This window comes from Hypanus sabinus, chromosome 10 (genome assembly GCF_030144855.1).
Source record: "Hypanus sabinus isolate sHypSab1 chromosome 10, sHypSab1.hap1, whole genome shotgun sequence".
Classification (NCBI taxonomy): domain Eukaryota; kingdom Metazoa; phylum Chordata; class Chondrichthyes; order Myliobatiformes; family Dasyatidae; genus Hypanus; species Hypanus sabinus.
This window is the reverse complement of record NC_082715.1, coordinates 16805123-17048915: the sequence shown is the minus strand read 5'-3', so window position 1 is coordinate 17048915 and position 243793 is coordinate 16805123. Positions and strand designations below refer to the sequence as shown.

Sequence of the window (243793 nt, the reverse complement as noted above, 5' to 3'; positions counted from 1 at the left end):
TCATGTCTAAAACAACAGCAGTCCAGAATATTGAGAAGGCAGCCCTGCCCCTCCTGCAACCAAGTCTCACTAATGGCCATAGTGTCATAATTCCACATGCTGATCCATGTCCTAAGCTTATCTGTTTTTCCTGTGATACTTCTTGCACTGAAAAATGTGCTGCAAAGAAAATTAGTCCCACCATGCTTGACCTTTCGATTCCTGACTTTGTATGTAGGCTTAACTACATCTTTTCCCACAACTGATCCACTATCTCTTCTAGTGCTTTGGCTCCCATCCCACTGCAATTCCAGTTTAAATTCCCATGTACAGCACTAGCAAACCTTTCCGCTAGGATATTATTCCCCCTTCAGTTCAGATGCAGACTATTCCTTCTGTACAGATCTACCTTCCCTGGAAGAGAGCCCAATGATCCAAAAATGTGAAGCCGTCCCTCCTGCACCATCTCCTTATCCACATTTAAACTGTATGATCTTCCTATTTCTGGTCTTGATAGCATGTGGCATGGGTCACAATGCTGAGATCACAACCCTGGAGGTCCTGTCCTTCAACTTAGCATCTAACACCCTGCATTCACTTTGAAGGATCTCGTCACTCCTCCTACCCAAGCCTATTCCCCTGGATTAATTATTTGCAGGCAAGAAAAAGTCTGCATCTGTGTCATGTTAGCACAGTGGTAGGGTTCCAGACGTACTGAATACACAACAACTGTTCTTACAGAACCTATATTCAGATTCTTCATCTTTGTTTTTGTATCTAATCACAAGTTTTGTAGCTACTTAAGATTGTTAATAGAATGATTTAAAAAATTTTAAACCATTTTCTATAAAGATATTAAAACAATTTCAAAATAATTGAAACATGGCATAGCCTCAGAATACTTCCCTTTAGAACAGTAATGAGGAAGAATTTATTTAGCCAGAGGGTGGTGAATCTGTGGAATTCATTGTCACAAACAGCTGTGAAGGCTAATTCATTGGGTATATTTAAGCAGAAATTGAAAGTTCTTGATTAGTCAGGACATCAAAGGTTACAGGGAGGGGGGACAAGAATGGGGTTGGGATGGATAATAGATCAGCCATAATGGGTTAGCAGAGAAGACCAAATGGACGAATTCTGCTCATATGTCTTAAAATCAGGACAATATTTACATTGTCCTAATTTTTGTAACCAGTTTTGTCATGATCATTATTTGTGAGTAAGGGGAAAATAATTCTGATATTGTTTCTGTCTGGTAATATGTGAAATGGCATTATAAAAGAACATGTATTTATTGGCATTATTGGATTTCACAGGCAACTTAGAAGATGCAATGGGAGTCACTGCTTGACAATTACGAATGTGCCTATTGATGTCTATGTTACCATGGAAAGACCTTCAAATCTGCAATGTGGACAGGCTTCCTAACAATTCATTGCATCATCACCTGTGATTCGGTTTCAGCAAATGAAATCTTGAAGTTGGTGCCAGACGCTGTGTCTTCATTTCTTCGTTTGCGTCTGAAAAGTTGCTTGATAACTGGTGACCCTCATTGAAGATTACCAGTCTATTTGCCAGTAAAACGACTGATGAGAAATTAACTTTAAACTCTTATTATTGCTGCAGTTATTAAATGATCCAGGAATTGCGTCAAATTCGTGCCATGGATAGATTCTATATTACACCTAGTCCAGCCAAAATCCTGGAGTGACTCAGGATCTTATAATCACTTTCATAGATCCACATTAAATTGCTCAGAGGTTGGCTCATTAGTCTCCTCTTCTGACATCAATTAACCTTAGTTACAAAACCTTCAAGGGCTATTATAGGATTTGGCATTGAAATAGGGATAAATTCTCATTAACTCCCCTCCCCGGAGCATGCCCTCTTGAAGGAAAGTGTACAGAAGAGTCAGTCTTTTTGACTCAACAAGTGTTTTGTGTTCTATCATCAGAGATTGGAAACAAATCTTTTATGATTCGCTACTTCCTCTCCTGCTTGTCCAGATAACCCGAGGAACACACACAAGATGCTAGAGGAATGCAGCAGGTCAGACAGCATCTATGGAAAGGAATAAAGAGTCAATGTTTGGGACCACAACTCTTCATCAGGACTCATTGACTCTTCATTGCTTTCAGTAGTTGCTGAGTTCTTGTAGCATTTTGTGTGTGTTACTCTGGATTTGCAACATCAACATCTTGTATCTCTTGAATCTTCCAGTAGATTTGATTATTTATTTCTAAAACTGCTGAACTTAATAATAGATCTGTTGGTCTGATTCAATATTTGTCAGTCTTATTCAATCATTATCATATCGGAATTGATTCTTCCCCTCTGACCTGTTGTGAAGGCATCAGAAGCCTATTGTGCTGTGTGTCTCTGTACTTGGACTACTCCACTGTGGTCTTGGCCACACCCACACTGCCCAACTCCAAAGTCTTAATCTCATGCAAAGTTTGATGCTGTATTCTACCTTGAACCACATTCCATTGATTCACTGCTTGAATTAGAGTCATAGAAAGATACAACACATCCACACTGATTGTCCATCAAATCCTACACCCATTGTGGCACATGGCATAGCAGTTAGCATGATGCAAGTATAGTTCAGGAAACTCCGGAGTTTGGAGTTCAATTCTGGTGCCCTTCTATAAGGCGACTCTCTACATCTTTCCCCATGGAATATATGGTTTTTCAACAGGTTTCCTCCCTAGTCCACAGACTCTATTGAGTGGGCTAAATGGTCATTGTAAATTGTCCCGTGATTACGCTAGGGTTAATTGGGTTTGTTGGGGATTGCTGGGGCAGTGTGGCTTGAAGGTCAGAGAAGACTCTTCTAGCCCTATATTGGTAAAAAAAATAAAATGTTCTTGTCAACCCTTATGGATTCTAACATACTGGCTGGAAGATGGAAGGACTAAGAACTCAGAAACAGTTGAAGCATTTCTTTGAGTATCAGTAGTGTTCTGCACAATGTTTGCAAATGAAAGATCACAATGAAAAAATTTGCACATCAGGTTTTACAGTTTATTAGAGCAGTGCTGCTAATAGCATCACCAACAGATATTTAAAGCATAACTGTTTACATTTGTATATTTTCCAAGTGCCCAAAAGTCATTTTTATTTTTGGAGGAAGGCTGGCTGTATATTTTAAATGCACAGGAGTGACAGCCAATAATTCAGTGAAAAGGTTATCTGTAATTGGTTGGATTTTTTTCTGACAGATCATATCACATGGTTTTGGGATTGGTATATGTATGTTTGTTCTGAGGTATCCGGGTCCCTCAGCCTGAACTTTCCCTGAAGACACACACCCAACAATTTAGGAACAGTTTCTTCCCTTCCGTCATCAGATTTCTGAACAGTTCATGGATCCACACTACCTCACAAATTTAGTTCTCTCTTTGCACTACTTCTTTTAAGCACATAACATATACTATAAAATACAATAATATATGCTTATTATTGTAATTTGCAGTGCTATATACTTAATGTATTGCACTGTACAAATTTCACAGCATATGTTAGTGGTAATAAATCTGGTAATTAAAATGTTCATTCAAATTAATCTTTTATTCTCATGGTTGTTTCTCAATCAATTGGTATTTGATAGATAAGCTTTCAGTTACAAGATAACTGGAAAAATAAACAAAAGTTACACATTAGAAGTAAAAGTATTCTTATAAAAACTTGAGTTTTTATTTGAATTTCGTCTCCTTGTACTTGAACCTATTGTCCCACAGAAGTTGCAGGATCCATTTATGAACAATACCAATATTGAGTCACAAGATGAAATGGCCATATGGAAGATTTTAGTTTTCAAAGGTTTATTAATGCCTATTTAAAGAACTTGTTTACTTGTACATTTTGTGCTTGTGGGATCAGTTACTACAAATTATTGTGCTTTAATTTGACCAATAAAACAGTTCGTTCCATGAACATTTCATATTAATTTAAGTACAGAGTAGAGATCAAGAATGAGTTTATAATAACATGTGGTACAACCTGAGACAAATAGAACATCCACTTAAGGACAAGGATTAGATATTTTTTTTCCCCTCCACATTTTCCAGAGATTCGCAGAGGACACCGTATGATTCTGTTTTGAAATATATTTATTTATTCGATGTATTAAGATACTGCATGGAATAAGCCCTTCCGCCTGTATCACCAGCAATATCCCGATTTAATCCTAGCCTAATCGTGGGTCAATTTACAACGATTAATAATCTTACCGCCCAACTGTGGGAGGAAACCCATGCAGTCACAGGGAGACTAACCACTCTGCTAATGGCTGTGCAGTTATCTAATTTTTCTAACAGAGAAAGAAGCACAGTTTGAGTTGACACATTTCTGCTGACTTGGGAAAGGCTTTTAAAGGCTGGAATTTCCAAAGGATTTTTTAAAAGCTATTTAACTTATTAATACTGGGTTTCTGGTGCTGCAGAGTATCATCAGTCCTGATGAAGGGTGCTGGACCCAAAATATCGACTGTTTACACTGTACAGGCATATTTTGAAAGGCCATAAATGGCAAAGCAGATGTTAGAACATTATATTCTGGTTGCAAAATTACAGAATTGTAACAACGTGTATGTGTAGGGTTACCACCAGAGGGCCCTGCAGGATTCAATATTCTTTCAGTCTTAACATCAGATAAAAAAGCAGAAGCTAACAGCAGCTGAAAGAAAAATGCTGCCTTTACTTAGTCCAAAGAATATTAATGGAAATATTTCACATTGTATATGTGCCCCCAAAACACCTGTTGGTTTATAATTCAGTTTGTGACCAGAACAATGTAATTGTACCCCAGTTCTCAGATTAAATTAGTCTGCTTATGCAAAGAGGGTTACATTCATGGGAAGATGGCCTCCATTTTCATTTGAGATTTTCCAGCATTTTAATGCATAGAAATGTGGAATATTTTCACCTCAGGTTTGGGGAGACTAGAACTAGAAGTGAAAGATCAGGGAAACTTCTTCGATCCAAGGCTGATGTGAGTGTGGAATGAACTACCGGCAGAAAAAATAGATGCAGCTTCGACTGTGATATTCCAGTGAGGTTTGTCTAGATGGGAGTGGTTTGAAGGGATACGGTCCGGGTGCAGGTAGTTGGGACTAAGATCACACAAAATGCTGGAGGAGCACAGCAGGCCAGGCAGAATCTATGGAAAGTATTTACCTTCAGTCCTGATGAAGGGTCTTAAGCCCAAAATATCGACTGTTTACACTTTTCCCTAGATGCTGCCAGGCCTGCTGCATTCATCCAGCATTTTGTGCGTGCTACTTTGGTTTCCAGCATCTGCAGGTTTTCTCTTGTTTGGGACTAAGGTCAGGTCAGCATAGACTAGGGCATCTGTACATCCTGTTGCAAGTAGATCCTTGACTCCCACACCAGGAGACCACAGTCTATGCAGATCGGAAATAACATCTCCTCACTGACAATCAATACTGGCGCACCTCAGCAATGCATGCTTAGCCTACTGTTGCACTCTATACACCCATGACAGTGTGGCTAGGCACCATCTATAAATTTACAGATGACACCACTATTGGCAGAATTTCAGATGGTGACGAGAAGTACAGGAGTGAGATTGATCAGCTGGTTGAGTGATGTCGCAGCAACAATTTTGCACTACCCATCAGTAAGACCAGGAATAGAATGAGGACTTAAGGAAGGGGAAGTCTAGAAAACACAGATCAATCCTTATTGATGGATCAGAAACGAAAAGAGTGAGCAGTTTCAAGTTTCTGTGTGTGAACTTCTTTGAAGATCTATCCTGGACCCATCATATGTTGCAATTTCAAAGAGGACATGATGACAGCTGGGAGTTTTGGAGAATTGGTATGTCAACAAAGACGCTTGAAAATTTCTACAGATGTACTTTGGAGAGTATTCTAACTGGTTGTATTACTGTCTGTATAGAGGGGCACAAGATCTGAAAAAGCTGTCTGAAGTTGCCAACACTGCCAGCTTTATCATGGGCACTAGTCTTCCCAGCTTCCAGGACACCTTCACCTTAATAAGGTGGCATCCATGATTAAGGACCCTTATCACCTAAGACATGCCCTTTTCTCATTGCTACCATCAAGGAGAAGGTACAGAAGTCTAAAGGTACACATTCAATGATTCAGGAACAGCTTCCCCTCTGCCATCAGATTTCTGAATGGACAATGAACCTCAATACTCTTTTTCTTCTCTTCCTGAATGGCTTATTTAACTTAACTTATATATTTATACATATATTTTTAAATGTATTTTTATTTAGAAGCCTTGTTACACTGCTAAGTTCTCTGAAGGATACAGACCTAAAAGAGAGGGGTAGGGCTCAAATGTAATACATTGAAATTTACTGATGATCCAGTGACAGCTTGGGATAGAAGATGGATGTAGTCAGGCTAAATTAATAAGCAAGGATATGGTTGTAGAAGGTAATGCAGGAAATACATAATCTTTGGTAGAAAAAGAGAAAGGTAGGGTATTTTTAACTAGTGGGAAATGTTAGTGTTCATTGGAATCTCGGAGTCTCAGCATATGAATCGTTGAAAGTTAATTACAGTTCTAACAAGGAATTAGGAAAGCAGAAGCTTATTGCAAGAGAATGTGAATACAAAGGTAGTGATATCTAGTTGCAATTCCATAAGGTCATGGTGAGCCATAGGTCTCTACCCTCTGTCATCAGATTTCTGAATTCTCATGGAACCCATGAACACTACCTCACTACTTTTTTTTCTCTCTTTTTGCACTATTCACTTAATTTAAAATAAAGGGAGGACAGATTTGTGGTAGAGTAGGTGCAGTGACTGATGGTGGACATGTCAGATGGCAGACTGGACCCCGTGTTGTGTCCAGCTCAGAGGAAAGAGCAACCGTCTCATTTACATACAAGAGGATCTGCAGATGCCGGTAATCTTAAACAACGTGCACAAAATGTTAGAGGAACTCAGCAGGTCAGACAGCATCTATAGAGGGAAATTAACAGTCAGTGTTTCAGGTCGAGTCCCTTCATCAGGACTGGAAAGGAAGGAGGACGAAACCAAAATATAATGGTGGGTCTTGTTGAAATCTTAAGAAATTTGTGAGGTTGGTTGCAGAGATAGTGTTTTTTCTTGCTGTGCTGTCGAGAAGAAGGAGTTACAATCTCAAAAATATGGGGGTTAGACATTTGGGACAAAGATTTCTTCACTCAGACAGGAATGAATCTTTGGGATGCTATGCTCCAAGGAGAGGTGGATGTTCAGTTGTTTGGCAGTAAAGATGTATTGATTTTTCAGACATTAGAGGAATCAAGGTGTATTGTATTGTGCGGGAAAGTGGTGCTGAGGTAAATGATCAGTCATAATGTTGTGGAATCAGAGAGCAGGCATGATAGGCTGGAAAGACTACCACTGCTTCAATCTTTAGGTTCTTTTCAAGTTCTGTCAATGGGGAATTAGAACAGGTGCTCCCTGTAGTAACTCACACCAACAATGATCCCATTTGCTTGTGGTATTTTGTGCAATAATATCACAAATGGTTGTAACTCCTTATTTAAATTGATCACCCCATTCCTCAGTTTTCTTTTGTAAACAGCTTATCCCCAATAACTTTCATTCAAGTTAAAATAAAAATGGGAATGTGCTGTTGCAGTCTCCCCCCTGCTTGTTTTCTTTTCTTCATTCTGTTTTTACAGACTGCTTTCCCCATTCCCATCCTCCTCCTTGTCCACAGCAAGAAGAAATCTTTAAATACTTGGGGCAGCTCTTGAGTGACGTGACAGCTGCAAACCCAGCTGGCAACTGCATATGTGAAAGAAACAGGCCGGTTTTTAACAGTTCTGAGACAAGCAAGTTGTACAATTATGACTTCTTAAAGCAGGGATGACCCAATTTTTTTTTGTGTGATTATTTTATCTTGTAGAATGCCTCCGATTAGGCTCATGGATCTGTAGTCTGCTGCTGGAATTGGAATGGCGTGACATACTCACTAATTAAAATTAAAAGTTTAGACTCTGTGCTGATAATCAGCCCAGCTCATTGTAAAGGTCAGGTGAGTGGTCTTCAGCAATAAATCACACAGAAGATGAGCTCTATTGGACAACTGTCGGGAAACCAAAAGGGCATCATTACCTCAACTGCACAATGTGAGTTTGTATAGAAGACTGTTTTTTATTATCCCTGGGGTCCATGGACCCCCCCCCATTAATGGTAGGTGTCCATGGCATAAAAAAGGTTGGGGACAATGTATTATTCAGTGGAAGTGTGGGCATAACATTGGCACCCTCTGAGTATTATCTGATTAATTTGAGATACTGCTGTTCGTATATGTGCACTGTGAAAAATGGCACACTCTGCACTGGTAGCGAGCTGGTAACAAAACTGGATTTTTTTTGTGCTTTCAAGAACGAAGGAGCAAACAGAACATTTATTGGTTCTAAATAGATTACACTTGGAAAAGTAAAATGATGTTCATGAACAAACTGGAAAACTGATGGGATGAAAGTATTGATGTGACCCGACCAAATCAATTTGGACCCCAACCCTGCCCCTGAAAACTTCACGAGAAAGTAATTTGTCTCCGCTTTCCTTCACGTTCCTGCATATTACTCATAGAAGCAGAGTTGACAAGTACTAGGCTGCTGGCGCTGGGCAAGAGTTGATGTTGACTCCTCCGCTGACCAGCGCTGCTTTGGTGAAAATGACAGGAGCTTCATTGATGTTGAAGTTTCTCATGCAGCCAGTGAATGAATGGCGTATTCTCAGTTTTGGGCTGAGCAATGACTCTAAGGAAACAGAATGGAAATTAGTGAAAATTAATAAAACTGTAACTTACACTTTCCTCGATCTTTAAAGTTCAAAGTAAATTTATTATCTAAGTACATATATTTCACCATATACAGCCCTAAGATTCATTTTCTTGAGGGCATACTCAACAAATCTATAGAATAATTATAACAGAATCAATGAAAGAGTACCCAACTAGGGTGTTCAAATAAAGTGCAGAAGACAGTGAATTGTACAAATATGAAAAGAAAAAAACAATAACAAATAAGTAAGTGATAAATTTTAAGAACATGAGATGAAGAGTCCTTGAAAGTGAGTCCATTGGTTGCGGACCATCATTGAACCTGAAACATTAACTAAGTTTGTCTCTCTCCACATGTTTTTATTTCAGATTTACAACTTCTGCACTATTTTGCTTTTGGATTTAAAAAGGTAAATTAATCAACCTGAGCCAAGCTCTCTTAGATTAGGAAAATAACGTATACTACCAATATATACCAAATAACAGATTCCATCAAATAATGGGATATTACCAACATATGCCAATGATCTTCCAAGAGGAACACAAACTTGTCATATGGTTTGGAGCTTGCATACCTGAATTACCTGAAGAGCAGTGTTGGCATTGACTCTTGGTAGGGTCACCTATGCCAACCAGGCTAAGGGGTAGAGACCAGACCAAGAGTGGTCCACTGGTCCTCCAGGTCCGGGGATTCAGCTCAGGGCTAACAACACTGACTGGTCAAAAAACAGTTATGAAAACAGCAATGAAGAATCCTTCTGTACAGACAGATGGAGGACCTTCACTGCTGCCCTAAATGGTGGCATTGTAATGGGCAATGAGTAAATATGCACAGTAAAGGATATTACCAATGTATACCCAAAAGCAGATGTTATTTTTGTCCTTACTCCAGCTGTATGTTTCATTGTTGCAGTTCCAGTCAAGATCCTGGAGAGATGAACTAAGTACACCAATATACCTTCAAAGTTAGTTTATTATCAAAGTACAAACATGCCACCATATACAACTGAGATTCATTTTCTAGCAGGCATACTTATTAAATCCAAAAACCATAATAGATTCAAGGAAAGACTGCACCAACAGAGTGGATGACCAGTGTGCAAAAAACAACAACCTATGCAAAAAAGAAACAGATGGAGGACCTTCATTGCTACTCTAAATGCCAATGGTGTAACAGGTAGTAAGTAAAAATAAAAAGAGTGAAAGATATAATAATCAATACATAAGTAATAAATATCAAGAGCATGAGATGGAGAGCCCTTGCAAGTGAGTCCAAGGTTGAGGGAACTACTCAGTGAGGGGGAAAGTGAAGTTGTCAAGTACCTGATGGTTGAATGGTAGTAACTGTTCCTGAACTTGGTGGAGAGAGTTATTGAGCTTCCCTGAACAAATATTGGAACAATATTTAGAGGTTCTGTCTACAGCTGACCACTTTTTTTTTTACTGGGTTCTTTTTGGAAAATTTTCCTTGGGAAGAACTGTCAGGAATATCTGCCACAACAGCTCTCTGATGATCAGTTCTAGAGATTAAAAGTTAGCTAGATTGAGACCACATGCTGAGCCTCAAAGGAAAGGGAACTCCTTATTTCTAAATTGATTGCATTTGAAAGACAATCATTACAAGACAAATGTGTTATTCAATATACCCCAGTTTTATATTTCTTCATTTCATAGGCTGAAAAAAATGCCGAGCACATATATATAGTACTGTGCAACAGTCTTATATAAAGCTAGGGTGCCCAGGACTATTGCACAGTACTATATTTGTCAACGTGGAGCAGAATGTGAGCTTGTAAGTCTGGCAAGTGCAAAGAACGTTGGGAATAGCAAGAGTAGGGAATTGTGGGATAGGTGTGGGAAAGGTGGCAAAGGAGGAGTGCCGGGGTGGGAACTGATACGACAGCAGACACATCCAGCCCTGAGACACCAGGAAAGGGTGCTTGATTCCAAGCAATTGGTTAATTGATCATTACAGAAAGTCACCCTGGTGCTTCCCACTCCATCCCTTCTCTGTCCCCTATTTCCCAACATGATTCCTCTCTCCTTGTCCCCTTCCCACTCTCAGTCCACAATAGATACCCATATCAGAATCAGGCTTATCATCACTCACATATGTTATGAAATTGGTTATTTTTTGTGCAGGCAGAACAGCGCAATACATAAAATTACTACGGTACTGTCGAGGTACCCTAGCTAGATATGTGCCCAGGACTTTTGCACAGTACTGTAGTATCACTAAAAACACAGAACATTACAGCACAGTAAAGGCCTTTTTAACCTTCACTAAGATCCTAACTCTTCCTTCCTATGTACCCTTTTATTTTTCTATCATCCATGTACCTATCTAACAGTTTCTTAAATGTCCCTAATGTTTCTGTCTCTATCACCACCCCTGGCAGGGTGCTTCATGTACCCACCAATATTTAAATTGTTTTTTTACCTTTGACATCCCCCTCCCCTATTCGTTCCTCCAATTACCTTAAAATTATGCTCCCTCATGGTAGCCTTTCTCACCCTGGAAAACTGTCGCTAAATGTGCGCCTGATCTATTCCTCTTACCATCTTATACACCTGTCATCCTCCTTCACTCTAAAGAGAAATGTCCTAGCTTGCTCTATGCATGCTCATTAGGAGTAGTCCCTAAAACCAGGCAGCAACCTGATAAATTTCCTCTATACCCTCTCTAGAGCTTCCGCATCCTTCCTATAACGAGGTGACCAGAACTGAACACATTAGTTCCAAGTGTGGTCTAACTAGGGTTTTATAGAGCTACAAAATTACCTTACAACTTTTGAACTAAATTCCCCAAATTATGATGGCCAGCACACCATATGCCTTCTTAACAATCCTTTTAATATGGGCAGCAACGTTGAGGGATCTATGAATCTGGACCCAAAGATCCCCTTGTTCCTCCACACTGCAAAAAATGTTGGCTCTGAGCTAAAACAGTACAATTTCTCAAGTATTTCTAGCTAGAAATAGTCAATTTGCAACATTTTCTAGTGAAATACAGATGAGTTTTACATATTGGCTTTACCTGGCACTCCGCCAGCAAATACTGGTTCCTTCTTGTTGAAAGAATGTGATGTTAATGGCCCCACCACATGATTTACTTCAGAGTCGACATCCAGCTGCACAACATTTGAATCTCTGATGACTAAAAGAGCAGTAAGATATATTACTTATAGAACGTACAATGAGGTTCAGTTTTGAGATCCAAATAGGAAATGATTGGTATGTGCTGCAGAATGTCATCAATTAAGTGGATGAGTGAATGGATTGGGTGACAGTGTAGGTTAACATAAGGTAGAACAGACTCATAACTTTGCTGATTATCTTTGTCAGTTTCAGCCCAGTTCCCACCAGTTAGGAAGGCATAGCACAAATTATCATTAGAAGTCATCAACTGGTTTCATTCAGAGGAAATCAGAGCTCAGTAAAGTTTCACATTAGTGTCACACTATTGCACTATGGACTTGTGGATACCTGTGATCTATTAAATCTAGACACCACACACAAAATGCTGGATGAGCTCAGCAGGTCAGGCAGCATCTATGGAACTGAATGAACAGCCAACATTTTGGGCTGACACGCTTCTTCCTGAGTGAAAAGGGAGAATTAAAAGGGGAGGGAGAAGGAGGAAAGAGGATAGGCAAGATAGGTGAAGCCAATTGAGTGGGAAAGGTAAAGGGTTGGAGAGAAAGGAATCCAATAGAAGAGGGGGGTAGACTGCAGGAGAAGGGGTAGAGGAGGGGTGCCGGGGGAAGTGATAGGCAGGTGAGAAGAAGTAAAAGGCCAGAATAGGGAATAGAAGTGGGGAGGGAGGGAAGAATATATCAATATTCATGCCGTTTTCTGGTTCCTTGACCTTGAAGTTTAGTAAATACCTTTATAAATATGCTGCCTCATTGATAGATAAATCTAAAATATCTAATATTATCAGCAAGTCTGGAGATAAGATAATTAATGGATGCATTCATCAGACTTACTGGATCAATAGTGTGTACCACTGCAGCCTAGCCAAGCAAAGTGATGTTGACCTTGTAATCAATGTATACATTCTTTGTAAATACGGAAACAGCAACCCACATTTCTGGTTTTGCAGTTGAGGCATATTAAAGGAAATTTATATTAACTGTATTAGTCTAGGAAAGCTTGATTGCAGCTCTGAGTACCTTAAACAATAAGAGCCCTATTCCTAGAATCAACACTGTTAGCACTGGAAAACACACAAAAATGTTGTTAAATAGATTCCATTCAATGAAATATAATTATAAAAGAAACTAGATGTCTCAATAAATTAACTGCCTCCAATTCTGATTATTACACCAACTATTTGGGCTTAGTGATTATGAAATGGTTTATGATTTTAATTTTGATTAAATAGCTTAGTGGAATATTTATAATCAAATACTAATTGGGCACAAAAGGCTTTCCTGGTGGCCACCAATTTTAATTCCACTTCTCATTCTGACATGCGCCAATGACACAATGAGGCCATTCTCAGGTTGGGAGAGCAGCACCTCACATACTGTCTGGGTAGGCTCCAACTTGCTGACATGAACATTGATTTCTCTAACTTCCAGTAATTTTTCCCCCTCTCTCTTTTCCCATTCCTCATGCAGTTGTTATTCCTCTCCATGCCTTGTGGCGCTTTGGGGGGGGGGGGGGGATCTTGCACTTTCTTTAGCACTTTGTCTGCGTTTTACAAAGCTGAATTGCTAGCTTAACGCTCACCCCAGCACGAATGGAAAGCGTGCAAGGAGCCGCTGGATTCGAACCCAGGACCACTTGCCTCGAAGTCCGGTGCAGATGCTGTTACAGCACTGGCTGGCTATCCCCCATTCAAGCTCCCCTCTTACCCCTTCTCTTCTCCTCACTGTCACATCACCTCCCTTTTGTTCCCTCCTTCTCATTCTCCCATGGTCCACTCAGATCAGATTTCCTTTGTGTTCTTCAGACCTTTATCTCTTCGACCTACACCTCCCAGCTTCTCACTTCATCACCACTCCCCAACCTACCCATCTTCCCCTTACCTGCCTTCACCTATCACCTGCCAGCTTGTGCTCTGTCCCTTCCCCCTTCCCTTACTGTCCTGATTAAGGGTCTTGGCCGAAATATTGATGATTCATTCCTCTACATAAACGTTCCTGTACCTGGTGAGTTCCTCCAGTTTCTTCCTCTGGATATACAGCATCTGTAACATCCGTGTTTAAGCATTGATCAGATAATTACAAATATCTTTACCTGCTACTCTGTGCCACCGACTGTCACAGAGACTTTGCTTTGGAGTTACTGAAGTTTCAAACTCTGCAGTTCCATTGCTTACTTTTAACGTGATCTGCACAGAAATAAATTTTAGAATAGAAACTTGCCAAATATGCAGCAACAAGTTTTAAACACGAGTTGACTCCATTACTGCTATATACAAATTCCAGTCTGACTCATCTACTTTTTGCTAATGAAGGAAACTCACTTCAGGATTTGTTCGTTCAGTCCTTACCTTCCCATGTTCCATGAAGATATTTAGGTATTTGTGGCTGGAACTGTGAATATGTATCAGGATTCCTGAATGATTTCGAGCACGGATTTCAAACACAAGCTCAAATCGTAATCCAACATTGAAAGAATCATCTGAAAATCAAGTCAAAATCATTGATTTTTTTCACAATAATATTTTTATTTGGAGATAGTGTGGAAAAGGCCCTTCTGATTTTTTGAACTGCCCTGCCCAGCAACCTCCCGATTCAGTCCTAGCCTAACTAAAAGGAGAACCTTGCAGGTGTTTGGTGTTATTCTGGCAACCCAATCAGCGGTAGGAACAGTGCAGAGCGGAATAAATAAAAGTACAGAATGGTTTGGTTTTCAGTGTGGTTTACAGGGCCGTTGTGTGTTCTTCATGCTGGATGCTGGAGTCCTGGGAACTACATCTGAGCAGTGCAACCAGCTGCAGCTCCTTGAAGACCGTGCCAGGAATCTGGAGCAGCATCTGGATGAGCAGCTTGTACGGGAGAGTGAGGAGATCATTGATCGGAGCCGCCCCGAAGTTGGAGGAGGTGGGTAGCTGGGTGGCTATCAGCATAAGAAATGGGAAGGTGAATAGACAGTTAGAGCAGAGCACCCCTGTGACCAGTCTCCTCAATAATAAAATACCATTTTGGATACTGTTGTCAGGGCTGACCTCCTAGGCGAATGCCGTGGAGACCAGGTTACTGGCCCTGAGCATGGGTCCATGGGGCAGAAGGGAAAGAGGGAGATGAGGGGAGTGGTAGTGACAGGGGACTTAATAGACAGAGGTTCTGTGGAGGTAAATGGGATACTCGGATAGGATGTTGCTTTCCAGGTGCAAGGGTCAGAGGCATCTCAGATCATGTCCACAGCATTTTTGAGTGGGATGGAGAGCAGTCAGATGTCTTGGTACATATTGGTACCAATGACACAGGAAGGAAAAGCAAAGAGGACCTGAAGAGAGAATTTAGAGAGTAGGTAGAAAGCTGAGAAGCAGGACCTCCAGGATAATAATTTCCAGATTGCTGCCTGTGCACGTGCTAGTGAGGGTAAAATCAGGGAGGTTTAGCAGATAAATGTATGGCTGAGAAGCAGGCACAAGGAGCAGTGCATCAGGTTCTTGTATCATTGGGATCTCTTCTGGGGAGGTATGACCTGTATAAAAGGGATAGGTTGCACCTGACCCCAAGGAAGACCAATATTCTCGTGGGCAGGTTTGTTTTAGAACTGTTGGGGAGGCAACTGCAGGGGGGCAGGGAACTGGAGTGAAGGGACACAGAATAGGACAGATGGTAAAAAAGCAAAGATCATTTTCAATCAGACTGTCAGGAAGGGCAGGGAGATGACACGACAAAATTGAAGCCAGCAGGGTGAGTCCAGTGAATTACGGATGCAGAATTAAAAAGGGTAGCAAATACAGAACTCAAGGTGTTATGTCTTAATGCACTGAGTGTAGGAAATATAGTGAATGATCTTGTAATATTACGGATTGTTGGGTATAATGTTGAGGCCACCATTGAATCGTGGCTGAAGTATGGTTGTAGATGAGAGCTGAATATCCAAGGTTACACATTGTATCAGAGGGATAGGAAGGTAGGCAGAAGGGGTGGTGTGGCTCTGCTAGTAAAGAATGACATCAAATCATCAGAAAGATGTGACATAGAATTGGCAGATGTTGAACCCTTGTGGGTTGAGTTAAGAAAATGCAAGTGTAAAAGGACCCTGATGGCAGTTATATACAGGCCTCCAAACAGTAGCTGGGATGTGAACCACAGATTACAACAGGAAACAGAAAATGTGTGTCAAAAGGGCAATGTTATGATAGGTATGGGAGATTTTAATGTTCAAGTCAACTGGGAAAGCTAGGTTGGAAATGGATCTCAAGAAAGTGAATTGGTTGAATTCTTACGAGATGACTTTTTCTGACACAGTGGTGTCAAGCAAATAACGTCTCCCTCAATGTTTCAAAAACAATGGAGCTGGTTGTAGATTACAGGAGGAATGGAGATGGGCATCAATGCATTTGGGGTTGAGATGATAAACAGCTTTAAATTCCTCAGCATCCACATCACTGAGGACCTTACATATGCTGTACACACCAGTTGTGTGGTGAAAAAGGCACAACAGCATCACTTTCACCTCAGACAGTTGAGAAAGTTTGGCATGGGCCCCAAAATCCTAAGAAACTTTCCACAGGGGCACAATTGAGAGCATCCTGACTGGCTGCATCACTGCCAGATATGGGAACTGTATCTCACTTAATTGCAGGATTCTGCAGAGAGTGGTGCAGACAGCCCAGTACATCTGTAGTTGTGAACTTCCTATGATTCAGGACATTTACAAATACAGGTGTGAAAAAAGGTCACAAAGGATCACTGGAGACCTGAATCACCCCAACAACAATCTGTTCCAGCTGCTACCATCTGGGAAACGGTACCGCAGCATAAAAGCCAGGACCGACAGGCTCCGGGACAGCTTCTCCCACCCGGCCATCAGACTGATTAATTCATGCTGATCTGAGTGTATTTCTATGTTACATTGACTGTTCTATTTATTATAAATTGTTGTAAACTATGAAGATTGCATATTGCATATTTAGATGGAGACGTAATGTAAAGATTTTTACTCCTCAAGCATGTGATGGATGTAAGAAATAAAGTCAATTCAATTCATTTCAATTGAAACCAGTTAGCCTGACCCCCCTGGTTGGGAAGATGATGGAGTCAATTGTTACGGATGAGGTTATGGAGTACTTGATGATACAGGACAAGATAGGACATAGTCAGCATGGTTTTCTTCAGGAAATATCTTGCCTGACAAACCTGCTTGGAATACTTTGAGGAGATGAAAAGTAGGATAGATAAAGGGGATGCAGTGGACGTTGTATATTTGGATTTTCAGAAGGCCTTGGATAAGGTGTCACACATGAGGCTGTTTACCAAATTAAAAGCTCATGGTATTACAGGAAAGTTATTAGTATGGTTAGAGCATTGGCTGATTGGTAGGAGGCAGAGTGTGGGAATAAAAGAATCCTTTTCTGGTTGGCTGCCAGTGACTAGTGGATTTTTGCAGGAGTCGGTTTTGGGACCGCTTCTTTTTATGCTATATATCAATGATTTAGATAATGGAACAGATGGCTTTGTTGCCAAGCTTGCAAATGATACAACGGAAGGTAGTGTAGAAGAAACGGGTAGGGTGCAGAAGGACTTAGACAGATTAGGAGAATGGGCAAGAAAGCAGCAAATGAAATACAATGTTGGAAAATGCATGGTCATGCACTTTGGTAGTAGAAATAAATGTGCAGATCATTTTCTAAATGGAGAGAAAATCCAAAAATGTGAAATGCAATGGGACTTGGGAGTCCTTGTGCAGAATACCTTGAAGATTAACTTGCAGGTTGAGTCGGTAGTGAGGAAGGCAAGTGCCATGTTAGCATTCATTTCAAGAGGTCTAGAATACAAGAGTGTGGTGCTGAGGGTTTATAAGGCACTGGTGAGGCTTCACCTTGAGTATCGTGTACCGTTTTGGGCTCCTCATCTTAGAAAATTGAACTGGCATTGGAGAGCGTTCAGAATAGGTTCACAAGGATGATTCCAGGAATGAAAGGGTTGTCATATGAAGGATATTTGATGGCTCTGGACCTGTACACACCGGAATTTAGAAGAATGAGGAGGATCTCATTAGAACCTTTCAAATGTTGAAAGGCCTAGACTGAGTAGATGTGGAGCTGATGTTTCCCATGGCGTGGGGGTGGGGGGTCTAGGACAAGAGGGCACAGCCTTAGAGTAGAGGGCTATCTATTTAAAACACTGATGTGGAGAAATTTCCTTAGCCAGAAGGTGGTGAATTTGTGGAATTTGTTACCACAGACAACTATGGAGGCTAGGTCATTGAGTGTATTTAAGGCAGATATTGATTGGTTCATGACTGGCTAGGGCATCAAAGAGTATGGGGAGAAGGCCGGGAACTGGGGCTGAGGAGGAGAGAAAAAAAAGAATCAGACATGATTGAATGTCAGAGCAGACTCAACGGGCCAAACGGCCTAATTTTGCTCCTATGTCTTATGGTCTTGTAGCGGTGTGCTACACGCAGCGCTAAAATTACGACACAGAGTCGGTAACTGCAGTCGAAGGAAAAACTTTATTCGAAATCCTCAGCCTCACTTTTAAGCCTCCCTCAACCTGCCCCCCGTGGCGCAGAGGCTCCAAAGCTCTGTGCTCGCAAACCCCCGTAGGCTATCTAATTGTGAGCCGGTTCGGATGTGCCAGGAAATGGGTCGCCACAGTCTCATGATCTAATCATCGGACAATTTACAATCACCAATTAACCTTCTAACCAGTACATCTATGGACTGTGGGAGGAAGCCAGAGCACCTAGAGATAATCCATGCAGTCATGGCACGATGTGCAGACTCCTTACAGATGACGTCAGAGTTGATCTCCAAACTCTGATGCCCTGAGCTGTAATAACATTGAGCTAACTGCTGCTCTGCCATGGCTCTAAAGATCCACTTCCTATTCGAGCAGTTTGAATTGAATCGAATTGAATTGACTTTATTACTTACATCCTTCATATACATGAAATATAAATATAAATATAAATTCTTTACATTACATCTCCGTCTAAATGTGCAACATGCAACTTATTTCAATTTATAATAAGTAGTACCTACAACAGGACAGCAACAAGATTATTAAATATTAACAGTCAATATGACAGAAATACAGTTGTGTCAGCATGAACTATTCAGTCTGATGGCCTGGTGGAAGAAGTTGTCCCGGAGCCTGTTGGTCCTGGCTTTTATGATGTAGTACTGTTTTTCAGATGGTAGCAGCTGAAACAGTTTGGGCCCCTGTAACACTGATGCAGCCAGTCAGGATGCTCTCAATTGTACCCCTGTAGAAAGTTCTTAGGATTTGGGGGCCCATACCAAACTTCCTCAACCATTTGAGGTGAAAGAGGCACTGTTGTGCCTTTATCACCACATAGCCAGTGTGTACAGAGCACGTGAGATACTTGGTAATGTTTAAGCCGAGGAACTTAAAGCTGTTCACCCTCTCATCCCCAGATCCATTGATGTTAATAGGGGCTAGCCTGTCTTCATTCCTCCTTTAGTCCACAACCAGCACCTTTGTTTTTGTGACATTGAGGGAGTCGTTTTCTTGACACTACTGTGTCAGGGTGATGACTTCTCTGTAGGCTGCCACATTTTTATTTGAGAATAGGCCAATCAGTGTAGTATTGTCAGCAAACTTAATTAGCAGATTGGAGCTGTGGGTGGTGACACAGTCATGGGTATACAGAGAGTAAAGGAGGGGGCTTAGGACACAGCTCTGAGGGGCTCCTCAGGTTTTATGCTTCATACTTCTTTGACAATTTTCATATGCTCTGAGATTTATCAGCCACATCATGAACTTATTTCATCTAGTTCATTGAAATAATTCTTTCATTTGGGTGGCACGCTAGTGTGGTGGCACAGTGCAACTCTTCACAGCAGACATCTGTAAGATCGGGAATCTTTTCCTGCTCACTGTCTGTAAGGGGTTTGTACATTCTCGCCATGACTGCGTGAGTTTCCTCCAAGTGTCTGGTTTCCTCCCCCATTCCAAAGAGGTATGGTTAGGATTAGTGAGTTCTGGCATGCTGTTGGTGCTGGAAGTGTGGCAGCACTTCCTTGCTGATTTGATTTGACACAAAAGAAGCATTTCACTGCATGTTTTGATGTACATGCAACAAATAAAGCTAATCTTCTAAATCCTCTAATCTTCACTTTGGTTGATGTGGTCGATGTACCTGGAGTGCCAACGACTTTCTAATTTCCTGAGTAGGCCCAAGGATGTCCCTAGCTTGCAGAAGGGTTCAGTTCCTGAGGTAATCCTTGAGGACTGTTTGCAACTAGTAGAATTGGGATGGTCATCAAAGGTAATTAAGAGTGCGTTAATGAGGGGTGCCTCTAGATTCGTGACATTTGACTTACCTGAAATTTGGAAAAGACATTGCAGTTTTTTTGAAGTGTTTTCACCTTTGCTTCATGGCAAAGATGTGGGAGTGCAGAGTCTGAAAGCTGGATTTTTATAAATTGGGTCTTTTGTAGTGTGAAATAACTTATTAGTTACCCTTTCTAATTGATGTGTGATGGGATGTGCCCATCTTACTCACCCAGTATCACATATCCTCCTTCTGCAGAAAAGAAAGCCCCTGGTTCAGTTGGGCCTTCGAAACAAGGTGTGACACCGAATGTGTGGGTAGCTGGTGGAAGAGACCAACCATTCAGCTGGAAGTTCTGAAGACAACCACTAAAGCTTCGGATGGATTTGACCTGATGAAAAGAAAGATCTCTTAATTAATTAATTACTCAATTCCTTATGAAATTATTCACAGTCGCCAAATATTGAAATCTACATGCAACATACACAATATGCCACAGGTACTCAGCATCTATGGAGGGGAAGAAACAATCAATGTTTCAAGCTGAGATATTCCATCAGAACCGGAAATGAAGGGGGGAAGAAGGCTGTTTATTGCTTTCCATAGAAATGTTGACCGTTTATTCACTTCCATAGAAAATGAAATGTCAACATTGTCCTGTTACAAATTGTTTATTCCTTTCCATAGAAATTCTGGCTTCTTTCCAGTCTGATGAAGGGAAGCAAGATTTCATGGTGGTCTTCCTTTTGCCTAGAAGCTGGCAATGCCCCAGCAATGGACTTGACATTAAGCAATGGAAAGGTCACTTGAGCCATGGTAATGCCAAAAATTGTGAGAAAATACAATGATATAAACTTTGCCCTTTCCTAAAAAAAAGAATGTTCTGGAAAAAATGGTTTTAATAATAATTTTTAAAATTTATGAAACTTAACTCACTTGGTTGAAGAACTTTTAACATTTCTTATTATTTAAATATTAATTTCAAATGCACACAGAATACAGACATCTTTTCTGATCTTCCCAAAAGAAAATTGGACTGTGCTGAAAGTAACTGTATACACTAGCACTACGATACATTGGCACTATGGAATCGGGTTAGTAAAGCAACTCACCTGAATGTTCTTTCCAGCTTTTTGTAGAGGCACACCACCTATGTAGAATGGTTCCTGGACTTGCCATGAATAAATAGGAATGTTGAGATTGTTCTCCACAGCATGGAGACCATCTATTACCAATCGCCCTTTGTTATTTTCACGTGTAAAGATGACCTAAATATCAAACAAAACATTTTAAGTTAAGTTTAAACATGAGCAACACACATAAAACACTGGGGGATCTCAGTCAGCATCTATAGAAATGAATAAACAGTTAACATTTTCAGGCCAAGACCCTTCTTCAGAACCGAGAAGGAAAGGGGAAGATGCCAGAAGAGAAAGATGGTGGGGGAGGGGAAGGAGACTAGCTGAAAGGTGATAGGTGAAGCCAAGTGGGTGGGAGAGGTCAAGGGCTGGAGGAGAGAGAATCTGATTGGAGAGGAGAGTGAATCATAGGAGAAAGACAAAGAGAAGAGGACTCAAGGGGAAGTGATGGGCAGGTGAGAAGAAGTAAAAGAGTGGGGAATAGGGGAGGGGTAGGGAGGATTGTATACCGGAAGTAGAAATCGATATTCGTGCCATCAGGTTGGAGTTAAGTTAATTATAGTACATTAAATTACTTGGAAACAAAGCAACTTCTCATCTGTTTTCAATAAAATATATTGTTAAAAACCTACAGAGTATAATGGAATTGTTACACAACTTAAAGGGCCAAATCAACCAACTGTAATCTCTGCTGCTGTTTCCTTCTTTGTTGTGTCAATGTTGTATATGAGGACTAAATCTGGGGAAGAAGTCATATTCTCTATTGGATGTGGACTTCTATAATAGGGTTCTGCGTTCATTGGACGCCATGGGAAAGTACCCCAACATTGTTCTGCTTATCAGAGAATAAAATTAAATAGTGTTTATAAATAAATTTAAAATATTCTTTTCCTTCAAGCATTCACACCCTTTTATTTGGCCAATGTCCAAGCTGGGATCCAATTACCTCTTTAACTTTCCTTTGTTAATGGTCTCTTTTGACCATGGTATCATGGCTCAAAAGGCACTCAGGAAATGTATGAGGAATTCCAATGACATTGGTCGTACTAAGTCTGGCTTAACTCATGGCCCTTCTGGTGCAGTGCCCTTTCTGAATATTGATGTTAAGGTGCTATATACAATGCAACATAGATAATAATCAAAGTAGAATTTATTTTGAATGCTATTTTCACCATCTAGGAAGGGTGAATAGCTGAAATGGTATTACTTTGTTGGCAAAAGGGAAAATTATGGTGCAAAGTCCAGGCTATGATTTGCCTGCCTGCTGTGTATCCTGATGAGGGTTAGGCAGTCTAATGTTAATTCACTCCATCACAATAAATATACAATATTGTACAAAAGTCTTAGGCACATTTATATAGCTAGGGTGCCTAAGACCTTTGCAGAGTACAGTAGTAATTTTACATATTGCGCTCTACTACTGCCAGAAAAAAAAACACGTATCATGACATATACTAGTGATGCTAAACTTTACACTGATATGGGTCTGTACTGTGGACTGAGAGCGGGAAGGGGACAGGGAGCGGGAAATCTGTTGGGAAAAGGGGAAGGGAGAGGGGAAGAAGTGGGAAGCACCATAGAGATGTTCAATAAACCAGTTGCTGGGAATCAACATTCACAAAATGCTGGAGGAACTCAGCCAGCCAGGCAGCATCTATGGAAAAGAGTATAGTTGATGTTTTGGGTTCAGACCCTTCAGTAGGACCCTTCACCAGTTCTGATGAAGGGTGTCGACACAGAATGTTGACTATACTACCAAGACAGACAACACAATAGCAACCGACAATTTACAATACAATAGGGCCAACAGCCATGAGCAATCAACAATTAGCTGAATGGTCACATTACAAATGTCAATAATCAAACTTAAATAAATGTGAATGTATGAACAGGCTCAATAACTATCAAAATAACAAGGAGAACAGGAAAGACTATTTAGTGGATGTTGTGCAGGGACCGTGAGGGTATTAAACCTGTGTGAGTTTCATTGAGAAGATGGATAGCTGCACATTTTACATAGAAATTTACTAACAATATTGTTATTGTAGTAAAATCTCTTATTGTTAAGTTATCAGTCTTTATGCTGCTAAGTGAATGAATCCGGCAAGTAAGAAACTGGAATTATCAAATTGAGTATGCACACACACTCTTTTAAAGAAGTGCTGTTTTGCATGGTTCTCAAAGATACAAACGATAGAATCTGTAAGGACAATTAAAAATCATACTGTATATACTTTCTGGATACATCTGTGCAATGGGTGTACACTATATAGGAATGTAAACGTGTATTGAAGATTAACATACTAATTAACATTGTGATATACAATTTTTTTGTTAAAATAGCTAATTTGGAGAGATATCATAACAGATTGCAACATTAAAAAGTTTTATTTATTTATTTAGAGACTGAGCCCTTCCAGTCCAACAGAGCTGCATCATCCAGTAACCCAGCTTTTTAATCGTAGCCGAATCACAATTTACAATGACCAATTAACCTACTATTCGGCAAGTGTTTGGAGTTTGGGAGGGAACCAGAGCTCCCGGAGGAAGCCCATACATTCATGGGGAAGAAGTACAAACTCCTTAGAGAGGACTCCACTGGAATTAAACTCCGAACTCTGCTGCCCCAAGCTGTAATAGCATCGTGTTACCCGCTATGCCATCGTGGCACCCCCATGTAATGAACATTGGATATCAACATACATGGATGTACATATAAACGTTATGCAAATAGACACTATCGTGCACTTGCATGGTGTCCTAACAAAGAGTAAAGCATTCAAAATTCTAGCTGGCGCTAAATTCAAATAGACACTATCATGGTGTCCTTGTGAAGTGTAAAGAACTAGAAGAATATTGCAGTCAGACTTACATTGTGCCAGATGCCATCATTAAATTTCTTTGTGCTCTTTATTTTCAGTTTGTCATGGCCATTGCTGAACGTGTAAATAAAGTATCCGCGAGCGATGAAAAGCGCCATGAACTGGTCTTCATTCTCGCTCGACACGTAGAATATGAGTCCGTGAGAAGAATGAGTTCTCACATTGACGGAGAAATGAGACCTGAAAGTGCAAATTCATTATAGCCACCAACAAAATTAATCTGTATGAATAGGTTGATACTTCTGATATTTTTCTCACAACAGAAGCTATTTCAATACAATTATCAAGGTCAAGTATACATGCCATTCTACACCGGAAGTTTATTGAAGCTACCAGGCTACCCAGGAACAATAGTATAAATTATTGAGTCATGGGCAAATGAGGAAAATAGAGAAGGAACTTCTTTATTTTGTGAAGCGTGTATTACTGATTTTCTTACAGGTATTGCATAATGCTAAACTGGAGGCTACCAGGTATCCTTGAGTGTATCAGAGCCTGGATTGGTGAAAATAAGCATTTAATTACTTCAATGTTTACCTTGTTTATGGACTGTCCCAATCCCATCATGGAAGGAGCTCGGCAACAGCTACACTAGGACTACCTGTCTCAAAAACAGGCACATCCCCAAGTCATCAGGCTGATCAATACCCACCCATTAACCCAGCCCACCACCACTACATCCACATCAGCCACTTTACTGGTTCCTGTCGGAGTCACCTTATGTTCAGATATTCCTACACTCAGTGTCACTTTATGTACATACAGACAGATCAAGTATTTAAGCTAATCCAACCACTGAGGATATTTATCAGGAGTGTTGTGTATGCAGACCTTAGTAACATCAAGGATCTCATCCATCCATCCAGCACCCTCTTTGACTTTCACTTAGGAGACCCTGATGCATAAAACCAAGAATGGTCAGGATGGAAAAAACAGCTTCTTCCCTCAGCACATTAGGCTTCTGAACTCCCTGCCACAACACATTTGCAGTGTCATCAGATCATTTATACTGTACCCTACAATATTTATTGTATGTACTTTATTTTGTTTGTCTATATGTAATCTATTTGTAGATTTAATTCTTACTCCTTAGTTATTATGTGAATTATCATGTACTATACGTGAATTATTGTGTATATGTGTGTAAATATGTACTTTACACCCTGGTCCAGAGAAACATTTTCTCATTTGACAGTATATATGTATATAGTTAAATGACAATAAACTTGACTTGTTGCCAAACTTAACAATTATTTGTACATTGTGTTTTATGGGTTGCTGTTAGACTTATATTTATTGTGATTTTATATGGTGCTTTAGATTTGGAATAACAATCATTTCATTCTCCTTTACACTCTTGTACTGAAGAACGATAATAAATAATCTTGAATCTTGAATTAGAAGTGAACAGAAAAATACTTTAGGCTGCTGTCATTTCGCCTCCTCAGAATCAGCTAAATTTAGCATAGATTTTCCATTCATTTAAGTGGGCACTGCGCTGAATGCACCCCTAAGACCAGAGACATGACCATTCTCATAATACTGAGAGGATGTTTGTTCCACTGTAGAGCTGTTGTCACTGGCAAATACACTCAACAAAATGGTTTTGAAATTCAATGACATTCACTTACCTACTGTTGAAAAACTGAGGGATTCCATGAATCTCCTGCCTGCTGTTGGGAATTCCCCCATACTGATAGGCACGGTGGATTGTTTTGAGATTGTTGGTTTTGCTGCAGTGTACATCTTCATTCAGGTTATTTCCTCCTGTCTTTGAATCATGGGCTATCGGATGTTTTACTGATTCTTCTTTATTGGTCCCCAACTTTACCAAAGAACAGAAATAACACAATCAGAAAAGTGCAGATGTTTCAGCTCTTTCCCACAAAAATACTATGCTTAAGAGTTAAGTCCATTTTGGAGCACCAAGCATGCAGGAGGCCAATGTAAACACATTGTGCTCTGCCTCCAAAGTTAATTCCATTGAAGTAAACAGAATGAATGACAGGGACAGGGAACTTTGTGATGTCACAGTGTAATGTGCTTGCGGTGGGGGTGGAGGGGTACCTATCATGGATGAAGCTAGTCAAAAAGCATGGCTGAAGATGCTGGAAATCTGAAATAAAATAAGCAATGCTGAAAAAATTCCACTGATCAGACAGCATCTACTGAATGAGAAATAGAGTTAGCAACTCAGTACAAGGCCCTCCTACTTTTCATCTACCTTCCTTCTCACCTGGCTTCACCTATCACCTTCTAACTTGAACTTCTTCCTCTCCCCCCATCTTCTTAGCCTGGCTTCTTCCCCCTTCCTTTCCAGTCCTGATGCAGGGTCTCAGCTGAAACATCAACTCTTTATTCCTCTCCATAGATGCTGCCGCCTGCCGAGTTCCTCCAGCATCTTATGTGTGTAACTCCGGATTTCCAGCATCTGCAGAGCCTCTTGTGTCTAATACAAGAGCCTTTGCCAGGACACATTAATAGATTTCACAAATAATCCTATTTATAGCTGGCAGTTACAGGAGCCATTTTATGAAGCTCTGCTCTTGGCATGAAGGCTTTCCTGCTGCAAATCAGGACTGAAGCTGCGATCTACGTCTGCATATGGTGAAACTTCATCCCATGAGCCTCAACTTGTAAAATTACTCTTTAAGTATAAATGTTGGTAATATGCATCCTGATACTATCTCGTCTTTTCAAGTCTAGGCCGTTCTAGTGAAATCAGAGCACTCAGTTTGTGATTTAAGCATTTATCTACTATTTAGTTTGTGCTCGGGTGATCTCATAGCTTCACTGTGAAAACAAAGATGAAGTATGATCATCTGGTGACTTGGAAATCTTGTTTGTCCAACATCTGGTTCATGCAGTAATATTTTCCTAGTCCCTTCTCATTCACTGGGCTATGCTGCCTGTAGCCTCAACTAGCCTGTAGCTTCTGTACTCCCTCTACACTCTTTAAGACCATGGTTCTTAAAGTCAAAAGTCAAATCTTAATAGCCAAAGTCAAATGAAATTTATTATCAAAGTATATCTTTTATCATATACTACCTTGAGGTTCATTTTCATGCAGGCATTTACAGAAACATAAATAAAATAGAATTTATGAAAAGCTATACATAAACAAAGACTGACAAACAATCAATGTGCAAAAGAGAAAAAAATGTGCAAATGAGATAAATAAATAATTCTGAGAACATGAGTTGTAGAATCCTTGAAAGTCTGTAGGTTGTGGAATCGGTTCAGATTTGTATGAGTGAAGTTATCTATGCTGGTTCAGGAGCCTGATGGGTGAAGGGTATTAACTGTTCATGAACCTGATGAAGTGGGACCTAAGGTTTCCTGTACCTCCTGTCCAATGACAGCACTATGGCCTGGATGGTGGGGGTCTTTAATAATGGATGCTGTTTCCTTGTGGCAGTTTTCCATGTAGGTCTGTTCAATGGTGGAGACGGATTTGCCTGTGATGGATTCACCAGTGTAGAGGGCTTTGCCTGTGATGGACTGACCAGTTTAGAGGGCTTTGCCTGTGATGGACTGACCAGTGTAAAGGGCTTTGCCTGTGATGGACTGACCAGTGTAGAGGACTATGCCTGTGATGGACTGACCAGTGTAGAGGGCTATGCCTGTGATGGATTGACCAGTGTAGAGGGCTTTGCCTGTGATGGACTGACCAGTGTAGAGGGCTTTGCCTGTGATGGACTGACCAGTGTAAAGGGCTTTGCCTGTGATGAACTGACCAGTGTAGAGGACTTTGCCTGTGATGGACTGACCAGTGTAAAGGGCTTTGCCTGTGATGGACTGACCAGTGTAGAGGGCTTTGCCTGTGATGGATTGACCAGTGTAGAGGGCTATGCCTGTGATGGATTGACCAGTGTAGAGGGCTTTGCCTGTGATGGACTGACCAGCGTAGAGGGCTATGCCTGTGATGGATTGACCAGTGTAGAGGGCTTTGCCTGTGATGGATTGACCAGTGTAGAGGGCTATGCCTGTGATGGATTGACCAGTGTAGAGGGCTTTGCCTGCGATGTACTGGGTTGCATCCACCACTCTCTTCCCACTTTATAAGCTCCATTTCCACTCAGTGTTGCCCCAGTTCTCATGCTCATTAGGCCCGATTCCCATGCTCCATTTTCAATCTCTTTAACTCTTGTTTCCTGAACTTCATCTCCACTTTGCTGCTCTTCAGTTCCTCAGCTCTATTTAAATTTGCCTGGTTTAGACAGTATTTATTTTATCTACTTAGAAATATAGTCTGGAAGGTCCCTTCAAGACCTGCAAGCCACTTTGTCCCAGCAACCTGATTAATCCTCACCTAATTATGGGACAATTTACAATGACCAATTAGCTTACCCAATATGTTATTAGACTGTGGGAGGAAACAGGAACACCCAGGGAAAACCCATTTATTCCATGGAAGGGACGTACAGAGACTCCTTACAGAACAGTGCCAGAACTGAACTTTGAACACTGACACCCCGAGCAGTTGCACTAACCACCACTCTAACATGGCACCTCTGCAGTTGATTATAATCACTGGGTTGTAATTCACTGGTCTGCAGAATCCAACAGTCTGGCACTGCCAATTTTCCGAACAAATCTGGAGAATTGAGGATTTATTATGTCAGCAGCCTGACTATTATAATAATTTTTCTCTTGTCACTCCTTAGTTCTGCCTGTTATTTATGTTGTTCCGCTCATTGGTGTTCTATTGTAATAGATTTCCTGTTCCCTTCATGTACAAATCACATTAAATCATTTCCGTTCCTCTGATTCTCCCAACTTTTTATTTGTTCACTTGTTTCAGAAACTTCAGAGAAGTATTTATGTTGACTTGGTTACTTTTGCTTGTCACTTTGAGGAGTTTACAAATCTCAGTTCTGACATTTAGATCATTAAATTCAGAGTTACTCTGTTAATTTCAAACATTGACAAGATATGTTCTAATATTCTTCGCTTATTATAAATGTTGTCCAATTATAAATTGCGGACATCTAGATTTGTGGACATGAGGAAGATGCAAGAAGCTAACAATAGATTCAAAGATTCAAAGTACATTTATTATCAAAGTATGTTTGCAGCATACAACCCTGAGATTTGCCTTCCCACAGATAACTACGAAACAAATAAACTATGGAACTCATTCAAGGAAAAACATCAAACACTCAACACGCAAAAAAAAAAGAACAAATTGTGCAAAAGGCTAAAAAATGAGCAAGAAACACAGAATATAAAACATCAAACCACAGAGTCATTGACACAGTCTAGGAATGTTCAGTTTAGTTCAGTTCAGTTCAATTTAGAGCTCTGTCATTCATCGACTGCGGGCCACTGAGCCAGTCTGCCCAAATAAAATAGCACAAAATGGCAATAAAAAAGCAGTAACTAGAAACCAGAAAGTAGATGTACAATTCAACTCATGACTTTTTAAAGTCCATAACTAAACTGGAGTTTCAAGTCCTGTATCAGTTCTATTTCATCCAACATATTAAAGGAATTTAATGAATTGCTTCACTGAAACAATGTGCACAGCTGTCTAGACATGGCTGAATTAAATTCAAAGTTGTCAAAGTATTGACAGTGATACCCATGCATAAATTGATTACCTTTCTATCGCGTCCTCTCTTGGCTTTTGCAAAGTTCTTTTCATGCTTAAGAGAAATTGCTGCTGGCAGAGTCTCAATAGGACAGCCTTGTAGAGAGGCTTGTACTTTCTCAGTGTATGTCTGGAAATCTTCTACTTCAATATCTTTACCAAGTCTGTTACATTTATAGAAAAAAGAAAAAGAAGCTTCCAGTACACTTTGAAATCACAAAAATGCCAAGACTTTGTCCAAAATATCACATACTGCTGTTGGACTCAATTTCACAAAGAGAAGCACAGCATGGAAAGAGGCCCTTTGGCCCATCTAGTCCATGCAAAGAAGTATGAAATGTTCGACTCCTTTTCAGAGCGCAATGGAGTTAAGTTTTTCCCCTTTACATTAGGAAATGTCTTTTCTGGTGTTTACACACATTGTAATAATTATTGTTAATTTCTATTTCATGCATGTTGTGTAGCTTGAAGTCTCTTAGTTCATCAGAATTCTGTCAGATTTATTTTGCACATATTATGGAATTTGCTGCCATAGGCGGCTGTAGAGCCAGGTCACTGGGTATATTTAAGGCAGAAGTTGATAGATCCTTGATTAGTCAGGGTGTGAAAGGTTACAGGGAGAAGGGTGAAGGCAGGAGTTTGGGGCTGAGAGGGAAAATGGATCAGTCATGATGAAATGGTGGACACAGACTCGATGAGGCAAATGGACACATTCTGCTCTTATATCTTATGGTTTTTGTCTAACTTGATATAATCTATTACCTTATAGAGGCATTACTTTGGAAAGATTTTCATCGTCAAGCTCCTTTTAACAATTAACAGACTTCAAATTTTATGCTGGAGATTCTTTGATGCAACAGATCCTTACAATGTTAAGCTTTTTTATCAGCTTCTGAGTCTAGCATCCAATCTTCAAAGCACAATGAAGCTTGGGTGGTGATTAGCTTAAGAATTTATTGCAATATCTCAACAGGTCATTCTACTGAAAGTATTAAATAATGACACCAGAGAAAAGATGGGCACATTGAACACTGGAAACACAAGAGATTCTGCAGAAGCTGGAAACCAAAGTTACACACACAAAATGCTGGAGGAGCTCAGCAGCTCTGGCAGCACCGATGGAGAGGAATAAACAGTCAATCTTTCGGGCTGAGACCCCTTCATCAGGACTAGGAGAAGTCAGAATAGTAAAGTGAGGTGTGCAAAGTGTCTTTAGTGTCAGATTCTATTGTAAGAAACATTACGTTGTTATAGTAGGTGATTTTAACTTTCCACATATTGACTGGAACTCTCATACTGTAAAGGGACTAGACAGGGCAGAGCTTAAACCATAGACCATAAGATATATGTGTAGAATTAGGCCATTCAGCCCATTGAATCCACTCCACCATTCAATCATGGGCTGATCCAATTCTTCCAGTCATCCCCATACCCCTTGATGCCCTGCCTAATCAAGAACCTATCTATCTGTGCCTTAAATACACCCAGTGAGTTTGCCTCCACAGCTGTTCGTGGCAACAAATTCCACAGATTTACCACCCTCTGAGTAATTTCTCTGCATCTCAGTTCTAAATGGACGTCCTTCAATCACGAAGTTGTGCCCTCTTGTCCTAGAATTCCACACCATGGAAAATAACTTTGTGTTAAGGAAGTCCCATCGAGAGAGTGTACGATACTGGATTTGCTATTAGGGAATGGGATAGGGCAGGTGACAGAAGTTTGTGTAGGGGAACACTTTGTATCCAGTGACTATTTTCAAAGTAAGTATGCAAAAATATAGGACTAGCGCAGGTTGCAACTCTAAATTGGAGAAAGGCCAATTTTGATGATCTGGCAAGAGTTGATTTGGGACAGGCTGTTTTCCGGCATAGCTGTACCTTGTAAGTGGGAGGCCTTCAAGAGCGAAGTTTTGAGAATACACACCTTGTATGTGCCCGTTGGAATAAAAGGTAAAAGATAACGTCTAAGGAACCTTGGTTTTCAAGAGATATTGAGGTCCTGGTAAACAGAAAAAAGGTGGTGCATAGCAGGTATTGGCAGGTAGGAACAAATGAGGTGCTTGTGGAGTACAAGAAATGCAACAGAGTGCTTAAGAAAGAAATCAGGAAGGCCAAAAGAAGTCATGAAGTTGCCCTAGAAGGCAAGATGAAAGAGAATCTTAAGGGACTCTAGCTATATGTTAAGAGCGAAAGGATTACAAGAGACAAAATTGATCCTTTGGGAGACCAAAATGGTAATCCATGTTTAGGAGGCAAAACAGACGGGGGAGATGTTAAGTAAATTCTTTGCATCTGCGTTTAGTCAGGAGATGGATACAGAGTCTATGGAAGTGAAGCAAAGCAGCATCAACTTCTTGGATCCTATACAGATTACAGAGGCGGATGTTCTTGCTGCACTGAGGCAAATCAATTTGGATAAATCCCCAGGGCCTGACAAAGTGTTCCCTTGGACCCTATGGGAGGCAAGTGCAGAAACTGCTGAGCCCTAGCAGAGATATTTAAGTCATCCTTAGGGACAGGGGTGGTACCAGAGGATTGGAGGATAGCCAATGTTATCCCACTGTTTAAAAAAAGGCTCTAAATATAAAACAGAAAGTTATAGGCCTGGGAGGGTGGCGTCAGTTGTGGGAAAGTTATTGGAAGTTATTCAAAGGGTTCAGATATATAAGTATTTGGATAGGCAGGGACTGAATAAACAATATGGACAACATGCTGGAGGAACTCAGCAGCATCTGTGGGAACGAGGACAGCATGATTAAGGATAGTCAGCATAGCTTTGTAGATCATGTCTAATCAATCTAATAGAATTTTTTGAGGAAGCTACCAGGAAATTGGATAAAGGCATGTCAGCGGATGTTGTCAACATGAACTTTAGTAAGGTATTTGACAAGGTCCTGCATGGAAGGCTGGTCAAGAAGGTTCAGTTGCTTGGCATTCAAGATGAGGTGGTAAACTGGATTAAACATTGGCTTTGTGGGAGAAGCCAGAGAGTAGTAGATGGTTGCCTCTCTGACTGGCTGCCTGTGACTGGTGGTGTGCCACAGGGATCGGTGCTGGATTCTTTGTTGTTTATCAATGATATCAATGATCAGGATGATAATGTGGTTAACTGGATAAGCAAATTTGCGGATGACACCAAGTTAGAGTGTGTAGTGGACAGTGAGGAAGGCCACCATGGCTTGCAGAGGGATTTGTATCAGCTGGAGAAATTGGCTGAATATTGGCAGATTGAACAATGCAGTCAAGTGCAAGGTTTTTGAACTTCAGTAGGACCAATCAGAGTAGGTCTTACACAGTGAACGGCAGGGCACTGAGGAGTGTGGTAGAACAAATACTTCAAGGAAAACAGGTCCATAATTCATTGAAAGTGGCAACACAGGTAGATAGGGTTATATTAAAAAAATGCTTTTGGCACATTGGCCTTCATAGATCAATGTAATGAGTACAGGAGATGGGATGTTATGCTGAAGTTGTGCAAGACATTGGTGAAGCCTAATTTGGAGTATTGTGTGCAGTTTTGGTCACCTACCTACAGGAAAGATATAAACAAGATTGAAAGGGTACGGAGAAAACTTACAAGGATGTTGCTGGTCTGAAGGATCCGAATTACAAGGAAAGATTGAATAGGTTAAGACTGTATTTTTTAGAACATTGAGATGAAATTTGATAGAGACATACAAAATTATGAGGGGTATAGGTAGGGTAAGCAGGCTTTTTCCACTGAGGGTGAGTTGAACTACAACCAGAGGTCATAGGTTAAGGGTGAAACATGATAGTTTAAGGGGAACACAAGGGGAAACCTCTTCACTCAAGAGCATTGCAAGAGTGTGGAATGGCTGCCAGCACAAGTGATCCATGCGAGCTCAACTTCAACATTTAAGAGAAGTTTGGATAAATACATGGATAGTAGAGGTATGGAGGGTTATGGTTCTGGTGCAGGTTGATGGGAGTAGGCAATTTAAATGGTTGTGGCATGGAAACATGAGGAAATCTGCAGATGCTGGAAATTCAAACAACACACACAAAATGCTGGTGGAATGCAGCAGGCCAGGCAGCATCTATAGGAAGAAGTACAGTTGACATTTTGGGCCAAAACCCTTCGTCAGGACAGTGGTATGGACTAGGTGGGCCAAAGGGCCTGTTTCTATGTTGTCCTTCTCTATGACTCTATATGTAGAAATAAAGGATTTTTTTTCCTATTAAGTAGCTAGACTGTGGACAATATGTTGGGGCAATTTCTAATTATATAGCTACTGTTATAGATTTTGCTGTTGTAAATCCAGATTCTTTGAACTGAAATTGTTTTAACAGATATTAAAATATGCAAGGCAACTCCCTAGAAGAGTTTAAAGTAGCAGCTGATCCCTCATTTGAAAAACTCCCTTGTTTTCTTTATGCATAGCTGGGATGGCTAAGACTTTTGCACAGCATTGTATTTCACAGAGTGGTGTGGAGAATATGTTCGTAAATCTCCCGGGAGCAAAGGATGTTGGGAATAGGGAGAATGGGGCATTGTGGGTGCAAAGAGTGTTGGGAATGGTGAGGGTGGAATGCTGTGGGACATGTGTGGGACAGGTGGCAGAGGACTGTCAGTGATGGGTATTGGATTGGGTGCAGACACACCCAGCCTTTAGACACCAGGCATGATCATTTGATTCCAAATACTTGGTTTATTGATCATTACAGAATGTCTCTCTGGTGCTTCCCACTCACTCCCCTCTCCTCCTTTTCCTAAACATGATTCCCCTTTCCTTGTCTCTTTCCCACTATCAGTCCACAATAGAGACCCATATCAGAATCAAGTTTATTACCAGTCACATATGTCATGAAATTTGTTTTCTTTTTGCAGCTCCAGTACAGTGCATTACATAAAATTACTACACTACTGTGCAAAAGTCTTAGGCACCCATATATATATATGTGAACTAAGACTTTTGCACAGTCAAAGGAACTTAAAAATCCTAAACAAGATGTTAAAAAAATCATGAAGATATTCTTCTGACTAGGACTGGGATCAGTATTAAAATATTGGAGCAATACAACAAAGTAATGGAAGAACGCAGTCATGATGGAGGGTCTCAACTCGACAAGTTGACTATTCATTTCCGACAATAGATCCTGCCTGACACACTGAGCTCCTCTTGCTCTTTTGTAGTGCTGTTCCAGATTTCCAGCATCTGCACTCTTGTACTGTGTCGGTATTAAGACACTATCTTGTTTATGAGATTTATTAATTTATTTTTCCAGGATGAAAATAACATTGGCATGTGCAGAAAAGGATGTTAGTATGGCACTTGTAGTAGACTTGCACTCTCACACTGACCCTTATGTCACCCTGACCTCTGGTGTTGTCCACTTGGAGTTTGCGCATTCTCCTTATGTGGTTCATCTATGACAGAGCTTCCAACCTGGGATACACGGATCCATTGATTAATGGTGTTGCTCCATGGCATAAAGAAGTTCGGAAACCTCTGCTTTAGGGCCTCTGGTTTCTGTCCAGATCCCAATGATATGCAGGTTAATTGGACACCTTAAGTTTCTGTGCTTGTACATTAGTATAATTTAGGGCAGGGGTTCCCACCCTGTGGTCCACAGATCCATTGGTTAATGGTAGTGGTTCATGGCATAAATAAGTTGGGAACCCCTAGATTCTAGGGGGTAGGTGCTGAGAACAGATTGCATGGAATATTAGTAAGAAACGGAGAGTTCTCTTTCAGCCAACATTGATGAATAGTCTCTTTTTGTGTGTGAGGGAATATATGGAAAGAAGCATCCACATGTTATCCATTTTATTATATGCACATCTACTATAGATTAAGTTAAAAACACCCTTACCTACTCAGGTACGCATTGTTGATGCAACCTGTGAGGTTTGCGTGCTGTCTGTGTGGTGAGCCTCCAAAGTAGAATTTCCCTTTTGTTTGCCCTGTTTCTTGTGAGGAGCAAACTTCTGTTGCTGTGTCTTTATCATCTATAATTAATTGGCAACTAAAAGAAAGTGGAAAAAACATTATTATACCACAGCTTCTTTATATATCACAATCAATGTATTCTGTAGATGCTGGAGACACAAAATGATAGAGGAGCTCAGCTTGTCAGGCAGCGTCTATAGAGAGGAATAAGCAGTTGCCATTTTGTGCTGAGACCCTTCATCAAGATGGGAAAGGAAGGGGGAAGATGGCGGAATAAGAAGGTGGGGAGAGGGGAAGGAGTACAAGCTGATAGGCGAGGGGGATGGAGGGTAGGTGGGGAAGGGCTTAGTCGGTACACGTTGTTTATGTTGTCCATGTTGCCCTTATCATGCATGGATGAAACAACTGTAGAGAAAGGTTTTGCACCAACAATGTTTGTGTTCAAACAATTTGCCTTCGGGATTCACTAATGCCTTGTTGAAATATATGACTTCAATCAATGAAATTTTGCGCCATTCCCAAACCTTTAATTTAATTGGGATTTTTTGTTGTCACATTTGGCTCCATGCTTCAAATCATAGATTGTCTGCAGATCATTTTGACGATATGTCCATCATCATCATTGTTATGTGTCATGTCATATGACATAAACATTCAGTCTTTCCATAACCATGATAGTTCTTGGCAATTTTTTCTCAAGAAGTAATTTGACATTGCCTTCTTCTGGGCAGTGTCTTTACAAGACGGGTGACCCCAGCTACCTTCAATACTCTTGAATACCTGTCATCAGTGGTCACATAAACTGGACTTGTGATATGCACCAGCTGCTCATATGACCATCCACCATCTCTTCCCATGGCTACACGTACCCCTGATCGGGGGTGGGGGGGAGGGGAGGGGGAGGGGCTAAACAGGTGCTACACCTTGCCCAAGGGTGACCTGCAGGCTAATGGAGGGAAGGAGTGCCTTCCACCTCCTTTGGTGGAGACGTATCTCCAACCTGCCACCCATATTCTGTATATCCACACCTATATATTCACCTTCATCCAAACATACTTTGTGCTAACAGTTGCCAATAAGAATTCTTTCTGACAAGACAAGGTCTGTCAGTCCAAATGGAGAGTCCCACCAAATGTTGATGGGGGAATGTTACAAATAAAGATGGAAGCTGATGGTGTGACCATGGTCTTCAGTAAATCATTTGGAAAGAATGTCATTGTCACAACATTGGATTTGACAGCGCAGTAGATACAGCAATTGCGCTTATGAATATGCACATGTCAGCTAATTATTATTTAATCGTGATAGTATTTAGCTCCTTGTCGAGACTTGGACAGAGCAGAGCAACGCTTCGCTACCTGTTTGCATTCGGCCTTCCCCGAGAAATTGGGCTGTCGAGTCAATTAGCTCTGAAGCCTAGTGGTATTCGTTTAATGTTTAGACGTACTTTTCAGCTGCAGTGTAGGCTTCATTTTCCATTTGAGAGTTTTAGTTAACAGCCCTGTTTGGCCTATTGTTTATTGTTTTATTTTCCCTTTAACGCTGTTCGCATTAAAGTCTGGTGAACTATCGACCTGCTTCAGTATCTCTCACTCCGCAATTGGGTCATATCTGTACCTGGTAACAGTCATAAGATCCCTGCAGTCAGCACAGATCATGTCAGAGCATTTTTGTGGCTCGTCACTGCTTCTGTCAACACTGTGACTGAATAATGGCTGCTATCTGGAATAAAAATGGACCAGGAACCATTTCCATCCTCTGGCATCATTTGGATGTGAAAGTCTTAGATGAAGCAGTCAATATATATCTGATAGGGCTGGGAGTGGGGAGGGATTCTGTATGGGGGGCGGGGCTGGCTATCAGGGAAGAGAATCACAATCCCGACAAAGGGCTGGTTAGGAGACTCAGCCGTACATTATTCCATCTTGACCTGACTGAACTCAGCAGTGTTACCATGGAAAGCCTTTTCTAAGAGTTACAGTAGTGGTCGCCAATCCATCGATCGCGATCAACTAGTCGATCTTTGAGACTTCCCCAGCAGCTCCCAAAAAAAAATGAAAAATAAGTACACAAATACTGTTGAGAGATTTTCCGGGTTGTGGGGTTTTAGTTCCGTTCTTTCTGCCCAGTGCACATGCGTGTAGCTCCCCCCGCACTACACAGTGTAATTCACTGGTCCCCAACCACTGGACCACGAGGAAATGATATGAGTCAGCTGCACCTTTCCTCATTCCCTGTCATGCTCACTGTTGAATTTGAACCCACGTGAGGTCATCAGGTGACTAAACGCAGTGATACCCTCGCGCCAGGGATCACTGGCTGGCCTTGGGTGGTCAGCAAGAAGTACCATCACTACTGGCCCGGAGCGCTGCCTCTGAACCTGTTTAGCACACTGAATGTTCGTGGGGAACCCAGTGCTAAAATATTCACAGATGACCTAATTTGGACTCAGTGTTTCATAAGTAGCAGAGCAGCTACCGCGCTGCGATCTACTGAAACAAACGTTTGTCAGCCGATAGATCCTACAAGGGGGGCAGGCGCACACCCTGTCGCTCTCCTCACTTGGTCGCTCGCTCTCTCCAGACTGTGACTGCTGTGGCCCTGGCACGGGGACCTCCAGCTCTGACCTTGCCCTCTCACACGACCCACGACCAAGGCCAAGGCGTCTGGCGGCAGGCTGCAGTTTGGGCCCAGAGGCTGTCTAATGAGGCAATGGAGCCCTCAAAACTACTTTGGCACCCTGAGTCCAAGTACCCTGCACTTAAAGACAAATCTGTTGAGTTTTTTCAGCGGAAATAACATGAGCAGCGTGGGACAGAAGCTAAGTGCCGAGAACCGCGAAAACTAAATTGCAGAATAGACTGGACACAAGGAACCTGCTTCGAGTATCACTGTATTCCCGTCGTGTTTAACACCCCCTCCCCCCCACATCGGCCGGTTTGCAAGAATATTGTCAATATTAAACCGGTACACAGTGCAAAAAAAAAGGTGGGTACCCCTGGTGTTTATACATTATTTCTACTTCCGGGTTGTAGGGTTTTACTTCCAGTCTTTTCTGCCCCGGTGCGCATGCGTGTAACTAATTGATTTGGGGTCGATCTTGACTTTTACTAAGGCCGAGGTAGGGGATCTTGGGCTTAAAAAGGTTGGTGACCACTAAATTACAGGATATGCTTAACAATTGTTATTAATCGGCTCATTGGGAACCTGGCTATATGTAGGTTAAAAAAACATGAGAAAATAGGTTTAATTAGCAAAGCTTGGGACTGCCATCTGGTTGTGTTTATCAAAGCATTAATCTCCTGTGGGTCAAATTATAAGCCACCAAGAAAATAAAGTTAAAGTTATATGGTATTCTGAAAATGGAAATGGTCAAAGGAATAATGTTAGCAATGTGACCTACTCCTATAACCTACAGACTCCGTTTTCAGAGATTCTTTTCAACTCATGCTCTCAGTATTTTATTTATTTGGACAGTTTGTCTTCTTCTACACATTGGTTCTTTATGAGTCTTTTTCTCCTGAGGTATAGTTCTTATTAAGTTCTATTGTATAGCTTTCCTGTAAACGCCTCCAGGAAAATTCATCTCAAGGTGGTATGTGGTAAAATTTCAAAATTTATTATCAAAGTATATACAACATATGTCACATTGTCTAACCCTGAGATTCATTTTCTTGTGGGCATACTCAATCGATCTATAGAACAGTGACTATAACTGGATTAATGAAAGACCACCCAACTGGGGTGTCAACCAGACCTATAAGTCAAAAGCAACAAGGCAATGAATTTAAACATCCATGGTTCTAACACAGCTTGTTTAACATTTTTAAACCGCAACCACATTTTTCTGCGTGTTTCGAACTAAACCATGGTTAAATATCAATGGGCTTGTTGTATTTATTTATCTTTCATGACGCGGTCTCCACTGGCAGGGTCAATATTTGGTGCCCATCCCTAACCACTTTGTCAAGATGATGGTGAACCAACTTTTTGGATTGCTGCCATGCTCCAGGTGAAGGCATTACCACTAAGCTCATGAGGAAGGAGTTTCAGGAGACTGTTGCAGAGCTGAAGGGTTGCCAATTTATTTCTAATACAGAATGGTGTAAGAATTAACAGGGAACTTGCAAGTGGTTGTGTGCCTATGTATTTGCTACCTTTGCACTTCATAGAGTGTTGGCGCATGGCCTAGTGGGCAAGGCATCAGACTAGTAACCTGAAGGTCACTGGTTCGAGACTCAGCTGAGGCAGTGTGTTTGTGTCCTTGAGCAAGGCGCTTAACAACACATTGCTCTGCAACTTCACCGATGCCAAGCTGCGTGGGTCCTAGTGCCCTTCCCTTGAACAACATCAGTGGCATGGAGAGGGGAAGGCCTGCAGCTTGGGCAACTGCCGGTCTCCCATACAACCCTGCCCAGGCCTGCGCCCTGGAAACTCCAGGCGCAGATCCATGGCCTCTCAAGACCGACGGATGCCACCACACTTCATAGGGGAGAGGCTATACAACTGAGAGGAGTTATGTGAGGAGCCAATGCAAGTTCATGCAGTGCATTTTATAGACACACTACAGTTACAGTGTGATGGTGTGGAGGAAGTGACCATATAATGCGGCATGTGAGGTGACAATCAAGCTGACAACTTTGCTCTGAAAGGAGTTGAATGCTTTGATTATTGCTGGAACTGTTCTCATCTAACTGAGTGGGGACATTCAATCACAATCCAGAACTGAGCCTTGGAAACAGTAGAAGGAATATTAAGACATTGTCCATGAAATGCGAACACAAATTTATAATGACAGTCCCATAGGCAGCCAAATGAAAGTGAGTCATTCTCTACATGATATTCAGATTTTGACTAGTGTGTAGCCACGGTATTATATGGCTGTGCTGGCTGAGTTTCTGATCAATGTTGACACTGTCAAGTTGGCAGTGGTGGATTTACTGGTGGTAATGCCACTGAATATCAGGGCAAAATGGTTACATTCTAATTGTTGAACACATTCATGGTCTGATGCATGTGTGGTCTGAATATCATTTTTCACATCAGCCTATGCCTGAGTATTGCCCAAAGCACTGAAAATGCAGGCGTGCTCTGCTTCCTTAGCTGAAAAGTTGTGAATAAAACTGAACATTTACATAATACTAGCATCCCTGCTGTGCTCTCTTCTCACTGCTGCCATTGGGAAGGAGGTACAGAAGCTTTGGATCCCTCACCACCAGGTTCAGGACCAGTTATTTACCATTCAATCATCTAGCTCCTGAAGCAGCGTGGGCAACTTCACTCACCTCAGCTCTTAACCGATTCCACAACTTATGGAATCAACAGCAAGGATGCTACAACTTATATTCTCAGTGTTATCTATCCATCTGTCCATCCATCCATCCATCCACCCTTCTAACTATCCATCCACCTATCCATCCATTAATATATCCATCTATCAATCTATTCATCTATCCATCCATCCATGTAGGCCATAAGACATTGGAGCAGAATTAGGCTATTTGGCCCATCGAGTCTGCTCTGCCATTTAATCATGACTGATTCTTCTCCCCCTCCTCAGCCCCACTCCCCAATCTCTCCTTGTAACCTTTGAACCTGCACCCAATCAGAAACCTATCAAGCTCTGCCATCTATCCATCTAATTTTATATGTGCAGTTTGTCTCCTTTTGCACACTGATAGTCAGACTTAGTGTGTAATTTTTCATTGATTCTATTACGTCTCTTTGTTTTCTAAAGACAGGTGCTGACATACCGTATATGTCCTTTGATAATAAATTTACTCGTGCTTCGAATATTCCCCTTCATGATGGGAAGTTCTGGAGTTGAGTGATCCTGATGAAACTCGGTGCATCAGTGAGAAAATTATTTTTAAATAATATTTTTCACTTGTCATCATGGGCACATCTCTGGTATGGTCAACAAACATAATTTATTCCTAGATTCCCTTGAGAACATGGGGGGTGGACAATATCTTGGGCTTCACTGGAAGAAGAGCAATGGTTCAAGAAGATGACAAACCAGCACCCAAGGCAAGTTGAGAGAGGCAATGAATGTTAAGAGCCATTCTTTAGAACTGTTGACAACACCTTTGAGCATATTAGTACATACATTAATGCAGAAGATACTTACCTTGATGGGGTGACAGTTGCTCTAACAAAATGATTCCGACCATCATTATATTGGTTCTCTGTAGAGTGCAAAGTTGTTTTTTTAACTTTGAAAATGACAGTACCATTGTCCAATGCAAGGGAGAAGTTATCAGCCTGAAAAGAGATTTATAAATGAATTTAGATATTCAAGGGTGGATTTTCAGTTTCTGTGACATATCTTTATCAGGATACCTATCTCAGAGGCAACACATTCAACAGAGATTACATCATATTGTTAGAAACCAGACAGTCCTCTCAGAATCAGAATCAGGTTTAATATCACTGGTGTATGCCATGAAATTTGTTAGCTTTGCAGCAACAGTACAATGCAATGCATAATAATAGAAAAAAAGCTGTGAATTACAGTATAAATATATATATATATATATAAGAGTTAAATAAGTAGTGCAAAAAAATTGAAATAAAGAAGTAGTGAGGTAGTCTTCTTGGGTTTAGTATCCATTCAGACATCAGACGGCAGAGGGGAAGAAGCTGTTCCTGAATCACCGAGTGTGTGCCTTCAGGCTTTTATACCTCCTCCCTCATGGTAACAATGAGAACAAGGCATGACCAGGGAGATGGGAATTCTTAATGATGGACGCCGCCTTACAAGTAGCTCCCTTGATTTTGAGTAGAATAATATTGAACTTGAGCACTTTCACTTCTGTTTTGCAAGGCAGAAATGAAATTTGGCTTGACGAAGGGTCTCGTCCCTTCATTAAGACTCCTTAATCCTCTCCATAGATGCTGCTTGACCTGCAGATTGACAGGATGGGTGATGAGAAATCAGCCCTTAGGTGGTGAAGAAATCAGGAGTAAGGATTAAAGATTTACTTGGCACCTTTGATTAGAACACAATTAAGGCCGATTAAGGAGCTACTGCAACTCCTTACATATATACGACCGATTAAGTTGCGCAACTGGGGCAGCACAATGCTTTACAGTACTGGTGACCCGTTTCAGTTCCAGCCACCGTCTGTCAGGAGTTTGTACCTTCTCCCTGTGACCACATGGGTTTCCTCCGGGTGCTCCAGTTTCCTCCCAAAGTCAAAATGCATGCTAGTTGGTAGGTTAATTGGTCATTGTACATTGTCATGTAACTATGCTAGAGAAACTGGCCAGTGTGGCTGGGAAGACCTATTCCATGCCGTATCCCAATAAATAAATAAATAAATATTTTGCACATTTATAAAAAGTTATGACCTCAACATTAGCATCTACGGCAGCATTTAATACATTCTCAGAATCCAAGAAATATAGTTATTTTCAACTCCCCTAAATCCCCAGCTGTTATGATTGTGATAATTCCTTTTGTGGTAGATAATCAGATACTTTAAAAAAACATGATTCAGATGCAGTGTGGATTTCCTTGAACTTTTTATTCTGTTGCTTCTTAAAAGAATTCCCTAAATTTATTGTTACAGAAATTAAACACATTGCCATGGATGGATTAATTATCTTTTTTGGTTGTATCTCAAATATAATATAGATCTATGTTTAGATGGGGAACTATCTTAGTTCTGCCGACACATATAAACAGATTAGAAAGGGTGCAGTGCGGAGTTCAGTAATGCCTTGGCTCGCATGAGTTGACAGCTCGACTTTATCCTTGACTTGTTTCACAAATCATTCAAAGCGCTTGCAGCACATCAACACCTTTCTAGGAAATCGTTGAGCCGTGATACCCACTTGAAAAAACCTGCTGGATTTTATATAAATGCTGATATTTGGCTGCTATTTGCAAATGGATGACTGCCATTTTAAGTCTATTGAATATTTTTATTTACAGTTATGAATCTGCAATTGTCCCTTCCAGCCCAATGAGTCCACACTGCCCAGATGCACCCAGAGGGAAATCATGTGGCCACAGAAAAAGGTGCAAACTCTTTACAGACAGTGGTGGGAGTTGAATTTGGGACAGTGGCACTGGTAGTATTACCCTAACTGTGTCACCAGAAAACATTAAGATCCTGTAGTCCTCAGGAATATTGAATTCCAAAGATTTCCCACCCATTTCTTCTGACCTCAGTCTTAAAGGGCCTCTGTTCCTTATTCTTATTTACTTTTTTCTTATCTTACTATTTATGTCTGACCTTGAGAAGTATTTTTATTTTTGTTCTGCCTTTAGAGTAATATCTTGGTTTCACTGCACCTAGACAGAAGTTAATCTCAAACCAGCAGCAACAGTGTTTGCCAACATATGCTATTACAAAGAGCCACATCACATACAGGACTCTGCAAAAGTCTCAGATATATATATATAAAACTAGGATGCCCAAGACATTTGCACAATACTGTAGTAATCTAGTAATCTGTACTGCATTGTACTGGTGCTGCAAAAAATGAAACACATTTCATGGTATATGTGAGTGAGAAAGGGGCTCTGTTGTGGACTGAAAGTGGGAAGGGGGCAGTGAGAAGGGAATCATGGTTGGGAAAAGGGGATGGGAGAGTGGAGGGAGTGGGAAGCACCAGAGAGACATTCTGTAGTGATCAAGAAACTAATTTGGAATCAAATGACCTTGCCCGGTGTCTCAGGGCTTGGTGTGTCTGCACCCGCACCAACCCCCACACTTTGCACTCCTTATCTGCCACCTGTCTCACACCCCTCCTATGGCACTCACTCAACTCCCGCCATTCCCAACATCCTTTGCTCCCACCAGATTTACATACTTATTCTTCACTCCATGTTCATATCATTTGACTTGAATGCCAATGTTTGAAATATAACTTTAAGATCAAAAATAGATAATTACTCACAAACTACGATCAATGGCATGGTGGAAAGCAACATATGTTTTCCTCTTTATTGATTATAACATTTACTATATTAAATGGCTGAGGATAGTCCCTGTTGCAGCAACAACAAAACTGATTAGCTTGGATGTAAGTCTGATTAGGAATTCTTTTTAGGTAATAAAAATGTTGCACTTTTAAAACCAAAGAAAATACAGTTAAACATATCTTTCTCTCAGATGTTAGAGAGTGCTTTTGTTTAGAATTCCTTCTAAGGTATCTCTTTGATACTCACTCCTTCATTGTACTGGAAAAGCAGCCCATTTGACTGTAAGGTCCTGAAGTTGAAGCCTCCTTCGAAATTCGAAAAGGGTATGATTTTGTCGGCGGAAGAGATGAAACCTTCACCATTGAAGTAGGCCATGCGTGACATCTGTGAACCACAAGTCCAATATTAAAATGCACATTGAAAGAAAATCAGTCGTAGAAACAATCATATTCTCAAGATGTTTTTTCTCATTTGGCCAGGGGTTCCAAGTCTTTTTCACGCCATGGATCCCCATAATTTACTGAGGGGTCTGAGGACCCCAGGTTGGGGTCCCCTGCTTTAGTCGATGATTCATCCATGAATTTCAGAAGAGTTGCTTCATGTTGTTTCTTGCAGTTTTGTATTGTGCCCTGCTAATTGCTGGTTATTGGTTTCTGCGCTATTGCTTTCCTGATTTAATTCAAGGAAAAAGTACTTTTTAGCAATTATGTATTGTAAGAGCTCAATTAAAATTAAAGTCTTGTCTTCATTCTCCCAGAAATGCACAGAAAGTTCAAGTGTTTAGAATTTGGAAAATGGTAAAGACTTGTGACAAAATATGTTTGAATCTCCCAGAGAACCTACAGGAGGACTCAATGAATTAGCGACCTCAGGGTAAATGTGTTCCGAGCTCTGACATGGAGGAGATTGGCAGGTGGACAGAGAAAAAAAGATTTAGAAATATGCTAAAAACTTCCTGGAATGTGTTATAATTAGGAATCCTCTAGTCCAGGGGTTCCCAACCTTTTTTATGCCATGGACCCCTACCATTAACCAAGAGGACTGCAGACCCCAGGGTGGGAAACCCCTCTCTAGCCTATAACATCTCAAAGTGGAGAAGGACTATTTGGTATTGTATTGAGAGTATCTAGTCCTTTTTATCTAGAACACACAGAAACCTTGTGAACCTAGCAGAAAGAGCACACAGCCTCATAAACCAACCAGCCACTTGCCCTATCAGCCAGTTTCCTGCCCCAGCAAGCTTCCCCATTAGCCAATCACCTGCCCTAGCCTGACCCTCTCAGATGTATCCTGTCCTCTCACCCACCTCCTGCCCCATCAGCCATACCTATCACCTCCTCTTTAAGTTATCATCTGCCCTACCTGCAGAAGAGTGTACTAACCCCTTATTGGTCTCATTAGTTACCTCAGGACCACTAAAGCAGAGTGGAAGCAAATCATCCTCAATCCTGAGTGAAAGGAAGAAGATTATCACCATTTATTTTATCATGTAAAATCATGCACATTTTATCTTAACTTGCCTGCAGTATTGTTCTGCTATAACACAACTTTAACTATTAAATACAGTGCATGTTTTAAAATTTGTTGAATACAATTTGAGTGTGACCGAAGTACAAAAATACCAAATAACATACTAACTAATACAAAATTACAATGAAACATTAATTCAATGCCTGCAAACGAAATCACACCATTGAAAGCTATAGCATTGTCTGGCTTTCTTTTAATGAGAGCTAATGGTTATTTCTGGAACTATAGCTTCATATGTGCTTTAGGAATGTTGTTTGGATTTAAACATGTAAATGAACAGTGCTTAAACTACTTTGTTAGCAGGAAATATCTTCTCCTTGTTAGGGAGAGGGAAGTCATTGTGGAGGAGAAACAGGGAAGTGAGGTAGCTTTTGAAGCAAAGATATAACCACCCTTTAGTGAGAGCACCCATAGCTATCTATATCCGAAAGGGCTTAAAATTTCCATTTGAGTTTAGAACTTCACAGTCAGCAAACCCAGTATCATCACAGAGTCAGGAGTAATTACATTCAAAAGGGATTTGTTTAAATACATGGAGCAGGGTTTAGAGCAGAAGTTCCCTACCTGGAGTCCATGGACATTTTGCTAAATGGGGCATTAGTCCATGGCATAAAAGTAGCTGGGAAACCCTGCTTTTATGGAGTATGGTCCAAAAGTGGCAAATGGGACAAGAACACAAAAACATAAGAAATAGGAGCAGGAGTAGGCCGTCTGGTCCGACCATTCAATAAGATCATGGTAAGCTATGGACTGGTTGATTTGGGCCAGAAAACCTGCTTCCATGATGTGACCTTATGTCTCTAACTGGAAATACTAATCAGGTCAGGACTGAGAAATGGAGACGAGTCAGATCAAATAGCCTGCACTAGAATTGGGAAAGAAAGAAAGCAAATTGGAGAGAGGTTGGGGGATACGTGGAGAGGAGAAAGGGGCTGTGTCTCTGTAAGGGTGGTATCAGGACTGCCTGGCAGTAAACTGTTTATGAAGCCATGAGACTGAGAGGTTAGCGAGGAGAATCTGAAAGAAAATGAACAAAAGAGTATGCAAATAGAAGAGCCTCAGCAGGTGCTACACATTTTAAGGAACACACACATAGTGCTGGAGGAACTCAGAAGGTCAGACAATACTTATGGATGGGAATAAACAGTCAACGTTTCGGGCCAACACCCTTCATCAGGACTGAAAAGGAAGGGGGAAGAAGCCAGAGTAAGGAGGTGAGAGGGGAGGAGGAGGAGTACAAGTGGCCAATAATCGCTGAAACCAGATGAGGGAGAAGGTAGATGGATGGAGGAAAGGGGGATGAAGTAAAAAGCTGCGAGGTGATAGGTGGAAGAGATAAAGGGCTGTAGAAGAATGAATCTGATTGGAGAACTGTGAGAAATATCCAGAAGATCAGATTGTGTCATTATAGTGTGAGAAAACTGAAGAACTGCAGATGGAGAACCGACAACTGAAATGATACAAAGAGAGAAAGGAAGCAAAATGGAATCATTGAATTTAACAGGGTTTCAATCGTGACAACAAAATAAATTTATATTTTGGCTAGTATATATTTACTGTTATCTGAAGCAAGCTCCAGACACCAGTTAGTTTCACAAAGCCCAGATTTAATATTAGCCCATGTTTAGATACATCAATAATTTGAAATGAACTTACAAGAGAATCTTCTGTACAGCCACTGCTAACTCCGAACGTCTCCTCTTCCTCTAGTACATTGAAGTCTCTCCTCTGGAACTGGAAGCTCCTAAGACAACCCCGAAACCCTGCATCTACAGCAATGTGCGACCTGAGCCTATCCAACAATAGACAAGATGTCGTTATACATTTGCTGGGCTGAATTTTGCTAATAAGCACCAGGAGTTTCATAGTGAATCTCAGGCATTTATTGCTTTACCAGGGTCTTTGATGCCTACTCATTGACATATGGAAATGTTGATAGTACTCTCAGCTCCTGGTCTCTATGTTGACTCCAGTGGCGTCCTCCATTGGTCAGGGTCGACTATGGATGTTGTGTCCTAGCTGTCGAAGTCAATACACAAGTCAAGGCAGTACGATACGGAGAGGAGGTTGTTGCCCATGCAACGGGCTCCCCCCTCCATGCAGCTGAGTCAAAGGAACAGCAGATGCCGATACCGTTTGGCACCAGCGGTGTTGCAGGAGTTGCCGGTCAACGCCGAACTCAATGTAGGGCTCACAAACCTGAGAAAATCTGTAGATGCCGGAAATCCGAGCAACACACACAAAATGCTGGAGGAACTCAGCAGGCCGGGCAGCATCAATGGGGAAAAAAGTAAACACTTGGGGTTTTGGGCTGAGACCCTTCATTAGAACTGGATAAAAAGATGAGAAATCAGGGTAAGAAGGTGGGGGGTAGGACTGCCATAGGCACTCCAGCCCCGGACTTCTCCGTCGGGGTTTACTCCTGAAGCCTTCCCCACGAGTAGATGTAGTTGCAAGGCAATGGAGGTTTGAGATCAGAGTTTTCCTTCTTCTAGATGAACTGCCAGCTGTGGCAGATGAGCCTTATCTGTCCAAAGTGACTGGTTTTAAGGAGTCAGTACCCCACCTTTTCCCCTTCTGCCAGTAGAAACAGTTCTGTTGGGCTCAGTAGCTAAGCCACACATGAAGGCCAGGAGCTGGACTTGGATGTTGGAGGCTATTTGAAATGTGTGCCATTGGGAGCATTTTTCAATGGGTAGTGGGAGCTTATCCCTGTTACCAGCCAAGGCTATAGCAACCCTAAAGGCTCTAGTAAAGGAGCACAAATTTGCAGAGCTTGTCCGGCACTTATGCCGAGAGATTTTCTCACAGCATCTGCATTGAATTGTATTTGGCACAAGTCCATCCACCTTAGTAGACCTTCCATAGCTGCTAGGCTAATTGCAAAAATAATGAAAATCATGTGTTCATTTTACATGAAAATCCCCTCTCCCCACCCATCCACCTTCCTCTCACCTGGTCTTGCATAACCCCTGCCATCTTATTCCTCCCTCAGCCTTATTTTTGCTTCTGTCCCTCGTCTCAGCCTGAAACATTGACTGTTTAATCCCCTCCATCGATTCTGCCTTGCTTATTGAGTTCCTCCTGCATCTTGTGTTGCTCTGGTTTTCCAGCAACTGCAGAATTTCCTGTGTGTATGTTTTAATCATTTCTTTTCAGATAAAGTAATTTTAAATGCTTTAAAATGTAGAAATACAATTTCCGATTAAAATAAAAAGCAATGAAATACACCTATGCACATCCCGTTAATCTTGTCATTTATTTGTTTGTTTTCTGCCATCTAACGCATCGTGAAAATGTTACAACTGCCAAATAAGATAAGCAATTAAAAAATCATATAACACACAGAACTGGCCATATAACTTAATTAGATTCATTGAGTTTAGGCTTGAGCATATATTTGCTGAACCTTCAGGTGATAATTCTGCAAGAAAATACAGCATCTGAATTAAAGCAACTAGTTAAAACTGAGTGCTTGGACAAAATTAGCTTCTACTTGATTTCAATGCTTAATACATTTCCCTCTCATTTATTTGAAATTAGCTTTCAGTTTAACACAAACAGTGTTGGGCAAAAGTCTTAGGCACTCATGTACATATACAGCTAGAATCCCTAATAATTTTGCAGAGTGCTGTATTTGTCAATGTGGAGCGGAGATCAAGTTTGTAAATCTGGTAGGATGCTGGGAATGGTGAGGGTGCAGTACCAAGGGAGGGGTATGGTATAGATGGCTGAGAAGGAGTGCTGGGGTTAGGGGTGGCGCAGGTGCAGACACACTCAGCATTGGGACACCAGGCAAGGTAATTTGATCCCAAGACATTCGTTGGTTGATCATTACAGAATGTCTCTCTGGTGCTTCCCACTCCCTCCCCTCTCCCTGCCCCCTTCCCACTCTCAGTACACAACAGGGACCCATAGCAGAATCAGGTTTATCATCACTCACATGTCGCATAAAATTTGATTGGTTTTGTGGCAGCAGTACAGTATAATACATAAAATTACTACAGTACTATGCAAAATTCTTAGGCACCCTGGCTGTGTATCTCTATACACACACACACGTGTATATGTATGTGTGTACATGTGTACACGTGTATTTATATTTATATATATATATATATATATATATATATATATATATATATACCCCTGCTCAACAAGTTGCCTCTTTCATTTGACTTGCCTACATTTAGTCTATATTCTTTTAAACCTTAGGATGGCTGGTGGCGTAGTAGCATCAGCACCAGACTTGGGAGCGAAGGCTCCCGAGTTTGAATCCAGCCGTCTCCCTTGCACGCTTTCCACCCGTGCTGGGTTGAGCATCGAGTTAGGAACTTGGCCTTGTAAAAATAAGAAAGCCTGCTAAAAAAAAACCATGGTCACTACAGCGTCCTGTTGATGCCACTTGGAGTTAAGGGCTTCCTTCTTCTTCTTTTAAACCTTTACACTCTACGTTAACTAACCTTGATAAGATCTCAGCAGGGGCTCCTCCAACATAGACATTAGAGAACTGCATGTTCTTTTTTTCATTTTCAATACTTTTTACATTGGTTCTGTCGATCAGCAGGATTACCTTCTTGTAATTGTGGTAAATGAATGAGACCTGAATGGGGGTAATACAATTGTTAATACACACTATTTCTCAGAAACAGTATATGCTTACCTTGCAGCAACCTGATGTGGGCGAAGCAAAGCTGGCAATGAAAGGCGGTAAGGTAGCGTAATGGTTAGCACAACAGTGTACGGTACCAGCCACCCAGGTTCTTTTCCCACTGCTGCCTATAGCACTTTGTATCTCTCCCCATGGCTGTGAGGTTTTTCTCTCGGTGCTCTGGTTTCCTCCCACAGTCCAAAAACCTACCGGTTGGTAGGTTAATTGGTCATTGTGAATTCTCCTGGCTAGGATTAAATCAGGGCATTGCCAGGCAGTATGGCTTGAAGGGCCAGAAGGCCCTCTTCTGTGTTTTATTTCAATAAATAAACAATTAAAATCCAAAACAATATGTATCTTCCCTACCAAATGGCTTGTAAACTTGCAAAGAACTTTAAAAACATGGTATCAGCTCACTGAAAACAATTAATATTTTAACTTATATAATACAATTCATATCAAAATGTGTTTAAAACATTTTAAATAACTTCTGTTGAGGTACAAGGATGATCAGGGAGGATATGGACAGCAGTTCTGTCCCCACATCATGACAGAAATTCATCAAATCTATTTACTTTTAGGTGTCATTCATGACAGAAAAATGTTGGTCAGGATAGCAAAAAGTTGGAGATCTATGTAGAAGAATGCATTATCTTCAACACTTGAGATAATGTGGTGTTGCCAAATCCCTATATGTTTCCAAAATCATACTTCATTTTAATATTCACATAAAACTAAACTGCTCCATCTTTAAAAAAAACCTGTCTTTCTGGTACTGAATGATTTTAACTGTACCCCAATAATTCAGTTTTGCAACTTGAGTCATGCAATCAACCATCAAGAATGAGGATGGACAACTGTGTCAAAATTAAACAGGACAAACATTTCTATTTCAAAACATTCATTCCAAAAATCTTGCTCACAAAAATCTTGTTGCAATTTTCTATGATTCAATTAAAATAAAGCTGTAATTTGGCATTTTCATACTTTTGGCCTGAAACAATTTAAGTTTTTTATTCTTGCAAAAATTACCTTCTGCCTCCTCTCTGGTCTCTTATCTCTTCTCACTTGCCATCACCTCCCCCTGGGTCCCCTCCTTTCACCCATGGTCCACTCTCCACTCCTATCAGATTCCATCTTCTCCAGGCATTCATCTTTCCAACCCAGCTGGCTTCAACTATCACCTTCTAGCTATTCTTCTGACCCTACTCCCTCTTTTTTATTCTGGCGTCTTCCCCCTTCCTTTCCAGTCCTGAAGAAGGGTCTCGACTGTATATTCATTTCCACAGATCTGATCCCGCTGAGTTCCTCCAGCAATCTGTGTGTGTGTTGCTTAAGTTTTTAAACACTGCCCGGTCTCATTTACCTCATGATATTTTGCATCATTGATAAGCTTCCTCTTGTCAGTATCCTCGAGGACTACAGGGCCTTTGCTGAATCCCAAGTCATAAACCAATCGTATGTAGCCATTTTGCATTTCCATACTGAAAAACATATCCTGCAAAAGTGGACAAAATCATCTCCATTAAAAGAAAGAAGATAGAAGTGTGTTCCATGCACAGACTAAAACACAAACTGTAAATGTACAAAACAATACATATATGGCCTTGGTTCAATCTGTTTAAAAATAATTACAAAAAAACACAGATATCTGGAAATCTAAAATGAGAAATCAAACAAAAATGCTTGAAATGAATAACAACTCAGCCAAATAAAATCCACATATTTGGCCTTGTTTTCAGACTGACGCGATAAACATTCCAAATGGAGGACTTGGTTACAGTTTTAATGGAAGAAAACATTGTTGATTATTAGATAAAGGGATGGCATGGTAGCATACTGGTTAGCAAAATGCTTTACAGTACCAGCGCCTTGGTTTCAATTCCCGCCACTGCCTTTATGGATTCAGTACTATCTCCCCCTGACCACATGCATTTCCTCCAGGCTGGTAGGTTTATTAGTCATTGTAAATGAAATAAATGAAATAAAATTTGCTTTTACATGGCCATTGCAGACTTACATCCATTGCTTGTTAGCATGCCATTAGCTTTTCCAGATTAATATGTCCTATTAGAGTTATTATACAAGTTCAGTTTATTTACTTCCATTTATTGAGTTATAGAGCATAAGAGGCCCTTCTGGCCCTTTGAAGGGCCATGCTGCCCAGCAATCTCCTGATTTAATCCTAACCTAAATCATGGGACAATTTACAATGATCAACTAATCCAATGACTGGTACATCTTTGGAGGAAACCAGAGCACCTGGAGGAAACCCATATGGTCACTGGGAGAACGTACAGACGGTGTCCTGACAGACAACGGCGGGAAAGGTAGTCTGCACTGTGAAGTGTTATGCTAACCACTACACTACCATGCCTCTCTGCTTTTCATTTCATTTAAAAATCTTTTTTATTAATTATTATTGAAGACCAACAAAGAAGATACATTAAGTCAATATGTCATTATGTACAATAAAGAATTAAATTAGCAAATAACTGATTAACAAAGCTAAGCAATGGATCAATAATAATATGAAAAAATAGTGTTAAGAATATTATTTTTTGAAGGAAAAAGGGAAAAAAAGAACCCCTACCAACTGAAAAAAAGACTGTGGAAAAAAAAACCCATTGGGAGTACAACCCCGAGCTATACGTCAATCCACCAACTCCAATCTCTGCTTTTAATTGGTTGATTCTTTGTTAGCTTGCAAAAGCTAATGAAAGTAGTGAACTATATTTGCTGCCAGAATTTAAACGGCAACCTTTACCAAGGCGTTGGTCTCTCTTCTTTCATTGTTATTATTTATGAACATTTTCTGTATTAATGGTGTTTAAAAAGTGCATGTTTTATTCTTTTTATACATTGACAATTGGAATTTCACATTGATATTTATTGACTGTACAAGAACTGTAATTCTAAAATCTTGCACGATGCAAGAAGCAAGGTGCCACGGTAGTGTAGTGTTTAGCGTGATGCTATTACAGCACAGGACGTTCCAATGTTCTGAGTTCAGTTCTGGTGCCATTCTGAAAGGAATCTTTATACATCCTCCCTGTGGAAGGGTTGTGTTTCCTCCAGGTGCTCCTGTTTCCTTCCACTGTCCAGGTAGGTTAATTGGTCATTGTAAAATTGTCCCATGATTAGGTTAGGGTTAATTGGGTCATGGGGTTGCCAGAGCAGCAATAGCATAAAGGGCCAGAAGAGCCTATTCTGCGCTGAATCGGAACTCAGCGTGTGTTTGCGTGTGTGGACGTGCATGGGTGGGGTGGGTTTATGGTCGTATAGAAGTGTAGTGGAGAGCAGTTTATGAAAAGTTTGCAATTACCAACAATAAATTTAAATGAATTTGGTGGTGCGGTAGTATAGCGGTTAGCATAACACTATTGAACTAGTGACCCAGGTTCATTTCCACCACTGCCTGCTAAAAGTTTGTATGTTCTCCCCCTGTCCACGTGGGGTTCTTCCCGGTGCTCTGGCTTCCTGCCACATTCCAAAAATGTACAGGTCGGTGGATTAATTGGTCTCCCTGGTGTAATTGGGCGGCCTGTCACTGAGCTAAATCCCTAATTAAACTAATTATTTACCTCCCTATGCCCAAGGTTTGCTGATGGATGTTATGAATTTTAATTTCAGATACTAGGGGAATGTATTCAGATAGAAACCTTTTCATCTGTTAATTTTAATGCCTATTATTAATTTAACTTTTAATATATGCTCTGAGCAGAGAACATCTCACTCCCTGTTGTTTTCCTGTATGTTTTACTCTCTCTGCAATTCAAAACTTCTGGTATTCTCCTGTAGAGATATGTCTGCTCTTACCCCATTCACCATGAGTAGTAGGAGGGCACTATCAGCTGAAGTGCGAATGTCCAGACTGAACCGAGTTGCTATGTTGAATTTCCCTCTCCTTAGGATGTTGCGCACAAAAGCGTAGCCCGAACCATCAAAGTAGAAGTTGGCAGCCCTACTTTGGGCAAAAGCAAGTTTGTACCTGGAAAGTAAATAAGGCAACATTTCTAAATCAGCATGTGCAGTTTTAGTTTGCATATTTTCACTAGCCCTGTTCTAAGCATGCACCACTAAATGTACTTTCTCCTCTCATTCCTTTGTCAACGTCACCTTACAACATTCTCCCTGTAAAGACATGCATTGTTTGTGTATTTAATATTTCAGTAACATTTTGAGTAATATTGTAAATATATTGTTTGATTAAGCATTCTTTATTCTTTTGAATAATTCATTTGAATAGAATAGAACTTTAATGACATTGCTCAAGACAACGAGACTGTCGTGCCACCACTGTCTGTGCAAACCCAGATACTTACAATGCATGCAGCTTAATTAAAAAAAACAAAATCCCATATTTACTTTATTGTCACCAAACAATTGATATTAGAGTGTACAATCATCACAGTGATATTCGTTTCTGCGCTTCGCACTCCCTGAAGTACAAATCGAAGTAAATATAATAAAAATTTAAATTATAAATCATGTTTAGAAAATAGAAAAGGGAAAGTACGGTAGTGCAAGTCAGGTCCGGATATTTGGAAGGTACGGCCCAGATCCGGGTCAGGATCTGTTCAGCAGTCTTTTCACAGTTGGAAAGAAGCTGTTCCCAAATCTGGCCGTACAAATCTTCATGCTCCTGAACCTTCTCCTGGAGGGAAGAGGGACAAAAACTGTGTTGGCTTGGGGGGGTCGTGTCCTGGCAACACTGCTTCGACAGCGTGTGGTGTAAAGTGAGTCCAAGGATGGAAGATTGGTTTGTGTGATGTGCTGGGCTATGTTCACGATCTTCTGCAGCTTCTTCCGGTCTTGGACAGGGCAACTTCCATACCAGGTTGTGATGCACCCTAGAAGAATGCTTTCTGCAGTGCACCTATAAAAATTAGTGAGGGTTTTAGGGGACAGGCCAAATTTCTTCAGCTTTCTCAGGAAGTAAAGGCGCTGGTGGGCCTTCTTGGCAGCGGACTCTGCTTGATTAGACCAAGTCAGGTCATTTGTGATATTCACCCCAAGGAACTTAAAGCTTTTGACTTGTTCCTCCTGCGCACCACCAGTGTAGATGGGGTCGTGCTGTCCGCTACTCCTTCTGAAGTCAACAACCAATTCCTTCGTCTTGCTGACATTGAGGGATAGGTTATTGTCTTCGGACTGTGCCACCAGGTTCTTAATTTCCTGTCTGTACTCAGACTCATCATTACCCAAGATACGGCCTACAATTGTGGTGTCATCAGCAAACTTATATATTGAGTTTGATGGAAACTTGGCTACACAATCATGGGTGTACAGAGAGTACAGCAGGGGGCTGAGTACACAGCCTTGTGGGGCACCGGTGCTCAGAGTGATTGTAGAGGAGAGCTTGTCCCCTATTTTTACAGCCTGGGTCCTGTATGTGAGGAAGTTGAAGATCCAGCTGCAGATCTGAGTGCTAAGACCCAGGTTCCGGAGCTTAGGAATCAGTTTATTTGGAATGATGGTATTAAAGGCAGAGCTGTAGTCAATGAAAAGGAGCCTTACATATGTGTCTTTATTCTCCAGGTGTTCTAAGGAGAAACGTAGTGCCAGAGAGATGGCATCTGCTATTGACCTGTTGCTCCAGTAGGCAAATTGCAAAGTGTCGAGGTTGACCGGTAGGTTATGGTTGATGTGTGCTGTAACCAATCGCTCGAAGCACTTCATATCTATTGATGTTAGAGCCACAGGTTGGTAGTCATTCAGGCATGCCACCTTGCTTTTCTTCGGCACCGGGATTATCGTTGCCCTCTTAAAACACGAGGGGATCTTAGACTGAAGCAGGGAGCAGTTGAAGATGTCAGCAAACACTCCAGCTAGCTCGCTTGCACAGGCCTGGAGAACCCATCCTAGGACACCATCTGGGCCCATCGCCTTCCTTGGATCTATCTTCAGGAAGGCTCTTCTAGTGTCTTCCTCAGTGACGATGAATCTCGAAGCCACCAGGTCCAGTTCATTCAGAGGGGGCGGGACGCTCCTATTCTGTTCAAATCTTGCGTAGAATACATTAAGCTCGTCAGGAAGAGAAGCGCTACAGTTATTGATATTCCCAGCCTTTTCTTTGCGCCCAGTGATCTCATTTAGACCCTGCCATAGTCTACTGGCATCCCTCTGGTTAGCCTGGGCTTCCAACTTGGCTCGATATTGCCTCTTGGTGCCCTTAATGGCTTTCCGGATTTCACGCCTGGATTCCATGTAGCGACTGGTATCCCCGGACCTAAAAACCCCAGCAGCTCTAGCCTTCAAAAGGGACTGGACCTCATAATTCATCCAAGGTTTCAGGTTAGGGAATACCCAGATCGTCTTGCGAGACACACAGTCCTCTGTGCTATTCCAGATAATGTTTATGACAGCTAGGGCATACTCATCAAGGTTAGCTGCCGAGTCCTTGTATACTAACTCGTCCGCCGATTCAAAGCAGTCACGGAGGACTCATCTGTTTCCTCTGTCCAACGCGACAAGTGACTTTGATTGTCCATAATACTCAAAGGCCATTGGCATTCTGGGTGGTAGCATTATTCAGCTGCACAACATCTACTGGGAAGAAGCTGTTTTTCAGTTTTACTGTCTTGGCTAAGACATTTCAGTATCTTCTACCAGATGGCAGGAGATTGAACAGGCAGTGTCCGGGATGGGATGGAGCTTTAATGATGTTACAAGTGCGCTACAGGCATTGAGAGTTGGAGATTGTCTCCAGGTCCAGTAGTTGAGTCCCAATGATGTGCTGAGCTGTCCTAATCACCCATTTGAGTGCTTTAGGTTCTGCTTGCTGCAGCTAGAGCACCACACAATCATTCTGTGCATTTATATGCTCTCTATCGCACATCAATTAAAGTTAGCTAGCAATTTTTGGGGCAGCTTAGCTCTCCTTAAGCACATCAAGAGTATAGTCTCTGTTGTGCCTTCCCTATTATTGAGTTTGCATTAACAGACCATGATTGAGTTATATGTAAAACTATGTGAATGGCATACATTATTACACCACTACACGGTAACCGTGCACCTCACTAAAATAAACATGAAAGTAAGCTCACATGTTTCGGACTCCCTTGTTTTATTTCAATTAGTTTTATGTTTTGGAGTAAACAAAACCATAACAGTGGTGAGAAGAACAGTCATTAATCAACAGTAGGAAAACTTGTGCTTCACACAGACAAATTTACTATCTTCCTGTTATTCATATATAGCCGCTTTTTAAATTTAACTATTGATCGCCAGTTTCCCTAGTACCCAATATTTTCAACTTCTAAAGAAAAACAGCTATACTGCAGCTTTCTGCAGCTGTTAAATACTTTGGTTCATTAGCAAAGCTGCTATATAGTCTTCAGGCTCTTTTTCACACCCTCGGATCTTCCAATTTACCTCCTTTCCTGTGATCATTGAAAAGAAACCCTGACTCGTTCTCAGTTCCACTCTTGCTTGACAACTTGCCCTGATCGTTTCTGATTTCCAGAGGTCATTACAAGAGGTTCTCATTCATGACTAACTACGTCTGACTTTTCTGACTGACGCCCTTCCAGCCACTCAATATGCTTATTTACCAGGGAGTCAACATCCTCATTATGTGCCGTGTCGTGTGACGTGGGCAATCATGGTCTATTGACCATGACTGTGCTTGGAGAATTTTTCTACAGAAGTGGTTTCCCATTGCCATTTCTAAGCAGGTGCTGCACCTTGCCCAAGGGTGACCTGCAGGTTAGCAGAGGTAAGGAGCACCTTACACCTCCTTTGGTAGTGATGAATCACCACCTCCTCCCAGACTAGGGAGTATGCAGTGGAAAATGCTGAGGAGTGCTTGCCATTCAATTCAGGAGCACCTGAAAGATCTAAGAGTATCAGTTTTCTACTCTTCCCAATAGTTGCAGATTCAGGTGTAGATTCACTTATTTATCCCATGCACAGAGAAACATACAGTGAAATGCACCATCTGTGTTAACATCCAACACTGCACAAGGACATACTGGGGGCAGTCGGCAAATGTCGCCACTTATTCTGGTGTCAACGTAGGAACCACAACAATTTTGTGCTGTTCCACCATAAACAAAATGCTGATACCATTGCTGAGTGGAGGGGTGGAGATATGTCTCTATCAAAGGCGGTGAAAGGTGTTCCTTCCCTCCGCTAGCCTCCGTCACCCTTGAGCAAAGTGTAGCACCTGCATAGCCACCCCGATCAGAGCCACAAAAAGCCAGGGGAGCAGGCGGTGGATGGTCGTATGAACAGCTGGTGCATATCACAAGTCCTGGTTATGCTACCACTGACGCCAGGCAGACAATCTCTGAAGAGTATTGATAAAGTCTGGGGTCACCCGTCTTGTAAAGACACTGTCCAGAAGAAGGTAACAGCAAACCACTTCTGTAGAAAAATTTGCTAAGTACAATCATGGTCGTGAGACTATGACCACCTATGTCACATAACATGGTGCATATAATGATATGACATTGTGTCCAAATTATTTTGATTCACATCCATATTGACATTCCATCTTACTGTTCTTAATATTTTGCAGTTATTAAATTAACTATTAATGGTCGGGCTCCCTGGTGCTCAAGAATTTTTTTCCTTGTAACAGGATCTGGGCAATATCAGCAAGACCAGCATTTACTGTTCATTCCCAACTACCCTTGAGAAGGTTGCATTGAGCTACTTTCTGTTTATGTTTACATTTTGTTTATGGTGCAAGTTGATATTTCTATCAGTGTTTTATTGAAGGTGTATACAATTTTAATGCTCCTTTCTATAATGTTTAGATTAGCCAACTTGAATACAAACTCTGCTTCTTTTTGAGTGGAATATAGTCCTCACTGAACTGACATTCAATGAATGAGGCTGAGAAATTCCCAGTGATGAGTCCAGAATCAGATTTAATATCACGAACAAGAGCAAGTCTGCAGATGCTGGAAATCCATAGCTGCTGCCTGGCCTGCTGAGTTCCTCCAGTATTTTGTGTCTGTTGTCAGTTTTCATATCACTGGCTGATGTTGTGAAATTTGTTGTTATGCAGCATCAGTACATTGCAATACATAATAATGGAAAAGACACTATGAATCACAGTACGTGTGTGTGTTTGTGTGTGTGTGTGTGTGTGTGTGTGTGTATATATTTTAAAGAATTAAATAAGTAGTGCAAATTTTTTTTAAAAGTCATAAGGTTCATGGGTTCAATGTCCATTCAGAAATTGGATGTCAGAGGGGAGGAAGTTGTTCCTGAATCATTGAGTGTGTGTCTTCAAGCTCCTGTACCTCCTCCCTGATGGTAGCAATAAGAAGAGGGCATGTCCTGGGTGATGGGGATCCTTAACGATGGATGTTGGCTTTTTGAGTTATCGCCCCTTGAAGACGTCCGGAGTGCAGAGGAAGCGAGTGCCCATGATGGAGCTGACTGAGTTTACAACTTTCTGCAGCTTATTTCAATCCCATGCAGTGCCCCCCTTCCCCACCCCCCATACCTGACAGCCATGCAACTGGTACAATACATCTGTAGAAATTTGCAAATGTCTTTGTTGGCATAACAAATCTTGTAAAAATCAATTGGTAATTGATCTTTTGATTCTATTTCATTTTTTTCCTGTGGGAAAGTATCTATTTGAGCCACATTGGTAACAGATATCTGGAAACGATTATGACAATTTCCATGCTTCATAGTCCTGACTCAGATACTGCAGCACTAAGATCATCATTGCCCAATTCACAGCAAATTCATACTGTTATAAAGTGAAGTTTTTATGATATTTGTAAGTGGGAAACAAATTGTCCCGGCTGCTGCTTCTGTAATATCATCAATACTTGTGAAGTTTCTTCCCTGAAAGCAGTCTTTAGCCAGATGATACAGTATCCAGAGATTGAACAGGAGCAGCTGCTTGACAGATTGTTGTCGCATAAGATCAGTTTGACTCAGACAAGAAAGTGATGCAAGGAAATATCATTCCACAGCTTTAATGGATTTTGCATACCAATTAAAATTAATGTTTAGGATTTCACTGAATAATTAGCACCTTAGGATCAGGGCCTGATATACAATTCCTTTAAAAATGTACACTGTTGATGAAGTTTGTGGTTGATAATATGTACATCAACACATGAGAATGTTACTTCTTGTGGTGTCCGTTAGCTTAGCCACCATGTTCTTTTGGAAATATTATGAATAAGCTCGTGTCGCTGTCTTTACATCGGAGTCTGTCTTTCCTCTGCACTTGGTTTCCAATATTGCCAATACACACCATGACAGCGAACATAACTTCTGTGTGTAGTGACAGAGTTTCAGCAGTGAACAGACCTTATAGTATACCAAGCTAGGCTCAGATTTGGGTCCTGATGAAGGGTTTCAGACTAAAATGCCAACTGTTTATTCCTCTCCATAGATGCTGCCTGATCTGCTGAATTCCTATTGCATTTGTCTGTGTTGCTATGGGCTCCGTTTTGTCAGTTGCTAATATTTATAGTCTCAGCACTTAGCCATTCATTAATCTTTTGTCCACTGACATAAACAAAATCAGTTAAGTTCATAGAGAATGAGGAAAAAAACAGAACCTCTAAACTTAGAGATTCTTATTATGTGGGTTTGGGATCCACTGGTTGACTAGTTCTACCTGTTCAGAACAAAGTAACCCGCTGCATCCAATCACAAACAAGAGAACATCTGCAGATGCTGGAAATCTAAGCAACACACACAAAATGCTGGAGAAGTTCTGCAGGCCAGGAAGCATCTATGGAAAAAAATTACACTTGTTGTTTTGGTCCTGCTGAAGGGTCTCGGCCCGAAATGTTGACTGTACTCTTTTCCAGTGATGCTGCCTCCAGGATTTTGTGTGTGCTGCTGCATCTAGTCCCTGAATCTGTACATCTTTCTCACTTCTTATTTTAAGTAACAGCTCACCACGAATAGGAAACCTTAGTCATGTTGACATCTTAGTCATGAAGATTTCCTATTCGTTGTCAGTATACTTTGAGGCATGGCAATTCTTACTGCTTTTCCACATCTGGTACTTGACATCTACCTATGCTCTGAAAGATTCCATCAAAAAATATTTCATGAGTCCTTATGCTGATAGGATGAGGAGTGAAGGCCCACCCTTCATTGTATCTTAACACTGATACTGCTTCTAATGGTCTACATTAGATGTCAGGACAAACTAGCAATCTCCATGATGGAAAACGATAAACATTTTTATGCCTGACTATGACTTCTACTCTTCTGAAGGCAATATTGCCAAAAAGTTGCCAGAAACTGAACTGAAGGATTATTAAGAATTGAATCTTCTTATCTAGAGTAGGATACTTTCAGCTCATTGAAGTGTTTTTATAACACCAGCAGTACATGAGTGAAGACTTCATATATGTTCTGTTGAAGACAAAGTACAGCTTCTATCCTGATGCTAACAGACACTTGAGTAAACCTCTTGTATCATAAGATTGTCTCTTGAATTCACAAACCATCTCGTCATGAATTTTCACTTCATTGTTTACTTACGCTACATTTCATTCTGCATTCTGATTGTTTACAAAGACCCCACCGCTATGGGCATTCTCTCTTCTTCATTCCATCAGACTGAACATACAAAAGCCTGAAAACACATACCACCAACATCAAGGACAACTTCTACCCTGCTGTTATGAGTGTATCGAATAGTTCCCTTTGTACAATCAGACTGACTCTTAATCTCACTATCTATCTCATGATGATCTCATCACAATATAGCTTATCTGCACTTTCTTGGTGCATTTTACACTTTATTCTACATTGTTATTATTTTACCTTGTTCTACCTTTGAAAACCTTGTTCAAACTTTTCACTGTATTTTGGTACCTGCGACAGTAATAATAATAATAATAAATTATTAATAAAGAATACTACATGTAACAATTTCATTACCTGGTGCAAGGTACCTGGACGGTTGTGTTCAAATTGAATACCTGCTTGAAATTATAAAGGCTTGTGATGTCACCATTGAGTGTGGCCATTTCAATACAGCCAACAAAACCAGGCAGGTCCAAGCTCCCAGGAAGCTACGATTCACAAAACACAATAAGTTATTTTAAGGCAGCTCAGTAACGTCCATAAGACCATAAAGCTTAGAAGGAGAATTCAACCTTTTGGCCCTTCGAGTCTGCTCTGCCATTCCATCATGGCTGATTATTATCCCTCTTAACCCCATTCTCCTGCCTTCTTCCTGTAACCTTTGACATGTTTCTTTGGTGAAGGGGCTAGGGTTTCAGATCTCTGGATCATTCATACCTTTTCTGGGGAAGGTACAAGAGGTACAAAAAGGACAGGTTACACCTGAACCCGAGGGTACCGACATCTTTGTGGGCAGGTTTGCTAGATTGAGAGCAGGGGTTCCCAGTCTTTTTTTTAATGCCACTGGCCAATGTCATTAAGCAAGGGGTCCATGGTCCCAGGCTGGGAACCTCTGAGTGAGAGGGTTTTCACTGTATCTTGATACATGTGACAATAATAAACCTATATGAAATATTAATATTTGAAAATGACAAATACTCTGTATTTTATATGTCCAATTGTTAGTGGACCTTGACTCAGTTAGCATACCTGGAAACCTGGGGGTACTCCTCCAACATAAAATACCATGTCATCTGCTTCCAGATCCAGCAGAGAATCATTGCCTTCAGCTGATCCTTTCTGGATGAATTTTTGCTCAGCAGTGCTGCCTGGGCTGGGTACAGTTAGCTGTATTTTCCCATGCCTTCCAACCCTATCAGAACAGGAGAAATAATACAGTAGAAGTTAAATCTATACAATTCTTGTTAGCTGGGTCACTTCTGGAACCTGAAGGCCGTCTTGACAATGAAAGGCTCTTAAATAATTACAATTTTTTTTCTTTATGCACTGTGGATGTTACTTCAGCACTGTTGGTTTGGAAACACAAATGCTTTGATCTTCAACAATGACAAAGTAATAGGATGTATGTACCACTGATATATGTCTATGCATGTACCTACGATACATGTTCATGTATGTACCAATTATTCATGTCCATGTATGACCTGGCACTGAACTTGGTGATGGAGGTGTTTCCATGCAGTTATTCATTTTAGCTAGAGGAGGCTATTTGACTGGGAGGTACAGCTACAGAAACATTAAAGAACTAAAGGGTAGGTCTTACAGTTGTACAAAGTCAAAGTCAAAGTTCATTTATTTTCAAAATACATACAACCTTGAGATTCATCTCATAAGAACATAAGAACACAAGAAATAGGAGCAGGAGTAGGCCATCTGGTCCGTCAAGCCTGCTCTGTCATTCAATAAGATCATGGCTGATCTGACTATGGACTCATCTGCACCTACCTGCCTTTTCCCCATAACCCTTAATTCCCTTACAATGCAAAAATCTATCCAACCTTGTCTTAAATATATTTACTGAGGTAGCCTCCACTGCTTCATTGGGCAGAGAATTCCACAGATTCACCACTCACTGGGAAAAACAGTTTCTCCTCATCTCCATCCTAAATCTTCTCCCCTGAATCTTGAGGCAAAGTCCCCTAGTTCTAATCTACCAATGGAAGCAACTTTTCTATTCTATCTTATCTATCCCTTTCAAAATTTTGTATGTTTCTATAAGATCCCCTCTCATTCCATAGAACACTACAGCACAGTACAGGCCCGTCAGCCCTCCATGTTGTGCCGACCCATATAATCCTTAAAAAAAGAAGTACTAAACTCACACTACCTCATAACTCTCCATTTTCCTTTCATCCATGTCCCTGTCCAAGAGGCTCTTAAATACCCCTAATGTTTTAGCCTCCACCACCATCCCTGACAAGTCACTCCAGGCACTCACAACCCTCTGTGTAAAAAAACTTAACCCATTTTTAAAAATTTAAATATAACTTTTTAACCATTTCCATGAAACCAGCTAATTGGGGCAGTCCTTAATTGGGCCAAAATGTAATTGTCCTGATGTGTCCTAATTAACCTGAATCCACTGCATATCATTTCAGAATAGACAAAATATTTTAAGTGCTCTAAGCTCTAGAGATGTTCAGACAGTGCTCTGCCCAGCAGACGGTCTGCTCGATGCACCATTCACTAACTGCCATAGCTACAACTTTGGTTAAAAATACAACTAATCCTTCCAAATTCTTATATTGCACAACTCTGTTGCGCCTTATACAAGAAAAAATATATATTTATCTATTCATACATTCCTTTAGATTTTGGGCAGAGATGCATATTTTTTTAAAAAGCAAAACATCCAAATTTCTATTAACAGGAAATAATTGCATGCACTTTTCACAAAGCTTCAAACCCGTTATACCCGTGGAATTCTTCTGAATTCCAGAGAGTATAGTCCCAGGTGACTCAATCTCTCCTCATCCCGGGAATCAACCTGGTGAACCTCCTCTGCACTGCCCCCAAACCCAGTATATCCTTTCCTCAAGTAAGGAAACCAGAAAGGAACACAGTACTCCAGGTGCAGTCTCACCGGTACCGTGTATAATTGCAGCATGACCTCCCTGCTCTTGAATTCAATCTCTCTAGCAATGAAGGGATTCCATTCCATTCGCCGTCTTGATAGCCTGCTGCACCTTACAGGCAACCACAAAGCAAAGAAACCAAGCAGAATCCATCATAAAAAGAAGACCAGCAAGCACCCAATGAGCAGAAATAAAACAACTTGTGGAAACAACAGAAGCAAGCACACAACTGAGGTCCATGAAGGTGAGTCCACAGCCACAACGTCAGCCAGCACTGCAGCCAATCCAGTCGCCCGTTAGTCGCAGGCCACCGTCTCAGTTCAGCGCAGAGATGAGGAAACCTCGCAGAGCAGTGAGCTGAATATCAGCCTGTCCCTCACCTCGGCCCCGATACCCTGACTTTTTCAATCTGGCCAGGCGTTCAACTCAGCCAAACCTTTGGATGTTTCCTGCTCTTGGACCCGGGCCCAGCTGCTTTCCTGCACTCTTGGGACCAGGCCCTGTTGCTTTCATTTGGCCCACACCCGACCATTCTAATTCAGCCTGGCACTTAAATCAGTCAAACTCAGGTCACTCCTTGCTCTCGGAACTGGGCCTTGCTGCTTTGAGGCACTCCAGGGCTACAAGTTGTCATCATTTAGACTAGCAGCTCAATGACAAACTGAATGCTTAGAGTGTCGTCTGCCAAACTGAATCATCTGGTTGCCAGTAATAATATTTTTAAGTTAATTTTCAATTCCTTTGAAACAAACAGAGTACATTGAAAAACTATTATGAATTTACATCCCAGTTTCCTAAAATGTTGCAAAGATCAACCCTGCAAAATTAAAGATTTGTGTTATCAAGCAAAAATCTTTACAAATGATAGAAGAAGTGGAAGTTACCTTTCTATTTTAATTAAATTGAAATAGTTTGGCCAAGTGCTCACTGGCTTTGAGTTTAAGGGGATTTCAACATCTTTGCTTCCAAGGTTGTAGACGAAAACCAGATTGTCATTCTTAATACTCAAACCAATGTAATCTTGGCCTCCCTAAAACATAACAAGAAACAACTGCAAATAAAATGACTCATTCAGTCATAATAATAATCAGAATAGTCATCAGAATAATAAACACAAGAATGTCTGCAGATGCAGGAAATCCGAGCAACGCACAGAACATGCTGGAGGAAATCAGCAGGCCAGGCAGCATCAATGAAAAAGAGTAAACAGTTGACATTTTGGGCCGAATTCCCTCACCAGGACTCTCTTTTTTAAAAAAAGCAGGATGTTCAGGAAGAGAAGGAGGCTTGAAGACAAAGGCAGGTGTCATTGGAGCGGGTTGGGAAGTCCTTCCTAAAGAAGTAGGCAGGGAGATAGAGGCAGCGGGAGAAGAGCTCTGCGTTATTGTGGACATGGGACTCACAAATGTGTGGGCGCAGGGTAATGGAGTCCTGATGAAGCGTCTCGGCCTGAAATGTTGACTGTTTACCCTTTTCCATAGATGCTGCCTGGCCTGCTGAGTTCTGCCAGCAGTTTGCGTGTGTTGCAGCAGAATTACAAGGCCAAAAACATTCTAGTTCTCCAGGTAGACTATTTCTTGAAGTAGGTGCACTTACATTCTTGTTTCCAAGATACATAATGAATCTATCTCGTATGGCAGCTTGTTCCGTTAATGAAGGGATTCGCATATACAGACTCATTGAAGTAAAGGACTTAAGCTCCTCTAAATTTGTTTTTGTATGAAGTTCAACAGCGGATCGGCCATCAAACTTCATGGAGACCTGAACCTAAGGGGAAACAAGAGAGCATACAATTACTTCAAATAATGCTGTTAGAAAATCCAGACATTTTATTATTCGTGCTTTTTTGTATTTGCGCAGTTTGTCTTCTTTTGCACATCGGCAGCTTGTCAGTATTTGCATGTGTCTTTGCATTGATTCTATTTTACACTCACTTGCCCATCCATTGAGATGTTCCCACAATCAATGATCTCACTTTAAGGACTCTTTATCTTGTTACCTCATGTTCTCGCTATTCATTGCTATTTAATTATATTTGCATTTGCACTGTTTGTTGTCTTCTGCACTCTAGTTAATCTTTCATTGATGCTGTTTTAGTTACTAATCTATAGATTTGCTGAGTATGCCCACAGGCAAATGAATCTCAGCTTTGACACACATTTACTTCCACATTTAATAAAGTTTACTTTGAAATTTGATCTTCTCTCTACTCTATTGTGAATGCCTGTAAGAAAACAAATCTCAGGATAGTATCGTTTGACATATTTGTAGAGGTCTTAGATAATAAATTTACTTAGACTTTGATATTTCTGTTGAAAAACTATCTGTGAAAGGAGAAGCAATAATTTTATTCAGCATGTTTAATATATGTGGTAGGGAAGGGCTGTGTTGGCACGTGGCCAAGTGGTTAAGGTGTTCGTCTAGTGATCTGAAGGTCGCTAGTTCGAGCCTTGGCTAAGTCTGCGTGTGTGTCCTTGAACAAGGCACTTAACCAAACTTCGCTCTGCGACGACACTGGTGCCAAGCTGCATGGGTCCTAATGCCCTTCCCTTGGATAACATTGGTGGCATGGAGAGGGGAGACTTGCAGCATGGGCAACTGTCAGTCTTCCATAAAAAAATCATTGCCTAGGCTTGCACCCTGGAAACTTTCCAAGGCGCAAATCCATGGTCTATCGAGACTAAAGGAGGCCTATGTACAGGGAAGGACTGTTAGTAGTGTTCATGATCTTGGATTAAAAGTCTCTCTACCATTCAGAAATAGAATCGGGTTTAATATGACTAGCATATGTTGTGAACTTTGTTTTATATAAAATAGTTAAGTTAAATAAGTAGTGTAAAAATAGAAATAAAAAGATAGTGAGGTAATGTTCATTGGGTTCAATATCCATTAAGAAATTGGATGGCAGAGAGGAAGAAGCTGTTCCTGAATCACTGAGTGTGTGTCTTTAGACTCCTGTATCTCCTTCCTGTTGAGAGAAATGAAAACAAGGCACAAAGGAGGTTCTTAAAGATGCTGCCTTTTTGAGATGTCCTGGAAACTAAAGAAGCTAGTGCCCATGAAGGGGCTGAGTAAGTTTACAACTCTTTGCAGTTTATTTTGATCCTGTGCAGTTGTCCCACTCTGCTCTCCTCCCCAATACCAGACATTAATGCAGCCAGTTAGAATGCTCTACATTGCTGTAGAAATTTATGAGTGTCTTCGATGACGTGCTAAATCTCCTCAAACTCCAAATGAAATGAAATGTAAACACTTATATTATAGAAATATTGTGTTTATAGTTATTATTATCCGAAGAGTGTAGACCGATAGAAGCTGATAAAACTAGCCCACTTCATGAAACAGAATGGAAAGTAAGCTCTAATCCAGTGTATTCCATTTGCTCAGGAGAGAAAGAAAGCTTACTGCCCACTTAGGGACTTCCATGTCCACAAATGCGTAACGTCTAGTGTGGTGCTGATATCACCTGTGTTTATCCAGAGTTCGGATTTCAATTTCATTGTCCTGTCTAAGGAGTTCGTAAGTTCTCCCCTCATGAACCGCGTGGGTTTCCTCCAAATTCTCCAGTTTCCTCCCACAGTCCAAAGACACACTGGTTAGCAGGTTAATTGTGATTGTAAATTGTCCTGCGATTAAGCTAGTATTAATAGGTGGGATGCTGGGCAGTGCAGTTCCTTTGGTTAGAAGGGCCTGTTCCATGCCATCTCTAAGTCAAATAAGTAAATACATAAAAGTCATAACATTCAATTGTTTGTAATGACAATCTACAAGCTATGAATGCTTTAAATAGTATTTCTCTCTGTTAAGACCACAAGACATAAGAGCAGAATTAGCCTATTCAGCCTATCAAGTCTGACCCTCCAAATGATCGAGGCTGATTTATCATCATCCCCAAACATGGCCACAATGACATTAATTCCATCATCCAGATCACTGACATGTAACATGAAAAGTGTAAGACCCAACACAGACTGTTGTGGAGCGCTGTAAGTCGCTGGCAGCTAGCCTGAAAAGGCCCCTTTTATTTCCAGTCTTTGCCTTCCGACAGTCAATCTTCTATCCATGCCTATACCTTTCCAATAATAATAAATGTGCCATCCTTGCTTGTATGTAGAACTTTGTCAAAGGCCTTCTGAAAATCCAAGTAAACAACATTGATTGACTCTCCTAAATTTATCCCGCTTGTTATTTTCTCTAAAAGTCCCAACAGATTTGTCAGGTAACATCTCCCCTTAAGGAAACCATGCTGACTTCGGCCATTTTTTTATTACATGCTTCCAAGCAACTTGAACTAAGACCACATACAGGGAAATGAACTACAACACTGTCTTAGGAATGTTAGATTTTTAAATATGGTTTAAGATGGCATGATCTCCATATCATCTCAACATCATCAAGGCTGTCTGGGATTATTTAGAGAGACAGAAGCAAGTGCGACAGCCAAAGTCTGCAGAAGAACTGTGGCAAGTTTTCCAAGATGCTTGAAACAACCTACTAGCCAATTTTCTTATAAAACTTCATGAACTGATGCAGCTTTAAAGGCAAAGAGTGGTCACACCAAATATTGATTTGATTTAGTTTTTTTTTACTGTTTATGACTCTTTATAGTACGTTTGTAATAGTTTTTGACATTTAGAAACTTTAGATTTATTATTTTGAAAGCATCTTCGCTTTACAGAGTTTTTTACATGTGTCTAAGACTTTTGCACAATACAGTATATGATTATGGGTGGAGATAAGGAAGGCAAAGGGGAAAGTTCGATGCAGTAATGAGAAACGGAGGTCCAGGCAGCATCGCTTATGTTTGCAATTCATCCTTGGAAAATCAGTATGCACTACTCAATGGATAAATGATTTGGAAAAAATAAATTTAACAATGGGTTTTTTCTTTTAGTAGGAGTAATTGATACTAAAATAAGTGCAGAGGATAATAACCATTTTATTTTTGTATATGTTGAGAGTGCCTGGACTTTTAATCACAACTCTTCTTTCGATCTTCTCACAAGCAAACAATTCATACAAAAACAGGCACAACTACTTCTGGATGGAAGAATGTGGGGAGATCACATTTATGACTTAATAAATGACTGCAAATATAGCTAAAACTTAACATATGGAAACATTTGGTTAAAGGATATAATTGAAAGGCCAAAAATTGCTGTGGCACCTTAGCAATGTGAAGATGAATTATTCAAAATGGCAAATTTGGCCAATTGGCCCAGTCTTTGGAAAAACACATCCTGTGATTTACAAAGCCAGGAGTAATTAACTACAGGGTACTTCCTGCATTTTCTCTATATGAGACTCCTGCAATCATGTATTTTAAGAGTTGCCCCTGGAGCATATATATAGCTGCAGAGTTCTCTCTGAAATAACTCTGTAAACATGACCATACTGATTTGATTTGGTAATCACCACTGGTAGTGTAAATTGGGTTGCAAAAACAGAAGCAATACATTTGAGTAACATGCAGTATTCTTGATATTCTATTCATCATCTTGTAAAGAAAGATTATGAGAAGTTTACGCTTTGCAACAGCCCAGTGCATCATCGGCACCAGCGTACCTGCCATTAAGGACATACATACAGAAAGGTTATCGGAGAAAGGTCAGTTATGTCATAAACACGAGAAATTCTGCAGATGTTGGAAATCCAAAGAAGTCCCAACAAAGGGTCTGGGCTCGAAACATCGACTGTTTATTTATTTTCATGGATGCTACCTGACCAGTTGCGTGCCTTCAGTGTTTTGTGCATGGTGTTATATCAGGAAGGATCCCACCCTCCCTGCTTATGGATTGTTTGTCTCACTCCCTTCAGGGAAGAGACTAAACAGCATCCATGCCAAGACCATTAGATTCAGAAACAGTAACTTCCCCCAAGCCAGCAGGCTGATCAACACCTCCACCATCGAAACCAACCCAGCAGCACTACATCCACATCAGCTAGTGTCATTTCATGTGCATAAAGTTTGCTTGTACATTGTGTTTTATAGGATTGATTTATATTTGTATTTATTGTGTTTTCTTGCTTTTTTAATGTTCTTTATGCTTATTATGATTTTTTAATGCTTCATCAGATCTGAAGCGACAATTATTTTATTTTCCTTTGCACTCCTGTACTGAAGAATGAGAGTAAATAGTTGTGAATCTTCAATCTTCAATGTTACCAGGACTTGAGGGCTTGAGCTAAGAGGAAAGGTCGAATCAGCTGGGATTTTATTACTTCGAGCAGAGGAAATTGAGGGAAGATGTTACAGAGGTGTATAAAATCACGTGGGCTGTGCATAGAATGAATAAAATCTTTTATTTCCAGGGAAAAGGAGTCAAAGACTGGAGATATACATTTAAGGTGAAAAGGGAAAAATTTAAGAGTGACCCAAGAGACAGCTTCATCATACAGGGGGTGGTGTTTATACAGAATGAGATGCTAAAGGAAGTGGTTGCAGAATGTACAATAACTCAGAATCAGATTTAATATCACCGATATATGTCATGATGAAATTTGTTAACTTTGTGGGAACAGTACAATGTAATATAAGGTAATTGAGACAAAAAGAAAACTGAATCACAGTAGATAAATAAGTATATAATTAAATCAAGTAAGTAGCGCAGAGGAATAGAAAATGAAAAAAAGTAGTAAGGTAAACATGAGGAAATCTGCAGCTACTGGAAATTCAAGCAACACACACAAAATGCTGGTGGAACGCAGCAGACTAGGCAGCATCTATAAGAAGAAGCACAGTCAATGTTTCGGGCTGAGACCCTTCATCAGGACTAACAGAAAAAAGAGATAGGAAGAGATTTGAAAATGGGAGGGGAAGGGGGGATCCGAAATGATAGGAGAAGACAGGAGGGGGAGGGATGACGTTAAGAGCTGGAAAGTTGATTGGCAAAAGGGATACACAGCTGGAGAAGGGGGAGTATCATAGGATGGAAGGCCTTGGAAGAAATAAAGGGGGAAGGAAGCACCAGAGGAAGATGGAAATGGGGTAGGAAGGAGAGGAGGGGCATTAACGGAAGTTAGAGAAATCGATGTTCATGCCATCAGGTTGGAGGCTACCCAGACGGAATATAAGGTGTTGTTCCTCCAACCTGAGTGTGGCTTTATCTTCACAGTAGAGGAAGCCATGGATAGACATATCAGAATGGGAATGGGACGTGGAATTAAAATGTGTGGCCACTGGGAGATCCTGCTTTCTCTGGCGGACAGAGCGCAGGTGTTCAGCAAAACGGTCTCCCAGTCTGCATCGGGTCTCATCAATATATAAAAGGCCACTTCAGGAGCACCAGACACCAGCCGACTCACAGGTGAAGTGCTGCCTCACCTGGAAGGACCGTCTGGGGCCCTGAATGGTGGTGAGGGAGGACGTGTATGGGCAGGTATAGCACTTGTTCTGAAAAGGTAGTGTTTTAGATATAATGTCCATTCAGAAATCAGATGGAAGCTGTTCCTGAATCATTGACTCTGTGGCTTCACGCTCATGTACCTTCTTCCAGATGGTAACAATGAAAAGAGGGCAATTCCTGGGTGGTGGGGGCTCTTAATGAAGGACGCTCCTTTTTCAGAGGCACTGCTTCTTGAAGATAGCCTGGATATTGTGAAGGATAGTACCTGTGATGGAGCTGACTAAATTTCAACTCTGTGCAGCTTACTTAGATCCTTTACAGTAGCTTCCTGACCGCACCCCACCATCCCAGACGGTGATGCAGCCAGTTAGAATGCTCTGCATGGTGCATCTGTAGAAATTAGTGGGTGTTTTTGGTGACATTAAAAATCTGCTCAAATTCCTAATTAAATGTGGCTGTCTGGGTTAGATGGCATCATTGTAGGCATGGGTGAGTTGATCAGCTTTATTTCTCATATGTATACGAAAGCATACAATTTGATCAGCAGTTTGAAGCAGTATTTGCATCAGCGAGGATTGTGATGGACGACCCACAAGTATTGCTGTGCTGTCAGCACCAACACAGTCTGTCGACAACTCAGTAACCCTAACTGCATGAGAGGAAACTGGAGGGATTCCACACGCTCATGGAGAACGTAATAGTTCCTTACAGACAGTGACGGGAATCGAACCCCAATCTTAGAGCAGGCAGTGTAATAATGTGACACTAACCACTATGCTACCACGTGGTTTCCTGGCCGTATTACTGCGTCACTTTCTGACTGGTCTGTCAACACCAGCTCCATAGCAAAGAAAGCCCAGCAGCATCTCTACTTTCTGTGAAGGCTGAGGAAAGTCCATCTCCCATCCCCCATCCTCATCACATTCTACAGGAATTGTACTGAGAATATCCTGAGCAGCTGTGTCACTGCCTGGTTCGGAAATTGCACCATCTTGGATCGCAAGACCCTGCAGTGGATAGTGAGGTCGGCTGAGAAGATCATCAGGGTCTCCCTTCCCGCCGTCACAGACATTTACACTACACGCTGCATCCGCAAAGCAAACAGTATTGTGAAGGACCCCACGCAAACCTCATACAAACTCTTCTCCCTCCTGCTGTCTGGGAAAAAGCACCGAAGCATTCAGACTCTCACGACCAGACTACGTAACAGTTTCTTCCCCCAAGCTATCAGACTCCTCAATACCCAGAGCCTGGACTGACACCTTACTGCCCTATTGTCCTGTTTATTATTTATTGTAATGCCTGCACTGTTTTGTGCTCATTATGCAGTCCTGCGTAGGTCTGTAGTCTAGTGTAGTTTTTTTTCTGTGTTGTTTTTTACATAGTTCAGTCTAGTTTTTGTACTGTGTCATGTAACACCATGGTCCTGAGAAAACGTTGTCTCAGTTTTACTGTGAACTGTACCAGCAGTTATGGTCGAAATGACAATAAAAAGTGACTTGGCTTGACTCACCAGCTCAGTAAACAGGATTTCTCACCTTGCTGGCCACATTCTTTGACTGTGCGATGAGTTCCCGGATTCGCCGAATGCTTGCAGAAATATTGCTAGCTGGCCTTTTTTCTTCCACAACTTTAAGTTTATCCAAAAGCTGTGGAACTATTTCTGTCAGATTTTTCACTGTGAACAAGAAGGGAAATAATGTATTTATAAGCTGCAAGACTTGAAGAATTTGAAAGGGCCAAGAGAAACCTACAGTTCGATCTTAGGCACATATATATATCTATAGCTCAGGTGCCTAAGACGTTTGCACAGTGCTGTATTTGCCAATGTGGAGCAGAGAAGCGAGCTTGTAAATCTGGTGGGAACAAAGGATTTTAGGATTGGTGAGGGTGGAGTGCCATGGGAGGGGTATGGGACAGGTGGCAGAGAAGGAATTCCAGGCGGGGGGATGCCAAGGGTGTCAATATACCCAGCCTTGAGACACCAGCTAAATCATTTGAACCTAAACAAGTAGTTTATTGATCATTACAGAATGACTGTCCAGTGCATCCCCTCCCCCTCCATTCCCCTTTTCCCAATAAGATACCCCTCTCCTTGTCCCCTTCCCACTCTCAGTCCACAATAGAAACCCCTATCAGAATCAGGTTTATCATCACACTCATGTCATGATTTTTTTTTGTGGCAGCAGTACAGTGTAATAATAAAATTACTATAGTGCTGTGCAAAAGTCTTAGCTATTCAGTTCTGGTTATCTTGCGACAGGAAGAATGTGGATAATATAGAGAGTACAGAGGAGATTTACAAGGATGTTGCCTGGATTGGAGGGCATACATTATGAGAATAGGTTGAGTGAACTTGGTCTTTTCCCCTTGGAGTGATGGAGGATGAGAGGTGACCTGATAGAGGTGTATAAGTTGATGAGAGGCATTGATCGTGTGGATAGCCAGAGGCTCTTTCCCAGGGCTGAAATAGCTAACACAAGGGGGCATAGTTTTAAGGTGCTTGGAAGTAGGTACAAGGGGAATGTCAGGGGTAAGTTTTTCACACAGAGAGTGGTGGGTGTGTGGAATGCACTGCCGGCAGTGGTGGTGGAAGTGGATAGAATAGAGTCTTTTAAGAGCCTCTCAGTTAGGTACATGGAGCTTAGAAAAATAGAGCTATACGCTAGGGAGATTCCAGGCAGTTTCTAGAGTAGGTTACTCATGGTTGGCACAACTTTGTGGGCCGAAGGGCCTGTAATGTGCAGTAGATTTCTATGTTCTATGTTCAATAGATATGTGGCTAAGACTTTTGCATAGCACTGTATATGCAACAGTTAATAGGAATTCTGTATTTTTCTGTTAAAAAACAGACATTGTTCACTTCCCAGGTTACAATAATAAACATTACCATTTGAAAATATCAATGGAAACATGATTCGTCCAGAAATCATTACATAATTGTTTCCAGTAAATACTAGCTCATAACTGGCAACTGTTTAAGACACACAGATTGGCTACAGGCATATGGTTGAGAAAGATAGAGTTAATATTTTAGGTGGGAAAACCTTTTCTAACCCTTCCAGCTAAAACATTAACTCCTGACCATAAGACATAGCAGTAGAATTAGGCTATTTGGCCCACCTAATCTGCTTTGTCATTCTAGCAGTACTGATTCATTATCCTTTTCAACCCCATTCTCCTGCCCTCTCCCCTTAATCTTTTACGCTCTTACTAAACAAAAACCTATCAACCTCCACTTTGTATATGCAGTGACTTGGTCTCTACAGCTGTTTGCGGCAATGGATAGCACAGATTTACCATCCTCTGACTAAGGAAATTCCTCCTTATGCCTGACCAGTTAGATGCTTCTAGCCTTTCCTGATTTCATTCAGAAAATGAGACCTTAGTTTAAAAGTGAGTCAATTTAGGGCTGAAGAAAAAATACTGATTAAATAAAGTACCGCTCTCTGGCTAAAGAAATCCCTCCTCATCCCTCACACAAAATGCTGGTGGAACACAGCAGGCCAGGCAGCTTCTATAAGGAGAAGCACTGTCGACGTTTCAGGCCAAGACCTTCGTCAGGACTAACCAAAAGGAAAGGTAGTAAGAGATTTGAAAGTAGTGGGGGGAGGGGGAAATGCGAAATGATAGGAGAAGACCGGAGGGGGTGGGATGAAGCTAGGAGCTGGAAAGGTGATTGGCGAAAGTGATACAGAGCAGGAGAAGGGAAAGGATCAGGGGATGAGAGGCCTCGGGAGAAAGAAAGGGTGAGGGGGGGAGCACCAGAAGGAGATGGAGAACAGGCAGGGTGATGGACAGAAAGAGGGAAAAAAAAACAAACAACTAAATGTCAAGGATGGGGTAAGAAGGGGAGGAGGGGCATTAACGCAAGTTAGAGAAGTCAATATTCATGCCATCAGGTTGAAGGCTACCCAGCCGGTATATAAGGTGTTGTTCCTCCAACCTGAGTGTGGCTTCATCTTGACAGTAGGGGAGGCCATGGATAAACATATCAGAATGGGAATGGGATAGTAATCCCTTACTACCTTTCCTTTCAGTTAGTGTTGACGAAGGGTCTCGGTCCGAAACGTCGACACCGCTTCTCCTTATAGATGCTGCCTGGCCTGCTGTGTTCCACCAGCATTTTGTGTGTGTTGTTTGAATTTCCAGCATCTGCAGATTTCCTCGAGTTTGCTCTCCTCATCCCTGACCAGTTGAATGGCTATTTATTAGTTATATGGTCCAGAGGTTCAAGGGCTAAACTTTGCAATCAGCTTCTTCAGCAACACTTCAATTTTTTTGTATAAACAATGAGTAAAACATGAGCTTCATGACCGTAGATTACCTGTGTCCCCAGCTGAGCTGACAGTCTTCTTGAAAGCAATTCCATCGTCAGCAGAAGTGCTCAGGTTCTGAAGCCAGCCTCTCACCAGTTCACCCATTGGGTTGACTGTCTGTAGAACCATTTGAGAAGTATCCATTGCTTCTTTGGCAATTAGCTTCGATCGGTTCAACCGGTCGCTATCTGAAATATTTATATTTTGAGAAATGCTTTAATTTCTTGGATGAGATCGTTCATCAGGTTGGATCAATGTTTTTCTTTGGTACAGACAGAGATAGCCAGCCTTATGGCTTTTATTTACGCATGTAGTTTGTTCCATTGAATTTCTGCTCATTGCTGACTCCTCCAGGATTTTAATAGTGGGAGATTCATAATGGTAATGCCAATGGATGTCAAAGGTAGGTAGTAAGTATACTTTTCTCTCTCTCTCTCTCTCTCTCTCTCTCTCTCTCTCTCTCTCATTGAAATTTTGTCCCTTCTAAGTCTATGAACCTCACTTTTGCTAAGATATCACCATTCAAATACCGCCTTGGTATCAAAGGCAATCATTCTCACCTCACATTCTCACATCTGCAATTCAGCTCTTTTGCTCTCATTAGAAACAAGATCAAAGTTCAAAATAATGTTATCATCAAAGTACTTATATATCACCATTTACTACACTAATATTTATTTTTTTGCGGGCATCCAGAGTAGAACAAAGGACCACAATAGAATCAATAAAAAAATTACCCACTGATGCTAACAGCCAATACGCAAAAGATGACAAATTGAAAATACAAAATAACAAATTTAAACAAGCAAATAAATAATAAATAAATAGATAGATAAATAAATAACACAGGGTACATGAGCTGTTGAGTCCTTGAAAGTGAGTTCACATATTATGGAATCAATTCAGTGTTGAGGTGAGTGAAGTTACTCTCACTAGTTCAGGAGCCTGATGGTTGAAAGAACCGTACCTGTCTGTAGTCAAGTAGTCCTTGTGAAAACCAAGCTGGGCATTGGTGAATAACAATAGTCACATGTACTCTACATTGAAACATACATTGAAATGGATTGTTTGTGTCAAATCAAATTGGTGAGGATTGGACTGGGGGCAGCCCGCAAGTGCTATAATTCTTCTGGTGCTAACCTAGCACGCCACAGCTTATTAACCCTAACCTGTATTTATTTGGAATGTTAGAGGAAACCAGAACACCCTGAAGAAACCTGCATGGCTGTGGAGAGAACAGACAAACTCCTTACAGACACTGGTGGGAATCGAACCCTGATCGGTGATTGATGGTGCTGTAAAGCAATTGCACTCACTGCTGCATTACCGTGCCTAATAAATTATGAATGATAATTGGATTTGTTCTGCACTTTGGGAAGACATGGCCATTTACTTCCAAAATCTTTTCTATTATCAGCTTCTTATGGCAATTTTCATTCAAACATGATTCCTCATAGGAAGCTTTACATCAGGAAATGAGATTACTAAGTGACAAGAAAAAAAGTAAAGGGAAGTTCAGTGTAAAATCTAATTGCATAACAGCCAGAAGTGTACAGGCAAGGAAATGAATTGTGGAAATTGAAGTGAATGGTATTAAAGTGGCTGAAGAATTAATGACCTGGTAATTTAGCATATAAAGCAAGAGCTGAAGTGATGTTTGCTGTTAAAGAAAGAGGAAATATTCATTCAGTGTCCACCTGCTTGTTAATGCAAATATCTAATCAGCCAATGATGTAACAGCAACTCAATACATAAACACATGCAGTCATGGTCAAGAAATTCCATTGTTGCACAGAACAAACATCAGAATGGGGAAGAAATGTAATCTAAGTGACTTTGATCGTGGAATGACTGCTGGTGTCAGACAGTGTGGTCCGAGTATCTCAGAAACTGCTGATCTCCTGGGAATTTTCATGTACAACAGTCTCTAGAGTAGAGGTTCGCACCCTGGGTTCCATAGACTCCTTAGTTAATGGCTCCAGGGGAAAAGAAAAGGTTGTGACCCCTTGCTCTACAGTTTACAGAGACTGGTATGAAAAACTAAAAAAAAATGCAGTGAACAGCATGAAAATGTCTTGTTATTGAGAGAGTTCTGAAGAGAATGGTCAAAATAGTTTAAGATGACAGGAAGGTGCCAGTAACTCAAAAAATCACATGTTACAACAATGATGTGCAGAAGAACATGTAGAACCTTACAGTGAATGGGCTACAGGAGCAGAAGACCATGAACATACACTCAGTAACCTCTTGATTAGGTACAGGAGGTGGGCCATTGAGTGTATATCGTATATAAATAGTAATGGAAGGGGTGGTTTTGTGAATCCACAGATTTTAAATCACATGCTCAACCTGTGAGCAGATTGGAGATTACACTACAGTATGAAAAACACTACAGATTTGGCATAAAGTTATTGGTTGCATCGACTCAGATACCTATGTTGTATCAAAAGGTTCATCTTATGTTGTCAGTATTTACTATTATTATTTGTATTTGCAAAGTTTGGCATCTTTTACATATCTTGTTTGTGTGAGGTCTTTCATTAATTCTATTGTGTATCTTTGTGTTTACTATGAATATTCACAAGAAAATGGATCTCGGGGTTGTACGTGGTGTGATGTACTTTGATAAGAAATTCACCTTGAACTTTGAAATTTAATCATTCCCACTTCGGAGACTGTCAAGTACAAGATCAAAAGTAGCTAATTTCATCCCTCTACCACTCTTTTCTTTTTCCAATGTTAAAACAGTATTAAAAATGAAAGTTGTTGACTAACTTAAGAAAAATATCTCTAAGAGGCACTTACTTGACTCAATTGATGCCAGTTCATTGATGGCATTTGTTAGGAGGTCCACTGTTGCATTTTTCTTCCGAGTAACTGCAGCTACGCGGTGCCTAGTCTCATAAAAAGTACTATCTGTAAGAAATTAAGTGACACTAAATTAAAAGGGAATCACAAGATCTTCTTAAGCTAGCCCAAACAGTCTCTCAAACACTTGTTAGATTTCTCTTCTTGGCATTGTATTATACAGAACACAATCAAGGATTTTTTATCCACTGGAGATTTTCATTTGGGAGCCTTACTTCCAATGCCCAGCAGGCAAAGCTGTTCAGTTGACTTCCTAAAAGTGAAACTGGAACATGTCATTAAATCTATGCTGTGTGGTCATTGCATGCCTTGACAAAAAGATGAAACCATTGGGGAACCGCTTCATCAAGCACTTCCGCTCCATTTGCCTTATATTCCATCTGCATAGCCTCCAACCTGATGGCATGAATATTGATTCCGCCTTCCGGTAAAAAATTACCCTCCCCATCCTTCTTCTCTATTCCCCACTCTGGGCCCTTTGCCCCTTCTCACCTGCCTATTATCTCACTCTGGGTCCCCTCCTTCCCTTTCTCCTATAGTTCACTCTTTCCTCTGTTACGTACCCCGTAACTGGATCACTTACCAGCAAAGATAGAGAGGTCCATTGAAATCTGATGGTACTAGTATTTATTGATAAAAATACACAAAACAATATCAATGCAAACATACAGATAGTATACGCCGTCAATACTAAATCTAAAAGCGAGGGTAAAATAATAATCAATAAGAAATAGCTCTATCGTTGTCTAGGGGATGAATGTATTGTCCGATGGAAATATAAAAGTCACTTTTAGTTCATTCAAGCTGCAGCGTTTTGGTTTGAGAGAAAGACGGGTTGAAACTTGCCCAGTCCTTTTATGATGTCAATCCTTCGAGAGTAGTTGGGAGTTGATTTCCCCGTTGTTAGCTAAAATCGCTCTTCCGTGGTCAAGGCACACCGATTCCGGGACAAATGGAAACAAATGCATGTGGCCTTCCCACCGGCTTTTGCTATTACGGGATCGCTAGCGTTTCTTCTGGTGCGACTGAGGGGCTGTTCCCCAGACCCTCTTTTATCCTGACTCACAGGGTCTCAGATGTCAATCAGGTTGAGATGATGCAATCTCTCCACCAAGCTCCCCCTCGGTTCACTGCCTGGGGCTTCGAAGCATCGTACAGGATGTAATACACAAGTCCGTCTCCAAGAGACAATAGCCGGTATCAATGGGTCCGCCTTTCGGAGGTCAGGACACATTCCAATTCTTTGTGGATTCTGCATGTCTTTCTCTCATTTCCTGAGTCTCTTGAACTGACTTAATAGTGATCTTGTGATTCTCACAAAGGAGGGGGCTACCGTGCACCTTCGGCCCCTCAGAGCTGTGGAACATTCATAACACCTCCTATCAGATTCCTTCTTCTCCAGCCCTTTATGTTTCCTACCCAATTAGCTTCACTTATCATCTTCTAGATATCATCCTTTCCCTCCACCCACTTTTTTCCCTTCCTCTTCAGTCCTAAAAGGGTCAGTGTGGACATGGTGGAGGATTACAAGTACCTGGGGATACGAATTGACAATAAACTGGACTGGTCAAAGAACACAGTGGCTGTCTACAAGAAGGGTCAGAGCTGTCTCCATTTCCTGAGGAGACTGAGGTCCTTTAACATCTGCTGGATGATGCTGAGGATGTTCTACGAGTCTGTGGTGTCCAGTACTATCATGTTTGCTGTTGTGTGCTGGGGCAGCAGGCTGAGGGTAGCAGGCACCAACAGAATCAACAAACTCATTCGCAAGGCCAGTGATGTTGTGGGGGTGGAACTGGACTCTCTGACGGTGGTGTCTGAAAAGAGGATGCTGTCCAAGTTGCATGCCATGTTGGACAATGTCTCCCATCCACTCCATAATGTACTGGTTAGGCACAGGAGTACATTCAGCCAGAGACTCATTCCACCGAGATGTAACACTGAGTGTCATAGGAAGTCATTCCTACCTGTGGCCATCAAACTTTACAACTCCTCCCTCGGAGTGTCAGACACCCTGAGCCAATAGGCTGGTCCTGGACTTATTTACTTCTTATTATTTAATTAATTCTGGTTTTATTTTGCTATATTTCTACTCTATTCTTGGTTGGTGCAACTGTAACAAAACCCAATTTCCCTCAGGATCAATAAAGTATGTCTGTCTGTCTGTCTGTCTGTAAAGGAGGGTCTCGGCCAAAAATGTTGAATACTTATTCATTTCCATAGATGCTGCCTGACCTGCAGAGTTCTTCTGGAGTTTTGTGTGTGTTGCTTAAGATTTGGGAATTCATGAGGCCTCGCCCTTTAGATATGGGGGTTCCTGAGGCCTAGTCTCTGAGCTCAATTGAACTTTGCTCAGCTGTCTTTCTTTTGCTTGTAGCTGGATCTGGCAGTGGGGGAGGTTGTGGGATGGAGTGGTTGAAGTGTATAGATGCCAAGGCAGTAGTTGGTAAAACATCCAACAACACAAATCACTCTGGGAGGTGCACTGTTGTGAGGTGGAACGAGCTAGAAATAATCCCTTGTGCTTCTTGGTAGAATTTATTTTTAATCGAAAGGTATTAGAATAAACAGCACTACGTGAGCTCATTTCTAGGCAATTAACATCAGCTGTTACTGCCCTTTACACATGGCTTGGATGGGTGTGAAAATATCAGTTAAACAGCCATAACAAAATAAATACTAAGGCACTTAGTGTTTTTTTTTCCCTCATAGAAGTTCTGATCTGAATGTTGCATCTGAATTTTAACTTGTTCATTGATTGTGAAATTGGGAGGGTTCAAAGATTCCAGGATTGAAAGGCTTCTCATATTTGGAGCATTTAATTGCTCTGGGCCTGTACTCACTGGAATTGAGGAGAATGAGGGGAGATCTCATTGAAGCCTATCGAATGTTGAAAGGCCTCGATTGAGTAGATTCGGAGAGGATATTTCCTATGGTGGGGGAGTCTTAGACGAGAAGACACTGCCTCAGAATAGAGAGACATCCATTTAGAGTGGAGATGAGGAGTAATTTCTTTAGCCAGAATGTGGTGAATCTGTGGAATTCATTGCCACAGTGGCTGTGGAGGCCAAGTCATTGGTTATATTTAAGGCAGAGATTGATAGATTCCAGATTAGTCGGGGAATGAAGGGATACGAGGAGAAGGCTGGAGACAGGGTCTGAGAGGGAAATGGATCAGCCATGATGAAATGGTGGAGCAGACGCGATGGGTTAAATGGTTTAATTCTTCTCCTCTATCTTATGGTCTAATGGAATAAATTATCTCGATATGAACCATCATCAAAACACAGCACTTAGGAAAGTAGACAATGAATGTGGACCTTGTTATCCTGGTGTCTCATAAATGGACTAATTATTGAAGTAAACTCCTGCAGGAAGGGAAATTTTAAGCTACAAAGATGGATGCTAACCTGCCATCTAATGAGATCCTATGGAAAGCAGATCTTTCCCTCCCCTCTACTTTCTGCTTTCCACAGAGATCGCTCCCTATGCAACTCCCTGGTTCACTTGCTTTCCACCTCCCCCATTGATCTCCCTCCTGACACTTACCCTTGCAAGAGAAACAAGAGCCACACCTGCCCCTGCACCTCCTTGCTCATTACCATTCAGGGCCCGAAGCAGCCCTTCCAGGTGAAGCGACTCTTAATCTGTTAGTCTGTTGAGATCATCTATTGTATATGGTGCTCCTGGTGTGGCCTGCTGTATATCAGTGAGACCTATATACAGCGGTGAGACCGCTTTGCCAAACACCTACACTCCGTCCACCAGAAAAAGCACGATCTCCCGGTGGCCATCCACTTTAACTCCACTTCCCATTCCCGTACCAACATGTGAGTCAATGGCCTCCTCTACTGCAGCGATAAGGCCACAGTCAGATCGGAGGAGCAACACCTTATATTCTGTCTGAATAGTCTCCAACCTGATGGCATGAACATTGATCTCTTAAACTTCCAGTAATGCCCCCCTTCCTCTCCTTCACCATTTTCCTCTTTCACCTTACCAACCCATCACCTCCCTCTGGTGCTCCTCCCCCTTCCCTTTCTTCCATGGCCTTCTGTCCTTTCCAAGTAGATCCCATTTTCTCCAGCCCTTTCTCTTTCACCAATCGACTTCTAAGCTCTTTACTTCATCCCCACCCATCCTCCTCCCCCAGTTTCACCCGTCACCTACTACCTGGTATTTATTCCTCCCCTTCTCCCAGCTTCTTACTCTGACCTCATCTTTTTTCTCCAATCCTGATGAAGAGTGTTGGCCCAAAACGTTGACTGTACACTTTTCCATAGATGCTGCCTGGCCTGCTGAGTTCCTCCAGCATTTTATGTGTGTCGCTCAGATTTCAAGCATCTGCAGATTTTCTTTTGTTTGTGAGAGAAGTGTGTTCTCATGCCTCATTGAGCTGTTTATAAGCCTGGAAACATCTTCTTTCCCCACATCATATAGCCTCCCAATGTCACATCCATTTCTACCTTCCCCAACTTCCATCTATCTCCCATAGTCACAGTCCTGCCAAAGGGTGTCGGTCAAAACATCAACTATAGTTTTTTCCATAGATGCTGTCTGGTCTGCTGAATTCCTCCAGCATTTTGAGTGTGTTCCCACAATCGCATTCATTCTCACCTCCCCCACCAACAATTCACTCCCTCACTAAAAACAGCCTGTTTCGGAAAATGGAGAGGTCTGTATCAGGAAAGGCCCAAGAGTGCTTTGAGAGTCTGAAAAGTGCACTCCTATTCAGAATGAACATACTTACCATCTTCCATGGTCTCAGCCAAATCATGTACTTTGTTCAAAAGGTCTTCACTGATGTTTCTGTGCCATGTGCTCTGTGTTTGAATTCCTTCAACAGCCTGTAAACAATCATAATTATGTGCTTAATATATTCAAAAGCCCTCCCCTCCTTGACCAGAAAGATTTCAATCAACACCAGTTCATGGAATAACATGGAGTAACACAATAGGCTGGAATTTTCTGACCAATTGGTGTCATGCACAGCTGCCTTCTAAATTCCATTCCCCTCTTAGATGCTGTTTGACCTGCAGAGTTCCTCACTTATGCATTGCGGAAGATTTCCTGTCTTTTGTGTCTCTCTTACCAATTTGCAACTTTTACTGTTTATTTGAAATGTGATGTTTTTGTTAAAAACCAACCTTAACTTAGGATGGTAGGTGTCACCCTGTATTCAGGCACCAACATAGCATGCCTACAATGAAAGAGGATCATTCATAACTGTAGTGGAGAAGGAGCACATTCACAGCTTTCCTTTTTTATGTTTCTGTCCCCATGTCCCACAAGGAACACAAAGAGAATCTGGCAGTGTAGCACTGATGCCAGATGTACTGTAGGTTCTGGCAGGAATTTTCTTGCAATTTGGCATTTATACACTGCAAACATTTGCAACTTTGGGTTTGTATTTAATACTGATTGTCACCCAATATGTCAGTGACAAGCTGGGTGACAAGGACCCCTTGCAAAACAAAATGGAAAGAGAGCATGAAATTGGTAAAGGTTTTACATTACTTTGCCTTTTGAAAGACAGCATCCTCAATGGTGTAACACCACTTCAGTCAAATTTTCATCAAAATCATGCTCTTAAGAGTGAGCTATGAATCTTTTGACTCAGTGGTGCTTGCAATAAGCCAAGGGCAATGGCTTTCCTATGATTTAATACGGTTTACAAATTATTTAGCTCTGCTGAGACATCAGAAACACAGAGAAATTTAAGTCAAATGGTTTAAATGCTAATCTTAATCTTAAAGCCTCTTCATCTGAAGAGGCTTTAAGCAAAAACACTTGACTGGAGGTACTGCAAGATTAAAAATTGGCGACAAAACATAAATAGCATGCATAAAAATACTTTGGTCTATTTTAAATGCCTCTCTAATTAAACTCTAACCCTAATATTATGTATTCAACCTTGCTGGTCAGTTTATTGTGCATAGACCATAAGACATAGGAGCATACTAGGCCATTTGGCCCATTGAGTCTGCTCTGCCATTCTATCATGGCTAAGGTATGTATTCAGATGAAAGATGAACTATGTATAAAACATATGCACCATTTTGGTCACTGATCAACATTTAGACAACATGAACCAGCTTTAGAAAACTTCAGAATTCTACCTACTTGTTACCGCCTTCATTATTCAAAGAGCATCTGAATATTGAAACAAATGTTCAGATCACCACTGTGCATTTATCTTATTCATTAGTTGACAGGAAAATGACTTGCATTTTGCTTGTTTAGTCTTGACTTGCAACAGACAAGACTTCAAAGGACTGTCATTCTTTTTATGTAATTTTCTCGTGGGAAAGGACATCATCCTGGGTCACTACAATGTTTCATTCACCAACTACTGGAATCCTGGTGACTCCAGTTACTACCACTTGCATCTACACCTGGTATGTGTGTTGTAATAGGATGGCATGGTAATGTAGTGGTGAGCACAACACTTGACAGTACAGGTGACCCAGGTTCAATTCCCGCTACTGCCTTTAGGAGTTTGTACATTCTCCCTGCGACCACGTGGGCTTCTTCTGGATGCTCCACTTTCCTCCCACAGTCCGAAGACCTACTGGTTGGTAGGTTAATTAGTCATTGTAAAATTGTCCCATGAATAGACTAGAATCAAAATTGGAAGTTGCTGGGTGGTATGGCTGGATACTCTGTGCTTATCTCAATAAATAATGTCCCACATTATTCTTTTCCTGAAATAAATCCTCAGTATTCAAATAAAGCTGTTGCAATCTGTGGCAAAAGCCAACTCTGAATTATTATAGGTTTTATTCCAATGCTGGGCACGCCTCTACACACTAAGCAACGATTTCTTGTCTGAAGTTGTCCCCTTATGATCTCCTAGCTTGCTGAGGAGTGCGCAATGGTGTTGTGGCAGAGCTGTTCCCTCACAGACCCAGAGACCTGGGTTCAGTTCCGGCCTGTGTGAAAGTTGTACTTTTCCGTCAGAATGTGTGGGTTTCCTCTGGGTGTGTGGGTTTCCATTAGGTGTGTGGGTTTCCTCTGGGTGCTCGGGTTTCCTCTGGGTGTGTGGGTTTCCACTAGATGTGTGGGTTTCCTCTTGGTGCTCGGGTTTCCACTGGGTGCGTGGGTTTCCATTAGGTGTGTGGGTTTCCTCTTGCTGCTCGGGTTTCCACTGGGTGCGTGTGTTTCCATTAGGTGTGTGGGTTTCCTCTTGCTGCTCGGGTTTCCACTGGGTGCGTGTGTTTCCATTAGGTGTGTGGGTTTCCTCTTGGTGCTCGGGTTTCCACTGGGTGCGTGGGTTTCCATTAGGTGTGTGGGTTTCCTCTTGGTGCTTGGGTTTCCACTGGGTGCGTGGGTTTCCATTAGGTGTGTGGGTTTCCTCTTGGTGCTTGGGTTTCCACTGGGTGCGTGGGTTTCCATTAGGTGTGTGGGTTTCCTCTTGGTGCTCGGGTTTCCACTGGGTGCGTGGGTTTCCACTGGGTGCGTGGGTTTCCACTGGGTGCGTGGGTTTCCACTGGGTGCGTGTGTTTCCATTAGGTGTGTGGGTTTCCTCTTGGTGCTTGGGTTTCCACTGGGTGCGTGGGTTTCCATTAGGTGTGTGGGTTTCCTCTTGGTGCTTGGGTTTCCACTGGGTGCGTGGGTTTCCATTAGGTGTGTGGGTTTCCTCTTGGTGCTTGGGTTTCCATTAGGTGTGTGGGTTTCCTCTGGGTGCTCGGGTTTCCTCCAGTCTCACAATCCAAGCATATGAAGGTTGGTAGGTTCACCAGCAAATGTAAGTTTCTCCAAGTGTACAAGCAAGTGGCAGAATCAGTGGGGGAGAGGAGGGTTCTTTAATGAGAATGCTGGGACCTGATAAAATGAGATTAATAGGGTTGGAGTAAATATTCAGAGCACATGTGCTGGACCATTGGGTCAGCTTTCATGCCGTGTTTTGCTATAACTCTGACTCGAATTTTATTTATTTTTGTCTTGTTTTAGAGATAGTTCATGGTGACAGGCCCTCCTTCACGGCTTGACGAGCTCACGCTGCCCAATTACACCCATGTGATCTGCTAACCCATATGGAATGTGTTAGGAAACCGGAGCATCCGGAGGAAATGCACTTGGTTACGGGTAGAACATAGTAAACTCCTTACAAACAGCGGAGGAATTCAAACCAGGGTGCTGGCACTGTAACAGTGTCATTCTAGCCATTACACTTACGTGCCGGCCCCAGTAATGTGACCAGCCAAATCTTAATGCTCTATTCCCACTTTGCCTGTAAACTTCTATCAGCTTCAATTTCACTACTTGCTCCTCTTCAGTGATCCACCCTGCACTCTCAGCTCCGCTGATCAGATTCTTTAAACTATGGTTATACTTGTCTTTGAGAGGTAATGATAGTTATAAGACCATAAGATAGAGGAGAAAAATTAGGTTGCTCTGCCATTCCATCATGACTGATTTATTACCCCTCTCAACCCCATTCTCCCCGTAACCGTTGACACTAACCTAGAACCTCTCAACCTCCACTTTAAATATACCCAATGACTTGGCCTCCACAGCTGTCATAAATTCATAGAGTCGTAGAGAAGTACAGCTCAAAATCTGGCACTTTGGCCCATCGAGCTTTTGCTGAACTATTGAAACTGTTTACTCCCATTGACCAGCACCAGGACCATAGCCCTCCATACCCCTACCATCTATATACCTATCCAAACATAAGATATAAAAAATAGGAGCAATAGTAGACCATCTGGCCCATTGAGTCAGATGAACCCATCTGGCTCCATCATTCAATAAGATCATGGTTGATCTGGCTATGGACTCATCTCCACTTACCTGCCTTTTCCCCATAAACTTTAATTCCCCTACAATGCAAAAATATACCTCACCTTGTCTTAAATATATTTACTGAGGTTGCCTCCATTGCTTCATTGGGCAGAGAATTCCACAGATTCACCACTCTCTGAGTAGAGCAGTTCCTCCTCATCTCCATCCCAAGTTGACTCCCTTGAATCTTGAGGCTGTGTCCCCTAGTTCTAGTCTCACCTACCAGTGGAAACAACTTTCCTGCCTCTATCTTATCTGTCTCTTTCATAATTTTATATGTTTCTATATGATCTCCTCTCATTCTTCTGAATTCCAGTAAGTACAGTAGAAAATCTGTACTCAATCTCTCCTTATAGCCTAACCCCCTAATCTCTGGGATGGGCCAGATGGCATATTCCTGCTCCTATTTCTTTTGTTCTTCTGTTCTTATGTGAAGAAGACAAATGCAATGATTGCATTCTTTTTGAGAGGACTAGAATATAAAAGCATGGATGTAATGTTGAGGCTTCATAACAGACCGTTGAGGCCTTGCTTGGAGTATTGAGAGCTCTTTTGGTCTCCTTATCTAAGAAAGTACGTGCTGACATTGGAGAGGGTTCAAAGGAGGTTCATGAAAATGATTCCAGGTTTGAACGGTTTGTCATATGAAGAGCATTTGATGGCTCTGGGCCTCTACTCACTGGAATTCAGAAGACTGAGGGCTGACTTCATTGTAACCTCTTGAATGTTGAAAGCCCTCAAATGAGTGGATATAGAAAGACTTTCCTATGGTGGTAGATTCTAAGACCAGAGGATGCAACCTCAGAATAGAGAGAAGTACTTTTAGTAAGGAGGGTAGAGGAATTTCTTTAGCCAGAGAGTGGTGAATCTGTGGTATTTGTTGCCGCAGGTGGCTGTGGAGGCCAAGTCATTGTGAATATTTAAGGCAGTGGTTGACAGATTCTTGATTAGAGAGGGCATGAAGGGATACAGGGAGAAGGCAGGATACTGGGGCTGAGAGGAAAAGTGGATTAGCTAGGGTGAAATAGCAGAGCAAACTCGATGGGCCAATGGCCTAATTCTGCTCCTGTATCTTATGGTCTTACTGCCAAACTTACCTTAACTGTTGAAATTGGGGGTGCACGCTCCACCTGCACTGCCAGCTTCACACTATCACGACACTTTGAGTAATAAAGTTTCCCCCGTTCCCTTTAACCTATTTACCTTTCAATAGACAATAGACAATAGGTGCAGAAGTAGACCATTCGGCCCCTCGAGTCTGCACTGCCATTCTGAGATCATGGCTGATCATTCACTATCAATACCCAGTCCCTGCCTTGTCCCCATATCCCTTGATTCCCCTATCCATCAGATATCTATCCAGCTCCTTCTTGAAAGCATCCAGAGAATTGGCCTCCACCGTCTTCCGAGGCAGTGCATTCCACGCCTCCACAACTCTCTGGGAGAAGAAGCTCTTCCTCAACTCTGTTTTAAATAACTGACCTCTTATTCTCAATCCATGCCCTCTGGTACTGGACTCTCCCAACATCTGGAACATATTTCCTGCCTCAATCCTATCAAATCCTTTAATTATCTTAAATGTTTCAATCAGATTCCCTCTCAATCTTCTCAATTCCAGTGTGTACAAGCCCAATCTCTCCAATCTCTCTGCGTAAGACAGCCCTGCCATCCCAGGAATCAACCTAGTGAATCTACGCTGCACCTCCTCAATTACCAGAATGTCCTTCCTCAAACCTGGAGACCAAAAGTGTACACAATATTCCAGGTGTGGTCTCACCAGGGCCCTGTACAAATGCAAAAGGACATCCTTACTCTTGTACTCAATTCCCCTTGTAATAAAGGCAAACATTCCATTTGCCCTCTTCACTGCCTGTTGCACTTGCTCATTCACCTTCATTGACTGATGAACTAGGACTCCTAGGTCTCTGCATTTCTCCCTTACCTAACTTTACACCGTTCAGACAATACTCTGCCCTCTTGTTCCTGCTTCCAAAGTGGATACCTTCACATTTATTCACATTGAATGACATCTGCCAAGTATCTGCCCACTCACCCAGCCTATCCAAGTCTCCCTGTATTCTCCTAACGTCCTCTTCGCATGTCACACTGCCACCTAGTTTAGTATCGTCAGCAAACTTGCTGATATAGTTTTCAATGCCTGCATCTAAATCATTGACATAAATCGTAAAGAGCTGTGGTCCCAATACAGAGCCCTGTGGTACCCCACTAGTCACCTCCAGCCAGTCCGAGAAACACCCATTCACTGCTACCCTTTGCTTTCTATCTGCCAACCAGTTTTCTATCCATGTTGAAACCCTGCCCCCAATGCCATGAGCTCTGATTTTACTCACCAATCTCCTATGTGGCACCTTATCGAATGCCTTCTGAAAATCTAGGTACACAACATCCACTGGCTTACCCTCGTCTAACATTCCTGTTACACCCTCAAAAAACTCCAACAGATTAGTCAAGCATGATTTGCCCTTGGTAAATCCATGCTGGCTTGGCCTAATTCTATTACTGCCATCAAGATGTGCCACTATTTCGTCCTTAATAAAGGACTCAAGCATCTTCCCCATGACTGACGTTAGGCTAACAGGGCGATAGTTCTCTGTTTTCTCCTTCCCTCCCTTCTTGAAAAGTGGGATAACATTAGCCACTCTCCAATCCTCAGGAACTGATCCTGAATCTAAGGAACATTGGAAAATGATTACCAATGCATCCGCAATTTCCTGAACCAACTCTTTTAGAACCCTCGGATGCAGACCATCTGGACCCGGGGATTTATTAGCCTTCAGTCCTACCAGTCTACTCATCATAGTTTCTTTCCTAATGTCAATCTGTCTCAATTCCTCTGATATCTTATGACCCTGGCCCATCCATACATCTGGGAGATTGCTTGTGTCCTCCCTGGTGAAGACAGATCTAAAGTATGCATTAAATTCTGTTGCCATTTCCCTGTTTCCCATAACAATTTCTCCCAATTCATTCTTCAAGGGGCCAACATTGTTCTTAACTATCTTCTTTCTCTTCAAATAGCTAAAAAAGCTTTTGCTATCCCCTTTTATATTCCTGGCTAGACTGAGCTCATACCTGATTTTTTCTCTCCGTATTGCTTTTTTAGTCAAGATCTGCTGTTCCTTAAAACTTTCCCAATCATCTGTATTCCCACTCATCTTAGCCCTGTCATACTTCTTTTTCTTTAATGCTATACAATCTCTGACTTCCTTTGTCAACCACTGTGGCCCCTTCCCCCTCTTTGAATCCTTCATTCTCATTGGAATGAACTGCTTTTGCATCTTTTGTATTTTGCACCCTTAACCCATGACTTCTAGTTGTAGTCCCACTCTACCTCAGTGGAAAAAGCCTGCTTGAATTTACCCCATCTATAACCCTCTTAATGTTAAAACGTCCATCAAATACCCTCTCAATCTTTTACATTCCAAGGAATAAAGTTCTAACATAGTCAATCTTTCCTCCAGATCTGACAACATCCTTGTAAATCTTCTCTGTTCTCTTTCAATCTTATTGACATCTTTCCTGTGGAAATGAATTCCTCAGATTCACTACCCTCTAGCTAAAGTAATTCCTCATTATCTGTGTTCTAAAGAGACATCTTTCTCTTCTGAGGCTGTGCCCTCTGATCCAAGAATCCCCCTCTACAGGAAACATCTCCTCCACATCTATGCTATCTATGCTTTCAATATTAGATAGTTTTCAAAGAGAGACCCCTCATTCTTCTAAAATCTAGCTAGGCCCAGAGCTATCAAATACTCCTTAACCTTTCATTCCTGGGAATTATTCTCTTGAACCTCTTCTGGACTATCTCCAATGTCAATACATCCTTTCTTAGATAAGAGGCCCAAAATTGCTCACAATACTCCAAGCGTGGTCTGACCAATGCCTTACAAAACTTCAGCTAGTTGTACAGTGTGCAATGCAGGCTTGCTCAGGAGGCATGACCACAATTTCCATTTCTAATTACAATTTCTACATTTCTACAATTTCTTTACAAAGAACAGAAGCACTTACATCTTCAGCCCTCTGTGCAGCACTGAGCAGAGTAGATGCATTCTTCTCAGCTTCGGCCACATATTGGACAATATTCTCATAGACGTTTGAAGCATCTATTGCTTTCTGGACAACACCATTTGCATCTATACTTTTCAAGATACTGTTAAAAGAAAAGAATTATTGCAATTATGAATCATTTTGTACATAACACAGTGTTATAGAGTCATAGAATACTCCAGCACAAAACCAGTCCCTTTGTCCATTCTTCTTCTGACTAATCACCCTGTACCCAGATCAAAGCCCTTTGGTCCTTGTACAGTACTGTGCAAAAGTCTTGGGCACATGTAACAAAAAAAAAGCTCCTTTAAAACAAAGACGTTTTCAAAATAATGACATGACAAGTTTTTAAATCTCAAAAAATTACTATAAAGACCAGTAAATGGTAAAAATCTAAATCAAATCAAAATTTGGTGTGACCATGCTTTGCCTTTAAAATTGCATCAACACTCTTTGGTACACTGTTTTATCTCTCTGTTTTATAAGAAAATCCGCTGGTAGGTTGTTCCAAGCATCTTGGAGAACTTGCCACAGTTCTTCTGCAGGCTTTGGCTGTCTCGCTTGCTTCTGTCTCTCCAGTAAATCCCAAACTGCCTTGATGATGTTAAGATCAGGGCTCTATGGAGACCATAGAGCCATATAAAATATATATGGGTGCCATATGGTTCTATGGTCTATGGTCTATGTAAAATATCTAGGGTGCCAAAGACTTTTGCACTGTATTGTACCTAAGCAAACTTCTCTTAAAACTTACAATCTACTAGTTCCTCCAGGTGGCTCGTTACACACTCACGCCACACTCTGAATGGAGATGTTCCTCCTCAGTTTCCCCTTAAATATTTCACCTTTCACCCTGAATGCATGACCTCTAATTGTGGTCTCACTTGACCTGAGAGGGAACAGGCCTGGTTGCATTGGAAGTGACACAGTGATGCACCATCAATAACTCTCAGAGACGCGAGTCGAGGTAGGCTTTTATTAACTGGAAGGAAAGCACTGTCAGCAGCAAGAGACCACCGCACGACATCCTGGAGACTGAGGGAGGAGCAGTGCCTCCAATCGCCTTTATACAGGGGTCTGTGGGAGGAGCCACAGGAGCAGTCAGCAGGGGAGGCGTGTCCAGACAGGTATATGTAGTTCACCACACACAGTGATACAATAATCAAGGAAATTTTGTTTATACCAATGTATTAATGAAAATTGGTGTAATTCTTTATGAAGATATTGGCAGAATTTATGGATAGGCATTAAAAGAATCACATAGTTCTTTACTTCTTTAGTTTTTATCTCTAGTTAGATTAATTATAATCTCATCCAACCTGCATGTATTCCTCCTATCTATTCTCCTCATAATTTTGTATACAGTACTCTGCAAAAGTCTTAGGTATATATATATACCTAGTGTGCCTAAGACTTTTGTATAGTGCTGTATTTGTCAATGTGGAGCGGACAGCGAGTTTGTAAATCTGGTGGGAGCAAAGGATGTTGCGACTGGTGAGGGTGGAGGGCTGTGCGAGGGGTGTGGGGCAGGTGGCAGACAAGGAGTGTCCGGGTGGCTGGTGGTCAGGTGCCGACACACCCAGCCCTGAGAAACCAGGCAGGGTCATTTGATTCCAAACAATTGGTTTATTGAACATTCCAGAATGTTTCTCTGGTGCTTCCCGCTCTCTCCCCTCTCCCTTCTCCTTTTCCCAGCTGCTGTTCACCTTTCTCTGCCCCCCCCTTCCCACTCAGTCCACAACAGAGACCCATATCAGATTATCAGAATCAGGATTATCATCACTCACATATGTAATTTTTTTTGCAGTTCGAGTAAGGTGCACTACATAAAATTACTACAAGTTCTGCTCTCATTCTCCAGAGAATAAAGTCCTAAACTTTTCAAGCTTTCCCTGGAACCCAGGTTCACTAGTCCTGGTAACACCCTTATACATACAAGTTGATTTTACTCCTCCCCTGCCTCATGGGAATAATGCAGGCAGATGTTGTGTTTTTAATATTTTTGTTATATTTGAGTTATCTTGTCTGAAGTATTCTTCTTCATTCAAATAATTAATTATGCATTTCATGTAAAAATATGTGAATTGTATCCAACATCATGCTACAACATGATATGTGCACGCTTTGCTTAAAAGTAAACTTGAAGTTAGACCTGAATTCCCAGACTCCTACGTCTTCTTTTGAATTAGTTTAATGTTTTGAAGTTACCAAACGTAACAGCTGGGAATCCAGATGTCAACATGTTAGCTCTCACTAAACTTAGTCAGCTCCATCTTGGGCACTCGCCTCAATGGTATCCAGGATATCTCAAAAAGACGGCATCCATCACTAAGGACCTGCATCACTCAAGTCATGCTTTGTTCTTATTGCTAGCATCAGAGAGGAGGTACAGAAGCCTGAAGGCATGCACTCAATGATTCAGGAACAGCTTCTTTCCCTCTGCCATATATATAATATAGACTTGCTGTAATTCAGTTTTTCATGACATACGACAGTGATGTTAAACCTGATTCTGATTCTGATATTCATGTTATCCAATTCCCAAAGGTTTTCTTTCCCCTGTCTTTAGGCAGAGGGTGGTTGTTTATTACAGAGAAGTAAAGAATAGACTTGGTTTGTGCTTATATCCCTATATTGCTTCAGATACAACACACAGCTTAAAACGTAGCCTCATTCAGGAAGGACTAGAAACAGGGAGACAAAGTTGTTTCTCTGCCATTGTTAAGATTTGATCAGGAAGGGGCTGTGTAGAATTCAGCTCTCTGGAAAATAATCTAAGGAAATATCAAATTTCTGACACAAAATAGCCATAAAGAAAAGGTACAAACTTGGGACATATTAAAACAATAACACTTCTGATAAAACTGTTTGTTTGCTTATGTGCTGTGTTGTATAATGTGGGTTATTATGGTTTTTCCATGACCATGTTTGCTCTTGGCGAATGTTTCCACAGAAGCGGTTTGCCATTGCCTTCTTCTAGGCAGTGTCTTTACAAGATGGGTGACCCCAGTCACTATCAATACTCTTCAGAGACTGTCTGCCTGGCGTCAGTGGTGGCATAACCAGGACTTGAGATATGCACCAGCTGTTCATACGACCATCCACCGCCTGCTCCCATGACTTCAAGTGACCCTGATTGTGGTGGGGTGGAGGGGGCAGTGATGTTAAGCAGGTGCTATACCTTACCCGAGGATGGCCTGCAGGATAGTGGAGGGAACGAGCACCCTTACAGATGTATCTCTACCCTGCTAAAACTAGTATGATTAAAAGTTTATGTCTCTGCACCAAAGAGTTAGATATACTTACAATAAAAGTAAACAAGTAAATGTCAAAGCATGGTTATAAGTAGCTAATGTGCTACTGGCCTTGTTGTCATGATTTTATTTCGGCCTCTAACAGCGGTGACTTTTGTTATGTCAAAGTCTAGGAGAGTGCAACTTACTTGGACAATTCTGAAGCAAGTTTATGAAGATCTTTGGCATAATCTATAGCCCGGAGAGCCAAGGGCTTATCATAAGAAGACAGATTAGTTAGTTTGTGCTGCAGTACACTATGGGCACCGTCTATTGAGGCATGGAATGCGGACAGGTTCTGAAAGAAATGTCATTCACAAAAAGTCATATCAAACATTTTGCCATTTTGTTGTAAACTCTGAATTAAAACAGCTGAAATAATAATGCTAATACTAAAATTATAAATAATACTGAAGAAAATACAGTGCTATTGTAAAGTTACTAAAGTGTTCAATATTTTTTGATGGAGGAGGGAAGATTGCTAACTTTTTTTGAATAAACCTTTGTTTATTCCTGGTTACTATTATGCCATATAATGATGTCACTGTGTTGTACTTCCCAAAATCTGGTGGCATGACCTTAACATTCTGATTTTTTTCACCCCATTTCCTTAATAGAACTTCTCTTGAAATTGCACCATTTTGGCCAGTAGGGGAGAATTCTAGATTGTTCTTCGAGCTGCTGACACAGGCAGTGCTGTTGTTACAGAACATAGAACTGCACAGCACAGCGCAGTTCAGGCCCTTTGGCCCAAAACCCCTTAACCTACTGCAAGACCAATCTAACCCGTCCCTCCTACATAGGCCCAAACATTTAACCTGAAGCGTAATACTCCTTCACCTCTTTGATCTTATTTTACTTCTCCCTTAGATCCAGTTACTCTGTCTAACCAAAGATGTTGCTCTGGGAAGCCAAATTGGTCCCAACGAGATCTCATCTATGATGGGTCAGGAGTAATGTTCCACTTGGACCTCTCTGTCACCTCTTTCAATGCAACATAGAAGTCCTGTGTATTTGGTATTTCAGTAATATTTGAGTAATCTACTGTGTGCATATATAATCTTGTGTGCATGATACATGTGTGCCTCACTTAAAATAAACTCGGTTAGATCTGCATTCCTAGACTTCCGTGCCTTCCTTTGAAGTAGTTGTCTCATGGAACAAGAAATTGTTGTCAACTTTGCGCTAATTCCCTCCCTTATCTCATCTTTGCCTGGCCATCTCTACATCATTCTTTGTCTTACACACCTTCTCTAATACCAGTTCAGGTATTCTATCAGCAAATTAAAAATGACCTTGGCAGCAATCCCTCCAATACTATTACCAGTAAGGACCCGATTCTCATAGTTCCTTTCTCATTTTGGTCCCTTGCCTCCATAATTTTTTGCTTGCCTATTTAAAACCTGCATCTTTGTTTGTCTTTGTAATATATTTTATTACTTTATAATGCTAATCAGATTGGTATAATTAATATTGCCAGTTCTTTGACATTTAATTCTTTACCAGTGTTCAGAGAAGTTTATGAGGATCAGTCCGGGAATTAAAGGGTTAACACTTGAGGACTAAACGTGGCTCTGGGCCTCTACCCACTGGAATTCAGAATAATGAGGGGTGACTTCACTGAAACCTATTGAATGCTGAAAGGCCTTGATAGACTGGACGTGGAGAGGATGTTTCCTGTGGCGGGGGGAGTCAAAGACCAGAGGTCACAGCCTCAGAATGGAGGGAAGTCCATTTAGAATGGAGATGAGAAGAATTCTTTTCAGCCAGACTGGTGAATCTGTGGAATTTGTTGCCAGAGGTAGCCAAGTCATTGGGTATATTTAAGGTAGAGGTTGATAGATTACTGACTGGTCAGGGCATGAAGGGATACAGGAGAAGGCAGGAGATTGGGGCTGAGAGATAAAATGGATCAGATAGGGTAAATTGGTGAATCGGACTTGGTACGCCAAATGACTTTATTTTGCTCCTACATCTCATGTAATAAGATACTTCATTATTTTCATTCCATTATATTAATGAATGCTTATGTGTGGCAAAATCATTTTGTACAGGTCACTGAAGATATGATTACCCCTGATTAACAAAAGGGAGAACTGGGCATAGGATTTCAGTTTTTGAGCATAATTTTTAATGTAGTCAAACTGCACCCAAAGTGACAGGGAATTTAGACGGGAATGTAAGAAGTGGAAGTTGGAGTGTACCCTTCAGTCCTTCATGCTGCTCCATCATTCAATAAGATGGCTAAACTTCCCCGCACAAGCTCCAATTCCTGAATTTCTAAATGAAGTAAAATCAGTAGATCATAAGACCATAAGACGGTGTAGAATTAGGCCATTCAGCCCATTGAGTCTGCTCCGCCATGCCATCATGGCCGATCCCAGATCCCACTCAATCCCATATACCTGCCTTCTCGCCATATCCTTTGATGTCCTGACCATTCAGAAAACAATCAGCTTCTGCTTTGGATATATGCACAAACTTGACCTCCACCACATTCCACAAATTTATTACTCTCTGGTTGAAAAAATTCTTCCTATACCCCTGTTCTAAATGGTCACCCCTCAATGTTGAAGCTGTGTCCTCTAGTTCTGGACACCCCCACCATTAGAGACCTCCTCTCCACATCCACCCTATCCAGTTGTTTTAACGTTCAGTAGATTTCAATGAGATCCACATGCATTCTTCTAAATTCCAGTGAGTACAGGACCAAAGCTGCCAAATGCTCCTCATATTTTAACCCCTTCATTCCCAGAATCACCATCATGATCCTCCTCTGGATTCTCTCCAATGACAACACATCCTTTCTGAGTTATGGGGCCCAAAACTGTTGACAATACTCCTGACTAGTGTCTTATAAAGGTTCAGCATTATCTTCTTGCTTTTATATTCTATTCCCCTTGAAATAAGTGCCAACATTGCATTTGCCTTCTTCACCACAGACTCAACCTGCAAATTAACCTTCTGGGAATCTTGCACGAGGATCCCTAAGGCACACCGCACATTTGACATTTGAACCTTCTCCCCATTTAGATAATAGTCTGCACTATTGTTCCTTTTACCAAAATACATTATCACACATTTCCCAACACTGTATTCCATCTGCCACTTTTTTGCCCATTCTTCCAATTTGTCTAAGCTCTGCTGAATTTGCATTGCTTCCTCAGCATTACTAACTTCTCCACCTATCTTCGTATCATCCACAAACTTTGCCACAAAGTCATAAATGCAAAGTGTGCACATGCCCAGCTAATCCACAGCCACTTCCAGGACAGCGGCGACACGAAGCACATATGGAAGGGCATCGAGGACATCACCAGTTACAGGACAACATCACCTGACTGTGCAGGGGATGCCTCCCTCCCAGATGCGCTGAATAATTTCTACACCCGGTTTGAGGTGGAAAATGATGTGGTGGCGAGGAAGTCCACCCCTAACTACAAATGACTAGATGTTGTGTCTCACCATGGCCGATGTGAGAAAAACCCTGTGCAGGGTTAACACACGGACGGCTGCTGGACCAGAAAACATCCCTGGTAGAGTGCTCAGAGGTTGTGGAGACTAGCTAGCTGATGTTCTCACTGATATCTTCAACATCTCCCTGAGCAGCACCACCATTCCAACGCGCTTCAAGGCTGCCACCATCGTCCCCATGCTGAAGAAGTCTTCAATGTCCTGCTTAAATGACTACCATCCCATTGCACTTACATCCATCATCATGAATTGTTTTGAGAGGCTCGTCAGGAGACATATCAAGACCCTGCTGCCCCCCTCACTGGACCCCCTGCAGTTTGCGTACCGACCCAACCGCTCAACAGATGACACCATTGCCATCACCCTCCACCTGGCCCTAACCCACCTGGACAAAAAAGACACATACGTTTGGATGTTGTTCATAGACTTCAGTTCAGCATTCAACACAATCATCCCTCAGAAACTGATTGGAAAGCTGAGCCTACTGGGCCTGAACACCTCCCTCTGCAACTGGATCCTAGACTTCCTGACTGGGAGACCTCAGTCAGTCCGGATCGGGAGCAGCATCTCCAACACCATCACATTGAGCACGGGGGCCCCCCAGAGTTATGTGCTCAGTCCACTGCTGTTCACTCTGCTGACCCACGACTGTGTTGCAACACACAGCTCGAACCATATCATCAAGTTCGCCGATGACATGACCATGGTGGGCCTCATCAGCAAGAATGACGAGTCAGCTTACAGAGAGGAGGTGCAGTGGCTAATGGACTGGTGCAGAGCCAACAACCTGTCTATTAATGTGAACAAAACAAAAGAGATGGTTGTTGACTTCAGGAGGGCATGGAGCGACCGCTCCCTGCTGAACATTGACGACTCCTCGGTAGAGATTGTAAAAAGCACCAAATTTCTTGGTGTTCACCTGACGGAGAATCTGACCTGGTCCCTCAACACCAGCTCCATTGCAAAGAAAGCCCAGCAGCATCTCTACTTTCTGCGAAGGCTGAGGAAAGTCCATCTCCCACCCCTCATCCTCATCAAATTCTACAGGGGTTGTATTGAGAGCATCCTGAGCAGCTGAATCACTGCCTGGTTCGGAAATTGAACCATCTTGGATCGCAAGACCCTGCAGTGGATAGTGAGGTCAGCTGAGAAGATCAGCGGGGTCTCTCTTCCCGCCTTCATGGATATTTACACTACATGCTGCATCCACAAAGAAAACAGCATTATGAAAGACCCCATGCACCCCTCATACAATCTCTTCTCTGTCCTGCCATCTGGGATAAGGCTCCAAAGCATTTGGGCTCTCACAACCAGACTATGTAACAGTTTCTTCCCCCAAGCCATCAGACTCCTCAATACCTGAAGTCTGGACTGAAACCTTACTGCCCTGTTGTCCTGTTTATTATTTATTGTAATGCCCGCACTGTTTTTGTGCACTTTATGCAGTCCTGTGTAGGTCTGTAGTCTAGTGTAGTTTTCTCTGTGTTGTTTTTTTTACGTAGTTCAGTCTAGTTTTTGTACTGTTTCATGTATCACCATGGTCATGAAAAATGTTGTTTCATTTTTACTATGTACTGTACCAGCAGTTATGGTCAAAATGACAATAGAAGTGACTTGACTTGAATTCCATTATCCAAATCGTTGACCAACAATGTGAAAAGTAGCTGTCCCAATACTGCCCCCTGTGGAACACCACTAGTCACTGGCAGTCAACCAGAAAGGTCCCTTTCACTGACACTCACTGCCTCCTGCCTGTCAACCATTCCTCAATAAATGCCAGTATCTATCCTGTAACACCATGGGATTTTATCTTGTTAAGCAGCCTCATGTGCGGCACCTTATCAAACATCTTCTGAAAATCCATGTAAATGGCATCAGTACCTCTCCTTTGTCCACCCTGCTTTTTACTTCCTCGAAAACACTAACAGATTTGTCAGGCAAGATTTCTGTATACTGAAACCATACTGACCTTGACTAATTTTATCATTAGTCTCCAAGAACTCCAAAACCTTATCATTAATAATAGACTCCAACACTTTCCCAACCATTGAGGTTCGGCTAACTGGCCTATAATTGCCCTTCTTTTGCCTTCCTCCCTTCTTAAAGAGTGGAGTGACAGTTACAATCTCCCAGTCCTCCAGGATCATGCTGGAATCAAGTGATTCTTGAAAGATCATGACCAATGCATCTGTTATCTCTTCAGCAACCTCTCTCAGGACTCTGGGCTGTAGTCCATCTGCTCCAGGTGATGATTCGGATTCAGATTCAGATTCAGTTGATTGTCATTTAGAAACCACAAATGCAATGCAGTTAAAAAATGAGACAACGTTCCTCCAGAATGATAACACAAAAGCATATGACAAAACAGACTACACCAGAAAATCCACATAACGTTTGGCAATCCCCAATCCAGAGTCCGGAGAGGCTGCTGCGTATTAATATCGCGCTACCGTCTTAGCGCGTTCCCCGGAAAGGAGCTCCAAATCCACCAGACAAACAAGACCAAAATCTAAAGCTGCAAGACCTGCACAAAACCACATAGTTACAACAGTGCAAACAATAGCTTAACTGATAAAAAAAAACAGAACATGGGTACAGTAAAAATAGTCCAAAGATGTTAAAGGACTTTAAGATCAAAAGAAATCACCACAGTTCCCACAAGTCCTGAGGGTCCCGACAGACTCGCCATCACACACCGGCGGCAGAAGGGAATACCCCCGCTATGGACTTCCATGGCGCCGCCCGACTCAGCTTCACAGATGCAGCACACACCGAAAGCGACCTGACTGCAGCGGACTCCATGTCCATCGAACCTCCGAGCCGACGACCATCCCCTCCTGCACAGCTTCTCCGCGCACCATCCTCTGCCGAGCATATTAAGACGGCCCCGCCAACGGCCATTGGCAACGTGACCCCAAGGAATGGGGGCCTGTTCTTCCCAGCAGAGTCCCGGACCTCACAGCAGCAGCAGCAACGAAGAAGGTCTTCCTGGAGATTTCCTGATGTTTCTCCGTGCTGCCACGTCCGTTTTCAATCGATTATTATTGCGCACAGCACCCCACTTCACAAATAACAGATAATCAGTTCCGCAGTGGCCGCTGCAAGCTGCGTCGCACCGCCATCTTGGAAAGCCCTTAAGACCTTTGAGTTTGCCTAGCACATTTACCTTTGTAATAGCAATGGCGCTCACTCCTGCTCCCTGACACTCACGGACCTCTGACACACTGCTAGTGTCTTCTGCAATGAACAGAGTGCAAAGTACTCATTAAGTACATCTGCCATGTCTTTGTCCTCCATTACGACCTCACCAGCACCATTTTCCAGTGGTCCAATATCAACTGTGACCTCTCTTTTACTCTTTATATAACTGAAAAAAAAACTTATATCCTGCTTTGTATTATTGGCTAGCTTGCCCTCATATTTCATCTTATAGCTTTCTTATAGCTTTTTTTAGTTGCATTTTGTTGGATTTTAGAAGTTTCCCAATCATCCAACTTCTCACTCATTTTTGCTACCTTATTTGCCCTTTCCTTGGCTTTTATGCAGTCCTTAACTTCCTTTGTCAGTCACAGTTGCCTCTCCCTGTCATTTGGGAACTTCTTCCTCTGTGGGCAATATCTATCCTGTACCTTGTGAACTATTCCCAGAAACTTCAGCAACCTCTGCTCCTCCAATCCACCTGGGCATGCTCTTGTTTAATGCCTCTGTAATTCCCTTTATTCCATCATGATACTGATACTTTTGACTTATTCAAATTGCAGTATGAATTCACTCATATTATGATCACTGTCTCCTAATGGTTCCTTTACATTAAGCTCCCCAATTAGATTTAGGTTTTTACACAACAGGCAATCTAATATAGCCTGGCCCCGAGTAGACTCAAGCACAAGCTACTTTAAAAAGCCATCTTGTAGGCAGTCAACAAATTCTCTCTCTTGTGATCTGACACCAACCTAATTTTCCCAATCCCCTTTGCATATTGAATCATATGTACAATTGTGTCATTACCCTTATTACATGTGTAATGCCCTAGTAAAGGTTTCACTGCTAATGTAATGGTTTCTCTGTAGCAGCAGTGTTTGGGTTATGACTAGAGATAATGGGGGCATTGGAATGCGCGCCGGCCAATGAGGGGAGTCATTTTCTTTCTTGTGTACCTGAGAGCAAGGGGTTCATGGTCTTTTGTCTGGTGAAAAATGGAGAGAGAAGATGCCAGGACGGAGGGGCTGTAGGCTACAGGACGGAGTGGTCTTGGAGTGAGGGGCCGGGAGTCGATGCTGCCTGGGGAAAATCGATGGTGGACTAACGGACGGGAATCTGTGAGCTCCAGCAAGCATGTTAGACTGTTTCATTAAAACAGGCCCTTCTTCTTTTTATTCTCTTTACTAAACCTCTAGTTAAATTAAGAATTATAAAGCTCAAACATTTAATTGCATACAGTGTACTGTTTGTTATTTTGTAGTACTGATTTGTAACTGGGGAACACATCACGCAGTATCCACACAAACAAGAGGTTTTGATCTTCAGATGTCACATGTCTGGCCAGGCCAGAGACCGTCTTCCCTCGACTTATGCCACCGGCCAAATTTAAAGGTTACATATGGTTTTACCAGCTCCCTCTGCAACCTCAACTCTACATCTTGGCTACTATTTGGAGGCCTAAACATGCTTCCCATAATGTTTTTTTTATCCCTTGCATTTTCTTAACTCCATCCACAAAGATTCAACATTCTCTGACCCTATGTCACCTCTTTCTAAAGGTGTAATTCTATGTCTTACCAATGGGAGTTTCGGATGCCCCTGTTCCAGGTGTCTTTCTTGGGAATGGAATCCTGTGGCATTCATGAAACTACTTTCAACTCTATCATGAAATATGATGTTAACATCTGTAAAGGTCTTTGTGCTAATACAGTATTGTCTGGTGGGACCACCATTGCTGACAGAATGCAGAAGGAATTCACAGCCCTTGCTCCCAGTACCATGAAAATTGAGACCACTGCTCCTCCTGAAGGTAAATACTCCATCTGAATTGGAGCTTCTATCCCTTTCCACCTTCCAGCAGGATTATGATGAGTCTGGCCCTTTCATTGTGCACTGCAAATGCTTCTAAACAAACTGCAGGTGAATGTGTAGCATTTGCTGCAAAACTTTGAAGAGGAAAGTAACGCAGATCTTGGCCCAGTCCTTGGAGTTCATACATAGTAATTGTTAATATTTTATCTACTATCTAAAATCTTACCACAATTTTGTCTTTTATGTCTGAAATAACAATCGATGTGTCTGTCAGATCATCCGTAGCCATCTGAAGTGTTACATTAACAGCGTCAAAGTGTTTGTTCAATTCATTGTGTAATCTCTGCAGAAAAATAAACACTGAAATGATTTTGTGTTTACATTGGTAGAGTTCTATTCTTAAATAATACTCTATTCATCTTTACAAATATATTTATTTAGGATGCCATTAGGAATTGTGCGATGCTCGGCGCGGTGGAGGGTGACAGCGCCATTTGTGGGGCTCCGAGGTGAGCAGTGTCTCTAACTTTCCCCCCGCATCCTCGCCCCTTCTCCCCGATGGCTCCCTCACTCTCGGCGGCCCCCTACCACAGGGACTCAGTGGCCGACAGCTGTGGGCAATGGCTTGATCGGTGGCGGGCTAAGCGGGGGGTTTTGCCGCCGCGGTCCCCCCACCCCCCCGTGAGGGGAGCGCGGCGCCGAGGCCCCGTCAATCGGCTCCTCCTGCACCTCACACTACCCCCGCCTCCCTCGACCACTCCTCCTTCCCTCCCTATGCTCCCCAGGTCGGTAACCCACGTCACGTTCCCACCCCAGCCCCTTTTCCTTCCCCCAACCTGGCACCGTCTCCATCCCCAACTGCTCCTCACTCCCCTTCTCTCCACTCTGCCCTCCCCCAACCCAGCCTCCTCTATCATGCACCTCCACTGTTTTCCTGGCCTGAGTAGATTTCCAGGCGTAAGTCTTGAAGTCTGATTGTGTTAATTTGGATTTGTTTATTGTGCTGTCTTCCGTAGAATCGTCCACCTATAAAGTTTATTATATATGAATTAACTTAACTCTAAAAAAAAAGAAAGGAATTGTGCGAAATGTTACAATTATCTAATAATCCTTTGCTGTCAAAAATATCCCATATTTTTCATTACTCATCTTGAAACGTGTTGGACTATGCATTTCAAGACATTTTTTTGCTGAATGTTATAGGTAAATATAGTACTATGCAAAAATCTTATACAGCCTAGATATTTTATATGGTATATATATTTTATATTTCAGATGGTATGGCCTCCGCAGAGCCCTGATCTCAACATTTTGAGGCTGTCTGAGATTACCCGGAGAGACGGAAGCAGGTAAGACAGTCAACGTCTGCAGAAGAACTGTGGTGAGTTGTTCAAGATGCTTGGAACAATCTACCAGCTGATTTTCTTATAAAACAGCATGACAGTGTATTGAAGAGATTTGATACCATTTTACAGGCATAGAGTGGACACATCAAATATTGATTTGATTTAGATTTTTTACTACTTATTGCTTTTTAAAGTTTTTTTTGGTATTTTGAAACTTCTCATTTCATTTTTGAAAGTATCTTCGCCTTCCCCAACAGATGTTCTCTGAGGAGTTGTGAACTCAGCACTAGCCATTCAAACATTACATTTATTGAATTTTACAAAAGAAAAATCATTTCATAAAGATAAATTTCAATTTGAGATAGGTTTTGTAATTTTATTCCTTAATATTGAGGAAAGAACTGATGTATATTATGACCCCAACAGCTACCCACTCCAGAATTGGACAGTCTACAGACAGTGGATGAGAATGTAATTGCCAGCTGGTAATCACTTTAATACCCTGTCCAAATGTTGACTACCATTTGTTACTCCGAAAACACATTCACTCTTTCGATAGTTTGCAAACATAAATGAACTTTCAATAATGATACAAATGGATAAATGGATCTCTCCTAAATGGATTGTCATTTGTTGCAGCCACCTTTCCAAATAAAATGGATGTTCATAATGTCCAGGATCTCAGTAGCTGGTGGCCATGGTTTTGAAGTGATCTCCTTGAAGACTTTCACAGAATAGATAATTCACCAGCCAGTTCCCTCCTCCTTCCCTTTCTCTCTTGATCACTCTTCTCTTCTTTCAGATTCCTCAGTCCTTTACCTTTTCACCTATCACTATCGAGTTTCTCACTTCATCCTCTCTCCCCCACCCAACTAACTTTCCCTCACTTGGTTTTACCCATTGTCTTCCGGCTTGTACTCCCTCCTCCCCCCCCACTTCCTTATTCTGGATTCCTTCCCTTCCTTGCCAATTCTGAAGATGGATCTCCGTCTGAAATGTTGATTCTTTATTCCTTTCCATAGATTCTGCCTGTCCTGCTGAGCTCCCCCAGTATTTATGTGCGTTATTCTGCATTTCCAGCATCTGCAGAATCTCTTGTGTTCATATTTATTTTTATGAATTACTTTTCCCATTCCTTTTTCTTGAATGTCACAAATCCAGGTGTGAATAAACAGAAGACACGAAATAAAATCTGTCAGATTAATCTTTTGAAGAATTAATTTATTCCTTACGTAGAACCTATCGCATTCAATGGATCATCTTTTACAACAAAGATTCCAACAGATTCCAAACAAAACTCCAAACCAGCCACATATTCTTCTCTTTCAGAGTTGTAAAGGGATTGTTGCCTTCATGATTTCTTGGCCCATATTTGCCTCTCCAACTTGGACTCTACTTCTTATGAAATTTTCCAGTGCAGTGGCAGGGTGTGCAATATCTGCCCTTTCACCTCTTTCCTTTCCACCACCCAAGGTCTCAACAAGTCTTCCCTGTTGTCGAAATGATTCACTTGTGCTTCTTCCAATTTAGTGCACTGCTTTCAGTGTTCACAAAATGCTCCTCTAGAGTCATAGAGAAGTACAGCACAGAAGCAGGCCCTTCAGCCCATCTAGTCCATGCCAAAACCATATAAACTGCCTCCCCCTATGCAACTGTACCAGGACCATAGCCCTCCATACCCACAGTCATAGAGAAACCAACACAAACACAGAGCGGGTGATCATTCTGTGGAGCTACTGCATTCAATCTTATGGAACATTCCTGAGCTTCCAGATTCCTACAACTTTAATTCACCATCCCATTCCCACTTTGGCCAAGCGTAGATTGGAGGAGCAACACCTCACATTCCATGTGGGTAGTCTCCAACCTGATGGCATGAACATTGATTTTTCTAACTTCCAGTAACCACTCCATTCCATTTCTTCACATCTATACATTTTGCTTTCCCCCATTCTGGTGGCCATTTCACCTCTTCCCTTCTCCTCCCTTACCCTCCTGACCTACCCATCACCTCCCTCTGGTTCCCCATGTCTTTCCCTTTATTCCATTGTCCACTGTCCTTTCCTATCAGATACATTCTTCTTCAGCCTGTTTACTTCCTTCACCTATCACCTCCCAGCTTTGAACATAATCTCCCTTCCCCCACCCACATGCCTTCCCCCTCACATAGCCTCACCTACAGTACTGCACCAAAGTCTTAGCACATGCACCAGGGTGCCGAAGAGTTTTGCACAGTACTGTGGTAATTTTATTTATTTCACTGAACTGCTGCTGCAGCAAAAAAAACCAAACAAATGCCATGACATATGTGAGCGGTGACAAACCTGATTCTGATATGGGTCCGTATTGTGGACTGAGAGTGGGAATGGCAGGGAGGGGGAATCATGGTTGGGAAATGGGAATGAAAAGGGGAGGGAGCGGAATGTACCAGAGAGACACCAGAGACCGTTTATTTCCTTCCACAGATGCTACCTGACTTGTTGAGTTCCATTCTCCAGCATTTTATGAGCAATTCCCATTTTTAGTTTCCGGTGCTCAACCTCGCACTTAGCAACTCATTACACAGACAAGGAAGCATGGTGGAATCCTACCTGCTACTCCAACTACAACTTTAATTATTTGTGCTCATCCTATCAGAGATACTCTTAGCTACACCTGTCCCTCCTCCAACAATCTCTACTATTGAAAACTGTGTTATCTTTTTCCGAGCTCTATTGGAGACTCTCCAATCTGTAAGAGTGACGGTTTCTCTTCCATTAATGCTGGGTTGACCCACTGTGTTTCCAGTATTTTCCAGTGTACTTCTAACATTTCCAGTTTTTGATTTGTATATATTTATCGAAGAATTATAGAGTTGTGCAGCAGAGGAATGGACCTTTATGGATAATCTCCTCCGTACTGACTGCGATGCCATTCCATATTCATCCCATTTCCCTCACGATGCCATTATCTCTCTTTGAGGCCCTCCATTGGGCAGGGTCATATGGTTGTTATGGGAAAGATACTGGAATGGATTCAAGGGGAATGGAACATAAAAGAAAAGTGATAATGCTGAAGCTTTATAAGACACTAGTCAGGCTGCACTTACTGTATTGTCAACAGCTTTGGGCCCCATATCTCAGAAAGGATGTGTTGTCACAGGAGGTTCATGAGTATGATTCCAGGAATGAACAGGTTAACATATGAGAACCTTTCGGCAGCGTTGGGCCTGTACACACTGGAATTTAGAAGAATGTGGGGTATCTCATTGAAATTTACTGAATGTTGACAGGACTAGAGAGAATGGCTGTGGAGAGGACTTGAGGACAAGAGGGCACAGCCTCGAAATTGAGGGGTGACCCTTTAGAACAGAGGTGAGGAACTTTTTCAGTCAGAGAGTAGTGAATCTGTGGAATGCTGTATGATATGGAGAGTAATCTGTTTCCCTTGCAACAGGCTCCCCACCTCCGTGCAGCTGGTGAATCCATAGGAACGGCAGAGACTGATACAGTTTGGCACCAGTATCATCGCAGGAGATGCCAGTTAGCGTTGAAATCAGCATGCCAACTGCTTAGGGACTCTAGCTTTGGACTTTTCCTCATGGTTTGCACCCAAAGTTTTCCCTATGAATGGATATAGCCGCAAGGCAACAGAGGTTGGAGGTCAGAGTTTTTTTTTTCTTCTTGATGAGCAGTCCCTTTATTGCTTTCCTATCCCGTAATTCACTTTTTCCTCTATTATTATGTATTGCATTGTACTGCCGCCACAAAGTCAACAAATTTCACGGCATATGCTGGTGATAATAAACCTGATTCTGATTCCAGTGCTCTAGTGGGAATAAACGCATCCCTATCTAATCTCTTCTTTTTCTCACAATTGCCATTCCTAGCAGCATCCAGATTAACCTTTTCTGCACTCTTTCTGTTGCAACCACATCTTTCTGCAATGTGGCAACTAGAAATGTATAGAACATTTTAAGTGCGGTCTAGCCAATATCTTGTACAACTAGCTCTCCACAGTTCACTTTAAAGTTAATTTCTGATGCCACTTTTGACTTTAACCATTAATTATAAAGTCACTTTCCTGTCAGGAACAGGCACTTGCAGCCCAATAAGCCCATAAGACCATAAGACACAGAAGCAGAATTAGGCCATCTGGCCCATCAAGTCTGCTCCGCCATTCAATCATGGCTGATCCTTTTTTTCCTCCTCCTCAACCTCAGTTCCCAGCCTTCTCCCCGTAACCTTTGATGCCATGTCCAATCAAGAACCTATCAATCTCTGCCTTAAATACACCCTACGATCTGGCCTCCACAGCTGCAAGTGACAACAAATTCCACAAATTCACCACCCTTTGGCTAAAGAAATTTCTCTGCATCTCTGTTTTGAAAGGGTGCCCCTCTATCTTGAGGCTGTGCCCTTTTGTCCTAGACTCTCCTACCATGGGAAACATCCTTTCCACATCTACTCTGTCTAGGCCTTTCAACACTCAAACAATTTCAATGAGATCCCCCTCAACCTTCTGAACTCCAGCGAGTACAGACCCAGAGTCATCAAACGTTCCTTGTGTGATAACCCTTTCATTCTTGGAATCATCTTTGTGAACCTCCTCTGGACCCTCTCCAATGCCAGCACAACTTTTCTAAGATGAGGGGCCCAAAACTGTTCACAGTGCTCAAGGTGAGGCCTCACCAGTGCCTTTTAAGGCCTCAGCTTCACATCCCTGCTCTTGGTTTCTGGACCTCTTGAAATGAATGCTAACATGGCATTTGCCTTCCTCACCACCGACTCTACCTGCAAGTTAACATTCAGTGTGCTCTGCACAAGGATTCCCAAGTCCCTTTGCATCTCAAATTTTTGGATTTTCTTCCATTTAGAAAATAGTCTGTATATTTATTTCTACTACTAAAGTGCAAGACCATGCATTTTCCAACATTGTATTTCATTTGCCACTTTCTTGCCCATTCTCCTAATCTTTCTAAGTCCTTCTGCATCCTGCCAGTTTCTTCAATACTACCTGCCCCTTCACCAATCTTTGAATCATCTACAAACTTGGCAACAAAGCCATCCATTCCATCCTACAAATCGTTTGTATAGAGCATAAAAAGAAGTGGCCCCAACACCCATACCTGTGGAACACCACTGGTCACTGGCAGCCAACCAGAAAAGGATCCTTTTATTCACACACTGCCTCCTACCAATCAGCCAATGCTCTAACCATGTTAGTAACCCATGCCACTTAATTAAACCCATGTCACTAATTAACCTTTTAACTCATATGTCTTTGGAAAGTGAGAGGGAACTAGAACACCCAGACAAAAGCCACTTAGTCTTTGAACATACAAACTCATTACAGATAGGAGTGGAATTGAACCCGGATTGATCATGCCGTAATAGTGCTAGACTAACCATTACACTATCTTCCTTTCATGCTGGTTTCTACATCAAAATTCCTGACTTTGTGAACTAATTGAGGTTTTGCATCCTCCAACAGTGTTGCTGTCTTACTCAGCAAAGAAACATAGAATCCACAGTGCAGTACAGGCCCTTTGACCCACAATGCTATACCAACTATGTAACCTACTCTAGAGATTGCCTCAACTTACCCTACTGCCCAGCCCTCTATTTTTCAAAGATCCATGTACCTATCCAAGATGCTTTTAAAAGACCCTATTGTATCTGCCTCCACCATCGTCGCTGGCAGTGCATTCCACACAATCACTGTCTTTCTGTGTGAAAAACTTACCTCTGACATCCCCCTTGTACCTACTTCCAAGCACCTTAGAACTATGCCCACTTGTGTTAGCTATTTTAACCCAGGGAAAAAGCTTCTGGCTATCCACACGATCAATGCCTCTCATCATCTATCAGGTCTCCTCTATCAGGTCACCTCTCATCCTCTGTCACTCCGAGGAAAGGCCGAGTTCACTCAAGCAATTCCCATTAGGCACACTGTCCAATGCATGCAATATCCTTGTAAAACTCTTCTGCACTCTTTCTATACTATCCACATCCTTCCTGTAGTGAGGTGACCAGAACTGAACACAGTACTCCGAGTGGGGTCTAAATAAGATCTTATATAGCTGTAACATTACCTCACATCTCTTGAACTCAAAACTATGGTTGATGAATGCTAACACTCCATACGCTTTCTTAACAACACTATCAACTTGTGCAGCAGCTTTGAGCGTCCTATGGACTCGGACCCCAAGATCCCTCTGATCCTCAACACTACCAAGTGTCTTACCATTAATACTATATTCTGCCATCATATTTGACCTACCAACAACAACCACCTCACACTTATCTGGGTTGAACTCCATCTGCCACTTCTCAGCCCAGTTTTGCATCCTATTGATGTCCTGCTGTAACCTCTGACAGCCCTCCACACTATCCATAACACCTCCAACCTTTGTGTTCTCAGCAAACTTACTAATCCATCCCTCCACTTCCTCATCCAGGTCTGGTGGACACGGACCTCACAATCTCTCTGATTCTCCACACTGCCAAGAGTCTTGCCATTTATACTATATTCTTTTGACCTACCAAAATGAACCACTTCACACTTACCTGGGTTGAACTCCATCTGCAACTTCTCAGCCTAGTTCTGTATCCTATCAATGTTCCGCTGTAACCTCTGAGAACCCTCCAGACTATCCACAATACCACCAACCTTTGTGTCATCAGTAAACTTTGTAACCCACCCTTCTACTTCTTCCTCGAGGTCATTTATAAGAATCACAAAGAGGAGGGGTCCCAGAACAGATCCCTGAAGGACCCCACTGTTCTCCAACCTTCATGCAGAATTCAAACCATCTACAACTACTCTTTGTCTTTGGTGGGCAAGCCAATTCTGGATCCACAAAGCAAGGTCTCCTTGGATCCCATGCCTCCTTACTTTCTGAATGAGCCTTGCATGGGGAGCATTACCAAATAACTAACTGTAGCAGCAACCTTTCTTTCCTAGCCATCTGCAACATGTAGAAATGATGTCTATTGTGCTTAAACAAGAGAAAATCTGCAGATCCTGGAACTCTGAGCAAGACAATCAAAATATTGGAGAACTCAGCGGGTCAGGCAGCATCTATGGAAAAAAAATCACAGTCAATGTTTTGGTCCAAAACCCTTTGGCAGGACTGGAGAAAAAAAAAGCTGAGGAGATTTGAAAGGTGGGATGAGGGGAGAGAAAAACTCCAATTGATAAGTGAGACTTGGAGGGGAAGGGATGAAGCAATGAGCCAGGAGGTTGATTGGTGAAAGAGACACAGGGCCATGGAAGAAAGAAAAGGTGGGGGGGGGGGGTAATGGAGGAGCACCAGAGGGAGATAACATAAAAGAAGGAAAAGGGGATGGGAAATAGTGAAGGGGTGGGGGAGGCACTACTGGAAGTTTGAGAAATTGATGTTTGTGCTTATTGTGCTTATGTGAGCGAAGAAGGATTAGGTCAGAAAAGGATAGTCCATGTTCGTCATCAACCATACTTACATCAAGCTTTTGGCTAATTGGATACCTGAGTTGTTGAGACATTTTTGTTTACATTCCGAATACTTTAGACCAATTTAATCAGTTTATATTATTCAAGAGTATCATTGACTAAGGTTCATCAGTGCTAATGAGAACTTGGCCATTGTCTCAGTATGGATACTGACAAATCAAGAAATGCATTTTCCAAAGTGTAATAAAAATAAATTATGGGATCCTGTCTCTGAATTATTTAATGGACTTATTTTTTTTCTTGCGTCATGTTTACCTTATTCCTGTGATATTGATTAATGCTTTGTCTGTTCTTCTCCTCCGTTAACCGAACAGTCTTGATTGCATCCTCAAGAGCCTCTTTCAGGTCTAAGAGTTTACTCTCATAGTTGGTAAAGTTCTCCAATATTTCATGAACAGAATAATTGCTTTCCATCACCTTCCTTTCGAGTCCATGAACACGACCTAATACTACAAAACAATTAAAGGTCAAATCGGTATTTTCAAACATTAACCAGAAGTTTTTTGGAGTTGCATAGCCGACTGGTGACTGTGCAATCCATTGCCACATGCGGCTGTGGAGGTTAAGTCATTGGGCGTGTTTAAGGCAGAGCTTGATTTGTCAGGGCATGGAAGTTTGTCAGAAGAAGGCAGGAGATTCGCTTTCAAAGGGAAATGGATTAGCAATGACGAGCTCAATGGCCCAAATGGCCTGATTCTGCTCGTATATCTTATGGTTTTATGGTCTTATCCATGTGGATATTTCTAATTGTTGTATTTGATATTTTCAAATGATCACTGAGTTACATTATTAAATCTATCTTCTAATGTACTTTCTCAATGAACTATCCACAGAAGAAAGATGCTTATCATGACCATTGTAACAGTAAAATAATTAATCTTTCTGGTTAATTCAATATGAAATGTTACCCCTAATTAATCATTTTATGGATTGCTACAATCAGATCCTCCAACATTGTACAATTAAACTTAATTTGATGTTCTTGGAATGTAGAAGATTGAGAGAAGATTTGATAGAGGTAGGGGTTTAGGGGTATAGATAGGGTAAATGCAAATAGATTTTTTTCCACAGAGATTGAGTGGGACTACAAGTAGAAGTCATGGCTTAAGGGTGGAAGGTGAAAAGTTGAAGGGGAACATGAGGAGAAACTTCTTCACTCAGAGCATTGTGAGTGTGTGGAATGAACAGTCAGCACAAGTGGTGCATGCGAGCTTGATTTCAACATTTAAGAAAAGTTTGGATAGGTAAATGGATGGTGGGCTCTAGTCCCAGTGCAGGTCATTAGGAGTAGGAAGTCTGAATGGTTTGACATGGACTAGAATGGCCAAAGCACCTATATCTGTGCTGTACTTTTCTATGACTCTGTGACTATGAAACTACAAGATTGTGAAATCTACTGACAAGATCGTAATGTTCATTACTAAAACAGTGAATGGTTCATACTGGAAATTTATTAAAGTAATATTATTCAGGACTGCATGATGATGATTGTCATCAGTCAAGACCACCTGGTGAGCTCTGTGCTTTAGGGAATCACATGCATGGATAATCCTGCTACAGTTAACAGAAGGGCACCATGAACACATGGAAATATTTGATTGAAATAAAATTTTAACACATTGTGAACAGTTGAGGGCATCTTGACTGGCTGTATCACTGCCTGGTATGGGAACTGTACTTCCCACAATCACAGGGCTCTGCAGAGAATGATACAGATAGCCCAGCGCATCTGTGGATGTGAACTTCACACTATTCAGGACACTTACAACGACAGGTGTGTAAAAAGGGCCCGAAGGATAATTGGGAACTTGAGTCACCCCAACCACAAACTGTTCCAGCTGCTACCACCCAGGAAACAGTATTGTAGTATTAAAGCCAGGATAACCTGGTTCTGGGACAGTTTCTTCCACCAGGCCATCAGACTGATTAATTCATGCTGACATAGTTGTATTTCTATGCTATATTGACTGTTCTGCTGTACATACTACTTATTACAAATTATCATATTTTTCACATTGCACATATCAACGGAGACTTAACAAAGATTTTTACTCCTCATGTATGTGAAGGATGTAAGAAATAAAGTCAAATCAATTCAATATATAGCAATTTTCACCCAATGTAATTAAACCAGAATGTTCTCAGACATCTCATAGTAACTTTGGAAGAGTTTGGTGTAGTGAAGACCAAACATAGGCATCCATTAGTCTTGAGAGACCACGAATTTGTGCTTTTGAAAGTTTCCAGTGTACAACCCTGGGTAGGGTTGTATGGGAGACCAGCAGTTGCCCATGCTGCAAGTCTCCCCTCACCACACCACCGATATTGCCCAAGGGAAGGGCAAGGGCTGATACAGCTTGGCACCGGCGTCAACGCAGAGCAATGTGTGGTTAAGTGCCTTGCTCAAGGACACAACACGCTGCCTTAGCTGAGGCTCAAGCTAGCGACCTTCAGATCACTAGATCAATGCCTTAGCCACTTGGTCACACCAAATAGATATTAAGGATTAACTAAAATTGTGTATAAAGTAAACCTTTGAATATTGTGTCCTTATCTATTCCATAAATTTCCTTTCAAAGAAGTGATATCAGGCTATTAAAACAAAAAACTTCACACCATCTCAAAGGTTTCTTCCCCTAGACAGTTAACCTGATCAATCATTCTACCTAACCCTACCCACCTCTCTCTATTGGTTACCTCAGCCATTGTAAATACTTTAAAGCAATTCTAATAATTCTGTTTACATTGTGGAGGCATGCTGATATTTTTGTATGTATTTATGCACATTTTATTCCATATTTGTACTTTAACCTCAAACTTTAATTTTTATTTAATTCTTGACCAACACACAACAAAATTCCTAACCCATGTAAATGTATGTAGCAAATAAAGTTGATCTTTGATGAAGGGTCTGAAAATTTTGAGTACATATTCCTTTCTCAGTGTTAACAGTATAACAAAATAAATCAGTAAAACATACTTTCATGGGCTTCTATTCTTTCATCTTCAGCGAGTTGTTCGCGGTCAGAAAAATTCCGTTTTCTCATCTCTTGCAGCAATATTTCGACCTTAACATAGATTGAATCAATTTCATCAGGTGCAAGCTCTTCTTGCACTCCATACTTAATTAAGCCTTCTATAATATCTGTGAAGCAAAATGGTATTACTTCATGTAAATTGAATTATAAAGGTTATAGATAAGGGAACAGTTTGATTTCATATGAAATTGACTATCAAAGAAATTAAAATCCCAATTCAAAACAGAACATATTGGTGCCTATGGATGGAGAAACAGAGTCAATCCTTCAGATTGAAGACCTTTCATCTTCAAGCTCAAGTTTGATTGTTATTTGACTATGTATACAGCTAAACAAGTAACATTCCTTCAGGGCAGATCTGCAAAACACAGTACGCACAGCCCCACACATCACACAGCACGTCCAATCATGATAGAACACAGTCACAAACAAACAAGTGTTGCAAATTTCCAAACAGAACGTCTTCCTTACCCTTCAATGTTGCATAATTCGGATATGTTATGATCAGCAAGATATAAGTGTGAGGTGGTACACTTTGGAAGGACAAACTCCAAGGCAGAGTACAAAGTAAATGGCAGGATACTTGGTAGTGTGGAGGAGCAGAGGGATCTGGGGGTACATGTCCACAGATCCCTGAAAGTTGCCTTACATGTAGATAGGGTAGTTAGGAAAGTTTAAGTTTATGGGGTGTGAGCTCTCTTAAGTTGAGGGATAGAGTTTAAGAGATGCGATGTTATGATGCAGCTCCTTAAAACTCTGATTAGGCCACACTTGGAGTACTGTGTCCATTTCTGGTCACCTCACTTTAGGAAGGATGTGGAATTATTGGAAATGGTACAGGGGAGATTTACCAGGATGCTGCCTGGTTCAAAGAGTATGGATTATGATCAGAGATTAAGGGAGCTAGGGCTTTACTCTTCGGAGAGAAGGAGGATGAGAGGAGACATGATAGAGGTGTACAAGATATTAAGAGGAATAGATAGAGTGGACAGCCAGCGCCTCTTCCCTAGGGCACCACTGCTCAGTACAAGAGTACATGGCTTTAAAAGTAAGGGGAGGGAATGCAAGGGGGATATTAGAGCAAAGTTTTTCACTCAGAGAGTGGTTGGTGCGTGGAATGCACTGCCTGAGTCAGTGGTGGAGGCAGATACACTAGTGAAGTTTAAGAGACTGCTAGACAGGTATATGGAAGATTTTACGGTGGGGGGTTATATGGGAGGCAGGGTTTGAGAGTCAGCACAACATTGTGGACCGAAGAGCCTGTAATGTGCTGTACTATTCTATGTTCTATGTTCTGTAAAACCTAAACATAGCAGAAACTGCCCACATGGAACAATTTAGGGAGTGGTAATATGAGTTATTAAAGAGAAAGTAAAATATACTGTAGAAAGGTCCTCATTTATGCAACTAATCTTTAAATTCTCCCATATCTTTGTGAGTTTACACATGACAACATGTAATGAATATGACACAACTTTTATTCAATTATCTTCCTGATTAACAATAGCTGTAATTTATAAAGACAAAAATAAGTGCTTAAATTCAGAAGTTGTGATTTTACCTTGGGTCAGATTGGCAATATCCATAATTTGTCTGTTGATCTGGGTGGCACGGTTGCTGGTTTTGCCTGTTTTTTTGTCAAATAACTGGGCATTGCTGTGAGTTACTTGCTCCTAAAATGGTAAAAATACAGGGTTAAAATTAGTAAGCAATAGTAACTAAAACAGAATGGAATTTCTTCCAAGGAGTCACAGAGTTTATATCTATATCATATGATCATAGCTTGTACTTAAAGATGGACAGGGAAAATTTAAAAAAGTAAACCATTTGGAACATAGAACATTACAGCACAGTACAGGCTATTCATAATGTCATACTGATATTTTAACCTACTCCAGGATTATTCTAAACCTTCCCTTCCCCATAGCCCCCCATTTTTTTCTGGCTTGTGTTTGCTACCCTTTTTAAACAATGATACTACATCAGCCAATCTCCAGTCCTCAGGACCCTTATCTGTGGTCAGAGATGAAGCAAATATCTTCACAGCAGCCTCTACAGTGTCTCCTCTTGCTTTCTGAAGGTCCAGTCATGTATCTGGTCAGGTCCTGGAGGTTTATCTGTCCTAATGCACTTTATTGCCTTCAGTGCCTCCTTCCTTCTAAATTTGTTTGTGCATGCATGCTGCCCCTTACAGTGTTGGCACTTAGGGCAGCAATGAAGGTCTCCACCTCTGTCTGTCCTTAGCCATCTTCTCTATTTTGTCCCAGGTTCTCATTTCTGCCTCTATAGTATAGTACCAAGTTGTCTTCGGTCTCCCACATTTCCTTCATTCTTCAGGAGTCCAATGAAGTGCTGTCTTGAGTTGGCCTCTCTTCCCATCATGGGTCCAATCCATCTCCAACATTTCTTCATGATGATTGTGACCATGCCCTCTCGATGACCCTGAAGGTGTAGGGCACAGTTGGAGATCTTTCTTGGTGAGAAAGTACAGAGTATCGTCCAGAGGCTTGTGGTGCAGAATGACACAGCTTGGCAAGGTTGTTTTTTTATCATGTTCAACCTGACCACCACATGTACACAGGTGCTGTTTTCCTCTTGCATGTGCTGGTGTGTATGTGATCCACAAAGTCAAGGTCTTCCAAAGTAGAGACTGGAGTCTGCTTGTCTTTTTTAGTTTGCCTCATAACCCAATCAATCACCAGAATAAACAATATTGCCAACATCACACAGGCTTGCCTGATTCCTGTTTTGATGTCAAAGCTGAAATTGCAGTCCCCAAATGCGCAGGTGAACTTAATATTTGTTTGTGGTCGCAGACATTGCCGTTCATTTCCCTCATGTCCTTTGCCCCCATCATTTTCTCCACTGTAAAAACTGAAGAGAATCTCTAGGTAGTATCTGGTAACACACACCTACTTTAACTTTACCTTGAACCGTTGAAAAGTGTTTTTGTCCCAATACAGGGTCTGGAACTAAAGATTTGGCTAGAATAACATTGTGATTGTTGTTCTTGAAGGCTTATTTCTCACACTTCTGGGGTTCTAACATCACTTTGTAATGCAAACGTTGCCTGTACCTTAACCCCAACCTTGCCATCAGAAAGCAAATCTGCCTCAAGATTCAAAGTTCAAAGTAAATTTATTATCAAAGTATGTATATATCATCGTATCCAAGCCTGGTATTGGTATTTGTATTCTTGTGGGCATATACAGTAAATCAAACACTATAGAATCAATAAAAGACCACACCCAAAAGGACAGACAGCCAAATATGCAAAAGACAACAAACTTGCAAATGCTAAAGAAATAATATTAATAAATCTGTAAGCAATCAATATCGCGAACACGTTACTACCAGTCCTTGAAAGAGAGTCCACAAGCTGTGAGAACAATTCACTGATGGGACAAGTGAAGTTAAGTGAACTTATCCCCACTGGTTCAAGAGCCTGATAGTTGTACTTTCTTCCAGATGGCAGCAGTGAGATGAGAATAGGACCTGGGTGATGGGGTTCCCTGATGATGTATGCTGCTTTTCTGAGACAGCACTCCATGTTGATGTGCCTAACAGGGGGAAAGGCTTTACCATTGACGGACTGGGCATTATTCACGACTCCTTGTTTGGATTTTCTGCTCAAGGCATTGAACTGGGGCATTTCATACCAGACTGTGATGCAATCAGTCAATACACTCTCCACTCCACATCTAAAGAAGTTTATCAGAATTTAGATGCTATGTTGAATCATCACAAATTTCTAAGGAAGTAGTGCTTTCTTTGTAATTGTACTTGAGTGCTGGGCCCAGGACAGTTTCTATGAAATGGTAGCTCAGAGGAATTTAAAGTTACTGACTCTCTCTAGCTCTTATCCTCTGATGAGGACTGGCTCATGGACCTCAGGTTTCCTCCTCTTAAAGTCAATAATCAGCTCCTTGGTCTTGTTGATATTGAGAAAGGTTGTTGTTGTGCAAAGGGTCTCTGGCACCTCATCCCACCAAGTCAATTATCCTTTCCTAATTAACTCAATTATACCTTGATAGGACTTTGAGTAATGTGATGGTAAAGTTCTGGAACAGACTGATTCTGACAGAGATAGAATATTTTTTTAACGCTACACGATTAGATTAATTAAAGCATATTTGTTTTCTATATTTTAGGATACATGGTTCCTCCAGAGGTTGTGGAAGCAATGCTGTTAACGTGACACTTCCTGCTGCTGTATGTGATTCGTTCGTATGTTCTCCCTGTCACCACGTGGTTGCTATGGTTCCCTCCCACATTCCAAAGATGCATGGGTTAGGAGGTTGATTGTTCAGATGGGTGCAATTGGGCAGTCTGGTCTCATCGGAATGGAAGGCCTGTAACCATGCTGTATCTCTAAATCAAATCAAAGAATCAAAGTAAGACAATTTGGCCTATTATGACAAGCTGGTAGGAGAGTGGCAGATGTAATGTTTAAAAAAGGGTTGAATCAGTGACTTCTTAATTTTTTTATTGAGATACAGCATTGAATAGGCCCTTCTGGCCCTTTGAGTCTCATGCTCAGCATCCCCCCAATTTAATCCTGGCCTAATCACGGGACAAATTACAATGTCTGATTAACTTACCAACTGGTATGTCTTTGGACTGTGGGAGGGAGCTGGGACACCTGGAGAAAACCCACACATCCCATGGGGAGAACATACAGACTCCTTATAGAGGATGTCAGAACTGAATTCTGGACTCCGGCGCCCCGAGCTGTAATAGTGCCGTGTTAACTGCTGCGCTACTGTAACATTAATAGTATGGCAGTTCTGATAAGAAATTGAAGTTATTTTCACTCCTACTTTTGATCTTTAATTCTCAATGAGATATAAGGCATGGCTATTTTGCAAAGCCATTCATTGCGAGATTTATCATCTGGTAGATTAGCTCTGTAATTAACACTAGGCCATGGTTATTTGGAATGAGTTTTACATTAAAGAATCCAATTTACTTAACTCTATTCATCATTCTGCTGAACTGAAGCCTGAAACTAATGGGCTACTGTCTGGCATTGTGGCTATGGACTCACTTTTGTAAACCTTAGCTGTCTGTTTTTTTTTCTCCCTGCACGTTGAGTACTTAATGAGTTCTTTTTTTTTTAATTGATTCTATTGGGTTTCTTTGTTTTGTGGCTGCCTGTAAGGAACAAATCACACTTTTGTATATATTACACATACTTTGATAATAAATGTACTTTGAACTTTTGATATATGCAAAGGATTATGTAATTTAAATGATTCTGCAAAATAAAATCAAACACCAGTACCTTCTTAGCCAACTCATTAAGATCAGTAAGCAGGGATTGGACCGCCGTTTCAATATCACTGATCCAAAGTCTATGTGATTCTGATTGTTTTCTCATCTCAGTTATCTGGTTCTATATTGTAAGAAATAATAGATGATAAATACATGGTAGAGGAATATAAATATTGTAATCTTAGATTTCATTGGAAATGTTTTAATTTGATCACTCTTTTGGTGAAAGCAACAGGATGAGACACAATTGGTAGAGCAGATATTTTTCAGACCACTGAGCAACTTGCTGTCAGGAAAGTTCTACATTGAAACAAAGGTGCTGGGGCAAATGACTAGCTCACCATAAAGTCATGAGGCAAAGATACAGAAAAAAAAGACAGAATCCCATAAAATGAGCAGATATTGATTGAGTCAAGGAGTCATAGAAAAGTACAGCGCAGCAACAGGTCCTCTGACCCATCTAGAATATGTTGAAACTGTTTAAAGTGTCTACTCTCGTTGACTTGTACCAGGACCATAGCCCTCAATACCCCCACAACATTGAAGTTGGATCGGAAAGATCACTGGTGATGGCAGCCCGTTCGTTCCACACGATCACAACTCTCTGAGTGAAGAAGATTCTCCTCATGTTCCCCTCAAACTTTTCATTTTTCCCTGCTTAACCCATGAACTCTGGTTGTAACCCCACCCAACCTCAGTGGGAAAAGTCTTCTTGCATTTACCCTATCTATACCCCTCATAATTTTGTACATTTCTATCAAATCTCTAAATCCTCTACAGTCCAAGGACTAAAGTCCTAACTTATTCAATCTTTCCTTATAACTCAGTTTCTCATGAAAGGTCTGTAGGCATAATTTAATATCGCAAGATTTCTTACTTTAAGTAACCTCTCATTTTGTTTCCTTTAGCTTTTTTTCTATTCTGTTCTTCAGTCTGCCTTTTTGAATTTCATTAGCATTGCCTTTTGTGGCCAATCCCATTACTTAGAAAATGCTTAGAAACCTTTATGAAATTACATATAGTATAAATTCAAAGTCTATGTCACAATCCAATGTTATAACATCAATAAAATATCAAATTCAAACAAATACACATTAAACTTTAATTTTCACCATAATTTTGTGAGCTCTATCTGAATATTATTGCTAACACTTACGTTGAATTCGATTGCTGTGAGATTAAATTTGTTTAATCTGCTGTTAAAGACATCACCAGTAATAACATTCAAAACAGCAGATTTAGCTTCTTCCAGTGACGATCCTGCTATTTTCATATCATCAATTAAGTCCCCGATGCACTTGTCACATCCTGTAGAAATTATAGAACAGCTGCTCAGTTTGAGGCAACAGGATTCATGATATTAGGTACTCCACAGATCACTTTCAGCTTATTTTGCATTGAAAAATATGACTGACTTGGAGGAATTGGAGATTGTGAATCCCTGGGGCTTTATAAAACATGGGTCAGACTGCATTTGGAGTATTAAGTACAGTTTTGGGCCCCTTATCTAAGAAAAGATGTGCTGGCATTGGAGACAGTCCAGAGGAGGTTTGTGAGAATGATCCCAGGAATGAAAGGGTTAACATATGAGGAGCGCTTGATGGCTCTCTGCCTGTACTACCTGGGGTTCAGGAGAATGGGGGGAGGATCATATTGAAAGCTATCGAATATTAAAAGGCGCAGATAGTGTGGATGAGGAAAGGATGTTTCCTGTACTGCAGGAGTCTAGGACCAGAGGGTCTAGACTGAGGGTCTTGCATTGAGGGTCATAGAATTAGAACAGAGATGAAGAGCAATTTCTTCAGCAAGAGGGTGGTGAATCTGTAGAATTCGTCGCACAGACACCTTTGCAGGCCAAGTCATTGGGTATATTTAAGGCAGAGTTTGATAAGTTCTTGATTAATCAAGAAAAGGCAGGAGAAATGAGGTTCAGAAAGATTATAAATCAGCCAGGATGGAACATCAGAGCAGACTCGACTGGCCAAATGACCTAATTCTGCTTCTATGTCTTATGATCTTCTAATGTTATGGTCAAATCACAACTGAACAGGAGGGAGCTAGCTGGAGACTCTTGTCCCCACATTTCTTCCCTCACCACTATCCCAGGCCCCAGACAGTCCTTTCAGGTGAGGCACCACTTCACCTGCGAGTCAGCTGGGGTGATATACTGTATCCGGTGCTCCTGATGTGGTCATTTATACATTGGGGAGACCCGCCGCAGACTGGGAGGCTGTTTCACTGAACACCGACGCTCGATCCTCCAGCAGTGGCGGGATATAAATGTGGCCACACACTTCAATACCACAGACCACTCCCAATCCGACATGTCTGTCCATGGCCTCCTCTACCGTCAAGATGAGGCCACACGCAGGTCGACGGAGCAATACCTCATCTCCCACCTAGGTAGCCTCCTACCTGCCGGGATGAACATCCAACTCACAGACCTCCGTTGATACCCCTGCCCCCCTTACCCCCATCCCTATCTATTATTTTAGTCTGGTTCTCTTTCTCTCTCTTTTTTCCCTCCTCACTATAATCTCCCCCCAGCCCTACCTTTCTTTCTCTTTTATTTCTCATAATTCTCCATCTTCCCCCAGCCCATTTCCCTCCAGCCTATCACTTCCCAGCTCTCTACTTCATCCCTCCCCCCCACTTCTTATCCCCCCTCCACCATCCCATGTTACTACACTCCTGATGAAGGGTTTCGGCCCAAAACGTCGTCCCTACCTCCTCCCATAGATGCTGTCTGGCCTGCTGAGTTCTGCCAGCATTTTGTGTTTTTATTTATTTCCAGCATCTGCAGATTCACTCGTGTTACTCTTGATTGGGAACTTGACTGTTCCAAAGGGAATTATTGGAATGCTTTAGCAGTAAAGAATCATTTGCAAATTCCTTTATAATTGATTTTCCGATCCATCGCTGGACCTCTCAGTTTCTTTCAGCTGAACTACTGGGTCTTAAAGGCTAATGTCTCCTGACAATAAGTGGCCTCTCACCCTTAACCACAGCACACCAAAAATACTGTCTCTTAGGAAGAGTGGGAGAAGCTTGTACAGGAACTCCACCGCATAACTCTGGTGCTCCTTCAGTGCATCTTCAGCGGAAGTATTTTATTGAGTTCACATCACATCTGGGCAGGTTCAGTTCATCAGTAGGCCCAGTACATGAAGATCCTCTAAGGATGCCTTCCCAGGTCTCCACAGCTGTAATAACATAATTAATGCAGCAGTGTTGCACGCAAATCTCAGCAGCAACCGGAGGAACTTTAACTCTCTCCTCTTATGAGGGTAACAGTTTCTGCAGCAGAAAATATCTGATGAATTAAACAGTTATTCTTATTTAGTATTGATGCATTGAACTCTATTTTACTCTATCCATTAGACAAAGGAGCATATTTAGGTCATTTAGTCCACTGAGTCTGCTCAGATAGTCAATCATGGCTGATTTATTATCCCTCTCTATCCCATTCTCCTACCCACTCCCAGTAACCTTGGACTCCCTTACTACTCAAGAACTTATCAACCTCTGCTTTAGATATATCCAATGTCTTGGCCTCCACAGCTGTCTTTGGCAATGAATTCCATGGATTCACCACACCTTGGTGAAAAAAAAATTCCTTTTCATCTCTGTTCTAGAATAATATCCTTGTATTCTGATGCTGTGACTTCTGGTCCTCCATTCTCCCACTATTCAAAACATGCTCTATACATGCATTCTATCTAGACCTTTCAATATTTGGTAGGTTTAATGAAATCCCCCTTCCCCCCATTCTTCTAAATGCCAGTGAGTACAGACAGAGCCATTAAATGCTCTTCATGCATTAACCCTTTTATTCTCATGAACATCCTCTGGACCCCTCCAATATGAGTGCATCTTTTCCTAGATAAAAGGCCCAATACTGCTCACAATACTACAAGTGCAATCTGACCAGTGCCTTATAAAGATTTAGTATTACATCTTTGCTTTTATATAACCATATAACAATTACAGCACGGAAACAGGCCATCTCGGCCCTTCTAGTCCGTGCCAAACACTTACTCTCACCTAGTTCCACTGACCTGCACTCAGCCCATAACCCTCCATTCCTTTTCTGTCCATATACCTATCCAATTTTACTTTAAATGACAATACTGAACCTGCCTCTACCACTTCTACTGGAAGCTCATTCCACACAGCTACTACTCTCTGAGTAAAGAAATTCCCCCTCGTGTTACCCTTAAACTTTTGCCCCCTAACTCTCAACTCATGTCCTCTTGTTTGAATCTCCCCTACTCTCAATGGAAAAAGCCTATCCACGTCAACTCTATCCCCCCTCATAATTTTAAATACCTCTATTAAGTCCCCCCTCAATGTTCTGCACTCCAAAGAATTAAGACCTAACTTGTTCAACCTTTCCCTGTAACTTAGGTGCTCAAACCCAGGTAACATGCTAGTAAATCTCCTCTGTACTCTCTCTATTTTGTTGACATCTTTCCTATAATTCGGCAATGAGAACCATACATATTTGAGTCCTCTCTAAATGAATGCTAATATTGCATTTGCTTTCTTCACCACTGACTCAACCTACAAGTTAACCTTTAGGGAATCCTGCACTCAGCCTCCCAAGTCTCTTTGCACTTTCAATTTCAAAATTTGTTCCCTGTTTCAAAAATAGTCTAAACCTTTACTCCTACTAGCATCCAGGATCATACATTGGAACTTAATTGCCTTGATCATGAGGCTACTGAATGCTAAATTACTTTACATGAAGACCAATGAGGAAATATGGTACTGCTGTTGTATTGGCTCCTTAAAATAAAATTTTTATAAATCTCAGATGTTACAAAATAAATTTTAAGAAGGTTAACATTGGATAATTTAATCTAAAGCTTTCCATAAATATTTGGTTGTTGCACATTCTGTGTGTCTAGAAATAACACATTTCTGATATTAAAAGCATGCTTTTGTGAGGTCCAGTCATTAATAGTTTGCAGCATTTTGAGGATCTTGTCAGCTTTCTACTAAACATTCTACAAGTAAAGCCTGAAATCACTAAGCTTCCATACTCCTTTATCTGAATCTCTGAACATTGTGATCAAATCTGGTCTAGAAGATCATATACTTGTCGTTTTAAAAAGTTTAGAATATTTTAGAGAGCCACACTGAGTTCTGGGTGGTGGGGTGGATTACGTCTCTATCTAAGGAGGTGTAAAGCTCTCCTTCCTTACGCCAGCCTGCAGGTTGCCCTTGGGCAAGGTGTAGTACCTATTTAATACCACCCCCCCCCCCAATCAGGGTCATGTGAAGCCTTGGGAGAAGGTGGTGGATGGATGTACGAGCAAATGGTGCATATCACAAATCTGTGTTATGCAACTACTGACTCCAGGCAGACAATTTCTGAAGAGTATTGATAATGGCTCGGGTCACCCCTCTTGTAAAGACACTGCCCAGAAGAAGGTAATGGCAAACCACCTCTGTAGAAAAAATTGCCAAGAACAATCATGGTTAAGGACCATGATCGCCCACATCATACGACAAGGCACATACTGATGATGATGATGGCACTGAGCTCGTTGTATGCAAAGCTTCTAGACTTACTGAAAGAATGGGCAGAGCCTGGAAATAATGGACAGAAATTCTGCCATTCATAAGTTAGAATAATCTCACTACTTCGTTAATTACGCTACAAAATGACGCATTTATGGATCAGTGCTGAAGGTACTGTCAATATAATTCACTGTAAAAGCTTCACACAGTTATACTTCAGATGGCTGTTGCTTATAGGAGATATCATGATTTGTCCTGCCTTTGGGGCGGCATGGTAACATAGTGCTATTGCAGTGCCAGTAACCATGGTTCAATTCCCACCACTGCCCGTAAGTTTATTTTTTTCCCTGTTACTCTGGTGTTTCTCTAAGTAAAATAAAATTGTAGGTCAGCAGAAACAGGGATTCAGAACGTCATTGGAAAGTTGAGTTGATTGAAGGTACTTACTGACAACTGAGCAATTAACTGGTGACTCGGTGGGTGCTGACATACACTCTCCTGTCTCACTGTTACAGGGTCCATCACATTCACACCCTATAGACAAGAAGAAAATATGAAATTTGGAAGCAATATGTTTCATTTTAGACTTTATGAGAATAATTTAATTTGGACCCCTAACTCCACGCAATATCTTTATGAAGCACTGCATAGATTAACAATAATATTTACAATAGTTATTTTTTTCCAAACGACTCAATTTGCTTCACTGTGCTTCTCACAGAGGATTAGTTTTGATCAGTACTGATGCACCATTAATAACTCTGAGACGTGGGTTAAGGTAGGCTTTTATTGGCTGGAAGAAAGCACAAGCAGCAAGTGACCATCACATGACATCCTGGAGACTGAGGAAGGGTCTGTGGCTCCAATCACCTTCATACCGGGGTCTGTGGGAGGAGCCGCAGGAGCAGTCAGCAGGGGTGGGGGGGGGGGGGCGCGTGTCCAGACAGGTATAAGTAGTTCACCACAAGTACATAAGCTAATTTTAGACACTTTTGCTTATTCTAATCCCTTTCTTTTTTTGTTTACTTTGCCCAGTCTTACTCTCATTAAAAACTTACTTCTACAATGGACTAAACTTACTCTGGCACCCGTATGGTCCATAGTTCCAGAACCCATATAAACAGTGGTCACAGCGCTTTCCAGTAACTCCGTGTAGGCATGAGCACTGGCCGTTCAAAGGGTCACAATATTTATCCTTCGCAGCCAGGGCACACTCACATTTCGAACACCCGGAACAGCTGCTGTATCCATAGTAACCAATCTGCAAAAAAAAAATCAGAACAAAATATAAAACGACAAACAACTCTGAAGTTATTAATATATAGTTTAGAACTTATCCAGCTGTACTATGGTTATTTCAAAAGCAGTAAATTTTTCAGTGTGTTTCTTGCTGATCTAATTCATACACTGGCAGCTAGTGAATATTTTATATGTAATAATATTTGTGTATTTACTCTAGATTTGGAATATTTTAATTGGTATTCAAGCAGCAACCACAGAAATGAGCAAACAGTTTTTTTTTTCAGGACCGGAAAGGAAGGGAAAGATGTCAGAAAGATTCCTATCCTGAGGAAGGCTCTCAGCCCAACGTGAGGACTGTTCTTTTTTCATTTCCACATATGCCGCCTGACCTGAGTTCCTGATGCATTTTGCATGTCATGCTCTGGATTTCCAGCATCTGCAGAATTTCCCGTGTTTATGTGGTATTCAAGCCTTATGTGACATAAAGGAAAAAATAAACTAAATGATTTCAATATTTGTATTTCCCTCATTATTAACTTGTGAATGCATGATAAATTAAAAATAAAGAGGTTCCAACATGTCAGGTAACACAATCACATTCCTATTTGTTAGAGGTTAGTTCCTAGATCTTTCTTATTTAGCATGAATTGAAAATAATTTTATCTGAATTATAATGTCATTGTCGAACTTTTGGGAGGAATAGAAAGTAAAAGCACGTTGATGAATTTTTGTTTTTAAGTGTTGCTAACGCAAATCTCCATTACACTGCTGTGGTATATAGAAATGATTCTGTTCTCAGATGAAGGAACTTGCTTTGCTCCTCACCTCTGAGGAAGAGCAGGATGTCTTTACACAAGACCATGACCTGACAAATTTTTAACAGGTCCCCTGCTATTTTTAAGTTGAGCCCACTCCATAATCCTGCTTCCTGAAAGGATGCCATGCTGTGTTTGAGTCCAAAAATATGGAATAAAATTGTTGATTACAGCTACTGAGAAGCCGTTAAACCAATCTTCTGCTTATCTTCTATCAGCAAAACAAATTCCTGCTCTCTCTATACAGCTGAACAAATATTCCCACCTGCATTTAAATTTCCCCATACTCTTCATCTCCACTACCCCAAGGTTAAAAAAAACCTTCTAAACAAACACCTTAAACCAAGAACATCTCAGGTTGATGAAACATGTTAGATGCTCTTCCCCACATATTCAGTGAAAAGACGTCCATAGACCAAATTACCACATTCTCTTTCCTTCAACTGGACCCCTCTCTTTCCTCTTTCCTTTTCTCTTTTCACTTTAATTTTCCTCCCTTTCCAACCTCCTAGTTACTTGTGTGCTACCTTCCTTACTAACCCCCACTCCTTTCACCCCTAGCTCTTGAAACCAGTTCTCTCCCTTCACCCCTGCTGGACTGGAAAACAGCACTTTGTTGATAATATAATGGGAGATTGACTGGTTTAATCCAATAATCTCAGAAAATTACTTGAGGTACTCACCTCACAATGGTCACACAGGGCTCCTGTAACTCCTGGCTTACATTGGCAATGCCCAGTCACATAATCACATTCACTGGTTCCACACTTCTGACAAGGACACTCTTTTAGAAATAAAAAGGTACTCTTTTAGTTCTGGGACAATTTAAGATCAACATCATTTAAAAGAGATCTGATGGCTTTTGAGAAATCTGTCACGGTTCAATGGTGCACAGTTATCTTACGCAAGCTTTTCGGGAAACAGGCATTGGCCAGAATTTCCTAAATTACACTGAGCTGAACATCGCAATAATAATTCCCTGTCAACACCCCCTGATGCCACAGTTCCAGCAAGGATCATTTGCACAAAGTGAAACATAAAACCTTACGTAGTAAGGGTGAAAATGCATCTCCTGCTCCCTGTCATTGGAATGTAAGTCCAGGATAGGTGTCTGAAGAAGGACATTTCAAAATTAGAGAATGCTGGAACTACTTAGTAGGGCTTGAACGCGTAAAATATCTGTTTTAAATTAATAACCTTTGATCAGAAAGTAGTTGCAATCATTATTGATGGGGCAGAGCACACCGGGATGCCAGCATGCAGGGTACTTAATTAAAATTTACTGATGGGCCTGCTTGTAGAGAACATGAACTCCTCCCATTTGGGAGTGGCTAATTGAATGGCATAGGAGTATCACTATTAACTACCACTATACATCCCCACCCACTTCCGGTTTAATTTTTAATTTTTCCCATTTCTGATGATGATCATTTGAATCGACGTCTGAAACTACTGAGCCAGTGACATTCTTTCCCTCGTTCCCTCCCTCCACAAATGCTGCCTGACCTCTTGATCATTTCAGTTCTTATTTCAGCCCTTCAGCTGCTCTTTCAGTTAATCTTCAATTTTAAAAGATATTCTGCTCTTGCAAGCCACCTTTTCACATTTAGACAGGGTTATGAGTGGGGTGGGGCAGTGGTGGAATTATAGGAGAAAATAACAAGGGAAAAGGAATGCTGCTGATGTGGGAATCATCCAAACAAGAGGACAATAAATCAGTGTTCCTGATTATACTTTCTAAGATTAGGGTCTCCTTGGAGATGAATCACTCTATTCAGGTCATGCATCCTTGTGCTCCGAGAGGCAGGCTCGAGATATGGAGATACGTCTCTATCAAAGGTGGTGTAAGTTGCTCCTTCCCTCCGCTAGCCTGCAGGTCATCTTGGGCACGGTGTGGCGCCTGCTTAACCCGTCCCCCCATCGATCAGGGTCACATGAAGCCATGGGAACAGGTGGTGGGTGGTTGTATGAGCAGCTGGTACATATTACAAGACCTGGTTATACACCAATGCCAGGCAGGCAACCTCTGAACAGCATTGATATTGGCTGGGGAGATCACCTGTCTTGTAAAGACTCTGCCCAGAAAATGCCAATGGCAAAGCACTTCTGTAGAAAAGTTTGACAAGAACAATCATGGCCATGGAAAGACATGATCGCCCATGTAATACCGCAGAGTGCATAATGAACGAGCAAACACGTGATCATGTCATTGGTCCAGTTAAGCTTCTGACAATCATGTCTCAGTCCATTTTCCCTCTCCACTGTGATATTTACATTTATGATGGTGAAGTCAATGAAGGTCAAGAGCAGATACTTAGAGCCTCACTTTTTGAAGATGGCCATTACTTGGCGATTTTGTTCTTTGCCACTTAAAGTTCAAAGTTCAAAGTATATTTTTATTCTCAAAGTACATATATGTCACCATATACAATCCTAAGTTTTAATTTTTGCAGACATACTCAATAAATCTATAGAATAATAACCATAATAAAATCAACGAAATACTACCCAACTAGGCCTTTCAACCAGAGTGCAGAAGACAAGAAGACTGTGCAAGTACAAAAAGAAGAAATAATAAATAAAGCAATAAATATTGAGAACATGAGATGAAGAGTCATGAAAAGTGAGTCCTTTGGTTGTGTTAGCATTTTAATGAAGGGGCAAATGAATTTGTGTGAAGTTATCACCTTCGGTTCAAGAGTCTGATGGTTGAGAGACAGTAATCCTTTCTGAACCCGGTGGTGAGAGACCTGATGCTCCTGTACCTTCTTCCTTATGACAGCAGTGAGGAGAGAGCATGTCCTGGGTGCTGGGAGTTCCTGATGATGGATGCTGCTTTTCTGTTAAAAAGTTTCATGTAAATGTACAGCCCATCTGAGACAGCTGTTTAAGTTTTGCCATCTGTTTGGAATGGGTTGTTTCATTATATGAGCCATTATAAAGCCAGTAAAGATCTAAAGCATCCTTACCATCTTCCATACCCGATTGTAGCATACCTCCCCTATAGAGTTCTCTGAAATTTTCACCGATTATATTTAACATGATTTTTAGGTTATAACCGCTACCACAGGTTTATGAGGAAATTTATTAAATTTCATTTGTGATTGTTAAAGGATTATGAGAAAGATGAAAAATAAAGTAAGTATTTTCTAAACAATAACAAGAACAGTATCATCGTAGTAAACTTTCTAGAAAGTCATAATGTATTTCTAAGATATTTGGCTCATGCACTTGGGACTTGATGTTCTTTCTGCTGATTGCACACGTTTTTTTTCCAGAGGTGTAGGGGCTTGACGTTCTTGTTGCCGTTTATGCGATTTGTGATTTGTATGTGTGCTGGGGGGGGGGGGGAAGGTTGATAATCTTGTTGCCAATTCTGCAATTTGTTTTTTTTCGTGTGTGGGGATTGATGTTTATCTTTGAATGGATTCCATGGTTTTCTTTGTTTCATGGCTATCTGGAGAAGACAAATCTCAGAGTTATATACTGCATACATACTTCAATAATAATGTACCTAGAACCATGATTCACTGCCAAATATTACATGGAACTAAATAGACTAAAATATTTAATATCCAATTTTTTTACTTATTTGAAAGTCAGAAGAAATACTGCTCAATTCCAACTAGACAAACGTACCTGTGCAGTTTTTGGCTTTGATGGCATCTCCATAGTAACCCGAGGCACATTGCTCACAATGGAGCCCAGTTGTATTTTTCAGACAATTGCGGCAATGTCCAGTTATTTCATCGCAGTCGTCAAAAATTAGGTTAGGATCAGAGTTGCCATTACAGTTGCATTTTTTGCAACTTTGCTGTGTCAAAGGTGAGCCATAGTAACCAGGTGCACATCTGGAATAAAAAATCCACATCCTTTAAAACCACAAGCAGCTGTGCCTTCTATTTTAAGGAGTTTAAATAACTGATCATTTTTGAAGTGAGCCTCACTAACTGATAGCTACTATTTTTGGAAATGGAACATGTTCTGTCTTTGTACTGAGCATTATTATGTGTGGCATGTAGTTCAGCAGTTAGTATAGTTCTTTACAGCAACAATTTCTACCGCAATCAGTGAGGAGTTTATATGATCTTCCCATAACCTTGTGGGATTCATCCAGGTACTCTCGTTTCCTCCCACATTCCAAAGAGACATTCGGCTAGGGTTAGTGAGTTGTAAGAATGCTAGGCTAGCTGCAGAAATGTGGTGATAGTTGGGGGCAGCTCCAGGTCCTCCTTGGACTGTGTTGGTTGTTGATGTAAACAACACACTTCATTGAATGTTTTACAGTTTCAATGTACATGTGACAAATAAAGCCAATCTTTAATTTTTTAATCCTTAATCTTAATTATGAGGAACTGTAGGCCAATCAAGAAGGATTTGCATGGAACTTAGTTTCTCCCTGAAAATTTTGCAAAAATGGTATCTTGTTGCCTTGGTCCCCATTCAATTCAGCCAGCTGACATAACCGTCTTGTATTTCTGGGATAGGTACGTCCCAAATATATTCACAGTCTTCTTTTTCACAGCAACATAAATGCATAGAACTGCCACTCAACTTCCTTGACAGCATCAACTATCTTATTGAACTTGTTTTAATTTAATCAACTTTTAATTGATTTGTGGGGGGTGGGAAATATCTATGTTGAGAGCAACATGCACAAAATGCTGGAAGAACTCAGCAAGTCAGGCAGCATTTTTGGATTCAAAATTTTCTTCCTTTTTGGAATATATCTGTTTTGCACTTCCCTCATTTTTCACAGAAACTCCAGCCATTTCTGCACTGCTCTCCTTCCTGCTAGTGTCTCTTTCCAGTCAATCTTGGCCAGTTCCCCTCTCATGCCATGGAAATTTCCTTTATTCCACTGAAATACCCACACATTGGAATTCAGTCAAGTCAAGTTTTGTTTGTAAATTCTATTGTGTATCATTTTTCCTGCAATGTTGTGGTGGCACGGTAGCGTAGTGATTAGCACAATGCTTTCCAGTACCAGCAACCTGTGTGCAATTCCCCCTGCTGCCTGTAAGGAGTTTGTACGTTCTCCCTGTGACAGTGTGGATTTCCTCCAGGTGCTTTGGTTCCCTCCCACAGACCAAAGACATATCCTTCGCTAGGCTAAATGGTCAGCGTTAATTGTCCAACAGATAGACCGGGATTAAAGCAAGGGATCGCTGGAGAATTCAAGGGGCTGGAAGGGCCTATTCTGCACTGTATTCAATAAATAAATAAATACATAAATGAATTTCAACATAGTATATGGTAACACTTTGAACCATGACATTTGAAATGTAAGGTTAATATGGTAATCCCACAAGGGGGAGAGGAATACTGGAGATATGATAACAGTATACGATGAACTATAAAAAGGACAGTGCTTGTTCTTAAGACACACCAATAGTACTAGTGGTCAGTTCTATGTGATAAATATTAAACGCTTGTAATTCTTGTTAAACGTCTTTGATACTGTAATGTCAAAGTGATATCTGAAAGCAGTCACTTTGGCATTACAGTCACCCTAGCAGTCACCTACTCACTAAATTACCATCAGGGAGATGCCAGCTAAGTCCATCACCACCAGGACTACACGCCATCTCCGAAACTTCTTTCCTGTAGCTATCCAGCTTCTCAACAAAACTACCTTTCCCTGTACAACATCCACTAAATAGTCTTTCCTGTTCTCCTTGTTCTGTTGATAACTATTGGTTCTGTTATATGTTCACATTTATTCAAGTTTGATATTGGCGTTTGCACATGTGACCATTCAGGATCAGAATTAGAATCAGGTTCAATATCATTGGCATATGTTAGTCTGTTAATTGCTGATTTTTCATGGCTGTTTGTCCTAATATCTTACAAATTGTTGGTTCCCATTGTGTTGTCCGTTATGCTGTTGTCCTGTGTTTAATGCTTGGAATTGAACCACAATCAATTCTGCTATGTTTCACATACTGGCAATAAAATGATTATAATTCTGATAAAAACAGTTCAACATGGACCTAGATAAAAACAGTTCTCTTGACATGTAAAATCAATGCACTCAGCCAAAGAAATATTACTAACCTTTCACATTTGGATCCAGCATAATTTTCTTTACACATACAACGCAATTTATCATTCTTAATCATGCAGGAAACTGCAAAACTGAGAAAAATAAATAAACACAGAGAAAGTACATAAATTTCATATTCTCATACGCTCTAACATGTTAGGCCAGATCAGGCTTGACATTGTGATATTCATTGGCTGCTCTAATTAGGGTGCAAACTTAGTACTATCATAAGCAACAACTGTTGTAGCATGGGTCCCACATGATTGTACTATCGAAAGCTACTTTTGTGTAGAAGAAGGACACTGTGGCGTAGCAGTTAGTGCAACGCTATTACAGCTTGGGGCGATGGAATTTGGAGTTCAATTTGGATATCCTCTGTAAGGTGTCAGTACATCTCCCCTGTGGAATGTGTGGATTTTCTCTGGGTTCTCTGGTTTCCTCCCACAAAAATGAACCAGTTAGTTAAACAGGGGTCGGCAACGTTTACCACTGAAAGAGCCAATATGGACCCATTTCCCACAGAAAAGAAAACACTGGGAGCCACAAAACCCGTTTGACATTTAAAATGAAATAACACTGCATACAACGGGTTTTTTTTGCCTTTGTGCTATGTATAAACAAACTATAATGTGTTGCATTTATGAAATTGATGAACTCCTGCAGAGAAAACAAAATTACATTTCTGCATGCAACAAAAACATTTTGAACTCTGAAAAAAAGACGATGGGTTGAAGGTTACTCCATAGTTAGCCTACCTTGGATCAAAGAATTAAAAGAAAGCACGCACTGGCGGGTGTCAGGCATTGGCAGTGGTGATGTATATTAATAGCGATAAAAAACACGTTGTAGCGGTGTGCTACACGCAGCGCTAAAATAAAGACTGCAGTCAAAGGTAACTTTATTCGAACTAAACAGCCTTGATTTAAAGCCTCCCTCAACCAATCCCCGTGGGCGCGGATGCTCCAAACGACACGTACTCACAAACCCCCGTAGGCTATCTCCCTTAGCCGGAACGGTGGCTAATTGTGAGCCGGTTCGGATGTGTCAGGAAATGGGGTCTCCACAAAGTTTTTAGATTGTACAAGATCACCATAATCTTCAAATTTCGAATTACATTTCAAAAGCTAACAAACCATGGAGAGCCGCATCACAGAGATGAAAGAGCCGCAGGTTGCCGACCTCTGAGTTAGTAGGTTAATTAGTCTCATGATTAGGTTAGGGTTAAATTGGGGGTGGGGTTGTCGGGCAGCATGGCCTGAAGGGACGACTCTGCTTTGTATCTCAATAAATAAGTAGAAGGGCGAAGCAAGGTCAAGGTGGTGCTAAACGGGGACTCCTTTCCTTACATCTTTGGAACTAGCTTTATTTCTATCTTTGATGTCTCCTTTTTTCCTTTTCAAGTTTCTTTTGAAGACCCTGACCTGGAGTTACACTCTGACTTCAGTTCTTTGCATGAATGAGACCCGCTTTCAGGGCCTCATGACCAGCCGCTTTTTGATATCCCAAGGATGCAGCCTGGAAGACTAGTATGCCTTCAGGGTGCCAGATTTTCATTACTCTGGAGACGGGCTGATTCTGGGCCGGTGCCCCTGACTGAAGCGTCGCGGGAGAACATGGAACATTGGGAGCAGTGGGCTAGCTGCTGGGGGGGGGGCTGTGTGTCCAGAGGGCTGCGTGTTTCTGCGGCCGACTCTCTGGGCACAGAGGTTGGAAAAACTTCTAACATCTTAAATCAGCCAGTTGTTTGTAATGCCTCCCTCTTCGCTGTGAAACGGGGATACCTCTTTTTGCCTTATTAGGGAGAGAGAGAGAGAGAGAGAGAGAGAGAGAGAGAGCGCTTGTGGTACGTCGAGTTACCGAGTGAATGAGTAGTCTTTGGGGTATTGCTAGTCTGTGTCTGTGCTGCACACTTGAGTGCTCGGTGGGAGGCGTTCATGTTTTTTTGCTGGAGGGGGTCATTGCTTGGGTGTGGGGGGGATCTGAGGGGGCTTTGAGATTCTCATGTTTAACGGTCATTCATTCTTTGGGGGCTCTCCTCTGTTTTTGCAGATGGTTGCGAAGAAAAAGAATTTCAGGATGTATATTGTATACATATCTCTGACATTAAATGTACCTATTGAACTTATGTAAATACAAAAATAAGTTAATCAATTTATCATTACTACCTCTTCCATTAACAGAAGTCATTAATTGTATACAAAACAAGCTGTAAGCTACATATTAACATCGATCAAAAATTAAGCTCTTCTACGTTGAAACTCAATTTACATCTGAAAATTTATCATAGACTTGAAACATAATTAAAACACTACTAATTTTCAAGATTTTGCTTTCAGTTTTTGATTTACATGGAAACACACTTAAAAAAACTTTGCCACTTGATCCAAAGCTTGTTCAAAAACAGAAGACGGAAGATACTGCTGGGGAATTGAAGGCCCAATCTCTGCATTTGCTTCTGAATCTGGGTGTGCAGGGCACTGGATGACAAAAAATACAGGGCTGTCTTGGGGTTAGAGGACTGCGTATGTGTGTGGAGGGGGTGGGGAGGGATGGGACTTGATTTGCTGCTGTTGTTTTATTGCTTGCTGTGTTCTGTTTCAGTGTGTACATCAGGCTTAGGCAAGATCAAGTCTGGGTGAGGTACATTGTCTTGTAAGTTAGTCTCTCTCTGTCCTTACTTGTTCATTCCTCATCTGTTAGGCATAGTAGATTAGTGAGAATGGTAGTGTTTTGTACTCTGGGTGGGATGTGGGAATTCTGGGAGAGCCTCTGTCTCCCAGATAAACACATCTGCACCAGCTGCACCAAGTTACAGCTTCTGAGAGAACATATTATGGGACTGGAATTGCAACTTGATGATTTCAACTCTTACGGAGAAAGGGGAAGTGATAGACCGGAGCTACAGGGAGGTATTCACCCTTAGGTTGCAGGGGACAGATAACTGGGTGACTGTCAGGAGGAAGAGGAGAGATTTAGAGACAGTGCAGAGTACATCTGTGGCTCTTCCCCTCAGTAATAAGTTTACAACTTCAGGTACTATTGAGGAGGACAATCTACCAGGGGGAGCAACAATGACCGGGTCTCTGGCACTGAGTCTGGTGCTGTGGATCAGTCGAGCGGAGAGGTGAAGAGGACGGCAGTGTTGATAGGTGATGCCTTAATCAGAGGATCAGAGTTGGCGTTCTGCAGAGATATCTGAATGGTATATTGACTCCCTGATGCTAGAATCTGGTCTCGGATTTGGGTCAAAAGCAATAGCAAGCAGCCAGAAGTCCTGCTACGTGTTGGCATCAATGACATAGGTAGACAAGGTGAGGAAGTCCTAAAGAGAGATTTCGGGGAGATAGGTAGAAAGCTGAGAAACAGGACCTCCAGGGTAGTAATCTCTGGATTACTCCCTGTATCATGTGCCAGTGAGGGTAAGAATAGGATGATCTGGCAGATGAATGGATGGTTGAGGAACGAGTACAGGTGGGAGGGGTCCAGATTTATGGATCTCTTGTGGGGAAGATATGACCTGTACAAAAGGGATGGGTTGCACCCGAACCCGAGTGGGTCCAATATCCTTGTGGGCAGGTTGATTAGAGTTGTTCAGGTGGGTTTAAACTAATTTGGTAGGGGGTTGGGAACTGGAGTGTGAGTGCAGAGATGAGGTAGTTGGTTTACAAACACTGGCAATGTGTAGCAAGGAGAGGCTGATGATAGGGCAAAATTGCAGTCAACAGGATAGCTTGCAAGGTAAAAGATGGACAAAATCGAAATGGTGAAAGCAGGACTGATGGTGTTGTATTTGACTGCGCACAGTATACAGAATAAAGTAGATAAACTTGTAGCATAGTTACGCATTGGCAAGTATGATGGTGTAGACATCACTGAATCATGGTTGAAAGAAGATTATAGCTGGGAGCTCAATGTCCAAGGATACACATTGCATTAAAAGGACAGGCTGAAAGGGAGAGGGGTTGGCATGGCTCTGTTGGTAAAAAATGAAATCAAATCATTAGAAAGAGGTGATAAAGGGTTGGACAGTATTGAATCTTCGTAGATAGAGCTAAAAAACTACAAGGGTAAAAAGTCCCTGATGGGAGTTACAGGCAGTCCCCTAAACAGTAGTGAAGTTATGGTCTACAAATTACAATCGGAGGCAGAAAATGTAAGCCAAAAAAAAGCAATGTTACAATAGTCATGGAGGATTTCAATATGCCGGTAGATTGGAAGAATCAGGTTGGATTCCAAGAGGGGGAGTTTCTAGAATGTCTATCAGATGGATTATTAGAGAAGCTCGTGGTTGAGCCCACTAGGGGATCAGTGATTCTGGAATGGCTGTTGTGCAATGAACCAGAATTGACTAGAGAGCTTAGGGTAAAAGTCTGCAGACGATACAAAGATAGGTGGAGGGCAGGTAGTTTGAGGGAAGGCTACAGAAGAACTTGAACAGATTAAGAGATTGGGCAAAGAAGAGGCAGTTGTAATACAGTGTCAGGAAGTGTTTGGTCATGCACTATGATAGAAGAACTGAAAGGGCTGACTACTTTCTAAATGGAGAGAAACTGAGGGGCAAAGTGACTTGGGAGTCCTTGTGCAGGGTTCCCTGAAGATTAATTTGCAGTATCAGTCTGTGGTGACAAAGGCAAATTTGATGTTAGTATTGATTTCAAGAGGACTGGAATATGAAAGGAAGGATGTAATGTTGAGACTTTATAAAGCACATGTGAGCAATCTTGGGCCCTTTTTCTTAGAAAGGATGGGCTGAAACTGGAGAGGGCTCAAAGAGGGTTAACAAAACTGATTCCAGGTTTGAATGGCTTGTCATATGTAGTGTGTTTGATGGCTCTGGGCCTGCATTCACTGGAATTCAGAAGAATGAGGGGTGAACTCATTGAGACCTATCAAATGGTGAAAAGCCTTGATGGAGTGGATGTGAAGATGATGTTACATATGGTGGGTGGGTCTAAGACCAGAGGACATAGTCTCAGAATAGAGGGGCATCCTTTCAGAAAGTAGAAGAGGAGGAATTTCCTTAGCTATGGAGTGGAAAGATTTGGGCCTGCCATCACTGGAATTTAGAAGAATGCAGGAGGATCTTATTGAAACCTACCAAATGGTGGAAGGACGAGATAGAGTGGATGTGGAGGGGATGTTTCCTATGGCGGTATCCAAAACTAGAGGCCACAACCTCAAAGTTTAACAGTGGGTGACCTTTAGAATGGAGGTAAGGAGGAACTTTTTTAGCCAGAGATGAGTGAATCTATGGAAAGCTCTGCCACAGACTGCGGTGGAGGCCAAGTCACTGGTTAAAGTGGAAGTTAATAGTTTCTTGATTGGTCAGGGCATGAAGGGATATGGGGAGAAGGCAGGTGATTGAGGCTGAGAGGGAAAATGGATCAGCCATGATGAAATGGCGGAGCAGACTTGATGGACCAGATGGATAATTCTACCCCAATGTTGTATGGTCTTGCGGTGCTCAGTGTGGTTCTGCCAGTCATTGCTAGCGTGCGATGCTGGCATCAGAACGTGTGGCAACACTTGCAGCCAGCCTGCAGCACCCCCTTGGGTATGTTTGCTGTTAATGCATAAGATGCATTTCACTATATATTTGTCAGTATCTCCAGTTGAAATCTGTCTTTTTGTGTGTTTCCCCCTAGCTGTCAGTCTGTGGTTTTGTACTGCCACGTGCTCCTGTCCCCACACCTGCTCTACTCCGGTCCCTGTATTACTCAGTACTCCATCTCTCACCTGTTTCTCATTATTACCTGTTCTGCTGCCACCTGTGTCTCATTGTGCTCCACCTATCATCTGCCTCTCTGTTTATTGCTCAGTGTATTTCAGTCCTGTGTTTTCACCTGTTCGTTGCCAGATTGTGCTAGTGAGTTTTCCTGAGCCTTTCCAACATTTGTATCCGTACTCTGTCTGTCTGAATATCGACTCTGCCTGTTTTCCAATTCTGGTTTTTGGATTTCTCTGGATGTTTTGCTCTCTGCCTGAACTTTGATGCTGACTTTGTTGCCCCTTTGGATTTTCTACTCAGAAAATGTGACAGTGCGCTCACTATTGGGTCTGCGATTGGGTTGGTGCTTCAGTGTCCTGACAATATTTCAATGTACATGTGGTAAATAATCTTGAATTTTCATTCACAGTACAGATTCTGAGATGTACTGTATATCTCCAATGTATTTCTAAAACTAATATTGCTTCAGAATCCCAATCAGATTTATTAACTCCAGCACATGTCATGAAATTTGTTGACTTTGTGGCAGCAGTCCAATGGAATGCATAATAATAGACAAAAAAAAACGGAATTAAAGTACATAATCATTTAAATAAAATAAGTAGTGTAAAATAAATAAATCATGAGGTTTTCTTCATTGGTTCAATGTTCATCCAGAAATTGGATGGCGGAGAGGAAGAGCAACTCACACAAAATGCTAGAGGAACTGAGCAGGCCAGGCAGCATCTATGGAAAAAAGTACAGTTGACTTTTCAGGCTGAAATCATTCAGCAGGACTCGGATTTTCTCTTGTTTGTGGCAAAGAGGGGGAAGCTATTCTTGACTCCTAGAATATGCACCTACAGGCTTCGGTTCCTCCTTCCTGATGGTAGCAATGAGAACAAGGCATAACCTGGGTGATGGGGATTCTTAACAATGTTCTTGGAGAGATCAGGATCTGCAACGTTATGTTTCTCATTTCTATAAAGTGATATCCATTCAATAAGATGGAATCCTCATTTGAAATTCATTAGAGACTAATTCTTTGGCACTAGGTTCTTTGGTTTGATATTTTTATGTAGGACCTTGTGTTTAGCTTAAACTAACATGCATAAAGTTTGGTGATTCTACAATCAGGTGTCACTAATACATTGAAAATGAAATTTCATTTGACATTTTCCATTACACATCTTAGAGTTACATGATAAATATTGTTTGTTATTTTTGTTGCATCAAGCAGAAAAAAGATTGCAGTTAACTGATCAAGTTTATCCAACTTACTTGTATGAAGGCACACTCAGAGGACAAGGGCAAGGTTGGCAAGACTTATAATGGCCTTGAACGACATCACCAATGTATCCATCAAGACATTTTTCACAGTGGTCTCCAGTTGTGTTATTCTGACATTGCTGGAAGTGAAAAATTTTTCCGATCTCATCACTTAGTTGAGTGAAATAATGCAAACCAGTTCTAAAGTAGCTATTTTTACCTTTGAATTATTTGATTTAGTTGTCACTTTGAAGCCTAGGTGAGTAAGTAAATTACCAGAAAGAGAACTTCAAAATTCAAATTAAATTCATTGTCAAAGTATATGTCATCATATACTAACTTGAGATTTGTCTTCTTTCAGGCACTTACAGGAAAATAAAGAAATACAATAAAATCAATGAAAAACTATAAATAACTAAGATTGCAGCATATAAGATCAACATTAGTATATAGGCGGAATATTGAAAAATTAGCCAAGTGGTGCCATAACAACAACCTCTGACTTAATGTCAGCAAGACCAAAGAGTTGATTATTGATTTCAGAAGAAGGAAACCAGAGATCCATGAGCTTATCAGTCATCATCAGAGGTGGAGAGGGTCAGCAACTTTAAATTCCTCAATGTCATTCTTTTGGAGGACCTGCCCTAGGCCCCACATGTAAGTGCAATTACAAAGAAAGCAACATCTCTACTTACTTAAGAATTTGTGAACATTTGTCATGACATCTAAAACTTTAATAAACTTCCATAGATGTGTAGTGGAGAGTAGATTGACCGGCTGCATCAGAGCCTGGTATGTAAATCCTACAAAAAGCAGGGCATATGGCCCACTCTGTCATTGGTGGAGCCCTTTCCACTACCGCGCATATCTGCATGAATTGGGGTCACAGGAAAGCAATTCCCATCATCAGGGACTCCACCAACAAGGACATGCACTCGTCTCCTAGCTGCTATCACAAAGAAGATACTGGAGCCTGAGGACTTACACCACCAGGTTCAGGAACAGTTACTACCCCTCAGTCATCAGGCTTTTAAACCAAATGGGATAACTTCACTCAACTTCACTTGCCCCATCACTGAAATATGTCCACAACCAATGGACTCACTTGCAAGGACTCTTCAATTCATGTTCTTAATATTGTTCATTTATTTATTTATTATCATTATTTCTTTCTTTTTGTATTTGTACATGTTGTTGTCTTGTGCACTCTGATCAAATGTCCAAGCTGGGTGATCTGTCATTGATTTTGTCATGGTTATTATGCATAGATTTATTGAGTATGCTTGCAAGAAAACAAACCTTAGGCTTGTTTATGGCACTTTGATAATAAATTTCATTCGATCTTTGGCTGATAAACAAAAGACAAATTGTTCAAATAATAATGACGTGGTAAATAAATAATGCTGAGTTGTCAATTCTTTGAAAATTATTCTATAGGTGCTGGAGTTAATTCAGTGTTGAGGTGAGCAAAGTTATCCACACTGGTCAGGAGTCTGATGGTTGACAGATAATATAGGAGGCCTAAGGCTCCAATCCCTCCTGTCAGATGGTAGTATTGAGAAGAGATCAAGGCCTGGATGTTGGCATTCCTTGATACATGCTGCTTTCTTGTGGCAGAACTACTTGCATTTACGCACAGTGGCAGAGAGGACAGGCATGTATCCATCACTTTTTGTAGACCCCTTCATTCCTGCACATTGGTGTATCCATACTGGGCCATAAGACAACCTGTCAGGATACTCTCCACTGCACATCTACAGGAGCCTGTCAAAGTTTTAGATGACATACTGAATCTACACACACTGCTAAGCAACTAGTGTCGTTGTTGTGCCTTCTTTGTGATGGTCTGAGAACAGATGTATTTTGATTTTGGTTTTCAGATTATCTTCATATAAAGTACTTTTTTAAAATTATAAACAATACCGTTTCTGATATTTTTACTATTGAGCTAAAATCAAATTTACCTTGGGACACTGCTTTGAGAAAAAGAATGCTATTTATAGATAAGAGGACACACCAAAGCAAAAAATACTAAGCAGTGCCTGTGGTGAGAAGAACCATGATGACAGAAATGCCTTCATTACATTGTTCCCCATTCAAGTGTAATGACAGTTCCTATGTGCTTGCCTGATGGCCACAGATTTGTTCAGTTCCAATCATGGACAAATTATCACTGCTCTATTAAGCCCAACATCACCACTGGTTACCTTTACAGTAGAATTCCAATACATATCAGATCCAATATGTACCGTCTTATTCTTTCCTTCCTATTGTCCAAAGCCTTAAATTCCTCTTACTAATAAAGCAGGAATTCACTTGATATTCTGGTTCAGTGAACTGCTTATGGTTTTCATAATATAGTCTTCCCTATATTGGGGAAAGTAAAGCCAGGCTAGTTGATGGCTTTGCAGAATACTACTGACCCCATTTGCCTATTGCATAAAGTTTTCATCCCACTCTTGTGATCTCTATGTCTTTGATCTTCGACACTGATACATCAAAGTGCATTGCAAGCTCATGGAACAACTATTCATCTTTCTGATAGATATGGTCCAGCCTGGGGTATGATCACAATGATGGTTTCAGATAAGTAGGCTTAATGTGGCCTGATATATCAACTGCTTATTCCCCTCCACAGATGCTGCCTGACCTGTTGAGTTCCTGCTGAGAGTTGCTCTGGATTTCCAGCATCTGCAGAACTCCTTGTGTTCAGATAATTAGCCTGTCTAGTCCAGATATATCCAGATTTTTTTTCTTCCTTCCCTACCGGTATTCAGATTTCATTCACTCCACCAGAAGGCACACCTATTGTTGATCACTAATATTTATCATCCTCTCTCAGCTACATTCCATCACATGTGCCACTTAATCTCAGACACAAGAGATTCTGCACATGCTGAATATCTTGAGCAACACACACACAAAATGCTGGAGGAACTCAACAGGTCAAGCAGCATCTGTGGAGGAAATTCACAACCTCCTGCTCCCCACACCATCCACAGTTTCCCCCAAGCAGCATGGGTGCATGGCCACGTGGTAACAGAAATGCTCCCGCGCACATAGACATTGTTGCCACACAGCTGGGAGTTGAACACAGCTAGAAAAAGTTTACAAAACGTGAAAGATTTTCTTTGTTGTGCTGTATAAACTTCAATTAATAAAATATGTGAGTTTTCAAATTTCTTTCTAAATATTCATTGTATACAAAGTACATAATACAGGAAAAAAATTAAGTGCCTTGCAGTTTTCAGGCCGTATAAAAACTTCCCACTCAGAGCAATGGTTGGTCCATGCCGCTATAAAAAAAATATAGAGGCAACAGTGACCCCGTCACACACTTTCCCTTCTGATTTTTCCCGCTCCACCACATCAACAGTATTTTGCTTAGAGTTTGCACCTATTTTTGCTGTTTTGTAAGGAAATCTTTACTTCTGATTTAATTAACTTGTTGGACTTTAATTTGAATCCGGTTTCAGAAGGTGGAAAGTGTATTTAGTTTCCAGTGCAAAATGTGTGTAAGTTTATTGATAATGTGTGTGGTTCACACATCTGCATTTTCAGTTCCATTAAATACGTGCATGAGATGGGAGCGTTGCTGGCTGAAAGCCTCAGAAAATGGTATCATTCAAGACTAAAATGGATTTTCATACCAAGTCTTGTGGGAATGAGTGCAAAAAAATGTGATGTTTTCAACAATGTGCAAACATTTATTCTTGTAAAATTGACCTATTTAGTTCAGATTATTGATTTGATGATGAAGCAATTAGTTTCTCGTCAAGCCTTTTGATTGTTACTGACAATAAATCTTCTGCACAATGCAGTGACAGAATCCTCTGTGTAATGCCGTCTCTTGTTAATATAAGGGCAAATTTTTAAAAATTTTGATTTTGTCACTTTCAAGATTGGTAAATATAAAATATAGAATTTTAAATCTTCAATGTGATGATGATAGAATTGAGAATACATTCTGTGGTACCAGTTCATTAATTTCATTTATCAATGTTTAATAACAACTTTAAAAAGTTTGTTTTGGTTTCTCTTTTACTTTTAATCTTTTACTTAAGTAGTTTCTCTATAAAAACTGTGCCCATTGGTCCAATATGATCAACTACTTCATGTCTAATCTAAGACATGAGCTAGTTGACCATATTGGGCCAGTGGGCACAGTTTTCTAAATATGAAACACTCAGTCGCCAACTTCGACAGAATAAGAAAATGAAGATACATAGTTTCTTTCCTACTCTTTGATTTATTTCAGATTATTTTATGTTATTTTAGAACAGAATTAATAACAGTACATTGCAGGCCCCTTTGGCCCATGATGTTGCGTTGACTGTTTACCTACTCTAATATCAATCTAACACCCTCTCCCATCAAGTGCTCCATTTTTTCTTTATACATGAGTTTCTTAAGTGTCCCTAATGTAGGTATCTCCTCCACCACTTGCAGCACCCACCAATCAGTGCATTACCAAACCAACTACCTCTGACAACCTCCACTGTTCTTTCCTCCAATCACTTTGAAAATGTCCTCTTGTATTAGTATTTCTGACCTGGGAACAGGTTGCTGATTGTCAGCTTTATCAATGTCTTTTATCAAATTATACATCTCTATCAAGTCATCTCTCATCCTCCTTCACTGATTTTACTGACTGAACTGATTTAACATCAAGAAAACATTTTTCTAAATCATTCTAATGTTTAAATTAATATTTTTCTTTTGCTTTTTAGTACTGATGATTGTTTTAACTGTTATGATTAGCAAAAACCTTTGGAAATGGATCAGAGGTCCTATAAAAGCACGGGTCGTTAAAAGGTCATAAAAGAGACCTTTGAACCAGGCCTCAGGTTTCACCATCTGAGAGCTAATTGCTGTTCCTGTACTACTCCTTTTTGGAAGGTCACCATAGCAGTGATGTCTCAAGTTTCATTGGGATCTCATTCATTCACTCATTATATGGCATGTCCTATGATGTGAACAGTCATGGTCTTTCCAGGGCCATGATTGTTCTTGGCATTTTTTTTTAGAGAAGTGGTTTGCCCTTGCTGCCTTCTGGGCATTGTCTTTACAAAACAGGTGACCCCAGTCACTATCTATACTCTTCAGAGGTTGTCTGTCCGGTGTCAGTGGTCGCATAATCAGGACTTGTGATATGCATCAGCTGCTTATACAACCATCCACCACCTGCTCCCACAGCTTCACATGACCCTGAGCAGGGGAGCTAAGCAGGTTCGACATCTTGCCCAAGATTGACTTGCAGGCTAGCAGAGGGAAGGAGCGCTTTACACCTCCTTTGGTAAAGATGTATCTCCACCCCACCACCCATTGAACTCTAAAGCCCTGTAAAATAATAGCGTTGGTATAGGAGTTGCAAGAGGCTGGGTTTTACAAACATGAGGTATCATCTGAGTTCATTATGACCTGGCCTGGTTTGAGGGTAAAATAAAATGCAGGTTAATTTTGTTTCGGCTAAGGTAGATAAAACAAACCAGGGATTATACTTTGCTTTATAAACAGAAGAGATTCTGCAGATGCTGTAAATCCAGAGTAACATATACAAAATACTGGAGGAACTCAGCCTTTTGCAAGGTCAAGCAGCATCTATGCAAATGAATAAACCATTGGTGATTTGTGGTGTGGCCCTTCCTCATGACTGGAAAGGAAGGGGGAAGAAAGAAGGATAAGAAGGTGGGGGTAGGGGAAGAAGTAAATACTAGCTAGAAGATGATACGTGAAGGCCGGCATGGTAGCATAATGGTTAGCATAACTCTTTACAGTACCAGCAACCCAGGTTCAATTCCCACAGCTATCTGTAAGGAGTTTGTATGTTCTCCCTATCACCCCTTGGGTTTTGTCTGGTGCTCCAGTTTCCTCCCACAGTCCAAAGGTGTACTGGTTGGTAGGCTGACTGGTCATTATAAATTGTCCCATGATTCCACACGGTAGGCTTATTCAGAAAGTCAGAAGGCATGGGATCCAGGGAAGATTGGCCAGGTGGATTCAGAATTGGCTTGCCTGAAGAAAGCAGAGGGTCGTAGTGGAGGGAGTACATTCGGATTGGAGGGTTGTGATTAGTGGAGTCCCTCTAGCTCTTGGCCACCTACTTTTCGTGATTTTTATTAATGACCTGGATGTGGGCATACAAGGGTGGGTTGGCAAGTTTGCAGACGACACAAAAGTTGGTGGTGTTGTGGATAGTGTAGAGGATTGTCGAAGATTGCAGAGAGACATTGATAGGATGCAGAAGTGGGCTGAGAAGTGGCAGATGGAGTTGAACTTGGAGAAGTGTGAGGTGGTACAGCTTGGAAGGACAAACTCCAAGGCAGAGTACAAAGTAAATGGCAGGATACTTGGTAGAGTGGAGGAGCAGAGGGATCTGGGGGTACATGTCCACAGATCCCTGAAAGTTGCTTCACAGGTAGATAGGGTAGTTAAGAAAGCTTATGGGGTGTTAGCTTTCATAAGTCAAGGGATAGTGTTTAAGAGTTGCGAGGTAATGATGCAGCTTTATAAAACTCTGGTTGGGCCACACTTGGAGTACTGTGTGCAGTTCTGGTCACCTCACTATAGGAAAGACGTGGAAGCATTGGAAAGGGTACAGAGGAGATTTACCAGGATGCTGCCTGGTTTAGAGAGTATGCATTATGATCAGCGATTTAGGGAGCTAGGGCTTTACTCTCTGGAGATAAGAAGGATGACAGAAGACATGATAGAGTACACAAGATATTAAGATAAATAGACAGAGTGGACAGCCAGCGCCTCTTCCCCAGGGTACCACTGCTCAATACAAGAGGTCATGGCTTTAAGATAAGGGATGGAAAGTTCAAACGGGATATTAGAGGAAGATTTTTTACTCAGGGAGTGGCTGGTGCATGGAATGCACTGCCTGAGTCGGTGGTGGAGGCAGATACACTAGTGAAATTTAAGAGACTACTAGACAGGTATATGGAGGAATTTAAGTTGGAGGGTTATATGGGAGGCAGGGTTTGAAGGTCGGCACAACATTGTGGACTGAAGGGCCTGTACAGAGCTGTATTGTTCTTTGTTTTATGTTCTATTAGGCTGGAATTAAATCAGGGGTTTGCTGGGCAGTGTGGCTCAGAGGGCTAATTCTGCACTGTATATCAATACAAAGAAAATGACATATGCTGTTTTCCTGCAATGGCATTCCATGTGAATACACTCATTGGTGAGGAGGGTTTGACCTGTGATGGTCTGGGCCATATCCACTATTTTGAGGGATTCACTTTCAAGAGCATTGGTGTTTCCACACCAGGCTGTGATGCAGCCAATCAATGTACTCTCCACTACACATCTATAGAAGTTTTAGATACCATGCAGATTCTTCACAGCTCCTAAGGAATTAGAGGCACTGCCATGATTTCTTTGTAATTCCAGTGATGCACCGGACCCAGGACAGGTCCTCCGAAATAATAACACTGAGGAATTTAAAGCTGCTGATCCTCTCCACCTCTGACCCTCTGATGAGGACTGGCTCACGGACATCTGGTTTCCTCCTGCTGAAGTCAATAATCAGCTCCTTGGTCTTGCTGACATGGAGCAAGAGGTTGTTGTTGTGGCACCACTCATCCAGATTTTCAATCTTCCTCCTATATGCTGATTTGTTGAGGAAATAGTAAAGAGCCGAAGAAGAAGGACTCTGATAGGAGTGGAGAATGGTCAATGGGAGAAAAGAAAAGGCACCAGGGCACCAGCAGAAGGTGATAGGCAAGTGAGGAGAAGAGAAGAGGTAAGAGCTGAGTTGGAGTGGGAAAACGAAGAAGAGGGAGGTGGGGGGGGGGAAGAGAGAAAAATTACCAGAGAGAAATCAATGTGCCATCGAGGTGCCATCAGATTCGCCACCTGAGAAGGGATATGAAGACCCTGAACAAACAATTCAAAAACAGTTCACCTGACAAAAAGGAAGATGTCAAAGATCTAACCATAAAACTGTGGGAACAGCTGTGCAAGCTCAGGAGGGTGCAGCAGCTACGAAAGCAAAGAAGGGAGAAAGGAGAAGAAGAGTGCAGTTTGTTAAAAACTGGTTTGTTTTTCACAGTGTACAACTTCCCCATGACTACTGTAGAAGGCATCAGGAGAAATGTTAACAAGCATCTGTGGAGATGGCTGTGGAGAAGTTTCTCTTCAGTGGCGCTCTATACAGGATCGGCCCAGCTGTAGCTACTGTTGACTTCAGTAGAGGAGGAGTTCAAGGTGGCAAATTGTAGAGTTGTGTTAACACTGAGGGGCTTTGATGACAAGCTAATAAACCAAGCAGTAGTCATAACAAGATCGGTACAAAAATGGGCCACCAACTCGGCCATAGACCAGGCAGTGAGCTCCCTGCCATTAAGAGACATCATCGCAACCCACGCTTGGGACGGCAAGGCCTCGACTCTGCACGTTTCCAATGATGGGGGAGTGCAAGTACAAGGGATCGGCGCGACATGGTCCAGGCAGAGGTATGGAACCATTAGGACAAAAGACGGGTATCGTAGGCAGTGGAGTTGAGGTCACTGGGTGCCTGGATGAACTGGGATCTTCCCAAGCACAAGATCTCTTGGGCAGAGCTCTGGAGATGGGAGCCCTTCCATATTTCTTTCCTCTTGCAGTACATGTATGACTCTCTCCCCACAGCATCACAGCTACACACATGGGGGCTGAGAGAGGAGCCTAACTGCAAGCTTTGTGGTCAGTAGAGTTCACTGGCACATGTACTCTCAGGATGCAAAACAGCTTTAACACAAGGACGGTATAGGTGGTGCCACAATAAGGTCCTGCTGTTCCTCGCTGACACGCTGGAGTGGGAGAGTTGTAAAAAGAGACCAGCTGGCAGAGACAATCATTTTCATCAAGGAGAGGGCCACACCAGTCGTATCAAAGAGGCCTAAATCCAATCAGCTGCAAGCTGCCAAATCATGGGAGATGAGGGTCGATGTGGGGAGGAAGCTGCAGTTTCCGGAGCTGGTGCAAACTACACTTCAACCAGACATCGTACTGTATTCCACCGAAGACAAGGTCATCCTAGTGGAGCTCACAGTACCATGGATGGATGTGAGGAGGCTCACGAGCAGAAGGCCCTGAAGTCCCAGTCCTTAGTCTAGGAGTGCAAGGACGAAGGATGGCAGACGTGGCTATTCCCATGGAGATCGTCTGTAGAAGGTTGTTGGCAGGTCAGCACGGAGGTTGCTATCTGCACTGGGCCTTGACGAAAAGAGCAAGAACCAAGCGGCTCACAGGATGGGGAGGAAGCAAAAAGAGCCTCTTGCTGGATATGGAGCAGGCAGGAGGAGTGGCAAGTCAGGAGCAGATGGGCAGTGACTTGGTCACCATTGCTGACCCACCAACTGGAGAGTGTAGCGGTTAAGGGTTGAAACAATTTATGAAGGTTGGGTACCAGCTGATGACATCAGCTCCTGGCTGAAACCTGTGGTTACCTCATCAGGTAACTGTAGAGAACACCCCGGTGTAGTATGCAAGTGTAAGCTTTTGCATTAGGTACTAGTAATGAGTAACCAGCCAGATCTTCGGCCAAACCTTGAGAATGAACAAATTGCTATTTTTCAATAATTGAGTTTGCTTATGAGTCATGAGCTGGCTTTAATAATTAAGATGATTCTTTTGAACCTGTTGTCCAAAACTGAAGTATCCATTCACATGTTATATATTTCCAAAGTTCTTAAATATAACTTAGCTGTTGGAAAATACTGCATTATAAAGATACTATTCTAGAGCTGCTTTCAGCACAGCTCAGCCAAGAAAAGCTTGCTTTTTTTATTCCTGATGAATCCGTCTCAGGCTCCAGCGGCAGTAATTCCTTCAACTTCATATAAACATACAGTAAATTTGGATGCAAAGCAAGTAGTGTTCCCATGACAACTGTAATTTCAACAAGGTAGGTGACGTGAATATTTATTGTCGATACTACCATGGTAACAACAAATCCAAGATACTTTTTTTACCCCTCACTCTCACTTCCTCTCCCGGTTTCATGGTGTCACTAGTGTAGGATGAATTTCTCTCTCTGGGTCCCCTTTCCCTGCAAAGCGTATGTCATTTTGTGTTTGATCTGATTAGAGAAACAGAAGGCAATGGTTCTAAACAGCATTTAGAATCATTACTCAGTTATCCTGCTTTAACGCACAGCAACTCTTTATATAAGACGGTGATTATATAGCGCAGAAGGTATTATCTTCAAAAGGATAGCCACAGGTCAAGAAGGCAGGTCACTGCTATCATTCTTAAGGGCAATTAGAGGTGAGAAATAAGTACTATTCTTGATTGCAAGGCCGAAGATGATAATTAACCAACAATGAAGTGAGGTGAATGCAATGATTTCATGGCACTCTGTGTAAGCAGCTAGTGTTAGTTTTGGAGAATCTCTTTTGTGCCCTCTTCAAAGCCTCCACATCCTCCCCTTAATGTGATGATCAGAATTGCATACAATACTTCCAACGTGACCAAGCCTAAGGTTCACACAGCTCCAACGTACTTTCCTAATCTTTACACTCAGTTCCCCTAGCGATGAATTTATAATCTTTATATTCGATTCCCCTACCTATATGCTGTATGTCAGCGATAATAAACTTGATTCTGTATTTGATCTCCCCAAATGCATCACTTCACACTTTCCCAGAGTAAGCCTCACCGGCCATTCTTCTGGCCAAATTTCCAGCTGATCTATAGCTTGCTGTACCTTTTAGCAACTTTTCCACGCTATCCAGTCTGAGTGTCATCTGCAGATTTGACAATCAGACTACGTCCACTTCAGTCCAGATCATTAACCTATTTTACAACCAACAGAGTCTCATACTGTCCTTTGCAGTGCACCACTGGTCACTGACGTCCAGTCAGGAAAACACCCCTGTACTGCCAATTTTGGATCCAGTTTACCAACACATTCTGGATCCTCTATGATTTTGTAATTTTAAGGTGCCATGTACTCTATTGCTATATTATTTCAGTTTTGTTTTTCTGCCTATTGATTAATCAGAATAGAGGAAAGACATACAGATTTTTTTTCATGACTGTCAGACTCTTGGCTCCAGGAACACAATATCTCTCTGAAGCAGCTTCCTGGAAATTTGGCATAGTGCCTGTTATTACTGAAAAGGCCCATTTTTATGAGTGACTAGCTTAGTATAAATCAAAACCTGCATAGCTCTTTGCAATTCAGTGTTGTAACTGAAATAGGCTAGTCTCTGTGGCATTATTACAGCATATAGCTGCTCAAATATACCTTCATTAGGAAACTCTTATTGATAATCATATTAGCAATGCTTTATTTTGTAAGTATTTTAAGCTCAAGTCAATTATGTGTTTCTGCTGTTAATTGAATTCAAGGTTCAAGCTGGCACATACTGAACCTCAGGTCACAGTGGTTAAAAGTGGAAGCCCTGAGATCGTTGTTCGGGTTCAACCATGGATGTTGCATCCCAGCTGTCTAGATATGCCGGCCAGGGCAGTGTGGTATGGAGAGCAAGCTGTTGCCCTTGTAGCAGGCTCCCCCTCTCCACACATCTACTGAATCCAAAACAACAGCAGAAGTCAATACAGCTTGGAACCAGCAGAGTTGCCAGTCAGCATTGAACTCAATGTAAGACTGGCTTGGGGACTCCAGATCTGGATTTTTCCTCGGGGTTTACTCCAGAAGCCTTCCCCGTGAGTGGGTACCGCTGCAAGGCAGCGACGTTGGAAGTCATTACTATGGTTCAATGGCTCCATTTAATATCAGAGAATGTCTTACAACCTGAAATTACTTTTCTTCGCAGGCATCCATGATACAGAAGAGAACCCCCAAAAATGAATGACAGTAAAACATTAGAATCTCAAAGCCCCCTCTCCCCCTCCCACGCACAGACATCCAGCTTCCCCCACTTACTTCAGCAAAAAGCATCCCCACCCTCCACTCACCAAGCAAGCAATAGCAAAGCCCCCAGAGAGAAATCATGATCTGCAGATCAACAAAATCCAATTGTCTCTTTCTCCCTAATAGAACCTGGCTATACACAGGTATAACCTGATTCTGAGTTAGAAGTTTGTGACCATAAGTGCTTTGCAGAAGCTCAAGCCCTCAGAACGAAGGTGATACTTCAGTGAGCATAGAGGGTTTGCTGTACTCTGTTTCGTTGAGAAGCCTTTGTTATCCGGGGCACAGTTTACGTTCAGAATTCAAACTTACGTTGAAGGATATGATCACAGAACGCTTTGAAAAGAATTGTTAAGTCGAGCAGAGTCAGTGTAATTTTATGCGGGGGAAATTATGCTTGACTGACCTGCTGGAGTTCTTCAGTGTGACAAGCTGAACAGATAAGGAGAGGATTCAGTGAATGTGATTTTTCAGAAAGCTTTTTCTAAAGTCCTACACAGGAGATTGATCAACAAAGTTGGAATATTTGTAATTAGGAATTTTGCACTGACATTACTGAGAAATAAGTGGTTATGAAATAAATTATTGGGTTCAGGAATAAATGAACATTTATTGGATTAGAAGGCTGAGACTTGTGGAAATGGTTGAGGCTAATGAAAGCGGAATTGTGGAAATAGAGAGGAGGACATAAAAAAGCTTCAAGTGACTGGGCAAGAATATGACAGATGCAATATAATGTGAGGAAATGTGAAGTTATTCACCCTCTGAGGAAGTTCCTCTTACGTTATTCACAATTCACCCACAACCTGGGATCTCTAGTTCACATCTTAACTACTTTCTACAGAGGCGTGGTTGAAAGTGTGCTGACATTTGCATCACAACCTGGTACTCCAGCTGCAGTGCTGCCGACAAAAAAAAAAGCCTTGCAGGGGGTGGTTATGGGAGCAGAGAAGGGTATTGGGGTCTCCCTACCTTCTGTCCAAGACCTCTTTCAGAGTCGATGTCTCCAGAAGACATGGTACATCATTAAAGACCCCTCTCACCCTCTCCATGAACTCCATGAACATCAGGCAAATGTTACAGGAGCATCAAAAGTAAAACCACAAGGCTACTAAATAGCTTCCTCCCACAGGCAGTCAGACTGCTAAATGGCAGCTCTACCTGACTCTGCTTTGGACACTTTTAACTTGCACTGGACACTTATAACTTGTTTTAACTGACATGTGGTTGTTGTGTTTTACTATTTATTGTTATGTTTATTATTTAGTTTTGCGGTTGTTATGTTATGATTGCACTGCTCCTGGGAAACGCTGTCTCATTCTGCCCTGCAGAGGTGATGTATGCTTAGAATGACAATAAAGTTTTTGAATCTTGAATCCTTACCCAATCTCAGTGGAAAAAGCCAACTTGCATTTACCCTAACTATACCCCTCATAATTTTATATGCCTCTGTTGAAATCGCCCCTCATTCTTGTATTCTGTAGTGAATAAAGTCCTAACCTATTCAAACTTTTCCTGTAACTCAGGTCCTCAACTCGCAGCAGTATGCTTGTTAGTTTTCACTGTACTCTTTTAATATAATTGATATCTTTCCTGTAGGTGACCAGAACAGTACACAATACTCCAAACTTAGCCTAATCTATGTCCTATATAACTCCAGCTTAACACCCCAACTCCTGTACCCAACATTCTGATTTATGAAGGCCAATAGAAGTGCTGCTGAAACATACACTCAGTGCCCACTTTATTAGGTACACCTGATTAATATAAATATCTAATCAGCCAATCATGTAGCAGCAACTCAACGCATAAATGCATACAAATAACGTCAAGAGATTTATTTGTTGTTCAGACAAACAAAATATTTGGAAAGAAATGTGATCTAAGTGACTTTGACCACAGAATGATTATTGGTGCCAGATGCAGCGGTTTGAGAATCTCAGAAACTGCTGATCTCCTGGGATCTTTGTGCACAACAGTCTCTAGAGTTTATAGAAAATGGTGCAAAAACAAAAAAAAAAATCCATTGAGCAGCAGTTCTGTGGGTGAAAATGCCTTGTTAATGAGGGAGGTCAGAGGAGAATGACCAGACTGGTTCAAGCTGACAGGAAGGCCACAGTAACTCAAATAACCATGTGTTACAACAGTGGTGTGCAGAAGAGCATCTCTGTGTCGAGCCTTGAAGTGGATGGGCTACAGCAGCAGAAGTCCATGAACATACACTCAATAGCCAATTTATTAGCTACAAGAGGTACCTAATGAAGTGGCCACCAAGTGTCTGTTTCTGTAACACATACATCTGTAGCAAATATGCTGTTCATTGTTATGTAACTAATTTGGTGTAGGACCTGCCAAGAACTGCACGCCTGTGGTGAGTGAGAACACAATAAAAATGCTGTTTTGGCACATTGTGAGTTCCTTTGTTTAACAAAGTACTTTGTTGGTTCAACTTCCTCACTTTGCTTACTCTTCGGGCTCAGAGAGTGATTGAGATAAAGATGCAGGGGAAGTGTAATTCAACTGAGGGAAAGGTATCGTGCCATACTATGGCAGCGGATGCTCCTCTGAGGCTATTGTGTTGACGGAAAAGTTAAATCACCAGACTAATAATCTTGGTCTTCTAATGAGCAAAGTCCTGAGTTCAAATCCTCTTGTGGAATTTGAATTCATTTTACAATCTGGAACTCAGAATCAGAATCAGGTTTAATATCACTGGCATACATTGTGAAATTTGTTGTCATGCGGCAGCAGTGCATTGCAATACATAATAATAAAAACTGTGAATTACTGTAAGTATCTATATATACGAGGGGTGATTGATATGTTTGTGGCCTAAGGTAGAAGGAGTCAATTTTAGAAAACCTAGCACATTTATTTTTCACCACAGTCCCCTCCTACATTTACACACTTAGTCCTGCGGTCATGGAGCAAACAGATCTTGGACCTCCAGGAAGTGTCCACAGCAGGGGTGATTGATAAGTTTGTGGCTCAGGTAGAAGGAGATGAGTTATACAGCTCTCGTTACATGCACATGCAGGTCAACTCTTTGAGTGATTATGCAGGAAGCTTGAAGTTAATAACTCATCAGGGGTGATTGATAAGTTTGTGGCCTAAGGTAGAATGAGATGAGTTATTAACAAACTTTCTGCATAATCACTCAAAGAGTTGACCTGCATGTGTATGTAACGAGAGCTGTATAACTCCTCTCCTTCTAGCTTAGGCTACAAACTTATCAATCGCCCCTGTTGTGGACACTTTCTGGAGGTCCAAGATCCATATGCTCCACGACCGCTGGACTAAGTGTGTAAATATAGGAGGGGACTATGTTGAAAAATAAATGCGCTAGGTCTTCTAAAATTGACTCCTTCTACCTTAGGCAATGAACTTATCAATCACTCCTCGTGTTAGAATGAATAAAGTTAAATAAGTAGTGCAGAAAGAGAGAGAAAAAAAGAAAAAGTAGTGAGATAGTGTCTAGAGATTCAATGCTCATTCAGAAATTGGATGGCAGAAGGGAAGAATTTGTTCCTGAAGTGTATGCCTTCAGGCTTTTGTACCTTCTTCCCGATGGTAGCAATGAGAAGAGAGCATGTACTGGGTGACGGGGTTCCTTAATGATGGATACTGTCTTTTTGAGGCATAACTTCTTGAAGATGTCCTGGATGCCACGGATGATAGTGCCCAGGATAGATCTGACTGAGTTCACAACTTACTGCAGCTATTTTTGATCCTAAGCAGTGGCCCCAATCCCCCACCCCTGCCATACTAGATGGTGATGCAGCCAGTTAGAATGCTCTCCATGGTACATTTGTAGGAATTTGTAGAAAAATGTCATTAAATTATTGCACTTATGTAAACTCCTCCTCTGCATCAGTAATATCCTGTAGCTGAGGATATCTGCTGTCCTTCCTTACTTAGGGCTAAATGTGACTCCAAACCCATAATTGAGGTTGACTTTACAATTAAACTTTTACAATTAAGGATGCCTAAACCCTGAAATGTGATATAAAAAAAACTCAAAGCTTTGTGTACCTCTATTCTGTGATGAACGTAACATCAAACTGCATTGCAGAAAGGAATTGTGTGCCCAGGGGAAGGGGAAAACAGCTGGTTTTCAGTGCTCCTTTCCAGCAGAGATCCATGTTTTATTCTGCATGAACCGCCCCAACATCCATCTTGTCTATCTCTCCTGAACTTGTGCTAATTAATTAATGCACAGCACTGCTATCTAGGGCAGATATCAAGGAAGGCATCAATTAAATTTTCTAAAATGCTGCATTTGCCTCCGGTGTGAAAATTGGAGACACACTGATTAACACAAGACACACAAGAAGACAATTGTGTTTATTCTACAGTAGGAAACAGAATGGAAGCCAAGGCAATTTGAATGCAGAGCAAGGTAGATGAAGATGAAAACCTGCTCATTAGAGGTAGAAGAGGTTCCAAATGACATTTTTATAATGGAATATCAAGGCTTGGGGCCTTATAGATGCATTAATGGGAGAATTATTAAAATTTTCCATACTTTGGAGCAGTCAGCCACTATTTTAAGGCTTTTAAATTAAGTGAAACCATTAATTCTTCTGTCCTGCAGTGTAATTCAAATGCAAATGGTAAACTTCATATAGAGATTTTATCTTAGGTCACAAGTAGTGCCCAAACTTGTATTTGGGTGGAGGAATAATTCTTACTGCAATCTATAATTAGATACCACGTAATATGTATAATCTAATCTACTGAAAAGATGCAATAAAAATCCTTGCTAATCTTCAAGTTTGTCCAAGTCAATTTGTGCGGCAGAAGAATTAAGCAAAAATCTTCACATATTCATGTTTTGTTCCATTGCCCTTTGTGAGGAAACACCTTTAGTGCAAACGAATAACACTGATAAATCATTTTATGGTGGTATGGTGGAGAATTGTGCTTCAGGAATTCTATGTGTCATTGTTAATTGCTACCTTTTCAAAATGATTAGAGACCTGCTTTTAAATATTTCTATTCCATAAGACCACGAGACTATAAGATGTAGGAGCAGAATCCGGCCATGGAGCTTCACTTGTTAGATCAAATAATGAGATATTTGGATGGCAAACACAAGGAATTCTACAGATGCTGGAAATTCAAACAACACACACAAAATGCTGGTGGAACACAGCAGGCCAGGCAGCATCTATAAGGAGAAGCACTGTCGACGTTTCAGGCCGAGACCCTTCGTCAGGACTGAAGAAGGAGGGGGCAGGGGCCCCATAAAGAAGGTGGGGGGAGGGGGAACATGCAGGTGAAAAACCCCCTCCCCCACCTTCTTTATAGGGCCCCTGCCCCCTCCTTCTTCAGTCCTGATGAAGGGTCTCGGCCCAAAATGTTGACTGCTCGTTTCAACAGATGCTGCCCGACCTGCTGAGTTCATCCAGCTTGTTTGTACATGATGAAGCGTCTATAGGAAGAAACACTGTCAATGTTTCGGGCCGAGACCCTTTGTCAGGACCCTTTGTCGTCTCGGCCTGAAACGTCGACAGTGCTTCTCCCTATAGATGCTGCCTGGCCTGCTGCATTCTACCAGTATTTTGTGTGTGCTGCAGATATTTGGATGTGTGACTTACATTCAGTGGTCATTTTATTAGCTACCTCCTGCACCTAATAAAGTTGCAACTGGGGTTGCAACTGGGTGTATGTTCGCGGTCTTGTTGGAATCTTAACTAATTTGGCAAGGGGATGGGAACCGGAGTGATCAGGCTGTTGGATTACAAGCAGAGGTTGTGTGTAGTGTGACTGACAGGAAAAACAGGCAGATGAATTAGGCCATTTGGCCCATTGATTTTGCTCCGCCGTTTGATCAGGGCTGATTTATTTTCCCTTTCAGCCCTGTTCTCCTGCCTTCTCCCTGTAACTATTGACTTGCCTACTAGTCAAAAACCTAACAGTCTCCACTTTAAACATACCCCATGGACTCCGCAGGTGTCAGTTAATGAATTGCCTGGGTTCACAACACTGAAGCTAAAGAAATTCCTCCGTATCTCTGTTCTAAAAAGCATCCTTGTAATCTGATACTGTGGCCCCTGGTCTCCTCTCTATGTTCATTCTATCTAGTCCTTTCTGTATTCACAACACACACAAAATGCTGGAGGAACTCAGCAGGTCAGGCAGCACCTATGGAAAAGCAGAATGAGTTGACGTTTAGAGCTGAGACTCTTCATCAGGACTGGAGAAAAAGTTAAGAAGTCAGAGTAAGAAGGTTGGGGAAGGGGAGGAAGAAGAACAAGGAGGTAGGTGATTGGTGAAACTGGAAAGGGGAGGGGTGAAATAAACAGCTGGGAAGTTGATTGGTGAAAAAGAAAGAGGGCTGGAGAAGGGACAGGAGAAGACAGAAGACCATGGATGAAAAGGAAGGGAGGAGCACCAGAGGGAGATGATGAGTAGGTAAGGAGAAAAGGTGAGAGAGGGAAATGGGCATGGGGAATTGTCTTTCGATATTTGTTATGTTTCGATGAGCTTCCCCTCATTCTTTTAAACTCCAGCGAGTATAGGCCCAGAGCCATCAAACTTTAAGCATTCCACATACATACCTTAAAATAATTGTCAATTTTATTGCTGTATGTAAATATGTAAAGTCAGGGTCACAGAAAAGCACAGGACAGAAAGAGGTCCTTCAGTCCATCTAGTCCATGCTGAACCATTTAAACTGCCTACTCCTATTGACCTACACCGGGACCATAGACCTCCATACACCTACCATTCATGCACCCATCCAAACTTCCCCCAACTGTTGAAATCAAGCTCGCATGCAGCCTGGTTAAAAGCGAGGAGATAATGTGGAGGATTCATAAAGCACTGAGCAGGCCGCATTCGAAGTACAGCTGTGAGTAGTTTTGGACACCTTATCGCGAGAAGGATGTGCTGATATTGGAGAGGGTTCAAAGGATGTTCGTGAAGATCACTCCAGGATTGAAAAGCTTGTCATATGAGGAGCTTTTGATGGCTCTGGTCCTGTATTCACTGGAATTCAGGAACATGAGGGGTGACCTTATTAAACCTACCCAGATATTGGAAGGTCTTAATAGAGTGGACATGGAGAGGATGTTTCCTCTGGTGGGGGGAGTCTAAGACCAGAGGACACAGCCTCAGAATAGAGGGCTGTCCTTTTAGAATGGAGATGAGGTGGTGAATTTGTGGTATTTGCTACCACAGGCAACTTTCACCTGGAGGCTAGGTTGTTGGGTGTAATTAAGGCAGAGATTGATAGGTTCTTGATTGGACACGGCATTAAAGGTTATGTAGAGAAGGCCGGGGAATGGGACCGAGGAGGAGAAAAAAAGGATCAGCCGTGTTTGAATGGCGGGTCAGACCTGATGGGCCAAATGGCCTAATTCTGCCCCTATGTATTGTGGCCTTTCGGTCTTATGAAATTTCTTTAGCCAAAGAGTGGTGAGTCTGTGGAATTTGCTGCCACAGATGCCTGTGGCGATAAAGATATTGGGTATATTTAAGGCAGAGGTTGGTAGATTTTTGATTAGTCAGGGCACAAGGTGATATGGGGTTAAGGCAGGAGATTCTGGCTCAGAGGGAAAATGGATCAGCCACAATGAAATGGCAGAGCAGACTTAATGGGCCAAATGGCCTAATTCTACCCCTATGTCTTGTAGTCGTATGGTTATCATTCTGTCTATGGCAAAGCTTTGGTGTTTAATAAAAGTACTCCACAAGTTCCAATGTCCAACTCTGTCCATCTCAGATCTCTCCCTAGGGTGTAAGGTGGGACCTCAAGGAGCTCATCTCAGTTGTCAAATTCTCAAATATTTCCCTTACTGTTTTGAAACAGGACTAGACATAAAATTCAGGATGAATATTGTTTTCCTGGTGAAAACATATTTCCAGCACATTGTCACAGGCGTTAATCAATACCAGATCAAGTAATTTCTGTCTCTCAGTGTTCCCTTAACACATGGTGCAGTTAAGCAACCTTAGATATTAAGAGAATCTTGAGACACGAGGCTGGAGGAAGTGGCAAGAAGCTAACAGATCAATCACAATGCCTTTGAATGGTGGAGAGGCACAAGAGTTTGTATTTTATTGATGGTTTTCTTAAATAAAGTATCTTTTGTTTTTCACATCTAATTACATGTTACATTCTACCTATTTACATTAACCTGGAAATGCTATGTTATTCCCTTGGCACTGACCTTTCTAAATTTAGAATATCTAGAAGTTCATTTCAACTCCTGGCCTCATATAGAGTACATTAGGTCCTTTTGTCCTGTTTACACCCTTAAAATTTATATATATAAAAGGAGAGGGTGAGAGAAGTACATCATTAATACATGACATGCGGCCTAACGAGTCCTGACGAATGGTCTCGGCCCGAAATGTCGACAGTGCTTCTTCCGAAAGATGCTGCCTGGCCTGCTGAGTTCCACCAGCATTTTTGTGTGTGTTGCTTGAATTTCCAGCATCTGCAAATTTCCTCGTGTTCACCCAACTGATCTCCACTGGATCCTGTCTAATTCCCCCAAAATTAGTCCTGCTCCACTTTAGGGTCCTAACCTGTGGACCAGATCCATCTTTTTCCATTACTATCTTGAAACAAATAGAATTCAGTTGCTAGAGTTAAAGTGCTCCCTGAAAGCTGTTTCAGTTAATTGCCCTGATTTGTTTCTCAGGTAGAGATCCAATATTGTACTCTTCTGAATAGGGCTCATGATACATTAGGAAAATCTTCTGAAGTTTCACAAATTCCTCCCTGTCTAAGCGTTTTTAATATACTAGGTGTCCCAATTAACAGTGGGGAAATTAAAATCTCCCCACTAAGACCAATCTGTTATTCTTCCAACTCTGAGCGAGTTCTCTACACAACTGCTCCTCAAGGCCCCATTGACTATTCATCCTCATCATCATTATGCACCATATCATATGACATGGATGATTACCGTCTATGAACATGACTGCTCTTGGCAAATTTTTCTACAGAAGTGGTTCACCATTGCTTTCTTCTGGACAGTGCCTTTACAAGACGGGTGACCCCGGCAATTATCAATACTCTTCAGAGATTGTCCGACTGGCACCAGTGGCTAATTAACCAGGACTTGTGATATCCACTGGCTGCTCATCCACCACCTACTCCCATGGATTCACATGACCCTGGAATTTTGCCTACGTTGGCTCACAAGTAGGAATGAGGTCTCCATGTCTGGTGCAAGCAAACTCCTGGCATTTAAAAAAATTCCCAGAAGCATGATTTTCCCCAAGCAACTGTAATCAGACATGTAGATCTTGATCCTATTCATGAGGTAATGTGAGCAAAATCCCAGACCACAACGCATGAAGTTCACCATGCAACAAATCAGCCATGAGATTTCCTCCGTACATCACGACCGAGTTCCTTAATGATGACCAATCGGCTGAATGATAAGTACTTAAAAGGCCAAGCATTCAGAAAACACACCACAATTTACAGCGTACTGATACTGTCTCCTCATATGGTGATGAAACATTTGCAAGTATGTTGCCAAGACTAGAGAACAACTCAACCAAGCCATCCACCACCCAAGCTCCACATTTTCTGAATTATTACTGGTAGTATGTTACCTGAAAGAACATCCTTTCAACATTATCCGGGGGTATACCCTGATGGCGAGGGGAATGGCGACAGGGGAACCCTCCGCTGACCGCATATTCCCCTTACTTATCCTGGTGGTCACCCATCTAACTGAAGCCTGTACCATGAGTGTGACTACCACAGTGAATGTCTCATTCATGGTTCTAATTTATTTTCAAATTCTCGATTGTGCCTAAATAATGACATAATTTCTATGGGTACGCAACTCAGAATGTTGCAGTGCTACCTTCATTCCACACTAACATGGAAGCAAATGTCAGACAATAGGATGATGAAAATATTGGAAGGACAGAGGAACAAATGAGGATGTGTTGCAAAAAGCTGGAACAAGAGGAGAGCTGATCACATCAATCAAGAAAGGGCAGCTGGAATTTCTGATACACTACTGAGGGAAAGGAAGCTGGAACGTCTTGCAGTGATGGGAAAGTGAGAAGGAAGAAAAATGTTGTGGTCGACAGCACATGATCTTCATGAGGTACATCAAGGGATGGACAGGCTGTCATAAGGTGGGCATTGGGAATGGACCCAAATGCAAGGCACAGACACTGAAGTACTAGGGAGAGGACTAGGTGTACCAAGAAAGCAAGGGAAGCAGAAAAGAAATGACGCTGGACAAGATACAGGACCTGGACAAGACTAGGAGACAGGGCATGAACCAGGACTAGAGTAGGAAATTGGGACCTGGACGAGGAACTAGGAACTATGAACCTGGACAAGGACTCCGAGTCAGACTGGACTGGGACCCGGAACCTGGGTCTTGACTCCAGATCCAGGTGAGGACTGGACGTGGCAAGGCAACAGGACTGGACGTGGGGGCAGGATGGGGGACTCCAGGGCTGTATGAGGACATGAAGCTCAGACTTGGTCTTGATTGAGGGAGAGCAGGAACGCAGAGCCTAGGTCGAGGGAGAGCAGGAACGCAGAAGCGGGGAGAGGCGTAGCTGGACATGGACACTAGCCCTGGATGAGACCAGGACTCAGGGCCTAGGCTACAACTTGGACGTGGAATGGAAGCTCCACGGAGCCTTGGACTTGAGCACAGGAACACTGAGCCAGGACCTCTCCTTGGGAACAGGACGTAGGGCCGGGACTCATACACAAAGAGACAGTTCCAAGCTCAACGATAGATAGTTTCTTCTGTTGCCATGGCAAGGCTTCAGGCATGGGTAGCCAACAGGGCTACAGGCCAGGCTTCAGAGGGAAGGAAGGGAACAGTTCAGCCTCAGAGCAATGGCAAAGACAGCCTGACTTAACCAATGGAGGCAAGAACAGGAAGGGACGGATCCCACCGTAGGTAACAATAAGGATGGCCTGACTTACCACCACAGAGGCAAGTATAGGAAGGGACAGATCACACAGTAGAGTAACAGCAAGAACAGCTTGACTTACCCCCACAGAGGCAAGGACAGGATACCAACAAGACAAACCAGCAACCACTCCTCCTCTTCTTCTTCCTCCTCCTCTTCTTCTTCTTCTTCTTCTGGTTGTTTTATGGCCGTTGGCTAGTAACCACACTCGAACCCAGTGGCACTTATATTCCAGCCTCAATATAACTGAAACAATGGACAGCCAGATGATCCGGAGTCCGGAGTCCATGGACTGAACCATGAACCGGAATGCGGATCTCACGGACCGGACCATGACACAGGCAGGAGTTCCGGAGAGCTTATTAGAACTTCTCAGATTAAAGACAGATGGAAGACCACGATCACCCACGTCTTACGACAGGGCGCATAATGAGATTGTGCCAAGTCTTAAAATTCCAGCCACACCTTTTGGTACTTTATTCCCAGTCTTCTGAGTGGTCCTGTGGATACTTCTTATTAGTGAATTTTATTAGTGTACCCTATTACTTTCAAGTTCCTGGTAGTCTGCATATTTTCGTGCTGCCATTTACATATGTTACCTTATGTATCAATACACTTATTGAATACTTATTAACTCATGACCTGGGTTCTTACCTCCACTTTACAGCAGTGTCAGCTACTTTATCAGACCCTTCTGAGGAACTGCTAATGTGTTTTATACTACTGCACAAGGAGAGTGTTTCAACAGTTTCCCCACTGAGAAAAGTCTAGCCTTGGCTGTTGGTCACTGAGTACAAAGACCAGCTGTTTAATGAGATTAATATATTGCCTCAACAGACAGGCCTAACAGTGTAAGAGATTTCCAACAGGAGAAAACGCAGATGGGCAAAGTAAAAAATCAATCAAATCTGTTTCCCTCAGTTCGAGTGGACAGAATTACAAGATGGTGTTTAATTCTTAAACTGATATAACTCATAAATCACTTTTCAAGCAATGGATGCAGACAAAGGATTTATTTTACACAGTTTTTAAGCCTTTACTTCAATGATTAAAAACAGTTCTGCAGTTGAGAGGCTGAAGTAACTTTATATTCAAGTAATGTGACAATCTGAAATGACCATTTCCCTCTTATTTCCCTTTGGAAAACAAAACTGTTTCTAGAAATGTGACATGCCATTAAAAAGAAAACACATACTAAACATGGCCATTTTGAAAGGAATGTTCTATTTTAAATATGTCCAACCACTCCACGTAGCCTGCAATCATTCCCAGCTTGTTTTCGGCTGGAAGTAAAGCAAAGTATTATCTGCAGAGGGTGTAATCTGAAAAGAAGCAGCTGGCAAAACATAGCTCTGGTGGTCATTAGAGCTGCGCAAGTTGGAAATGAGAAAAAAGGAGAAAGGTGAGGCCGCCAGAGTAATTTATAATATTCATTTCAGTCATACGGAATTGACTAATGATAAGAACACAGAGAGAAAAAAAATACCAGTAATAGCTGATTCACTAGGGCTGTTAGTACTCACAATGCAGATTCCAGAATTAGGCAGGCACTGCTCTGAATGCCCATGGCATTTGCAAGGGAGACACGTTCCATTATCTACGCTGTAGAAACCTGTCGCACAGTTCTGAAAAAGAAGAACAGGCTGGATTCAGATTTAACTGAACAGAATCATCAGTAACAAATTCATGTTTCTTTATAATCCTAGCCTGACAACAATCAAAGATGTAATACGTCAAATTTTTAATCAATTTATTAATTTCTGAAATTTAATGACTGGCTTGTACCATTCTGTCATTTTTAATTCTGGCGTTTCTAAGAAACACTGAAAGATAATTTCTTTGCTCTGGTCTGAGAGCGAATTGAATGAATTGTGTCAAGTTGATTTAATTGCAAAAAAAAAAGACCAATAAGACCAGTTGTTCATCCACATAAAATACACTCGGTGGCCACTTTACTCGGAACCTCCTGTACCTAATAATGTGCTCACTGAGTGTATGTTCGTGGTCTTCTGCTGCTGTAGCCCTTCCACTTCAAGGTTTGATGTATTGTGCATTCGGAGATGCTCTTCTGTACTGTTGTAACACATGGTTATTCGAGCTACTGTCACCTTCTTGTCAGCTTGAACCAGCCCAGCCATTCTTCCCAATTTTTGCCCACAGAACTGCGTTCACTGGATGATCTTTGTTTTGTCTTGCTCTATTCTCTGTAAACTCTAGAAACTGCTCTGCGTGAAAATACTAGGAGATCAGTATTTTCTGAGATACACAAACTACCCCATATGGCACCATCAATGCTCAAAGCCACTTAGGTCACGTTTCTTCCCCATTCTGATGATTTATCTGAACAATAACTGAATCTCTTCACCATGTTTGCCTGCTTTTATGCATTGAGTTGCTGCCATATGATTGGCTGATTAGGTTTACATCTGTGGATAAATAAAGTGGATCTGTAGATAATTCAGATTCAGATTCAGATTCAGTTTATTGTCATTTAGAAACCACAAATGCAATGCAGTTAAAAAATGAGACAACGTTCCTCCAGAATGATATCACAAAAGCATATGACAAAACAGACTACACCAGAAAATTCACATAACGTTTGACAATCCCCAATCCAGAGTCCGCACAGGCTGCTGAGTGTATTTACAAAAATAATTTCAGGAAAAACATAAAATTAAAAGAGTGTTATTTTTTTATTTGTGACATTGGTGTAACTGCAAAGCCAATATTTATTATCCTTCCCAAATTTCCCAAGATAAAATGGTGATGATTCCTAATTTCCCTTGGGAGGATGGTGGGTGTAAAGTTGTTGCAATCTGCCCAGTGAAGGAACTTCTTTGGTACTGTTAGTTAATGTGTTCCAGGAGTTTGGTCTACCAATAACGAATGAACAACAAATGCTTGCCAATCAGATTGCTCTTTTAAAAAGATGGAATTGCTCAGGTTTTAATGTTCCAGATCGCCTAGTCTCATTCTCCTGCTGACACCTTGGCTTTTTGCTGAATGCGTTCTATCAAGGATGCACCAGGAGGTGATTATTTACGGTTGTGGGTAGATGTCTCAGCAGGTGGGCTTCATTGTCAAGAGTAACGTTCAGTTTTTTGACACTTGATAGATCTGCACTCGTCCAGGCAATTGGAGAAAATGCCATTGCACTCCCAGCTTGTAACGTTTGTGTGCTGAGAGAATTTGGGGTGTCACAAAGTAAATCATTCAAACTTTGAAGTAAGTTTATTATCAAAGCACATATATACTATCCTGAGAGCCATTTTCTTGCAGGCATTCACAGTAGATCAAAGAAAAACAATAAATCACTGAAAAAAATCTACAAAGACTGACAAACAGTGGGAAAAAGACAAACTATGTAAATAAAATAAATAAACAAACAAACAAATAATTAAATAATATTGAGAACCCATGTGGTAGATTCCTAGAAAGTGAGCTCATAAGTTGTAGAAGCAGTTTAGTGTTTAGTAGTGAAGTTATCCACTGCTCAGCAAAGAGATGTGTGAAGTCAGAGTCATAGAAAAGCACAGCACAGAATCAGGTCCTTCGGCCCATCTAGTCCATGCCGAATCATTTAAAATGCCTGCACACGTCAACCTGCTCTGCAACCATAGCCCTCCATATCTCTCCCATCTATCTACTTATCCAAACTTCTCTTAAATCTTGGAATTGAGTTGAAATGCACCACTTGCACTGGGAGCTCACAACCCTCTGAGTGAAGTAGATTCCCCTCATGTTCCCTGAAATTTTCCACTTTTCACCCGTAATCCATGACCTTTGGTTGTAATCCCACCCAACCTTAGTATAAAAATTGTTCCTGCAGTTCCTAAGGCTTCTGTACTTCCTTCCCAGTGGCCGCGGTGAGAAGAGAGCATTTCCTGGATCCTTGATGATGAATACTGCTGTTTTTTGGCAGGGATCCTTGTAGAATCACTGAAGCACAGAATATCATTCTTCTGCTCTTCTCCTGCAAGAACAGTATTTATCTGGCTGGTTTAGTTAACACCCTCAGGATATTGATTTTGGGGAAAACAAATGATCCAATAACAGCTAATACACACAGAACACACAGCCTCCAGGTCCAGCATGTAATTCTCCGAAACTTCTGCCACCTCCAAAGGGATCCCACCACCAAGTACATCTTTCTGCTTTCCACAGGGACCATTCCCTGCATCATTCCCTTGTCCACTCATCCCTCCTCACTGATCTCCCTCTTGGTACTTATCCTTGCAAGCAGAACAAGTGCCACAACTGCCCCTATGCCTCCTCCCTCACTACCATTCAGGGTCCCAAACAGTCCTTCCAGGTGAGGCCACACTTCACCTGTGAATCTGTTGGAATCATCTACTGTATCCAATGCTCCCAGTGTGGTCCCCTGTATATCATATATCAGTGAGACCTGATGCAGATTGGGAGAACATTTCGCTGAGCACCTATGCTCCATCCACCAGAAAAAGTAGAATGTCCCAGTGGCCACCCATTTTAATTTTACTTCCCATTCCCCACTTGACATATCAGTCCATATGCCACGATGAGGCCACACTCGGGTTGGAGGAGCAACATCTTTTATTCCATCTGGGTAGCCTTCAATCTCATGGCATGAACATCGATTTCGTGAACTTCTGGTAAATGCCCACGCCCTTTTTTCATTCCCCATTCCCATTTTCCTCTCTCACCTTATCTCCTTACCTGCCCATCACCTCCCTCTGGTGCTCCTCCCCCTTCCCTTTCTTCTACGGATTCTGTCCTCTTCCATCAGTTTCCCCTTTCTGCAGCCCTTTATCTTTTCACCAATTGTCTTCCCAGCTCTTTACTTCACCCCTTCCTCTCTCCTGGTTTCACCTATCACCTATGACCTTGTTCTTCTTCCTTCCCTCCCCCACTTTCTTACTCTGACTTCTCAACTGTTTCAAGTCCCAGTGAAGGGTCCCGGCCCGAAATGTCAACCCTTTACTCTTTTCCATATATGCTGAGTTCCCCCAGCATTGTGTGTGTGTTACTTTGAATTCTGGCATCTGCAGACTTTCTCTTGTTAGTGATCAAATGACAAGGGTAGGAGGATAGACTCTATAATGGACATAACTTCCAACTCAGCATTGTTTCACACTCTGGTATGAATGTTAGATGCCAAACAAAAACTAATTAAGAACAGAGAATCAGAATCATGGTTAATATCACTGGAATAAGTGTGAAATCCATTGTTCGTGTTGTTAAGTGGCAGCAGTACATTGCAATAGATAATAATAAAAATCTGTAAATTACAGTAAGACATGTATTAAAAAAAGTAGTGTAAAAAGAGAAAAAAAGTAATGAGGTAATGAGGTAGTGCTACAAACACCAGAAAATCTGCAGATGCTGGAAATCCCATGCAACAAGCACAAAATGCTGGAGGAACTCAGCAGGCCTGGGTTCAACTATGAAAAAAAGAGCAAACTGCTCTGAAAGCTAATGACATGTTGGCCTTCATAACAAGGGGAGTTGAGTATAGGAGCAAAGAGGTCCTTCTGCAGTTGTACAGGGCTCTGGTGAGACCACACCTGGAGTATTGTGTTCAGTTTTGGTCTCCAAATTTGAGGAAGGACACTTTTGCTATTGAGGGAGTGCAGCATAGATTCACGAGGTTAATTCCTGGGATGGCAGGACTGTCATATGTTGAAAGATTGGAGCGGCTGGGCTGAATTTAGAAGGATAAGAGGGGGGGATCTGATTGAAACAAATAAGATTATTAAGGGATTAGACATGCTAGAGGCAGGAAACATGCTTCTGATGTTGGGGGAGTCTAGAACCAGAGCCCGCAGTTTAAGAATAAGGGGTAGGCCATTTAGAACGGAGTTGAGGAAAAACTTTTTCACCCAGAGAATTGTGGATCTATGGAATGCTCTGCCTCAGAAGGCAGTGGAGGCCAATTCTCTGGATGCTTCAAGAAAGAGTTAGATAGAGCTCTTAAAGATAGCAGAGTCAAGGGATATGGGGAGAAGGCAGGAATGGGGTACTGATTGTGGATGATCAGCCATGATCACATTGAATTGCGGTGCAGGTTTGAAGTGCCGAATGGCCTACTCCTACACCTATTGTCTATTGTCTATTTCAGGCCAAAACCCTTCATCAGGACCAGAAAGTAAGGAGAGAAGTCAGAGTATGAAGCTGGGAGGAGGGGAGGAAGAAGTACAAGGTGGTAGGTGATAGGTGAAACTGGGAGAGGGGAGGGGTGAAATAACAAGCTGGGAAGTTGATTGGTGAAAGAGATAAAGGGCTGGAGAAGGGGGAGTCTGATAGGAGAGGACAGAAGAACATGGAAGAAAGGGAAGGAGGAGGAGCACCAGAGAGAGGGGATGGACAGGTAATAGGGTGAGAGTGGGAAACAGAAATGGGGAATAGTGAAGAAGAGGGAGTGGGCAATTACTTGAAGTTCAAGAAACTGATGTTCTTTGAGGCTCCTCCAGCTTGAGTGTGGCTTCATCGTAACAGCAGAGCAGGCCATGGACAGACATGTCAGAATGGGAAGTGGAATTGAACCGCGAGATCCCGCTTTTTTTGGTGGAAGAGCGTAGGTGCTTAGCAAAGTGTTCTACATCGGGTCTCACTGCTACACAGGAGGCTACACCAGGAGCGCCGGATACAGTGGATGACCCCAACAGAAGTGTCATCTCACCTGGAAGGACTATCTGGGGCCCTGAATGGTAGTGAGGGATTAGGTGTGGGACTTGTTCTGTCTGCAAGGGTAGGTTCCAGGAGGGTGATCAGTGGGGAGGGAGGAGTGGACCAGGGAATCACTAGGGAGCGATCCCTGCAGAAAGTGGAGAGTAGGAGTGGGAGGGTGAAGAGACAACTTGTTGGTGGCATCCTGAGTCCGGTTGCAGATGGTGGAAGTCATGGACAACTATGTGGTGGACTTGGAGGCTAGTGGGGTGGAGGTGAGGACAAGAGGAACCCTATCTCTGGTATGGCAGCAGGAGGATGAGATGAGGGCAGATGTGTGCAAAATGGAAGTGACGTGTGTGAGGCCAGCATTGTTGGTGGAGGAAGGGAACCCCCTTTCTTTGAAGGAGGAGGACATCTCAGTTGTTCTGGAGTGAAAAGCCTCACCCTGAGGGCTGATGCAGCGGGGACAGAGGAATTGAGAGAAGGGGATGGCATTTTTACAAGTGACAATGTGAGAAGAGGTACAGTACAGATAGCTGTGAGAGTCACTGGGTTTATAAAAGATATCAGTAGATAGACTGTCTCCAGAGATGGAGACAGTGAGATTGAGAAAGGGGAGGAGGTGTTGGAAATGGATGAAGTAAATTTGAGGGCAGGGTGGGAGTTAGAGGCAAAGTTGATGAAATCAACGAGCTCACAAATACAGTCATTGATATAGCATTTTAAGACTTGGAGAGAAATGCCAGTGCAGGCTTGGAACATGGACCATTCCACATAGCCGGCGAAAAGGCAGGCATAGATGAGAGCTGTGCAAGTTCCCATGGTGACACCTTTGGTTTGAAGGAAGTGGGAGGAGCTGAAGGAGAAATTATTGAGAGTGATGACCAGTTGCCCTAAACAGATGAGAGTAGTGGTGGAGTGGAACTTGGTGTGTCTGTTGTCCAGAGGTTGTGTTCATAGTTTTAACGTGAATTCAGATCTCTGATTGTAGAGGGGAAGAAGCTGATCTTGAATTATTGAGTGTATGTCTTCAGACTCTGATACCTATTCCCTGATAATAGCAATGAGAAGAGAACATGTACTGGGTGATGGGCATGTCTTGAGTGATGGACCTGTCTTGGGTAAACATACAAAAAGTCTTGAGCTAGTTGTTATCTTGATGGAAGGCGAAACTACAACTCCTTGCTACTTATTTACTACTATTGCCCTGATAAAGCGACTCAGCCCAAAACATTAACTGTTTAATCCTCTCCATAACTGCTGTCTGGCCTGCTGAGTTCCTTCAGCATTTTGTGTGCATTGGATTTCCAACATCTACAGAACATCTTGTATTTTTCCTTTGACAAGCTAATTAATAAAAATAGCATATTCAAGTTTATTTCCTTGAGACATTTACCAGGGTTGTGGTGGCAATGTGGGAGTTGACACAAGTAAGTCATTGCATAAATATTCACTGTTTAGCTTGGCAAAAATAATATACTTCTCAGATTATAGCGTTGAGGGATTACATTCAATTAGTTTCAGGAACACAGTGTGTGTCTTCTGCAGGATTTATCAGGCATTCGAGAAGATATACCGTCCTTGTTGAAAAAGATCAAAGAAGATATTGGTTATCTGATCAATCAGGATTCATGTTCTGACAGTTATGTGTCTGGATTCTAGCTTAGTTTAAATGCAGTATCATAGCTGGATCAGAAATGGTAAGCCAAAGGAATTCCCCTGTGCTGTACTTTTCTCTGTTTCCATGAAATCATCACCCTTCTCTTCATTGTGCCAAATTAACAGCTCAAAATTTGCATTTTAAAGAGTCGCCGTGATCATTATTTTGTGTTGTGTTGTATGATGTGGGCAGTCATGGTCTTCATTTGTCTTTAACCTGAGACGTTCAGGTTCTTTAACCTGGCAGAATATAGTATTAATGGTAAGACTCTTGACAGTGTGGAGGATCAGAGGGATCTTGGGGTCCGAGTCCATAGGACACATAAAGCAGCTGCGTAGGTTGACGCTGTGGTTATGAAGGCGTATGGTGTATTGGCCTTCATCAATCGTGGAATTGTATTTAGGAGCTGAGAGGTAATGTTGCAGCTGTATAGGACCCTGGTCAGACCCCACTTTGAGTACTGTGCTCAGTTCTGATCGCCTCACTACAGGAAGGATGTGGAAGCTATAGTAAGGGTGCAAAGGAGATTTACAAGGATGTTGCCTGGATTGGGGAGCATGCCTTATGAGAATAGGTTGAGTGATCTTGGCCTTTTCTCCTTGGAGCGAAGGAGGATGAGAGGTGACCTGATAGAGGTGTACAAGATGATGAGAGGCATTGATCGTGTGGATAGTCAGAGGCTTTTTCCCAGGGCTGTATTGGTTGCCACAAGCAGACACAAGTTTAAGGTGCTGGGGAGTAGGTACAGAGGAGATGTCAGGGGTAAGTTTTTTTACTCAGAGAGTGGTGAGTGCGATGAATGGGCTGCCGGCAACAGTGTTGGAGGTGGATATGATAGGGTCTTTTAAGAGGCTTTTAGATAGGTATATGGAGCTTAGAAAAATAGAGGGCTATGTAATAGAGGCCTAGTAATTTCTAAGGTAGGGACATGTTTGGCACAACTTTGTGGGCAGAAGGGCCTGTATCTTGCTGTAGATTTTCTGTGTTTCTAATAAACTCTTCAAAACATTTAAACACAAAATACACTGCAGATGCTGGGGTCAAACAACAGGACTCACGAAGGGTCTCGGCCTGAAACACTGACTGTTCATTTCCATTATTGCTGCCCAACCTGCTGAGTTCCTCCAGTGTGTTCTTCAAAACATTTACCTGTCCATCCCTTGATGTAACACATGAATATCCTGTGCTGTTGACAGCAACTTTCGCTTCCATCAGTTTTTTTTCCATCACTGCAAGAAATTGGCACTTCTTTTTCCTCAGTACATATCCCAAAGATTCCAGCTGTTTTTCCCAATTGATATCAGCTCTCTTCTTATTTCTGCTTTCTGCTTCCTCATATCCTGGGGTGGTGCAGTAGTGTAGCAATTAGCGTAATGCTATGGAGTGATAGATTGGGAGAATGGGCAATGATGTGGCAGATGTTATACAGAGTAGGCAAGTGTATTTCATGCACTTAGGTAGAAAGAATAAAGGTGTAGACTGTTTTCCAAACAAGGAAAAAATTCAAAGGGACCTAGGAGTCCTTGTGCGAGATTCCCTAAAGGTTAACTTGCGGGTTGAGTCGGTGGTGAGGAAGGCAAATGCAATGTCAGCAGACATTTCAGTAGAACTAGAATTTAAGAGCAAGGATATAAGGCTGAGGCTTTATAACCATAGAACCATAGAACACTACAGCGCAGCACAGGCCCTTCAGCCCTCCATGTTGTGCCGACCCATGTAATCCTTAAAAAAAAGTACTAAACCCACACTACCCCATAACCCTCTATTTTTCTTTCATCCATGTGCCTGTCCAAGAGGTTCTTAAATACCCCTAATGTTTTATCCTCCACCACCATCCCTGGCAAGTCATTCCAGGCATTCACAAACCTCTGTGTAAAAAACTTACCCCTGATGTCTCCACTAAACTTCCCTTCCTTAATTTTGTACATATGCCCTCTGGTGTTTGCTATTGGTGCCCTGGGAAACAGGTATTAACTATCCACCTTATCTATGCCTCTCATAATCTTGTAGACCTCTATCAAGTCCCCTCTCATTCTCCTATGCCCCAAAGAGAAAAGTCCCATCTCTGCTAACCTTGCTTCATATGACTTGTTCTCCAAACCAGGCAACATCCTGGTAAATCTCCTCTGCACCCTCTCCATAGCTTCCACATCTTTCCTATAATGAGGTGACCAGAATTGAACACAATTCTCTAAGCACAGTCTCACCAGAGATTTGTAGAGTTGCAACATGACCTCTCTGCTCTTGAACTCAATCCCTCTGTTAATGAAGCCTAGCATCCCATAAGCCTTCTTAACTACGCTATCAACCTGCGCAGTGACCTTGAGGGATGTATGAATTTGAACCCCAAGGTCCTTTTGTTTATTCACACTCTTAAGTGACTGACCATTAATCCTGTACACAGTCTTCTGGTTTGTCCTTCCAAAATGCATCATCTCACACTTGTCCGGATTGAACTCCATCTGCCATTTTTCTTCCCTACTCTGCCACCTGTCTATATCCTCTTATAACCTTCGAGAACCTACAGCTCCATCCACAACTCCTCCAATCTTCGTGTCATCCACAAACTTACTCATCCATCCTTCCACTACATCCAGGTCATTCAAAAAAATCACAAATAGCAGGGGTCCCAGGACAGATCCTTGTGGAACTCCACTACTCACCAACCTCCAGGCAGAATACTTTCTTTCCACAACTACCTTCTGCTATCTTCCTTTAAGCCAATTTTTTTATCCGAACAGCCAAGGTTCCACTGATCCCATGCCTCACGACTTTCTGGATGAGTCTCTCATGAGGGACCTTGTCAAATGCTTTGCTAAAGTCCATGTAGACCACATCCATTACCCTACCCTCGTCAATTTCTTTTGTTACCTCTTCAAAAAGCTCAATCAGGCTCGTGAGGCACAATCTTCCCTTCACAAAGCCATGTTGACTATCCAGTAGGTATAAGGTCAGACTGCACTTGAAGTATTCTGAGCAGTTTTTTAGTCCCCTTTTCTAAGGGTGCATAGGAAGTTCATGAGAATAATTTTGGAAATGAAAGGCTTTAATGGATGAGGAGCATATGAGGCTCTGGGCCTGTACTTGCTGGAGTTTAGAAGAATGAGAGGGGATCTCATTGAAGCCTATCATGTATCGAAAGCGCTAGATTGAGTGGATGCGGATGTTTCTTATAGTGGGGGAGCCTAGACCTAGAGGGCATAGCCTCAGAACAGAGGGATGTCCATCTAGGACAGAGATAAAGTGGGAATTATTTAGCCAGAGTGTGGTGAATTGCCACTGACAACTTTGGAGGGCAAATTGTTGGGGATATTTAAAGTAGAGGTTCTTGATTAGTGGAAAGTTAATGGGAGAAGACAGAATGGGGTGAAGATGGATAATACATTAGCCATGATGGAATGACAGTCATATCTGATGGGCTGAATGGCCCAATTCTGTTCCTATGTCTATGGTCTTATGGTCTTATCTCCAGCAGTAGGAGATTAAATGACATCATTGGTATAATGTCCACTTTATACTATCCACTGACTACCTTTGACCTAAGTGTCCAATTTTATGAATCACTGACCGGAAGTGGAGGGTAGGAAAGTAAATTTATAGTCTGCTTTTTCCCATTACAATATAATGCAACAATCTTAAAGGTTACCTTTAAGGGTGCTATAAATTCTATGGGAGGCAAATCAGGTGAAATTCTATTTTTTTTTGTTAAAAAGTGACATTCTTTTCCATTGCTGTCTCAAATCTGCTTTAAAATATGTGATAACAAAGGTTATCACATATGCAATGCAAATTAAACCTGGAGTTTCCAGATCATTGAATAGGCTATTTGTATATAATGTAAGCCATTGACTATTCAACTAGTGAATACAGACACAAGAGATTGTGTAAATGCTGGAAACTTTGAGCAAAATAACACAAAATGCTGGAGGAACTGAACAAGTCAAGGGGTTTTGGGCCAAGACCCTTCAGCAGGACTGAAAAGGAAGAGGATGGAAGCAAGAGTAAGAAGATGTGGGATGGTGGGGGTGTGGGAAAGAGTACAAACTGGCAGGTGACAGGTGGGACCAAGTGAGGAGGAAGGTGGGTGGATGAGGAACAGAGGAGATGGTGTGAGAAGCTGAGATGGGATTGTTGGAAGAGGTGAAGGACTAACGAGGATGGAATCTGCTCTAGGAGAGGATAGTGGACCATGAAATAAAGGGAAGGAGGTGGGTTACCAGAGGGAAGTAATGGTCAGGTCATGTGGTGGGGGAAAGATCAGAGGCTGTTGGATAAAATTCTGTTTATTTCTAGTTACTTCTAAGCATAGGAAGTCAGATATTATGAACAATAAATTCTCCCCAAATTAAAAAGTAAAGGTCATTGTTTAGATTTCAACAGTTTGCTTCTACATCAATTGGAATTCTACTTGGCTGCATTAGGTTTCAGTCTATGCTCTCCTTTGTTATTAGAATATGAGAAAGGTGATCACTGCCACAAAGGAAAACAAATTTCAAGACATAGGTGAGTGATGATGAACTTGATTCTGGTAAGGGTCTCTATTGGTGATTGAAAGTGGGAAGGGGGCAAGGTATGGGAATCATGGTTGGGAAAAGGGGAAGTGAGAAGGAGGAAGTGGGAAGCACCAGAGGAACATTCTGTAATAGTCAATAATCCAACTGTTTGGACTGAAATGACTTTGCCTGGTGTCTCAGGGCTGGGCGTGTCTGCACCCGTGCCCCTCCCTGCCCCTGGCACTCCTTCTCTGCCACCTGTCCCAAACCCCTCCAGTGGCCTTCCACCTCATCATTCCCAGCATCCTTTGCTCCCACCAGATTTACAAACTCACTCTCCACTCCATGTTGACAAATACAGTACAGTACAGTTTTAGGCACACAAGCTACTATACTGTATATATGTGGCTTTTGCACAGTAGTGTAATTACTCCTTGCATCATCATTTTCAATTGTTTTTCTATATTGTAATAATCAGACTACACATCAAAGGCAGGGGTGATTCATGAGATATTGAAATGGGTATTAATATTAGCAGTAGTTATGACTTGTTTCCTACTTGACACTGTTGGTTTAAGTTATCAGTGTTCATGAATTAGATATTGCAAAGCTGCCCTATGAACTAAAATATTTACTGTTTGCTTTTCCATAGAAGCTGTCTGACCTTCTAAGTGTTTCCAGAACTTTATCATAATGAACATATCTGACAGCAGTGTAAAATATATGTTCTTATGGGAAAGTGCGTATAAAATTCCAAATGCTTTACTTCAAGCAACTGTTGTCTCTAATGTAAAACATGTGCTAACGACTGAATCTCCAGAAAGAAAATGCAATTATCACAGTATCTGCACAGTGTGACCAATTTTATTGTTGCAGTTAGATGTTGTTGCCAGTTTAACATGCTGAAAGATACATAAAAAGAGCTGAATTCTATATGCAGTTTTATCACATATGTTTCAGATTAATTTGTGGACTTGGTATATGAAAAATTATAGTAGAAAGTGCAACTCCTAATTTGTGTAAAAATTAAATAATACTCACACCATGGAGCTTCAGTTGTTAGAACAAACAAAGAGATATTTAGATGGGTGACTTGCATTCAGTGGCCATTTTATTAGCTACCTTCTGTAGCCAATAAAGTGGCCTCCGGGTGTATGTTCGCTGTCTTTTTGGGGAGGTTTTAAACTAATTTGGCAAGGGGATGGCAACCAGAGAGATAGGGCTGTTGGTTTACAAGCAGAGGTAGTGTGTAGTGTGACTGACGGGAAGAACAGGCAGATGATAGGGGAAAATTACAGTCAGTGGGACAAGTTGCAGTGTAAAAGGGGGATAAAATTTTAAAAGTTGACTGATACAGGACTATATTTGAATGCATGCAGTATATGGAATAAGGTAACACAGTTACAGACTGGCACATTAATGTTGTGGGCATCACTGAATCATGGCTGAAAGAAGATCATAATTGGGAGCATAACATCCAAAGATACACATTGTATCGAAAGGACAGGGAAGTAGGCAGAGAGAGTGGTGTGGCTCTATTGGTAAAAATAAATAAATCATCTACTTAGAAAGAGTTAACATAGCATCAGAAGATGTGGAATCCTTGTGGATAGAGTTAAGAAACTGCAGGAGTAAAAAGACCCTGATGGGAGTTATATTCAGTAGCCAGGATGTGGGTTACAAATTACATTGGGAGATAGAAAAGGCATGTCAAAAGGGCAATATTACAATAGTCATGGAGGATTTCAATATGCAGATAGACTGGGAAAATCAGATTAGTGCTGGATTCCAGGAGAAGAATTTGCAGAGTGCCTACAAGATGGACTTTTGGAGCAGCTTGTGGTTGATTCTACCAGATGATCAGCAATTCTGGATTGCATGTTGTGTAAGGAACTGGATTTGATTAGGGAGGTTAAGGTAAAGGAACCCTTAGGGGCCAGTGATCATAATATGACAGAATTCAGCATGCAGTTTGAGAGGGAGAAGCTAAAGTCAGATGCATTAGTATTACAGTGGAGTAAAGGGAGTTATTCAGGTTTGAGAGAAGAGCCTGCAAAGTTGATTGGAAGGAGACACTAGGAGTGATGATGGCAGATCAGCAATGGCTGGAGTTTCTGGGAGTATTAGGAAGACTCCGGATAAATATATTCCAATGAAAAAGTATTCCAAAGACAGGATGACACAGCCGTAGCTGACAAAGGAAGTCAAAGCCAAAATAAAAGCCAAAGAGAGGGCATATAGTAGTGCAAAAATTAATAGGAAGTTAGAGGATTGGGAAGCTTAAAATAACAGAAGGCATCTGAAAAAGCCATAAGGGGAGAAAAGATGAAATATGAAGATAAGCTAGCCAACAATATCAAAGAGGATACCAAAAGATTTTGAGAAATTTAAGGAGTAAAAGAGAGGCGAGAATAGATATTGGATCACTGGAAAATAACATTGGGAAGGTAATGATGGGGACAAGGAAATGGTGAATGAACTAAAATAAGTATTTTGCATCATTCTTCACTGTGGAAGACACTAGCAGCATGCCAGAAGTGTGAGAGTGTTAGAGGGTCAGAAGTCAATACTGTTGCTATTTCTAGGGGTGATGCTTGGGAAACTGAAAGGTCTGAAGGTAGATAAATGAACTATACCTAATGGAATGCACCCCAGGTTTCTGGACGAGGTATCTGAAAGGACTGTGTAGACATTAGTGATGATCTTTCAAGAATCACTAGGTGTTGGAGTTGATTGCTAAGGACATGGTTTTGGGTTTCTTCCTCGCTTTACTTTTTATTGTAACTTATAGTTTTTTATGTCTTTCACTGTGCCACTGCCATAAAACAACAAATTTCATGAGATATGTGAGTGATAATAAACATGATTCTGTTTCTGAATCATGTTTCTCCAATTCCTTAAGTATAAAAAAAATCATTTTCAAGGTGCAAAAGGTTCATTTATTTCAAACCACAGCAGCTTGAAAATAACTATATCATTGGAGACAGTCCAGGTAAATCAAATCTCTTCAAAACTATCACTGATCATGGTTGTGGCTTTTAAATTCGATTTATCTTCATGGTATGAGTAATTTCTACAAGACTGTATTCACTGCATCCCTGTAAGAAAACCATAGCAGGATTTCTATCTGAATGGCTGCGTGCCTTGTGGTTATGGTCTTCCTAAAATGACATTCACTAAATTATTCTTGAGTATGAGTCCAACAATCACATATGGCCAAATCAGGATGGTGTGCAACTGCAGAGCTGGGTTCCAGCCAAGTGCATATTGATTGATTCCTAAGGCTATAAAAAATATTTCAGTTGCTTGTGCTAAACCACTTTTGGATCCCCTCGGCACCTTTTAATTTTGAACTGGGTTTCAGAATGAGAATCAGTTTTGTTTTCTCACTGTCTTAAATGACATGAAGTTTGCTAGCTTTTCAGCAACAGGATTTTAATACATTGCTTGTGGGGGAGGAGGGCAGGATGTCAAGTGACTAAAAGAATTAGCTACGAAACAAACAGAAAAAGAAAATAATAGAACATACAACATAAAACTTTACAGCACAGTACAGGCCCTTCAGCTCATAATGTTGTGCCAACCTTTTACCCTACTTTAAGATCAATTTAACCCTTCCCTCCTAAATAGCCCTCCATTTTTCTATTATCTATGTGCCTATCTAAAAGTTTCTTAAATTCCTTTAATGTATCTGCCTCAAGTACCATCCAGGGCAGGTCATTTCATGCACCCACCATTCTCTGTGTAAATAATTTACCTCTGATAGCCCCCCTGCACTCTCCTCTAAACACCTTAAAATCAGAGTCCCTTGTATTAACCATTTCCACCCTGAGGAAAAGTCTCTGACTATCCACTTAATCTATGCTTCTCATCATCTTGATCAAGGTTCAAAGTAAATTTATTATCTAAGTACATGTACTGTAAGTCACCATATATAACACTGAGACTTGTTTTCTCGCAGGCATACTCAATAAATCCATGGAATAATACCCATAATCAATCCATGAAAGACTAAACTATCTTGGGTGTTCAAGACCCTGATGGTTGAGGGATGCTAACTGTTCCTGAAACTGGTGTTGTGAGTCCTGAGGCTCCTGTACCTTCTTCCTATTGGCAGCAGCGAGAAGAGAGCATGTCCTGGGTGGTGGGGGTTACTGATGTTGGATGCCACTTTCCTGTTAAGGTACTCAGTGGTTGGGATGGCTTTATCTGTGATAGACTGGGCCATATCTGCTACTTTTTGCATGATTTTCTGATCAAAGGCATTGGTGTTTCCATACCAGGCTATGATGCAGCCAGACAATATACTCTCCACTACACATCTACAGAAGTTTGTCATGGTTTTGGGATATCATGCAGAATGTTCAAAAACTCCTAAGGAAGCAGAGACATTGCTTTGCTTTGTTCATAATTGCACTTATGTGCCAGGACAAGAACAGCTCCTCTGAAATAATAACACCGAGGAATTGAAACTCGCTGATTCTCCAATGAGGACTGGCTTGTAGAAGTCTGGTTTTCGTCCCCTGAAGTCAATAATCAGCTCTTTGGTCTTGCTGACATTGCTGACGTTGTTGTCATGGCACCACTCAGCCAGATTTTCATTCACACTCTTGACTTATCAGCATCTTTGATTTGGTCTACCACAGTGATGTCATCAGAAAACCTGAATATGGCATTGGAGCTGTGCTTAGCCATGCAGCCATGAAGGTAAAATGAGTAGAGCAGGTTGCTAAGCAAACAGCCTTGGTGCACCAGTGCTGATAAAGACCGTGGAGGAGATGTTGTTTCCAATCTGAACTGACTGGGGTTTGCAAGTGAGGGAATCAAGAATCCAATTGCACAAGAAGATATTGAGGCCAAGATCTAGGATGTTATTGATTAGTATTGAGAGGACCAATGGTATTGAATGCCGAGCTATAGTCAGGAAAGAAACATTCTGATGTTTCAGAGTTGTGGGAAGAGCCAATGAGATGGCATCTGCTGTGGACCTGTTGCTCCAGTAGGCAAATTGGAGCACTTCTAAGTCAGGAGTTGATATGTACACCTCTATCCTCCTCTCATCCTCCTTCACTCCAAAGCGAAAAGTGTCTTCACTCCTTCCAGGTGAGACGACACTTCACTTGTGAGTCGGCTGGTGTGGCATACTGCATCCAGTGCTCCCGGTGTGGCCTTTTATATATTGGTGAGACCCGATGCAGACTGGGAGACCATTTCACTGAACACCCATGCTCGGTCTGCCAGAGAAAGCAGGATCTCCCAGTGGCCACACATTTTAATTCCACGTCCCATTCCCATTGTGATAAGTGCAATTATGAACAAAGCACAGCAACGTCTCTGCTTCCTTAGGAGTTTTTGAACATTCTGCATGATATCCCAAAGACATGGATACCCTCAGAGCAGTGGATATTGACATGAATGGGAACTCAATCATTAACATCCAGCTTTCTCAGATGAATAAGATGCATTTTAATTCTAATATGATTTTGGTATCCTGTTGAATGATCTCCTTGGAAAGTGACAAAAGTAATCAGATTAGTTTTGATTAGAATGGTGTGAGAGGTCAAACAAGAATAAGTCAGTGCACCATCTTTTTTCTTAAATCTCTTCTTTTCTGTCCTGCATGTCTAAAATTACATAACTGTAAAAATCAATCAAGCTTAATTGTGAAATTCAGAAACTATAGGGAGTTACTAAAAGGAAAATAAATGTAATTTGAACAAACTTAAAGACTTTTTGAGTTAACATAATCAATATATCGTAGATTATCTTATGTTTTCTGTCTGTCCAGATCGCAGTGATGAATTGATCTTCTACTAATGATATATGAATGCTTAATTTAATAACAAAGAATGCCATATAAAGGTTATGTCTTAACACCAAAGTCCAAGTTATAGCCCACAAAATCCTGCTGCTTTCCTCTGAAACTGCTATTGTAGCACTTTAAATCTTTAAATCTCAAGAGTACATCATTACTTCTTCTGAGGTGCCTAGAGGTTGTAAAAGTATTATAAGGTCAAGAACTTTGTTTCTTCCTTATTTATTTTAGAAATTGATTTCCAAGATGGCAGCACGATGCAGCTTGCAGCAGCCACTCCGGAGCTGATTATCTGTTATTTGTGAAGTGGGGTGCTGTGCGCAATCATAATCGATTGAAAACGGATGTGGGAGCACGGAGGAACATTGGGAAATCTCCAGGAAGACCTTCTTTGTTGCTGCTGCTGCTGTGAGGTCCGGAACTCTGCTGGGAAGAACAGGCCCCCAGTCCTCGGGGTCGTGTTGCCGATGGCCGTTGGTGGGGCCATCTTAATACGCTCGGCAGAGGATGGTTCTCAGAGAAGCTGTGCCGGAGGGGATGGTTGGCAGCTTGGAGGTTCGATGGACTCAGAGTCCACTGAGGTCAGGTTGCTTTCGGTGTGTGCTGCGTCTGCGAGGCTGAGTTGGGCGGCACTGTGGAAGTCCATAGTGGGGGTATTCCCTTCTGCCGCTGGCGTGGGATGGCGAGTCTGTCAGGACCCTGGGGACTTGTGGAAAATGTGTGGTGATTTCTTTTGAACTTATAGTCCTTTAACATCTTTGGTCTATTTTTACTGTGCCCATGTTCTGTTTTTTTTATCAATTATGCTATTGTTTGCACTGTTGTAACTATATGGTTTTATGCAGGTCTTGTAGCTTTAGTTTTTGGTCTTGTTTTCTCTGGTGGTTTTGGAGCTCCTTTCCAAGATGGTAGCGCGATATTAATACGCAGCAGCCTCTCCGGACTCTGGATTGGGGATTGCCAAACGTTATGTGGATTTTCTGGTGTAGTCTGTTTTGTCAAATGCTTTTGTGATATCATTCTGGAGGAATGTTGTCTCGTTTTTTAACTGCATTGCATTCGTGGTTTCTAAATGACAATAAACTGAATCTGAATCTGAATCTGAATTTAACCAAAAACTTGTATGAGTTATGATCTCACATGAAACTCATTTTTCTTTAGTGTTCTAGATATGCAGTGTTCTAGATTAATCAAAAAGTTCATAGTCTTTAGACTCTAATATCCATGTTATTTTGCAAATTAATTTTATATACAAAATGTAGAAGAGAGGCAAAAGTGAATTTTTAACTATTGGAAAAGAATGCTGGAGAGGTAATAATGGGGGACAACAAAATGGCAGGCAAAGTACCTTCAGACTTGACTATGGAAGACATTAGCAGTATGGTGGAAGTTCCACATGTTAGGGGGCAAGAAGTGTGTGAAGTTACCAGTTCTAGACAGAAAGATCTGGGAAATTGAAAGGTCTGAAGGTAGATAAGTCACCTGGACCAGATGGTGCACACCCCAGAGTTTTAAAAGAGGTTGCCAAAGAGATTGAGGAGGCATTAGTAATGATCTTTCAAGAACTACTAGAATCTGGAAAGGTTCTGGAAGACTGGAAAAATGCAAATGTCACTCCATTCTTCAAGATGGGAGTAAGGCAGGAGAAAGGAAGCTATAGACCATTTCATCTGACCTCAGTGGTTGGGAAGATGTCGGAGTTGATTATTAAGGATGAGGTCTCAGGGTATTTGGAGGTGCATGATAAAATAGGCCATAGTCAGCACAGCTTCCTCAAAGTAAAATCTTGCCTGACAAATCCAATTCTTTGAAATAACAAGCAGGACAGACAAAGGAGATTTGGTAGATATTATGTACTTGGACTTTCAGAAGGTCTTTGACAAAGTGCCACACATGAGGTTGCTTAACAAGCTACTAGCCCATGGCTAATTGGCAGGAGGGAAAGAGTGGGAACAAAGGGAGCATTTTTCTTGTTGGCTGCTGATGACTAGTGGTGTTCTACAGGGGTCTGTGTTGTGACCTGATTTGGATGATGGAATTGATGGCTTTGTTGCAAAGTTTGCAGACAATATGAAGATAGGTGGAGGGGTATATAGTTTTGAAGAAGCAGAGAAGCTACGTAAGGGTTTGGACAGATCAGGAGAATGGGCAAAGAAATGGCAGACGGAGTACAGTGTTAGGAGGTGTATGGCCATGCACTTTTGAAGAAAAATTGAAAGTGTTGACTATTTTCTAAATGGAGAGAAAATACATAAAAAAACTGAGGTGCAAAGACACTCGGGAATCCTTGTGCAGGATTCACTAAAGATTAATTTACAGATTGAGTCTATGGTGAGGAAGGCAAATTTAATGGTAGCTTTCATTTCAAGAGGACTAGAATATAAAAGCAAGGATGAAACATTGAGACTTTATAAAGCATTGGTGAGGCCACACTTGAAGTGTTGTGAGCAGGTTTGAGCCATCTTTCTTAGAAAGCACGTGCTGAAACTGGAAAGGGTTCAAAGGAGGTTCACGAAAATGATTCCAAGATTGAATGCCCTGTCATATGAAGTGTTTGATGGCTTTGGGCCTGTATTCACTAGATTTAGAAGAATGAGGTGTGACCTCATTGAATCCTATTGAATGATGAAAGGCCTTGTTAAAGTGGATGTGGGGAGGATGCTTCTTATGGTGGGAGAGTCTAAGATCAGAGGTTGTAGCCTCAGAATTTTGAATGGAGATGAGGAGGACTATCTTTACCCACAGGAAGCTGAATCTATAGAGTTTTTGCCACAGGCAGCTTCTCTTTAAGGCATTTCATATGAAGATCGATTCTTCATTGGTGAGGGCATGAAGGAATATGGGGAAAAGGCAGGAGATTGGAGATGAGAGGAAATTTGGATCAGCCATGACGAAATGGCGGAGCAGACATGATGAGCCAGACATTCTAATTCTGCTCTTGTATCTTATGGTCTTGTTTTTAAAAGGACTAAATCATATCAGGTCGACAGGGCAATTCAAATTGTGTACATTGAGTCAGAATCAGAATCATGTTTAATATCACTGACATGTCATGAAATTTGTTGCTTTAAGTGTAAGGTCATGTTCATGGGTTCAATATCCATTCAGAAATCTGATGGTACCATGGAAGAAACAACTCCTAAAACATTTAATGTGTGCTTTCAGACTCCTGTACCTCTTTCCTGTTGGTAGCAATGAGAAGAGGGCATGTCCTGGGTGACAGGAGTCTAATGACGGATACTGCCTTCTTGAGGCATCGCCTTTTGAAGATGTTCTCTATGCTGGGGGGTGGGGGGGCATGATAGAGCTGGCTGAGTTTGCAGCCCAATTCCTGATGGTAAAATGATGGTGGATGTGAAAGAATTTTGGATAAATTAAAATACGCTTTGTTTTCTAGCAATCTAACATCATTCCTCAGCAAAAGGGCCACCAAGTTGAAGATCTCCAGCAAAAATGAAAGCTCCAGATGTTTTGGGAAGTCTCACTGGTGATTGTAATTCTGTGTGCCATGGGAGATTTCTCATGAGGCTTTGTGACAGAGCAGAAACCCAATACAATTCCTCAACACTCATCCTGGGACATGTCCTCAATGAGACTGCAAACAATGAATGGAAATGAGTGAGTGAGGTAAGAAAATATTTTGCCGGCAGTACTTTATATAAATTATGTTTTCTTTTAAGTTCTTAATTGGGGTTTAAAATTTTATCTAAATTATACAATGTTTTCATTGATTTAATAGCTTTTGAGTGTTTCTAAATAATGGGTGTACTCAGAAGCACTGAACATTCTTGACAGCTTGGATATCTGGCTAAGAACAGTGGAGTGACTTAGCTAGCTGTCAAAGCCGTTTCATGTGTTTCCCAGTCTCTGCTTTCTGGTGGTAACCATTACTTTTCTTTACCATTTGGGATCAGGTGGTTTTGGACAGCAAGTCACATCCGTGGATTTAAAGAAGGCAGCTCAAGGTAAGCTTATGTTATTGGAATTGTAATTGGATCCACACTGCAAACTTGGTATATTTCCCATCCATTCACTGCCATGTGCACGTCGATATAAATAAATATTACATGAATTTTAGAATTTCATTAAATATGAAGGATTAATTATGTCCAAAATCAAAAAAAGAGGAAAGTATAATCATGAGAATGTCTGCAGATGCTGGAAATCTAATGCAGCACACACAAAATTCTGGAGGAACTCAGCAGGTCAGACAACATCCATGGAAATTAATGAACATTCAGCATTTTGGGCTGAGATCCTTCTTCAGGACTGGAAAGGAAGGTCGAAGATGCCAGAATAAAAAGGTGGGGAGGGGAAGGAGGATAGCTAGAAGGTGATAGGTTAAGGCAGTGGGTAGGAAAGATAATAAAGGAAAAAATATGCTTCATATTCTTTCTTGCTGTGTAATAACAAAGATGCGAATGTAAATAAATTTTAAAAAACTATGCTCAAATTTGTTTACTTGGAACACTCCACAACTATTTGATAGGACTAAGTGCCAAAAGTCCATAAAATGCAGGAGCAGATTTTAGACCATTTGTCCCATTGAGACTGCCGCACGATATAATTTCTACCGGGTTGAAAAATAGCCTCAACAAACCTCCTGTGAAATGACAAATATTATCTGATTTTATAGAGTCTGAACAAAATTGGATATATTGGATAATCAGTAATTTTTACAATAAGCAGTTGACAAGGTGGCCACATTGATTGTTTGCAGGTATGTCAGCACAGAACAAACCAAACATAGTTTGCTAAGTTCTCCATTTTGCAAGCAAAATAGTTAATCTAATTGAAGATACTGTATACATTATTTGAGTGACAAGTGTTTTTTTTTCTAATTCCAGGACACACTTGATATGGGGAGTTTGGTACGGAGCCACCATTATATTGCCTCAATTGTTTGTGTTTCCTTTTTTAAACAGAGCTTAGCCCTGCTTGAATAAATTGGGCCTTAAAAGCAGCTACTCACATTACTGAAGTAAGCACTCAATTCCTATGGTTATGGCTTATGCCTGAAATTTGTCTACTTATTGCTACAGGAGTATTTGGTTACTTTAAAATTTGTGATATCAAAAAATACAATTTAGTTTCGCATCTGGAATTTGAATGGCATAAAAATGCTTTCACTGAAGTAGATTTTTCAGTCCCAACATGAGGCAAACACTTACACTTGACTTTTAAAGCATAGATTTTAATTTCTCAAAGTTATCATTTCTTATTTCATTGGAGAATCGCCACAACTCTGACTTTCAATTAAGTAATTGAGGGTCAGACATGGAAAGTAATTGGATGAATTCAGGTCACTTGCCTCAGTGGAATATAAAGCAGCTGAAGATTGACTTTGTGCTCACGCTCAGAGGTTTAACTTCAGTGACTGTGGTCTCTGTGTCATGTTAAAAACATTTTTTGTGACCCCGAAAGTATGTAGCACATTCCACAGATGTCTGTAGCTCAGATAGCTTGCTAATTGTTTTCTCACAAGAAACAGTGATATGTTTTTCTCCAGAGTAGTGAGAAACTCCCATCATTCTGAAATTTTATTTCACCTCCCTCTGATCATGATTCCTCTCTAATGCCACCCCCTTTCCATGTGTCAGTCTGAACTGCAAAGCATGAGAACAGTTCCTGCTTTTAACATCATTTGACAAATGAAGAAAGCAGAATACTTAATGCCTCTGTCTTACATTCGGTTAGAAATTATATTCTTTATGGGAAATCAAGTGAATCTGGACACATATGCCTTTGATTTAGAAGGAGAAGTAAATCTAAACCCTTCCGCCAAGTTACTCCCGAGTGGAAAAGCTCCGTCATGTTTTCCATCTTCAAAGAGTCCCAGAGCATCACATCTTTGTAGTTATCCTTTGATTCAAGTTTTGATATTTTTGGAATGATTCTTTTTCTTTCCTTATCTTCTTAAACATGAGAAACATGAGAAGAATATAATGATTCTTCTTAAACATGAGAAAGTCCTGCAGATGTTGGAAATCCAAAGCAAGACACACAAAAGGCTGTAGGAACTCAGCAGGTCAGGCAACATCTAAGGAAAAGAGTAAATAGTTGATGTTTCGTGCTGAGGCCATTCTTCAAGATGTCTTGAGTCTTGAAGAAAGGTCTCAGCCTGAGATGTCGAATGTTTATTCTTTTCCATAGGTGCTGCCTTAATTGTTGAGTTCCTCCAGCATTTTGTGTACTTTTCTTCAGTTTTTCCTTCTTGATTTGATCTTTTATACTTTCCTATCTTTATACCTTTTCCTATATATTTGTTATTTGTTTTTTATCTATCTCTGCTTTCCATTTACTAATTTAATATGTTGTTCATTGAATTATTTATTATGAATGGGATATCTAATTCATCCTTATTCTTAACCTGTAGTTCAACAGGTCCAAGCTGACCCTGAAAACACATGCATACGTCATTAATCTTACAGATAAACTGAAGTGATTTGATATAGAGGCAAGGAATGTGGCACAGTGGGAGGGGCAGGAGAGAGAACAGGCAACGGAAAGGTCAGCAACAGTTCCCTTTTACTAGCACATTAAAGAAGAAGGTAACTGAGAACAACTGCAGAAACTTATAAAAACTTCAAAAAAATTAACTTAACTATGTTTAAATTATAGTGTTGCACGTAGCTGGAATTCGAAGCAGAGTTTTCCTGATTATCTTTTTTTTCTTAGCTATCTGTTAGACATCTTAGTTAGACCATTTTAACCAGTGATAATATTCACCTGAAAAGAACATTATTATTAACACGAGCTTTACGTAAGAGCTGATAAAATCACTTAAGTTAAATGAATAGTGCTAAACTGGAAATCAAAAAGTAACTGATGTTGTATTCATTGTCTAATACCCATTCAGAAATCAGATGACAAAGGAGAAGAAATATTTTTATTAGGCTATTTTAAACCATGACATTTACCTGAAAAGAACATTAATAGTAACAAGATCTTTATGTAAGATCTGATAGAAATATTTTGTTAGTCCATTTCAACAGTGATAATATTAACCTGTAAGGAACATGAATGTTAACTGGATCTTTATGTGAAACTAGTTGTTTACCTTCTGAGATTGATTCTCTATTTCCACCCAATGTTGATCTTCAGAGGTGCTAGATATCTCAGTGGGAACTTCTTCAGTGCTGGTAAAATGACCACTGCTTTCCCCAGAGCTAATGGCTGGGTAAAGCAATCCAAAGACAGTCAGGTAGAAAACACGCTTCCAAAGTGAAATCCAAGCCATTTCCTCTTCTTCTCCTGACAGTCTTTTCTTCAGGTTATTGTCAGACTCTCTCTGGAGTCTGCTTGCTCTTCCTGTCCTGTAGCCGTGGATGTTTTTTCCTACCTCCTGCTTTCAATTGCCAGATGTACCACTTTGAGGCAGGTCTTTTAACGATAGCCCTGAAAAATGCTTTCACTTCCTTTCCCAGCTTTTGCTCTGATTTTCCCCTAGAGGCTCCTCTTAAACAACATACAGCTGGGCAGTACTTGAAACGAACTCTGTCAGACGAGATTTGTATTGCAGGAAAACGCAGCAGTTCCCATTCACCTTATCTCAATTTCATCAGGATACAGACTGAATCTATATTCAGCTTCAGTTTCTTTCATATGTTCAGCTCTCTCCCATATTCCATCAGCTGTCTTGCAGTTTACTTCTCAAATCCAAACAGTCCGCACTCCACAGCGGCTTCCTGCCCATATGCCTTCAGGCTTTGGCAGATTAATCTAAAACTTACAGTAGGCTTGGACTTGGAGTGGGTCACAAGTATACGGAAGAAGGGGGAAAAGACCAATAGAATGCAGAACATTATTTATAATGCAGTTTTTCAGGAGTAAAGTTGTTCAGTCAAGCAATTAGACTTCACACAGCAATAAATTGATAGAAAAACGTTTCTCTCCATAAATACACAAAGTATTTTGTGAAACCTGTGAACAGGAGCCTTAGTGTGTGCAGCATACCGCTCAGAAGAGAATATACTGTGTGTCAATCCATTCCACAACTCCCCTCAATTTCAACTAACTTGCCTATATTTTGCAAAGCAGTAACAGATAGAGTGAAATGGAAAATTAAACAAAATCTGGAGAGCTGTTTACATTTATGGAAGACTGAATTTCTTTCATGTATTTATTTAGTATTATTTGTTTTTCTATTTGTATTTCCAGTTTGTCTTGTTTTGTACATTGGCTGTTTGTTTTTGAATGTAGCTTTTCTTTGTTCTACTGTAAACACCCACAAAGAAATTGATCTCAGGGAAATACATGGTGACATATACAAACATGAATAATAAGTTTATTTTGAACTTCGAACTTTGCAGGTTTAAGCATAGTTCGAGATAATTTTAAAGTGTCCAAAAGGGCACACAAGAGAATTGCTATAAAGAACAACATCATGCTAGCACAACTAAATTCCATCACACAGGAGGTCTAAGAAGCCACGTAATTATATATACAATTTGTGTCAAGAAAATTCAAAGTTCAAGGTAACTTTATTATCAAAGTACATATATGTCAACATACACCATTCTGGAATTCATTTTCTTGCAGGCATTCACAGTAGAGCAAAGAAATAAAGTAAAAAAAAATGAAAAAAACTACTCACAGATGAAGACTGACAAGTAACCAATGTGCAAAAGAGGATAAATTATACAAATACAAAAAAAAAACAAAATAATAAATAAATAATACTGAGAGCACGATTTGTAAAGTCCAGGAAAGTGAACCCATAACATGCATGCATTCCGTGAAACCATCCTCCAGCATCTTCACTATTGTGCTTCTAAAAGAGAAAGCTAAGCAGAGTCCAGGACTGGACAAGGAAGGGGCCGAAGGCAGATCAAAAAGATGGGAGCAGAGATAAGGTAAGGAGTAGAAGCTGGCAGGTGAGAGCAGATGACGGATCTTCCTGTTGACTATTCCTGCCTTTCCAAATGAGCGTACATCTTATCCCTCAGAATCTCAACCAAAATCTTACCTTCCACAGATGTTAAACTTACTGGTCTATAATTCCAAGGTTTTCCATAAACAAAAAGACAACATTAGCCAGCCCCCAGTCTACTGGCATCTCACCCAGGCTCCCTTTTAGCTTCTCATAGTGTACTTCGATATACCTGATTAGGCCTCAGTGACTTACCTGCTTTCATACGTTTTCAGATGTTGTATACCTCCTCTGTTCTAATATGGGTTATCCTCAATACATTTCCATTATCTTTGCTAAGTCCTCAAACCATTTCCACAGTAAATACCAGGAGGACCTCTTCCATCTCCTGCAGCTTCACAGACAGAATGGGGTCTTTGGTCTTTGAAGGGCTCCATTCTCTCCCTGGTTAAATCGTTTTCCTTCAACATACTGAAAAAAATATCAATGGATTCACCTTCATCTTCCCTGCCAGAGCCATCTCATGCCCCCTTTTGCACTTGATGTATCTTTTAATACATCCTCAATCCTCAAACTCTTCAAGAGATTCACTTGATCTCAGCTATATGTATCTGACCTATGCCTCCTTCTTTGTCCTGACTCGAGCCTTAATATCTCTTCTCTTCCAGGGATCCCTACCGCTTACGGCCTTGTTCTTCACTCTAATGGGAACACACAGATCTTGAAATCTTGATTCTAACTACTAAAAACCTACCTCTTTCCCCAACACGTCTTTGCCTGCAAGCAACCTACTCCAATCAGAATTTGCTAACTCATGTCTATACCATTAACATTTGCAGAGCCCCATCTTTGATGGCGGAGTGGGCATATGTCTCTACCAAAGGAGGTGTAAGGTGCTCCTTCCATCCACTAGTCTGCAGGTCAACCTTGGCAAGGTGTAGTACATGCTTAGCTATCCCCTGCCATCAGGGTCACGTGAAGCCATAGGAGCAGAAGGTGGGGAGGCATTTAAGCAGCTGGTGCATATCAAAAGTCCATGTAACCCAGACACTGACACCAGGCAGACAATCTCTGAAAAGCATTGATAATGGCTGGGGTCACCCATCTTGTAAAGACACCGCCCAGAAGAAGGCAATGGCAAGATTCGCCAAGAGCAAACATGGCCACAGAAAGACCAAGATCGCCCATGTCATACAACCAGGCACATTACAAAGGAACAACTTAGAACTTTAACTAGGGGACCAGTTCTGTCCTTTTCATTAACTATTTGGAAATTTGGTCCCTGGCCCCAAAGTGCCCCCCCAATAGTACCTCCCTCACCTGCTCTACCTTATTATCCTGGAATAGATCAAGCTTGGTCCTCTCCCAAGTAGAGCCCCCTAATTATTACGTGAAGAAACACTTAACAAAATCTACTCCATCTAAGCCCTGAGCACTAACAAAGTTTCAGTCCATGTTAGAAAAGCAAAAATCCTCTGGGATGACAAACCTGTTATTCAGGCAGGCATTGATTCTTTCTACTATTCCATCTGAAAATATCTTCATAAAAACTGGGCTGGGAAATGGAGTGACGTCTCTGGGAGTCTAATGCTGGGCATATGATTGATGTGGCCAGTTCAATCTAGCTGATTGAGGGTCACATGGGCCTTAGTGCAAACAATGTTGATCTGAGAGAGAATGCTAACAGTATTCCACAATATACACAGCTGATGTAGTTACAGAGAGATGCAAACTACAAACAACAAATGAACCACAAGACTATAAGATATGGGAGCAGAATTAGGCCATTTGGCCCATTGAGTCTGCTGTGCCATTTCATCATGCCTGATCCATTTCCCTCACAGCCCCAATCTCCTGCCTTCTCCCTGTAACCCTTCACGTCCCGACTAATCAAGAATCTATCAACCTCTGCCTTTATATATACCCAATGACTTGGCCTCCACAACACTCTGTGACAATGAATTCCACAGATTCACCACTCCAGAGCTGGTGAAGTGAAGAGAAAAGCTCATAAACATTCTACAAAATTTGCTATAAAATTTTCCAAAATAAAATCCTTTCATGAATCATGCTGGAAAGCTTGAGTATTTATGACCAGACTTACCTATTGACCCTTCAGCCCCTGCTCAATGCTCTTGCAGTCCCATCATGGTTTCAATGATAACCAACAGAAAGCTCGAAACCTGTGTGAACTGAGAAGAAGTTTCAAATTTCTGTTAATGTCATTTTTAAAGAGTAGTTAACATACTGGGAATATTGACCTGCCTCTGCTGAGGGTAACTGCTGAATGCCTTCTGATGCATTTCGTTAATAGTGAAATACACAGATAAACATTCAGTTTCCAATGGTCTCAAGATTCAAGATTGTTTAATGTAATTTCTAGTACACAAGTGTAAAGGAGAATGGGGTAATTGTTACTCCAGATTTAATGCAGTACAGAAAAAGACACAATAAGATAAAGAACACACAATAATAACAACATTGCAATAAATAAGATAAGATAGATTATATATATATATATATATATATCTGTGTGTGTGTGTGTGTGTGTGTGTGTGTGTGTGTGTGTGTGTGTATTTATATATAGATTGATTGTATGTCCATAAAGTGACACTAGGCACAGGAGTATTTGTACATAGGTGACACTGGCAGGGACTGACAAAGTAGAGGTGGTGGGGGTGTGGTGAATTGGGTTAGTGGGTAGAGGTGTAGATCAGCCTTACTGCTTGAGGAAAGCAACTGGTTTTAGTGGTTCTGGCCTGGATGCTACGTGGCCTCCTCCCTGATAGGAGTGGGACAAACAGTCCGTGAGCAGGGTGGGTGGGAGCCTTCTGTCACTTCTGACTCACTTAGTACGTTATTCACTTTCAAACTCTGTTTTCTAGCGATTGAAACAACCATCACTTTTGGGACTGCGTAGTAATTATCTGGACTTGCAAGCTTTTACAATTTCCTCAAAGCCATTCTGTTTTACATTTGTTTGTTTGTTTGTTTATTTATTTAGTGATATGGTGTGTAAGAGGTCCTTCCAGCCTTTTGAGCCACAATGCCTAGCAACCCACCTATTTAACACTAGCCTCATCACAGGATAATTTACAATGACTTATTAACCAGAGCACCTTCAGACTGTGAGAGGAAACCAGAACAAATTAAGGAAACCCATGCATTCATGAGGAGGATGAACAAACTCCTTGTAAGTGGTGTTGGAATTGAACTCTGAACTCTGACTCCCTGACCTGTGGTAGTCTAATGTTAACTGTTACACTACTTGTTTTGTTACCTTTTGCAGAATTTGGAATCTAAAAGGAAGAAAAAATGTTAAAAAATCTCCTACTTAGAAAGTGATACAAATATATATTCTTGGAAGATAAGCGAAGTTCTGGTGCAAGTCCTTTGACCTGCATGTTAACTCTGTTTTCCTTTCCATAGATGAATATTGCCTGACTTCCTGAATATTTCCTGCACTTTCTGTGTCAATTTGGAAAGTGGAACAGCCCATCGCAATGCATTTCAGATTATATTCAGTGATTTCATCCAGTCCTGTTTGAAGAAAATGCTGCCCGGTTATGACCAGAGGTCCCAACACACTAAACTGCTGCAACACTATGATAGGAAATGCCTCTCACTCCTTGCCAGGACCGCATTTTGGTAAATCAGACCATTTGGCTGTACCCTTACTACCTGCATACAGACTCAAGCCTAAAAAGCGAGGCTCCAGAGATCAACACAAATAAGAGGTGGTGAGGGGAGGCAGAGGAATGGTGATAGGATTACCTTGAGTCAGTGGACAGAGCCATGTTCAAGCATTCATCAGAGGATGTGAATGACTATACGAGTGCTGTAAGAGACTTTACTAAAACAGCTGTAGATGAATGTGTCTCTATAAAATCATTCAGGGTGTTCCCCAATCAGAAGCCCTGGATGAACAATGCAATCTGTAATTTGCTGAGGGACAGATATCGGGCAATCAAGTCTGGAGATCAAACAATGCTACAAGAGGTGTAGGTATGATCACCATAAAGCCATCTCACGGGTGGATTGGAGATTCTGGACTAGACTGGAATCAACGAGGGGTGCTCGACAGCTATGACAGAGTTTGATGCCATAATCTCCTACAAAGTTAAGTCAAGCAACATGGGGACAGCAGAGCTGCACTTCCAGATGAGCTCAATGCCTTCTTATGCTCACTTTGACCACCAGAACATTGAGGGATCATCGTGGATCCTCACATCTCTCGATGATCCTTGGGTCTCAGTATCAGTGTGGGCTGCTTTCAAGTGGATAAATCCACGGAAAGCATGCAGACCAGACGGAGTACCTGGCTGAGTACTGAAGACCTGTGCTGACCAACTGGCTGGTGTGCTCATGGATATCTTCAACCTCCCACTTCAGCAGTGTCTGATACCCACCTGCTTCAGACAGGTTTCATTCATACTGGTGCCCAAGAAGAGTGTGTTAACCTGTCTAAATTACTATCACCCAGTGGCACTTACTTCCACAGTGATGAACAGTTTTGAGAGACTGGTGATGAAGCATATTGGCTCCTGTCTGAGTGGCAACTTGGATCCACTCCAATTTGCCCACTGGAGTGGCAGGTCCACAGCAAATGCCATCTCATTGGCTCTTCACACATCCCTGGAACATCTGGACAGCAAAGGTGCATACATCAAAGGTGCTCTTTATTGATTACAGCTAGTATTTAATACCATCATCCCCTCAAAACTAATCAATAAATTCAGGGCCTCAATACTCCCTTTATTAATCAGATCCTGGATTTCCTCACTTGCAGACTTCAGTCAGTTCGGATTGTCAACAACATCTCGTCCACAATCTGTTATCACAGGTGCACCACATAGCCCCTTTCTCTACTCTCTAGACACCTATTACTATGTGGCTAAATACAGCTCCAACACCATAGTCAAGTCTGCTGATGACATTACTGTTGTGGGATGCATCAAACATGGTGATAAATCAGCATAGATTCATAGAGAAGTAAAGCACAGAAATGGGCACTTTGGCCCATCTAGTCTGTACTGAAACCATTTAAACCACCTACTTCCATCACCCTGCATTGGGACCATAGCCCTTCATACCCCTACTATCCCTGTAGTTATCCAAACTTTAAACCTTAAAATCAAGCTTATAGGCACCATTTGTGCTGGCAGTTTCCCCTCATGTTCCCCTTAAAATTTTCAGCTTTCACCATTAACCCATGACCTTTGGCTGTAGGTTTTCTTTTTTTTTTGCTTTCTTTGATTGAAGCCTCAAGATCACCACTCTAGCTCTGTCCACTCAGACAATGGCTGCTGCACTTGTCCCGCCTTGCTAGTCAAGCTCGAATGCCAATTGGTTGCTGGTCAGAGCTCAATTTACACTGCCGTGATCCAGCACTGTCTTTTTCTACTCAGTCAGTGGAACTGATTGATATCCCCTCCTTTTAAACTTTTGGTGTCCAGACTAGTCAGAGCTCAAATTATAGGAGGGAGATAGAAAATTTGGCTGAGTGGTGTCATAGCAACAACCTTTCAGCAAGGCCTTGGGACTGATTGTAGACTTCAGGAGAGGGAAACCAGAGATTCATGAGCCAGTCTTCATCGGAGAATCAGAGATGGAGCAGGTTGGTGACCTTAAATTCCTGGGTGTTACTATCTCAGTCGACCAGTCCTGGACCCACCATGTAACTATAATTATAAAGAAAGCACAGCAGTGCCTCTACTTCCTTAGGAGTCTGCGGAGATTTGGCATGACATCAAAAACCTTGACAAACTGCAAGCAGTACTGACTGGCTGCAATACGGCATGGTATGGGAATACCAATCCCTTTGAACAGAAAATCCTGCACAAGATAGTGGATTTGGCCCAGTACATCACAGGTAAAGCTCTTCTAACCATTGAGCACATCTAGGTAGTTTGTTCTATGTATCCACAACTCACTGTATAAAGATATGCTTCCTGATGTTAGTCTGAAATCTCCACTTATGGCCCCATGTCCTTGTTGATGGATTAATTTTGTAGTTACAGCTGGCATCCACCTTACTTACACCCTTAATGATTTTGAATACTTCTATCAAGTCTCCTCTCATTCTACATTTACTTGGGCTAAAAAAGTTTAATTCTTTCAATCTTTCTTCATAGCTCATTCCCGGCAGACCTGGAATGAGTCTCGTTACCCTTCTCTGAACTCTCTCCAGTGCTTTCACATCCCTCACAAAATATGGAATTCAAAATTGTACACAGTGCTCAAGGTGTGGCCTCACAACTTGAGGCTATTCATCATAAAACTTAAGGAGAGCCTCTCTGGACTTGAACTCCACTGAGCGTATTATATAGCTCAACATTCTATTAGCCTTCCTAATGGCTTCTGTGTATTGTCTAGATGTTGATGGTGATGGGTCTACCAGGACGTCCAAATCCTTCTTATACAGTGCACTTTCTAACTCAAGACCCTCCATTTTATATTTACAGGCAGTCCCTGAATTACGAACGTCCAACTTATGAACAACTCGTACTTATGAATGGAGGGAGAAGAATGCTGTCTGCCATTTTAAGTCAGATCACAGTGCCGTCCGCCATTTTAAGTCATTGCTGTTAACACTGTGTTGAGTGTGTAATTTTGTATTTGTCTTAAATATTTCTTAGCATGATTCACCCTGACCCCGCCCCTTTTCCAGTCAGTACCACCCCTACTTGTCTCATTTAACCTGGCTCAGTGCTGGACTTTAGGACCCAGGGGAGCAGAGGACCAGCCACCCGCGGCTGCTGTTGAATCTGCAGTTTTCTGTTCTGTTGACAGAATACGATTGCAATTGAAAATAAAGTGGAAATAATAAAGCGATCGGAAAAAGGTGAAACACCATCAGTCATTGGAAAAGTGTTAGGCTACAGTAGGTCAACAATTGGAGCAATTTTAAAGGATACAGGTAAAGGATAAAGTGAGAATAATGGAGCATGTGAAAGACCCTGCCCCGATGAAAGCTGCAATTATTACTAAGCAAAGCAGTGGTTTAATTATTGAAATATATATGTTTCTTAAGTGTTTTATATGCATAGAAAGGTAAAATATATACCACATAGTAAGACAAACGTTTGACTAACTGATGCTAAATAATACCGGATGTACCTGTTCCGACTTCAAATCCGACTTAGAGACACAGTGAAGAACAGAACTCATTCATAACCTGGGGACTGCCTGTATATCTAATATTTCTACTTTCTATATGTAATATTTTACATTAAATTTCATCTATTTATCTGTCCACATCTGGATTTTTTTAGATCTATTGATTCTGTTGACTGAAAGTTATCAGCCTAGCCCCCTAATTTTCTGTCATCAAACTTTACTCATTACATGTTTATATATATCATTAATGTAAATTAGAAATAGTAGAGGCTCCAAAACTGATCACTGTGGAACCCCACTTTTAACACCTTCTTGGTATGAAAATGATCTTCCCTACTGTAACTTGTTGTTCTCTGTTGTCCATTCACACACCTTGCCCTAAATCAGTACCTCCTGTAATTTGATTATTAACCTCTTGTGGGGTACCTTGTCAAAAGCCTTCCAAAATTCCAAGTAAATGCTATCATCCATTCTATTGTTATCATAAATTTTAGTTACCTCTTCATAGAACTCCAGTATATTAGTAAAACAGGATTCCCCCTCTCTGAACCCATGCTGGCTTTCTGCTAACATGCCTGTTCTTATCACTACTTTTCTACCTCATTCTTTATTAATGTTTCCATTATCTTACCTACAATACACATTAAGCTTACTGGTCTATAGTACAAGGAAAATGTTAGCCTATTTCCAGTCTTTAGAGATTTCACCAGGCTTCACTGACTTTTGAAAAATGTATGTTTGGGGTTTGTATATATAATCACAGACCTCTTTAAGTACCCTTGTATATATGTTGGCTGACCCTAGAGGTTTATTAACTTTCAACCTTTTCAGCTGAAGTTGGACTTCACATCCTAGGATCTCTAAATCACTTTAAACAACCATATTTTTATCTATGCTCACTGGCATATTGCTAACATCTATTAAAGTATTGAATAAATCTTTTAGGATCAATCTCGGCAGAATTGGCAATATCCTTCTCAACCTGCCTTTTGGCATTCCAAATTTCCCTCTTGTCTATAGCTCTCATATTTTCCTATGCCCTATGGTTAACGTCATGACAATTTTTCCTGTATTCTTTGTATATCTTTATTCATCCATGTAGTTGATCTATTGTTTTTATTGCTTCTCCCGACCTTGAGTTTGAACATTCTCTGCACTGCACATATTGTCTCTTTTATCGACCCCATTGTTCCTTAACTGATTTAATGTCAAGCAGTTCCTTTCAGTTTACCTTCTGAAGTCACATCTGCACAAACTTTCCCTTCCTGAAATTCAGTTTAATGGCTTTCACATTTATTGATATACTCTCCCCAAAAACTTCAAAACATACAATGTAATATTCACTTGTTCCTAATGTTGTGTTCTTTATATTCATATGTGCCATGGGTTACTAATAAAGAACCATCTTCTGGAAGAAATAGAACTTTTATTTAACAATAACCACAACATGTTTACAATGCCATGTTTATCGATCTTTCTAACATTCCTGCGCATGCTCAGAACTCTCTCCAATCACGTTCTTACATGTCATATCACCACATCTTCCTTTCCTTAAAAAGAAAAACAATTAGCAACATTGACCAGAGCAAATGCATAATTCAACATGTCTCTGTCAGTCTCTCTGGGGGTTTATGAACATGAGTAGACCTAAGTGGTTCACACAGTTCTTGTGTTTCATTGTTATTTCCATGTTTTGTCTGTTCTGCATTAGTTAACTGAAACTCTGAATTTGCTCTTTTTTGAGGTCTTTGCGATTTCTTCTTAATACTGCTCCTTCTTCTGTTTGGACCATGTATGATCTGGGTTGTACTTCTTCAAGTACTGTAGCTTCTGTGTCCATGTGTTCATTTTGTCTTGTATCCTCCTTGATGCAGTTCAGGTAATGGACAAGAACATCTGTCAAAGTATGTTTTCTGTTTTGCTTTGTGTTCATCTTTCCATCTTTTCACTTGTTCACCTCCCACTGTTCTCAGAAGGGTCTCATCTATTGGAAGATTGGATCTCAATTTGCGTCCCATCAAGAGCTGAGCAGGTGAAAATCCACAGTTCAGTGGAGTACTGTGATAGCTAATAAAGCTTTATAAAAATCACCTCCACTATCTTTTGCTTTGTGCATCATTTTCTTGATAATTCCTACTGGCTTCTCAACCAATCCATTGGACTGAGGGGAAAATGGACTAGATGAACAAAGCCCCATTCCTGAGCAAAATGCCTCATGCATTCACCATTGAATGGTGGACCACTGCCTGTGAAAACTTCATCACGTACACCCTGTAAAGAAAAAACTGACTTCATGCATGCAATTACATTCTCTGCAGTTGTTCTGCTCTGACCACACACTTCAGGATACGATCAGTAGTAATCTGTTATTAATAGATAATCTTTGTTGTCGGTTACAAACAGATCAATGCCTAACTTCTGATAAGGTCTCTGAGGACTAGGATGTAGATGCAGTGGCTCCTTAGGGTTGCTAGGTTGGTGTTTAAGGCATATTTGACAAGAAGACACCAATTCTGCAATCTCTTGACCAAAACATCACTTCCCGCACCCTTCTCTTACATTTTTCAATACCTAGGTAGCCTTCATGAATTCTCCCAAGCATTTATTTTCGGAGACTTTTAGGAATCACAATTCTGCTGCCTTTGTACAATATCCCATCCACAACAGACAGTTCTGATCTGTGGTTCCAATATTCTTGTACTTCTCAGGTACAGTCATGCTTATTATCTGGCCATCCATCCATCAGCACTTGTATTACATGACTGAGAATTTTGTCCCTCTCTGTCTCAAGACACAGCTGTTGCAATGAGAGACTGGAGTGAACCCAAGTGCAGGACACAGGCATGGAGACTGAGTTGGGGATGCTGATTGCTGATGCAGATGTGAACGTTGAACATCAAACAAGAAGAATCGTGACATGGAGCTCTGATATGGGGTCTTGACATGGAGACGGGATTTTCATAGAATATCTTTAAACTGGAGCTGAACCTAGAACTAACGGTTCTAAGGGGTTGGGAAACTAAGTTATCACACGGGAATAGACCAACGAACTGGCAACCAGTGGTTGTGATGCCAGAATTCTTATACTGCAGTTCTTGATGGAGACCAGTGTGCTCTCATCAAGCGAAATAGCAGTAAATGGGAAATTAACGATTGGAATCAAGACATAATCAAAGGAGATTAGGGGCAAGATACGGGGTTGACAATTGAGACCATGACAGCAGCAGTTCCAACTTTTCGGGAGCAACAGGTACAGTCTCTATGATCGTATCAACAAATGCCTGAACATCAACAGTGTCCCTGTGACTGTCTTTTGTTGTTGGATCCACAGCTCTGGAAAGTGTGTCAGCCGTGTACATGAATTTTCCAGGTGTGGATGACACACTCAATGCATATCTTTGCAATTTGATCATCATTCGCTGAATTCTCAAAGCGCAGTCACTTAAAGGTTTGCGAAACAATGCAATAAGGCGCTTATGATCAGTTTCAACATCAATAGATTGTCCTGACAGAAAAATGATGAAATCTCTCACATGCAAACAGAATACTGAGCAGTTCTTTTTCAATTTGGGCATACCTTGTTTCTGGATCAGATAATGAACGAGATGCATATGCCACTGGTAGCCATTCCTTATCATGTTTCTGGAGTAATACTGCCCCTAAGCCTGCTTGAGATGCATCACATGAGATTTTGATGGGTCTCTCAGCATCATAGAATTTCAACACAGGATCTTTTGTGAGCACTTTCTTGAGATTTTGCCATGTCTTCTCCTGTTCATGATTCCAGCTCCATTCATTTCTCTTTTCCGTTAGCTGCCTCAATGGGGCAAGCTGTTCCGAAAGATTGGGTATGAATTTTCCCATGTACTTGACCATTCCAATGAACCTTTGAACATCCTTTTTACATTGCGGTCTTGGCATGTTCTCAATAGCAGAAACCTTCAACGGATCAGGACGCACACCCTCTTTGCTGATGATATCACCCACAAAGGTAAGTTTAGTCACTCCTAGCTTATATTTGTCTTTATTCAACTTCAGGTTTGCCTTGTGTGTTGCCTCAAAGACTTGTCTGAGTCTGGCGTCGTGCTCTTGTTTAGATGATCCCCAAATAATATCATCCATGGAAGTATCCACGCCCTCAATGTGCTCATATAGCATGTGAATAGTTTCATGGTGCACTTCAGGAGCTGATGCAATTCCAAGCGGAAGCTGAAGAAAACAGTATTTTCCGAAAGGAATGTTAAAGGTACACAACTGAACTGGTTCAGCTGGTTTAAGTTGTCAGAATCCAGAGGATGCATCTAATTTACTAAAGTACTTTGCATTAACAAACTGTGACATAATTTCTCCACGAGTAGGCAGTGCTCTCTCCTGTTCAATGGCTCAATTCAAGTCTCTTGAATCTAAGCAAATCCTCAGTTTTCCATTTTTCTTATCAATAATGACACAGAAATTGACCCATTCAGTCGGTTCATCAATTTTTTTTATGACTCCTAGCCATTCCATTCTGTCAAGATCTGTTTTCAGTTGATGATGAAAAAGGCACTTTTCTACATGGAAATACTATGGGTGGCACCGTGCTCTAAATTTTAATCGTGCGCTCTCCTGAAAGACAACCAAGCCCTTTGAACAAGTCCTCATACTCTTTCATCAAGTCACTGTATTCTGACTCTGCGTCACTGTCCAGGACTAAGACTCTTTTCACCAAATTCAGTCTCTCACAGTCAGATAGACCCAGTATTGACTGTATATTCCTTGGCACCACCACAAATGAAAGCGTGTGCACTATATTTTTGTGTGATACTTTTTCCACACATGTTCCTTTAACTGGAGTGTCTGCACCTGAATACCCAGTCACTTTTATATTTGTCTGATGTAACTGGTCTCGGCTTTAATGCGTTAAACTCAGATTCTGCAAGAACATTTACTTGTGCTCCAGTATCAAGTTTAAACAGAATATGGTTTTGGTTCACTTGCAATGGAATAGTCCAGTCATTCTTACTTTGTTCATTTTCACAAAGCACATCAATATAGAACTCCTCAAAGTTCAGTTTCAAGCACTGCATTTACTTGTTTTATTTTCTTTCCATTTCTGCAACAGCATGAAAAATGATTACTCTTATCGCAGTCATTGCACCTTTTCCCATACGCTGGACACTGTTTTGTCTGATGCTGCCACCCACAGTGATCACAAATCTTTTCTCTCTCAGATGACGTTTTGCTCTCTGTCGTTTTTGTTGTTGTTTTATTTTTTTTTCTAATATGTTCGTGCTCGTCTACGTTGCAGCTCTCAATGAAAAGTTCTTTAGCCTGTGATGTCATGGCTTCCGAAGCTTTGCACGGTTAGGAAATGTATTATTCTTCCAGACCGACTTCTGACACCATGTTGTGTTCTTTATATTCATACGTACCGGGGGTTACTAATAAAGAACCATCTTCTGGAAGAAATAGAACTTTTATTTAACAACAACCACTACATGTTTATAATGCCATGTTTATCGATCTTTCTGTCATTCCTGCGCATGCTCAGAACTCTCTCCAATCACGTTCTTACATGTCATATCACCACACCAAAAGGCTCCACAACATCTGTTCTCAAAAGTCTATCCTGATTGTAACAGAATATCAAATCTAGCCAGGCCTCCCTTCTCCTTGGTGCAGTAACAAACTGCAGGGGTGGCCAACCTTTTACATTCCATGCATCAATTTTTTCACACACAAGTTCAGATGCGCCATACAACTTTTGTACCCCCATTCAATTCTTGTATAAATGTTAATATAGACATATTTAGCATTTTACATGATATATTGATTTAATATAAAAACAAGTTAAATATTACTTATCTTAATGAGACTTTTAACAAATATATTTGCCTTCTTTTGATTTCTTCCTTTTTCTTAATCACATGTTCTTTCTGTAACTCAGACCCAAGCACTAGCTTCAGTTTTCCTTCTATTTCAGTCTGATGTTGTGTTTTATAGTGTCTATTAAGATCATGTCTTCTATTATGTGAGAAAGTGTTTTCACAAACAATGCACAACGGTTTTCCTGATGGACCCGCTTTAAATAAGAACTCATTTTCTCACTGTTCATTGAATTCACGCTTACTATCACTTTCTGCTTTTCTTTTGCTCATTTTCTTTTGCATCGTGATGGGTAACTGAATGTAAAAACAAGGCTTAATTTTCAAAATAGTACCAAACTGCAACTGTTCACAAAGGACAAACAAAGCACAACTCCGTAGCGCACGAGCGTCAATTGTAAACGGACTGGCAAAACCTGGGACGTACCACTGGTGCAGAAGCCTGGCGCCTCAGGATCAAACAAGTATCAAACGTGTTTTGAACAGTTAAGGAACGACTGCAGAACAAAAGTCCTTCTTTCCTAGTTTGACTCATTGAACATTTCTTTTTAATTGAAAACAGATTAATGTGAAAGAAGATAACATTCGCCAAAAGATGTGCATGAAATAATAAAATTCTCAGTAAAACCCATTTCTAGCTGTCAGCTACTTGAATTCCTGTCATAGATTTTTTTCTACAAATCGGTTTTTGGTTAGTACTTTTTGCATGAGTAGGCTTACTTTTTTATTATTATCACTGGGGTGCAATGCGTCACTTCTAATCATCCAATGCACCACTTTTGGTGCATGCACCATAAGTTGGCCATCCTTGATATACTGGGTCAAAAATAATCATTCAATGACTCTCTAAATTCACTTTCTTGCAATCAGTTATTCACTGGGTTCTCCCACTCAATGTTTGGGAAATTAAAGTCTCTCTTAAGTATAACATCACCCTCAGAACTTGATTTTGATATTCTGATAGAGTTGTTTATTAAAGTCACTATCAGCATTAGGGGGTCTACAACATAAACCCAGTGCTATTCCTTTATCCTTTAGCTTTCAATTCTCACCCAGATATCTTTGCTAAGTGTCCTATCATAAGCAACCTCACGTTTACATTCTCCCTTATGTACATGTCTATTTCTACGCCTTTACAATCTTGCCTAGCTTTCCTAAGCAAAGTATATTCTTTAATACTATATTCTTCACCATCCTTTGATGTCAACCAGGTTTCACTTATTTCTATTATAGCGTACTAATACACACTTGCATATAAGTCACATGGTATAATCAGAATCAGGTTTAATATCATCAGCATATGTCGTGAAATTTATTGTCTTTATGGCAATAGTACAATGCAATGCATAATATTAGAAAAATGTGAAGCTGTTTCTGAATCTTTTAGTGTGTGATTTCAGGCTTCTGTACCTTCTCCCTAATGATAGCAATGAGACCTGGATGATGAGTGTCTATAATGACAGACGCTGCTTTTTTGAGGCATCACTCCTTGAAGATGTCCTGAATACTACAGGGGCTAGTTCCTGTGAAGCAGCTGACTAAGTTTACAACTCTCTGCAGTTTATTTCAATCCTGTGAAGTAGCAACCTATCCCCCACCTCCACTCAAAATGGTGATGCAGCCAGTCAGATTGCTCCCCAGAGTACATCTGTAGAAATTTATGAGTGTCTTAGGTGACATACCAAATCTCCTCAAACATGGGCAAGATTATATCCTCCTGATAATCATCTTCTGCATACTGAACAACACTCAAAAGAAGCAGAGAGTATTGCATGAGATGCATGTGGCAAAGAATGCACTCCTGATAGTGGATTTCAGTGTCAACACGGTTTAACAGACCAAGACTGGCAGGACATTGTTGACAGACGGAGTCCACATCAGTTGGTGAGTGAACCATTGTTTTCTAAAAGCAGAACAAACCCCTTGAGCTAGTTACTGCCTTATCAATTAACTTTCTTATCAGTGGAGTGATCGAAATTATGATAGACAATGACATTACGTGAAACTTCCTGACCACTAATCTGCTGTCTAATGCCCAATTTGGGTTTTATCAAAACCACTCAGCTCTAGATGTTAATCTAACCTTAGTCCAAACATGAGATAAAGATATGCGTCAGTGTCCTTGTCATTGAAGTAGCGGTCTCTCTTATCCCTTCCCCCCCCCCTCCCCACAGGGCAGAAGATACAAAAGCCTGAAAGCACACACCACTAGGCTCAAGGACAGCTTCTACCCCATCATTATAAGACTGGAGAATGATTGCCTGGTATGATAAAATAAACTCTTCTTGACCTCACAATCTACTTCATTATGGCCTTGTACCTTATTGTAACAGTAACACATTTTGCATTCTGCTGTACGTTTTTCCTTATACAATCTCAGTTCAGTGATGTGATGAATTAATCTGTATAGGCAGTATGGAAAACAAATCTTTTCACAGTACCTTGGTATATTTGACAATATTAAACCCATCTACCAATAGTAAACATGAGGAAATCTGCAGATGCTGGAAATCCAAAGTAACAGACGCAAAATGCTGGAGGAACTCTGCAGGGCAGACAACATCTATGGATAAGAGTAAACAGTCAATGTTTTTGGACAAGACACCTCAGGACTGAGAGGGAAGAGGGAGGAAGTCTGAATAAAAAGATGGGTGCAGGGGAAAGAGGCTAGCTGGCTGGTAGGTGAACCCAGGTAGGCAGGAAAGGTCAAGGGCTGGAGTAGAAAGAACCTTCACCCTGAAATTTGAGAAGGAGAAGCTAAAATCGGATAATTTTAGTGGAGTAAAGGGAATAATAAAGGCTTGAGAGAGGAGTTGGCTGGCATTGATTGGAAAAGAACACTGGCAGGGATGACAGCAGAGCAGAAACAGCTGAAATTTCTGGAAGCAATTTGGAAGGCATATTATAAATATCCCAAGTATGAAGAAGTATTTAAAGGCACGATGACCACAACCATGGCTAACAAGAGAAGTCAAAGCCAACAAAAAAACTAAAGAAAGGGCATATAATAGAGCAAAAATTAATAGGAAGTTAGAGGATTGGGAAGGATTTTCCCAACTGAAGGCAAAAAAAATGTCATTAAGATAAAGATGGAATACAAAAGTAAGCAAGCTTATAGTATTAAAGGGGATACAAAAAGTTTTTTTTCCAAATAATACAGTGTAAAAAAGATTTGAAAGTGGATATCAGACTACTGGGAAAAGATGCTGGAGAAGTAGTATTGGGGGACAAGTAAATGGTAGATGAGTTAAGTATTTAGCATCAGTCTTCACTGTGGAAGACACTAGCAGTATGGTGGAAGATCCAGGTGTCAGGGGACATGAAGTGCATGAAGTTACCACTTTTGGAGAGAAGGTTCCTGGGAAACTGAAAGTTCTGAAGGTAGATAAGTTACCTGGATCAGATGATGTATGCCCTGAGTTCTTAAAAAGGTGGATGAAGAGTTTGTGGAGGCATTAGAACATAGGACACAGAAATTTATAGCGCATTACAGGCCCTTCAGCCCACAATGTTGTGTTAAACATGGAACCTGCTCTAGGAACTGCCTAGAATTTCCTTAGTGTATAGCCCACTATTTTTCTAAGCTCCATGTACCTACCTAAGAGGGTCTTAAAATACCCTGTTGTAACTGCTTCCACCACTCTCTGTGTGAAAAACTTAACCTTGACATCCCCTCGGTACCTATTTCCAAGCACCTTAAAACTATTCCCCCTCGTGTTAGATGTTTCAGCCCTGGGAAAAAGTCTCTGGCTATCCACACGGTCAATGCATCTCATCATCTTATCCACCTCTTATACGTTAGTGATGATCTTTCAAGAATCACCAGATTCTGGAATGGTTCCAGAACCCCCACCATCCAGGTCATGCCCTCTTCTCTCTGCTGCCATCAAAAAAGAGGGTACAGGAGCCTTAGATCACACAGCACTAGGTTCAGAAACAGTTATTACCCTTCTGCCATCGGACACCTGGACTGGTGTTCACTCACTTCAACTCTGAACTGATTCCACAACCTATGGATTAACTTTAAAAGATTTTACAATTCAGCTTCTCGGTATTATTTATTTATTGTTGTGTTCCTTTGCACATTGGTTTGACCCTCATTCTTTGTATGGGTGTAGTTTTTCATTGATTCTGTTATATCTCTTTGTTCTGCTGTGAATGCCTTTAAGAAAGTGTTGCTCAGGGTAGTATACGTTGACAGATACGTTCTTTGTTAATAAATTCACTTTGGACTTTGGTGCCAAGCAGGACAAAGTAGCCCATTTGATTGGTACCCATCCATCACCATTAATATTCTTTCTGACCATCTACAAGTGTGTGTCACCCACAAATGGGCTGTAGATAATGAACTGATGCTACTCCAACTGCACCTCCCAAACTCATGATCTCTGCTATGAAGAAAGACATGGACAACAGGAGAATGGGAGCAATGTGAATTCTCCTCCAACAAACCATCCTGACTGGAAATACATTCAGTGGTCATTTTGTTAGGCACACCTGCTCCTTAATGCAAATATCTAATCAGCCAATCAACTGTCAGCAACTCAACACATAATAGCATGCAGACATGGCCATGAGGTTCAGTTGTTGTTCAGACCAAACATAAGAATGGGAACAAAATGTGATCTAAATGACTTAGACCATGGAATGATTGATGCTGCCAGACAGGGTGATTTGAGTATCTCAGAAACTGCTGATCTACTAGGATTTTCGTACACAACAGTCTCTAGGGTTTACAGAGAATGGTGAATAAATAAAAAAAAAACATCCAGTGAATGGCTGAGCGGTGGGTGAAAATGTCTTATAATGAGAGAGGTCAGAGGAGAATGGCCTGACTGGTACTAGCTGGCAGGAAGGTGACAGTAACTCAGGTAACCACACGTTACAACAGTGGTGTGCAGAAGAGCATCTCTGAATGCACAACACATCGAACCTTGAAGTGGATGGGCTACAGCCGCAGAAGATCACAAATGTACACTCAGTGGCCACTTTATTAGGTACAGGAGGTAGGTAATAAAGTGGCCACTGAGTGTATATCACTATTCCTTTGGTGTCACTGGATTTAATTCCTGGATCTGCCTATAAAAACACATTGAGTATCATCCATCATCATTATTAACTGCCATGTTGCATGATATGGGCAATTATAGTCTTTCCATGACCATGATTGTTCTTGGCAAATCTTTCCACAGAAGTGATTTGCCATTGCCTTCTTCTGAGCAGTGTCCTAACAAAATGGGTGACCCACCAAGCCATTATCAATACCCTTCAGAGACTGTCTACCGGGCATCAGCGGTCACACAACCAGGACTTGTGATATGAACCAGCTGCTCTTACGACCATCCATCACCTGCTTTCATGGCTTCACATGACCCTGATCAGGGAGCTAAGCAGGTGCTACACCTTGCCCCAGGGGGACCTGCAGGCTGGCAGAGAGAAGGAGTGACTTACACCTCCTTTGGTAGAGACATTCCTCCCCCGCACCCCCCCCCCCCCGTCACCCGAGCAAGGACTGCAGTGATTCCAAAATGTGGTTGTCTTCTCCCTTCTCAATATCAGATGAGGATTGGCAGTAAACAGAGATCATGCCAGGAATGGTCACATTCTGAAAAATGAGTAAATTCATCTATCGTTTTCAAGTATAGCAAAGCAATAAGCTCGATCTCATGACAAAGTAGCACATGGTAAGGATATTAATGAATCTATGTTTAAGGGGTAATTTTATCATCCATCTTGCTCAAAACTTAAGAAAATATGGAAACAAAGTTCATTGCTGCAATTTTAATATGATGTGGAATATACTGTAAATGGGAAATTTTAATCATGGTGAGATTTAAGGTTTATCCACACTTTAGTTTGGCAGAACTTCTGGAGGTTTGCACAAGTTCCTGTGTCTGGAAAATTGAGACCAAGATGTTTGTTAATTCAAAGCAGAAACTAAATAATGCTGAAAGATTAGTTTCAGAAACAACTTAATGCTACACTGATGAATAGGTGTATCGTTATCAGAGAGAATTAGTACATGTTGTGTTAGATAACTGGAGTGCAGTGGTATTATAGAGAGAACTTGCACACGCTGTATTAAATAATCAGAGCCCCGTGGTAGTGTAGCAGTTGGGGAGTTGGAGCTCAGAGTTTACTTCCAGTACCATCTATAAGCACGTTTGTATGTCCTTCCTGTGCGCATGTGGGTTTCCTCCGGGCGCTCCAGTTTGCTCCCAAAGTCAAAAGACGTGCTGATTATTATGTTAATTGGTGATTGTAAATTGTCTTGTGATTAGGCTAGGGTTATACCTGTTGGTTGCTGGGTGACGTGGTTCAGTGGGCTGGCAGAGCCTGTTCCATGCTGCATGGCTAAATATAAATAAAAATAAGTAAACACTTGTTCGTATTGCATTATAGTTTCATATTGTTCGGAAGGATTATAATTTAATTTTTCATTTCAATTTTGCTATGAAAGGTCATTTTTAGATGTATCATGACATAAGTATCATCTGTTGGAAACCACTATTTTTTAAATAATAGCTTTTATAAGTGTAACACGCTGTAAGGTTTCACTGCTAAGGCTAATATGATGGCTTCTATGTAATGCTTCACTGTTAATGTAATGGTCTCTCTGTAGCAGCGATGTCTGAGTTATGACTAGACATAATGGGGCTTTGGAATGTATGTTATCCAATGGGAAAAATGTTCTTTCTTGTGAGTCTGGAAGAGAGATATTTGCGGTCTCTCGTCAGGGAGTAATGGAGAGAGTTGGAAGACCACCGGACGGAGTGGACTGAGGAGCGAGGGTCCAAAGGCTGGCTTGGAGATCAACAGGGACAAATGAACGAACAGTGAGCTCCAATGATGTGCAATAGATTTTTTCCTTAAAATGGACGCTTTTATTTTTATTTTCTTTACTAACCCTCTATCCATATTAAGATTTATAAAGTTCAATCATTTAATTGCTTATGGTGTACTGTCTGATATTCTGCAGTGCAGATTTGTAACCAGGCAACACATTATGCAGCACCCACACAGGTGAGATTTCTCAGTTTGGTGGGGCGAGAAGTTGTTTTCCCCTGGACGAACACGTGCTGGCCGAGCCTGAAGATTTGTACTTTTTAAACAAACACAAATACTTGTCAAACTCACTGGCAGAAAGCAGCATTGCAACTAAACTGGCAGTTTAGTACCTTTCTTATTTTTCATTGGCCAAGTATTAGCACATTACCTGTGTGATGTAATTGTTTTAATTATGTAGCTTATTAGCTAATTCATTTCTATCTGAGGAATTTCCCTTATCTTATGTGATGAGTAATGGATTTTTCAGAAGCAACATATTTATTCCTTTGTCTTACACCTCTGAGCAGTTTCTCAGCTCTTCAGTTTGCTTAGTATATTTGTTTGTACTCTAAAATAAAGTGAAAACTTAGAATTGAAACTACTTGTCTTTCTTGACTTGTAGAAGAACCCTGGGGATCAGAAATTAAACAGAAATGTAACACTTTCATTGAAATTTGAAATCCCAGAGCAGAAAAGAACATAGGTTCTCACAAAATGTTTCATGCATAGTTATAATTCTATGCAGTGCACAAAGGACAATTGTGCTAAAAGGGCCACCTAAACAAGAGTGGATTCAGAGGACAATGTAAGTAATTGAGTAAGATCACTGAGAAACCTCATAATCCGTGAGCAAGGTTAGATTTGAGAAATCCATTTGTCCATCAAGTAATGAAAAATATTCTCTGAAAAAGTAATTGATTCTGATGGATTATCCAGTTTGACGTAAGTAAAATGACATAAGGAATCTTTTTGTTTCACATCACTTATGAGTAAACATAAGTAATACTTTTATTTGAATGTACTTGTCAGCCATATTGTGTAACTTTTGCAATAATCTTAAGTTATAAAATATTGTGTACGCAATTCAAGTGAAGAATTTCCTGTTAATACATTTTGGCTGTGTTATAATCAAAATGTTGAATTATAATGGAAACTTGCTTACATGCATCATTATTTGGGCCAATCTTAATCATTTAACTGCTATTCGGGTACACATATAGTGAAGTCAATGTGCCAACGTAGGTACATGTCACTTTTCAGCAGCATCATTCCACAAAAAGAATCAACATTAATAGTATTAGCTGATGAATAAATGTTGGTCCAAACTTCAGAAGAATGTACAAACACGAGGAAATCTGCAGATGCTCGAAATTCAAACAACAACACACACAAAATGTTGGTGGAACACAGCAGGCTAGGAAGCATCTGTAAGGAGAAGCACTGTTGACGTTTCGACTCTTCGAAGGGTCTCGGCCTGAAATGTCGACAGTGCTTCTCCTTGTAGATGCTGCCTGGCCTGCTGTGTTCCACCAGCATTTTGTGTGTGTCGTTTAGAAGAATGTTCTTGCTCTTTGAATAATCCACTTCAGGGAAGATGGATTTGTGTAACTGTGAGGTTGCTACTTTTTCTTGGCGTAGTATGTGCAATTATTTATATAAATATAAAACAATTACAGCATGGAAACAGGCCATCTCGGCCCTTCTAGTCCGTGCCGAATGCTCACTCTCACCTAGTCCCACTGACCTGCATTCATTTCCCACTAGTCCCACTGCCCTTCATTCCTTTCCTGTCCAAATACCTATCCAATTTAAGTCATTAAGAACAGCCTGTCTGTAACTACTGCAATCATTTTTTTCCTTGTTCTTTCTCAACCAGTCTTCAGTCTCTGACACAGGACTGACCCATTATTTGTTTCCAGATGCAAGGTTTTGACCCAAAACCTCAACTCTTTATTCATCTGAATAGATTCTGCCTGACGGGCTGAGTTCCTCCAGTATATTGTGTGTGTTACTCTGGACAGACAACATCTTCCCATCTCTTCTCTTTATCAGTTGATTGGTTGCCAGTGAATTATCAGCAATCGTTACGTCCCCCACACCCAGCTGTTGCTCTAGTCTTCCCCAAGGATCCACCCCATCCCTTTCCTGCTTGTTATTTATACACTGTTCCCTGACAAAATCTTTTAAAAGTATTGACTTAAAAATTCATCTGCATTTATTTTGAACACTGAACGTTGTTACATTATTTAAAAATGCGGTTTTAAATTAGCTGGAGTTGGAAAAAGAACACCGTTGCTGAGGTCCCTTGTGTTGTGTCATTTGGTTTCAGGTATAATGGAAATTAGTGAGCAAAATTCCCATTTCTGTCAGTCCTAGGTCCCACACCACCAGATTCAGGAATGGTTATTACCCTGCAACCATCAAGCTCTTGAATCAGTGTGCTTAACTTCACTCACCTCAATGCTGCACCAATAGCCTCACTCACTTCCAAAAAATCTACACCTCAGTATTATTGATTTACCTTCATATTACTTGTACAATTTGTCTTCTTTTACATATTGATTATTTGTGAGTCCGTTTTTGTTATTTGTGGTTTTTCCGAAATTCTATTGTAATTTTTTATTTCCCTGTATATGCCTGCAAGGAAACAAACCTCAAGGTATATGGTGACGTATAGGTACTTAAATAATAAATTTACTTTGAAAAGTTAAACCTTGAATATTTAGAGCTGGAGTAGAGAACTTATAGGCTATCCTTTAGAAGCACAAACACATGAAATTACTGGCACTTTTCCTGTACCCAGAGACCACTGTTGTATCACCATCACAACAATGGTGATTTCTGATGAGCAGAGGTGTATAAGATGATGAGAGGCATTGATCGTGTGGATAGTCAGAGGCTTTTCCCCAGGGCTGAAATGGTTAGCATGAGAGGGCACAGTTTTAAAGTGCTTGGAATTAGGTACAGAGGAGATCTCAGGACTAAGTTTTCTTATGCGGAGGGTGGTGAGTGCATGGAAAGGGCTGCCGGTGACGGTGATGGAGTTGGATATGTTAGGGTCTTTTATGAGACTCCTGAATAGGTACGTGGTTTAGAAAAATAGAGGTCTATGTGTAACCCTGGGTAATTTCTCAAGTAAGGACATGTTTGGCACAACTTTGTGGGCTGATGGGCCTGTATTGTGCTGAAGGTTTTCTATGTTTCTATCTCTGTAATTATTTAGACCAGTAAAGTTTGAAACTCAGCACACAGAGTCAACTATGCACCAAGGTTTCAAACAGTCTATTTCCAATAGTCAAAACTGCCCAACCCATTACCAGTAACAGTGTTCGTGCCATCAAGGGCATATATTCAGAATTGTGCTGGAAAAAGGCCAGGAACATCATGAATAATCTCACTCACCATTCTTATGGACTGCTTGGCCAAAAGTTTGTCAGGTAGGAGGTTACGTAGCGTTCATGCTAGGACAACCAGGATCAAAAATAGATACATTTGCCAAGCAGTAATGCTGATCAACACATCTACCAATCTCACCAGCACAATTATATCACTCCCTGTCGGTCGCCTTATGTACAGATACTCCTGAGCCTAGCATAACCTTATGGGCATACATGGGGGCACACGGTAGTGTAGTGGTTAGCACAATGCTTTACAGTACAGGTGACTGGGGTTCAATTCACATAACTGCCTGTAAGGAGTTCGTATCTTCACTCTGTGACCATGTGGGTTTCTTCCAGATGTTACAGTTTCCTCCCACAGTCCAAAGGCGTACAAGTTAATTGGTCATTGTAAATTGCCCCATGATTAGGCTAGGGTTAAATCGAGGGATTTCTGTGCAGTGCAGTCTGAAGAGCCGGAAAGACCTATCTTGCACTGTTTGTCAATAAATAAATAAACAAGAAATCAATCTATGTTTATAATGTATCTTATGTACTTACATTTATTGTATTTTTTAAATTATTCTGTTTTTTATCTTATTCCTTGTGCTGCGTCAGTTGTGGAGTATCAATTATTTTGTTCTCCTTTACACGTGTATGCTGGGAATGACCTTAAACAACTTGAATTGAATTAATCCGTTTTGGCAGTGTAGGCCAGAAGGAACGACGGTCTACAAATCAGTGAATTCAAATAGATCGAGGACATTGGAAGCAGACTAATTGTCTTTGTTCTTGCCAGGTGCTTGGGATGGAGGCTGCCTTTTTTTGAAGACACGCTGTTCTGCATTTTGTGAGCTTGAATTACTTGGCTTAATCAGTGTTTTAAAGAAGACTCAATGATACTTCACATAATCTGCTGGACAGGAGATCATTTCCAAATAAGAAATTATTAGTGAGATGTCCTTGGTTGGATATAACGTGCCAGTTTGTGAATGTTAGGGCTGATGCCAGCCTGGAGCGATTCAAACTCATTGCTGATATTGAATAAATGACCAACTGTCAACACAAAGTACACTGCAGATGCTGTGGTCAAAGCAACACGTACAACAAGCTGGAGGAACTCAGCAGGTCAGGCAGCATCTGTGGAAACGAGCAGTCAACATTTCGGGCCGAGACCCTTCGTTAAGATACCTGATGAAGGGTCTCGGCCCGATACGTTGCCTGCTTGTTTCCATGGATGCTACTGGACCTGCTGAATTATCAACAGTCTCTTGATAGGATGGGGACAATAAATGGATGCTACCTTGGAGCAGAGCCAATAACAAGGTGTTAATGGTCTGATTCATCACCTGTGGCCAATGACACTGCAATGCGATATTTGAATTGATAAGGAATGGATATAAAAGTGGATGTTTTGTGTGTGCTGGCAACAGTATCTTTGAAGGATAGCCACCACAGATACAAGTGTGAGCGACCTTGCGTGGAACACGTGGTGGGTGAATTGGGACTATGTGGAACGCCAAGTCAGCGTAGTCTCCTTTGTCTGGCTTTGCTATTCTTTGACTGTTCAGGAGAGTCAGGGATACTTAGCGGGTGTGCACACAAGGCATTTAGTGTATGAATTCACATACTAGTTAGTTTAAACAATGAAGTTACTTGTCAGTAAATATCACCTCTCCGATCATCGTTACAAGGGGCAATTCTTACAACGGCAGCAGTCAGGGAAAAAAAGATGATTAGAGAACAGAGTTAACAGCAAGGACTGAATACAATGGCTTTCAGTCTGCTGAAAATTTGGAAAAAAGCCTCAACTCAATCTGTACAAATAGTCTGACAATTTAGAGACTGCAGTCTGGTATTGATAGGAGGTGCAGTGTAACACTAGAAATCAACTAACGTTGCAGTCCAGAAGTATGTCTATCAGAGAAGATACCAAAGAAAATCAACACTTATAAAGTTTGAAATCACATCAAAGGAACATTAATCAAATTTTTGCACATTTTCATATCTGTCAAAACTAGTTATCACCAGAATAGAGTCATACTGCACAGGAGATTTTCTATTTCTCTGATGTCCAATTGCTGTAACATCTATCAACTTGATTGAAACCTCTGAGGTCCGAAGTGAGAAATAAACATTAATAAACTATTATGTTGTCTTAAAGAACTAAGTCTATCTACACCATATATTCCCTGCATTTTGTCAGTTGAGTGAATGGATGGAATGATATACTTGTTTTTTCAAACTCTGAAAAACTCAAGAACATATTTCAATATTTATACTTTGGGAAGATTTTATGCTGGGTAGATTGGCTTAAAACAATTGGTTTGGCTGTATATTTGAGGGGAATAAGTGAAGATTTTTCACACCTTTTCTTTCATTTCCAGAACATTTCCAGCTTGGAAGAAAGTACAATATGGAGGGTCCAGAGGAAGGGTCTTGGACCGAAACAGCAACTCTTTATTCTGCTGAGTTCCTCCAGCATTTCTTTGGATTTCCAGCATCTGCAGACTCTCTTCTGTTTACAAAAGATATTATTGTATTTATTAGATAGCTACCATATATTTAGGTGTCCACTAGACCAGTGTTAACTTCAATAAATACAACTGCTTTTCACTGTGACACTTTATCAAAATGTGAATGTAGAATAAAGATTGCACTGTTCATAATTACTCAAGTAGTGTAATAGTCCATCTCTGCTGCATGAAGTGTTTGACAAAAATTCCGACTTAGCTGACAAGTAACATGTATGAGTGCCAAGAAATGCCTGGGAGATGTTCCAAGGCTCAAAAAGCTTATGACTAAGCCAAAAGCTGGGTGTTCTGCAGCAAATAACTTGCCCTCCCTTCCTCCCTCCTCACTTCCTCTCCCTCCTACCCACCAAATCCTCAAAACCTCTCAAGGACCCACAAAGCAAAAGTAAAGAATGTAACTGACCATTCTTCACTGGCATCCAACAACACACAAAGCAGTCTGTCATTACAGCCATGGCATCATGTCTGTAGTGTACGTCATCGATGAAATATCACTGCAGCAACTGCCTGAAATTAAGTCAACAGTACTTCCCAGTTTTGCAACATTTTCCATCTATCAGGACAAGGAAGAAACAGCATTATCTAAAACTGCACTCCAAACTCGGCAGCAATCTAACATGGAACTTTATCAATGATTCCTCATCGTCACTGGGTCACCATATGTAAATTCCTCAGGTAACCAATAGGGGTGCAATAATTCACGAAGCTTCTTGAAGCTCAGCACCTTCTCAAAGCTAGTACTGCTCAAGAAATGCCATGGCAGTACAGCAATTCACTTAATACTTTACAGCAACAACTATATAATCAGGGATCAATTCTTGTTGCTGTCTGTAAGTAATCTGTATGTTCTGCCCATGACTATACGGGTTTTCTCTGGGTTCTCCAGTTCCCTCCTACATTCCAAAGACATACGAGTAAGGGTTAATAAGTTGTGAGCATGCTGTTGGCACCAGAAGCATGAGGACACTTGTGGACTGCCCCCAGCACATATTCAGACTGTGCAGGTCCAGGACACAAATGACACAATTCACTCTACAATATGTTTTGTTGTACATGTGACAAATAAAGCTAGTCTTTAATCCTTAATCTTAGCAATTAGCCCATGTAAAGACCGAAAGAAAACATTATTTGCTTAAAGGCAATTATTCAGATGGGAGGGTGTTCTTATGCATAGTTGATGTATTTAGCATTGATTCATATTAAAACTAATTGGGAATGAATGTATTATTGAATTTTAAAATATGATATGATTGCCTTGTATGCTAAGAAATTCCCACTATTCAGGACACTTACAGAGATAGGTGTGCAAAAAAAGGCCCGGAGGATCATTGGGGACCCGAGTCACCCCAAACACAAACTGTTCCAGCTTCTACCAACTGGGAAATGGTACCACAGCATAAAAGCCAGGGCCGATAGGCTCCGGGATAGCTTCTTCCACCAGGCCATCAGACTGATTAATTCACGCTGATACAATTGTACTTCTATGTTATATTGACTGTCCTGTTGTACATACTATTTATTACAAATTACTATTAATTGCACATTACACATTTAGATGGAGACATAACATACAAATTTTTGCTCCTCACATATTGGAAGGATGTAAAAATAAAGTCAATTCAATTCAATAAATAATTGCTGAAATTAATAAAATTCTGATATTACTAACTGTAATGTTACAGTGCATAAGAAATTGCATGATTGATAAAGTGGATTCGGATTAATTAACAACAACACACACAAAATGCTGGTGGAACACAGCAGGCCAGGCAGCATCTATAGGGAGATGCGTTGTTGAAGTTTCGGGCCGAGACCCTTCGTCAGGACTAACCGAAAGGAATGATAGTAAGAGATTTGAAAGTAGTGGGGGGAGGGGGAAATGCGAAATGATAGGAGAAGACCGGAGGGGGCGGGATGAAGCTAAGAGCTGGAAAGGTGATTGGCGAAAGTGATACAGAGCTGGAGAAGGGAAAGGATCATGGGACGGGAGGCCTCGGGAGAAAGAAAGGTGGGGGAAGCACCAGAGGGAGATGGAGAATGGGCAAACAACTAAATATGTCAGGGATGGGGTAAGAAGGGGAGGAAGGGCATTAACAGAAGTTAGAGAAGTCAATGTTCATGCCATCAGGTTGGAGGTTACCCAATTAATTAATTGGGATACTTCAAGACCAGCACAATTTGGCTTAATTAAGCAGTTGCCCAATTATCCAAAGCTTCATGGAAATAGTTACAAAGGTATTAAAAAAAAGACAAGCTACCATTTAACTGAGTAACAAATTATGAATTTAAATGAAATACATAACAAGTTGGAACACTACCAATACTACTGGTGACTGTCTGTCAGGACACTCGTGTGGGAGAGTTTTAAAGCAGAAGAGCTGTTGCACTGGAGCAGTCCCACTCTGTATACCTCAGAAGTCTGAGCCTAGTGGGATGAGCAGACTTCAGAATTGCAGTCTTCTCTTGTTCCAGCGGATGGCCATGACTTCTTCTGTGCCTCGTCATGCTTTTGTCTCTTCATGAAGTATTGCAAAACCGTGTTCCTGGCCATTCGATCTCGCTGTAGATCTCATCTACCCAGTCCATCAGGGTTCACTTTGCTTCCTAGGACACTGGAGCACGAGACCTGATAGTTACCTTTTTAGGAGGTTTAGCCCTCCTACGCTAGAAACCAAAGATTTTGTTTCCTGAATTCTTTTGGGTGTACCTTATGGAGTTTGGGCTGCTGATCTTGAAATTCACCATGAAATTTCCCTATCATGCAGTATTTTTTTGAAATCGCTTAGATTTATTATTTCAATTCATAATTCAAGTCAATCAAAATGTTGCCCACAATGTAAGCTGTGAAGTTTTGTATCTTGTCCAGGCATGCCTGGCAAGCTTAGGCAGAGTGGTTACTGCGCGGCAGGACAGGTTTTAGAAAGACTATTAAAGCATCACGTACACACCGCTCAGTGCATTATGCTTACATGTGTTAGTTTGCAATCACATCAATGTGCATACCCTCCATGCATAGCATATTGTGTGTCCTCATTATGATAAAGTGATTGCATTTTCAGGAATACTTGTGATAGCAAAATATCTCTTCAATGTTGCAACATCTGCGATACTCTGTTTACTCTGATAACTCTGTTATATTTGTGGTGAGTATATGCTTCAATCTCAAAGTTGGAGCATGGCTCCTCTTGCTGAGAAAGCCTTTGAGCTCTACTTTGTGTGTAAAGTTGGTGACCAAGACAAAGTCTGGGCTCCTCATAGTCATTGCACAACATGCACTGTCGATCTTAGAGCTTGGCTCAGAGCTACTCGGAAGTCAATGCCGTTCGCTGTCCCAATGATATGACAAGAGTAGAAGGATCATGTTACAGATTGCTACTTCTGCCTGACCAGTGTGTCTTTTTTTTATCTCTGCTAAAAACAAGAAATCCATTGAATACCTCAATCTTTCTTCAGCCATGGGACCTGTGCCGCATGACAATAATCTTCCTGTATCAAAGCCACCAGAGATATAGAGTCTACAGGACATAGACAAAGATGCCATGATGCTTGAGCCAGAAATGGACAATGCCAATGATACTGATATAGACTTTGAACCCTTTATGTCAAGTGAGGATCATCTGATAGCTCAATCTGAATTAAATGACCAGGTCAGAGACAAGAGTTTGTCAAGGGCAAAAGTAGAATTACTGTAATGATGGAATCTGCTGTCACCAGGCACAAAAAATTCTGCAAAGGATTTCAATATTTGAGGCAGATGTTTCCCAGAATAACTGAGGCCAAGAATAAGGAAGGCATTTTTGTTGGTCCACAAATCAAGTAGGTCGTCAATGACAGGCAATTCAAAGAACTTCTAGTTGAGACCAGAGAAAATTGCATGAAAGACATTGAAGGATATTATTAAAAAAATTTTTGGCAACTACAGAGCACCAAACTATGTGCAGCTGGTTGACAACATGCCTCAAGCATACAAACCATGAAGTGCAACATGTCACAAAAGATTCATTTTCTGTATTCCCATTTGAATTCTTCCCTGCAAATCTTGGTGCTGTCAGTGACGAGCACAGTGAAAGGTTTCAGCGGGACATTGCAGTCACGGAGAAAAGGTATTGGGGCAACAGGAATCCATCAATGCTGGCTGATTATTGTTGGACACTTAAGTGATAGCCTCAGACACTGAGTACAAAGCAAAATCATTAATAAAACATTATTAGCTTAATTGAACAATTGCAAAGCATCAGAACCTTTATGTAATTAAAAACATATTGAAAAGAAGTTAATTTCTTGTTTCTTCAAATTCCTGCAGGACATAAATCGTTTGAAATTTCATTTATGTTCAACTTTAAGTTGTCTAACATAACCACAAAAATTTTCTGAGGAGGCAACACTTTCAAAAAATCTTGCTGTCCACTGCTGTCGAAGCCTTGTGCTGGTGTGTGGCTGCTCCACATGCACACAGCTTCTTGGAGCTACAGGTGAGAGCTGAATGTCCAAAGGGGACAAAAGTTAACAATCAAGTTGCTTGTCAATAGCTTCAAATTCCTCATAGTTCCTAACTCATTGAAATAGTAAAATTGTTTCATTTTCACTCTGTCGATTTCTGCCATTTCTAGGTCTGAATGCTTGAAAGAACAGTGCGCAAAACAGTTTTGAATTGTCTTACTGCTTATTTCTTGTCAACTATCAGTGACAAAATCACTGATTTTGAACACTAACATATGCAACTGTTCATTCAAAGCAAGGTGTAGGTTCTAATGGCCACACGACAAGTGTACACAACTGAAGCTTGTTAGCAAATGTTCAACAACGATCTTTTGCCCCCAAGAAAATGGCATATTGTCCCAAATAAACCAAGGGAATCCAGCTATTTTTCAAACACAAGGAAGTCTGCAGATGCTGGAAATCTAAGGAAACACATACAAAATGTTGGAGGAACTCAGCAGGTCAGGAGGCTTCAATGGAAAGCAAAAAACAGTCAATGTTTCGGGCTGAGTCTCTTCATCAGCTATTTTTTCAATTTGCTTTTGTTCTCTAAGAGTTATCCCAAATACTGTAAGTGGCGGTCCCAATTAATCAATGGTCCAATTACCCGAAATCCAGTGTATATGCAGTTCCCACAGCAGAATATAATTGCAATTTTGTTTATGTCCATCATATTCCTCAATCATTATTTTACCAAAAATAGTATAAATGTGTTAACATCTTTATTAATGCAACAAAAACAAAGAAAATCAACTTTGGCCAGTTCCTTTCTCATACTTCTGCAATTCAATTTACTCCACTGTTAAACTGATAGATTTGACTTTAGCTCAAATTGCATGGCGAATTTTATCATATTCATACTCGTATCATACTCACTGGAATTTAGAAGATTGAGGGGGGATCTTATTGAAACATATAAAATTCTAAAGGGATTGGACAGGCTAGATGCAGGAAGATTGTTTCTGATGTTGGGGAAGTCCAGAACGAGGGGTCACAGCTTAAGGATAAATGGGAAGCCTTTTAGGACCGAGATGAAGAAAAACTTCTTCACACAGAGAGTGGTGAATCTGTGGAATTCTCTGCCACAGGAAACAGTTGAGGCCAGTTCATTGGCTATATTTAAGAGGAAGTTAGATATGGCCCTTGTGGCTAAAGGGATCAGGGGGTATGGAGAGAAAGAAGGTACAGGGTTCTGAGTTGGATGATCAGCCATGATCATACTGAATGGCGGAGCAGGCTCGAAGGGCTGAATGGCCTACTCCTGCACCTTTTTTCTATGTTTCTATTATGATCACTACTCCTAAGGGTTCCTTTACCTTAAGCTACTTAATCAAATCCAGTTCATTACAAAACATCCAGTATAGAATAGCTGAACAACTAGTGGGCTCAACCACAAAGAGCTCTTATAAAGTCATCTCGTAGAAATTCTACAAATTTTCTCTTTTGGAATCCCAGTTCAGCACCAACCTGATTTTCTCAATGTACCCACATATTGAAATTCCTTATGACTATGCCTTTTTGGCCTGAACTTTCTAACACCCATTATATTTGTAGTCCAGATCCTGGCTACTGTTTGGAGGCCTGTATGTAACTCCTAAGAGTCTTTTAACCCTTGCAGTTCCTTGACTATACCCACAAGGATTCTATATTTTCTGATCCTATATCACCACTTTCTATGGATTTAGTTTAATATTTTTAATTGAATTTTTAAAAAAAATAATTTAAAATTTAATAATATTTCTGACAGAGCCATCTGGATCCGTCTGCCTACCTGCCTGTCCTTTCCATATAATGTGTATCCATGAATGTTAAGCTCTCAACCATAATTTTCTTTGAGCCATGACTTGTTCCATCAAAGTCATTCCAGTGGCTCAATAGAAATGCGAGGGAGAGGGAAGGCATCTCACTGGTCCATGACTGAGATTTTAAAAAGGAACGTTTCTGGGCTTTTGGCATTTCCCAGCAGCTCAATCAAATAATGATTCATTAGCAAGGGCAAATAAAAATAAGGTAGGAACAAGTGGAGTGGCCACTGTGTGAGTGGACCAATGTTAGAGTGGGGAAGATTTGTCTCAACTGGCATAGGCCTGGTACGTATCTGGTAAGATTCTGCTTCTTCATTCTTTGTTTGTTAGTACAGGCTAGTGCAATGAGAAACTCAGAAGATGATCGACATGAGCTAAAAGGAGGTAGTCACCCCTAAGTTGCAGGAGGCAGGTACCTGGGTGACTGTCAGCAGAGGGAAAGGAAATGGGCAGCCAGTGCAGAATACACAATGACCATTCCCCCGATAATAAGCATATGTTTTGGATACTGTTGGGGGGATGATCTACCGGGGAAACCGCAGTGACTGGGTTTCTGGCACTGAGTCTGCTGAGGAACGCAATTGCAAAGTTTACAATCATTTGTAATATAAAAACAGGGATGTAATAGTGAGACTTTATAAGGCACTGGTGAGACCTTGCTTGGAATATTGTGAGCAGTTTTGAACCCCTTATCTAAGAAAGGATGTTCTGACATTGGAGAAGGTTCAAAAGAGGTTCATGAGAATGATTTCAGACATGAAAGGCTTATAATTTGAGAAATGTTCTGTACTGAATGGAATTTTGAAGAATGATAGGGATTTCATTGAAACCTATTGAATATTAGGGCAGAGTAGATATGGAGAGATTGTTTCCTATAATGGGGAGCAGCCATAGAATAGAGGGACATCAATTTAGAATGAAGATGTGGAGGAACTTCTTTAGCCAGATGTGGGTGAATCTTTGGAATTCATTGTCATAGGTGGCTGTGGAGGTCAGTCCATTGGGTGTATTTACTTTGATGTCAGGGTGTGAAAGGTTATGAGGACAAGGTAGGAGAATGGGGTTGAGAAGGAAATACTCTACATCAGCCATGATCAAATGTAGAGTAGACTTGATGGGCCGAATATCCTAATTCTGCTCCCCGTCTTATGGTCTAATGGTCTACTTTAAAATGTCTTAAAATGTCTACTTTATAATGCACAGACATTTTCACACTGTGTGTCAACTGTGTGTCAGAACGGCTTTGTGGCACATTCAAATTTCCTTATGTTCATGGTCGTCAGTACAACTAACCTAATAACGTTACCAGATCAGATTGACTTTGAAACCAGTGGTGAGGGAATTACGAGGCTGTAAGTCAGAGCCTGATAAAGTGAAGGGAGTTGCTGGCAATAACAGAAACGAAATAAGGATTCATAAGGAACCAGTCACAAGAAATCCTAATAAAATGTTGAGATATGAAAGGTCTTCTTGTTTCTGCTGGATTGACACCAAGGTCCAAGTTAAGTTGAATGGAAATGAACGATGAAATGAATTAGCCATTTACTGAGGAATTTGCAGCACAGCAGTACACTACTGACTCTTGTTTCATATTTGCTTTTGAATGTTCCCACTGTTCGATTTAAAAAGATCTACATTTGTCCAAAATTTTATGACGGAATGCCCAGGAAGTTCTAGGGTCCAGTCTTTGATTTCTTTGGAGGTTATTAGATATTGCTTATTTGAACTTTTGCAGAGACGTGTTCATTATCATTATTGCCATATAAATATATCTTTCTTAGGAGACCATTCAGTTCATCAAGTCTATGCTAGCTCTCAGAAAATACCCTACTTATTTCCCCACAAATGATTCATTCGTACATACATACCTCATCTACATCTCACATGCACTGACAGTAATTTACAGTGTGTTTGATTCTGATCTCTGTGGCTTTTTGTGTGGGGCTTTCATGTTCTTGCTGTGAACACAGAGATTTCCCTCAGGCTTTCCCATTCCCTTGCACAATTCAAAGACATTTGGGCTCGTGGGCTACTCTCAATGTTGCTTATTTGAGAATATTCCCCTTGTTCCTCTTCCACCAGTTCTGCATTTTACTCCATAGTATCCAGGACATCTTCAAGGAGCAATGTTTCAAAAAGGCGGCGTCCATGATTAAGGGCCTCATCGCCCAGGTCATGCCTTGTTCTCATTGCTACCATCAGGAAGGAGGTACAGAAGACTGAAGGCACACACTCAATGATTCAGGAACAACTTATTCCACTCTGTCATCCTGTTTCTGAATGGACATTGAACCCATGAACACTACCTCAGTACTTTTTATTTCTATTTTTGCCCTATTTATTTAATTTAACTATTACTGTAATTCATGTTTTTCTATTATTGTGCATGATATTGTACTGCTGCCACAAAGACAACAAAATTCATGACATATGCTGGTGATATTAAAGCTGATTCTGATTCTCAGTCTTTGGAAGGATCCTAATGAGCGTACTCAACGTTAATGCCATCTCAAGTGATCCCTCCTTATTGCGGGCATTCCTGGTCCAGAGACACTCATGAGCTCAACGTTCAAAGTTCCAAAAAATTTATTATCTAAGTATGTATACAGTATACAACCTGGAGATTTGTCTCCTTACGGGCAGCCACAAAACAAAGAAACTCAATAGAACCAATTAAAGAGCAAGACTATCAAACACCCAATGAACAGAGAGAGAGAAAAAAAACACATCACGCAAACAATAGAAGTAAGCAAATAGCTTGCAGAACTGAAGCTCATGAAAGTGAGATCATAGACACAAAGTCAGTCATGGATGTTACATTACATCACTGAATTTTAAATGCAGAAAAAGTTTTTCACTTGTAAAAAAAATGTAGTGCACCTCTTTCGTAATGTTGCAGAGCCACTCTGCATCAACATCCAATGTCGTGATTTTAAGAGATGCAACTGCACTGGGTTAATTCCTTTCCCGTGTGTAAATCTAAAAAAGATCATTATCCATAGACTTAAATAAATCATGTTGATGACCTGAAGAAGGGTCTAAGCTCAAAGTATTGACTTTATTCTTTTCCATAGATGCTGTCTAACCCACTGAGCATTTTGGGAATGATACTCTGGAATTCCACCATCTACAGAATCTCTTGATTTGATGTTACTGTCCACTCATGTTTCTATGAGCATACTTAACATAGGTATATCTCATCTAGTATTATTCATTAAATATGTGATCTAAACAATGTATTGAAAAAAGAAACTCTGGCAATTCACATGTTCATCTGTTACATTATATTTTGTTTTGGCAAATTCATTATTTACCATTATTTTCAGAAGAGAATACACATTAAACAATGCAGAATATAATAATCCTGCTTAAAAATGAAGGAATTAAAGTAGTTGAAGTATTTCCTGTGAAATATTGCTCATAACATATTGGAATGATTCATTTTATCCCAAACCTTATTTGTGCAAGTTACTTATCTTGCTCGGCTTAGAAGAAGGCAGACATCAAACATAATGGAAAGCCTCAAGGCTGTGCAGATTGCATTCAAAATTCCTCATTTTATAGAGCATTTCCCAAAGATCCAGCACAGAAGGCCAGCAACCATTTTATTTGGTGTTTTGGGTGAAAGGTTAAGAATGATCTACAAAACCAATGTCCCTGAATGATGCTTCTGTGCAATTAGGGAGCTCCGATAAAACAGGCTTGCCTCTTTCATACAAAAGGTCAGCTTTGCAGGTTAAAAGGCAAGCAACTGCAATCCAAAATGGAATGATGGGAACCTCTTTTAAAAGTTAAACAATTGAAGTTCCCTAATTTACCTAATCTCATATTAATCATATTACCTAATCTCATATTAAGAGATTATCATGATTTATAAAACTGGAAGTTAGCTATAGAAACAAGTGAAAAGGCAATCTTTTAAAACCTAAATTGCTATTAAAGTAAGAGGCAATAAACATCCAATGATACACTGAAGCATGTTCACTTAGAGGCTTGATCTAACCTCCCAGCATGGTTTGAGATTTAATCCAGCTCTGCCTGTACCTTTGATCATTCCATTAAAGAGTATTTTTTGAAATCTTCAGTTCTACACAGAAATGTTTCAAAGCTCAAAGCTCAGACTTCAAGTAAATTTATGATCAGAATACATATATGTCAGCAGGTACAATCCTGAGATTTGTTTTGTCACGGGCATTCACAGTAAATACAAAGAAACGCCATCGAATCAATTATAAACTGTGCTGAAGTAGACAGACAAAAGACCAACCTGCAAAAGACAAAAAATTGTGCAAATACAATGAAGAACATAAATAAATAGCTAAATAGATAAATAGGTATTGAGAATACTGTATGTTTTGTAGAATCCTTGAAAGTGAGTTTGTTGATCTGTTCATTGTTGGGTGAGCCAGGTTATCAGCTCTGATTCAGGAGCCGTTGCTTGAGGGGCAATAGCTGTTCCTGAACCGGTAATGTTCCTGATGGCAGCAGCAAGAAGAGAATGGTTGGATGGTGGTAGTCCTTGATGATGGATGCAGCTTTCCTGCGGCAGGGCTCCTTGTAGATGTGCTCACTGATGGGGAGGGCTTTACTTGTGATGGACTGGACTATATCAACTAATTTTGCAGGGTTTTCCTTTCAAGGGCATTGGTATTTATGACACAGCCAGTCAGTATACTCTCCACTGTGCATCTATAGAAGTTTGATAAAGTTTTACATGAAAAGACAAATCTTCAGAAACTTCTAAGAAAGTAAAGATGCTGTTGTGCTTTCTTTGTAGTGGTACTTACGTGCTATGCTCATGACAGGTCCTCTGAAATGATTATGCTGAGGAATTTAAAGTTATCGATCCTCTCCACCTCTGATCCCCTGATGAGAACAGGCTGATGGGCCTCTGGTTTCCTCCTCTTGTAGTCCTTTGGTTCTGCTGACATTGAGTGAAAGGTTGTTATTATGGAAGCACTCAGCCAGATTTTCAATCTGCCTCCTATATGCTGATTCATCGCCACTTTGATTCAGCTAATGTCAGTGGTGTCATCGGCAAACTTAAATATGGCCTTGCAGCTGTACTTAGCCACATAGTCTTAAGTATAAAGCAAGTAGAGCAGGGGGCTAAGCATTCAGCCTTGAGGGGCACCTGTGCTGATGGAGATTGTGACTGGGATTTGCCAGTGAGGAGATTGAGGAAGGGTATTGAGGTCTAGGACTTGGAGCTTATTGCTTAGTTTTAGGACATGATAGTGTTGAATGTACCAGAAATGGAATAAAAATTAATCACATTTGTTGACTAAAGGGAATGCAACAACTTCTCTGATGATCTGTAATAAACTGCAAATACAAATTATGAGTGTGACAATGAATGGTGCAAGACAATATATTTTCATTCTGTAAACCATCTGCAAATGACCTTTGGGAAAAAAAAACAATAGGAATGCTTCAAAGTTTAGCATTCCTGTAGGCAATTTCAATTTTCTCTTTCTAATGTTTTGTGGATGTTGATTTGGAGCAGATTGCCCAAGGACATCGGACAGCTCAGAATCAAGAGGACAAACTTTGAGCTGCCATGGCTATATGAAATTATCAGTCTGGAAAGGTTAACAGCTTATTTACATTGAGATAATCAATCTAGTGGCCACCAGTTATCAGTAAGGGCCTTTTTTTATTGTGTATCGATGCCCATGAAGCTTGACATCACATCACACAAACCTTTGGCAGTAATTGGGTACAAGATTTCGTTCAAAACCTAAACATGCTCAGATTTGTGAAGTACTTCAAAGAATTGTACCACTCATCTTTTCCTCTTGCAACTAACAACTGCATGTTGGGATTGTTAATTTCTCAACAAAGCTTTAATTGACAAAGGATCCATATTCTCAAGCTATACAACAAGGCAATCAAAATATTTCAGTACAGCCTTTCTATAATATTTCATTATAATAGAAATTATACATTTTTGGTTGCTAACCATGCTTAGGTGGAGATCATAACTCTCCTATATAAAGTATTTTTCAAAGTTTAAATACAACTGAATTTTCACTTAACAAAAGCTTACTTCTAATTTAACAGGGAATCAGTGAATTGACCACTGACATCAATAGAGGTCATTTTGACTAACCAACCAGGAAGGAAGCCTTTCCTTTGTTGTGTTGCAAACTTAGTAAAATACTTTTTATAGGAGAGTTGCAATCTCCTGAGTAAAGTCTGAGTAAAACATTAAAGCTTAAGTAGTTGGAATCAGTTTTCCTGTTTCAAATGTTTTAATTTGGCTGAGTACAACCATTGTCCTTTATTTTGGTTTATTTATCAGGAAGTTGACAAACTATGCTGGTGTTTATGAGACCACAAGATGTAGGAGCAGGTTTAGGCCATTTTGCTCATTGAATCTGCTCCGTCATTTCATCGTAGCTGATCCATCTCCCTCTCAGCCCCAATCAAGTAGCTGATTTATCAAGAACCTGTCAACCTCTGCCTTAAAATCACCTAATAACTTGGTCTCCACAGCCACTTGTGGCAATGAATTCCACAGATTCTCTACTCTTTGGCTAAAGAAATCCCTCCTCATCTCTGTTCTAAATGGAAGATCCTCTGTTTTGAGGCTGTGTCCTCTGGTCCCAGACTGCCCCACCATAGGAATAATCCTGTCCACGTCCACTCTATCAAGGCCTTACAAAATTTGAGAGACTTCAATGAAACTGCCCCCCACCTCCAATTCTTCTGAATTCAAATGAGTACAGGCATCAGCCTTACCTTATAGCCTTATGAGAATAAGTTGAGTGAAATCAGCCTTTTTTCCTTGGAGTGACAGAGGATGAGAGGTGACCTGATAGAGGTATATAAGGTGATGAGAGGCATCGATCGTGTGGAGAGTCAGAGGCTTTTTCCTAGGGCTGAAATGGCTAGCACGAGAGGGCACAGTTTTAAGGTGCTAGGAAGCAGGTACAGAGGAGATGTCAGGGGTAAGTTTTTTACGCAGAGAGTGGTGAGTGTGTGGAATGGGCTGCTGGTGATAGTGGATAGAGCAAGATATGACAGGGTCTTATAAGAGACTCCTGGACAGGTATATGGAGCTCAGAAAAATACAGGGCTATGGGTAGGCTACGGGTATCAGGTAAGGACATGTTTGGCACAGTTTGTGGGCCGAAGGGCCTGTATTGTGCTGTAAGTTTTCTATGTTTCTATCAAACACTCCTCGTATGATAAGATTTTCAATCGCAGAATCATTTTCATGAACCTCCGTATCTCAGAAATAGAATCAAAACCAGGTTTATTATCATTGACGTTTGTAATAAAATTTGCTGTTTTGTGACAGTAGTCAATAGACAGTAGGTGCAGGAGTAGGCCATTTGGCCCTTCTAGCCAGCACCGCCATTCACTGTGATCATGGCTGATCATACACAATCAGTACCTTGTTCTGCCCTCTCCTCATATCTCTTGACCCCGCTGTCTATAAGAGCCCTATCTAACTCAGTAGTATACAGTAGTATAGTACAACATAAAAGCAAACACATAGCTAAAGATACAGACAGATAGATAGATAGATGGATAAATAATTCTAAAGAGGAATAAGGGGGTAGCATTCCTGAATTCATGGACCATTCAGAAAATGATGGAAAGGAGGAAGAAATTGATCCAAAAACGTCGAATGTGTATCTTCAGGCTCCTGTACTTCCTCCCTGGTGGCAATAATGAGATGAGGGTATGTTCTGAGTGGAGAGAGTCCTTAATATTAGATACCGTCTTTATGAGGCACCACCTTTTGAAGATGTCCTCGATGGTGGAATACTGACAAGCAGGTCTGTTTAGAAGTAACTGTTCTGAGATTAAGGTTTGGCTACATGGAAATCTTCACAACTGGGGATCCCTAGTGGCCAGACGTTCAGATTTCCATTCTGACCTGTCGATCCATGGCCTCCTTACATTCTTAGGCCACCCTCGGGGTGGAGGAGCAACACCTTACATCCAAAGGTTCAAAGGTTCATTTTATTATCAAAGGTTGTATGCAGAATACAACTCTGAAATTTGTCTTCTCCAGATCGCCATAGCATACAGAAAGCCATATCAGTAGTTGAAAGAAAGAGATTAAACCCCCCTCATAGAAAGAGAAGAACCAAAAGCTCAGAAACCCCAAACACCGCCAATCCCTCCCTCACACAAAAACTATCAGATCACCCAAACCCCCAGCCTGCCAATCGTCAACAAGGAATAATGGGCGAGAACGCACAAAAAAAAACATGGAACTGAGAAAGATCAATATGAACTACAGTCCAATCCATAAATCTCAGAGTTTCAATAACAACTCCGAGAACATGCAGTCCTTCTGACAGCAGTGCCTTGAACCAACAGCCTCTCTGAGAACTGTTCGCTCACCTCTGCATTTGATGTTTTAAGCTTCCATTACACTTTAAATGACAAGAAATGTAATTGATCATGGCTCCTCATCTCATCTCTGAGCCTTTCCCTTGTGGTAGCTCACGCTCACATTTCTCTCCTGGATAAACTCTATCGAACTGTAAGTCCCAGGCTCCAACAGTTTCAAAGAGAAAATTAAGATAAAAAGACTAAGTAGATGACATAGAAAAGCGAAAATGATTGGCTATCTGGAAGATGTTGCCCAAGGAATCATTGTTCACTGGCACAATCTTGACCGGATGATGTCAGGGTACACTCCAACCTGATGGCATGAATATCGATTTCTCCTTCTGGTAAACAAATTCCTCACTCTGACCTTTTACTTCTTCCAGCCTATTATTTACCCCTGGGTCCCTTCCTCCCTCCCTTTCTCCTAAGGTCCACTCTCCTCTCCTCAGATTTCTTCATCTCCAGTCCTTGATCTTTCCCACCAGCTGTCTTCACTTATCACCTTTCCAGCTAGCATCCTTCCATTCTCCCCACCTTTCTGTTCTGCCATCTTCCCCCTTCCTTCTCAGTGCTGAAGAAGGGTCTCAGTCTGAAATGTCAACTGTTTATTCATTTCCACAGATGTTGTCTGACCTGCTGAGTTCCTCCAGCATTTCGTGTATGTTGCTTTGGGTATCTTTTGTTGATTTCTTGAGAACTTGGGCTTTATATAGAACACTAGGACATTGCAATCCATGAATAAACTTCCATGCACCTGCACTGTATTGTGGCTGAACTCGGCGGGGGGAGGGGGAAAGGGGAATTATATTTCATCACATACATTATTTTTTAAAAATGTGTTCAATTTGACTTCTGTTACCCTTCTGTCAGCAAATTAAGTGATAGATTGGAGCTAGCAAACAGCTCTGTGAAGCATAACTCAACACTTGTTACTCCAAAGAGGAGAATGAGTCAGCTTAGAATAACTGATTAACCAATCACCCTTACATGAGGAATTATAATAATTTCTCTGTTCTGAAGCCAAGTCACAACTCCTCATAACCTTCCATTATTAACAGTAGGTCTCAAAGGGAACTTTTGTTTTAAATAGTTGATCTAACTGCACTTTGTGGCAATTATCGGTGTCGTTTGAATGTCAGACTAGTTACAATACTACATCACTGTAAGTAACTATGGATAAGTGAGTTTTGAAAATGAATTTATAAAAAACGTGAGTCATGCTATTTACAAATGGTCTACACAGGAAGCACATCAAACTTCATTGGTGAAGTGCAAATTCATTGAGGGTAGTGTAACCTTTTCCTAATTATGATTTCATTGCTGCTTAAAATCGACTACTTTGTTAATATAAAAAATATGGTGATGGGACCCCCACCATCCAGAGCATGCCCTCGTCTCACTGCTGCCGTCAGGAATAAGGTATGGAGCCTCAGGGCTCACACGACCAATTTCAGGAACAGTTATTACACCGCACCATCAGGCTCTCAACTTCACTCAACTTCAGTTGCCCCATCATTGAAATATTCCCACAACAAAAGGATACACTTTCAAGGACTCTTTGTCTCATGTTCTTGGTAATTTTTGCTTATTCATTTATTATTATTCTTATTTCTGCTTTTGTATTTGCAGTTTGTTGTTGTCTGTACTCCAGTTGAATGTTCAAGTTGGGAGGTTTTTATTGATTCTGTTATACTTATTGTTCAATTGAATTATTGAGTATGCCCACAAGACAATAAATTTAAGGGTGACATATATGTACTTTGATAACTAAAATTTACTTTGAACTTTTGAATTTTGAGAATGCTATCATAACTCAACAATTGATTATTTGAATCCAAATTAAAACCTGCAGGCAGTAGAAATTTGAAACAGAAACCAGGAAATGCTGATGAACATGTTGGAATTCTTTGAGGAGATTACAAGTAGGATAGATAAAGAGGATACAGTGGGTGTTGTATATTTGGACATTCAGAAGGCCTTTGACAAGGTGCTACACCTGAGGCTGTTTACCAAATTACGAGCCCAGGGCATTACAGGAAATTTACTAACATGGTTAGAATTTTGGCTGTTTGGTAGAAGGTAGCCAGCGGGAATGACAGGATCCTAGTCTGGTTGGCTGCCAGTGACTAGTGGTGTTCCACATGGGTCTGTGTTGGGACCACTTCATTTAATGTTGTATATCAATGATTTAGAAGATAGAATAGGTAGCTTTGTTGCTAAGTTTGTTGATGATATGAAGATTGGTGGAGTGTCAGGTAGTGTTGAGGAAACAGGCTGCAGAAGGACTTGGACAGATTAGGAGAATGGGCAAGGAAGTGGCAAAAGAAATACAATGTTGGAAAACGCATGATCATGCACTTTTGTAGCAAAATAAATGTGCAGACTATTTTCTAAATGGGGAGAAAATCTAAAAATCTGGATGTATAGGGACTTGGAAGTCCTTGTGCATAACATTCTAAAGGTTAACTTGCAGGTTGAGTCAGCGGTGAGGAAGGCAAATTCAATGTTAGCATTCATTTCAAGAGGTCTAGAATACAAGAGCAAGGATGTGATGCTGAGGCTTTATAAGGCACTGGTGAGGCCTCAACTTGAGTATTATGAACAGCTTTGGGGCCCTCATCTTAGAAAAGATGTGTTGGCATTGGAGAGGGTCCAAAGCTGGTTCACAAGGATGATTCTGGGAATGAAAGGGTTAACATACAAGAAACGTTTGATGACTCTGGTGTGTCCTTCCTGGAATTTAAAAGTATGTGGGGGGTTATCTCATTGAATCCTTTTGAATGCTGAAAGGTCTAGACAGAGTAGATGTTTCCCCTGGTGGGGGAGTCTAGGTCAAGAAGGCACAGCCTCAGGATATAGGGGCATCAATTTAAAACAGAGATCTAGAGAAATCTCTTTTGCCAGAGGGTGGTGAATTTGTGGGACTTGTTACCACAGGCAGCTGTAGAAAGTTGTATTGAAGGCAGAGATTAATAGGTTCTTGATTGGACACAGCATGACAGGTTGTGGGGAGGAGGCTGCGAAAAGGGATTGAGGAGGGAAAAAAGGGGATCAGCCATGACTGAATGGCAGAACAGACTCAATAGCCCAAATGGACTATTTCTGCTCCTGTGTCTTAAGGTCCAAAAAGAGGGCAAATTGAGCAGCATCTGTAAAAAAGGGGACTTGAATTAATGTTTCATCCACCAGCAACATTCTTGCTTTTATCTGATTCTGAGATGCATCCTAGGGTGTGTTGGGACACTGACAGTTCTTTCTTTTGCAGTTCCTATAATCCTAAGGAGAGAGACAGACAGACAGACATACTTTATTGATCCTGAGGGAAACTGGGTTTCATTACAGCTGCACCAACCAAGAATAGTGAAGAAATATAGCAATATGAAACCATAAATAATTAAATAAAAGTAAGTTAATCATGCCAAGTGGAAATAAGTCCAGGACCAGCCTATTGGCTCAGGGTGTCTGACACTGCGAGGGAGGAGTTGTAAAGTTTGATGGCCACAGGCAGGAATGACTTTCTATGACACTCAGTGTTGCATCCCGGTGGAATGAGTCTCTGACTGAATGTACTGCTGTGCCTAACCGGTACATTATGGAGTGGATGGGAGTCATTGTCCAAGATGGCATGCGACTTGGACAGTGGAGTAGGTTCTGCAGAGCGAGGAGCCAGCAAAACCTCTACACCCACCTCTACAGGCTCACATTGTGCCCTCCACTCCTGTCTCTACCAGATCATCAGGTGTTTTATTTCCTGCATTTTCTACTTTCATAGTTCACCCAAATTAGTCTTTTGTTAATTTTACTCAATCCCAACATATAAGGAGACAAACAAGATTTAATTTGTAAGATTGTAGATCACCTCTTCTAACCACTTCAATGACCAAATGCAACCTCTGCTTTGCTCTCCTTTAGCGACCAGGTTCAGAGGCAAGCACTGCCTGCTCATTGGGAGATGTGAATGTGGCTTTTGCAAACTATTCAACTTTTGATCTTCACAAAATTATTCCTGTTCTTATTAATGTTCAACTATGCTTTCTGCACTAACGATCAGTTTGCGATAAAGGGAAGGGACGTATTCAAAAGATACGAGCACTATTCTCCTGAACTTTGGGTGGCAGGATGAAGATAGGTCTCTACAAAATGAAGTATAAAGCACTACTTCCCTCTGCTCATCTGCAGATTAACCTTCGGGCAAGATGTAGCACCTCTCCCACCTGATCAGAATCACGTAAAGTCATGGGAGCTGGCGGCCGATGGTTGTATGAGAAGTTGCTGCATATCACAAGTCCTGGTTACACGACCACTGATGAAAGTCAGACAATTTCTGAAGAATGTGTAGTTTTCACTAACTCTATTACATTTCTTTGTTCTACTGTGAATGCCTGCGAAGAGATGAATCTCAGTGTAGTATATGGTGAGATATATGCACTTTGATAATAGATTTACTTTGAACATTGAATTTTCATGAGAATTGTTTCTTTTCTAGTTTTAATTAAGGGCAATATACCTGCCTGCTTCTGTTCTTCCTTTCATTTATTTATTTAAAGATACAGTGAGGGACAGAACCTTCTGGCCCAATGAGTCACACCACTCAGTAACGCATCTATTTAACACTAGCCCAACCACAGGAGAACTTACAATGACCAATTGACCTACTAGCTTTGGACTGTGGGAGAAATCCATATAACCTGGAGGAAACCCAAGAAGTTCATGGGGAGAACACACAAGCTCCTTAGAGAGGGCATTGAAATTTAACTCCGAACTCTGGAACACCTGAGTTGTAATACTTAAGAGAAGTTTAGATAGGTACATGGATGTGAAAGCTTGAAGGGACATGATGATCCGGGTGCAGGTACGTGGGATTGGTATGGAATAGATGGGTTGAAGGACCTGTTTCTGACTTTTCAGTTGTGGGGCCCAAATTGCCTTATCTCATAGAAGCTAAGATCAATTACAGTATTATTCTGTTGCATATATGACTCAACTACTCCTTCAAAAACTCATGAGCTACTATGATAATAAGACACTTTCTGTGGGGTGCTTTACAGTTTGTATAAACTACCATGTGTTGAATGGATTTAGGCACAGTGGGATGAATGATCATGCATTAAATGGTATGAAATAAGTTCAGAATCTGACAAGTTCTAGGCAGGATTATTTGAACAGATCTTTGATCCCACATGTGAATAATATATCATGCTTAACTAAGGTTTGAACTTCAAAAGCAATTATGATCTGCTATTACAATATTTTCATATGAAGAGCAAAAGAACTTTGGCGCAATGGTATGGCAAAGTAAACACTAAATCATTAATTTCCACACAGAATTAAGCACTTGGCAATGATTTTTTTCCCACTGTTATATGCATGTTACCACAGTCTACTTTTATTCCTTCAATACTAATTGACTAATAGAAGGATTTATATTTGCTATTGTGAATGTAGAGGCCTCTCATTTAAACGTGGAAAAAATAATTTAGAAGCTTGTACAGCTCCAAACATGAAAATATGGTTTAAATCATCAGCTGAAATGCCAAATGTTGCATAAATAACATCAAATCCTCTTGGAAACAAATTCAAAGCAAGCGTACAATTCATAGCTTACTTCAAGCTTTATAGAATGTTCTCTCTGTAGTCCAGATGAAGTATGTTAATAGAATTTGATTTTTAATAAGCATATCCAATGAGGTCACCTTTGACCCCTCTGTCTGCAATCTGAGCTAATTGCTTCTCATGTTCTGTGGGAAACAATCAACAGAGATGGCCAGGACATATTTTTCAATCTGTTCCTTTTGCTATTCTGTGGTATGGAGTACAGATCTTGTTTTGTTCATTTATTATAGTGACAAAATATGGTCTCTTTCAAAACATATTCAAAATATTTTGATCTATCTTCTATCCGATTAACCTAAGTCTTTGTTGAATTGATTTTCATGCAATTGTTGTCCTAAGTAACGGTCAATTAGCAATAGGAAGCAAAAGAATTTGTAACTGTACGGTACATTAAGATGTTTCTCAAATTATTTCATGGACTGATATTTTGCAGTCCACTGACAAACGTAGTGATAAATGCAGTAGTTATTCTCCAGCACCTTTGTTCCACAAGCTGCATTGAATAGTTATGGAGTCATACAGCACTACAGCACAGAACCAGACTCTTCAGCCCATCTATTGCTAATGCTATTGGAAAGGGCTTAAACTAGATTTGCAGGAGGGTGGGAACCGGAATGAAGAAGTTAGAGGATGGGGAGGTTGGAGAACAAGTAGAGACAGCTGATAGGGAGTTTGTGAGGAAGGATAGGCAGATGTTAGAGCAAAGATGCACTCAGCCTGATGGTTTGAGATGTGTTTGTTTGAATGCAAGGATTATCATAAACAAGAGGATGAACTTAGAGCATGGATCAATATGTGGAACTATGACATTGTGGCTATTTCAGAGACTAGGATGCCTTAGGATCAGGAATGTCTGCTGAGTATGCCAGGCTTTAGATGTTTCAAAAAGAACAGGGAGGGAGACAAAGGAGGTGGGGGTGTGGCAGTGCGGATTAGGGATAGTGTCATGGCTGCAGAAAAGGAGGAAGTCATGGAGGGATTGTCTACTGAGTCAGTGTGGGTGAAAGTCAGAAAGAGGAAAGGGGCAATAATGGATGTTTTTATAGATCTTCCATTAGTAACAGGGATATCGAGGAGCAGAGAGGGAGGCAGATTCTGGAAAGGTGCAATAATAATAAAGTTGTTGTGATGGGAGATTTTAACTTTCCTAATATTGATTAGCATCTCCTTAGCGCAAGTGGTTTAGGCGAGGTAGAGTTTGTTAGGTGTGTTCAGGAAGGTTAAGCCAATGAGAGAATAGGCTGTACTTGACCTGGTATTGGGAAACTTGACCTGGTCAGGTGTCAGATCTCTTGGTGGGAGAGCATTTGGGAAGCAGCGACCACCACTCTGTCTCCTTCACCATGGTTCTGGAGAGGAATAGGAGCAGATAATTCGGGAAAACATTTAATTGGGGTGGGGGAAATATGATGCTACTAGGCAGGAGCTTGGGAGCATAAATTGGGAGCAGATGTTCTCAGGGAAATGCATGGCAGAAATGTGGTTAATGTTCAGGGAACATTTGCATGGCATTCTGCTTAGGTATGTTGCATTGAGGCAGGGAAAGGATGGTAGAGTTAAAGAACTATGGTGTACAAAGATTGTTGAGAATCTAGTTAAGAAGAAAAGAAAAGTTACACAGTCATGGGTGTGGAGAGAGTAGAGCAGTGGGAAAAGCACACATCCTTAAGGCTGATTTATACTTGTGCGTATGGACTGTGCCGTAGCCCTGATTTTCACTTCTGCATAGGCTGTACACCGTAGCGAGCATGCATTGGTGTACACCGAAACACTAGTTGGCGTTGAGGTTTCTATGCCATTGTGTTGAGTTTCTTTGTGAAAGACATGGACGAGGAAATGCATTTCAAACATTTCCGCATGTCGGCAGTTAGATTTGATATTTGTTCATCTATTTTGCTTCGGTGTACAGACATGGTGGAGAAGAAGCAACTGGAAATGCGTAGGAGAAAATGCGATGCTACCAAGTGGACCAACCACAGTTGTTGCGGTCTGCGTCGCCACGACACGTGCATAACTTTTTTGGGGAGGTGCATGTCACCCTATGGTGTTGGGTACGTGGTAACTATGGCGTAGATGTGTCACACAGATATAAATCAGCCTTTAAGGTGTGTCAATGTTGGCTGTCAACATGAAGATGTTATTTCCAATCTGTACTGACTGGTCTCCTGTTGAGGAAGTCAAGGATCCAGTTACAGAGACCCAGAGAGTCACAGGATGAAGACAAAACTTAGATGTTCTCCATGCATGAATTTTCTGCTACAAAATTCTCCATTGTGGAAGATCCCTTGATTAGAAAAAAACATTTTTTTTCTGATGGACAAGCAATTATTTCAAGAAAACGCACACAAAATGCTAGAAGAAACTCAACGGGTCAGGTCAGGCAGCAACTATGACATGAATAAACAGTTGACATTTGGGGCTGAGACCCTTCTTCAGGAGTAGCGAGATAAATGAGATATTCAATGTAAAAATCAGTGGTGAGAATGGAAACTGTAAGGAAGGGGTTAATTGAAACAGCCAGCCACACTTCCCTTCTACAGCCATGTTTATACAGTGACCTTGGTGTTATTCCATTTCTAATCTGGCTTTGTAATTGTTAGTGCTCTGTGCTCATATAAGGAAAAGTGAGGAACAGATTTTTAAAGCTTGCAGAAAGTTCTCTTCCAGTTCCCTAAAAGGAATCTTTTGGTTACTGACAAATCTAATACAGCTACATGATCTTATGCTGCTGTGGAGATAGTCAGCCGAGATGTTCCCAAAGGTTTCCTTTCCTAACTGTATTGGTCACTATTTCAAAAGTTTTAATTTGATTAAAGACAGCAACATCATTTATCATCTTCATAAATAAAACAATTGATTCTCTTAAACATATCTGTTTTTACTTAATTCAATACATAATTCAAATTTATTTTCTGATTTTTGAATTATTTAGTGCATTTTGTTTTCAATGAAATCATTGAAGTGTCAGGATTGCAAAGCCAGAGTTGTGCAAAAACCACGAACAAACAAAAGCAATACAAATCACATTACAAAATAGAAATCATTTCAGAAGTCACTTTCTATCAGGCTTAACCAAACAGGTGAGATGAGAAAGCCAGAATTCATGGAGACAGTGATCCCTACACAAAGCAGGAAGAAGTGGGTAAGTGGAAGGTAGGACTGGTGATGGGATTACACTGCAACTGACTGATGTGAAGTTGCCATCTCAGTTTTTATGACTCACCAGAGTACTGTACCAAAGCCAGGAGCCAGGATACATAATCTCCTTTGAGTCATCTTCCCCAGGGTGACTCAATTTTTTTCCCATATATGTTTATGAATTTGTACAGAGAAAGTATATTTTCAACTCTCCAGCTGGTTGAGTGCCCAAGTTGTCGCAGTCTTTCATTGATCCTATTATGGTTATTATTCTATAATGGATTTATTGAGCATGCTCACCAAAATATGAACCTCAAGGTTGTATATGGTGAAATACAGATATACTTTGATAATAAATTTACTTTGAACTTTGAGCTTAGATTAAGAAATTTCATGAAGTCTGATTTCCAGTAGTAAAGCACCTTTATGAATTCAGATGGTCCTGCAGATTATTGCAGTCTGCTCAGTATATTTGAGTTGTGATAAATTGCTCATTTACTCCATTGTATGATCTTTATCCTGACTGGTGAAGGAACTTTTGGTACGATGAGATGAAAGGTAACTCACAATGTAAAATTAACTGATGAGGAGCTAATCGTACAGATTAACAGTCCAAGGAAATTTTGAGCATCTTAAACAGGAGAAAATCTGCAGATGCTGGAAATCAACAACGACACACCCAAAATGCAGGAGAAACTCAGCAGGTCAGGCAACATTTATGGAAACAATCAACGCTGACACTCTTCATCAGGACTGAAAAGGAATGGGAAAGATTACCAGATTAAAAACATGGGGGATGGAGGCTAGCTAGAAAGTGATAGGTGAAGCCAGGCAGTTAGAAAAGGTCAAGGGCTGGCAAAATAGTACACCTGTGGCTGACAAGGGAAGCCAAAGCTAATGTAAAGGCAAAAGAGAGGGCAAGTAGGCTGGTAGAGGATTGGGAGGCTTTGAAAAATGTACAGAGAGCAACTAAAAGAATAGTTAAGAGGGAATAGATGAAATATGAAAGCAAGCTAGCAAGCAACATCAAAGTGGATTGTAAAAGCTTTGAAAAAGATTAACTTGTAGGTTGTGTTGGTGGTGAGGAAGGCAAATGCAATGTTAGCATTCATTTCCAGAGGTCTCAAAAACAAGAGGAGTGATGTGATGCTGAGGCTTTATAAGGTACTGGTGAGGCCTCACCTCGAGTATTCTGAATAGTTTTGGTCGCCTTATCTAAGAAAAGATGTGCTGGCATTGGGGAGGATACAGAGGAGGTTCACAAGGATGATTCCAGGAATGAAAGGGTTATCATACAAGAAACGTTTGATGGCCCTGGGTCTGTTCTTGCTGGAATTTAGAAATATGCGGGGAGATGTCATTGAAACCTTTTGAATGTTGAAAGGCCTAGACAGAGTAGATATGGAAAGGATGTTTCCCATGGTGGGGAGAGTGTAGGACAAGAGGGCACAGCCTCAGGATAGAGGGCATTCATTTTAAAACAGAGATGCAGTGAAATTTCTTTTGCTAGAAGAGGGTGATTTTGTGGAATTTTTTACCACAGGCAGTTGTGGAGGTGAGGTCACTGGGTGTATTTAAGGCAGAGATTGCTGGGTTCTTGATTGGACATGGTATCAAAGCTTATAGGGAGAAGGCTGGGGAGTGGGGCTGAAGAGGGGGGAAAAAGGATCAGCCACCATGAATGAGTGGCAGAACAGACTCAATGGGCCAAATGGCCCAATTCTGCTCCTATGTCATATGGTCTTATAATGAGACCAAACTCAGCTTGGAGTAGCTACTGCTCTTATTCCCTTTGGGTAGCCTCCAACCAGAGGACATGAGCACTGATATTTGCAACTTCTGGCAATTTCTTCTTCCTTCCTCATTCTCCCCTTTTCCATGTTATCATTCTGTTTATCCACTTACCCCTTCTTTTCTCATCACCTATTTCTGTTCCTTTCCTCCTTCCCTCTCTTTCATGGTCCACTCTCTTCTTCTGTCAGATTCCTTCTTCCTTAGCCCTTCTTCCAACTATCACCTTCTAATTCATTATTCATAATCTTAATTTATACCCCTTCCCCAACCATCCACACCCCCCACCTGACCTCAACTATTACCTGCCATCTTGTACTCCCTCCCTTCCTCCCAACTTCTATTTGGCTTCTGCTCTCTTCCTTTACAGTCTTGATGAAGGGTCTCAGCCTGAAACATTCGCTGTTTATTCCTCTCGACATT

The 243793-nt window shown here is 41.1% G+C and overlaps 1 protein-coding gene across 1 annotated transcript; it reads right to left on the bottom strand.

Annotated features, from left to right (window-relative positions):
* Positions 1–8362: 8362 nt before the first annotated feature.
* lama4 (laminin, alpha 4) lies at positions 8363–191273 on the bottom strand. The gene is made up of 40 exons (XM_059981458.1): positions 190656–191273; positions 166503–166604; positions 142206–142333; positions 135229–135309; positions 132811–133022; positions 129855–129955; positions 128195–128375; positions 127562–127648; positions 122745–122896; positions 121599–121709; positions 117876–117987; positions 116257–116421; positions 113532–113725; positions 104684–104800; positions 96120–96268; positions 92639–92780; positions 84570–84666; positions 79757–79867; positions 76960–77139; positions 74171–74310; positions 66883–67053; positions 66171–66316; positions 63401–63563; positions 62726–62859; positions 54659–54830; positions 52206–52337; positions 50652–50791; positions 47845–47980; positions 44905–45042; positions 41854–41987; positions 35647–35799; positions 29823–29976; positions 25851–26044; positions 24210–24399; positions 21311–21466; positions 20430–20589; positions 14266–14396; positions 14010–14103; positions 11800–11919; positions 8363–8739 (listed from the first exon to the last, which is right to left on the bottom strand). The coding sequence occupies exons 1-40, from the start codon at positions 190833–190835 to the stop codon at positions 8588–8590; spliced, it is 5712 nt and encodes a 1903-aa protein (XP_059837441.1). The 5' UTR covers positions 190836–191273; the 3' UTR covers positions 8363–8587.
* Between the last annotated feature and the right edge of the window lie 52520 nt (positions 191274–243793).

Coding starts and splice junctions, on each gene's coding strand:
- lama4 (XM_059981458.1), bottom strand. CDS start 190,835: ATGGCTTGGATTTCACTTTGGAAGCGTGTTTTCTACCTGACTGTCTTT. Junction 133,023..135,228: donor GCTGGATCCAAATGTGAAAG/GTTAGTAATATT, acceptor TTTTTATTCCAG/ATGTGCACCTGGTTACTATG. Junction 92,781..96,119: donor CTTGCTTCAGAATTGTCCAA/GTAAGTTGCACT, acceptor TTCTTTTAACAG/TATCTTGAAAAGTATAGATG.